We start from the raw sequence: 288,358 nt of genomic DNA on the forward strand, positions 1-288,358 counted from the left end.
AGCACACCATCCTTACCAAGACAATAAAAACTATCATTTACCATGTGATATCTTGTAGCCTTTTGAGCTAGCCACTGTCTTTATCCCTTAGTTAGGTGTTTGGGAGCTTCTCCTTGCTCTAAGAGATGTAGAATATCTTCTAAGTCTTCCTTGCCTTGCCGAAGTGGGGGTTTGATAGCCATTGCTCCCACCATTGACTCATTTAGCTTTGATGATGCTAGATGGTCGGCATCTTCGTTCTGGTCTCTTGGCACATGATGTACTTGTGTCTCCCTAAATCTTCTCATAAGAGATTTGGCCTCTCTCATTTTACTAGAGAGGTTTGTATTTTTGCATGCCCATGTATATTACATCTGCCTTACTAATCGCATGGAGTCTCCAAAAGCATTCAACCTCTCGATTGAATTACTAAGACACCAACAAAGACCATGAATTAAAGATTGATATTCTGCCTCATTGTTAGAATGGACACCTTCCAAGATGATTCCTTTGCCATAGATTTTCTCTCCTAAAGGAGAGAAAACAACGATGTATGCAGCTGCCTTATCCTTAGTTCTCTTATATGCACCATCAAAGTAGAGACTATAAGCATCTACAAGAGTTTTTATGGATGGGGTTGGTGGAAGGTTCTTTCTTTTTACCCTGAGATTTTTCTCATAGCACCTCTTTGTCAAATTATTAGCCAAGCATGCCCAAGTTGTTTTTTCAACCTACACTGTATAATCAAACTCTTGAAGTCGGACCCCCCACTTTGCTATTTTGTCAGAGATTTCCATATGTTGTAGTGCATAGGGAAACATATCCTCCACAGTGATGATCACAAACCTCTTTGGAAGCAAATATGGCCAAAATTTGGTTACTGCAAACATGAGGGCCAACACTAGTTATTCCATGGAGGTGTAAGCCTTCTCTGAGGCTTTCATGAGGTGGCTGGCAAAATACACAGGCCTCATGAAGGATGTTTTTGGATCTTTTTGTAGGAGAGCAGCACCAATGGCCTCTTCTCCCACACTAGGGTTTACAAAGAATGTTTCTTCCCAACAAGGCTGGAGGATTATAGGAAGTGACCCCAACATTTTCTTTATCTCCTTAAAATGTCCTTCACTTTGTTCACTCCATACAAGTGTTTCTTGGCGTATCAGTTGCTACAGGGGATATATGGCATGAGAGAGTAAGTGTATAAATCTACCCAAATATCTTAGCTTTTGTAAGAAAGAGACTAATTATTTGATGGAGGTTGGGGAAGGTAGAGCTAGCAATGTTTCTACCTTATTTGGTTCTACCTCAATTCCTTCAATTGACACTACATGCCCTAGTAGAGTAACCTTGCTTTTCCCAATGTGACATTTATCATTATTTAGTTGTACACCCAACCTAGCTAAGCGAGTAAATCCTTCATCAACCTTGCGTAGATGTATGTTCCTTGAGCTGTAAATACAAAAGTCATCTATGAAAACCCTTATGGACTTACCAAAGTAAGGTTGGAAGACCATATTCATGAATCATTGAAAGGTTGTTGAGGCATTTGTGAGACCAAAGGGCATGACCCGAAAGGCAAAACAGCCCCATGGTGTGATGAAAGTGGTCTTCTTTTGATCCTCCTCTGCAATGCGAATCTGGAAGTAGCCAGAGTAGCCATCACACACCGTATACCGCTCATGTCCCGCTACTTCATTCAAGATTTCATCCTAAAATGGGAGAGAGAAATGGTCCCTCTTTGTTGCAGCATTTAATGGCTTGTAATCTATGCATACTCGCCACTTACCATTTTTCTTTGGCCTCACTACTACTGAGGAGACCCATTCTGAATCTTCCACTGGGTATATGAATCCTGCATTCAAGAGTCTCTTCAACTCCGTCAACAGTGCATCCTGTTGCACAACTCCCAGCCTTCTCAATCTTTGTACTATAGGTTTGATTCCTTCTTTGAGTTGGATGTGATGCTTCACTGCAGTGATGCCTGTAATGTGAGTATAATCAGAAATAAACAATGATGCATGCTTCTTGAGAACATTCACATAACCCTCCCTTTCTTCATCCTTTATATCCTTGGATATCATCTTCTCTAGGCTAGCATCCCACACATCTTCTCTTTAGATTCTTGGGTTGTCTTCTGATGAGGTAGCTTCCTTTAAGGTGACGCCCATAACTTTGAGAGTGCTATCACTCTCTCCACTTGAACTCTCTTCCTCTTCTACCGATGAGGAATGTCTATTTGAGCTCCACTCATCGGCAGGTGTTTCTAGTTCAAGGTTCTCTTGACTTCCACTCTTCAAGTTGTAAACCACCTTTTGATCATGGCCACCCATCTTACATGGCCTCAACTCTAGATCTCCTGTTGCCCAATCTTGCCTAGCTCCGATGCCCATAGGCCAAGGTCTCCCTAGGATGAGGGAATATCCTTCTCCCTTTACTGGCATCACATAAACATCCACTGCTGCAGTGATTCCAAAAACAAAAACTCTCAAAGCTTTCACTACACCTACACACGTGACTGCATCATTGTTAGCCATCTTTGCCCTAAAGGTTGAGGATTCCATTACTTCTAAGCCTAATTGATGCATAAGCTTTTCTGTCATGACACAAACCTCAGCTCCACTATCGATGTATGTTTTTCAAATCCGTTGACCTTTGATTTGAGCTTCCACTAAAGGCACTATATCTTTGAGGCCATATGCCTTGATTGCACTAACCATTTTACCTTGCCTTGCCCTTATGCTTACCATTTTTTACCTTTGTCATTGTAGCTTTGGAGAGGCATGAAGTAGTTGTGGCCAAGTAATTTTTGGCGCTTGAGAGCTTACATCTACTACCAAATCATAAGGTTGTGTCCGAGAACCCAAAGGGAAGTCAAAGATATCAATTTTAGACCTAGCTCGAGTCTTTCTCTTCTTCCCTTCATCTCTAGGTGCCCATGATATACTTGCCTCATTGATTGCTTCCTTGCTTGCCTCAGTTTGGCCATGTACCCGCTTGATAGGCATGGTCTCTACTACATCTACCTTCATCTTACCTCTCACTATTTCTTCTTGGAGCCTTCTATCCCTGACCACCTCCTCTATATTTATGACATTAACATTTGGTTGAACAGCAAGGGTTTCAACTTGAACATAAGGTGGTTGTAAAATTGTAGGTCGTGACTGCTCTTGCTCTTGAGTCCTAGCACGAGGAGGGCTTACTTATTGTCAAGGACCTCTGGTAGGGTGATCATATCTTCTAGGGTGAGGACAATTGTACATGCCATGTCCATTTTCTCCACAGCTGTAACACAACATCTCCCTTGCTTGTCGCCGCATTTGTGGTCGATTCCCACCATTCCCCTCAATAGGTCTTCTTGCACCTTGCACAAGATTCACTCTCAAACCCTCTAGTTGATTAGTAAGATTTTTTATTTGTTGAATCATGTCTTCTTGACCTCTAACAAGGCCTGGTGCATTAGATACATTTGAGGGAACTTGAGAGGCCTCCATAGTTGTGATGTTGTTTCCCAAAACTGCTTGGCTAGCTTGGGCTTGGTAGAGAATCTTTTGATTCTTTTCCCTAGTAATTCTCAAAGCATCTTCAAAAGTGTTTGGAAATTTCACCTTTACCTTCTCCCTGAGCAAGGTGTACAAACATGAAATAAATTGATCCTTTTGAAGGCAGTTTGGAGCTCTCTCTCCAGGGTTCAGTGAGTCTGACCATTGCCCCCAAAGCTTCAAAAACCCTTTCTCATAAGTTGCATAACCATAAGGATCACTTTGATGGAGGGCCAAAAGTTGTTGCCATAGCTCTTCAGCTGAGTTGGTTTGTTGAAATCTCTACAAGAAAGCTACCTTCAATCCCTCCCATTCAGCTTTTTGGGCCGGATTTAGAGTTTGGAACCACATTCTAGCTTCTTCCTTGAGCACCAAAGGAAAAGCCCTCAACTTTAATGCCTCATCATCCCTCTCCCAGAGACAAGGAAGGCCATCTCAAGGTTGTCAAAAAAATCCACTGCATTTTTCCCATTGCGCCCAAAGAAGCTTGGAAATGCCATGTTGCCTTAGTAGAGTACAAAGATGAACATGTCTAGACTTAAGTTGTATTTTATGAGGGAAAGGATGAATGGGTTCATAGATGCATTGATTTTAGCAAGACGTCTAGGCCCCAATATGCTTCTAATAATGCCTTGGAATCTAAGCTTTGTGCTGGCTACAATATGCACAATTTGCATAGCAAGTGGACGGATAGGTCCATACAACTCGTGGTGATTCATGAGAAACTATTATAATAAGATAAAGACATGTCCATTGAAGGATGCATTGTAGTCTAGCATTGAGAAGATTATAGGTTCTGGTGATACAAGAATCTCCCTTAATCTTTCAGCTCCAAAGTACATGACAAGACGCTGTTGGAAGAAAATCTTCCTACTGATGCATACATTAACTTGGATGTTTTGTACAGAGTGGAAGGTGTAGAAATTCAGGCCACTGTTATTATTCATGAGTGGAGACTACTTAAGGGAGTAGAGAGAATGCACTTTCTTGAATTATGAAGGATTTTTCCCAAAGTGTTTCTTTCTGGAACCCACCAACTTTGCTATATGGTGAATTTTCTCACCAGTGATTGTTCTTGCCTTAGTATGTCCATCCTCAGTGACATATATTTCATAAGGTGTGATGGCCACCTTTTCAACCACACCCAACCTTCAAGCTGATAACAGTTGAAGGTAGTCTCCATACTTTGCACCTCTACAAAACTCCACACCGTTCATGTGTAGTTGTCCTCCTTTGATGTGGATTAGGTCAGAGAGAGAGAGGGATTTGATGATTTGGAGATGAGGACCTCCCGAAAGGGCCTTCACTTTGTTTGCAAAACACTCATCACAATTATGAGAACCTAGTAATTAATGGCAACATGATTTTTTCTGTTGTGAGAGAATGGAATTTATAAGGTGAACACCTTTTATCCGCATACGTGCCATCATCCAATATGCATACTTCCTTTCTTGGGCTTCCTTGGGAGACCATTGCGGGAGTCATGGACTTTGACCAGCTTCAAAAAGAGTTGATGAAGGCGTTGGAGAAGAGCCACTTGGAGCACTTGTTGTAGAGGATGCACCATCATGTGTTGTATCATCCCGCATGGATGAGGATGTCCTCAGTGGGGGCACCAATTTATGACGAAGGAAATTCGATATGGTAGCCTCTATACTATGCCAAACTCCCTTCTGCTACAAAGTGAATGAGGTAAGGGCACCTAGTCATGGAAGAGCGGACTAGGATGCTATGCAAGAGAGAGACGAGATTGTGAGGGAGAAGAGAGGAAAACTAAGAGAGAGAGAGAGAGAGAGAGAGAGAGAGAGAGAGAGAGAGAGAGAGAGAGAGAGAGAGAGAGAGAACTACAAAAAAATAGATGAATCAATAAACTTAAGAGATGGAGAACCCTCGGGACATAACCAATATACACAATATGGACACTAATAGCATGGGCTTATTACATTGTAGAGCATGCATAAGCTATAGTAGGGGAATGAATTGCATAAGCTCATGAGGGAGAATGGGAAAGGCTCAATAGGGCTGAAGAAGGCCTCTTGGCTCTCTCTCTTCTTGTAAATTACAAAGGAGAAGGCCTCTTTATATAGGCCTTGAGGGTGTTTAGGGAGGAGGTTAAGATATAATAGGAATTAACACCACCAAATTAAGGTAGTTCCACCAATGTGGAAGCTCCATCTAGATATTTTGTTGACCAATTTGTACTTAATCAAGCTCCATCGTAGGTGAGTTATCTCCATTCTCCCCCCCATAGCTTGAGTCCAAAAGCTCTCCTATAAAAGAATATAGAGAATCTTCATAAAATAAGATCATATCTAGCAATAATGGAGAGAGAGTAGTGATAATTCATACATTACTACTACAATTAAGGATGGTTTGAGGGTGATGTAGGAGGGGAATTCTAATGGTTTATTAGCTTGAGAGAGAGGAGAAGAGAGGGGAAAGGGTTGGGAGTCTAATAAATGATGTTTTATGGAAGTGTTAAGTGTGGGGAAGAAAGTATGGGTGTGTATAAATTTGGGAGGTGGTCTCCACCGGAGTTGAAAAAAGTTGGCATCCACCATTTTGGCCATATCTCCCTACTCGTAGCTCCAAAAATTTATTAAAAAATACTAGCCAAAACTTTAGCTCACGCGCTACAACTTTCATGTTGAAAAGTTTTTTGGATCAGAGCGAAAGTAGTTTTAAAAAATCTTACAAAATCATGTGCTTAATTTTTCTTCCACTAATGCTTCCAAGAAGAGTCCTGTTTGGTTGAATTATCATAAGGCTCCAAAGCCATGACATTATGAGCCTCCCATGCCCTTTGGATGGCTCCAAATCCATTTCATATCTTTTCTTTTCACATTATAAATTTTCCCTTCACCTTCCTCCATTGATCTTTACTCTTCACCCCCCCTTGGTAAACCGGTCTATGAAATATTTCCATCCAGTGATTTCTTGGATTTCCGAAGAGGTTGTTCCCACCCTCTTCTTTATTTCAAAGCTCCCAATGTACAAAAAATCAACAAAGTGTTAGACAAATATTTTTTTGTGATTTTCTCGGATCAGCATGGTAGATAGGATTTCTAGCCAACATAACACTGTTGAGGTTATCACAATGCAATCTCATTATGCTTTCCATATGTATTTTCAAGTCTTTCAATAGTTTCATTAAGCAAACTGCTTTGCAAGCCGCTAAGGCAGCTCCTCTGTACTCAAGTTCTATACTAGACAATGCAACAATAGGTTGTTTCTTACTCTGCCAACTAATCATACTGTTGCCCAATCCAAATGCATAACCAATGGTTGACCTCCTGTTATAGACACAACCAGCCCAATCAGCATCAATAAACCTTGTCGAGTCAAGATATTTTTCATATGCAAAAAACAACCCATAATCTGTAGTACCCTTTACATATCGCATGATCCTCATGACTGCATCTAAATGTGGTTTGCGAGGCTTCTGCATGAATTGACTAATCAGCCCCATTGCATAACATAAGTCAGGATGGGTAATAGTCAAGTATATCAAGCTGCCCACCATCTGTCGATACATGATCACATTCTCTATGTCATTTCCAACATCAATTTGAAGCTTCACATTCTGATCAAGAGGTGTCTCCATAGGCTTGCATTTAGCCATACCATACTTCTGTAACATGTCATGAGCATATTGCTTCTGTAGCAGCCATATACCTTGAGGTGTAGAGACTACATGCTAAAATTAAATCATGTTTACATGCTGAATTCAGAGTCAAAGACCTTGGTGAGCTGAAGTATTTTCTTGGGATTGGGTGATCCATTAGTAGCCACTGCAATCGGATTACCATACCACAATGCCAACTCATAAAAAACAACATCTCTGCTAATCAATGTCTTGTGTGTAGATGGTACATAACACTTATAAGCTTTATGTTCTTGTGCATAACCAAGGAACACACTCTTGACAGCTTTAGGATCCAATTTCTTCCTCTTTTCATTAGGAACATGCACATATGCAATGTTGCCAAATACCTTCAAGTGTGAAACGTCATGCTTATGACCATACAAATTCTCATATGGAGTTACATCATGAATCCCTGTTGTAGGAGTTCTATTTAGCACATAGAAAACAATCATTATTGCTTCAGCCCAATAACGATTTGGCAAACTCTTCTCATTCAGCATAGCTCTTGCCGATTCCATCAGTACGCTATTTTTCCTTTCTGCTACACCATTTTGATGCGATGTATAGCTACAAGTTAACTGCCTTTTGATCCCATGTTTAGCAAGGTACCTTGTCAAAGTAATTAGAGACATATTCACCACCTCCATCTGATCTAAGAGATGAAATTTTACAGCTCAACTCATTTTCACCATGCTTCTTAAAGTCCTAAATACACACACACAGGTGGAGGCTGAAAAACAGTTTTCCTCTTCTTAGTTGTGTAAGCCAAAAAGAACTCTAGTACATAGAAATAGAAGAACCCTATATATGGGTCTCAAACCAAACTCAACTAACTAAGGTGGCATACTAACTGAGCCACGAACTAGAGTAGATAAGGATAGCTGTCATCTAGCTATTATTCATGGGTGGTGTACCAATCGCATCTACAGCTAACAAGTCGGTGACAGAAATGCACAACAGTCACCCTCACATATCACGAGTGGAGCTCGATATCCTCTAAGAATGGGAGATCAATGGTTGCCAATATGTGCACCCAATCCTACTCATCCTCAAGGCAAGGAATGTACCTTGTTAGAGGCCCATAATTGCTTCTAGATTTTGAGTCACCCTTCAAATAAGGTAGAGATGACATCTAAGTCCATTGGTGAGGTTCTCCAAGTATCCATCTTTATTTGAAACTACTTTTGATCTATTACCCAAGAATATCAAGCCATTACCCCAGTCCTCTATTACTCCGGCAACATTTCTCATCCAAGCCTACCTTCTTGCAAGATAGCATAATCCACTCCCTTCATGACTATGAAGTTCATTGAGAATTGGATTCCTACTACCTTTGGAGGCCAGTCCTTCAAGACTCCAAAGGGTCTTCTAATCTTAATCTTGTTCACTAAGGTGGCATTGAAACTTGTGATTTCCATTGGTTGGTTTCCCCAAGCTTGTAGGATTGAGTGACCAAGTACACTAGCCCCTTCTCTCGTGTCTACTATCCTGTGCCATGTAGTGTCTCATAAGGCAACAAAAGGTAAGACTGCGTGCATCTCAGTGACCTCCCAAAAGGAATTTATGTGTGGGGACTCAGACATTGGATTCAGTGTTAGGCTTGGTATGGTCTATAAAGTTTTGCGGCTTATGGTCATTACTATGCTCTACCCATAGCTTCGATTCTTGCCAAAGTGCAGAGTTTAATCTAAGCAGTTCTCCCAACAACAATGTCATAGGAGCTATTATGAGTGTGGTTAGCAAGCTTCCATCCCTCTTTTCCTCCTCAACTTCATCGGCTCCTTGAAAATGTTCTGAAACTGTTTGTGTATTCATGGCCCTTTCATTCTATCCATGTAGTTGTTCACGTGGTGGCATTGCCTTTCTTTCCCTCAGATATGTGGGAGATATTGATGGGCTCATGGTTGAGAGTTCATTAATCTCTTCCTCAACTATCGGCTTGGCATCTTGAAGGTGAGAATGTGCTTCTTTTATGCACTCCTTGATCTTATTTGCAACCTTCAGCTATTGCTACTAGTGGTCGGGGTCAGGGTACTCTCCAACCTTTGCACTCCCCCTCTCTCTCATCTTAGGAGCAGATGTTTTGTGCTTCAGCATCCATGTCTTGCTTTCCCTTGGTTAATGTGGTTTCACTCTAAGTCTTGAGCATTAATTTTTCCTCAGTTCTCTTTTTCCTCCATTGACGAATCTTCTTTCCTATGGATGATGCATCCAAGTTGTTAGGCCCAGGTAGTGAGATATCGGCCTGCTTTGTTTGAGTTCATGTCATGACATTTAGGAGAATTGGTTGAGTATTGTTGTCACACAACTCAAAATAAAAGAGTTTGAGTGGCACAAATGGTACGCTTGCTGAGCTTGTGGAGGGATTTTGCCTTGGGTAATTAGAAAATATATTTGTGACTCCACACTCAGGGCACCTCAAGTTAGCCTTCTCTCTATTTGCTTGCTCCTTTTTAAGGGAGCAGGATGAGATATGCCCAGGGTGGCCACAAATCCAACATGTTATGGGTTCCTGGGTTTGAGCTCCTCCTAGGCCTCTACCTTTGCCTTTGCCTAAGGCCATGATCGGCACAAGTCGTCCATGAATATGGGGTTGCCTTCTTTGTCATAGGAGACATAAGGGTTCAAGTAAAAATATTCCTCTAGTGGTTCCTCCACAAAGTGTACTAGAGCCTTGCTCAGATGGATCACAATAGGTGTTGGAGTTCTAGTTCTAGTAGGGTTGATATCTATGCTCGGGGAGGCTAGCTTTAAATCATTGGGTGTAGAGAGAGCCAATGGGGCTTCCCTTCCAAAATATGGTTATCTAACTCTTGGGTAGTATGACTGAGTGTAAGGCTACTAATAAGACAACCGTCTTGGCAACCACCACTAATAGTAGTGCATGGTGTTGTGCCTGAATCTTCCACAATTGCACAAGACCTTGATCTAGGCTCAAGGCATTCAAAGGGCAGGTGATTCCCTCCATACTGCACACACTACTATTGAGAGTGAAAAAAGACTGAATTTTTGATTGATTTTTGTCGTTTTTGAGGTCTGAATGATTGATTTTTGATGGATTTAGAGTGATGTGTGGTTGATAATGGAAGTGTTTGAGAATGTTTTGGATGATATTGATTATGTTTTGGAAGTTCATGATGATTCTCATTAGAGATATGAAGCTATGTAATGTTTTGATAGGTTCTATTGAGGTTCTGATTGGTTATGTATACCTTTTGTATAGCTTCTGTTTTGTTTTGATTTTCTTCTATATGAAGCATGAATTGATGATTGATGAAGATTGAAATATTTTGGAATCTTATTGAATAGTTTTTGATATTTTGGAATGGTTTTAGTATGAGTTATGAGGTTCTGATGGCCTTCTATAACCCTTTGTAACCCTTTGTAAACCTTTTGTAGAGCCTCTGTCTCTGCTCTGTATTTGCTCTCGTCCTGTATTGTACTATTCTGTAGACCTTCTGTAAGTGTTCTATAGAATGTATGTGTGATTTTGGGAAAGTTTTCTAGCTTTTGGAAAGGATGAATCTAAGTTCAAAAGAGCCATCAATGTCCGCATGTGTTGAGCTTGTCATCTCAACACTCCCCCTCAAGCTCAACTACATCTCTGCAACTCCAAGTAAGCTTCGAAACTTTTGAAGCTTCTCTGCACCCAATGCTTTCGTGAAGATGTCAGCTATCTGATCCTGTGTGTTGATATACACCAAGTCAATCTCACCTGCTAGTACCTTCTCTCTCACAAAGTGGTAGTGTACCTCAATATGTTTTATCCTAGCATGGAACACAGGGTTCCTAGCCAACTGTATACTGCTTATGTTGTCACAATAAATGAAAACTGGACCTTCCACCTGCACATCCAAATCAGCCAATAACTTTTGCAGCCATACTACCTCACATGTTGCAACAGCAGCACCTCTATACTCAGCCTCTGTACTCGACAAAGCAACTGTAGATTGCTTTTTGCTGCTCCAAGCAACTGCTGCACTACCAAGAGAGAACATGTATCCACTGGTAGATCTTCTATCAGTCATACTACCAGCCCAATCTGCATCTGTGTATCCAAACACCTGTACATCTGTACTTGCCTCATAGAAAAGTCCATAATGTAATGTGGACTTCACATATCTCAATATGTGTCTGACTGCATCCAAATGTGGCTTTCTAGGTACTTGCATAAACTGACTCACAAGACCAACAGCGTAGCTCAAGTCTGGCCTTGTAATGGTCATGTAGATCAAACTCCCCACTATCCTCCTGAACATAGTAGGGTCTTCTATCTCATCCCCAACATCAGCACTCAGCTTTACATTCTGCTCCAACGGGACTGAAAGTGGTTTGCATGCAATCATACCATACTTGGACAACATATCAAAGCCATATTGTCTTTGGGACAGCCATATACCATCATCACATCTGATCACCTCAATGCCAAGGAAGTACCTTACCTCACCTAAATCCTTCATCTCAAACTTCATCTTCAAACAACCCTTGAGTTCATCAATCCCACTATCACTATCACCTGTTATAATCAAGTCATCCACATAGATGACTATGATGACCAAACCTTCATCTCCCTTTCTCACATAAAGTGAGTGATCAGCATCAGAAACATAAAAGCCAATATTGACAAGATACTCTCTGATCTTGTCAGACCATGATCTAGGTGCTTGCTTGAGCCCATAGAGCGCCTTCTTCAACTTGCACACATACGTGGGATGCTCTAAATCTTCATAACCTGCTGGCTGATCCATATACATTTCTTCCTGCAAATCACCATGCAAGAAGGCATTCTTCACATCCATTTGTTGCAACCTCCAACCTTTGGCTGCTGCCAAAGCAATCACACATCTGACAATTGCCATCCTAGCAACTGGACTAAAGGTTTCATCATAATCTATGCCATATGTTTGAGCATAGCCTTTTGCAACCAACCTAGCTTTGTACCTGCTAATAGAACCATCTGCATTGTGCTTAATCTTATAAACCCACTTACATCCAATAGCTTTCTTTCCCTTTGGCAATGATACTAGATCTCAAGTCTTATTGGCCTCTAATGCGGCCATCTCCTCATCCATTGCTGCATCCCAATGAGCATGACCAACAGCCTCCTCAAAACATGTGGGCTCAACATCCTCAACTAGTTTCACCATATAAGCATAATGGTGAGCTGCATAACCTTCAAAACCAAATCTTTTAACAGGGTATCTCACCCTGCTAGACCTGTGTACCACTGGATCACTCAATGGAGTCTTTGCATTAACGTGTGCTCTCTGCACACCTGGAATCCTCACTGAAGGAATGCCAAGCTCATCATCCAAGCTCTCTGAGCCACTGGAGTCTCCATCAAGAACTGCATCAATGCCTTCTGACACTTTATTCTTTCCTTTATCTTTACCTGTAGTGCTACTAGATGCACCTGAAGATGTAGAGGTACTCCTTAGTCTCCCAGACCAAGGACTACTAGATGATGCCTCTGGTCCACTAAGAGTCCGTGATTCTTGCTTTTCAGCCTGCACATGAGTATCATGATCATCATCAACATCCAATGCATCACCACTAGATGCATACCAACTGCTCATTTCATCAAAAATGACATCCCTGCTCACTCTGAACTTACATGTGACAGGGTTGTAACAACGATACCCTTTCTTCTCTAAAGAGTATCCAATAAAGATACACTTTTCAGCCTTTGGATCCAGTTTCCTCCGCAACTCATCTGGCACATGAACATACGCAATGCAGCCAAACACTTTCAAGTGTGAAACATCAGGCTTCTTACTTGTAAAACATTCTTTGGGGGTCATACCATGAACTGCAGCTGTGGGAGTTATGTTCATAATATAAACAGCAGTATGAACAGCCTTAGACCAAAAATGCTTAGGCATATTCTTTTCAGCCATCAAGGCGCGTGCAACTTCTGCAATATGCCTGTTTTTCCTTTCTGCAACCCCATTTTGCTGTGGGGTATACCTGCCTGTGAACTGTCTCTTTATCCCATGAGACCTCAGAAAATCACTGAACTCATTTGAGAGGTACTCTCCCCCTCCATCTGACCTCAAGCACTTTACTTTCAAGCCTGTTTCTCTTTCAACTACAGTCTTGAAAGTTCTAAAGTGCTCAAACGCTTCACTCTTTTCCTTCATAAAATATCCACAGCTTTCTAGAACAATCATCAATGAATGTGACAAAGTATGAACTGCCTCCAAGAGATACATTTTGTGTAGGCCCCCAAATGTCTGTATGCACAACATCAAGGATATTTCTGCTTACATCTCTATCATGTGAAAAGGGTTGTCTTGCCTGCTTATCAAACTGACATGCTTCGCATACCTTATGAAATTCTGCAACTTTAAATATAGGCAAACCTGTAACCAACCCTTTGAACTGCATTAATTTCAGCCTTTGTACATTTGCATGTCCAATGCGTTTGTGCCAAATTTCAATGTCTGCAACAACACCTTTTCCTTTGGCATACATAGCAGCATTCATAGTAGGAATTCCAGCGTCCAGAGTAAACATGCGTCAAACTCTACTTCCCTTTGCTACCAACTTGCACTTGTCATTGAAATCTTCTACAAAGCAGCCCTTTGCATTAAATCTGACTTGCAGCCCTTGCTCTACCATTTGACCGACTGACACCAAGTTCTTTGTAATAGATGGCACATATAATACATCTGAAAGACTCTTTGTCTTACCATCATGCAAGGACAAGGGAACTTTTCCAATGTGTGAAATTGGGTGGCATGAGTCATCACCCGTCTGCACATAACCTACATTCTGCAAATTCTGCATCTCTCCAAACCATTCTGCATGGCTGGTCATATGATTGGATGCACCTGAATCAACATACCAAACATCATCATGTGCTCCCTTTCCTATAACAGCATTTAACATATGCTGCATAACAAACAGACGTTCATTTTTGTCTTCATTTTGTCGTGAAGACGATGCATAGTTTCCTTGCTGCAACTTACCACTACGGATATCATCTTTCTTAGCATAACATTGGGCTGCAATGTGACCTATTTTGCCACAGTAGTGGCACACAATACCAGAGTTGTTAGAACCTCTATTCTGCCATCCACCTCTTCCTCTAAATCTCCCCCTTCCTCTAAAGTTACCACGACCTCCTAAAACCTGCATATTGCCAAATTGTTGATTCAATCTATTTTGCTGGTTGTCACTACCACGTCCTGTACCACGACCTCTTGAAGAGAACCTGCCACGTCCCCTTCCTGAACTGGAGTAGAAAGCTTGGACCTGTTCACCACTTCTTTCAGATGTCTCACTCTGCAAGTTGATCTCTTCAGTGATCATAAGGGAGACCAACTCATCGAAATCTGGAAATGGCTTTCTGACATATACGGAAGTTACAAAAGACTTCCAAGCCTTTTCATTGTTAAGTCCACCCAAGGTAGACGACACCAAATCATCATCATCAGGCATTGCATCAATTACTGCCAAGGCATCTGCAATGCTCCTTACCTTCGATGCATACTCATTGATAGACATCTTCCCTTTCTTCAATGTATTCAACTCTTGCTTGAGTTGAATCTTTTGTGCCTTTGTATTTATAGAAAACATACTTTCAAGTATGGTCCAAGCTGCATATGCATTCTCTGCATTTCTAATGTGTCCCAACATATTATTGTCAATTACTGCAGACAACCAATACATGACTTTCTTGTCTTTTGTATTCCATTCCTTTCGTGCCTTTGTCTCTTCTGCAGTTGGAGGATCACTCACCTCCGGCTCCTTTTCTTCACCTGAAACAAACTCGTAGAGGCCTTTTCCAATAAGGAAGTTCGTGACACAAAACTTCCATGAAGGTAGTTATTCTTGTCGAGCTTCTCAATGATGGGGCTTCCACTATTCTCTGCCATTATCACAAGAATAATACCAAACAGCAAGCAAATCTTCTGCAACCCTCGACTTGTAGTGCATAGCAATACACCAGACAACCTTTTTCATTGTCTGCTCAACAATACATGCAATCTGCAACTAGTTTGCAGATAAACCTTGTGTTTACTCACTGGTAAACACCTTTGATCTTACAGATCTGAAATCTGTAACCTGTGCACCCACTTTCGATCGATACAGTCAAAGTCACAGCGTACCCTAAAACTGCTGTCCGCAACCTTGTGGCTCTAAAATGGGCCCTGAAACGGCCTCAAATGCCCAAAATATACAGCACTCTTCGCGCACCAAATCTCACTGCAATTTGAGATTTTTGCTATGCCCTGCTTCCGGTGCCTCCACAGGCACTATCCAAGAGAAAGAGTGGAAGGATAGGAGAGCTTCTTACCCGTGGCTTGCTTGCTCGAACCTTGCTTCTCCTTTGCTTCAACCTTCGAAATCAGCCTCTCTTAGTGATGCGGCTCTGATACCATGTCAAGAATCGCGTGGTGGGGGGAGTTGCTCAAGATGCTGTGCCGAACACACACAGAATGCACAAGGAGAAGCTCACTCAAGAGACAAGAAGAGAGATGGAGGCCAAAACGTTTTCTTGCTGATTTCTTCTTCTTCTTCCACACTCTTTACAATGTACACAAAGTATAGATAAGATACAAGGTAAAAGGAAAGTGGGCTACTAAGTCAAACAATGCATAACCGACTACACTAGTCGACTGGCGCTATAACTATGCCAGCTGTAAATAGGTGTAACAACTTGAATATAATAAGTAATGAGTCAGTGGCCATGTGTGAGTCATAATGACCACCGACGTGCTAAGTGTAGACGTGTGGACCCATCTAACCAGGCGGTTCATCATCAATGTCCGCATGTGTTGAGCTTGTCATCTCAGCAAACTGTAACGTGCCCACTCCTCAAATCGTGGGACACGTCTTAGCAGTCCAGTGAGAGATATACCTAGAAGACGCCGCCCGGCACTTCCAAGGAATGACATGGGGTTTGCCAACTAGGGTTGACACGGGGTTTGCCAACTAGGGTCTCTCGAGTTTGCCCCGCAATGGAACTTATCTAGCCGTTCCCACTAGGATCGACCTGAAGTTAGGTTCCTAGCCAACATTTTCTAAGGTCATAGATTGACTTTTTCCTAACATTTCTCATTAACATTTCATTTGAGGAAAAGTCTCGGCCAACCGAGACCACCCTTCCGTAGAATAGACCCATTGGTCACATCCACCACGCTTCCCTCGGGGATTGTTTTAGTTATCTAATTACCTACCACGTTATGTTTGACACATAAAATCAGCTTCCTTAATTAACCCGTTAGTCACAGGTTCCTTTACGTAATTTAGGGCACATACACGAAAACAAGATAAAACAAGATCAAAGACTTCCTTAACTTATCTTTAGATTAACGTTTGTCTCCCGCCGATACAGGAGAATTAAGTGTTCCTTTCTGCCTCCATTGAAAAATCCTTCTGTCTCCCAGTAAAAAAATCGAAAGGTTTATCCCCCAAGATTTTACCTTGTAACTAGGCCTCGAGATCCCATCTCGAGTCACGTAGAACACTTGTGTAGGGCCCGAAGGCATTGGGATTTACAACCAGAGCCCCCATTGGCACCCAAGTGTCCTCTTACGCCAAGTAATTTCCACGGAGAGACCTCTCACAGCGGGTTTGGTCCACATTCCCGGCGTGGATTCACAACCCCCTTGGTTAGGGTTTGGTGGTTCGCGGGGGGTAGCTAGCACCATCCTTCCTTAATTATCCCTTTAGGAAATCAACCACAGCTGAAGCACCCAGCTTTAAAAAAATCACTAGGGAAAACATCCTTTTTGTTTCCATGGCAATCAGTCATCGCAGACCTGGCCATGCAATCATCAAACACACCCCACTTGGGTTAACATCCAAAACCACATTAACAAACAGTTGAATGCACAACCTCTTGCTTCAAGGCATCGCAATCCCATGGCATGCACAATTAGAATTTAACTTGGATGTATCAAAACACTTGCTCAAGGGATTTACAACCTTTTCAAACAACCAAGCATAACTTGGGTCAACAATCCATTTAGGGTTAGGTCACCAACTTCAATTAAGCTAGGAGCACTCCCATTCTTCGCTAATTGAATAGCACTCAACAGAATCCGGTCTATTGAGTAGTTCACTTGGGGTTCGATGCTAGCTGCCGTTCTAGGAGTTTGACCACTAGGAAAACCCTAATTTAGGTCGGCTGATTCAGGTCGGTCCTAAGTGGGAACGATCGGAATACTTTCGCTATGTGGTAGACTCGGAAAGACCTAGATCGTAAACCCCGTAACATTCCATGGGAGTGCCGGGCGGAGCTTTTTGGACCCTCTTTCCAATGGGATGCTAAGACGTGTCCTGAAAGGGAATAGGTAGATACGTTACAGACATGCAGATAGTAGGAAGTCCACTTCTGGCTATGTATTCACATATGATGGAGGTGTTGTTTCTTGGATGTCCATGGTGTAGAAATGCACAGCTCTTTCCACTACAGAGGCCAAGTGTGTTGCAGCCACTGAGGCTTGTAAGGAGACCATTTGGTTGGGTCATTTGATTTGCTGACCTTGGTATTAATGCTATCCCTACACTGCATTCGGATTCTATGAGTGCTATTCAATTAAATGAGAGGGATGCAAAGCTCGACCTCTCTACCTATAAGGCATACTCCCATTCTGTTCCCCTAAAATAACATAAATCGGGTTTTAGTAACCTAGATTCTAGGTCAACGTTCCTTGCTGTTCGTTTCCTTCGAGCGAAGTTCCCTATTGTCCATTTCGTTTGAGAAAAGTTCCCGGCCTACCGGGACCACCCATCCATAGGACGAACCCATGGTCACATCCACCGCACTTTCCTCAAGGTTGCTTTAGTTGTCTAATTACCTACCACATTTAGTTAGACACGCATAAAACAGCTTCCTTAATTAGCTAGTTAGACACTGGTTCCTTCACATAATCTTAGCACTTGACATAGAAAAACAGTGCCAAACAAGTTTCTTTTCAATAGGTTATCTTAGTTATCTTTGGAATACATCCATAAAATCCAACCCGTAGGCTAATCCATAATCCGCCCGAAGGCTATCCATAATCTGTCCAAAGGCTATCCAGCAATCCACAAGGATTACTAATCCAAGATTCCGCTCGTAGACTAGTATGCGGGCCTCGAGATCCAATCCCGAGTCACGTTGGCCTCTTGTATGCAGGCCTCGAGATCCAATCCCCAGTCACATTAGCCTCTTGTGCATGGCCCGAAAGGCAAGGGATTTACGGCCAGAGCCCCCCTAGCACCCAAGTGTCCTCCTGCTCCAAGTAGCGCCCAACAGAGAGACATCTCACTGCGGGTTCGATCCATGTTCCCGGTGCAGCTAACAACCCCCTTGGTTAGGGTCAGGCAGACAGTCAAGGGTAACTGATGCTGCCTCTCCCTTCAGGCCTTCAACCTGAAGCATTAATTAGCTTTCCATCTTTTAGTTACTTGAGCAAACAATGCAAACAGTGCTCCTAAACTGTTACAAGCACAATCAATCCAGTGGTCGGTTATTTGGCCAATTGCTAAGGAGTGAATCCTTCTCTCTAAATGCATCCAGCATTCGTTTCAAGATCAATTGTGACTTGGCAAGATCCCCCAAGGGTTTGTTTGTTCACCCTTATGTCCTTGGGTTAGGGCCATGCCTTGTCGACCCAAATTAATCGTTTACCTTAGGTTTCATAAGTTTAGTCAGTGAATCCTGGCGACCATGTCACTCTAACTTGATTGATCCTTTGCTTACCAGGCAAAACGTAACTTTCCTTAACTTGGCAAGTCAGCCCAAGAAAGGTGATGTAATAGGATGTCTACACATCCTCTTGCAAGTAAGACTTGCACTAGCACCTGCCAACCTCATTCCAAGGAATGGCAACCTATCTTGTGATTAAACCACAAGGCCTTGCGATATTGCAACTTGTTGCACAATTGTCACATCTATTCCATGGGATCATTTCACCCATTGAATGGTGTTTCCTAGTCAAGGAATTTTGTTTAGACAAGATGCAGGTTTAGGGTGTTTTCTTACCAACCCAACCATGTTTCCAAACTCAATCTAAGTTTTAGCATTGGGTCGAATGATCCTTAGGGTAGAAACCCTAGATCGTTGTTTGCATGAGTGTCCAATTGACCGAAACATTCCGTGAATGTGGGTAGGACCTTTGGGTTTGAGGGTTTATACTTGTCATCCAAGTACGATACTAGGCTGCATTTCTGACGTGCCAAGCCCTAGCTAGTACTTGAGATTTTTATCGTATCAACTAGTTATGTCCATACAAAACCCTAATGGTTATAATATCACAAGTTATTTGGGTAAATTGACCTACTTGTCTTGCGATAAGGACGATTCTTTCCTAGAGATGCTAAACTAGTTTGCAAGATGTCACAATGCATGTAAACATGCGAATCATTGCTTCTATGCACTGCAAGGTTCACAATAACCCTATCTTTCCTTGGTCAAGTCAAAATGCATGATAATTTGAAGAATAACTTATCCAAGATCTACTAGGATTTACATCAAAGAATCAGGCGTACAACCCTTTTATCTAAGCTTTAGAATTTCATGCTTTGATAAACCATGCAATCTTTTCTAAATGCAACTCGATGAAATGAAATTTACGCACGACGAATATGCAACATGCAATCCTTTCCTAAGCTCATGCAAAGCGGATATTGTCTTATTCCATTTTACAAGCATAAGCCACATGCAAATCCATATATTCATTTTCGTGCTTTGCAATTTCTTTTCAAATAACATCCTACGGGTGTTATTGACTTTTCCTCATGCGAATCATTACAAGGAATATATTGCCTAAAATGTGACATACGCTTATTCTTTCCATGTCCAGTCAAAAATGCACTTAACAATTTCATCCCTTTGCCCTAAGCAATAGGCGTTTAGACTCATTACTTTGGAAATGCACCAAAATAGCAACATGCAGCTAATCTCCTAAGATGGACAACTCTGGAAATGCAAACGATCCAATTTCATGACATGCACCAATCCTTATCTATCATTCAAAGAGATAATTTGTCAAATGTACTTTTATCACTACCCATGAATTAACGATAAATGTAAAATGCATTCACCCTATGGAATTAAGCGTGTTTAACGCATTTCTTATACATGGAAATAAATTCGTGGAACCTGGGCTTGTGGATTCGTGGTGATGTCCACATGTAAGTTCGGTGAGAAACCTCTCACAGGTGCGCCTTGCGTCTTCTTGGGGGCCATTGTAGACATGATTACGGACTCCACAGAATCCCTCTAGCCTTTACTCTCGCTCTCCAAGACAGCCTAGAGATTGATATCTTCTCCTCGTGTAAGAGTTAGAGTTTTTCGAAACCGGTTTTAAATCCGGGGAAGGCCACGTAGGAACAAGGCCTATGTCCCTTATCCTTAGAAGCTTCTGATGTTGAGTAGGGCTGACATGGAAGAAAGGTAATCATTGAGGGGGTAATAATAAGGTGGAAAGAAGACAAGGAATGGGGAGGTCGATTCAGTGGTGGCAACGTGGAGCTACGGGTGGTAGCGGGGCTGCAACGGTGACATTAGGCGGTAGAATCTGGGTGTGGCGGTGGTCATGACAGTCTTATCCTTGCCCCCCTCCTTTGTTCCTCCTCTCCCTAGCTCGTGCCAGAGGGGTGTCACGTGTGATATGACGACGGCAGCTGGCGACTTCCACAATGGGCATTCTTCAGGCAGGCGGCAGCAATGACTTCTTCCTCCCCCTCTGATCGTGCAGTGTGGCAGCAGTTCATCTGATCTTCCCTCCTCATATCCCCCCACCAAGGGGTGTTTTTATAGCCTTGGGGGGGGGGGGGGAAGGGGAGCTCCACCACGTGGGTTATGCATGGCTCCCCCCCCTCATGCAACCCACACCACTCTACCTAGGCCATTCCTCCCCACACCACTCTACCGAGGCCATTCCTCCCCACACTCCCTCTTCTCCAGCCATGCATCGACTGGGGGAAGGGATAATTATTTTAAAAAAATTCCTAATTTTTAACCATTCTCCATTTTTCCCCTTCAAAAAGGGTGTTTTCCTGCAAGTTATTATGGTCTTCAACCCCGGCATTGATTTCACACTGCGAAGGCCTCATTTTTTAGCGTGTGGGGTACGGATTAAGTTACTGATAATTACGTTGTGGGAGATAACCTTGTGTGGCATGCAAGGAGTCAAGTTCAACAATATTTTTGAGAAAAAATATTACAATGTCTTGCATAATCAGAGTCAGTGTACCCCACGCCTCTTGTATCTTGGCTGCCATAGCATATGCAGATATCTGCAGTGCCCTTTAGGTACCTCATGATACCCTTCATGGCATCTCAATGCTTCTTGCCAGGTGTAGCCATATAACGTGCCACAACACCAACTGCAAAGGCAATATCTGGATGACTGCCTATCATGGCATACATAAGACTGCCCACTATGGATGCATAGGGAATCTTGGCCATCTCGGCCCTCTGCTTATCTGTCTGCGAACAATCAGCCTGTGATACCTTCACATAAGAAGGCAATGGACAACCAATAGGCTTTATGTCCTGCATGCGAAAGCGCTCAAGGACTTTATGAATGTACTCCCTCTGTGACAAGTAAAGGAGTCTTGGATGCTTGTCACGTCTAATGCGCATACCAAGTATGTGAGCGGCATGTCCCAGATCTTTCATCTCAAAGCTCTTCTTGAGCTGAGCCTTAAGAGTATCTAGCTCATCATGAGCTTTCCCACTATCAAAAACTATTCAATAATCTTCCAAAAGATTTCAATCTTCATCAATCATCAATCCATACTTCATACAGAAGAAAAACAAAACAGAAGCTATACAGAAGGTATACATAACCAATCAGAACCTCAATATAACCTATCAGAACATTACAAAGCTTCATATCTCTACTGAGAATCATCATGAACTTCCAAAACATAATCAATATCATCCAAAACATTCTCAAATACTTCCATTATCAACCATACATCATTCTAAATCCATCAAAAATCAATCATTCAAACCTCAAAAACAGCAAAAATCAGTCAAAAATTCAGTCTTTTTCCACTCTCAACATATCCCCACACTTAGAAAGGAAGCGTCCTCGCAACCTGAGGAAAAGAAGAATATAAGTTCACTAAAGAGCTCAATTTTATCTTCCATAGGATCTTCAACAATCTCGCCAAATCAGGACCCCAACTTATCACCTGTATCTAATAGAAAAAACTACTAAAGGAAAACTTTGTTATTCATTAAGTCAGCTGATAATCATTTAATTACAAATTTTTAAAGGATATAAGAAGTTCGTCTTCATCTTTCCACCATAGGCTTTCCATCCACTATCAATAGTTTGAAAATAGCTCTTGAACAAATTATTCAACCAGCACGAACTCATCACATACAATTATTACAACACACACAAACACTAACACAACCATTGAATGACACCTCCAAAAAGAGATATATATATCATTAAGAATCATCCAAAATACATTAAAGGCATCAATGAAGGTGATCCCTTTTGAAGGCTTGGTGGTTTCGAAAACGATCCATGGAGAAGGACTCATCCACAAATGTTTTGGGAGGATTTTGAAAGAACTACAGGCAGCACATCCTTTCTAGCAAAACAAGGTATCTGCTAGGTAGACATAGGGCATGACAATAGAGGACATCCAACTGTTGGGAATCAATGTTCACATTGACATTCATACAAAGCTTTGCAATGGCCTTTTGATCATTATGGAAATGCCTATGCATGTTTGCTAGATACCAAGCAAAATGAGCTGTTAATCTCACTGAAGGATCTAGAGATTGTGAATATTGGTGAGCAAAATGAAGGTAATTTTGGTATGCTTGACTGGCAGTAGTCCCCAGTCCCTTGGAATTATTGGCCAATTTATCTGGGGTCCTATGAGAGAATTGGTCGAGCTCCATCCTCTTCTTCTGGGAATCCGCTGATAAAATCCATCATACCCACTAACCAACTGAGGGGGTTGAGAAATAGAAGTGGTAGGATATGGAAGTGGAATAAGTAAAAGAGGATGAAGATATGGGTAGGAAAAATCATAAAAGGAGGAATAAGATACAGAAGGAGTGGCTGAAAATTTAAGTGAATCAGTTAGGAAAGGTGTCAATTGATAAACAGGAAAAGTAGAAGGTATATGGATAGATGGAGAAGAACATGGTGGAGAAGGGGAAAAAAACTCGATCTTCGATAAAATAACAATAGGTAAATATAGGAATTTGAGTAAAACCTTGAGGTTGAAAAAGAATAGGTAAGATAGCTGCTGAATTGGTTTGATAAAGGGAAAGATAAGTATCATAGCGATGAGCCATTTGTTGATAGTATAATAGGCTAGGAACATAGGGACCTAAAATAGATCTTCTTTGGTAGGCATCAAAAAATGATGAATCAAATGCATGGTTTTCGGAAAGGTAAGCTAAGAGATCCACCCTTAGTTGGTTAGTGCTCTACACATAAGTAGAAGTTATATTCTAGCATTGATTCAGGACCACAGAATCAATCATTGAGTGCCATGAATTGTCAGGTCAAGTAGCCACTTTTGAAGCATAACATTGGAACATGTCATCTATCCGCAACTCCAAATAGTTGACATACAAAACAGCTTGCAAAACCACGTCCCCCACATACCATGCCATATCTACTTCATCTAGAATCAAAAGATCACCTCGTAGATCCATGTAAGATAGCAACATGGTATCCATTGTCACAGAAACTTCAAACACCATACGGACCACTTCTGTCAATAACTCAGGAGACCAAGCCCCACTCCAACCATCCTCTGGAAGAGGAAGATCCATCGTTGAAAGCTTCATATAAAAGGCCAGCTTTTGCAATTGATAGTGGACAAAGAAAGAATGGTCCGGAGGAATATATTCCTGGAAATGCTCAAATGTTGACCATAACAAATCCATCCTGGAATGCAATCTTTTCACTTTATATTGGAACAAAGGACACAATGTGGCCTATCTCTAAAGAACTGCCAAGTCCTGCTTAGAGATAGAAGGAATCATAGGAACATTGGGGCTTGGAGGAACAGACCGTGACTATGTCAGACATTCTTGCAATTGCTTGATTTGGGAAGCTTGTGATTCCACTGTGTTATGAGTAGTCTATAAGGCAAAGAGTTTTGCATCTAAAAGAGTCTGAAACTCTTGAGCTTCTTTGGACATTCTCTCCTTCTCCTTTGAGACTTTAGTGACCTCTGATTGAGCTTTTGTTAATTGAATCTTCAAATAAGATATCTCTTCTCTTTGAGCCTCAATCATTTGGGTTTGTTGCTCCATCTTCTTAAACAGATCTGCAAGTTTCTTTAGCATAGGCTAACTCTAATGTTGCCTTATGCAACTGGTCTTTGGACTACATCAGTTCTTCATAAAAGGAAGCATACAGCTGTTGAGCACAAGCTGTCATCACTGAAAGTTCAATCGGACTCTGGATGTCTTTATAGAGGAATGGAATAGCATCTCCTGATACTAGACTATTCAGTGAAGGGACTGATATGTCCAAGGAACCCTCTCTATGTGCTCTGAACAAATTGTTACATGGGAGATAAGCAGGGAGGTCACTGCCAGAAGTAGCAAGAATTGTGACTGAAGGAAGAACTGAAGGAGTTTTATCTGCCACACGATTCATGCACTTCCGTTGAATGACCGATGGAGGAGGGGAATCAAGATCCTCTATGTCAATAGGTTCTAACTCTTCTGAAGGTGGAGAGGGAGGTATTGGATCAAATGGAGGAGGTGGTAACACACCCTTCTTAAGACATAAGTATGTCAAGAAAGCATATAAGTAGGAACCATAGGTGACATTTGTGACATTCCCTCTGGTTACTTTGACAAAAAGTTGGTCCATCTTTGTAAGCAGGTAAGTACTCCAATCAATAGCCACCCCTTTTAACACCATCTTGGAAGCTGTGAAGAGTTCTTTGGACAAATAATGGGATGGTGTTTGGAAGGCATAAACCTATCTTGGAGGAACTAGCAGACTAACTTCCAAAGAGGATCAGTGATCATGGAAAAAGATACTTCTGAAGTGTTTATCACTTTCTTGACATCTAGAATTTCTTTGGTCTGCTTCTGTAATAGCTTGGAAATCTCATCATTGGAGAATAATTGTCTATTTGTAACAAAGGGTTCTCCTTTGTAGGGAAGAGATAAAGCCTCCCCTAACCCTCGGGGTTTCAATGCCATGGAAGCACCATGAATCAGGCCCGCCTTCTTACTGTATGATACAAGAAACTCATCACACAGGGATGGATCATCTAGAATCAATGGGAATGAAGTAGCCACGAAAGTCGCAAGTCCTGCTTTCGCTATAGGCTCAAAAGCCAGTAGGGAAAAATAATCTCTACTAATCAACGGGACATACTAGATAGGAGGAGGAGCGTGAGGCGCTATTCATATGGAAAACACACACACCACAAACACAAACAATCACAAAGAATGCCTGCAAAACAACCAAAGAGCTATAAAAAAGAACTCAATCAAAAGAAGTACACACACAGACATAACTAACCAATTTACCACCCCAAACAACCTACATCCTAGAAAAAATTTGGCATGACCTCTACACATATGCGACCGAAAACTTCATGCGATGCAACAAGCAGGCACCCAAAACCTTGTATCTAGCAAAAAAGAGAAAAAACTACAAATCCTACCCGTAATCGTAGCACATAAGCAAACCATAATATCCAAAAAAATCTAATCAAGACCTGACCATAAATTTGACCAACAATTTCAACTTAGAGGACTTTACACGCCCATCCCACAAAGCGTGTTAATTAAAAAGGGGAAAAAAAGTATAGTGAGGGGAAATGGTTTTAATGAAGGGTTCATTTTAAGAAATTATTAACAATGGGTGACATTTAATTAGGTGATAAACCTTAATAAGAAAACGGCAGTTCCTTCTTAAAATTTAATTACAATTTATTAGGGTGAAGCAGTGCTTTAACGAAACCCGCACTGCGATTACCAGACTGAGGTGAAGTATTAAACTTAGGATTTTTGGCTTTAAATAATACTTTAGCCATTTATGGAAGCATTTCTAATTGCAAAATTAGTGGCAAAAGGAGAAAGGGGATTTGTGAGTTTTTTTGAAATTTTTTTGGAAATATTTCTGAATTTTTACCAATTTTTAATGAATATTACTCATTTTACATGTATTTTTGAATGAATTTTTAAATTTTGAATTTTCTACAATTTATTTTCTTAAATTTCCACTCTAAAAAATATTCCAAATGATTTCAACAATATTGAAAATTTATTAAAATTTTTTCTGTAGTTTTAAATGAATTTTTGGAATTTTTATGTGTTTTATGTTTATTTTTATGTATTTTGTGGGTTTGAAAATAAAAGACGGTACCTAAGCTGCGTGTGAACAACGCAGGATGAATGCGTGTGAACGGCTAACTGCAACACTCCACCACATGAACAAACCAGAAGCGCGTGAACGCTCGCTAATCACACCTGTACACCGAGAACGGCCGCACGGCGAGAGAACAACGGAGGAGAAGGGGGGAGGGGCAAAAACGGGGGCTGTAAGGGAGTGGCCTAAGTGAATTAGGTGACTGAGTAGGTTAAGTTAATTAGGTTAACTTAGGCGGTGAAAGCAATTAAGTTAGTGTAGTTTGTGAAATCAATTAGGTGAGGTTAGTTTGTTAAGTGGATTAGGTTAGGTTAGTTATTTAAGTAATGTTAGTTAGGTTAGTTGGTTAAGTTATGTTAGTTAGGTTAGTTGGTTAAGTTATGTTAATTAGGTTAGGAAAACTAGCAGGTTAGTGGAAACTAACTAGGAGAGCAAGAGAGAAGGTATGGGAGCAGCACGATCGGCAGAGGAGAGGAGGAGAGGAGGGAGCGGGCAGTGGTGGCGCTGAGGGTGGAGAGAAGGTATGGGAGCAGCGCGATCGGCAGAGGAGAGGAGGTATGGGAGCGGGCAATGGTGGCGTAGAGGGTGGAGAGGAGGTATGGGAGCAGCGCGATCGGCGGAGGAGAGGAGGTATGGGAGCGAGCAGTGGTGGCACAGCGGGTGGAGAGGAGGTATGGGAGCAGCGCGATCGGCGGAGGAGAGGAGGAGAGGAGGAAGACCGCCCAGGCGGGGCAAAGCCGGGGTGAAATGGCAAGGGCCTAGGCAAGGGAGGAGAGGGAGAAGGTAGACAACACTGGCGAGAGGAGGAGGAGGAGGAGGAGGAGGAGGAGGAGGAGGAAGTGGAGAGGGAGACGGCACGACAATGCAGGGAGAAGAGGGCGCGCGAGAGCAGGTAAGCAGTTGTTTTTTTTTCGTTAAATGTTTTTCTCTTTTTTGTTTATTTCTTGTAATTTGTTTTTTGGTGAAAAAGTGTTTTTTTTTGTCTTGCAATGTAATTTGTTGGTGTTCCAAAAAGTTTATGTGTTTTATATTTTGTTTTGTTTGTTTGTTGTTTTCTTTAAAAGGTTGTATTATTATGTTTTTTAAAAAGTTATTGGATTATAAATGGGGTATTTGTTTATTTTTGTGTTTTTTTTTTGCTTGGCCCTTTTGTGTCGAGGTGTGTGTGTGTGTGTGTTTGCTTTTTTTTGTATTTATTATTATTATTATTATTATTATTATTATTATTATGTGGGTTGTTTGGTTGTTGTGTGTGTTTGATTTTTTTAAAAATAAAAGTAAATTGAATATGGGTGTGTTGCAATGACGAGATCAAATGGGGCAGCGACGGCGATGCGCGATCCACAAACGCAACACAGGCGTCCCAAGGCACGTAAATCCAGAAACATGCACGTTCACGCACGACACAAGAAATGGGGTCACATGGCAAAAAGGAAGAAAATTTAATAAAACCCAAACCGTACGTCGGATCAAAAATCCGTAAAAGGGAAAAATGTGTCAGGAGATGAGAAAAAAATGATGGAAACATGCAACATGGGTTTCGAGGCAAAATCAAGGTGTTCACATATGCAAAACGCAAAAAACAAGCCCGAAAACACATATGGGTATTAATATCAAAAAATCCGCGCATCGAAACAAAATGTGAAAAGAAGGAAAATTGTGCAAAACAATGTTTCCAGCAACCCTATCATGGCAAAATACAGTTTCGATTGAGATAGGACACGTTCACATGGAAAAAACCCCAAAAACAAACCCGAAAATTGACTCGAAAATTAATACGGGAAGAACCATGCACCGTAATAGAGGACATTAAAAAGTAAAAATGTCCAAAAGAAAGGGATTCAAAGGTCTGGTGCATCAAAACTCAGTTGGGGGAAATTGGGAGGGGTTCATATGGAAAAAACACAAAAAACACACTCGAAAATACTCGAAAAAATTAATAACTAAAAATCCAGCAGTCAGGAGGGGGGAGGAAAAAGGAAAAAGTGGGGGAAAGGTGGGTGGGACACAACTATCAAATTAAACTAGAATTCCGGTGAAAAGAGGGCAAGTTTACATGGAAAAATGTGAAAATAAGGCACGAAAAGGGCCAAAAAACTCGCAAAAATTAATAGCGAATGAACCATGCATTGGAATGACACGGAATAAGAAGGAAAAATGGCAGGGGGAATGGGTAGGACATGGCTGGTACATCAGATCAGGGTTCCAAAGCAAGAAAGATACATTCACATGGAAAACCGTCTAATTTACGGGAATTGCTTCAAAAATTAATAACTTTAGAACCATCTATCGGAACAGGGTTGGTAAAAAGGAAAAATGGACAGTTCAAAGGGACGAACATGGCTATAAGGTTGGATGTGAGTCTCAGTGAACGTAGGGTCCGTTCGTATGAAAGAGCATGAAAACAAAGGACAAAAAGAAATAGAGAAGGAACGACCCCAAGGAAGAGAGGGGAAAGGAGACGGGAGGAGTAGGTAAGGGACCCCATCAGGGTAAACTGAAGTTATGGCAGAGATGCATGATCATAGCAGAGTATATGCATGGGGGTATGCAGCATAGACGCGTAGGGACGCGTCCCCACACTTAGAACCTTAGCAAGAAAGGTAAACCGAACAAGAAGGACCTACTACCACACATCAAACCAACCATGAATATCCCCACACTTAAGACATGACCGACACACTGAGAAACAGAAGGTGTAGGGTTAGAAAAACTTGGCCCAAATTACTGAGGGGTAATGTCAACTATTGAGGTTGTGTTTGTCGGCTCTACAGGAGGTACCCAGGTGTTGTCACAACACATGTCCTTCATGGCAAGGACCATGCGGCAGCACCCAGGGAAGTAGCTGACTGAAGGAATCGCAAAAAATTTGTCGATGACGAGGGATATTGCACTCAACTAACGATCACTCAAATGGAATGAAAGAGTAGTCACTCGCCCCATTACTAACATCCCTCGAGGAAATACTGATGGAAACCTAGATCTCACATCCAGTTTAGGAATTGACAAGGGAATGGTACAGACAGAGTATGCCAGGGTGCACAATTGATGGTGCATCAGTGCGTCCAATCCGTCTGGCATAGGTGTAAGGAGAAAGGCCAAGGAGCCTTGCAGTGCAATGTACAGAACAAAGTGATGTGTCCTGTGCTGAGAGCAGAGTTTTGATGCTGAAAAGTGCTTAAAAATAGCCAAAAATTATGAATATCAAGGGAAAAATATTCAAGGTCAAAGGCGGCGGCTCCAGCTAGGACGATTTTAAGCACCAAGTGAAATACGACTCTTAAAAGGTGCGCGAGTGACACTTGTTGATTTTTGACAATTTTTCAGATTGCCATGTGGATTTTCAGGAGTTTCTAGCCAATGCGGGATGTCGAGTTGGATGCCCAGGATTTTTTCAGAGCTCGATTTGCAGCCCGGACGGGGAAATGGCCAACAAATGGGCAAGATTTGAAAAGGTTGGCCAAATGGTCATGACCTTTTTTGGGGGGGGGGGGGGGGGGAGGGGGGAAGTGCAGCATTTTAATGTAGCATGAATCATGGGCATGAAGAGGATGAAAAAAACGTGGAGGAGAGGGCGCCATGGAACGGCCGAAAAATGCGCCATATGTTGATGGAGATCAATCTCCTGGCTGTGAGCAACCCCCCAAATGACTATGGGGCTTGATTCCCTCCTGGATGCTAACTCTATCACCGCCTCTCGCCCGTCAAATGGTGGCTTGGATGAAGATCTATGTTTCTAGTCTTTCTCTCTCCTCCCTCTCTCTCCCTTAAGGGGCCGTTCTTGTATGGAAGAAGACAATGAAAAATGATGGAGGAAAGCTTGTCCGGATGCGATCGGGATGCTTTCGAATGGATGAAGACATGACGAGTGCTATTCTTGAATATGCTAAGCATTAAATGCATGCTGAAAATCAGTCCCATAATCAAGATCAAAAACTAAAACCTGAAAATAAGCGGTAATGCTACTTTTATGAAGAAAAATGATCTTTTTATGCTATTTGCTTTATCAAATCTTGTTCATATGGGATGAAAGTTCTTAATGACATTGTTTTTCATGAGTTTGATCAGTTTATGCTCTGAAAATCAGAAAATATAAGGCTACATGGCCGGAATTAGTGTTAAAATGCATGAAAAACACATGTTTTAAGGGTAAAATTGGAGTTTTTGCTATATAAATGAGAAATATGGTATGTCACACCAACTAAATCTAAGTTTTTGCTTTCAATGAACCTAAGGGCCATAGCCCACAATCAATTTTCATTTTTAGTCATTATTTATTAAAGGAAAATAGAGAAAAATGCCTAAAAATGGAAAAATGGGTTTAAAATTAGGAAAAAATAGGAAATGGGCTGATGAAAATTAGGGGAAATTATAACTATGTTTGTGCAATGTATAACGATGGCAAAGCATGAGGTTGGCCTCATTTTGTCCCCGTTTCTATGTTTTGTGCGTATTTATCGTTCTTTTAAAAGGGAAAAATGCATAGAAACCCTATCTAACTGATCAATGATGCAAAATGCTAAGAGTTGGATGAAGAGGGACTGAAACATTGAAATATAAGAAAATATTTGATTTATGCATTACGCTTGGCATATAGGAACCGGTTTAAATAAAGAGGATGGTAGCATGAGAATATGGCTCGGTGCCTCCTTTCAATGCAATACGTGCTAGTAAATTCATGGAAAGAATGCTTTATGCACTATGCATTATGCTGATTTTTCTTTTGTCTGAGCACATAGCATACACGATTTGCATTAAGTATAATAATTAAAAGGTATCAGAAAAGCCTCCTAGATGCATGGCACCTGTCTTCCTTAGGTTGTGACCAACGATGAGCGTGAGAGGATGTCCCAAGCTGTAGGTTAGTCGTTGGGTCCTAAAAGGAAATTGTTGTGAGGAATGGTACATCTTGGAACGTAAAATATTGGTACCTTGAGAGGAGTTTGTGCTCGTTTGTGTTATATGTTTAGCAGCACATCAAAGGGCCAATCCCTGCGATGTAGAAGAGCTGCAGTGGGGCTCCGACTATTAGTCGGTGGAGTGCCTCCTATATGTGTGTGACGAGGTGTTATGCCTATGTACTTTGGGATCTCCCTCTGAGGAGTTTTAGGGAAATGTTGGACTATAAACTATAAACGCAGGAATTAAGATTTAGGGCAGTTTGTCCTTCAGCATTAGATTGACGCTCTTGGTCCGTGAGGCCGTGAGGGTGTTTGTGTGTCATGAGCATGAGGTCCGGCTAGTGCTATAGCCAGTGCCAGCCCATTTTAGGTCCCATCAGTGGTGTGTCTGCTAGGAGCCGCCTATAAGTGGTGGTTTGAGGATCTAGGGTTTCTAGGGACCAAAAGAAAGTTGGTTTATGTTCTCTGACAAGGACCGTCAAGCGGAAATCCAGAAAGCAGAACGTACTGAGAGGGCTAGGCAGCAGTTAGAGATCATAAGCCGTTATTCTCCTCAAAGGAGTAGCCCAATAGGTTTAAGAAGTAGTGGTCTTAGTCACCCAACTGCTCCACATATTCCGTTAGGTGCAAGAGGAAGCATAAGTTCTTGCTCTCCTCCACCAAGTCTACCCACTTCAAGTGGGGGTGTGAATTCGTCAGTTCAAGCTCCTACTGCTAATCCGATTGTCATCATGGCACAGCCTATTGCAATTCTTGCAGGGACGCCGGATTTACCAGCTCTAGGAGTTCCTTTGCCCATTTTTAATGGATTAGTAGAAGAGGATGCAGAATTTTACATTTGTGAATTTCAAAGATTGATGTTCAATTATCGCATCCAAGATGAGGGACATCTCATGATGTTCTTCAATATGACATTAAAAGGAAGGGCTGCGGTATGGTATCACAACAGAGAGTCTGGGACCATAACCACCATTGATCAATTCTATGCAGCTTTCCGAGCAGAATATGCCCGTGAATGAGGTGGCCAATATTGGTTGTGGATCTTAAATGTAGCAGGCCAATATCCTCACAAGAATGTGAAAGCATATGCCAAGAAGCTGAAGGAAGTATTCCATAAGTTACAAACTTACATTCCCATTCCGCCAGCTGCCCAATTGCAATATTTTTTGCATGGGTTGGACTCTAATATTCAAGTACAATTGAGCAGTGTGGCCTTGGCAGACATAGACACCGCTATTACGTGGGCAGAGGGAGTAGAAGCACAATTACAAACGGCCTACTCCTCTCGAATGAATGTTAATGGGGGTTTAGTACCTGGCGGCAATCCATCATTGACGAATGGAAGTCAAGGGATGCCTATGACTAACCCTATTGGGAGAGGGAGTGTGGTTCAGAATGTACCTTTACTACCGGCTCCTCCCAGTGTGACTATGCCTATGGCAAGTCAGTTGGCTCCACCAAATGTTAGAGGCCAAGTTTCGAATTCTAATGTTGTTCCTATGGGTCAACAGCCAATGCCAAATCAGATTGTTAGGCCAATGGTGGTGCACAGATCGGACGCAGGTAGCTCACGTAGTGAATTCCCAAAGGTCCCCAAGAACAAAGCACTCTACTTTTTAGCACAAAAACCAATGTAAAAACAAGCACGACATGAGACAAGAGACAAATTGGGTTGAATCTCCCCCATGCCTTGTGTGAGCGCTTCACAAAGCATGTATTTAATGTATATTTCCAATCTTTATGCTCAAAAATAGCCCAATTACAAAAATATGACAAGCTTTTAGCTTTTGAGTTTGCTTTCTACCAAAAATAAGAAAATAAAGCTAATGGACGGTGCCCATAGTGTCTGGCACGCCCGATCTCAATGTCCAAATAAAAATAACATATCCAGGCGCATAAGCGCATACAAAATAATAATAAATAATCAATGTCTCTATAGACATAATCAAAATATAGGCGTGGCGCCTATCAAAATATAGTCCAAAGGTCGAAAACCCGCTAGACTCCAATGCTTTCCTCCGCCACTGCTGCTATCTCTACACATCAACTGAAGCATTCACAATCGTTAGTAAAATAACACAATTAAACCGACAAAAGTGAATACCTAGCAGTCTTCAGCTACATAAATAAATCAACTGGTTAGAAATAAATCCTAACCTTAATTTATTACGAGTGCGCACTCTAAACTCATAAACGTTTATTAATTTAATATGCATTTTGCGGAATCACCCGCTATGGAATCACCCATGTACACACTAAATTAATGAAACGCCCAAAAAGGACAGGCGTCCCCATCAACTTCTCGCACAAAGAATTCTCTTTGCGTATGAGCTTCTAAGTTTACGGAATCCACCGTAAAACCTCACGGAATCCACCGTGGAATATGCCTCCTGGCATCATACCCCCGGGGTGGGATAGCAATTGACCTCAATTGCTATTAGCTCAATGTGGAGCTAACAGAGTGGGGAAAGCATTTAAGTCTCTAGCGTGCATCCATTGTGCTTCTTCTACAGGATGGTTCTTAAATTTCACGAGATATCTAGAATACCTTCGGCCAGTTCTAGTGGTCATGTAGTCAGTGTCTATGATGGCTTCTGGTTCAAGTATTTCAGTCTCTTCCTCTAGTAAAGGTGGGTTTTCATAGACAGGGTGGATAGGTAATTGTCCTCTAAATGGTCTCAATAAACTAATATGAAATGTATTATGAATTTTCCAATGAGATGGCAATTCTAACTTGAATGCATTGTCATTAATCTTATGAATGATTCTAAATGGTCCGTAGAATCTAGGGGCTAATTTGACAACTGGATGTCTATCTACACTTTGCAGTCTACGCTTTTCTATTCTAAGCCAAACATAATCATCAACTTTGAAATTCATGGCTTGTCTTTTCTTGTTGGCTTGTTTGGTATATGATTGTTGGGCTTTAGCAATCATATCCTTTACCTCATCAAAAATAGTGTTATGCATAACAGCAATATCATCGGCACTTTGTATTCTATTAGACAAAGATGCAACAGGTGTAGATAATCTATGTCCATAAATAACTTCAAAAGGTGCTTTCTTTGTAGATGTATGCGGTGTATTATTGTAAGCAAACTGTAACAAATGCAAATGAGTATCCCATATCTGAGGTTTAGAGATAGTGTATGCACGTAAAAGATCTAAAATAGTGCTATTTGTGGCTTCTGTTTGTCCATTTGTTTCTGGATGAAATGCAGATGAAAAATCAATCTTTGTGCCTAGATTTGCAAACAGTGTAATCCAGAAATTATTACAAAATCTAGAATCTCTATCTGAAATAATCACTTTCGGCAATCCATGGTTAGTAAAAACAGTTTTTAAAAATAACTGTGCTGCTTGTGATGCTGTTAAAGTTTTCTTACATGCAATGAAATATGCTTGCTTACTAAATCTATCTACAATTGTCCAAATCATGTCATGGTTAGATTTAGTATTTGGTAAGCCAGTAATGAAATCCATAGATATATGTTCCCAAGGTTTAGATGGAATAGATAAAGGCATTAATAATCCATACTGTTTACCATGATGTCTCTTTATTCTTTGACAAATCAGACATTCAGAAACAAAATTAGACACATCTGCATCCATATGCGGCCAATAAAAATCTTCAGTTAACATGCGTAATGTAGAAATGATACCTCTATGACCTTGATATGGGGGACAATGAATTTCATTCAAAACAAAAGATCGGAATGGAATAGTAACACACAGTCTCTTTTCAAAGAACATGAATCCATCATTATATGATAATGAATCAACAGGAATGAAATTATTTTGAACTAATTTTTGCCAATCAGAATGAAAAGTAATATCCTGGTGATATGTGTCTTTCATAGCAATCAAAGAATCAAAAGATATGATAGAAATGTTATGAATTGCAGGTCTTCTACTTAATGCATCGGCAACTACATTTTCTTTTCCAGGTTGGTATTGAATGATAGGATGGAAACTTTGAATGAATGAAGCCCATTTGATATGGCGGTCAGAAATTTGGGGTTGGCTAAGTAGATGTCTAATGCTTTGCTGGTCAGTCTTTATCATGAATTCTGAACCCATTAAATAATGCTTCCATTGTTTCAATGCTTGTACAACTGCTAAGAGTTCCTTGTCATAGGTGGAATATTTGAGCTCAGAGGGTTTCAGCTTAGAACTAGAATATGCTATTGGATGGTTGTCTTGCATTAACACGGCTCCTATTCCTGATCCGCTAGCATCGGTCACAACTAGAAAGAATGGTCTATTAAAGTCATGCAATTGTAGGACAGGGGCATTGGTCAATGCACGTTTAAGTAAATCATAGGATTTCTGCTGGTTTTCAGTCCATTGATAAACAATGCCTTTCTTAAGAAGTTTGGTCAATGGTAAAGCAAGTAATGAGAAATTACGTACAAACTTCCTATAGAAACTAGCAAGACCAAGGAATGAGCGTAATTCATGTACATTTTTAGGAATAGGCCAATGCAATATTGCGTCAATTTTCTTAGGATCAACTTTTATTCCTTCTTTTGATACAATATGACCTAGATATTCTATTTCTGTCTTAAAGAATTCACTCTTGTCAGGATTTGCAAACAATTGATTTTCTTTCAGTAATTGAAAAACTAATGATAAATGCTCATAATGCTCTTTTTCACTTTGACTGAACACTAAAATATCATCAAAGAAAACAATCACACAATATTGATATTTAGAAAAATACGGTTCATCATTCTACTGAAAGTAGCAGGTGCATTAGTTAATCCAAATGGCATAACTAAGAATTCGTAATGGCCAAACTGTGTCCTGAATGCAGTCTTAAATATGTCGGATCTATCTAACCTCACCTGATGATATCCAGATTTAAGGTCAATTTTACTAAATATAGAAGATCCTTGCAGTTTGTCCATAAGGTCGTCAACTCTAGGTATAGGATACCTATTCTTTACAGTGATCTTGTTTAATGCTCGGTAGTCAATACACATCCGATAAGTATTATTCTTTTTCTTGACTAAGAGCACAGGTGCACCGAATGGGGAACTGCTAGGTCGAATTAAACCTCTATTTAGTAATTCTTCTACTTGAGTCTGGATTTCTTTTTGCTCTATTTGATTGTGCCTATATGGGGCTTTGCAAGGTGGTTGTGTGCCAGGTATTAGGTCAATTTTATGGTCTTCTGGACGTGATGGAGGTAAACCTGGTGGTAGGTCTTCTGCAAAACAATCCTTAAAATATGCAAGAAATTCCTTATGCCTAGGGTGCATATGAGTTTCTTTTGCGTGCAATTCATTCACCCAAATGAGATATGATTTAGTATTCTTGCGTAGTGCACGTTTTGCTTGAGTATGCGAAAGCAGTGGAAACATATGAGATGCATGCATACCAAATAATGTAATAGATTTTCCTTGAAAATTTATATTCGTTCTGTGTGTGGAATAATCTATATTGGAATTATGTTGGTGTCTCCATGGCATTCCTAGAATAATGTCACTAGACTGTAATGGGACAACTAAGAAATTTCTTCTTTCAATATATGGACCAATTTGAATTTCTAAATTTTGAACTTCTTGTGTGCCATTGTACCTAGTGCCTAAAAATGCAGCTTTTATGCGATAGTGCGTAGGTACTGTATGCAATTTCAATTCCTTTACCAATTTTGCTGAAATAAAATCATGCGTACTACCGTCATCATGCAATATAGTTCTTTCTTTTCCATGCACCATACATTTCATAGTCAACAATGAATGTAAAGTAGGCATACCTGGTAAAGTGTCGGAAGTAGTAGTAGGATCATCTTCTTCTTCAGTGAAGTCCGGCATATCCTCATGCTCGTCTTCGTCCATAGCTCCAAGGTAGTTGATATGTGCTGATGGCTTCTTTGAATGACAATTTGCTGCGAGATGGCCTGGCTGGTGACACTTGTAACATACGATAGGCTTGGCTTTGGTCACATTATTTGCAATGGCTGGGAGTCTGGGTATATTTGGATTTGCTTGTTGGATAGGCTTAGGATTTTGATTGACAGTGGATGGTAATGCAGGTGGTTTAGGCCAATTCTTGCGGAAAGATGGTGATGAGAAACGACCTGGATTAAACCTTCTGAAATTGGAATTGAATTGTTTAGATCCATAATTACCGTTTGCTTGGAATGGTTGTGGTCGTCGATCTCTTCCACGTAACTTATCTTCAGTGTCGTGAGCTAAGGAGATAGCATCTTCAAGGGTAGCAGGCTTGAACATATTCACCTCAGCGTAGTAATGTCCAAGAAGTCCAGACATGTACTTCCGCTTATGGGTCGTCTCTGCTACGTCTTCAAGCATGTGTAGCTGTAAGAGTGCATTCCAAAAACGCTCTGTATACAGTGGAATAGGCTCACGGTTGCGTTGTTGAAGTAAATCCCATTGCTTGATTGCTTTCTCATGAAATTGCGGTGGAAGGAAATTTTGCATGAACTTCTTCTTAAAATCTTCCCATGTAGCAGGACATTCTATGCTCTTGCGGACGACAGTCCACCAAAGTGATGCTCTATCTATCAGATGATTAGTAACACACTTGATTTTATCTTTCTCAGGATAAGTTTCCTCATGGAAATAGTCATCAAACTGGCTAATGAATGATAAAACAGTCTTTCCTTCTCTTATGCCATTGAAAGTGCGAAACTTGAAACTTCGTTTACTTATCTTGGATTCCTTGCGAATGGTTTGTGCTTCAAGAGTGGCGTCAATGGTACGGCGAATCAGATCTTCAGCTTGAGGTTCTTCTTTATCAGTAGACGCTCCTTGTAGCTTTGTCAATTGCGCTTGCAAGGCTTGCCTAGCTCTTCGCTCTTCGTCCAATTGCAACATGATAAGATCCAGCTTTTGTTCCATGGTAGGCTCGGGTAGGTCGTCTTCAGCCATAGGATCATCCATATGTGGGGTAGTCATCCTGTAAAACTCAACAAACCTTTCTCACTCAAAATCAGTTAGCGGGATGAGCGTAGCTCAAATTTGGGGTTACAAGGCTATGTATTTTTGGGTATTTTCTTCTTCAATTTTCAGAAATTCTGAAATATTTCTGTCTCCGTTTGCTGAAAGTACTTCAACGAACTTGCAGATAGGTAAAACAGCTTGCTGCGAACAACTTTCCAGTTCAGAGTTTTTGCAAACGAACAAGTCTTCTAGGAGTTTTAAGCGTTAGTCAGTTCTGATTTAGTCTGACTTGCAGAGTTGCAGACTTAACAGACTTGCAGGGTTGTGAACTTGCTGAACTTAGCTGACTTGCAGAACTTGCAGGACTTGATTCCAAGTGACTTGCTGAACTTGACTTCTGTAGTGCGAGACCCGGAGTATTTTGACTTGTCAGATCTGTGTGACTTGCAGAGATTTGTATGATTTGGCTTAATTAGGCTTGGTGATTAAGCTTAAGAGCTTAATTGGTGGACTAGCAGGCCGCCGTTTTTGAATCGTGGGGGGGGGGGGGCGTTTTTGATTCCGCGATTTTCGGGGCTGATCTTCTTGCCAACGATTTGAAGTTTATGAAGCTTATAAGCTTCTTAAGCTTAAAACTAAGCTTTTTTAATGAAGAAGATTAGAAATTTCTCACTGTTTGATCACGACTTGTTCATGGAGTTGAGGGAGTGGTCCTCCGCCGACAGAGAGTGGTCCTTCGCGATCTGACAGTAGAAATAGGGGTTCTTGATCGCCAGAAGTCTGCCTGTATCGACGGTTCGCGACGAGATTGACTGTAGAGGCCGTTTGTTCCTGGAGCTCCGCCTTCGCCCGAGATTGGTAGCGATTGGAAGCCCTTGATCTCTGCTCCGCTCTGATACCACTGGTGCGCAGATCGGACGCAGGTAGCTCACGTAGTGAATTCCCAAAGGTCCCCAAGAACAAAGCACTCTACTTTTTAGCACAAAAACCAATGTAAAAACAAGCACGACATGAGACAAGAGACAAATTGGGTTGAATCTCCCCCATGCCTTGTGTGAGCGCTTCACAAAGCATGTATTTAATGTATATTTCCAATCTTTATGCTCAAAAATAGCCCAATTACAAAAATATGACAAGCTTTTAGCTTTTGAGTTTGCTTTCTACCAAAAATAAGAAAATAAAGCTAATGGACGGTGCCCATAGTGTCTGGCACGCCCGATCTCAATGTCCAAATAAAAATAACATATCCAGGCGCATAAGCGCATACAAAATAATAATAAATAATCAATGTCTCTATAGACATAATCAAAATATAGGCGTGGCGCCTATCAAAATATAGTCCAAAGGTCGAAAACCCGCTAGACTCCAATGCTTTCCTCCGCCACTGCTGCTATCTCTACACATCAACTGAAGCATTCACAATCGTTAGTAAAATAACACAATTAAACCGACAAAAGTGAATACCTAGCAGTCTTCAGCTACATAAATAAATCAACTGGTTAGAAATAAATCCTAACCTTAATTTATTACGAGTGCGCACTCTAAACTCATAAACGTTTATTAATTTAATATGCATTTTGCGGAATCACCCGCTATGGAATCACCCATGTACACACTAAATTAATGAAACGCCCGAAAAGGACAGGCGTCCCCATCAACTTCTCGCACAAAGAATCCTCTTTGCGTATGAGCCCCGATCATCTAAGTTTACGGAATCCATTGTAAAACCTCACGGAATCCACCGTGGAATATGCCTCCTGGCATCAAATGGAACGACGGATCGACGATCGAGGCTATGAGTCGAGTGCATCTAATGTCCTTGGCAAAGTTAAGGACATGATGAAGCATTATATCGATATGATTTCCGAACCATATCGACAAATAGCCGTCGGCATTAATTTCTTAAAGAAGCAACAAAATTTGATAGGGAGTCGATGCCCTGAAGAGAGTGGACCCTCTAGATTCAGTTGTAAATGGTGTGGTGGACAGCACTTCCCCAGAAACTGTCCAAATGTTAAATGCGACATTTGTGGGAAGTCGAGCCATTTAGCTGCTACCTGTTGGAGTAAGATTAGTTCCCTCCAACATGGGAGTAAACAGCCAGGCCCAGTGAATCATAGAGCGTAAGGAAATAACTTGCAGCAAAATGATGCACTAAGACAAATATTGCAGAGGGGGAAATTAACTATAGAAGAGTTGCCACAAGGCAATGAAGTCACCCTTATTGAGGCTGTATGAGTCAATGATGCCGAAACCTCTAACTTAAGAGCTGTGACAAGAGGCCAAAAGGCTAAAGAGGTTAACAAAGATAATGCAAAACTGGTTGAGGAAAACCCTAAACAAGGGGATAAGGGGATGCAGGTCCAGAATCCTAGCATAGAAGGGGGACCGCTAAGGCCGGTTGACAGAAAAGGCGACCCTAAGAAGGATGAGGAAGTGCTAAGAAAGAAGGCAAGAGCTAAGAAGCACTAAAACCGGTCCAGAGACCAAAAGAGAGGATGGTTTGGTGAGAAAAGAGTGCTTTGGCTACTTATCATGATTTTGATTTAGCAAGTTCTCTTTGTGAAGTTAAACCATGTGTAGACCTTCTACAGTTGATCAAATTATCTCCAGGAGTATGCAAGGAATTTAAGAATATCCTGCATAGTGGGTATATTGTAGAACCCTTGGGCATAGCACGAGTAGGGGAAGATTGGTTTGACCATGCTGAAAAGAACTGCCCTAGGGTTCCGGCTTATGTGGATGGAATATTAGTGAAACATGCCATTGTAGACACTAGATCCTCCGTCAATATCATGAGTTTAGAGTTGATGGAGAGGCTAGGTCTACGTATCCAAAAAGATAGCTCCACCCTTCTTAGAATGGCTAATGATAGTCTAAGACAACCAGAAGGTTGTGTTACTAAGGTCCATGTTACAGTTGCAAGTGTAGAATGCTTCTTGGACTGTAGGGTGATAAGATTTGCAGGACGTCCTAGCTATCGAGTTTTCCTAGGTAGGCCTTGGATCTTACGAACGGACTGTCAAGTCGATATACCCGCCGGTCGAGTGGTTCTAGGTAGAGGTGCTAATCAAGTAATAGTCTATGCTTACCCTGAGTCTCCTCAAAGTGAGAGAGCTCCTTTATCTTCTACTGAATTAGAAACAGCAGACGATCCATCTGGTAGTGAGACATCATCCAGTGATGAATCTAAGGAGGGGTCCACTACGGAGGATATCTATCAGATAACTCTAAATGAGCCGATAGAGCCTCAAGATAGGATAAGAGACGTGGATGTGATTGAGTTAGACCTTGGCACGCCCAATGATTTGCGGCCAATTAAATTAGGTTCCATGCTCAGTTCAGCAGAAAGGGAGGTCTATGTGTCCTTGATTCAAGAATTCCGCGATATCTTTGCTTGGAGTTATGATGAGCTGAGAGGCATTCCTCCCATCCTGGTTGTTCATACTATTCCTGTAAAGGAAGGCAGTCGTCCTGTGCATTAGAAGGTAAGGCGTATGCTTTTTGAATTAAGGGACGGGCTGTTTGAAGAGTTACAGAAGTTATGGAAAGTTGGTTTAATCTTTCCTGTTCAACACACAGAATGGTGTTCACCAATTATTATAAGGAAGAAGAAAAACAACCAGATCCGACTATGTGTGGATTTTAGAGAGTTGAATAAGCAGACGGTTAAAGATTACTACCCGTTGCCGTTTATTGACCAGATTTTGGATCAATTAGCGGGTAGGAAAATATATTCGTTTATGGATTGCTTTGCGGGATACAACCAGATGGCAATTGCAGAGGAAGACAAGTTGAAAACAACTTTTATTACTGTCTTTGGTACTTTTGCGTACCATGTGATGGCCTTTGGTTTGTGCAATGCACCTGGATTGTGGCAATGAACAGCAGACAAGACCTTTGGTGACATCTCCCCAGATGAGCTGAAAGTATTTATTGATGACCTGGGGGCAGCCACTGTAAGGGAAAGGATGTTGATTATCTTAAGAAAGTGCTTTGAGCGTTGCAGACAATTTTCTATCTCTCTTAACCCATGGAAGTGTGTCTTTGGAGTACCTTATGGGGTATTGCTAGGCCATGTGGTCAGTTCAGTAAGGATCGCGACTGACCCTGAAAAGATCAAGGTCATAGTTGCTATGAGTCCACCACGCACTCCGAAAGAGGTTCATAGCTTTCTGTCATCAATAGCGTACTATCGAAGATTCATAAATGCCTTGGCAGAAAGAACGTTGCCATTAACGAATTTATTATCCTTTAGTTGTTTGTTTGAATGGAGCGACCCTTGTAAGGTAGCTTTCGAGGATGTGAAACAGGAGCTAGTAAAAGCACCCGTTTTAAAGGCACCTAAAAGAGGTGAGGTGTTTTACATATTTTCAGTAGCCACCATGCATTGTATCAACTGTTGTTTAGCCCAAATTTGGGAGGAAAAGTGGTATCATTCGATAGCTTTTGCTAGTCGAAAATTGGGCATTTCAGAGATCAATTATACCTACATGGAGAAGTTATGTCTTGCGATGGTCTTTGGGACTAAGAAATTCAAGCACTATATCCTCTATGAAAAGGTAGTGTTCTATACGAAGGCAGAGGGGCTTAGATTGCTTATGGACAAGCTACAGCCACCTAATCGTTTGGCAAAGTGGTTAATCACTTTGCAGGAGTTCGATTATGAGATTAAGAGTAAGCCACCAAGGTTGCAGGGTATTGTGGAATGCCTTGTGGATTTTGGGGAGCCAAAAAGAGACTTTGGTTGAAGGAAGTGATATTGAAGAAATGTTTAAAATTGATACAGCTTCCATTCCATCTTGGTATGCTGCTATTACGCATTATCTATCAACAGGAGAGACTGGAACTGGTCTACCAAAAGCTGAAAAGAGGAAAATCAAGCAACGGGCTTTGAAGTTTTCCTTGATCGCAGGCACGCTATATTGGCAGGGTGTTGATGATATTTACTGCCGATGTGTGATGCCTGACGAGGTTCCTTTCATCTTGGAAGAGTGCCATGACTCTACATGTGGAGGGCACTTTATGGGACGGTTGACGGCGCAGAAAGCTTTATGAGCTGGATATTGGTGGCCATCCATCTTCCAGGATTCTTTTGAGTATGTTAAGAGATGTGATACCTGTCAAAGACATGACAATAGAGAGAATAGGAAACGTCCACTTACGCCTATCATGGCTATCCTTCCATTTGAGAAGTGGGGCATTGTTTTTGTGGGTCCTATTACCCCATCATCTACTACCCAGAAGAGATACATTATATTAGCCACTGCTTATTTTACAAAATAGTCAGAAGCGCGGGTGACGAGGCAGAACAATGCAAAAGAGACTGCAAGTTTCCTTTTAGAGCAGATTATCTACCGTTTTGGTCCATCGAAAGAATTAGTGTTGGACCGTGGAACACACTTTTTGAACAAAGTGATCAAAAGCTTGACTGAAGCTTGGCAAATCAAGCATAATAAAACGACTCCTTATAATCCGCAAGCAAATGGACAAGTCGAAAGTACTAATAAGCATCTTGTGGGTTATCTTGTCTAAGATAGTCTCGAAGAAGAAACGAGACTGGGACAGGAAGTTGTATGTGGCAGTATGGGCGTACAATACAATATTCAAGCGAGCTACCGGCCATACTTCATTTAAATTGGTTTATGGGAAAGAGTGTGTGTTACCCCCTGAAATCGAGTTGCCAACCATACGGTTTGCAATTAACCACTCTTTGGGAGATAAGGATTCCCTTTTTGAACGTTTCACGACCATAGCCCACTTGGATGAATTGAAGTTGCAGAGCTTACTACACCAGGAGGTAGCTAAACATCGGATGAAGCAATCGCATGACCTTAGACTGAAGAAATATACCTTTAAAAAGGGGCAATTAGTCCTATATTACGATGCGCGTAGGGAGCTATTTCCAAGGAAGCTGGAACCTAAATGGGATGGCCCTTACAAGATTGTCCGGTTAGGGAAAAATAGGTCTATGGCCCTATTAGCTGATTTACAGGGAGTAGAGTTTGAAAATAAAGTTAATCTTAATAAGATTAAACCTTATTATTTCTACGTATACTAATACAAAGAAAATGCATTGCAGGTCCATGCTGGGGATGATTTGAGACTGCAAAAGAGCTTTAAAGCCGGTTGATGGGGCGGTTAATTCATCATTTGGAGCACCCATATCTGGAGCAGAGATACCATCAGGGGAAACTTATCTGGTGGAGCAAAGGATACAAAGTGATTGAGCAAGAAGACGGAACCTTTGTGTGGGAGATCAAAGTCTTCTGCCATCACTGCTTACGGCTATTGACAAGTATCCTTGTTGAGTTCAATGAAGAAGGTGGGATGGAGCCGTCAGTTCATCCTCTCAACATGCTAAACTTTGATTATCATAATTACGAATAGAGGAGTTCATGATGGCCAGCTGTGTAAACCCATTATGGATGTATACATTATATTTTGACGGAGCATCCAGGGGCCCTAATAAAAAAGGGAGTGTTGGAGTAGTAATCCGAGATCCCCGAGTAGAGTTACGATGAAGTTAGCTGCTTATCTCGGGGTAGGATTCACTAATAATATGGCAGAGTATAAAGCCTTGATTATGGGACTGCATATTGCCAAACAAGGTGGTATTCATCGGTTGTTAGTAAAAGGGGATTCCCAATTGATCCTGAATCAGCTAGATGGGACATACACAGTGCAGAATCCCATTCTTTGTATGTATCATCGAACTGCCATGACCCTACTTGAGGAGTTTGAGAGAGTGTCTTTTTAGCTGATTCCACGTTACTGGAATCAATTTGCAGATTCATTGGCCAATCTTGCTTATGAAGAAGACCTTTTCTTTAGCTGTGGTCCTAGTTTGAATATTGTTAGCAATGATGAAACAGGACCCGGTCGCTTGTGGGCAATGTTATCAGAGCATGCGATATATGGCAGACAATGGTTGATATGGGTGATCAAAGAGTAGCCGAGACCAATCTACCATTATTATCCTAGACCCATAGGTTGATTAGACAACATATTATGCGTACGCCTCTTGCTGTATATGCAGGAGGGATGGGTCATAACCTTATGCATTTAGTTTAGGGCTACGAGCCCTGTGTTTCTCTCCTTGGGAAGAAGACTATTATTGCATATCTGGATTCTTTCAGGGAGGGATGTGTAGGTGCTACTCTGTTTTATTTCATTAGGCCACGAGGGCCAATAAGTTTTGTAGTGAAGTGCTTTATTTCATTAGGCCAAGAGGGTCATCTTTCTGTTTAGTACAGGTACGGTAAATGGTCTCTTGCTTTAGTTTTGTGCTAGACAGGTTCGAAGAAGATCTTGGAAGGAGCCTTTTGTTGCGTGGACACTTCTCGTGGCCCTCTCGAGGTGATATCTTTCCTTTATGAGTACCGTGGTTTTTGTGCTATATATGTATCTGTGTACTTGTAGAGGATTTTCTTTTCTTCTTGTGGACTGGCGTCCAAGGCATAAAGTCCCAGGTTTAGGTTAGGTCTGTTTGAGGGAGGTCTGAGTAGTCATTGCCTCCTGTAAAGACATTGCTAGACATCAAAAGACCTATTTTAGAAGGGAGTCCTAGTAACCTTGTTCTGCTAGCTTGCTAGTGTTGCCAGGAGGCATATTTCACTGTGGATTCCGTGCCACGATGGATTCCGTGAGGTTTTACCGTGGATTTTGTAAACTTTGATGACCGGGGCTCATACACAAAGTGGATTCTTTGTGCGAGAAGTTGATGGGGACGCCTGTTCTTTTCGGGCGTTTCATTAATTTAGTGTGTACATGGGTGATTCCATAGCGGGTGATTCCGCAAAATGCATATTAAATTAATAAACGTTTATGAGTTTAGAGTGCGCACCCGTAATAAATTAAGGTTAGGCTTGATTTCTAACCAGTTGATTTATTTATGTAGCTAAAGACTGCTAGGTATTCACTTTTGTCGGTTTAATTGTATTATTTTACTAACGATTGTGAATGCTTCAGTTGATGTGTAGAGATAGCAGCAGTGGCGAAGGAAAGCATTGAAGGATAGCGAGTATTCGATTTATTGATTATATTTTGATAGGCGCCATGCCTATATTTTTTCACGCCTATTTATTGAGGCGTTGTATATTTATTATTATTTTGTATGCACATGGGCGCACGATTATGTTATTTCTACTTGGACATTGTATTGGGCATGCCAAACTCTTTGAGCACCGCCCATTAGCTTTATTCCTATTTTGTGTTAAAGCAAACTCAAAAGCTAAAAGCTTGCTATTTTGTAATTTGGGCTATTATTTGAGCTTGAAGATGAATAATACATAAAAATACATGCTTTGTGGAGCGCTCACACAAGGCATGGGGAGAGATTGCACCCAATTGGTCTCTTGTTCATGTCGTTCATGCTTTTTACCTTGTAATTTGTGCAAAAAGTAGAGTTCTATTGTTCTTGGGGAACTTCCGGCATTCACCATGCTAGCGTACAGCATTCGATCTGTGCACCAGCTAGGCCACCGTTCTAGGAGTTCTTGTTAGTTGTGAGGCAGTTAGAGAAGCCTGCCAAAAGAAAAATGATAATGATAAAAAGGATACAAAACCCTAAATATCTTAAAGACAATAGATTTATACAGAGGTGTGTAAAAAGGGGTTCTAACCTCTACAAAAATAGAAAAGAAAAGAAAGGAAAATTTATAAGCAGTTGCTCATCGCCTTGCAAAGGCCTAGTAGGTTCTTGGGGACGAGTCAGACCCGGGACCGATGCCTTGTCTTCCTAGGGGTGGCGTCTTGCTGGAAAATAAGAAAGTCAGGAAGGTTGGAGCAAAAATAAAAGTGAGCGTCAGAAAAGGATTAAGTGTCACCTTGCGAGGGCTTGGTAGGTTCTTGGGTACCGAGACAGAACCTGAGGCCGATGCCATGTTCTCCTTGGGTCACTACGCTCAGCTCCCTCCTTTTTACATGCCCGAGTATGGAAATATAAAACCTAAAAGAAGAAATGTGCTAAAAGAAAATACTTCTTGATCAGGCTATAGGAGTCCTCGCCTAGTAGGAGCTCCTAGTTGTGTTGTCCTTAGTTAGGCAGGTAGTTCAGACCACCACTTAGGGCAACCTCTTTGACAGTTCTTTTTAGTTTGGCCGTGTTGGAGCAGTTGGTTAGTGACTAGCTTCGAACCTTTTATCACATTATGCTAGGCCTACTCCTTGTGGATGTCATGCCTTGGTTTTGTCAGGGGGTAGGGTGAGCACTGTGCTTTGTTTAGTATGTATCTATTTTGTATCAGCTTGATGTTTCCTTTGGTTGTTTTTGTGCAGATCTGCTGTGGGATTCGACGAGCTGAGTCGTCCTATCCCGTGGTCACCAATGAGAGCGCAGTTTTGATTCCGAGAAGTGCTTAAAAATAGCCAAAAATTACAAGTATCAAGGGAAACATATTCAACATCGAAGGCGGCGGCTCTAGGTAGAACGATTTTAAGCACCAAGTGAAATATGACTCTTAAAAGGCGTCCGACTGACACTTGTTGATTTTTGATAATTTTTTACATTGTCGTGCAGGTTGTCAGGAGTTGCTAGCCAATGTGAGATGTCGAGCCGGATACCCAGGATTTTTTAGAGCTCGATTTGGAGGCTGGACGGGGAAATGGCCAACAAATGGGCAAGATTTGAAGAGGTGGACCAAATGGTCATGACCCTTGGGGGGTGGGGGGAATGTAGCATTTTAATGTAGCATGAATCGTGGGCATGAAGAGGATGAAAAAAACGTGGAGGAGAGGGCGCCATGGAACGGCCGAAAAATGTGCCATATGTTGATGGAGATCAATCTCCTGGCTGTGAGCAACCCCCCCAAATGACTATGGGGCTTGATTCCCTCCTGGATGCTGACTCTATCACCGCCTCTCGCCCGTCAAATGGTGGCCTGGATGAAAATCTCTGTTTCTAGTCTTTCTCTCTCCTCCCTCTCTCTCCCTTAAAGGGTTTTTCTTGTGTGGAAGAAGACAATGAAGAATGATGGAGGAAAGCTTGTCTGGGTGAGATCGGATTGCTTTCGGATGGATGAAGACATGAAGAGTACTGTTCTTGAAGATGATGAGCATTAAATGCATGCTGGAAATCAGTCCCATAATCAAGATTAAGAAACTGAGACCTGAAAATAAGCGGTAATGCTACTTTTATGAAGAAAAATTATCTTTTTATGCTATTTGCTTTATGAAATCTTGTTCATATGGGATGAAAGTTCTTTATGACATTGTTTGCCATAATTTTGATCAGTTTATGCTCTGCAAATCAGAAAATATAAGGCTACATGGCCGGAATTAGTGTTAAAATGCATGAAAAATACATGTTTTAAGGGTAAAATTGGAGTTTTTGCTATATAAATGAGAAATATGGTATGTCGCACCAACTAAATCTGATTTTTTGCTATCAATAAACCTGAGGGGCACAGCCCACAATCAATTTTCATTTTCAGTCATTATTTATTAAAGAAAAATAGAGAAAAATGCCTAAAATTGAGAAAAATGGGTTTAAAATTAGGAAAAAATAGGAAATTGACTGAGAAAAATTAGGGGAAATTATATCTATGTTTGTGCAATGTATACCGATGGCAAAGCACGAGGTTGGCCTTAGTTTGTCCCCGTTTCTATGTTTTGTGCGTATTTATTGTTCTTTTAAAAGGGAAAAATACATGGAAACCCTATCTAACTGATCAATGATGCAAAATGCTAAGAGTTGGATGAAGAGGGGCTGAAACACTAAAAGATAAAAAAAGATTTGATTTATGCATTACACTTGGCATATAGGAACTGGTTTAAATAAAGAGGATGGTAGCATGAGCATATGGCTCGGTGCCTCCTTTCAACACAGTATGCGCTAATAAATTCATGGAAAGAATGCTTTATGCACTTTGCACGATGCTGATTTTTCTTTTGTCTAAGCACATAGCCATACACGATTTACATTAAGTATAATAATTAAAAGGTATCAGAAAAACCTCCTGGATGCATGGCACTTGTCTTCCTTAGGTTGTGATCAACGATGAGCATGAGAGGATGTCCCAAGCTGTAGGTTAGTCGTTGGGTCCTAGAGGGAAATCGTTGTGAGAAATGGTACATCCTGGAATGTAAAATATTGGTACCTTGAGAGGAGTTTGTGCTCGTTTGTGTTATATGTTTAGCAGTGCATCAAAGGGTCAATCCCTGCGATGTAGGAGAGCTGTAGTGGGGTCGGTGGAGTGCCTCCTATATGTGTGTGACGAGGCGTTATACCTATGTACTTTGAGATCTCCCTCTGAGGAGTTTTAGGAAAATGTTGGACTATAAACTAAAAACGCAGGAATTAAGCTTTAGGGCAATTTGTCCTTCAGCATTAGATTGACGCTCCTGGTCCGCGAGGCCGTGAGGGTGTTTGTGTGTCATGAGCATGAGGTCTAGCTAGTGCTATAGCCAGTGCCGGTCTATTTTAGGTCCCATCATGTGCTGATGGCAAAGACCCAGCCTGTGGGTGCATAGAAAAATAGAAACGTACCTGACTCCAATCGTCGTAATGTCCCTCAATCCTCACCTCTCGTTTAATTTGATGGAAGAAACGCCAATCACACTTAGCCCACCCTCTATCTCACACTCTGTTGAAATATACAGAGGGCAGCCTGTCCTGAAACCCATTGATGTAATCCTCACTGTCACTTGTGTAGAGGTTGTATGCCTTGTGCGCAATGGATGGTGCAATTGTGCATCCCGCCCTGTGCTACCATACAATGCAAGAAGGAAAGCCAGGGAGCCTTATGGTGCAGTGCACAGGAACAGATCGTGCTTTGTGCATTGAGAGGCCCATCCCATGCGTGCAGCACTCCATTCACACATCTCACCTCTCATTTGATTTAAAGGGAAAGACTGGTCACTCACCCCACCCTCTGGCTCACTCTCTGATAGATACAGAGGGTAGCCCATACACACATGCCCATCCTGTTAGGATGAAAGCTCACATCATTCAAGGGGTTGGTGCAAGAGATCATGTCAGCAGTTGTTGTCATTAGGATCTTAAAGAGGAGGCGTACCCAGGGAGGTAGCCTACAAATCTCATACTTCAATGATTTGTAAGAAAAGTAGTCTGTTAAGAAGGGCAGACGGACTGATATTGCAGAAACAGTGCACCAAGGGAGGTGGCTTCGAGTGACTTGTTGAAAAGGGTCTGCTGATGAGTCAACTATCCTCAATTGCAGGGTGTTGCCACCTTTTCCATAGTCAGCTTCTCGCCCAAGGGTGTGTCCACCTTTTCTTGAAACGAGGCCTGTTATGAACAGGGAATTTCTTCCTTTTCTCCCAGAACAGTTTTTTTTTCTGTTTTCCCTTTTTTTTCATTTAAGAAAGAAAATGGTAGAAATACCATGTATCAAGACCAACCTCGCCACAGTTGTTGGATCAGATGAGAAGAGAACAAGGTCGGGTTGAGATGTTTCTATGAGGGATTAGCAGAACGAGACCGCCTCATGAGGAGAATCATAAGGGCTATCAGAAGCACGACAAGAAGGATAGTAGGTTGATTATCATGGTCAAGATCCACACGGAGGGAAGTACTTTTTCAGACGATAGCCATTGATCAAGAAGGGATCATTAGAGGCATCAACGGTCTATACCTGAACAGAGCCGTTAGGATTGACAACAAGTATCTTGTACGGGCCCATCCACCATTGTTGAAGCTTGCTAGGAAACTTGCCAAATCTCAAATCATAGGGTAGGACAATATCACATTCTTTGAACTCCTTGTGCTTGATTAAATTGTCATGATAGGCTTTGCATCACACTTGAGTGGTTTCCATGCAATGTAGGGCCATCCGTCGTACCTCATCCAAGCATTCCAAGTGCACAAGATAGCGTTGCAGTGACTCATTATCTCCCAAGAATTCTTTAACTACCACTCGCAAAGAGGGTAATTCCAGTTCAACTAGGAAGATGATTTATATACCATACACTAATTGGAAAGGGGTTTGTCCTGTAGTTACCTTATGGGAGGTTTTGTATGCCCAGAGGGCCTTTGTAAGTCAATCGTCCCACTCGCGACGATGTGTGGCAATCGTTCTTGTCACAATCGAGCAGAGAATGTGATTGGTGACTTCCACTTGGCCATTGGCTCTAGGGTAATAAGGAGTGGACTTGAGATGGCAGATCTTATACAGTTTTGTCAACTCCTCCATAATTTTGTTAAGGAAATGAGTACCTCTGTCACTTACCAACTCGAGGAGAGTGCCAAAACAGGTGATAATATTCTCGTACATGAAGAGGGCGACACTATTACCATCGTCCCGCTTTAGGGCTTTAGCTTCACACCACTTTGTGACATAATCTGTACATACTAAGATGTATATGTTCTGCTTCCATCTAGTAGGTGGATCAATGGGATCCACAAAATCAATCCCCCACTTCGAAGGGCTTTAGGGGAAGAATGGGTTGCAGTGGCATGGAACTAGTTTTGGTGGGTTTTCGCATTTATTGACAAGCATCACATCTCTTGCAGTAGTCATATGCATCCTTATGGAGGGTCAGCCAACCAGTATCCTGCTAATAGAGCCTTCCTGGCTGTCGCCTCTCCTGCGAAGTGTCCACCACATGGTTCGTCATGGCATGCTTTCAATACTATGCCGATTTCATCCCCTGCAACACATCTTCGCAATACTTCATCTTTGCCTCTCTTGTATAGTGCACCACTTAGCAAAGTGTAGGGGGCTTGGACCCTTAGCTAAAGATTTTGAGAAATGCCCTGGTTGAGCCTATTTCTCAAAAGAAGTTTTTACGAGATCCTTTTCTTGATTCTAACAAAATCTTCTTTTTCTCACAGCTTGAGATGCCAGGAGGATACTATTGAGTTGCCAGAAGATTGGCTATGTCTGCATACCAGGGAGTAACTATTTCAACTAGAAACAAGGAAGCATCAGGAAGGTCAGGATCATCCTGTTCCTCGTCTTCTATTTGAGGGATCCATGATAGATGATTGGCTAGGACATGGGAATGGCTAGGATTAGTGACCACTTCAAAATCAAACTCCTGGAATAGGAGCAACCATCTCATCAGTCGTCCTTTAACATCTACTTTGTTCATCAGGAAGGACAAGGCTTCATGATCCACGTAGAACTTGAAATGCATTGACAGTAGATAGTGTCGAAACTTCTCCAGTGCAAACATCATTGCTAAGCATTCAAGCTCTGTCACTATGTAGTTTCGTTCCCTATCAGTGACCTTTCCGCTTGGATAATATATCAGTTGATCTAATTTAGAGGGGCCCTTTTGACATAGGACAACACCTAGCCCTTCAACTGATGCATCTGTGTGCACATGGAACTCCTTCGTCCAGTCCAGGAGATCGTAAAATAGGTGCTTGTATAAGGCATTTTTTAAGGGTATTAAAGGCTTCTTCACAATCATCAATCCAAAGGAAATCTGCATCTTTCCTTAGGAGTTTGTGTAGAGGGGTTGCCTTGGTTGCAAAATGTGCAATAAATCTTTTGTAGTAGCCCACATGGCCAAGAAATCCTCTCAATTGCTTGAGGTTTGTTGGTGCTATCAAGGCAGCAGTCTTTTCAATCTTCGCCAAGTCTATTGCAATCCCTTGTGCAGAGACAATATGGCCCAAAAGAACTCTTGATGAGACACCAAAAACACATTTATCAAGATTGAGAGAAATCCCATACTCTCGGCATCTATCAAAACATTGCTCTAGGTGTCCCCAATGCTCGCGGATTAAGCTATAGACACAAAAGTAATCAAGATACACCTCAATGAAATCATGAAGATGATTCTAAAAGGCAGCCATCATTACTCGTTGGAAGGTGGCAGGAGCATTACAAAGCCCAAATGGCATCACTCTATAGTCATAGGTCCCCCATTTTGTGGTGAAGGTTGTTTTAGATTGGTCCTCTTTTGCAATTTGGACTTGGTTATATCCGCCGCCGTTGAATCCATCCAAGAGGGAATACAGCTCATGGCCTGCCACTGTGTCCAACAATTGGTCTGTAAAAGGGATAGGGAAATGATCCTTCTTTGTCTTTGAATTGACCTTTCGGAATTTGACATATATTCAAAGTTTCCCATTCTTCTTGGGTACTACCACAATGGGCGAAACCCATTCACTGTTAGCCACCACGGGATAAATGAACTTTGCTTCAAGAAGTTTCAATAATTCAGTCTTCACCAGAGCAGAGTAATTAGGATTCATACGCCTTTGTCTTTGCCTTATAGGTTTGGCATCAGGCTCTAGGTCAACGTGATGTTGGCATACTGTGGGATCAATCCCCTTTAGATATTTATATGACCAAGCAAACACATCTAAGTTCTCCTTTAGCAGGTCTCGCAGGACCACTAGTTCTTCTTCTGGAAGATTGAGACCCACTTTGAGGTGACGTTCAGTATCGTCAGTATCCAAGAACATTACTTGTTTTTCACCTTCCACTTCACGGATAAATGTCCCAGGGATTTCTTCTGGGACTCTTTCTCTTATGTTCCATTAGAACCAATGTCCTCCTTCTGAACAGATGACTCATTTGTCTGTTGAGGTTGCTGGAAGGGTATCAAAGATTTATTTACTTCTGTGTGAGTGGTAAATTCTTCTGGACTTAGGGATTCATCTTCAAAATATGCGTCTAGGAATGTCACATAGCACGGACCTTCTAGAGGATGTGTTTCTGAGGGCTTTGGCTTCTGTTGACAAGGGGCATCATCATCATCTTTTCTGGACTGAACGGTCAGGGAGACAGGAGCCATTGGTGAACTTAATTTTTATGCTTTTAATCCATTGCTTATACAGATTCTGCATACTTTGTGGTCCATTGGTCAACCCTAATGGAACCATGGTCATTCCATACAGTACCCTGAGATCTTGGGTCTCTGAGGTCTCTGTAGGGACATCAAAAAGATCATCCGTTATTAGAGGAAATTCTTCATCTGCACTTTCATAACGTGCTTCATTTTCTTTCTCATCATTTTTATCCTCTTCCTTTGGAGGCTCTGTCTCTGCTTCTGTAGAGGCTCTATAAGAGAATAACACATCTTCTACCTCTGCATCTGCTTTTGCTTCTGTCTCTATTTCCACTCTGTCTCTGTTTTGCCTCTGCTCTGCCTCTCCATCTGTGACTATCTCTGTAACTGCTACTGCTCTATATCTGTTCTGTGTCTATCCTGTCTCTGCGACTGTCATGTAATAGGAAGAACAATACATCCATGCTTCTATTTCACTGCCAGAGGTGATTTCAAAAGTTAACTCTAGTTGAGACAGGAGGTATTCTCCCATGGACAAGGACTTTGCATCCCTTGGTAGTTGGCTTACTGTTATGGACTGTGCCTCTATTTTCTTAGGAAAGATCCATTTAATAGCCTCTTAATCTTCTGATGTACCATCTGTTACCTCATTGGAGGAGTCAATTATGACTTCAATGGATATGGATCCATTGCCTTTTTGTGATCCATACAACTTCAACACCACTTTGTTGGGTCCTCTCCCTAGGGTCAGGGTTCCTTTGAACCAATCCGTCCTAGCTCTCGCTTCAAAAAGCCAAGGTCTTCCCAACAACAGAGGGTATGAGGTCCCATAAGAATTTAGTTTGACCACCAAATATGTCAGCCAATAGTCTCTTCCTGCAAGGGTTGTTTTTACGTATGGAAGGATGCCCAACGGTTTAATTCTGCTTTGGTCTACCAATCTGATAAGCCACTGTATAGGTTGAATTCCTTGTAACCCTAAGTCCTTCATTGTCACATCCGTCATTATGTTTACTGATGAGCCTCCATCAATCAATACATCTGAAATAAAGCATCCTTCTATCCATACACTAATCTCTGGGGTTCCAGGATCTAGGAAGGCATTAGCCACATCTACTTCCTTTACAGACTCCAGGGCCTTATTGGTCTTGGTCAATGTTGAAGGAGCGATCCTTAGTCCACGTCTTCTTGTCAAGATGCTGTTGAATTTCTTTCGACAGCTAGGAGACAGCATTAGCAACTATTGGAATGTTAAGTTTGGTTTAAAAGTGTTTAGGTCTTTGACCAAGTCATAATCTTTGATAGGATCCACAGGCTTCTCCAGCCGGCTGGGGAATGGGGCTACACCCATTTTTATCTTTCATTTTTCTTCTAATAATTGTAGCATCGGCACTTCCTCTATTTCTGGAAGTGCTTCTGTATCATCTATCTCCTTGGCCTCTGATCCTGTCTCTGGGACTGTCTCTGCAAGTCTCTGTGGAACTACAGTGCTCTGTACTGCACTGTTCTGTTCTATACTGCTCTGTCCCTCTGTTGGCAGGTGAAACTTCACAGTCTTGGCATGAGAGCTATTTTTGTTCTGAGCAACTGGTTCCTTCTTCTTGGTGCGCATAATAGTAGTAACTTCCAACTCTACCAAATTGGAGGCAAGCTCTTGTACCTTTTGCTGGCTATCAGTGGCATTGGCCTTTACAGGGGCTGGGCTTGGATAGTCCTTTGTAGTGTGGCCTTCTCGGCTACGTAAGGGCTTGTAATCCATAGATCGTCTAGGGCTTGGACAATTCAGGGAGATATGTCCCTTTTCTCCACACCTATAACATTCCACCTCTAATCTCTGACCACCCCAGACTGTCGTCCTCTATAACTTTGAGAGGGAAACCTCCTTGGACTGAAATTAGGACCAAATTCCCTAGTCTTTGGTCCAATATCTTATGTTGTCATTTTGGATTCTAGCAAGTTGAATCTTACATTTTCATCACTCTGTCTTTGTTCTTGCATCTCTTTCAAAGAGCAAATATCCTCTGTATGGTTCTTCCTTAAACAGTAGGAACAAAAGGCTCCAAGAATGGTTGGTTTTCGAGTACATTCAGTGGCTAAATGTCCCGCTTGATGACACTTTCTGCATTGAATTCTCCTCTTCTTAGCAATGTCATTTCCTTCATTTTCAACCTCTTCTGATGCTTGTTGATGGCAAGTTTCCTCGGGTGCACACCAAAAACGTGGAGCCCCAAGAGAAACACCAAGGAACAGGGGATTTTACTACAAGAAAATCTATCTTGTAACATCAACAAGCTTTTATTTCATTCTTTTGATCATCAAAACAAAGAAAACATCAATTCTTCACGCAGCATCATAGTAGATATCTCCCACGAATTTGATAGAATCAATCATAATCTTCAACATCTTCATAGAATTCTTCAATATAACAAAGAACACAAAATAATAAACCATTTTTTAATGGAAATCAATCACATAGTATCCATCTTCAATGTCTTCATATTTCTCTCTCAATCTCTCATATACAGTTACACTGTTTTGATAGAATTGGCTATCTCTGGCTCTCTCTTTCTCCATCAATAGTACATCATATCCTCACTACAATACTCTCATAATGACTCTCAATAATCCTTCTTAGGTCGTGGATGCTCCTCCCAAGAGGTAGGTCTGATGTAAAGAGGCACCAAAGCCACTACAGTGTCTCTTCATAGCTCACTACTATCACAGTCACTTCAGTCTTCTCTTCAGTCTTCAGCAGCTGCTTCTTCTATTTCTACTTCTTTGGCCATGAATGTACATTTGGTTGCTTTAGCAAACAACTTGTGACTCCTCAATATGTCAAAAACCTCTTTAACATGCTATAAATGCTCTTTTTTGTCCTTGCTATATATCAATATGTCATCAAAGAACACCAAAACTGTCTTGTTCAAAAGTGGTTGAAGTATCTTGTTCATTAAAGCTCGGAATGTGGCTGGAGCATTTGAAAGACCAAAGGTCATAACCATGAAATGATAGAATTCCCTCTTGGTTCTAAATGCAGTCTTGTATTCATCCCCCTCCTTCATGAGTATTTGGTGGTATCCTGACTGCAAATCAATCTTTGAAAAGACTTTGACATCCTTCAATTCATCCAAGAGATCAACAATCCTTGGTATTGGATACCTATTTTTTATAGAGGCCTTGTTCAAATCCCAATAATCTATGCACATGCAGAATGAACCATCCTTCTTCTTGACTAGAAGAACGGGAGAAGCAAAGGGAGATTGACTTGGTTGTATAAGACCCATTTCAAGTAACTCCTTTACTTGGCGCTCAACTTCTTCTCTTTCCATCTTTGAAAGGCGATATAGAGGTTTATTGATAGGCTTGGTATTTGGAAGCAAGTTGATGGGGTGATCCACTTCACGCTTTGGAGGAAGAGAGGTAAGTGGTTGAAATAAATCATCATACTCTTCCAACAATTTGCAAAGACAAGGATCCATATCTTTTGAAAGAGTAGAGGGCTGATCCTCATCAATCATTGACAAAAGAAGGGTAAACATACATGCCTTTGCATTGGTCTCTCTCTTAATCTTCTTGGTGTTGATCACCTCTAGCTTCTTCTTCTCAATCCCTTGAAGAGTAACTTGCTATCCATGCCATTGAAGTTCCATTTGCAACCTATTCAAATCCATGGTAAACTTGCCAATACTTTTCAACCAATTGTAGCCAAGTCTGACATCAATGGGACCCATCTCCAAGGGAATCAGATTCATCAACCAGCATCAATAAGAATATGAGCAATTCTTCCATTAATGTAGCCTTTAAGGCATAATGTATTGTCCCCTTTGCAACCATTCCATGTATCACAGGAGATAGAACAAAGCTTCAATGAATCCAAATTTGTCCAAGGATCATCCATGAAGTTATCAAGATTGTGGGAGAGAAGGAAGGAGTCTCACTTGTAGCTTTCTTGCTTCACAATGGGTGAATACACACACACAGGTGGAGGCTGAAAAACAGTTTTCCTCTTCTTAGTTGTGTAAGCCAAAGAAAACTCTAGTACATAGAAATAGAAGAACCCTATAAATGGGTCTCAAACCAAACTCAACTAACTAAGGTGGCATACTAACTGAGCCACAAACTAGAGTAGATAAGGATAGCTGTCATCTAGCTATTATTCATGGGTGGTGTACCAACCGCATCTACAGCTAATAAGTCGGTGACATAAATGCACAACGATCACCCTGGCATATCACGAGTGGAGCTTGATATCTCAACACTCCCCCTCGAGCTCAATCCCAATTCCTGCACACCAAGCAGGTCTCTGAACTTGCGCTGCTTCTCTGTGCCCAATGCCTTCGTAAATATGTGCTGACATAAACTAGATCAATAAGACCTAGTAAAACCCTCTCTCACACATAGTGATAATGCATCTCAATGTGTTTTTTTCTAGCATGATACACTAGGTTATTTGCCAAGTGTATACTACTCATGTTGTCACAATAAATGACAACTGGCCCATCTGTAGGCTGATGCATATCATAAAGTAGCTTATGCAATCAAGCTACCTCACATGCAGCCATTGCTGCACCCCTATACTCAGCCTCTGTGCTCGACAAGGCAACTATAGACTGTTTCTTGCTGCTCCAAGTGACTGCAGTACTCCCAAAAGAGAACACATATCCACTGGTAGATCATCTATCAGAAATACTACCAGCCCAATCAGCATTAGTGTATCCATGCAACTCTATCTGAACCCCAGTCTCATAAAGTAGTCCATACTGAAATGTGGACTTCACATACCTGACTATGCGTCTAGCCGCATCCAAATGCAGTTTCCTTGGATCTTGCATAAACTGACTTACCAATCCAATAGCATAGCTCAAATCTGGCCTGGTAATAGTCATATAAATCAAACTTCCTACTATGCACCTGTACATAGTAGGGTCTTCCAGAAGCTCACCTGCATCTGAGCTCAGCTTCACATTCTGCTCCAAAGGAATTGAAATTTGCTTACAACCTGTCATCCCATATTTGGACGGCATGTCCAATCCATACTGCCTCTGCAAGAGCCATATCCCACTTGGTGATCTATTCACCTCAATGCCCAAGAAATAACGTAGCTCTCCCAAATCCTTCATCTCAAACTTCTGCTTCAATAGCATTTTCACATGAAGGATATCTTCATCACTATCACCTGTGATAATCAAATCATCAACATAAATGACAAGCGGCATAATACCTTTCTCTATTTTTCTCACATAAAGTGAGAAATCTACCTTGGAAATCTGAAAGCCAATAGTGACAAGATACTGTCCTATCTTGTCAGACCATGCTCTAGGTGCTTGTTTCAAGCCATACAAGGCTTTCTTCAACCTGCAAACAAACTCAGGATGAACAACATGCACATAACCTGGTGGCTTCTCCATATAGACCTCTTCTTGCAAATCACCATGCAAGAAGGCATTCTTTACATCCATCTGATGTAAAGACCGTTCCTTTGATGCAGCCATAGCAATGACTGCTCTTACGGTTGCCATCCTTGCAACCAGACTAAATGTTTCTTCATAATCAATGCCATATGTTTGTGCATACCCCTTGACTACTAATCTTGCCTTGTATCTGTTCACAGAACCATCTGCATTGTGCTTCACCTTATAAACCCACTTACAACCAATTGCATTCTTATCTTCAGGCAAAGCTACCAATTCCCATATGGCATTTGCTTCCAAGGCATCCATTTCTTCATCCATGGCTTTCTCCCATTTTTCTTTTCCCATGGCTTGCTCAAAAGAAGTGGGTTCTGGTTCCTGTATCACTTTGACCATATACGCATAGTGAATGGTTGTAAATCCATCATATTTCAGCCTATCCACAGGATACCTAGCTCTGGTAGACCTGCGCAATGTAGGTTCACTCCCAGGTGCTCTCAAAACATCCCTGGTCTTCCTTACTCCAGGTGTAACAATAGAAGGAATACCCAACTCATCATCAATGCTCTCTTCTGAGCCACTAGATTCACCATCCACATAAGAGTGACCTGCATTCACATCAAACATGGGCTGATCTACCTTCTCTTTTCCTTTTCATGAAACCTGCATACCACTATCTGCATTGTTTTGAGGAGATTCTCCTGAGCTCAATCTGCCTATCCATGGCGAAGAATGTGAACCACTACTAGAGGACACTCCAGGTCCACTAATATTTTGTGACTGCTGCTGTGAATTCTGTGCAGCATTACCATTTTGTGCATCCACATCATCAATCACATTTACTAGCTTATACCAGCTACTCATCCCATCAAAAACAACATCTCTGCTCACTGTAAACTTACGAGTAGAAGGGTTATAGCATTTATACCATTTCTGCTACAGAGAGTAACTAATCAAGATGCACTTCTCAGCTTTTGGATCCAACTTGGATCTCAACTCATCTGGCACATGAACATAGACAATGCAACCAAAAATCTTCAAATGAGAAATATCTGGTTTCCTACCAGTATACCTCTCCTCTGGAGTCATCCCATGTATTGCTGCAGTGGGAGTCCTGTTCATTATGTACACTGTTGTAGCCACTGCTTCAACCCAGTAAAAATCTAGCAAGTCTTTTTCATTGAGCATGGCACGAGATACCTCTCCAATATGCCTGTTTTTCCTTTATGCAATTCCATTTAGTTGTGGGATATGACTGCATGAATATTGCTGCTTTATGCCATGCTCCTATAGGAACCTTGCAAACTCATTTGAGAGATACTCACCCCCTTCATCTGACCTTAGGCATTTTATTTGCAGGCCTGTTTCTTTTTCAACCATAGCTTTAAGAGTTTTGAAATGCCCAAAAACTTCACTTTTCTTTTTCATAAAATACACCCAAACTTTTTTGCTATAGTCATCAATAAAAGTGACAAAATAATGACAGCCTCCAAGAGATGCAGCTTTAGTAGTCTACACATCAGAGTGGATTAATTCCAATGGCTTCTTACTCTCTTGAACATGTCTAGGAAATGGTTTCCTTGCCTGTTTTCCAAACTTACAGGATTTAATACCTTGTGCATTTCTGCAACCTTGAATTTAGGCAATCCTGGAATAATATTTTGGGCTTGCATTGATTTAAGTCGCTGTACATTAACATGACCAATGCATTTATACCAGATATCAATATCTACAACTACACCGGTCCCATGTGCAAACATTGTTGCACTCAATTCAGGCATGTCTGCATCCAACGTAAACATTCTGCCCTTCTTCTTTCCTTTTGCTATCAAGCGACCTTTATTTTTCATATCCTCAACAAAGCATCCATGAGAATTAAATCTGACCTGCAAGCCCTGCTCAACCATTTGACCAACAGAAACCAGGTTCTTGGTGATATTCGGGACATGAAATACATCTGACAAGTATTTCTTTTTTCCATCCTGAATAGACAAAGGAATTTTTTCAATCTGCACAATAGGATGTGCAGTAACATCACCAATCTCCACAAATCCTGGTTTTTTCATTTTCCTTGCATCCTACATCCATTCTGCATGACCTGTCATGTGGTTTGATGCACCTGAGTCAACATACCACACATCGTTGCTTTCTTTTGCACTTGTCACAGAATTGGTCATGTGCTGTACCATAAACAAATGCTCATTTCTCTCATCACCCTGTCTACTAGAAGATGCATAATTCCCTTGTTGCAATTTTCCATTCATGATGTCATTCTATTTTTTATAGTAGTCTTTAGCCATATGACCCATTTTACCACAGTAGTAGCATTCAACATTGTTGTTTGCATTTTGGCCTCTTTGCCATCCACCACGACCTCTTTGGCTCCCCCTGCCTCTAGAGTTACCACGTCCTCCTCCATAGGACTGGTTTTCTTGAGTTTGCTGCATATTTTGATTTCTACCACGGCCTCCAGATCAGCCTCCTCTACCTCTGCCTCTACCTCTTCTAGCATTTGAGTAGAAGACAGCTTCTTTTGAAGTTCCTCCTGAAGAAGATGCACCACCATTTCTCTGCTCCTCAGAAATTAGAAGAGCAATCAACTCCTCAAAATCAGAAAATCTTTCACGGATGGAAATGGATGTTCGGAACTGTGCATAATCCTTTCCTAGACCATTCAAGGTCATATAAACTAAATCATCATCTTCCACTGGCGACCCAATGGAAACACATCATCCTTATGTTTCAGTATGTAAAGCCAAGTATACATGCTGAAATCATCAATGAAGGATACATAGTAATGAGCACCACCAAATGAAGCATTATGAAACGGACCCCATACATTTGAATGTACCAATTGCAAGGGTCGTGAGCTATTTCGTACATGCATCATAAATGGAAACTATGCTTGCTTTCCAAACAGACATGCATCACATGCATGTCAAAAGTGTCATGATACTTGAACGTAGGCAGTCCAAGCACAATCTCTTTCTGCTGCATAGATTTCAACTTTTGTACATTCACATGGCCAATCCACTTATGCCATATCTCAACATCTCCTATAGCACCATCATCATGTGCAAACATGGCTGCTTTCAATTCTAGAATTGATGCATCAAGAGTAAACATTTTGCCATCTCTTCAACCTCTAGCAATCAATTTGTAGCCATTACCATATTCTTCAACAAAATATCCATCTCTATTAAATCTCACCTGCAGATTTTGTTCTGCCATCTATCCAACTGACAAAAGATTCTTGGTTATTTTAGGTACATGTAGTACATCATGTAGGCTCTTTTTCTTGCCATCAAGCATCAACAAAGGTACAACTCCTTTATGCTGAATAGTATGCTGGGTGTCATCTCCAGTACAAATATGTCCATGTGAACTTGCAACCATCTCATCAAACCATTCTCCATGGGGTGTCATATGATTCGAAGCCCCTAAATCAATGTACCATCTCTCATCTCTATTCTGCCCAGATGCATTCTTAAACACATGCTGCATGGCAAACAGCCTATCAATCTACTCATCATGAGCACCGCTAGAAGATGCATAGTGCCCATGCTCTTTGCCCTTTGCCTTCATATCTCCTTGATTCTTGTAACAATCCTTTGCAATGTGTCCATATCTGCCGTAGTAATGACAGTCCTTATCTCTATTTGACTGATCATTTGACTGCCATGAACCAAATCCACCACCTCTACCATGGGTTGATCTCCCCCTGCCTCTAAAGCCACCAGATCCATGTTGGCCCTATGTATTTGTGCCATGCCAGGCATTCTGCTGATGTTGTCCATAAGTATTTTAAGTGTCTTCTCAACCTCGAAAAAAGCCACAGCCTTTACTGCCTATGCCACACTGGCTAGAGTAATGAACAATGTCTCTGCTTTGAGACGTACTAGAACCTATATTCAGCCCAAGCTTAACTGCCTCATGCAGTAGCAAAGCAATTAGCTCATCGCAATCAGGATAATCAGCTCTCATAGAAATAGACATATAAAATGCTTTATACTCTTTGCTAAGTCCATTCAACGTCACTGCAATCATATCATCCTTAGACACCGAAGATCCAATGGTGGCAAGCTGATCCGCTATGTTCTTGATCTCTGTAGTGTAGGCATGGATGCTTCTGCCATTCCTAGACAGGTTATTAAACTATTGCTTCAGCTAAATCTTTCTTGCATGTGTTACATTTCCATAATTCTTCATGAGTATGTCCCATGCATCCTTTGGAGAACTAAATCCAATAATCTGTATAACCATAGCATCTAATATACATAAGAAAAACCAATGCAGCACCTTGCATGCTCTCTCAGTATATAGCTTATGAGCCCTTTTCTGATAATTTGTCAGATTCCTTTCATGTATTTCACGTTCAGCTTCATCACCTATACGTAAGTCCCAATAACCTCTGCCAACCAAAAAATTCTTCATACGAAACTTCCATAAAGAAAAATTTTTGTTGTCCATCTTTTCTCCCACAATTTAAGTGATATTGTCAGTGCTTTGAGAATTTTCCATAGTTGCAGTTTACAATGATGTATACAACCTGTAAGTATATGACTCCTTTTCCTACAGTTCAGGACTATTTTCTTGCTATTCAAGACAATTTCCTGCAATTCAGGACAATTTTCTTGACAACCTACTTCCTATAAACTATATTTTAACAATGAAAAAACACAGTCAACTGAGTGAGTATAAACCAAGCTTAAATTAGTTCAAAACATTCTATGGTAGTAGCAAAACATCCTAGCAACAAACTATGTCCATACAAGTATCAATGTTTGTACTATATGCAAGTAGCAGTACCAAATACAACTAGTCCACTGCTATAACCAGCAGTATTTTCTATGTTAAAACAAGAGTATTCAGACCTCAAAACAGCCCCAAAACATCTCATTCAGTTGCCACTCTATGCAAGAGTTGATACATGTCCAACCGGTCAGAATATATTGCATGTATATCAAGTGAAGATGATAGGTATCCTTTCTACAAACAATAATTAGTCAATACCCTGGTATAATCAGCAACAAATTAGTCCAAACTTTGGACTTTCAGCACTCACAATATCCCAAAAAGCATCTACCACTCAAGTGGTATGATCCAAGCATTTGTCACTAGCAAATAAGCATCACAGATACTTCAACAACCTTGTAGGTATACTGTTTCCAAATTCAGGATAGCAACTAGTTCACTATTTCCAGCTTGCAAATAAGTTCCAAAACTGAGCATTTAACACTCCAATATCATGCTCAAATGCATGATACTAAGGGCATATACATTGTTAGGATGAAAGCCACCAGTACCCTGGAATCTCTTGATGTTTACTCCAGTTTGCACAAGTCTATGCTGAATATCTCAAAATTTGTGAGGAATTTGAAAAAGCCTTTCGATGCAAAGTTGTAGACCACATCAAAATGGTTAGGTTGAGTGGGCCATTTCTCCAAAAACCATTTTTGTAGCAAGATATAGCTTCTACAAAAAAATGGGCTGCAAGCATAGTCTCCTTTGATGATGTTTTCTTCAGATCCGATGTCTTGATGTCAAATAGCCATTGCCAAGCCTTCAGGCTTCAGGCATTCAAGCTCTGATACCATGTTGGAAGAGAAGGAGAGAGACAGAGTGGAGCAGAAGATGAGCCTCGCCTCATTGTTATTCTTCTTCCATTATTCTTCCATCATACTAACTGAAAGAGATTTACACACATAGGTATGACTAACCAATACTAATTGTGGTTAAGTCACTAACTACACTGACTTATTGAATGTCACACGCGTGTACAATTGTATCTAGCTAATGTCAGTCACACACATAAAGATAGACTAACTGAAGAGTAACAGGAGCTTGATATTCTAACAACAAGGCGGTAGTAGGAACCTATACACTATTGAGAAGATAAGGCAGTTGAGGTACCCTAGTGGGTAGAAGGATATGAGGCATAGCCTAAGTGGTGCAGGATTATCTTGGAAGAAGGTTTGGAGTAGATTTTAACTGGGAGGTGCACGGTAGATACATCCTCCCTTAGCTTTACAATGTAAATGCCTCAATCCCTATAGAGAGCTTAACATTCATTGAAAGGGACCTCCACCCATCTATAGAGATCTTAACATTCATTGAAAGGGACCTCCGCCCATCTATAGTAGGTTTCCTCAAGGATTTCTCCTTATGTCACCTTGACCTTGTTTTCATCACCACATGTAACTACCTCTGCCTATACTATGAGTATTACTAAAATAAAAACCTATTGTAGAGGAAGAGTGGTTGCCCCCCCTCTTTTTTGATCTCAATGCTAGGATAGATAGCTATGCAATGGTGCACCTTATGAGGAGATCCACTCTCTTGCCAGCATTTTGCATAAACCTATTTGAAGTTATGAGTGATACTAGATTCACTAGGTCTAACCACCCACTTTTGTCATCTACCCCACTCAATGTAAGAACCAACTTAAAGGGGTATTTGCAGAGTAGGGCATTCCTCAATAAAGCCCTCAAGCCACCATGTAACCTTGCCTCTACTTACTAATGACATGCCCCTTAGTATTAACCTCAACACAAGAAAAAGTGAAAAAAGTAAAAAAATAGAAAAGCGTTATATCGGAGTTGAAAGAGTCAGCCTTGAAGGAAATCAGACTTGGAAGAGCCCAAAAGTGCATGCATGGCCACAAGAAGTCCAAGGTGCAACCAACAAAGCCCAAAAAGTGCAAAAAAAAAAGAGAAGGCACGCCTTTGAATGTGAAGGCACAGCCAAAATCCTTGTAAAAGAGCACCACATTCCCTCTTGTGCAAATTGTGAGGGTAGACTAGTGGGAGAAAGAAAGTTGGGAAGATAGGGGGACAAAAGGAAAGAGGGCCTAGGCCACAACCAACCATGTAAAAGAGGGGATGACTGCCCAAAAGGGATAACGGTTTTGTATATAAACTCAAAAAGTGAATGAGAAGCTCATTCTTTGGTGTGTGGAAAAAACTCTTCTTCTTCTTCTTCTTCTTCTTCTTCTTTTTCTTCTTCTTCTTCTTCTTATTCTTCTTGCTTTCTTGCTTTCTTGCTCATGCTTGAGTGAGGGAGTGTGAGAGTGTGAGGGATCTTGGAGAAGAATCTCTCCATCATCTCCCCTCTTCTTCTTCTCTTCTCTTCTCTTCAATTGTCTCGCATGGCTATGGAGGATGGAGCTTGAAGGTGGAGGCTGAGGTTGCTTGTGTCAAGAATCACATGGTGGCGGACTAGCTTGAGCTGATGCACCAAACACACACTGTATACACAAGAGGAATCTCACTCAAGAACACAAGAAGAGAGATGGAGGCCAAAAAACATTTTCTTGCTAATTTCTTCTTCTTCTTTTACATATTATACAATGTACACAAAGTATAGATAAGATACCGCATAAAGGAAAGTGGCCAACTAAGTCAAACAATGCATAACAGACTACACTAATCAACTGATGCTATATCTTTGCCAACTATAGATAGGTGTAACAAACTAAATATAATAAGTGATATGTCAGTGACCATGTGAGTATCATAATGACCACCAACGTTCTAAGTGTAGGCATGCAGACCCATCTAGCTAGGCAGTCCATCATCAATGTTCGCATGTGTTACACTTGTCATCTCAACACTCCCCCTGAAGCTCAACTCTATCTCTGCAACTCCAAGTCAGCTTTGGAACTTTCAAAGCTTGTGTGCACCCAATGCCATTGTGAAAATGTAAGCTATTTGTTCCTGTGTGCTGACACATACCAAGTCAATATCTCCTACAAGTAGCTTCTCTCTCACAAAGTGGTAATGCACCTTAATGTTTTTTGTCCTAGCATGGAACAATGGATTCCTAGCTATGTATGCTGCTCATGTTGTCACAATGAATGACAAGTGGACCATCTCTCTACACATCCAAATCACCTAATAACTTTTGCAACCATACCACCTCACATACTGCCATAGTAGCACCTCTATACTTGATAAAGCAACTATAGGTTACTTTTTACTCCTCTATGTAACTGCTGCACTACCAAGGGAAAACATGAATCCACTTGTAGATCTTCTGTCTGACATGCTACCAGCCCAATCTGCATCTGTGTATCCAAAGACATGTACATCCTTACTTGCCTCATAAAAAGTCCATAATGTAAAGTGTACTTCGCATACGTCAATATACGTCTAACTGCATCCAAATGAGGCTTTCTAAGCATCTACATAAACTGACTAACAAGGCCAACAATATAGCTCAAGTCTAGCCTTGTGATAGTAATGTAAATCAGACTCCCTACTATCCTCCTAAACATAGTAGGGTCTTCTATCTCATCCCCAATGTCAACACTCAATTTCACATTTTTCTCCAATGGTACTAAAAGAGGCTTACATGCTATCATACCATACTAGGATAATATATCCAAGCCATACTGCCTTTGGGATAGCCATATACCATCATCACATCTGATCACCTCAATACCAAGAAAGTATCTTAGCTCACCCAAATTCTTAATCTCAAACTTCTTCTTCAAGAAGTCCTTAACTTTAGCAATCCCATTGTCACTGTCATCTGTGATAATCAAGTCATCCACATAAGTGACTATGATGACCAAACCTGCATCTCCCCTTCTCACATAAAGCGAGTGATCATCATCAGAAATACAAAATCCAATATTGACAAGATACTCTCCAATCTTGTTAGACCATGCACTAGGTGCTTGCTTTAACCCATAGAGCACCTTCTTTAACCTACACACATATTTGGGATGCTTTAAATCCTCATAACTTGTTGGCTGCTCCATTGTAACATGTCCCCCTGTCCAGTTGTAGGACACGTCTTAGCAGCCCATTGAGAACAAAGTCTAGAAAGCGCTGCCCGGCACTCCCAAGGAATGTCACGGGTTTGCAATCTAGGTCTTCCCGAGTCTACCATGAAGCGGAAGCATTCCAATCGTTCCCACTTAGGACCGCGACCTGAATCAAGGTTTTCCTAATGGTCAAGTCCCTAGAAGGTAGCTAGCATCAAGCCCCAGACGAACTACTTTACTCAGAAACATCAGGGTCGAAGCGGATTTATACTATACTTGGTTCAAGGAGAATGGGAAATGAGAGGGATGCGGAGCTCGACCTCTTTTCCCATAAGGCTAGTCCCATTCCGTTCCCCTAAAACAGTATAAATCGAGACTCTAGCTTTCTAGATTCTAGGTCATTATTACCTTGCTGTGAATTCCATTGAGAAAAGTTCCCGGCCAATCAGGACCACCCTTCTGTAGGACGGATCCAGAGTTACGTCCAATGCACTTTCTTCAGGTTTCTTTAATTATCTAATTACCTATTACATTTAGTTTGACAAGCAAAAACAGCTTCCTTAATTAACCAATTACACACTAGTTCCTTCACATAACTTAAGCACTGACATAGAAAAACAATGTCAAGCAAGTTCATTTTCAACATTTGATCTTTATTTATCAGTCTTTGGAATACATTAAATAAATTCACCCGAAGGCTATACCAGCAATCCTCAAGGATCGCTATTCCAAGTTCCGCCCATTGACTAGTATGCGGGCCTTGAGATCCCATCTCGAGTCACATCGGCCTCTTGTGCAGGATTCGGAGGCAAGGGATTTACGGCCAGAGCCTCCCCTGGCACCCAAGCATTCTCCTATTCCAAGTAGCACCCACGGAGAGACCTCTCACGGTGGGTTTGGTCCACGTACCCAGCGCGGCTAGCAACACCCTTAGATAGGGTCAGGCAGACAGTCGGAGGTAACTGTTACTACCTCTCCCTCCAGGCTTTCAACCTGAAGCATTAGTTATTTTTTTGGCATTAGTTCCTTGATCAAAGAAGTACAAATAGTGCTCCTAAGTGTACAAACACAAGCACTCCAATGGTCATTTATACATCCAATTGCTAAGGTGTGATTCCTTCTCCCCAAATGCTTCCAGCATTCGATCCTGGATCAATTTTGACTTGGAAAGATCCCAAGGGTTTTGTAAGCTGAGTTGCTTGTTTACCCTCTTTCCTTGGTTAGGGTTTATACCCTGTTAACCCAAATTGTCACTACATTAGGTTTCCATATATTATGGTCAATAAATCTTAGACAATCCCATTGTCCTCACTTCATTGGGATCAATTGCTTGCTAGGCAATTCATAATTACCCTAACTTGGAAAATCAGCCCCAAGGAAGGGTGATGTAGCAGGATGACTACTCATCCTCTAGAAAATGAGACATGTACTTAGAACTCGCCAACCTTGTTCTAAGGAGTGGCAATACTATTTTGTGATTTAGACACAAAACCGTGTGGCGTTGCAGCTTGTGTCAGTATCTGACTTGTGGGATTATATCTTTCTTCGTACGGTCTTTCTTGATTAGGAATACCTTTGATCAAGATAAGGGCTTGAGAGTCTTCTTGACCCAACACAACCCAACCCTAATCCTACTAGGCCGATAATGCTTTGGCCTTAGGGTTCCTAAATTCATACGGAAGTCTAGTATTTGGTCAATTGATCCTTAGGGTGAGAACCCTAGATCATTCTTACATGGGCATTTAGATAACCCTAACATTCCGTGAATGTGGGTAGGACCCTTAAGATTGGAAGTATTAAGTCGGCAACCCAAGTGCGATACTAGGCAAAATTTTATCATAGCTTAATCCTACCTAGCACATTGAGGTGATCGTCATGTACTAACTAATCATACCTTTATGATTCTCATGTAAGCTATTCAATTATACGTGAGTTACTTAATTGATCTAACCAACCCACGAGTAAAGATGATCTTCCCTTTTTAAAGATGCAAATACTTTCCTCTAAATTTGCAAGTATTTTTTCCTAAAAGATGTAAGTAACTGCAAGATAGGTGAGATGCATCATTCCATGCGAATATGCAAATTCAAGACCATAGACCTCTTTGCAACTATAGGATCTATAGTGATCTTTTCTTTTCCTTGCCTTATGCGACGTTGATTTACATTCAAAACTATGTCTTGTAAATACTACGTTCAATGCAACGAAATCAAAGCTATAATATTTCTAATGAAGATGCATTCAAACTTTGATAAAATAACACCATGCATGAGCGAATGCCATGAGTCTATTATTGATTTAATCTGTCCTTTATTAGCACTTAACCCGACCTAAAATGTAACTATCATCTCATGCAATTTGCAAGGTTCATAATTCCTTTCCATGCATTGCAACTATTTGGACATCATTTAATGACCATCTATGATTATCTTCTACACGAGTCACAACTAAGCATTATGTGTTATAAGCCCTGTCCTATGCACGATGCAACAAAGATGCCTTTGCATAATCCCATCTTTTTACCTATGCATCATACGTTTAAAATTCCAACTACCCTTAACCATGGAAGTGCAAGCAATTGCAAATATTTGACATGCAACTAAATTTTGTAAATTGGGCAAGAAAATAAATTTCCCAATGTATTTTAACCTTGCCTACGAGAATTAAACACATGCTTAATGCATCCTTTTCATGCGGGACTATTTCGGAACATGGGCATTAAGAATCAGGGCGTTGTCCACTCGCGTACTCGGGGTGGAAGCTCCCGCGTGTGTTCCTCTCACCTTTTGCTTAGGAGCCATTGATGTGGTAGATTTAGACACATCCAATCTTCCTTGGCTTCCTTACGCACTTTGAGGGTACCAGTGTCCGAGATTCCCCTCTTCTGTGCAGGAATTTGGGTCTTGCAGACACGATTTTTAAAACCCAGGGGCACACGGGTGAATAAAGCCTATGGAAGCCTTAATGGAAGCTTCTAATTAGAAGCTTTCAAGCTTCTGGACACTCACAGGTGACATGGAAATGTGATGATTGGGATAATGATGAAGATGGAGGTGAAGATGACAATGAAGACGATGCTGATGATGATGTTGATGATGATGAGGAAGGTGGAGGCAGCAGTAGCATGGTGGCATGATGATGATGACGGAAGCTTCCATAGGGCAGCGGGCATAGCACAACAGCATGATCCCTCTTCCCCTCCCCCTCCAATCTTGGGGAGGGGGTGTTCCTATAGGTAGAAGGGGGGAGGGGTAGCCACACACGTGGCAGGCAGCATGTTCCCCTCCCCATGCTCCTCCTCCACTTATCTCCTTCTTATACTCACTCTCCCCCTCCCCGCCATACAATGGCTGAAGGGGAGGGGAGTTCTAATAAGAAAAAATTGCCCATTATCTCTTTTTCCCCCTTGAAGGGGTGTTCCCATGTAGGCCTACGATGGCTCGTAGTTTTTAAGCCACGGCTTTCTACACACGATGCGGGGCTGGTATCTGTTGATGCACGCAGAGGGAGCACTTAGCCCAAGGTTTTTCCATTGCGAGAGATTACTTTGAACAGCTTTTGCTCAAGATTTAGGGTCTTGAATGTTTCGTAGCAAAAATATTACATCCATATACACTTCTTCTTGCAAGTCATCATGCAAGAAGGCATTATTAACATCCATTTGCTTCAAACTCTAACCTTTGGTTGCTATTGCCAAGATAATCATGCATCTAACAGTTGCCATCCTAGCAACTGGACTAAATGTCTCTTCATAATCTATGCCATATGTTTGAGCATAGTATTTTGCAACCAACCTAGCCTTATACTTGCTAACAGAACCATCTGCATAATGCTTAACTTTGTAAACCCATTTACAGCCAATAACTTTCTTATCCTTAGGCAAGGGTACCAAATCCCAAGTCTTATTGGCTTCTAATTCAGGCATCTCCTCATCCATTGTTGCATCCCAATGAGCATGATCAACAATATCCTCAAAACAAGTGGGCTCAACATCCTTAACTACCTTCACCATATAAGCATAATGGTGAGCTATGTAACCTTCAAAACCAAATCTTTTAATAGGGTATCTAACTGTGCTAGACATGCGTACCATTGGATCACTCAATGGAGCCTTTACATTACTATGAGCTCTCTTTGCACCTAGTGTCTTGACTGAAGGAATACCAAGCTCTCTTTGGATCACTCAATGGAGCCTTTACATTACTATGAGCTCTCTTTGCATCTGGTGTCCTGCCTGAAGGAATACCAAGCTCATCATCCAAACTCTCTAAACCACTAAAATCTCCATCAAATCCCAAATGACTAGTAGATGCATCATTACCATCCACCACTTTCTTCTTTCCTTTGTCTTTGCCTGCAACACTTATAGATCCACCTGAAGTTGTGGGACTGGTCCATAGTCTCCCCCAAGGGCTCACTATAGGTGTAGTACTAGATGATGTTTCTAGTCCACTAAGACTTTGTGATTCTTGTTTCTCTATCTGCAGATAGCTATCATGATCATTATAATCATCTAATACATCACCAATAGGTGCATACCAACTGCTCATCACATAAATAATAACATCATTTCTTACTCTGAACTCACCTTTGACAGGATTATAACAATGATACCCTTTTTTCTCTAAAGAGTATCCAATAAAAATACATTTTTTAGCCTTTGGATCAAGCTTCTTCCATAGCTCATCTGGCACATGAACACATGCAATGCAGCCAAATACCTTCAATTGTGATACATTGGGCTTCTTGCCAGTAAATCATTCTTCAGGAGTCATCCCATGAACTACACCTATGGGGGTTCCGTTCATAATATAGACATCAGTATGGACAAGTTTAGACCAAAAATGTTTTGGCATATTCTTTTTAGCCACCATTAATGCCTGTGCAACTTCTGCAATATGCCTATTTTTTCTTTCTATAACCCCATTTTGATGTGGGGTATACCTGCAAGTAAATTGCCTCTTTATCCCATGAGTCCTCAAGAAGCTACTAAACTCATTAGAGAGGTACTCTCCCCCTCCATCTGATCTCAAGCACTTCACTTTCAAACTTGTTTCTATTTCAACGGCTGCCTTGAAAGATTTAAAGTGTTGAAATACATCACTCTTTTCCTTCATGAAATGTACCCATAACTTCCTTGAATAGTCATCAATAAATGTGACAAAGTATTTGCCGTAACCAAGAGATACATTTTGTGTAGGCCCCCAAATATTTGTATGCACTGCTATTTCTTCTTGGATGTCCAGTGTGTAGAAATGCACAGCCCTATCTACTACAAAGGTAGAGTATATTGTGGCCCCTACATCTATATTATACTTTATTTTAAAAACTCACTTATAACCAATAGCTTTCTTGCCTTTGGACAATGGCACTAGATCCCAAGTTCTGTCAGCCTCTAATGTAGCTATCTTCCCATCCATTGCATAATCCTCAATACCAAATCTTCTAATAGGATATCTCACCTTGCTAGACTTGCATACAATTGGATTACTCAATGGAGCCTTTCCATTACCATGTGCTCTTTTTTGTACACTTGATGTTTTAAAGTAATATGAAGCTCATCATCTAAAGTTTTTGAGTCACTAGAGTCTCGATCAAGATTTGAATGACTAATGGATACATCATTATCATTTGAAACTTTCTTCTTCTGTTTCTCCTCACTACCTACAACACTAATAGACATATATGAATATGTGGGGCTACTCCTTAGTCTCCGACTATATATATACTACCAGAGGATATCTTTGGTTCACTAAGGATCTATGATTCTTGCTTTTCTATATGCACATAACTATCATGATTATCAACATCATCCAATGCATCTTTGCTAGGTGCATACCAACTACTCATCTCATAAGAAATAATATTATTCCTCACTCAAAACTCACCTACTGATAAGGTTATAACAATGATATCCAAATTGATTAGTAGAGAATTCTATGAAAATACAATTTTCAGCCTTTGGGTCCAATTTCTTTCTTAACTCATCAGGCATATGAACACATACCAAACAATAAGCAAGTCTTCTGCAACATTTCACAAGACGTGCACACAATAAACTAGGTGGCATTTTTCACGGACTACTCAATAATACATACAATTTGAAACCTATTTGTAGATAAATCTAACGTTTTCTTCTTGAAAAACACACCCAACCTTACAGATTTGAAATTTGCAATATGTGTACTTGAGAATTGTTGACACAACAAAAATTACAACATGCTTTGAAACTACTATTTACATTGGGGAGTTAAAACATGGCTCAAAATGGCCTTAGATGGCCAAAATCAAAGTAGTGCAGCCTGAAAGGGCTATTTGCAAAACATACACTATTCTACTTGCATATCAAATCTCACAGTAATATGAGATTTTTTCTTCACCCTGCTTCCATGCCTCAATATGCACTATCCAAGGAAAAGAGAGAGAGATCAGGAGAGTTTCTTATGGTTGCTTGCTTGCTTGCTTGAATCCTTGCTCCTTCTCCTTACTTCAGCCTTCAAAACCAACTTCTCTTAGTGGTGTTATTCTTGCTTCACTCTGCTTCCAATGCCTCGATAGGCACTATCCAAGGAAAGGAGTGAGAGAACAAGAGATTTTCTTATGGTTGCTTGCTTGCTTGCTTGAATCCTTGCTCCTTCTTCTTCACTTCAGCCTTCAAAACCAACTTCTCTTAGTCGCATTATTCTAATACCATATCACAAATCATAGTTGGGGAGACTCACTTAAGCTACTACACTGAATACACACAATATATGCAAGGATAAGCTCACTCAAGAGCACAAGAAGAGATGGAGGCCAAAAAAATTCTTTCACTAGTTTTTCGTTCTTCTTCTTCTTCTCATAATATAAATTATATAAAGTATAGATAAGATCCAACATAAATGAAAGTATCATACGCATAACTGATTATACTAATCAACTAGCATTATAACTATGCCAATTGTAGGTAGGTATAACTAACCAAATATAAGTCATAAGTTTGTAGCTGTATGAGAATCACAATGACTACTAACATGTTAAGTGTAGATGTGAGGGCATGTCTAACTAAGTGGTCTATTATCAATGTTTACAAGTGTTGAGTTTGCCATCTCAACTTCACTATCTTTTCATTTATCTACCAGGCATAATGCTACCAATGTCCTATACTGCACTATGAATAACAAGTCACAAAACATGCAACAAATAGATAAAATATACAAAAATAAAAATCAATGTATTTTCATACTAAATTTCTATTTTTATAATAAATTTTATAACATTGCCTCTGAGGTTTGAAGCAACTATCCTCAATTTATAAAACAAAATTACATAGATAATCAACCACGTAATAGTACTATCTCATGTGATGAATCTGTACCATAATTTTGATAGAAGTGATTTAACCATGGATTTTTATGAAATACTACCTCATGCACCAAATCTATGTCCATGGGACATTAATGTGACTGTGACTGGTAGACAATTATTAGATAATCATAAGTTGGAGTTAGCATTGTCTTTTGAATTCACTGAAATTTTTCAATACAATAACTTTGATATCTAACTAGATACCTATAATATTAATTTCTAGTTCTAGTTGTGGTCTGGTAATAGAATGACTTGGGATATTAACATTTTTGTATCTTTCTCTAACAATGGATGATCATCTATAATTGGAGTCACTGGTGGAGTTCCCTTGAAAGCATCTAGAAAGCTAATATGAAAAGAGTTATAAATTTGCCAATTAGGAGGAATACAATGAATTTTAAACTTATGAACAATATGAAACAACCCATAATATCTTAGAGCTAATTTAATGCATAAATAAATTTTAATGCAATTCAACCTTCTCTTTTCAATTCACATCCAAACTAAATCATTTTCATTAAATGTAATAGCCTTATATTTTTTGCTTGCTTGGGCTACATATCTCAACTGTGATTGCTTAATCTTTTCACTCACTTCTTCTAAGATTTTTCTATGGTTATTGGTAAAGTACTAGCGACAACTATAACATTAGTAGACATAGGGAATAGGTAGTTTATTTCCATAAACAACTTCAAATGATGCTCTATTAGTAACAGAGTACATAATGTTTTTATAAAAGAACTAGAGGATGATCCCAGTTGTTTGGTCTATCCTAGGTGTTGGATCTATCAATGGTATAAGATCTAAGAACCTATATTTTTAAACTATGCTATCCAAAAATGATTACAAAATCTAGTATCATGATTGAAAAGAGTATTACTTTAAGGGATTTGTAATGAGAAAATGTAATATTGTGAAAATTATAGTAGCCTCTGTTGTAGTTTGGGTCCTTTTCCATGGGAGAAAAGAAGTTTGTTTACTGAATCTATCCAGGATTGTCCATATCATGTCATGGTATATAGACATTTTGGAAAGACAAGTAATAAAATTCATAAATATTTTATCGGGAGCTAGAACAAGTCCCACACTAGCTCTAAGGCACTAGTTGAGCCTCTACTACACACCTAAACCACCCCTTACGGCCTCACGACTAGGAGCATCTAAGGGGTACACTACCCTAACCTCTAATACAAAACTTTGCACTTGTATGGATCATAATCCAATGGATAACCCTTCCCACACTCCTCAAAGGGAGTCGCTAGACATATCGGTGCTATACACCACATAAGCATAGACAAAAGGAGTGCCCCTTGGCTAATTGTTGCAGCCCCACTATGACTCTCCCTATAGCTTCAGGATTGGCCCGAAGATGTGCCATGAACACATAAATCACATTCAATACATAATCCACTCTTTCAATTGATTGATCTAGGAGATAATGGATAATCCTCACTGAATACTCCCCAAGAAATGAACCACTAACCCTATAGCTTTGGGTACCTGACCTCCTCAACATAGGTTATCGTTCATGAAAACAATTGCTATGCATCCAGGATGAGACAATATGGTGCGTTTAATGCAATTGTGTATGATTTATAGTGCTCAAACAATTTTGTTATTGGCAATCATCATTGTGAAGGTGCAAAATCATGTCTTTTCATGGCTTCTGACTCGATTATTGTGTTGCTTAGGGCCAGCATCAAGCAACATGGTCATGCTACTGGACCCTCTTAACTTTTAAAACCACATATTCTATATTCCATGCATAAGAAAAACATCATAGTTCAACATATTTTAAGCACTTAAAACCCCCTTCTTGCTATCACTTAAGATTGTGCGTTTAGTGGTAGGTTTAGAGAGAAATTTTTGTATTTTCCTTCATAAAAGCAATAAAAATTTGCTTTAGCATAGAGATAGGACTGAACTGAGACTAAACCTCATGCCTCAACCTCACTATACATTCACAAACATAAGTGTTAATTTTTTTCTATTTTTCGGATATAAAAACCCTAACATTTTCTATTTTTTCCTAGTTTTGCTATTTATTTATGCATAAATATTCATATTTTTTATTTATTAATTTAGATTGATTGATCATACTAAGAATTATTTTTCTATCATATTCCACCCCATGCGAATACTATACATATGACAAAACCCCAAAATTGCATTATTTTCCTTAAAACGGCAATGTTGTAGGTTTGCGTGTTTATAAAGAAGTTGTTAAATGATTGATTTTTCTTGATTGCTTTAACATTCCTAATAGATCAAAGCATTGGTAACCAAATGCAACCATTTCTAATCAAAATTTATCAGAAAACAATAAAATCTATCTCTTTACTCATAAAACCACACATTATGATATATGTATTTCGTGATTGGAGGCCCGATGACTCTTCCCAATAGCCTGTTAATGATCCTTTCTGTAATGTCCCCACAATGTAAGAATTCCCTCCCCCCATTATTAAGTATGATTTAAAAAAATTAAATTACCCTCTCCCCCTTGTTGTCACCAACAGGTGGCGGGGGGGAAAAAAAGGATGATGGCGATGAGCACGAGGAGAGAGGAGGTGATGATGCGAGGAAAGAAGAGGAAGATGACCATGCTATTGAGGGAGAATAAGAAGTGGTTGATGATCCCGAAGATGATGATGGAGAGGACAAGAATGCGGCCACATGCCTACAAAACTCCCCGCCACCATGCATAATACCAATATGTGGGCTTTTGGCTTCCTCTTCATTCATAGTCGTGAGAAGAATTTCCTCTAGCTTATCAATGCATAAACCAAATAATGCAGGGGAGGGTAGGAAATCTTGTTTGACTCCCATATTACTCTCAAATACTTGTGAGCCCATTGTGACCTTTGAGGTGGCACACCACTCGTTGATATATCTTGTAAATTCCCATGCATAGATCATTTGGGACCCCTGATTCTTGCATTTGTTGCGATAAGCCAACCCTTGGTACAGTGTCAAAATCCTTCTTAAAATCCACAAAACAACAATACAAGGTTGCTCCCTTAAGACGACTCTCATCCATAAGTACACATAAAGTAACCAAATGGTCTATGGTGTTATGAACTGGGCGAAAACTTGCTTGTCCATAAGCTAATTTGTTATTAATTTCTACCCATTTACTCAATTGCATTTCTAGGATAGTGTTGAATAGCTTTGCCATGGCTTGAACTAACCATAATCGTGCGCTAGTTTGTGAGCAAATTGCGATCTCCTCTCTTATACAATGGTTGTATCCAATTCTCTTTCCATTCTTGGGGAAAACCATATGCAAAAGCATGATGTATCACATGCAACATAAATAGTCTCTTCTCGTTCGTGAGAAAATTGCGATCTCCTCTCTTATACAATGGTTTTATCCAATTCTCTTGCCATTCTTGGGGAAAACCATATGCAAAAGCATGATGTATCACATGCAACATAAATAGTCTCATCTCCTTTGTTGTCCATTTCAACATCTCTGCATTCAATTGCAAAGTATCACATGCTTTTCCATTAGCCATCTTGTTGAGGGCTGCCTCCAATGTTTCTAAAGTGAACAGAGCACTACATGGCTGTGTATGTACATCACATTTGATGGGATGTACCCCTTTATGCATGTAAAGTTCTGTAACATATGATAGCATGTCAGCATCTGTAAAATCCCCCATAACACTTGACCATTTGGTTTGCAATTTTCTCCATACTTGCTTTGGGAATTTCTCAAACTCCCTAGCATCTTCAATTTCTTTCGCCACTACGTGTGGTCGTCGCTTTTTACGCGTGAGAGCATTATATTGTTTTTTTGCCTCACTTTGTTATTGTCCCTTAGGGAGGATTTTTAGCTTTCTACATTCAACCTTACATTCATCATTAAACCATTTCTTGAATGGAAATCCTTTGACATTTTTTTTATTTCTCTTTGGTTTCCCAAAAACCTCTATAGCTATATTTAACATTGCATCTCTCAAATCAGTCTATGTGCTCCTAGTAAGATTGCTCATAAGACTATTCAAGTGACTAGCATATGCTTGTTTCTTGTCTACATCAATACAGAATGCACCAGTACCTATTGTGTCCCTTGCATGTCCTACATGGTGGCAAATATCAAGTGTCAAGCTCAAAGCTGTATGATCCTATTTTGGATGTTTTTCACCTAAGCAAAACCCTCTAATCATGCATAAATCATTCATGTGTACCATTGCATAGTCTACCACACTGGAACCTCCACTAGCTGAGTAGCACATATATCCTTCAGTATCAGGGAAGCAATTCATACCATTCAATATTGGCATGTGAAAACCATTAACCATATCCATCAAAGCATATCCATGAGCATTAATGTTTGTATTCTCAGACTATCTACACCAACATGCATATACATCCACAACCTCTTCCTTGTCTAGCTCATCACATGCCATGGGCTGAAATTGGATACGTCCAATTTGCATTTTAAAGTCACCTAAGACCATCACATGTCCTTGTTGCCTATACGTGCATGCATCCATACTCAAATATTCAAAAGGTTCTTGCAAATCCACTTCATGTCGTGCATAGAAGGGGGACTCCTTATGTGGAATGTAACATCCCGCATTGTACATCGATGTAGTGTGCTTGAGCATAATCCATATATATCGCTTATGTTGGTCTACTTTACATACATCAATCATTCATTCCAGATGACATTTGTTTATGCATGCAACTCCTCCTTGCTCTCTTTTTCCTACATGTGATTGATATGCGCTATGAATTATGTACCTTGGGATATCCGGAATTCTACATGTCTCCTGCTTCCATGTCTCGACGAGGAACAAAATGCCAGCATCACAAACCATAGCATTAATGCTTTCACCTTTATGCCATGGAAACCCTCTGCAATTCCAAAACAACACCTTCACAAGTGCACAGCTCCCATGGGTCACGCACACCTATGCATCCTTTTAAGTGTTATCACTATATTTCTTTTGCTTATTGTATTGCTTCCAACGTTCCTCCTATTGCATGGGGGTGCAATCCTCATTTACATAAAAATTTGTTCCCTTGAGGTATACTCGACTATTGTCTAAAAGTATAGTTCTCTTCTGTGCATCCAATAGAGTGCATACAATGGCTCTTGCCTTCCCATTGTCTTTCTTCTTGCCCATATGTTGAGCACCAACAAAGACGGGTACATCTGCTATGGCAAAATGCTTACCAAAAAACTCCGTGACTTCCGTAGTAAGAGACAATGTAATCTCATCATCTATTTCGAGCAATCCCCAAATAACTACATTTTGAGATCACTTTTCTCTTTCTTTACATTCATGTGCATCCACATCATCTACCACTGCATCACTACCCTGTTGAGATATCGAGCTCCACTCGTGATATGCCAGGGTGACCGTTGTGTATTTATTTCACCGACTTGTTAGTTGCAGATGCGGTTGGTACACCGCCATGAATAATAGCTAGATGACAGCTATCCTTATCTACTCTAGTTCGTGGCTCAGTTAGTATGCCACCTTAGTTAGTTGAGTTTGGTTTGAGACCCATATATAGGGTTCTTCTATTTCTTTGTATGAGAGTTCTCTTTGGCTTACACAACTAAGAAGAGGAAAACTGTTTTTAGCCTCCACCTCTGTGTGTTTTCCCCCATTGTGCAAGCAAGAAAACTACAAGTGAGACTCCTTCCTTCTCTCCCACAATCTTGACATGGTATTAGAGCCTTGTTCGTGGTAAGGAGTTCAAGAAAGCAAGCCAAGTTTGCGGTATTCTGGTAAGAGGAGCAGTGTTGCTTTCATTTTTTGTTTTGGGAGCAAGTCTTTGTAGGCAGCACAGGCGGAAAGTGCAGGAGTGCATTGTCTCAGGTTGAGACACCCTTCGCGGTGAAGCAAGAGAGCAGTATATGTTGCGGGAGAGGCCTTTAGCCCTTGGTGACCCTGTTTTTTTAATTTGAGGCCATTTCGAGGCCTGTTTTGGAGGCGGAAGTTTTCTGCACACACTCAGGAAAAGGCCCTGTTTTATGCTGTGCGACCATTGTTCTACAGATCGATGAAAAGTGACCACAGAAATTGCATTGTATGCTTGTGTGCAGAGACATTGGGAGTTACAGAATCATCCTTGGTTCATGTTTATGCAAAATCGTCACTAGGAAGTGACTGTGTGGTCAAATACCACTTTTGCCAGTTTTGCAGATTTGCCGTTGTGAGAGTGAAGCTATGTTTTTTGCAGTGACAGAATTTTTTGAAGTGTTCTGTAATGGCGTCTGATTCTCTTTCACAGATTGTAACTGAAAAGCTTGACAAGAGCAACTTCCAAGCATGGAAGTTTAGAATGACGAATTTCCTTATGGGAAAAGGATATTGGGAATTTGTTGCAGGAAATGAAGAAGAACCAGTTCTTCCTGATGTTCCCAATCAACAACAAATACAGGCATTTAAAGCATGGCATGAGAGAGCCATGAAAGTTATGTATTGGCTGTCTATCAGCATTTCAGACTCTATGATTGTGCATATTCAGGATGCAAGTACGCCAAAGGAGCATGGGATACTTTGTCAAAAATGTATAGCACAAATACGCAAGCCAGGAAAATGCAGCTCAAGCAAGAGTTGCATAATGTGCAAAGAGAAAATATGAGCATCAATGACTACCACATGAAGGTGAAGAAGATTGCAGATGCACTTGCTTCCATTGGGTCGCTAGTGGAAGATGATGATTTAGTTTCTGTGACCTTGAATGGTCTAGGAAAGGATTATGCACAGTTCTGAACATCCATTTCCATCTGTGAAAGATTTCCTGATTTTGAGGGGTTGATTGCTCTTGTAATTTTTGAGGAGCAGAGAAATGGTGGTGCATCTTCTTCACGAGGAACTTCAAAAGAAGCTGTCTTCTACTCAAATGCTGGAAGAGGTAGAGGCAGAGGTAGAGGAGGCCAATTTGGAGGCCATGGTAGAAATCAGAATATGCAGCAAACTCAAGAAAACCAGTCCTATGGAGGAGGACATGGTAACTCTAGAGGCAGGGGGAGCCAAAGAGGTCGTGGTGGATGGCAAAGAGGCCAAAATGCAAACAATAATGTTGAATGCTACTACTGTGGTAAAATGGGTCATATGGCTAAAGACTGCTATAAAAAACAGAATGACATCATGAATGGAAAATTGCAACAAGGGAATTATGCATCTTCTAGTAGACAGGGTGATGACAGAAATGAGCATTGTTTGTGGTGCAACACATGAATAATTCTGTGACAAGTGCAGAAGAAAGAAACATTGTATGGTATGTTGACTCAGGTGCATCAAACCACATGAAAGGTCATGCAGAATAGATGAAGGATGCAAGGAAAATGGAAAAACCAGGATTTGTGGAGACTGGTGATGATAATGCACATCCTATTGTGCAGGTTGGAAAATTTCCTTTGTCTATGCAGGATGGGAAAAAGAAATACATGTCTGATGTATTTCATGTCCCGAATATCACCAAGAATCTGGTTTCTGTTGGTCAAATGGTTGAGCAGGGCTTGCAGGTCAAATTTAATCCTCATGGATGCTTTGTTGAGAATATGAAAAATAAAGGTCACTTGATAGCAAAAGGAAAGAAGAAGGGCAGAATGTTTATGTTGGATGCAGACATGCCTGAGTTGAGTGCATCAATGTTTGCACATGGGACCGGTGTAGTTGCAGATATTGATATCTGGCATAAACGCATTGGTCATGTTAATGTACAACGACTTAAATCAATGCAGGCCCAAAAGATTGTTGTAGGATTGCCTAAATTCAAGGTTGCAGAAATGCATAAGGTATGTGAAGCCTATCAGTTTGGAAAACATGCAAGGAAACCATTTCCTAGACATGTTCAAGAGAGTAAGAAGCCATTGGAATCAATCCACTCTGATGTGTGGACTACTAAAGTTGCATCTATTGGAGGCTTCATTATTTTATCACTTTTATTGATGACTATAGCACAAAAGTTTGGGTGTATTTTATGAAAAAGAAAAGTGAAGTTTTTGGGCATTTCAAAACTCTTAAAGCTATGGTTGAAAAAGAAACAGGCCTGCAAATAAAATGCCTAAGGTCAGATGGAGGGGGAGAGTACCTCTCAAATGAGTTTGCAAGGTTCATGCAGGAGCATGGCATAAAGCAGCAATATTCATGCCATCATACCCCACAACAAAATGGAATTGCCAAAAGGAAAAACACGCATATTGGAGAGGTATCTCATGCCATGCTCAATGAAAAAGACTTGCCAGATTTTTACTGGGCTGAAGCAGTTGCTACAATGGTCTACATAATGAACATGACTCCCACTCTGCAGCAATACATGGCATGACTCTAGAGGAGAGGTATACTGGTAGGAAACCAGATATTTCTCATTTGAAAATTTTTGGTTGCATTGCCTATGTTCATGTGCCAGATGAGTTGAGATCCAAGTGGGATCCAAAAGCTGAGAAGTGCATCTTTATTGGTTATTCTCTATAGCAAAAAGGGTATAGATGCTATAACCCTTCTACTCGTAAGTTTACAGTGAGCAGAGATGTTGTTTTTTATGAGATGAGTAGCTGGTATAAACCAGTAAATGTGATTGATAATGTAGATGCACAAAATGGTAATGCTGCACAGAATTCACAGCAGCAGTCACAAGTTATTAGTGGACCTGGAGCGTCCTCTAGCAGTGGTTCACATTCTTCACCATGGACAAGCAGATTGAGATCAAGAGAATCTTCTCAAAGCAATGGAGATAGTGGTATGCAGGTATCACGAAAAGGAAAAGAAAAGGTAGATCAACCCATGTTTGATGTGAATGCAGGTCACTCTTATGTGGATGGTGAATCCAGTGGCTCAGAACAGAGCATTGATGATGAGTTGGGTATTCCTTCTATTGTTACACCTGGAGTAAGGAAGACCAGGGATGTTTTGAGAGCACCTGGTAGTGAACCTACTTTGCGCAGGTCTACTAGAGCTAGGTATCATGTGGATAGGCTGAAATATGATGGATTTACAGCCATTCACTATACATATATGGTCAAAGTGATACAAGAACCAAAACCCACTTCTTTTGAGCAAGCCATGGGAAAAGAAAAATGGGAGAAAGCCATGGATCAAGAAATGGATGCCTTGGAAGCAAATTCTACATGGGAGTTGGTATCTTTGCCTAAAGGTAAAAATGCAATTGGCTGTAAGTGGGTTTATAAGGTGAAACACAATGCAAATGGTTCTGTGAATAGATACAAGGCAAGATTAGTAGTCAAGGGGTATGCACAAACATATGGCATTGACTATGATGAAACATTCAGTCTGGTTGCAATGATGGCAACCGTAAAAACAGTCATTGCTATGGCTGCATCAAAGGAATGGTCTTTACATCAGATGGATGTAAAGAATGCCTTCTTGCATGGTGATTTGCAAGAAGAGGTCTATATGGAGCAGCCACCAGGTTATGTGTATGTTGTTCATCCTGAGTTTGTTTGCAGTTTGAAGAAATCCTTGTATGGCTTCAAGCAAGCACCTAGAGAATGGTCTGACAAGATATGACAGTATCTTGTCACTATTGGCTTTCAGATTTCCAAGGCAGATTTCTCACTTTATGTGAGAAAAACAGAGAAAGGTATTATGTTGCTTGTCATTTATGTTGATGATTTGATCATGACAGGTGACAGTGATGAAGATATCCTTCATGTGAAAATGCTATTGAAGCAGAAGTTTGAGATGAAGGATTTGGGAGAGCTGCATTATTTCTTGGGCATTGAGGTGATTAGATCACCAAGTGGGATACAGCTCTTGCAGAGGCAATATGGATTGGACATGCTGTCCAAATATGGGATGACAGGCTGTAAGCCTATTTTAGTTCCTTTGGAGCAGAATGTGAAGCTGAGCGTAGATGCAGGTGAACTTCTGGAAGACCCTACTATGTACAGACACATAGTAGGAAGTTTGATTTATATGACTATTACCGAGCCAGATTTGAGCTATGTTGTTGGATTGGTAAGTCAGTTTATGCAGGCTCCAAGGAAACCACGTTTGGATGCGGCTAGATGCATACTCAGATATGTGAAGTCCACATTGCAGTATGGACTATTTTATGAGACTGGGGTTCAGATACAGTTGCATGGATACACTGATGCTGATTGGGCTGGTAGTATTTTTGATAGACAATCTATCAGTGGATATGTGTTCTCTTTTGGGAGTGTTGCAGTCACTTGGAGCAGCAAGAAACAGCCTACAGTTGCCTTGTCGAGCACAGAGGCTGAGTACAGGGGTGCAGCAATGGCTACATGTGAGGTAGCTTGGTTGCATAAGCTACTTTATGATATGCATCAGCCTACAGATGGGCCAGTTATCATTTATTATGACAACATGAGTAGTATACACTTGGCAAATAACCCAGTCTATCATGCTAGAACAAAGCACATTGAGGTGCATTATCACTATGTGCGGGAGAGGGTTTTACTAGGTCTTATTGATCTAGTTTATGTTAGCACAGAGGATCAGGTAGCTGACATATTCACGAAGGCATTGGGCGCAAAGAAGCTGCGCAAGTTCAGAGACCTTCTTGGTGTGCAGGAATTGGGATTGAGCTCGAGGGAGAGTGTTGAGATATCGAGGTCCACTCGTGATATGCCAGGGTGACCGTTGTGCATTTATGTCACCGACTTGTCAGTTGCAGATGCAGTTGGTACACCGCCCATGAATAATAGCTAGATGACAGCTATCCTTATCTACTCTAGTTTGTGGCTCAGTTAGTATGCCACCTTAGTTAGTTGAGTTTGGTTTGAGACCCATATATAGGGTTCTTCTATTTCTTTGTATGAGAGTTCTCTTTGGCTTACACAACTAAGAAGAGGAAAACTGTTTTCAGCCTCCACCTCTGTGTGTATTCCCCCATTGTGCAAGCAAGAAAGCTACAAGTGAGACTCCTTCCTTCTCTCCCACAATCTTGACATACCCTCTGCATGAAGTATAGGCATGTCTCCATTTGGGGGAGTATGTGCCACTACTCTGGCCAATGTTTTTGGTGTTTCCATGCATGTGTGTGTCGCCATACTCGTTTCTAAGTCTATGATTCTCTTGACCTGTTCCTCCATAGTCTTGACACTTGAGAGCCAAGCATGTGATTTCTTCATTTTGTGCATTGATTGATACTTGGAGTGTTGCCAAAAAATTCCATATCCCATCCTATGTCCCATCTCAAGTCACGTAGAACACTTGTGTAGGACCCAAAGACATTGGGATTTACAGCCAGAGCCCCCACTGGTACCCAAGTGTTCTCATACGGCAAGTAATTTCCACGAAGAGACCTCTCGCAGTGGGTTTGGTCCACATTCCCGGTGTGGATTCACAACCCCCTTGGTTAGAGTTTGGCGGTTTGCAGGGGGTAGCTAGCGCCATCCTTCCTTAATTATCCCTTTAGGAAATCAACCACAGCTGAAGCACCCAGCTAAAAAACAATCTTTAGGGAAAACATCCCTTTTGTTTCCATGGCAATCAGTCATCTCACACACGGCCATACAATCATCAAACACACCCCACTTGGGTTAATATCCAAAACCACATTAACAAACGGTTGAATGCACAACCTCTTGCATCAAGGCATTGCAATCCCATTGCACGCACAATCAGAATTTAACTTGGATGTATCAAAACACTTGCTCAAGGGATTGACAACCTTTTCAAACAACCAAGCATAGCTTGGGTCAACAATCCATTTAGGGTTAGGTCACCAGCTTCAATTAAGCTAGGAGCGTATCCATTTGCGATAGTCGATAGCATGATCGATAAAACAATTTGTAGGCAATTATACTTATTCCTAATGCACCAGATCCCATGAAGGTCTAGGTTTCTATCCATCGAAAACTATCATTTCATGTGTTTCTTTTAGTCATGATCGTGAAGCATGAATTCTAAATGACTATTCATGCACAGAACTGGTTTAAAAGCTATTATTTTATGTGAAATAATGCAAAAACGTTATCATTTTATGTGTGTAAAAGCTATCATTTCATGCATATAAACTTATGCGAACTCCATACTCTATCATTTCGTACATGCAACCTAGTGCCTAAGACTCGTCCGTGTTCCATGCACGTAGCTAACTCCTTCATTTCTTTTATGAGAAATAAAACGTAATTAATTACAAAGCTTAAAGAACCTCGGTTTGATTTGTGATTGTAGGGCCATTCGTCATGTTGGTCGCTCCGCTTGCCTCTCCCACATTACCAGTATCAATGGTAGCTTTGGCACCTATAATTTCTGCGACTTTCTTCTGGGGAGCCATTTGCCATGCGGAGATTGGACAATCCGGACCTTAACGACTTTCAAGATGATAGACTCAGGTAGGAAAGGTCGTAAGATGGGGGACTTTCGCCGAGGGGGTGGTTTGAGTGTGGCTCTTCGAACCTTCACCTCTCACCAACTCTCCCTCCCTCTCTCTCTCTCTCTCTCTCTCTCCTTCTCTTCTCCTTCTCTCTCTCCCTCTTTTTCTTCTTTTCTTCTTTCCTTCTTCTACTCTCTCTCCTCCTATTCTTCTTCTTCTTCTCTTCCTCTTATCCCACTCTCTCTCCCTCTCCTTCTCTTCTTCCTCTTCTCTCTCTCCTTCTCTTCTTCTCTCCCTCTCCTCTTTCTCTTCTCTCTCTCCTTCTCTTCTTCTCTCCCTCTCCTCTTCCTCTTCTACCTCTTTTTCTCGTCTTCTCCTTCTTCTCTTCTTCTTCTCCTTCTCCCTTCTTTCTCTCCTTCTCTTCTTCTCTCCCTCTCCTCTTCCTCTTCTACCTCTTTTTCTCATTTTCTCCTTCTTCTCTTCTTCTTCTCCTTCTCCCTTCTCTCTCTCCTTCCCTTCTTCTCTCCCTCTCCTCTTTCTCTTCTCTCTCTCCTTCTCTTCTTCTCTCCCTCTCCTCTTCCTCTTCTACCTCTTTTTCTCGTCTTCTCCTTCTCTTCTTCTTCTCCTTCTCCCTTCTTTCTCTCCTTCTCTTCTTCTCTCCCTCTCCTCTTCCTCTTCTACCTCTTTTTCTCATTTTCTCCTTCTTCTCTTCTTCTTCTCCTTCTCCCTTCTCTCTCTCCTTCCCTTCTTCTTTCCCTCTCCTCTTTCTCTTCTCTCTCTCCTTTTCTTCTTCTCTCCCTCTCCTTATCTTCTTCTCCTTCCCTCTCTCCCTCATCCTTCCCCTTCTTTTTCTCCTCTTCCCCTTCCCTCTCTTCTTCCTCTCCTCACTGAGCACACGGGGGGGAAGTTTCTCTAACCATGGACAGGGGGGAAAGCGCACCTGTTGAGGATGATGGTGTAAAATATTACATAGCACAGCGAACAGAATCTGAGAAAGAGATAGAGAGTCCACAACAGATAAGAGGAGAATCAGTAAATTCTTTAACTCCAAACAACTGATACAAAGATGGATCTGTCCACCCGTGCGCTTCCACTGTGTGAAGCTTAGATGGCGATCTAGACAAAAGATAGATGAAGAGCTTAAGGCTAGCTGGAACAACAACTCTGACTGGGTGAAAGATTAGTGTGAGATGGCTGCGAAGGGGTTTAGCTTTTATAGCCCACGAAGGTCGTTAAGTCGGCCTGCTGACCCGACCTACCATATGAGCCTCCACTAGTCGGCTAGGAAATATTCCATGGAATATTCCCTTTACCATCGGGCCGGGGGTGCTGCCCCCAGACCCCACAATAGGGGCCCCTTTTAACTCCCTTACACTGCAACTCGATGCAATGTGCCTCGAGTTGCTACCAGCTTAACCACTCCGTCTAACCCAAAGATTAGACCCACAACAGTCACCTTTTTGCCATCCGGCCACATAGACCTCATCTGATATACAAGTCAGGACTCAACCAATGTCCGGGCTCACATTTGGCTTCTCCTCATAATGGGGGCCTTACAACTTTGATCACCATGGATCATTCGTAGCACCTAATGAGGGTGGGGCATTGATCATATCTAACACCCCCCTCAATGTCCACCCATAGGTGAACTATCTCCTCAGCCCAATGCCGAGTCTCTAAAGATGAACTTGAAGCAGATCCTTTGTAAGTGCTTTGGTGAAGATATCTATTCCATTATCCTCTATTGGACAGTAGACCAGTTCCACTATCCCATCCTCCATCAAATCACACACATAGTGATACTGGATCTCTATATGTTTGGTGCATGCATGAAACACTGGATTTTTGGCAATGGCGATGCAACTCTGATTGTCACATCTCAGCACAGTTGGTTCTTCATCCTGCACTCCCATATGCCATAGAATCCTTCTCAACCATACGGCTTCACATGCAGCAAAACAAGCTGCCTTGTACTCTGCTTCTGTAGAAGACAATGCCACTGTTGGTTGCTTCTTACTAATCCAAGAGAAAATTCCTGAACCCAAAGAGAAACAATAACCAAAAACTGACTTCTTGGAATCAATGTCTCTTGCCCAATTTGAGTCACAGTTCCCCACAAGAGAAGTTCCAAAACTATATGTGATACCATAGTCAAGAATTTCCTTCAAGTATCTAAGCACCCGCATCCCAGCCTTCCAATGACTCTCATGAGGTTTGTTTGAGAACCTGCTCAAAACACCAATAGCAAAACTGATATCTGGTCTGGTGTTACACAAGTAGATCAGACTATACCTCCCAATGTCTGCTAGTGCTGATGTATCCTCAACGGATAACTTTGCATTCACCTCCATAGGTGTAGCTGCACTTGATCATGCCAAATGCCTTCAAGATCTCCCATGCATACTTCTTCTGAGAGATGAAGATCTTTCCTGGCTCTTGCCAAAGTTCAATCCCCAAACAATAGTACAGCAAGCCTAAGTCTGTCATTTCAAACTCAGAACTCAAAGCCTTTCGAGTTTGGTTGATCATGTCTTCATAGTCACCTGTAATAAGAAGGTCGTCCACATATACGACAATCACTACAGACTTTTTACCATCCCTGTAAACATACAAGTTAGCATCTAAGGCACATCTTTTGAAGTTTAGGTTTAAAAAGAACCTATCTATCCATTGGTACCATGCTCTGGGGGCTTGTTTCATCCCATACAATGCCTTCTTCAGCTTACACACTTTGTTCTCAGAATGGGGGGCCTCAAACCCTAGTGGCTAAGCCACGTACACCTCCTCCTTGAGGTCACCATTTAAGAACGCTGACTTAACATCCATTTGGTACACTGTCCACTTTTTGTGGGCAGCCACTGCAAGTACTATGCGAATAGTGGTCGTTCTGGCAGTTGGGGCAAATGACTCTTGAAAATCAAACCCTTCAACTTGTGAAAATCCTTGGATAACCAGTCTAGCTTTGTACTTTTCTAAGGTACCATCAGTCTTGTACTTTACCTTCCAGATCCACTTGGTGCCAATAACCTTCCGCTTTGCTGGTCAATCCACTAGCTCCCAAGTGTCATTCTTCATTATATTGTCATACTCCGCCTGCATAGTAGCATTCCATGATGGATCTACAAGTGCTTCTTCTAAGTCAGTTGACTCCTTTACTTCTCTCATAATCTCAACCATCAAGGCCATATTGACTATGTGAGCAGAAGCCCTCCTTTGCTCCTCTATTCTCTGAGACCTCCTTGGTCTGTCTGCCTTCTCCTCAATAGATGCAGGCATAGGATTATTGTGGTCATAGAGCTGCTTCACCCAGTGCGGCAATGGCCTTTTCGGTGGGGTGATGGCAGGTTGGTGAACTTTTTCCGCATCATCTGAAGATGATGCTTCCTCCTCCTTAAGGATATGGATAGCTCTCGGGACAGGTTCATAGTGGACTACTTCTTCGCTTGATGATAAAGTGGAAGAACTTGCCTTCTCCTCCTCCACTGTATGCGGCTCCTCCTTGAACACCACATAACGACTCGCGATGATCTTCTTTGCCTCTTGGTCATATAACTTGTAAGCCTTCTGCTCATCACTATAACCCAAGAAGATACATTTTCTGCTTTTTGGTTGTAACTTGGTTCTCTTCTCATCTGGAACATGTGCATAACATTCACATCCAAAAATTCTGAAATGTGAGAGAGATGGTTTCTTACCAGTGTAAGCCTCATGAGGTGTTGTTCCCTTGAGAGCCTTTGTATAGCTCCGATTTAGAATGTAGACTGCAATATTAATAGCTTCAGCCCAAAAATGGTTAGGCAATCCATTTCCCTTTAGCATGCATCTTGCCATCTCCACAATGGTGTGATTCTTGCGTTCCACAACACCATTCTGCTGAGGTGTGTGAGGCGTCGTCAATTGACGCTTGATCCCTTTGCTCTTGCAAAAGCCTTCAAACTCCTTTGAGTTGAACTCATCACCACCATCTGTTCTAAATTTCTTCACACTTTTCCCTCTTTCATTCTCAACAAGTATTAGCCATTCTTTAAACTTACCAAAAGCTTGAGCCTTATCACGAAGGAAGTACACCCATATCTTCCTACTGTAGTCGTCGACAATCAACATAAAATAAGAAGATCCCCCCAAGGCCTGTGTAGGCATCTTACCACACAAGTCATCATGCACCAACTCTAGAGGAGCATGTGCTCTATTCTTTCTTTCTTGTGGAAATGCCTTTCTCTGTTTCTTACCCATCATACAAGCTTCACATGGTTTCTTCAATTCAGTTATTGTAGGTAGGTGAGCAACCATACCTTGCTTTTGCATCTCCTTCAATACTGCAAATCCGATGTGTCCAAACCTTTCATGCCAAAGCTTACTTGTTCCCACTCCAGCGGTGGCTGTAAGAGCACTTAGCTCATACAGGTTGTTCCTTCTTTCTCCTTTGCCAACAATTGTGCCAGCAGTATCAATAATTTCTGCACCTGTCTTCTTGAACCTCACTTCATGACCAAGATCAGTTATGGCAGCAACAACTGATAATAGATTTCTCCTAATTTCAGGAACATACAACACATTTGAAAGCTTTTTGACTTCACCATTGCAGCAACAAAAGAAATAGTACATGTGCCCGCAGCAGGGCATTTAGCATCATTTCCTACCGTCACAGTGATGGATTCTTATAGAGGCTGCATAGAACTGTATAGACCTTTCTTGTTGGTCATGTGATGGGAGGCCCCACTATCCAACACCCATGAGTCAGTGGTAGATTCTTCTTGCGCTAAGGAGCACACTTCCTCAATGGTCGCCATGAATAATTCCAGCTCTACTTCAGCCGTATTGGTTGTCTCTTTCCCTTTACTTTTAAGGGTACCATTCTTATTATTATAATTATTGCCATTGTATGCATATCCCTGAATTATATGATCCGTTCCACCGCTCATCTGCCCCTGCGAGCACTCCATCTTGACGTCAAGCTTGCCATTTATACTATAAAATAATAAAACCGATCTCTCTCTCTCTCTTGACACAGTGCCATTCTGTCGAGAGGATAGTGAAGGTTTTTTTCTTTTCTTGTTATGTTTTTGAGCAGCAAGAAACACAGACATAACAACCATCTTCTTCTCCTTAAAGCCTTTCTCTTCTTCTTGATTCCAAAAAAACCAGTCCATTATTCTTGAGGATGCAGCCAAGAAGGGGAGAGAAAATGTTGACACCGTGCTCTCCAACATCATCTTTTCTTTCTTTCTTCCAAAAATGAGAATGCATTGCTGAAGAGAGAAACTGTTTGAAACCTCCCATAGTTGAATCTCAAAAACTATGTTTCCTACAGGCTCCATAGCCACCTCTTTCCCGCCCAGTGCACCAAATGAAGAGCACCCTGCCACAGCACCATGAAAACCACGAACCGGCTAGGTAGAGGCTGCAAATACATTTGCTGGCCATGAAAACCTGCAAGAAAACTCTCCTTCTTCTCACCAAGAACCATGCTCTTCAAACACACAAGAGGAAGGCACACAAGAAATTGGAAAATTCTTCCATCCTCACCCTCTTCCTCTTCTTCACTCTCCATTAGAAATGAGCATGAAGCACAAGAGAGGGAAGCAAGAACAAGAAAAATGAGAGTTGTGCCAAAATGAGAGAGGAAGAAATGAACCGTGAGAGGAGAAGATAAAGGAAGAGAGAGGGTGTAACCACCTCAACCTCCCACCTCCCCAAATCCCATGGCTGCAACCACCTCCTTTTCCTTTCTTGAATTATAAAAATTCAAATTTGCATACATGGACTAAGGTCTAAGGACCTTTCAATTTTTAGCATGAGACAAAAGGGTTTGACCTTTCCTTTTCCTAGGAATATTTTTAATGTGAGCCTTTTTGACTACACATTTTACATTGCTTCATATTTGAAATTTTACAAAGGGGTACAAAAGCAAAGTGTTAGTTTGCAAAGGATGTTTCCATGTTTAGCACATTTTTGTGCCTTTATTTACACCGATTTCCTGGTCATCAGCAATGCGCCTTGAGTTGCTACCAGCTTAACCACTCCATCTAACCCAAAGATTAGACCCACAACAGTCACCTTTTTTCCATCCGGTCACATAGACCTTCCCTCTTATGTGCATCTCCATGTCTTTGGATGTGAGGCATTTTGCCATGTGTCTAGGGACAAGAGAAGTAAGCTGGATCCCAAGAGTGTCAAATGCATTTTCCTTGGTTATGGGGATGTAGGCGAGATGGGTTACTGTCTCTGGGATACGTAGGCATGGAAAGTCATCCGCAGTCATGATGTAGTCTTCCATGAAGACAAAATGCATAGGCAGCCTGAGAGAGTTGTTGAGATCCACAAGGTCATATTTCAGGAGGAGCTAAGAGCTCCTGCACAGCCAGTTGGATAGCCTATAGCTGTAGTAGATACTCATGGTCAGGGTGTTGGATAGGCAGCTGGGCAGGTAGCAGAGCCTGCCATGAGACGGCCTACTAGAGATAGACTTCCACCTGATAGATTTCGTCCCTCGATGCATTATGTCTTGGTTACAGATGTAGGAGAGCCTTTCACCTATGATGAGGCTATGCGCAAGGGTGATAGTCTTTCCTGTGAGAGGGCTATGCAGTCTGAGATAGACTCCCTACATAAAAATGACACATGGGATTTGGTTTCCTTGCCTACGGGCAAGAAGGCTTTGCCATGCAAGTGGGTATACAAGCTAAAAAGTACCCGTGGACACCCTAAGCCATCACACAAGGCTAGATTGGTAGCAAAGGGTTTAAAGTAGGAGCACGGTGTGGACTTTGACGAGGTCTTCTCTCCTGTGGTTAAGATGGCCACCCTGCGCTTAGTCTTGGCTTTGGTTGCTCAGTTTGACTTGGATTTATACCAGGTGGATGTCAAGTCAGCTTTCTTATATGGGGACTTGCATGATGAGATTTATATGGAGTAGCCTAAGGGCTTTGCAGAACCTGGCAGGTAGCACCTAGTGTGCAAATTGAAGAAAAGTATTTATGGCTTAAAACAGGCACCTAGGGAGTGGTATCATAAGTTTGATGCCTTTCTGCAGAGCAGGGCTACAATCGGAGTGATCCGTGTCTTTACACAAAGAAAGAAAAATCGTTTGAGTATGAGTTATGAGGTTTTGATGACCTTCTGTAGCCCTCTGTAAACCTTCTATAGGGCCTCTGTCTCTGCTCTGTAACTGTTCTATATCTGCTCTGGTACTGTATTGTACTATTCTGTAGATCTTCTGTAAGTGTTTTGTAAAAATTATGTGTGACTTTGGGAAAATTTTCTAACTTTTGGAAAGGATGAATCTAAGTTCAAAAGAGCTTAAACAAATGGAAGAAGCAGCTCTGCTAAAGATTGAAGAGAAGACTGAGTGACAGTGATAGTAGTGAGCTGTGAAGAGACACTGTAGTGGCTCTGGTACCTCTTCACATCAGATATACCTCTTGGGAGGTGTATCCATGACCTAATAAGGATTATTTAGAGTCATTATGAGAGTATTGTAGTGAGTATATGATGTACTATTGATGGAGAGAGAGAGAGAGAGAGAGAGAGAGAGAGAGAGAGAGAGAGAGAGAGAGAGAGAGAGAGAGAGAGAGAGAGAGAGAGAGAGAGAGAGAGAGAGAGAGAGAGAGAGAGAGAGAGAGAGAGAGAGAGAGAGCCAGAGAGAGCCAAATCTATCAAAATAGTGTAACGGTACATGAGAGATTGAGAGAGAACTATGACGACATTGAAGATGAATACTATGTGATTGATTTCCATTAAAAAATGGCGTATTCTTTTGTGTTCTTTTTTATATTAAAGAATTCTATGAAGATGTTGAAGATTATGATTGATTCTATCAAATCCGTGGGAGATATCTACTATGATGCTGCATGAAGAATTGCTGTTTTCTTTGTTTTGATGATCAAAAGAATGAAATAAAATCTTGTTGATGTTACAAGATAGATTTTCTTGTAGTATAATCCCCTGTTCCTTGGTGTTTCTCTTGGGGTTCCAATTGCACATGGAGTCACACTGGTCCTCGTATTGACTTTTGCAATCTAGTTAGCTCCAGTTTTAGGTGTGCTATAGCTTAAGTCAGGTCAATGCACTTTCCTTTTTCTTGTTCATGGGAAAGTGCTCATTCACCAATGGTTGTAGCTCTCTCGGTGTTCCTAATTTGATTGCTACTTTCTTGCAACATCCGAGTGCTTCTCTCCTTAAGCAAGTCATCTACTTGTATGACTTCCTCCAAGACTCTTGCAAGTACATCCCTTTGTATTTTTGAGTTTCTTGCAAAGGGCCTTAAAAAATTCCTCGTTGTTGCATATACCATTAATGAGTATGGTAGAGAACGCTCTCTCATTGGGCCGCTCGACTGTAGCTATCCTCTTATAGAGGCTCCTCACATGTGTGACATAGTCTCGTATATCCTCTTTGTATTTTTGATTGACATTCATCAACTTAAAAATGAGGTTATCAGAGTATCCGGCCTTCGAGAATCTCTTAATGAAGAGGTCCTTCAATTGGGTGAAGTCTTTGCATTCAACATTTTCTAGACTAGTAAACCACATCTGTCCCTTGTATCCCAAGCAAATACCAAATGCTTGTGCTTGTTGAGTAGGGTTCATGAGGTTATTAGCCTCACATACCTTCTCAAACTGCTTGATGAAGCTATAGGCATCATTGATCCTGCCTTGTATTTATTTAGTTGTTTTGAAAGTATGGGTATTTTTGTTTGGCCCATGGCATTTTGGGTAACTCCTGGCTCGTCGGCTACTAGCAATGATGTTGCCAAGGCTGCCCCACTCTTCTTAGCGCTAGTAGTATCTAGCAATCTCTTGGTAAGTAGCTCGGTTAGTGTAAGATCGGCTTCTAGAATTCTGTCCCTATTGGTATTGCCTCCCATTCTATTCCCACCCAATATGGCTATGATCCTGTGAACCTCGTTGAGCCCCCTCTCATGAGGCAACTTCCTCTGAGCCCTTTGCTTCTGATTATAACTTGCCATGCATTGTAATGCCATCCTTGTGCCAATCCCCTCTCTTCCTCAAGGTCATCTATGACATTTGCCCCACTGATCTTCCATGGTGTGCTATCCTTGTTTGCTGGTTGTATTGTGTGACAAGTCACCGAGGGTGCTCCATCCATGCTAAGGTCAAAGGTTAAAGTCTAGACTAGTCTCATTTGAGGTGGTGCCTGCCATAGTATTTGCCTCTTGATGGAATAGCGCATCTATGAGGTCAACTAAGTTGGCTAGAGACGTAATCTTGGTGAGCCTTTCCTTTGCTTAGCGATGTGATGGTTTGGTCCCCTCTTTGTGTCTTTGTCCTTGGTTTTTTGGTTCTCTTGTCTGATTTCTAGGGTTGTACTCCTATTTTTTGGCTTCATTTTTAGGTTAACTCCCCTTGGTGTGCTCCTTGTTAATCCACCCGTTTACAATTGTGCAATACTTATACACTAGCAAAGCATCTTGATACACTTTGCAAAATAAGGTTTTTCAATTTTCATACATGCTTATGTGCCTATACTGTCGAGTGGGACCTTTGATAGAGTCAACTAATTCAATATGTTTCTTGTTCTTAATATGGTTAGAAGGGCCTTTGATTACTCTTGACAAGTTGAGCTTGAGTTCCCTATGAGTCATCTTGGGTCTCTAATCAGTTAGCAGCCAAAGATTGTGTCTTTTGATCCCCCATGGATCTCTAGGTTGAGGTTTCTTCTTTCTCTAGTGCAAACAATTCTATGGGTTCATTTACGGGTTTCGACTCTAGCCTAGTCATTGGTTAGTTGGGGGCAAGCTCCCTAGCAATCCCTTGGAAGGTTGAAAACTCAATCAGACAGGGTTCTGGCTATTTGGTCGGAGTCCTAGACTTGGACATCCGAGTGCTTTGGCTCAGACTTGGACATCCAAGTGGTTTGGCTCAGGCTTGAACGAGGGGTGCCCTTTCCAGTGTCTGTGGTTGGATCATAGGCACTATAGTCTATAGACCTGTAACTCTCTTCCTCTCTCTCACAAGCTCTATCTTGCAATCTCCTTGATTGCAAATTAGTTCTCTCCTCCCCTTGTTCCACCTTTTGTGTTCTCTCTTTCTATCCTTACCTCTGTTTTTTTCTTCCTAGACATGCAAAATCTAATTCCTTTCTTCCCTTGTTTCCCTATTTCGTGGTTGTTTAGAGAGTTATCTTTCCTTATTTTTCCTTATTTCCCAAACCTTAGTGTCTTAAATTTGATACAAAACACACAAGTCCTTGTAAAGAAGAACCAAGCTAACAATGGAAATGAACATGAAATCAAATTAATCTAAGCTACACACAACAAGAAATGTAACAAAATTGAATTACAAACATGGCCATGCCATGGAACATCTTCCATTACCATAGCACAATGTAGCCATGAGCTGTTAACTAAGTACAAGAAGAAGGTGAAAGACAAGAAGGATAAAATTTTGATAATGCCAAAGAATGATGCTACATTAGCACTTCTTTCCTTTTTATACTAAACCCTCAGTCCTCTTTCTCTTGGCTCAAGTATTTACAAAGTTTTATACTTGGAATAGGCTTTAACAATCATGTTGATAATTTGCTTCATTACAAATCATCCCCTCCTAGAGATGTTTTGTCCTCAAAACTAAAGATAATGAAGTAGTAGGCAAGTCGATAATGAAGAAAATTATGTCGATGAATATCCATAAGCATGTGGAAGCAGTTTGTGTGAAGAAACATCATAATGAACCTAAAACAGTGAATTGACTGCTTGTTGTCCAAATAGGGCCGCATCAGTAGAATTGCCATAACATTTGACTAGAGTGTCCAAAATCAATGTTTGAAGAGTAAAAATGAAATAAACGCCCTGAGGCATCATCCCATACCATCAAGATCACTTTTTTGATGTCATTAAGACAATTTAATCAATACCATTATTTTAAAACCAAGATGTCCCTGCATAGACTATGATAATTCATCTTGCAATAGCCACAGAAAAGCGTCCAAATAAGAAGAGGGTTTCCAAGTGGACTCTTCCATAGTGAGATTTAGATTCCTAAGAACCTTTTCATGCTTCCCAATAATATTCTTATGTTCATAGACAATCAATCCATCTTCATCAAGTGGTAGAAGCTCTTCAATAGCTTCCTACCCAATATACTTGTTCAATTGTGATACATTAAAAACATCATGTATGCGAGTAGTTGAGGGTAATTGGAGCTTATATGCAAGCTCTCCAATCTTTTCCAACACCAAATATGGGCCATAAAATCTATGAGCTAACTTGTTATTTCCACCCTTAAGGGATGTATAATGAGTGTTGGGCACCTTCAAGAAGACCCAATCTCGAACATCAAACTCCATGTGCCTCCGCTTATCATCAGCATAGGACTTCATGACATCTTGTGCTTTTTGTATGTTTTCTTTACATTGCTTCATAAGCATCTCTATTCTTTCTAATTCATCCTTTGCTTGTGGATTCACATCTTCATGAAACATGGCTGAAGGAATGTGAACCTTGTATCCATAGAGTACCTCAAAAGGAGCCATCCCAATGCTCATATGATATGTATTGTTGTAGCAAAATTCAACAATATGAAGCCAATTATCCAAGATGATTGTGTGTCATGGCAATAGTGTCTTAAGTACACTTCCACCCATTCATTACCCCTTTCAATTTTGACCATTGGTTTGAGGGTGGTAAGTTGTACTAGGGTTAAGAGTAGTGCCCATGGAAGTAAAGAAACCCTTCCAAAATTACCCATGAATCTAGTGTCTCTATTAGACACTATCCTCAAAGGCATACCATGTAACTTGAACACTTCTTCCTTGAATTGACTAGCTACTTGCTTTCCTAAAAATTGTGTCTTGGTTGGAATAAAATGGGCTAAGTTGGTAAGTCTATCCACCACAAAAAAAATGCTATTCAAACCATTCCTTGTGGTAGGAAGGCCCATAATAAAGTCTATTGAAATTTTGGTCAATTTTCCTTGTGGGATAAGCAAGGGTTGAAGGAGACCAGTTGGTAATAAATAAGAATCTTTATTTTGTTAACATTCCAAGCAATGAGAAATATACTCCTTCACATCCCACCATAGGCCTTTCCAATAGAAACTCTTCTGCACCTTGTCAAAAGTCTTAAAGAAACCAAGATGATCAGCCAAGGTCAAATAATGTATTTCTTGAAGGACTTTCAGCCTAAAATTGCTTTGAGGGATCAAATAGATGTTTCCTTTGTACGATAAAAGTCCATTATGCCATTTGAAGTTTGAAAATTCTTCATTTACCCCTTGATATAATTTCTGCATTATTGTGGCAGCATGCTCCTCGATCATATATTCCTCTTGTATGTGTTTTCTAGTCCATATCTTCTCTGCAACCTAGGAATCCAAACCACTAGAGGGTGATCTATTTATGACATGCACAGCTGTACTAACTGCCTCAGCCCAAAAGCTCTGTGGTAGGCATGCATGGCTAAGCATACTACGTACACACTCCTAGATGGTTCTATTCATCCACTCAGCCAAACCATTCTAGGGGGTGTAGGGGGTGGTCAACTGATGCTTAATACCCCTCTCATCACATAACTGCTCAAAAGCACGTGAGACATACTCACCCTCATTATCTGTCCTTAGGCATTTTAGCCTATACCCAGATTGGTTCTCAACCAATGCAAGCCATCTCTGAAACATAGCCAAGACATTGGATTTCAGCTTAATGGGATAAGCCCAAACTTTCTATGAAAAATCATCTATGAACGTAACAAAATACTTTGCACCACCCATAGACTGACAAGGCATGGGCCCATAGACATCCGAATGTACCAATGCCAAGGGCTCACTCATGCATGGCCTACCAGACTTCTTATGCATAGACCTAGTTTGCCTGCCATAAAGACAATGCTTACATGAATCAAAACATGCATAATCAAGGGGCGGTAAGTACTGCAAACCAGAAAGCATTTTCATTCCCTTCAAAGACATATGGCCCAAACAAGCATGCCAAAGAGATACATGTGGGATAGATCCCACATAAAAAACATGATCAAGGGAAGAAGCTGATATAATCAAGGGGTAGAGACTGCCAGCTTTGGAACCTCTCTTGCAGTCACAAGTCTGCCATGAGTGAACTTCCATGCAGAGTCTCCAAAACATACATGATATCCTACGTCATCAAGCTGTCCAGCTGACATGAGACTGCGTGTCAAAGCAGGTACATGATGTACATCATGCATAACAAAACTGCTGCCAAAAGGAAACTGCAGCCTAACATCACCAATGCCCACAATATCAAGAGAGCTGTCATCACCCAAGTGCACAGAACCCGAAATAGTACAGTATGAATGAAAACACTCTTAGCAAGGTGTCACATGAAATGATGCACCTGAGTCCAAGAGCCAACACTGTGCATACATAGAGTGTATCTTTGTATATTTGTCATTTGCAAAGCACTAGAAGAAGCTGCTAGGATATAATCATCATCATCAACATTCTCAGGCTGCATAACATTGATCTCTTCAATTTTAACATTGGACTTTGCAGGCACTATGCTACGATCAGAAGACTTATCCCACACTTTGTCTTTCCCCTTATCTTTGCGCCTTTCATTGCACAATTCATGGCATTGTGGCCTAATATGTCCCTTTTTCCCACAATGGTGACAAGTAACATTTGCATTCCTACCACGGGATTTGCTATGTGACTTCCCACGAGACTTGGACCGTGATTTCTGAGAATCTTGTCCACAGCCACTACCACTGCCATGCTTTCCATATCCATCATTCCTGTCTATAACTATCATAGCATGAGACACATGAGGGGCATCTAAATTCTTGCGGTTAACCTCTTCCTGCAGAAGAGCACTCTCAACATCAGATAATTTCAAGGTAGCAGTAGAGGCACATAATGCAGTGTGGAATACATCCCATGACTCATTAAGAGTACCAAGCAAGAAAAGAGGAGTGCCATCCTCTGGAAAAGTGATGTCCTGCGAAGTCAAGTTCTTGAGTATAGCATGGAACTAGCTCAAGTGAGCAGACATAGTCACATTCTCCTTCATGCGCAGATCCATAAGCTACTTTAGCCAATACATCTGACTTGCTGGACTTTTCTTGTCATAGAGATTTTTGATATTTTTCCACAACTACCATGCACTCTGTTCTTTCTCAAAGACATTATTGTGAACCTATTATGTGAGAGACAATACAATAGTGGACTTGCATAACTCATCAAGCTCAAGCCATTCCTCATCTGGCATAGTTGCAGGTGGATGCCCGCTCAATCTCAAAGGTTTGATCTGCGATTTCTGCACCAATACCTGCCAAATCTGGCTCTTCCAATAAGAGTAATTCATATCATCAAGCTTATTGATGTTGAAAATAGCATGATCAGTGAACGAACTCGCCATAATGCAGGTTGGAAGACTGTAGACAGTTCAAAACTGCTTGTTGTTTACTGCAAAAAATGACAAAAAAATCACCAAAATCAAGGGAAAATGGCGAGAAAAGTGGAATCAAAGCTGCTGTCCACCAAGTACTAGTGAAAGTACATCATTTCAAAATGTTTTAGCATGAAAAATCCATGTCAGTCTATACATATATGCTTGCTGTAATAAATTACATATTTCAGTAAAAGAGAGCTAATAGTGACAAAATCGGATCCCAAGGCAATCAGATACTGCCAAGACCAAAGCCGGCATCATGCGGGCATAAAATAAGCATATGACAGTCGATAAGCATGAATCCAACACCCAAACATGTCATACAAACATCTGCCAGTGAGTAGGCACACCCCCTAGTCACAACAGGGCAAAGTATTCCTGCCACTACCAAAACTTGACACAAGTAGGTGTCAACTCACAAATATACGGATCCAAATCTGAGACTCAGCTCATAAGCATACAGTGAACCAAGACATATAATGTATCATCCCAAATGGTAAGAAATCCCAAAGTCTCAAGTGTATGTAACTGCTCAATAGCATGTAACTGCTCAATACATAAAGGCACCGCCTACTCAATGTCTGATAAGCATTCAAGAATGCTTCCACTGGGACAAAAGCCATATGTACGAGCTCAAGAGCTCAAATCAAGGCAAGACATAGTGCCAACGACATAAGTACAAGATAATACATCAATAGTACATCTCGAACATGTAGGCGGTAGAGCATCCGTATGTAGCATCCATAAGCATGTAATACATCAAGTACATCCCAAGATACAACTCTCGCAAGCCAATAAATAGCTCAAGTAAGCTCCGAGAATCCAAGGTCAAGCCAAGACCGAGCTCCAATAGCAATAGGCTCCAAACAATGTAACTAGCATGTAGTAATGGCATAGGCTAAGCATGTCAAGACCGGTCAGACATAAGCAACATACATGCCATAAGTACATCCAAGACGGAGCATCCAAATGCTTTACAAAGCAAGATCAAGCTCAACCAATGATCCCGAATCAAAACCAAGCTCTACGTCGAGCCCCAAGTGTCAATACATCACCATATATGCCTGAAACATAGCCTGAAAAGCATAGGCATAAGTATATATGAGTAAAATGACTTCAGCCCACTGTGTACAGTAGTGATTTACTGTTCAAAACTAAGAATTTCAGCACCAAAATCAGATCCAAATGGTTTCCAAACAATAGGCATACATTCCCCTAACATCCGGGCATCAAACGGGACCAACCGGGCATCAAATGACAATGCCAAACAAGCTGTAGCATCAAATGCCAGTGTAACACTATCATAAACTACCAGTGGATTGTTATGACAGTCCTAAAATAGTGTTAAATTGGTCCAAATGCTATGCCAACACATCAACCATCAAAACCAAGCATCAAAGCATGTTCATATGCCCGAAATGGAGCCTTTCCAAGTGCCAATGGAGGGGGAGAGTTGTTGTTGTGATTGTCAATGCTGAAGACACATATGGGAGGGCTGCGTGATTCCGCCAACTCTAAATGCTAGTCCCGGGGCTGCAAAAAATGGTGGCCCACATATGAAACGAGAGCTGGGAGTGTAATGACTGCCCTGTTTCAAGAGGGCTGAAAACTGAGGTAAACCCTGTAAAGAGTGAAGCAATACCTCTGTATGAATTCCTTGAGGGTGCCCAAAGGGGCCGGGAAGGTGCTTGGGAAGTCGGGGAGTGACGGGAGCTCGAAGGAGTCGGATATGGTTGCCGGGAAGGAGACCCAATGCGAGTGGGGAGTCGATGGGAAGCTGAGAATGCCACGAGCCAAGCTCAAGAGTAGTCGGAAAGCAAAGCTCTGATACCAGTTGAAAGGGAGAGACTAGAAATGGGAACTCCAACAGTCACAATGTGTGACCGGGCCTTCCTTTATTCAAACTATCATTAAAAGAATAAAGAATAAAGTGACAATGACGGGCACCCGCCACCTGCAGTGTGCAGTGGCGGTGACTATCAATGTAGTAATACATGGGCGGCTAGGCAGAGGTGCCTTTACCCCCAACAATTCATACACTGAACTTGTTTGAAAGCTATTATTTTATGTGAAATAATGAGAAAACCTTATCATTTTATGTGTGTAAAAGCTATCATTTCATGCATATAAACTTATGCGAGCTCCATACTCTATCATTTCGCACATGCAACCTAGTGCCTAAGACTCATCCTTATTCCATAACACCATATTGAGGAATATGGAAAATTTCCATGAGTTTGGGACACGTGGTCAAATCTTTGGATTTGTCATAACTTGAACACTATAACTCCAAATCGAGCGGTCTATAGCTCAATAGACTCCATTTTTCAAGTGCTTTCCAATGATAGGTCACATCATATGGTTTTGAGAAACTTATGGGCATGTTATCCGGGTGCCATCTTTTTTGTATTCAAAAAATGGGAATTGGGATATTCCCAAACTCACTAATATTGTGTTCCATGCACGTAGCTAACCCCTTCATTTCTTTCATGAGAAATAAAACGTAATTAATTACAAAGCTTAAAGAACTTGGGTTTGATTTGTGATGTAGGGGCATTCGTCCCGTTGGTTGCTCTGCTTGCCTCTCCCGCATTGCATTACTGGTATCAATGGTAGCTTTGGCACCTACGCTTTTCATGACTTTCTTCTTGGGAGCCATTTGCCATGCAGAGATTGGCCAGTCCGGACCTTAATGGCTTTCAGGATGATAGGCTTGGGTAGGAAAGGTCGTTAGATGGGGGACTTTCATCGAGGGGGTGATTTGAGTGTGGCTCTTCGAACCTTCACCTCTCACCAACTCTCTCCCTCTCTCTCTCTCTCTTGCTTCTTCTCTTCTCCTTCTCTCACTCTCCCTCTTTTTCTTATTTTCTTCTTTCCTTCTCCTACTCTCTCTCCTCCTATTCTTCTTCTCCTTCTCTTCCTCTTCTCCCACTCTCTCCCCCTCTCCTTCTCTTCTTCCTCTTCTCTTTCTCCTTCTCTTCTTCTCTCCCTCTCCTCTTTCTCTTCTCTCTCTTCTTCTCTTCTTCTCTCCCTCTCCTCTTCCTCTTCTACCTCTTTTTCTCCTCTTCTCCTTCTTCTCTTCTTCTTCTCCTTCTCCCTTATCTCTCTCCTTCTCTTCTTCTCTCCCTCTCCCTTCTCTCCATCCTTCCCTTATTCTCTCCCTCTCCCTCTCCTCTTTCTCTTCTCTCTCTCCTTCTCTTCTTCTCTCCCTCTCCTCTTCTTCTCCTTCTCTCTCTCCCTCTTCCTTGCCCTTCTTTTTCTCCTCTTCCCCTTCCCTCTCTTCTTCCTCTCCTCACTGAGCACACGGGGGGAAGTTTCTCTGACCACGGCCAAGGGGGGAAAGCGTGCCTGTTGAGGATGGGGGGGGGGAGTCACAGGCCAGGGAGGAGGGCGTGATGTTTTCCAAAACAAGGGGGGAGGAGTGCTCTACTGCTGCCAACGCAGAGGGGGGTGCACTGCCTGCAGATGCTAGAGGGGGGCCACTGTTAGTAGTTGAGGGAGGGGGAGGAAGGCTCCCCTTTATAAGGGGAGGGAGGACGATGCCTCCTACCACCTGGGGGGGGCTGCGTGCCCCCCTTCTAAGACTTCACTCCCTCTCTCTCTCTCTCTTCAACGGGGGAGAGAGAGGGGAAAAAAATTTTCAAAAAAATTTAAGAAAAATTAGAAGGGGGAGTTCTTATGGGGGAATAGTAGGGGGGGGATAGTACACTTGCTTCAGCCCATAGAGCGCCTTCTTTAACCTGCACACATATGGGGGATGCTCTAAATCCTCATAACCTGCTGTCTGCTCCATATACACTTCTTCTTGCAATTCACGATGCAAGAAGGCATTCTTAACATCCATTTGCTGCAAACTCCAACCTTTGGCTGTTGCCAAGACAATCACACATCTAACAGTTGCCATCCTAGCAACTGGAATGAATGTCTCTTCATAATCTATGCCATATGTTTGAGCATAGCCTTTTGCAACTAGTTTAGCCTTATACTTACTAACTGAAGCATCTGCATTGTGATTGAATTTGTAAACCCACTTACAGCCAATAGCTTTCTTACCCTCTAGTAAGGGTACCAAATCCCAAGTCTTATTGGCTTCTAATGCAGCCATCTCCTCATCCATTGCTGCATCCCAATGAGCATGACCAACAATATCCTTAAAAAAAGTTGTCTCAACATCCTCAACTAGTTTCACCATATAAGCATAATGGTGAGCTACATAACCTTCAAAGCCAAATCTTTTAATAGGATATCTAACTCTACTAGGTCTACATACCACCGGATCACTCAATGAAGTCTTTACATTACTATGAGCTCTTTGTACACTTGGTGTCCTGACTGATGGAATACCAAGCTCATCATCCAAAGTCTCTGAACCACTGGAATCTTTGTCAAATCCCAAATGACTAGTAGATGCATCATTACCATCTAGCACTTTCTTCTTACCTTTGTCCTTCACTGGTAGATGTGGGGCTACTCCTTAGTCTCCCAGACCAAGGGCTCACTGTAGGTATAATACCAGATGATGTTTCTGGTCCAATAAGACTCCATGATTCTTGTTTTTCTTTCTGCACATAACTGTCCTGATCATTATCATCTTCTAATACATCACCAACAGGTGCATACCAGCTGCCCATCTCATCGAAGATAACATCCATGCTCACTCTGAATTCACATGTGATAGGGTTATAATAGCGATACCCTTTCTGCTCTAAAGAGTACCCGATAAAATACATTTTTCAGTCTTTGGATTAAGCTTCTTTCGTAGCTCATCTAGCACATGAACATATGCAACACATCCAAATACCTTCAAGTGCGATACATCAGGCTTCTTGCCAGTAAAGCACTCTTCAAGAGTCATCCCATGAACTATAGCTGTGGGAGTTCTATTCATAATGTAGACAGCAGTATGGACAACCTCAGACCAAAAATATTTGGGCATATTCTTTTCAGCCTTTAATGCCCGTGCGACTTCTACAGTATACCTATTTTTTCTTTCTGCAACCCCATTTTGTTGTGGGGTATACCTACAAGTAAATTGCCTCTTTATCCCATGAGTCCTCAAGAAGCCACTAAACTCATTGGAGAGGTACTCTCCCCCTCCATCTGATCTGAAGTACTTCACTTTTAAGCATGTTTTTGTTTCAATAGCTGCCTTAAAAGATTTGAAGTGCTCAAACACATCACTCTTTTCCTTCATGAAGTACACCCATAACTTCCTTGAATGGTCATCAATAAATGTGACAAAGTATTTGCTACCACCAAGAGATACATTCTATGTAGGCTCCCAAAAATCTGTATGCACTACATCAAGTATTTTTCTACTCACTTCTCTATCATGTGAGAAGGGTTGTCTTGCCTGCTTACCAAACTAGCATGCTTCACAAACTTTATGCAATTTTGCAACTCTAAAAGAAGGCAACCTTGTAACTAATCTTTTGGACTGCATTAATTTCAGCCTTTGCACATTTGCATGTTCAATACATTTATGCCATATTTCAATATCTACAACTTCTCCTTTTCCTTTAGCATATATAGCAGTATCCATTGTAGGAATTCCAGCATCTAAAGTGAACATTCAGCCAACTCTACTTCCTTTTGCGACCAACCTGCACTTATCATTAAAGTCTTCTACAAAATAACCTTTTGCATTGCATCAGACCTACAACCCCTGCTCTTCCATTTGGCCAATAGACACTAGATTCTTTGTAATTGATGGCACATGTAATATATATGTCAAACTCTTTGTCTGGCAATCATACAAGGACAAGGGAACCTTTTCAATGTGTGAAATTGGGTGGCATGAATCATTACCCATCTGCACATAACCTGGATTTTGTAAGTCCTACATCTCTCCAAACCATTCAACATGACTGATCATATGATTAGGTGCACTTGAATCGACATATCATACATAATCATGTGTCCCCTTTCCTGTAACGGCATTCATCATATGCTGCATAAAAAACAGATTCTCATTTGTTTCTTCATTGTATCGTGAAGACGATGCATAGTTTTCTTGCTGCAATTTACCATTGCAAATGCAATCCTTCTTAGCATAGCAATGGGCTGCAATATGGCCTGTTTTGCCACAATGATGGCAAACAATAGCAGAATTTTTAGAACCTCTATTCTTCCATCCACCTCTTCCTCTAGAGCTCCCCCTGCCTCTAAAGTTTCCTCGGCCTCTTGAAACTTGCATTTCACCAAATTGCTAATTGAACCTATTTTGTTGGTTATCGTAGCACGTCCCATACCATGGCCTCTTGAAGAGGATCTACCATGTCCCCTTCCTGAAATTGAGTAAAATTCTTAAACCTGTTCACCATTTTTTTCAAATGAGTCACCTTGCATATTGATCTCTTTGGTAATCATGAGAGTATTGATCTCTTCGGTAATCATGAGAGAGATCAACTCATCAAAATTTGGAAATGGCTTCCATACATATACTGAAGTAACAAATGATTTCATTGCCTTCTCATTGTTAAGGCCACTCAAAGTGGATGAAACCAAATCATCATCATCAAGCATTGCATCAATCGCTGCTAAAGCATCTGCAATGCTCCTCACCTTCAACACATACTCATTGACAGACATTTTCCTTTTCTTCAAGGCATTCAAATCTTGCTTGAGTTGAATGTTTTGTACATTTGTATTTATGAAAACATGTTCTCAAAAATTGTCCAAGCTGCATGTGAAGTTTCTGCATTCCTGATATATCCCAACATCGTATTATCAATGACTGCAGATAACCAGTACATCGCCTTTTTGTTTTTTGCATTCCATTCTTTCCATGCTTTTAATTCATCTATAGTCGAAGGGATACCCATCTCTGGCTCCTTTTCTTTACCTAAAACAAACTCATAAAGGCCCTTTCCAATGAGGAAGTTTGTCACACGAAACTTCCATGAAGGGTAGTTGTTCTTGTCGAGCTTCTCAATAATGGGATTTCCACTATTCTCTGCCATTATCACAAACAAGGATATAGCACAGCAAGCTAGTCTTCTGCAATCTTTCACAACACGTGCATAGCACTACACCAGGCAACCTTTTTCACTGTGACTGCTCAATAGTACATGTAATCTGCAACCTGTTTGCATATAAATCTTATGTTTGCTTATTGCAAATACCCTAGACACTGAAACTATTGTCCATAACCTTGTGGCTCTAAAACGGGGCGTGAAACGGCCTCAGACGCCCTAATCTCACACACCAAATCTCACAACAATCTGAGATTTTCACTCTACCCTGCTTTCGGTACCTCCACATGAACTATCCAAGAGAGAGAGTGGAAGAATGGGAGAGCTTCTTTCCCGTTGCTTGCTTTCTCGAACCTTGCTTCTTCTCCTTCACTTCAGCCTTCAAAATTAACCTCTCTCAGTGGTGTGACTCTGATACCATGTTAAGAATCAGGTGATGGGGGGATTTGCTTGAGCTGTTGTGCCAAACATACAATGTATACACAAGAGGAAGCTCACTTAAGAACACAAGAAGAGAGATGGAGACCAAAACGTTTTCTTGCTGATTTTCCTTCTTCTTCCACCACTATATAATGTACACAAAGTATAGATAAGATACAATATAAAGGAAAGTGGCCTTCTAAATCAAACAGTGCATAATTAACTCCACTAATCGACTCGCGCTGTATCTTTGCCAGCTGTAGGTAGGTGTAACAAACTAAATATAATAAGTGATAAGTTAGTGGCCATGTGAGTGTCATATTGACCACCAACATGCTAAGTGTAGATGTGCGGACCCATCTAGCCAGGAGGTCCATCATCAATGTCCGCACATGTTGAGCTTGCCATCTCAACACGTCTCAGTCGAAGGGAGGGAGTTTTAAGTGATTTTACATAGAATTACTCTTTGATCCCAAGGGGGAGAGCAAATGGGTGATGAAAATGTTATCGCATTTATTCTTGCATTGTTTGGAAAGATACAATTGGGTCTTGTTAATTGATCAAACAACATTCTAAATGCTTTTATATTCAACTAATTGTTGGATTGTTGTTTGGATAATTATTCCAAGTGCTTGTGTTTGATAGTAATTTCATGGCGAAAGTCTGTGATGACAAATTGCCATGAGGGTAAAGGAATGTTTTCTTAGAAAATGACATTTGAGTTGATTGCCTTGACTGTGTTTGATCCTTAACTGGATTAATTAAGGAAAGTATATTTTGTGCGGGTGGATCGTCTCCAAGGTCACACCGCGCTTCAATCTCAGAAGGGCACTGCTCAATTCATGGGCCAAAGTTCGAGTGGTGAAAAGGCCAAGAACGAAAATGATGTTTCACTCCTAGGGTGTTGTGGGTCTAGGTGGAGCTTTGGACACCCCTTGCCAGTTCTCCCGAATGGAGTTGAAGATGTATTTGGCGTTGGAAGATCCTATTCTAGATAAAGGATGGAAATTGTGGTGCCATGTGATTTGGAGTAGTTACTTTTGCAGGGTAGAAGGGATATACAATTTCTCTTATATGGGTAGGAGACAAAGATTAACTTGAAGATAAATTAAGGAACTTGTTTGTCGACTGGCACTCTATCTTTGCGAGCTATAGGTAGGTGTAACAAACTAAATATAATAAGTGATAAGTTAGTGGGCATGTGAGTGTCATAATGGCCACCAACATGCTAAGTGTAGATGTGCGGACCCATCTAGCCAGGAGGTCCATCATCAATATCCGCACATGTTGAGCTTGCCATCTCAACACGTCTTAGTTGAAGGGAGGGAGTTTTAAGTAATTTTACATAGAATCGCTCTTTGATCCCAAGGGGGAGAGCAAATGGGTGATGAAAATGTTATCGCATTTATTCTTGCGTTGTTTGGAAATATACAATTGGGTCTTGTTAATTGATCAAACAACATTCTAAATGCTTTTACATTCAACTAATTGTTGGATTGTTGTTTGGATAATTATTCCAAGTGCTTGTGTTTGATAGTAATTTCATGGCAAAAGTCTGTGATGACAAATTGCCATGAGGGTAAAGGAATGTTTTCTTAGAAAATGATATTTGAGTTGATTGCCTTGATTGTGTTTGATCCTTAACTGGATTAATTAAGGAAAGTATATTTTGTGCGGGTGGATCATCTCCAAGGTCACACCGCGCTTCAATCTCAGAAGGGCACTGCTCAATTCATGGGCCAAAATTCGAGTGGTGAAAAGGCCAAGAACGAAAATGATGTTTCACTCCTAGGGTGTTGTGGGTCTAGGTGGAGCTTTGGACGCCCCTTGCCAGTTCTCTCGAATGGAGTTGAAGATGTATTTGGCATTGGAAGATCCTATTCTAGATAAAGGATGGAAATTGTGGTGCCATGTGATTTGGAGTAGTTACTTTTGCAGGGTAGAAGGGATATACAATTTCTCTTATATGGGTAGGAGACAAAGATTAACTTGAAGATAAATTAAGGAACTTGTTTGTCAAAAGGACTGCTTGCTTTGTTTTCGTGTCAGTGCTATAAGTTACGCAAACAAACTTTGTTCCCTAAAAGTCTTAATTAAGGAAGCTGATTTTAAATGTCACACATAACTGTGGCAAGACCTAATTAGATAACTAAAGAACACCCATTGAGAGAAGCGAGTGGGCAGAATCCTCGATGGGTTTGTCTTATGGCAGGGTGGTCCTAGAGAATTGGGAGGGTTCTCACAAGGTTTTACGATCATTTGACCTTTAGGTATTGTTAGGTGAGAACTTGATTCATGCTGTTTTAGGGGACCGGAATGGTACTATGCCCTACGGGTAGAGAGGTTGAGCGGCGATGCATCCCTCTAGTTTTCCATTCTCCTTGAACTAAGTGAGGCATGGGTCTGCTTCAGCTTGAGTATCTCTACGTAAAGTAGGATGTCCAGGACTGACGTTAGAATGCTGTCAGGAGACCTTGACCACTAGAAACCCAAGTTTCAGGTCGATCCTAGTGGGTTTGGCCGTGAACGTTGTTCGAGGCGGGACTTAGGAAACCCTAAGTGACAAACCTCGTGACATTCCATGGGAGTACCCAATAGCATTGTTTAGACTCGTCTCTCGATGGACCGCTAAAAAAGGTGCCTGGATAGGCGATAGGCATGCACGTTACACTTTCAACCTTGATCTACGCTCCTTTATGCTCCAGCATCATCCCACGATTGAAATCTTTCATCTTAGCCCACCCCCCTATCTCATAGAATCAAGCACGGGAACACACAACAAGAGGAGAGAGGAGAAAGAAATGTTGAAAATCAAAATTCTAATTCCCTGGCTAAATATTTGCATGTCCATAGTCAAATTGAAGCCCTTGAGTAGTAGACCATGGATGTGCAATCAATCCTTGCTCATTCCTAGCAAGAGATACAAATTCATCAAGTTTTGGGACGCAAAAAAATTGCACCCCCTTCTTGCCCATGATTTAGTTTTGTGTGTTTTTTCCTTTTAATTGAGGCTTTAAGGTTTAACCTTTAAAATATCCAGTTCAAGTTTTGTGCTTTCACATTGTCGGTAATTGAATTTTTGCAGAATGGAGGCCCAAACGAACTCCGATTTGTGAACGGACTAGGCAATCAACTTCATGGCATTGAAATCCATCAACTTGGCCTCTGTCACATACTTTTCGACTCTCGGATCACATAGTTGCTTTATAACGCAAAACCTTGTAGGGATTAAATGGGGGTCAAACAGACTCTGATCGATGAACCGAGACTTGCATTGCATTCCTCGCATTGAACTCTATCTATGAAAACTTCAACTCATCGATATGAAATTGTTTCATTTTACATGAAAATTTGGTCTTTTATACCTCCGCACCACTTTTTTGCTTCAAAAACAGGTCCCAAACTCTGTCTCTCAAATTTTTTGCTATGGCCTTTTAGGTGTAGGTAAAATCATAAGTAATTCATTGGACTTTCCATGATGATATTTAATGAGTTGAAACATAATGTATTTAGATACACATTTTCTAATATCATACTTCATTGTAGTCCAATGAAAGTATTCTTAACATGCAACTATAGTAAGCTAAATTCCTCTATGCCCCATGATGTAAGCATATCAGTGCATTTTAGTCATTGTAATATTTCTAATAGGTGCAATAATACACAACTTTTTTGATAACATAGAGATCCATTCACATGTGTATAATTATCACAAATAGTAGTGTTAGTACTTTGAAATATTTGTGATAGAAAAATTAGAATTCATGGCATATGTAGGAATCATGGCATTAAAAATTTGAACTTCAATAATAGAAACATGATTCAAATACATCTTTTTAATTTTATTAAAAGCAAGCAAATGATGAGATGTAATGTTTTCTACAGGTCTACGATTCAATGCATTTGCAATCATATTAACATGACCATGTTGGCATTGGATCATTAGATGTAAGTTTTGGATGAGAGAAGCCTTATTTAATATGCCCAATAGAAATATGTGATTGGTTCAATAAAAATTTGATTTCTTGTTGGTTTGTTTTGATAAGAACTTCAAGTCGCTTAAGACAGTAGTTTTAGATAATTAATGTATGTATTATTGAGATAGCAAGCTCAACACGTGGATATTGATGATGGACCACTTGGTTAGATGGGTCTGTATGTCTACACTTAGCGTGTTAGTAGTCATTATGATTCTCACATGGCCACTGACTTATCACTTATGATATTTGGTTTGTTACACCTACCTACAGTTGGCATAGTTATATCTATACTTAGTGTACATTGTATTATGAGATGAAGAAGAAAGAAAAATTAGCAAGAAAATGTTTTGGCCTTGATCTCACTTTCCTATGTTCCTGAGTGAACTTTCTCTTGTGTGTAGTTTGTATATTCAATGTAATAGCTCAAGCAAGCCCCCCCACCATGTGAATTGTGATATGTACTACAACCAATTTTTCTTTATTCTAAGCAGTATACTTTTGTTCAAAGGATTTGAGTTTTTGGCTTTCATAGGGGATAGGATGATCATTTTGCATCAAACTTGCATATGTGCTTAAATCACTAGCATGAATGACTATTATAAAGAAAGGCTAATATAAATCTCGTACAATTAAAGAATAGGTGCATGGATCAAAATATATTTTTCTTTAGCATCTTCATGATACAATAACCTATTATTAGTCAAATTTGAAAGAAAAACAAATTGAACAAGAAAAAACATATAGATGAGAGAGAAGACAAATAGAGAAAAGCACGTACCACACAATATTGGATATAAATCTCTCCCATGCATGGGTGAACCCCTTCACTATGTATATATTTATGAATTGTATTAGGTGTTTGTGCTAAAAAACAACATTGAAAATCATATTCTTTTTGGGCCTTTTTTTTCCTTACATAAATACCATGCTTATGCTCCAATATTTCTAACTCCTATCAAATAAATTGAGACTAAGATTTACCAAAATTATAATGAAGCTTTCTAAGCCTTTCAAACTAATTGCATCCAAATAATCCATCTTAACATGGCTATATTTGGGATAGAGCAACTGATAATCGTGCCTAGCAAAGGTGAATAGTCTATTTCTACTATTATAGGAGCACCGATGAGGCACTCATCATGAGACTTTAATGTAATTGCAATGCCCCATAGCTCTCTCTTGATATGTGGATATCTCCTTTGTCTTTCATTTAAAATGTTTGCACCAAACCTTATTGCATATCTATTCCCTTCTTCATCATCTTAACCTGTAGCCTAAAGAATTTTAATTGGACTAGTGTCCTTTGTAATAATGATAGAATTTCCATCTATATATTATGTTTTTCTCAATATTGGTGCAGTCCCCAAAAGATTCTTTATAGCTTTGGTATATCTTTTTTCCCAAAAGAATTTCTTTCACTTTCTTAAAAATTGGTACAAGTCATCTATAATGTGAGAAAAATGGAGAGTCCAAAGTAAGTAAAACACACATGCTCTAATAAACCTTCTAACTTTAGAAATGATGAATACATCTCTTCTATCTTCTCTATTACATCCACTTTTGTAAGAGAAAGCCTTATTACATAAGGCCCACACATATGACCCTTCTCACAATTTGATATATGATCTATAACAAACTTTCTGCAACCTTGTTTATCTAGCTCTTTATCCTTCTGATTACCCCTTAATGGATACATCATCCCATAATAACATAGTTAGACTTGGAATATAATCCCTAAGCACTTTGTTCATGGCATTCATCATATGAGCCACAAAGTTTGTAGCTCCTTATGACAATGTACATACGTGAACCAAGCCAAGTAGAGTCTTCATTGTAGTCAAGTCTCTACTTTCAAATGCAAGCTAGAACTAGTCATATATTGAGTATAGATCTCCCAAAGAATAAATAGCTCTACCCCAACAAATGCTTCTGCAAAATTCATCCACCACTGGTGATGCACCCACATTTTGGATGGTCACCTTGTTCAATGGCTAGAGATCATATATAAATCTGAGTGTACCATTCTTCTTAGATAATATGAACCACGTGTTAGAGTAAGGTGCATATGAAGGCTCTAGAATACCCATTCTTATTCTTTTATTTAACAGATCTATGAGTTTGGTCAAGTAAGCCTTGGGAAATAGTATAGGTCACAAGTTCTAGGGTGTGTGTGGTGTGGTATGGTAAAAATCACATTAGGTTCTACTACTCTAGGATTCACACAACTTGTTTAATGTGATCAAAATGTGAATGCCCTGCAATGCTTGGATAACATCTCTATGAAACTTTTTCTCTCTATTAGTAAGAGAAACTCTTTACTGTCAATATTCAATTCCTTAAGAGATTTCTCTGTATATTTATGGCTAGTTTTCCTTGGATCTCTTAGGTTTGTTTATTTGGAAGCTAACTTAATCGACTCTTCACTCTTTGGAGGGAATGATACTACAATTGGCTTTAACTTTTTATTGATTGTCTTGTATTTTTTCTCAACTTTGGATTTAGCCCTATTTTTTCCATATGACTCTTCATGCATCATAAATTCAATAATGACTTGAAATAGATCCAAATAATTTACCTATATGATGGTAGACCCAATACTCTACTCTGTTTTTAGCAAACATGAAATCTTTGCCATTGTGCCTATAAAATATATCCCATCACGTAATCCTATTATCCTCTCATCATATTTCAATAAACCTTGCTATTTCATACTCTTTTCTACCCTACAAAATACTGTTTGGAAGTTTTTTAAATTTCTTCAATCCCCTAGAATTTCACAAAATTTGTGGCTAAGAATCCTATGGATCTCGAAGTAAGAGTATATTCACATGTAGCAATAGGTGAGAGCTTTATAACCTCTTAGTATTATGGTAGTCCTACATTACAATAATGAAAACTCAGCTCCCAAAACTCTTTGGCATTGGGAGGCAGTGGATATCATAGCTCAAGTCAACTCACAAAACTATTATATATATATATATATATATAAATGGAAATCTCTTTTTGCTATTTGAGGATTTCACCCAATGCAAACTCGACTTTTCTATTTAGAATCCTCTCTTCTAGAACCTTTTTAAGATATGTAGCCATCTCTATGTTAGAGAGAAGCTTGTATATTCGTTGTTTCTATTTGGCTTTTCATGATTCTTTTCTCTTTGATCTTTCTTCTTTGTGGACATCTTCCATATTTTGCTTTGGACTGGGGCTAGCAAGAAGCATAGTTTTCTTAGGCTCTTGCCACCCCCTCTAGTGACTCTCTTTGAGGTCCCTAAGTTCTCCAAGATGAGCGTAGCTCAAAGTCGGGTATACAAGGCTTATATATTTTTATTTGGCTTTCACGGTCTTCATCTTTTGCAGTTGCGGGATTTGTAGTCTGAAACTGCGTATGACCTTCTGCATGTGCTAAAACTGGTTTAGCAAGTCTACGTATGTGAACAGAGTCTTCCAAGGAACAATTTTGTAGTTTTGTGCTTCTGTGCAGGAATAGTCCTTATGGGAGTAATTGGAGTTAGTCTGTTTTGATCCTCTGTGACTAATGTGAACACAAAACAAATGTATGAAGCTAACCCCTTGAGCCTTCCCTGCTAAAGCTGAGAAGGGGTGCCACACCACAACGAGTTTGTCTCTAGATGCATAGACTCCATGGATGGAAAAGTGCGTTGCAATTTGTAGTCAAGCACCTGCACTTGACCATGTCTCTACTAGCTCACAATGTCATATGAAGCGATGCATGCTGAGTGAACTAACAGTGATGGTCCAATTTGAGATCACAAATGTCCTAATTGCTGTAGTCCTATACTCCCAAACACTCTGGAAGCCAGCACCATCCCATCGATAGAAGCCAAGAGTAGCTAGCATGCAAGATAACTACGGGGTGCAGAAGGCTATTTCCAAGGCAGATGCAGGAAGTTGTTCTTTAAAAGGGGGAAAATAGGGAATGAACGATGAAAATTATAGAAAATTATGGATGTGTTTGTGAGTGTATAATGAGGATAAATCATGAGGTTTTACCTCAGGTTATCCCCATTTTTATATTTTTGTGAGTATTTAGTGCTTATTTCGTGCAAAATACACATGAAATTACCCTTTTACCTATCACCGAGGCAAAACCTTAAACGGTAGGGAGAGATGGGATTTTGAGTGTTGAAATATAATATAAAATCTACTGTATTTGCTACATTATTCATATAGGGTGATGTTAAGTTAAATAAAGGGAAGTATAGCACGAGTTTAAGGCTTGATGCCTTCTCTCATCTCAGCAATTATGCGTTAATGTGTGTAAACATGAAAATAATGGATTTGCACAATGCACGAGGCTATTTTTTCGATTGTTTGAGCACTTAATCATATACACATTTGCATCAAGCATCGTTAAAGGGTATCAATTACAAGATCTTGGATGCATAGCACTTGGTTTCTTTAGGATTTGACCCAGGTAGAGAGAGCGAGCAACTCAGCTGTAGGTTTAGACAGTGGGTAAAAGGGGACAGATAAGTGAGGATAAGTGCATTCGTGGAATGTTAAATATATTGGCACCAAGAGGGGAGTTTATTTCTAATGTGTCTATGTATGAAAACAGTGCATCGAGGGGCCAATCCCCAAGATGTAGGAGAGGTGTGGTAGGGCCATGGAAATTAGCCGGTGGGGTGCTCTTGTGTCTGTGATATGTGGCATTTATTACCGATATATGTATAATCTCCCTTTGAGGAGACGAGGAAAGGGAACATCCATTGGATTACAGACTATAAACGCACAGTGATTAGTGTTTAGGATAGTGTATCTCTCAACAGACGCTCCTGGCCCGCAAGGCTGTGTGGTGTGGCGGGGTTGTTTGTTGAGAGCATGGGAGGTCCGACTAATGCCTTAGCTAGTGCTGGCCCATTTTAGGTCCCATCATGCATTAGCAGCATGTGAGGCAGCATGGCTCATGAAGCTTCTTGATGATTTGGGCATGCAGGAAGTCAGGCCTATCACACTCTATTGTGACAACGTGAGTAGTGTGTTCCTAGCCAGTAATCATGTCTATCATGCTAGGACTAAGCACATTGAGGTATACTATCACTTTATTAGAGAAAAAGTGATTGTAGGAGACATTGATTTGGTCCATGTGAGGACAAAAGACCAAGTTGTAGATATCTTTACCAAGTCATTGGGTAAAGATAAGTTTGTGCATTTCGGAGAACTACTTGGAGTGAAGTACCCCACTTGAGCTTGAGGGGGAGTGTTGAGATTCAAGCTCGTAGTCTTTGGTCAACTAGTTTTACCTTAGTTGAATAAGGTTATGTCCCACTGACTTAACCATGGTTAGATCTAGGTCATTTTGATATTTAGTGTGTATTGTACACATTTGACTTTTGAGACTATGTTGATGGAATGGAATGAACTGAAGGGAGCATGTCTGCTACCCTGGTGCCTGTGCCTTTGTCTCCATCTCTTTCTCTTTGAAGTGTAATAGATGAGAAGTCATGTACTAATTTGTAGCAGTAGTTTCAATAGCTAGGAAATAGTCATTCATAGCTTCAATCCAAGCTTCTGCATCTTGCTCCACCTTGGGTCCTTCACCGCTAAACCTAGGTGGTGGTGTTTGCTTGAGAAGAAACTTCTTCTCTTAGAGTTCCTTGTATGTTTCATCAATTCTAACTAGTTGGAAATTTTGATTACGACACAAGATGAATGTTAGGTTTGATTTTCCAAGAGTTAAAGTACCTACCCTCAGTCAACTTTAGAAAATAAGGTAATATTTATTTATCAAAAGAAGAAATACAATGGAGATCAATCATGGACTTCATGTAATGGTACATTTACAAAGTAAGGGGTTTTCTTATTTGTCTCTAAGGCTCTAAAAATTGAGGGTATCCTCTAACATAGTAGCCATTTTGGGCATGTCTCCCGTGGACTACTATACGATCAGGAGGTATAATTTGGATGACTTGTTCATACGCCCAATGATGTAGGGCCATTGTCTCCCCATTAATTGTCATAATATCATTAACCCTCTACCCTTCAATTAAGAAACATCAAACTAGTTTTAGTTCTTCAAGCCATAGAATCCTCTTGAGATCGGTCTTGAGGTTCTCTCTATGATCAGGGTTGGTTGTGAAGAAGTTGCAAGCTATTCTTCATGGCATTCCTCTCGATCAAGCTCATTGGATTCAGGTATAATGAGGGTTTGTCATATTCTCAAGAATTGTCATAGTGGATTCTCAAAACTCACTATTCGAGATTGGCAAGCAGTATTGTACATAATCTTGAATACCATAAGTCTATTATAAGCTTGTTCAACATCTTGAAATACCATAATACACTCATCAAAAGAAAAAGAGAAATATTTTTATTATCATAATAAAGTACAAGTGTTTAGCAATGTATCTTTGTAACTTTTTTGTTATTACAAAATGAGGTGGTTTGGCCTTTGCCTCTAGGAATCAATAAGATTTTGGGATTGGGATACTCTAGAACCTCATAAATTTTTGACTTTGCATGCTCGGTGTAAGGGCGATCCTATCAGGAGAAATAACCTTTGTATATTTCTCATACACCCATTTATTTCTCATTACAAATTTTCCATCTATATCTATATATTTTGCCTTATCATTTTGAAGAGTATTGTACTTATAAAGTCCTATCAATTTGAGGTCTTCGAGCCATTTCAACAACTTGAGATGGACTTTCACATCTTTGTACAGAGTTGGGTCTAAGAAAAAGTAAGGGTCATCCCATTTCCAAGTTGGGCTCTAATTGTAGCCCCTTCGTAGCTCAGACAACTCCATAGATTAGTCTTCTCTAAGATAGCCATTACGTTCTCTCTTAATTCCAACGCGTTTGATTGTCAAGCAATGGAATACATGATCTCTAAAATCAATCGTAAAAAGTGTACTTCATCATTAACCTGTCAAAGCAAGTCAACTCACACTCTTCAATAATAATAATATTTTATATTTATGAAAAGTATTTACAAAGATATATTGATCGTACTATGATCTACCAACACACCATCTCATGGATCCTTTCCTCATGAAAATTATCAAGGTCTATACTCTCATATCTTGGTGAATTATCATGTACATGGCAAACAACATAATATGGTGGCTCTTGGGGGTAACCAAAACATCCCATGCCAAAATAAGGCCTTCTTGGCACTACAACAACTCTCTCATGTGGTACTATTTGTAGCACTTTCTGATATAGCCACAAGGTTTTAAGTATAGGCTCATTCCCAATGTCTAGTAACCATTCAACAAAGGCACTAAACAAAAGGTATATCTTAATTATCCTTAGTTGTTTAGCCCATTGAATCCTCCATAGCTCGTAATGAAGAAGGATGTTACACCTAGAATATATCCCCATATGTGACATATTCCTTGGCCAGAAATCTCTAATGTACCATGAGTTAGGATAAGGTTGCAATACAATTGGAAGAATAAATATCATTTCCATTATCTCAAATATAGCCTTGCGGTATGAGAAATTATTCGACCTTGAGGCTACTTGATACATGATGGAAAAAATATCTTGCAAACGTGTAGCTTCCTCATCGCTAAGTTCCTATGGGCACAATGTGTATGCTAGTGCTAGATAATCAACAACAGTTTTCTTCAAACAAGTTTGGTTATTGTATGAATTTCTTTTATACATTGACTACCTAACCTTACATTAAAGTTCCTTTGAAACCTAGGCTCTGATACCACATGTGAGGTGCCTCCTCTAACAAACTCAGAGGAGACCTCTTAGTAGTCAAATGAAATTTATATCCATTCACATCACCGTCTAGTCTCCCCATGGGAAACCTAGAACTTAGTTGAACATGGAAATCTTAGTTCTACTTCACATGGGAAGCGTGGACAAGTCACCCCCTAACAACAATCTAATGCCCACCTAAGAAAAACCACTTTGTAATCAATCAAAGGTATGAGTGAGGTTAACATTGCACTTGGTTCAAAAAGAGTGAGAGATGAAGGAGAGAGTAACTCGATCCCCCTACTCGTAAGGAAAAATCTCAACTCCGACCTCCTAAAATGGTGTTAAACCTAGTAACTAATCCTACCGATATTGGGAGGGTCATGATTTAACCAGCTCTATCTAGCATTGGAAAATTATCTGACTTATTGGATCCACCCAGTCATAGGCATTTGATTGTCAGGATTGAAGCCTCCCACTTTCCTCGATTGGATTTGCTTTAGTTTTCTAATTAACAAAGCATAGTATGACGTTGTTGGACATATAAAAAGCAACTTTATTTTATTACAGAGTTAAACTGGGTTTGTTAAACTCAATCTTTAGCACACAACAAACAATTCAAAAATCAAATAATATATTTCATAATAACAAGCAGAACCATCGCTCCGTAGAGTAGTACAAAACAGTCTTTCCGCAAAAAGACATTGTCCAACCTAGGATAGGACCTTCCAATCTCATAGGATTGGGATGTATGTGATCTCATTATGTCCACGATCAATACGAAATTTTCTAACTCAGGGCCCCTCTAAGCTTCCTCAAGCCTCAAGAGCCATCCTATATAGTAGGGGCAGTTATCACTTGGCCCTTTGCCCTCTCGGGTGCTCTAGTTATCTAAAACCAAAAACACCTACCTCCCTCAGGAGCATAGGACCCTCACCCATACAGGTGAGTTTTTCCACACTCTGTAGAGTATTAGGGAGCATTGGGTTGGGGACTCTAATGTCCTGGACCACCACAATCCACAACTCGTCCGGGTGTTATAAGCACAGAATCATAAGAGACATAATTCATCATTCACAAATCCAAAAGCAATCATAACCATAAAACATTTTTAACACACTTGTCAATGTATGCGATGCATAGAATCTATCCCCCTCATCAATTCATGTGTTCTTTCCTAAAAAGAAATTGATAATAATAACATGTTTTTGTAAGTTTAAGTACATTCTAACTAATCATAATCTATGTAACAAACTTATCCTATGGGCTTTTCTAACATTACTAACTTGTTTCTCATTTTATTGTAAGAAGCGACAACATAAAATAGAAAATTGAGGAAGTTGTAGAGATTAATAACTTACAAGTAATCCTTTTTTTAATGTACTAAACTTGATTATTTTTGTTTGGACATCCATCATGATTATGATTTATGATATCAATCTCGATTTGTTGTGGAATAACTGGTCATTTGGGTTGAATGGATTCGAGGGTAACTTCCACTTAAGCTTCAACATCAGCGACTACTTCCTCACGTTGGGGAGCTCTTTAAGCATAACCTCCCTCAGCATCTTGAGGTCTTTTGGGAGCAATGGAAGAAGCTTGATGGATTTGAGCAGCACTTTTGCGTAGGTGTGAAGAGAGAAACAACATAGATACTTCTGCATGGATTTTTGTTCTAATGTGACACTCTATCCTTGTTTATATAGTAATCGGGGGGGGGGGAGGGAGGGAAGGGGTAAAAGAGAGAACATTTGCTTTTAGCATTTTTTATGACATCATCAATGATGTTAGAGAGGGGGCTCCGTTTTTGGAATGTAGCTGGAGATAAAGATAAGAATTTATGAATACATGGTGAGCACCACGCATCGCATCATCGAGTGGGCATCACTTCAAGGCTTACGACTAAGGCGACGACTAAGGTGGCAATCAAGGCATAGACCTTGGCATCTTGGACCTCGCATACTTGGAAACGACTATGAAGGCTTTTTTGGTGAAGCCATTGGTGGCTGTGTGTGAGAAGCTCCCACTAGCTTGTAGGAAAAGCTCCATGGGACCCATCCTGATTGTGTCGTCACCCAAGTGCACTTAACTGCCAAGTGACTATCCACTAGGCTAGTCCTTTTTGTTGTTTTATATTACAAACATAGTTTTAATAAGCTTGTCTTAGGAGGGTTTTCCAAGCCTTCCTTCCATGAACTGGCATATAATACCTCATTAATAATAACAATTATCTTCACAATTAGAGCTAGTTTTAAAAATGTGCAATCTTTACCATTTTGTTTTCAATATAAATCAATTTTGGAATGTATATGCACATTGTTTATTAAAATAACCTAAGTAATGGGGACATTACAATGATGACCATAATCATATTAATGAAGGTAGAAATAACTATAATTATTCCAATCTATATGCTTAATAAATCTATAAGCACTTGGATTATGAGTTGATCATAGATAGCAAAGGTATCACTACAAGATATAGACCTTATAGCGACGTTTAAAGCGACGAAAATACAAACAACAAAATTTGCCCCCGTCGTCGCAAAAAGCGTCGTTATTGACGACGCCATAGAATCGTCGCTATTTGCGTCGCTATATGCGTCGTAAATGCGACGCATATAGCGACGCAAATAGCGACGCATATAGCGACGATTGCAGAGATTTTGCGACGCTGATAGCGACGATAATAGCGACGCCTGCAGTAAATTTGCGACGCAAATAGCGACGGTAACAGAGAAATTTTTTTTTTGTGGTAGGGCAGCAAGCTGCCCTGCCACATATAGCACTGTGTGCTGTATGAGAGCCATACAAAATAGTTTCTGCACTGCTGCATACAAAGCGTTTGCAAACAAAAAGAATCTATACTGAAATCATAAAACTGATAGATGAAATAAATACATGATATCGCATAAAATGCGATTGGTATAATCATAAAACAATATCACTAATACATAGAAAATGTCTACATAGATCGGGCGACTAAAAACTAAAGGTATGTGAGCGCTAAGGATCCGAGGGCGAGCTACAAATCGTCGTCCCCCGAAAGCTCGTCCCTCTGCAAAGGAGCATCAAACGGATTCTGCAGAAAAAGAAACAACATATCAATCCACCATACAATAATGCATTCAAATATCTCATGGTAACTACGGACATGAAAGATGAGAGACTTACTGGGCCGCCGCGTCTGTACAATCGGTCGATCAATGATTTGAGACCGTGCCTCTCTGCATATTGAGTCTCAAGGCCTTGCGGATCACGATTTGTAATGGAGTGCTGCAAAGAAAACAAAATGCTAACTGTTAGAAACATGATTGTCAGTACAAATAACATCTCAAAAAAACAAATAAGCAAAACAAAAGAGAAACTTACAAAGTCCTCCAAATATGTCCTGTGGCCGCCACTCCCAAGATGATGTACTGATCCGGCCTCGATTCGTGCCCTCGCCGCCTCCCGCTGCTGACTCCAACGTCCTGGCGAATTTGTAGCCTCCTCCCTTAGTCGGCGCCAGCCCTCTGCATCTAACCACTCGGGATTTGGAGCCCCACTCTTGATTGCCTTGCGTGCGTCGGATCGTCTATGTGACATGTATGCACGCATGCAATCCATCATCCAGCCCGTAGAGAATCTATCCACTGCGGCTGGCACCGGGAACTCCTCGTGCAAGGATGCTACTATGTACTCCTTGCTCCCCTCCGGTATGTTCCTCCAATGATCCAGGACGTTGTGCCGAAAAACTTGTTGGCACAACTCCCTCATGCGAGCCATCACCCTCCTCCCCTCATCATTCATGATGATAGCTCCTGACCTGCCATCCACTAGGTATCCATAATCCCTAGGAGTGTGCCTCGTATGGGCCCTCTCCCATCTCCGTCCACGCTCCTGGGCATATCCAGGAGACCCCTGAACATCCGGTGTACCGACGGGGGTACCCTCTCCCGGAGTGCCACTGAAAGGGGTGCCACCAGAGGGGGTGCCACCAAAAGGAGTGCCACCAGAGGGGGTGCCACCAAAAGGAGTGCCACCAAAAGGCGTGACATCTGCCGACGGCTGCGCAAAAGCCGGAGTAACTGGAGTGGACGTCCCCACAGGTGTGACAAATCTTGGAGGTGACCGAGCTCTAGCTGAACGACGAGACGGAGACACCGCGTCCGTGTCTCCACAGCACCCCCCCCTGATCCTCCTGCGGTCGCAGTCCCTCCCTCTGGCCCAAGTCGCGAGCGTCGAGATTGTCTGCTCGAAGCTGAAGCATCTGATCGCACTGAAGCTGATCTAGTAGAGCGCCCTGACGAAGAACGAGACAGCTCCTGATCTGCTATCTCTCTGAATCTCGCGAGCTGATCTGGAGACATACGTGCCATCATCTCTTGAAACTCCTCATCGCTCATCCCTCGACTCATCCTGAAAATATCGATACCTGCAGAGATAAAAAATAATGTTAGAATAATCAATTGAAACTATACAAAGCGCATTAATATAAATCATTTTTGAAAAATCCATCTTAAAATGCATATCTTATCTACCTTTATGGAAGATCTAAACAACGAATTGAGTAATACAATTCTCCAAGAATGAAGTATTCTATGGTCCCATGTTAATCTCCTGACATAACTCTGCATACACTGGAAGGTCGATAGACATGTCACCACAAAAGAACGAGTCTGCCTCGTTCTCAAAAAATTCTACGACTTCTGTATTTCCATCATTGTTAGTCGATGCGGGCTCCAAGCTTGCGGTGGCCTCCACCCCTTGTAATTTCGATCCCTCTATTTGTATATATTCTTCATCTATGCCTGGAACATCGCTTTGATCGTATACTCTCGCACCTCGAGGAGTTGAAGGTATAACATACCACCATCGAGGTTGTCGGGGATTTGGATAGAAGATTACCTGTTCACAAACACTTACAAACCGTCTTCAAACCATTGTGACATAAAGCATGTCGTATTACAATTAGCAAGCAAATGACTAGAAGATTACCTGTTCACAATGTGCCGGCAACACAAAGGTGTCGCGCAAATCCATCCATTTTTTTTCGGAATCTATTTCGAGAAATCCAGATGGACCTCGTCGAACCGTTGCGCCAGCTCCTCCAAGTACCACTTTGAACCACTGCACATCGAATATTATCATGGAGAAGCTACGGTAATCCACCATAATAATACTTTGCAAATTCCCAAAATACTCCATCTCATCCACAACCGTGTTCGGATCCGTTGCTCGTCGCCGGCTCTCTTGCTCAAACCTTGCCATGACACCACAGTCCATTGTGGAGCGCATTTTGTCAATACGCTCCACCTGAAAATGCCGTCCGCGCGACCACGCTGCACTATATATTTTGTACTGCACATTGAAACACTCAAATTAGATGTAGCAAACAAATTCAGATACGACACATTCTAAACCCCTCATTACCTTTGGACTACATCCCCGCGAGAACTCCCACTCCTCCATTGAGACCTCTGCCCCTTCGCTGGATGCTGCGATCAAGGCTCCATGCAACCATCGTGTTGACATAAACCGCGGCATCTCCTCCATGCCTTCGGGATATCGAATCGGTCGGTGACGCGTACTGCGTCGGAATTCAGCTCGCGCTTCCTCTCAATCTTGCCTTGCAATTTGGTACTTGGCGAGCCACGTCTCCATGGAGGCATGGTGCAACATACAAAAGCGATTCACCTTCTCTTCCATTGAGGCATCCATTCTTTTTTCTACCCCATTTCCAACCACCACATCTCCAGTCAGCCTGTCATCGTCCTTGAGCGTCCATAGCATTTCATTGTCTGGTTCCACCGTTGGTAGCCATTGTGAGATATGCACTAATGCCTCTGACACCAACCAACCCTCCGCCATGCTACCTTCCGGACGAGCTCTTTGTCGCACAAAGCCTTTCAGGGTTTTCATGAAGCGCTCCAGGAAGAACATCCATCGCGTATGGACAGGTCCGGCAATCTCCACTTCGTCCACAAGATGCACAAGAAGGTGAACTTGTATCGTGAGCATGCTAGTGGGCAGGTATTTCTCAAAGAGACAGACCGTCTCAACTGCTCCCCGCCTTGCGGATTCAATAGAGGACGTCTTAATCTCTTTCTGTGAGATCCATTGCACCAAAGTCGACAGCTTGTAAATGGCCCCGCGAATTTCTGGAGTTAGGCATCCCGCGATCGCGATCGGTAGGACAAACTGCCACAAATGAGAAAGCATTAAGAATAATGGTCACTTTTCAAATTTCAAAATGTCCACGCTAATTAAAATCCATTCTGTTCACAAACCTGACATATCTTATGCCAATCATGGGATTTTAGCCCAGACATTTGGTCATCTTTAGAAAATGCGGACCTGAGAGAACGCATCATACCCGTCGGAGTGCGGATAGACTTGATTACTTGCTTCACAATGCGCTCTTCTTTGGTAGACAAAACCCAGGGAGCGTGAGGAAGCTGCACTCCCCCTTCAGCACTCGACTGTGGCCAAAGCGCCTCCATCTTACCTACCTCCTTTAAATCCATTCGTGACCCTATAGTGTCTCTCTTTCCTGTGATGTGGTCCCATAGCAAGCTGCCCACATTTTTGAAAATATGCATGGGATCCAACAAGTGGTTGACCTGTAAGTGGGTCCAATATGGCAACTCGTAGAAAATTGAGAACCGTCGCATTCCATTTGGATGTGATTCCGGGTTTACCATTTTCAGCTCGTACCAGCTTGCAGCGTTCATACGTGCTGGAGGTCGTCCAAGAAAACCTTCCCTGAGTTCATGATCCTCCGGCAAGAAAGTGGCGTGTCCTTGATATACCATCTTCTTCATGGTTCGTGACCTTCGGGAGTCTAACTGTGGCCCACACAATGGACATGCATGATAACTTGAGGTAACGAGACCTGCAAGGCGATCCACGACCTAGTGAATACTTGATTGAATGAAATAAAATATAGATATTACTGGCGTGAACAAAGGTCTGCTCACCTGAGCACTCTCCCAATCCCGGAAAGTCATGCATCGTCCACATGAGAATGGCTCGAATGTTGGCTGACCGCCGACCATCGCGCCTGCTCATATCTTGCACCGTGACCCCCTCCTCCCACAAAATCTTAAGCTCATCGACTAATGGACGAAGATACACGTCCATATTTTTTACTTTGTAGCGGCCCGGGACGAGCAAGCTAAGGATGAGATGTCCTTTCTTCGTAGAAAGCCATGGAGGAATGTTGTAGTTGACAAGCACTATAGGCCACACACTGTAAGAAGTCGAGCGCAGACCGAATGGGTTCACACCATCCATGGCGAGACCGAGCCGAAGATTCCTTGGCTCTCGTGCAAAGCCTGGGAAGGTAGAGTCAATGTGGCTCCATGCGCGCGAATCTGTTGATATTCGTTGCACTCCATCCGTAGACCTATTCTGCACATGCCACGTTGTCAAGCTTGCCATGGCAGACGTGCGAAACATGTGGTTTATGCGGGGGATGAGCGGAAAGTGTCTGAGGACTTTTTGAGGGATGGTCTGCCCTTGCAAGTCCTGTCGATACCTGTGAGCACCACACTTTGGACATGTCTCCATAGTCTCGTATTCATCTCGAAACAATATGCAGTCGTTGATACATGCATGGATGTTATTGTAGTCCATGCCAAGCTTCCGTAAAACATGTCGTGCATCATCACGAGACTCATGCATGGTGTTTGCAGGTGGCAATATATGATATTTCAATAACCTGAAAAAATCATAAAACACCTTGAAAAATCCATCCATATTTACAATAATACTGTTTTTAAAAAAAACAATGAAGTCTGTATGCAAGGTACCTGAATAACTCAGTCACACTCGTATCGCTCCAACCGTATTTTGCTTGCACACTTAAGAGTGCAAGCAATGTCTTCAACCGAGATACTCGGCACCCATCATATAATGGTATGGATGCTTCCTCTCTAAGCGGGTCAGATGTCTCAACATCCATGGGAATCAATGCATCGATCATTGCCTCCATCTCAGGCTCCAAGATTGTAGGCAAGTCGGGAAGGTTGTCCGTCTCCTCTGGCATTGACGATATAGATGGGCCTTGCGAGTGGTCTATTGGCTCCTGCCATCCATCCATCGCACGTCCACGAACTCTTCTAATTGGCCGCAAAGGGTGCACTCCCCCTTGGGTCGAGACATCACCCCCCTGGACATAAAATTTGCCAACAAGACCCAATCTTATTGTGTATGGTTTTCAATTAGCTTGAGAGTACAATGCATGAAAAATGCTAACTTGAAAATACCGTTTGCTGAAAATCTGCAATCGCCTGATCAATAATCTCAGGTTGAAACTCGCCAAATCGTCGTACGTGTTCTATAGACAATCGGCGTTTTCGTCTAATTGCCAACTTGCATTGAGAGCAAGGACATGGGACACGCTGATTAAGATACGACTCGCGGTCTTGAACAATAGGACCTTCTTCGTTTGCCATCTTATCTACATTACAGCAAACGAGGCTTAAATGGATAGCTTCTTGGAGATGTACGTCAACTTGCAAGTTGACCATAAACCTTGCATTGTATATAGTAGTCGAGAGATTTTCCGATGTTATATCTCGGCCTTGTATCATGCTCAACGATTTGTTTGTCCCGGTAGATAATTTTTTGTTATATCTCGGCTTTGAGTATAAGTAATCCATTTTAAAATTAATGCGCGCCATCTATGAAATTTTACAACTATAGTAATAAAATTTATTTCAATCAATTCTACTCATAGTCATAAGACCTGAGAGAAATTATCCTATACTCAATTTAAGGGATCTCCACTTCTATAACAATAATTTTGGGTTAATTTTGATGAAGTACGTGGCCGTATGCAAAGCACATTGCATACCATTATCGATACGTATATTATCTTAAATTTCATTCCCTTCCCTCTCCCTCTCCCTCTCCCTCTCTTCCTCTCTTTCTCTCACCCTCACCCTCACCCTCTCGTTCTCTTTCTCTCCCTCTCTCATTTCCTCCCTCCTCCTCCCTCTCCCTTTCCCTCCCTCTTTCTCCCTCTTTCTCCCTCTCCCTCTCCCTCGCTCCCTCGCTCCCTCTCCCTCCCCCTCCCTCTTTCTCTCCCTCTCTCATTTCCTTCCCCTCCCCCTCCCTCTCCCTCTCCCTCTCCATCTCCCTCTCTTTCTCTTTTTCTCCCTCTCCCTCTCTATCTCTCTTTCTCTCTCATTTCCTAAACAAGCAAAAAATAAAGTGATTTAAACATCCTCCAAGCAAAAGGGAGAGGGAGAGATACAATGCACTCTCCCTCTCTTTCTCTTTCTATCCCTCTCTCATTTCCTTCCCCTTCCTCTCCCTCTCACTCTCTTTCTCTCTCATTTCCTCTCCTAAACAAGCAAAAAATAAAGTGATTCAAACATTAAACAAGCAAAAGGGAGAGGGAGGGAGAGAGAGAATGCACTCTCCCTCCTTCTCCCTCTCTTTCTCTTTCTCTCCCTCTCCTATTTCCTCCCCCTCCCTCTCCCTCTCCCTCTATTTCTCTTTCTCTTTCTTTCTCTTTCTTTCCCTTTCCCTCTCCCTCTCCCTCTCTTTCTCTCTTACTCTCTCGTTTCCTCTCCTAAACAAGCAAAGAAGAAAGTAATTTAAACATTAAACAAGCAAAAGGGAGAGAGAGAGAGAGAATGCACTCTCACTCTCTTTCTCTCCCTCTCCCTCTCTTTCTCTCCCTCTCCTTCTCTTTCTTTTCCTCTCCTAAATAAACAAAAGAGAACGATTTAAACCTTCAACAAGTAAAAGAAAGAGAGAGGGAGACTCACCAATGAGATATGGCGAGCGTGGGCGGCTTCTCTTTGCAACGAGGGCTCCTCCTCTCCTTCGCGAACAACGACGGTGGCGGTGGCGGTGGCGGCGGCGGCGGCGGCAGCAAGTCTCTTCCTCCTCTTCTCTCACAAAGCCTTAGCTCTCTCCCTCGCTCTCTCCCTCGCTCTCGCTCTCAAAAGGCGAAGAAAACAAAATGAAAACGGCGCTCTGGTTTCGGCCGCGCTTTTTTTCCCTGCGGCGTCGCTATTGGCGTCGCTATATGCGTCGCTATTTCAAATAGCGACGCATATAGCGACGCCAATAGCGACGCCAATGGCGACGCCAATAGCGACGCCGATAAACGCCGTCGCTAATCGGCGTCGCTATTGCCCCAGTCCCTTGTAGTGTATGATAGAAGTGATATACAATAATACAAAGATGGAAAATAAATAATACCTACAATAGTACAATTATATTTATCTCCATACCATCCAACATCTTGAAAATGATAACAACATACTAAAGAAAGCATCTATCATAAACAAAGTGAGAAACTCCATGGATAGCCCACAAGCAAGGTGATAACTCTTCTAGCTTAGCATGAAAGGATGATGTGCAGATCAATGTAATGTATTTGAAAATTGGCATGGTTATTAACTGTGATGCATCCCAAAGCTACCATAGTTATTGAAACAATAGCATCAATAGTTGTGAAGTGGTGTTGATCGTGACTATGGCTAGACATGATCATCCTAATGAATCTAAGCATGAAGATTTCAATAATGATATAAAAGAAGCATGAAATCTCACTACTCATGCATTAAATAACCATACATGAAAGGAAGAGAACTTGATGTAGTGCATCTACTTTCTTGAAAAAATGTATCATTTTAGAGACTTTTACACAAACCTTGTCTTGGTGATGCAAACTTGATGCACTACATCAAGTTAGCTAGAAAAAATATGAGATTTACCACTTTTTGAACTTGGTGATAAAAGAGAAAGAAAGCACAATGAAAAAGCAAGAAAGAGGAATGAAAAATAAAATTTAAAAAAAAAGATCTATTTTCAAAAAAGTATATCAAAATATCACCATTAAATTTCAATGAGATTTGGGTTTGAGGGTGCTACTCCCAAAGCTTTGCTAAGAGGGGGCTCCAAAACTTGTTTCCACCCCCCCCCCCCCCCCCCTTTTTGGACCTCCATAGCAATAGTTATCGAAAATTTAAAAAAACTTGATGAACTAATTTTGGGCTTCGCTACTAGACATTTGATTATTACATCAAAGCTTGACAGATTGCATCAATCTAGCTGAAAAGGTAATAAGATTTAATGGAGACGTAATGTATTGCATCAAGTAAGATAAAATATATATTAGCATTTAAGAAAAATTGATGCATTGTATCAAATCAACCAAAATATTAGCTAAAATTTATGGAGAATTGATGCACTACATTAATTTGGCAAAACAATTAGCAAAGTTTATGAGAATGTTTTACCCATATGATAGCAGCAGAACAATGTCTCTTAGAAGTTCTACCCATATGATGGCAGTAGAACAAGGTCTCTTAGAAGCACTACATTGGCATTTGATAAATGGTTGAAAGGTATTCTAGCAATTCTTAATGAATTTTTTGGGTGTAGTCATTTCATATGCGTTCAATGCACCTTTGGTTTGTACAATGAGATGCTGGCTTGAACACTTTGTGTGGTCAAGTTTTGATATTTTGATAAGATCAACATAAAATGGAAAATCAACTAACAAAAGTTGTCGAAACTATATAGCTTAGGATTTGCATTGGTCAACTGCTTCTTGGGATAGACTACAAATAAGTACCAAAGATTGAATAGAGAAGGGGCTATAGTGGTTGATTACTTCAAAATCCCACAACTTACGTTCAAGTTGAATTGAATCTATTTCAAGTTGTATGTGAGGAGAAAGTGGGACCACTCTAGCAAATATAGGGGGCATAATTCTGTTTGACTCTTTTTGAGTTACTTTCTCAATGAGAGATGAAATGGTTTTCTTCTTTTGTGTCTAAAAGATTCGAATCAATCAAGGAAATATATTTACTCTCTATTCAAGTGGAAGGAAGAGGATTTTAATGGTAGACCATTAACTTGGTATAGTTTATTTACTATGCCGCGTAGTGAGGATACATAAAACTCAAGATCACATGTATTCTCATAGTTTATGTTGAGAAGAGAGACTAAGAGTCTTGCAAGATAGTCCACTAGGGAGTTTGAATATTTGTGATATTTGACAAAGAGGGTAATATAGTCAAGCTACTTTTAGGGATGAAAGGGAATGATTAACAAATGCTTGAGCTTCAAAATCAAGTAGTTTTTTATGACAGTCAAGGCCTTTAAACATACCAAGATAGATTCTATGGCAATAGCTGGGGGCTCAAGATCAATCAAAGTAGTACTACAACCCAATTTAACCAATGAGGGGACCCATGTGTACTACCAAAATAGAACATATGTTAATTCAGAATATGAGAGCATACTTAATTCTTAAATATGTATAGTGTTAACCTGGCCAAAGGTTAATAGGGATACTGGAAGTTTCTGTGTTTGATTCAATAAGTTCATTCAACATTTTGAACTAGATGTATTTAAGAAAAGAGTGTGGTAAATAATTTTTTTAAAATTTACTTCCAATTTTCATTGACAAGTATTCTTATCAAAATATGATGTTTCACACAAAACAAAGATAGAATGTCTCTAATCAGAATCTTAGATAGCTACAATTAGCCATACTTAGTAATGCAAGGCTAAGAACTATACCTACATCCATGTAAAAGAAAAATGTTAGAATCAAGCCTTCCAATATGTATTACAAGTACTATCATTCCTAGCCACTATAGGAGATATGTTACAAAATTTTTTATGGTGATGTAAATGACTTAGATAAATTGGTTGATCTACATTACTTCACCTTGCGATTGCAAATATACAATATGGATCTAGTATGATGAGATCTACTAATGATGATAAGATTTTCATATTCAAAGAAGTCTTATAGATGATAGAAAACTTTAAGAAAAGAACAAACTCTCTATTGTTTAGATTTGTTATCATACACAGTACACACTAAGTTGGTAGTGTGGCACTTGCTTTTAAAAATAGATTACATGGAGCATAACATTTCATTTGGTATAATTTCTTTGCTCTCTATCCAAAATAATTATAGAATTATATATATTGATGTTTTTTACACGCTAAAGGTAAGTATCTTTTTATGTAGGGAGAAGATCAATATTGACTACACACCTTAATTTCGGTTCAAGAGTTGCTTCAATATGATGAACGTAGGATATTGAGATGAAGTAGAGAAGAAAACAACAGGTTTATGGTGAACTCATATGAAAACCCACAAAGGTCAATGAATAGATCGCTTGACTTATTTTTAGCATAAGATGATTACACACTTGATTTATTTTTAGGGACAAGTGCATACATTGTTATTCTACTAAGAAGTAAGTTAAATACCACAACAAAGATATATGTAGCCCATGGTAAATAAATAATACATGTAAATTTTATATCATCAATAGGAACAAAAATAACATGCACTATTTAGAAAGGAAGACATTGTATTGCTATGGATAAGGATGAGTTTTAAGTGGCATTTATTAAGATGCAACTTCAAGGTGTCCTTGAATTACTAGCATCTAAGGAGGCCATGCCTCCTCTATCTAATGAACCAGGAGAACTTGCAAAGCTTGCTGATATTGAAATTGTTGAAGTAATTGCGGAGAATGAAGAAGAAGATGATGATAATAACAATAATGATGATGGAAAAAAGGCCAAAGAGTAGAAGCAATACCTTGAAGAAGAACAAGCTGTGAATGTGTAACACAAGCTATTTATGTATTAGATCACTATATGTTTTGTAGATGAAAATAATTTTTACTTTTTTGAAGTGAGGTCTCTCAATTTAGCATGTTGTTCAGTATAATGCAATTAAGCATTTACCAAAATATACTAGCTTATACTAGTATACTAAATAGCTTATGTTTGGATATTATAGCTTATGTATGTGTGTGCGTGTGTATAATTTTATTAAAAATATAAATATATATTTAATTATGTATCATACTAAATAATACTTATATATTTATTAACTCATATTAGGATGTGAAAAGTTTAGTTTTAAATTTTTTCATACAAGATTTTTGTGTAGATATTAATTTTTGTTTAATAATCTAAATCTTTACTTATACAAAAGACCATTAACAGTATATTTTTGAAATGATATCATGTTAACAATATTTTTTATTGATCAAATATATGAATTGGTTAATGATTGTACACTTTGGTAAATAATGATAAGAACATCTTTCTTGTCAATTAAGCATCAAAGTTTTGCTGATTAAATTTTCTAAATTCAAGGCAATGATCATGTACCATAATTAATTAATTATTATATTTTAGAGAAAAATAAATTTATGCTATGTAAATTTTATGATATTAAATTACTAGCTTTACTTGCAGAAATTACACAGCACATTGAACAGAAGTAGAGCAAGGAGTAGAGAACATACATCAAATATGAGAAGAACAAAGATTGCTTTAATTTCAAACGAAATGATAGAAAGATGGATTTGTCCACTTGTGCACTTCCAATGTGAAGCTTAGATGGTGATCTAGACAAATGATAAGTGAAGAGATCAAGGGTAGCTAGAAGAACTCAGACTACTAGGTAAAAAGATAGATTAATGATGGCTTTAGAGGGGCTTTTTTTTAAAGCTTAGGAAGGTAGTTTCGTTAGCATATCCAACCATATCATGAGTCTTCCCTAGTTAGCCAAGGAATATCCCCTTTACTATATGTTACCCTCAGGCCCATGTTAAGGGGATGTTGGCCCCCCTAAGACCCTCTAGCCATGGGGTCTAGGGGCTGCTTTTGAACCCCAAAATAGGGGTATCTAATAACTCCCACATATCGCAACTTGATGCATTGTGCCTCGAGTTGCTACCATCATATCTACTCTATCTAACCTAAAGGCTAGAACAATAAATGTCACCATTTTTGCCATCCGATCACATAGACCTCATTTGACATACAAGTCATAACCCACCCAATGTCCTTGCTCATACATGGTTTCTCCTCATAATGGGGACCTTACAACTTAATATAGCACCATGCATCATTGGTGGCACCTTACGAGGGTGGGTTGTTCATCATATCTAACACCCCCCTCAATGTCCAACTACATTCTCGACCCAACAATGAGTTTCTAAAGATGAATGCAAAGGAGATTCTTTGTAAGAGCTTTGGCAAAGATTTGCACCCTTGGCTCTTTATACCATCCTCAATCAAGTCACGTACATAGTGATACTTGATCTCAATGTGTTTGGCACATGCATGAAAGACTAGATTTTTGGCAATGGTAATGCAAATATGATTGTCACATCTTAGCACTATTGGATCTTCATCCTATACTGCCATAGGGTCATCCTTAACCATACTACTTCACATGCAACAAAGAAAACTATCTTTTGCTTTGCTTTGGTGGAAGACAATGCCACAATTGGTTAGTTTTTACTAATCCATGAGAAGATTCCTAGACGTAAAAAGGAATAAGATCCAAAAACTAATTTCCTAAAATCACTATCATGTGCCCAATTTGAGTTACAGTTGCCTATAAGAGCACTTCCATAACTGTATGTGATACCATAGTCAAGAGCTTCCTTCAAGTATTTGAGAAATCACATGGCACCATAATTTCCATCCTTTATCTAGAATAGGATCTTCCAATGCCCTAGACGTTGGGCTCACGGTAGTCTACAGCTTCGTTCCAGACTTGGCAATGGCTTACATTCATTCATGCCAAATGATTTTAAGATCTCCCATGCACACTTTTTTTGAGAGATGAAGATTTTTCCATACACTTCAATCCCCAAACAATAGTGCAATAGGCCCAAGTTTGTCATTTTAAACTCAGCTCAAAGACTTTTGAGTTTGATGGATCATATCTTCATAGTCACCTATAATAAGATGGTTGTCTACATATATGACAATCACTACCTGCTTTTCACAAACCTTGTAAACATAAAAGTTAGAATTTGAGGCACATATTTTGAAATTCAAACCTAGAAAGAGTTTATCTATCTACTAGTACCATGCTCTAGGGGCTTGTTTTAGCTCATACAATTCATGCTTCAGCTTACAAACTTTGTTCTCAGAGTGGGGGACCCTGGTGGCCAAGCCATTCAAGAATGTTGATTTGACATCCATTTGGTAAACTAGCCACTCTTTATGAGCCGCCACTACACGTACTATGCAAATAGTGGCCATTCTACTAGTTGGAGCAAATGATTCTTGAAAATCAAATCCTTCAACATGTGAAAATCCTTGTGCAACTAATCTAGCTTTGTACTTTTCTAAGCTGCAATTAGTCTTGTACTTTACCTTCTAGATCCACTGGGTGCCAATGATCTTCATCTTTTCTAGCCAATCCACTAGCTCCCAAGTATCATTCTTCATTATGTTATCATACTCAGCTTGCTGCATAGCTATTGTTCGTGTTGGATTGGCAAGTGCTTCTTCCAAGTCTACTAAGTCCTTTACTTCTCTCATAATCTTAGCTATCCAAGCCATATTGACTATGTGAGAAAAAGTCTTTCCTTGCTCATCTATTCTTAGAGATCTCCTTGATCTATCCACCTTTTTCTCAATTGCAATAGGTATAGGATTACTGCAATCATAAAGCTACTTTACCCATCGTGGAAATGGATTTTTTGGTGGCATAATTGTAGGCTAGTGAACTTTTGCCTTATCATCTAAAGATAATTCTTCTTCCTCCTTGAGGGTAGGGACAACTCTTGGGATAGGTTCATATTGGATTGCTTCTTCACTAGATGATAAAGTAAAAGAACTTATATTCTCCTCCTCCATTATATGTGGCTGCTACTTGAACACCACATCATAGCTCACTATGATCTTCTTTGCCTCTTGATCATACAAATTTTAAGTCTTTTTCTCATTACTATAACCAGAGAATATACATTTTGTGATTTTTGGAATTAACTTATTTCTCTTATCCTTCAGAACATGAGCATAACATTCACATCCAAAAGTCCTAAAATGTGAGGCATATGGTTTCTTACCAAAATAGGCCTCATGAGGAGTTTTTCCCTTATGAGCATTTGTGTAACTTCGATTGAGAATGTAGACTACATTATTAATAGCTTGTGTCCAAAATAGAAAATTCATTGCCCTTAAGCATGCACCTTGATATTTCCATAATGGTGCAATTTTGGTGTTTAATAACACTATTCTGTTGAGGTGTATGAGGGGCCATCAATTGATGCTTAATCCCTTTGCTCTTGCAAAAGTCTTCAAACTCCTTTGAGTTGAACTCGCCACCACCATCTGTTCTAAACTTCTTCACACTTTGCTTTGTTTCATTCTCAACAAGTTGTACTATTCTTTAAACTTACCAAAATCTTGAGCCTTATCACAAAGAAAATACACCCATATATTCCTATTGTAGTCATTGATGATCAATATAAAATAAGAAGACCTTCCCAAGGCTTTTGTAGGCATTTTATTGCACAAGTCAACATGTACAAACTCTAGAGGAGCCTTTGCTCTATTCTTTCTTTATTGTAGAAATGCCTTTCTCTATGCTTGTCTGTTATACAAATCACATAGTTCCTTCATTTGAGTCAATGCAAATAGATGAGAAAATATACATTTCTTATGCATCTCCTTCAATACTACAAAACCAATATGACCAAATATTTCGTGCCAATGTTTACTTGTGTCCACACTAGTGGTGGCTATAAGAGCACTTAGCTCATATAGGTTGTTCCTTCTTTCTCCTTTGCTAACAACTTTGCAAGAACTGTCAATAATTTTTGCACCTATCTTAATGAACCTCATCTTATGGCCAAGATCAGTTAATAGAAGCAATTGATAACATATTTCTCTTAATATTTGGAACATACAATACATTTGAAAGATTCTTGAGTTCATCATTTGTAGTAACAATGGAAATAGTACTTATGCCCTCAATAGGGCATTTTTCATCATTCCCAACTGTCATAGTGATGGATTCTTGTAGACACTTCATAGAACTATATAGATCTTTCTTGTTCGTAGGAGGTGTCACTATCCAATACCCATGAGCCAATGTTAGATATTTCTTACAATTGAGGAATACACTTCCTAATGTTACAATGTTGGGATCTAGAGCATGACAAGAGCTATGGTGGATGGAAGATGAAGGCTAGATTCATGTTGACATAGACAATCAGTAGAAAATTGTTACACAAGTGAATTAGGTTCCAAGGTGGACGCTTGGACTCATAAAGACAATCTTATGTAATGGAATGACAATGACAATGGCACTAATTGAAAGAGAAAAGCATCATGATATTGCATTACTCATTTTGAAAGTGATAGTCAAGTATAATGCTTTATAGAAGCTCCATAGGTAGGATTCTACATCACTGTGCTTATGGGATTCAGGACCTCTTCTTAGACTACTACTATGCTTATGGGATTCAGGACCTCTTCTTAGACTACTAGTATTTTCCTTGCCCACTACTCCATACAAAGAGGCTGTCACATGGGTGTGATTGCATATTTCTCAACACCCCTCCTCAATCACAACCCTAAAGAAAGCACTAAGTGTACAGAGGATGTCATGAGTGGAACCTTGCTAAGTGTGGTTATGCCACAAACATGGTAAACACCAGAGGTTTCCAAAAAAGGCTAAGTGTGGGTACCAAAAAGCATGGCTAACATCCAAGGGTTGTTACAAGGCGTCACTGAGTGTGCAAGGGCTACTATATGCATAGGCTACATGAGGATTTTTACAAGGTGTATGTCAAGAGCATTAATAGCAAGTACATTCAATTAAAAAAATCTAGTAAAAATTTGGGTCAAAGACCGACAAGCCCTTGTGGTTTTATTCATTTTTTGGATTTTGTTTTAGCATAGATCTTTTAGTCTTCATTTTCCACCACTTTCCTTGTATTGATCATTTGGTCTTCTTCTTCATGGCCTTCTTTTTGTTGGTCTTCTTCTTTATGGTCCTTCCTTGCATTGGTCTTCATGTCTGTGTCCCTCTCAAGCAAAGGTATCATCATCTTTGAGGCAACAAAAATGTCTTCAGAGTTTTCAAATAAGGTCATTGATTACACCTTAGAACAAGTAAATTCATCCATCGTTGGAATCATCATCAAATGAGTGAGATGAGACCAACAATGAGTTGATTCTTGAATGTGTAAGGGCACAAGAAATAGTAGTGTTAAACAACACTAGCTAGTATCAAGAGGTACTAATGTAGCTGAAGCTTGATGATGTGCTTGAATGTCTTGTTGAGCAATTATTCAATAGATCTTCAAAAAATATTATTCTTGCGTTTATACTTGCTAGAAACTGAGCTGGGATTCAACTTAGAGAGAGTGGTAGACCTCCAATGGAGTGAGAATATTGAGAAGAGTGAGGTGGAAGAGGAGCTTGATGATGTTGCTTGATGGCCTTCCAAATCTTCCAAGTCTTCAAGATCTCCCAAAATCCTCCGAGGATATTTCCATCCTTGATGTGTGGCATTGAGTAGACCAATGAATCAGAGTAGCAGTAGGTTAGTTTGAGTGGCAGGAGAGAGAAAATGAAGTGAGAGATGAGCTTGAGCTCAAAAGGCTATGGCTACCCACTTTAGGGTTTCTGTACCCGACTAGTTTTTCTCAGATTTCAGCTCACACAGGAGATCATTTAGGGAAATCTCTGAGTGGGAGGAAGCTTGGAGGTCGAGCTTCAGTTGACCTACGGTGACAGTGAGTATCACACTGCATATAGGGAGAGCAGGCCGTATGAACAACACAAGCAAAGATTTGAACATCGACCACAAATTTTGGTAGTGTTGAGCTCTAGAGTGGCCAATGTCAAGCTCTTATGTGATACAGAGTAATGTCATGAGTCAGGAAAAAAATCCCTAGAGGGAACCAAGTTGAGTTATGCTCTGGTTTGAGAGATCCAAAAGCTCAAAGTCAGGTAGGTGCTATTTTGGCTATGGCTGCCACAAGCTTGACTGAAGATATAAGTGAAAATGGGGGTCATACACTCAAACTGAGCTGGACTAAGATGAAGAGGGATTGAGAGAGCAGAGAAGAGAGCTATGCCATGCTCAACTTAGCTCTCATGCCATGTTACAATGTTGGGATCTAGAGCATGGCATGAGCTATGGCGGATGGAAGATGAAGGCTAGATTCATGTTGAGATAGACAACGAGTACACAACTATTACACAAGTGAATTAGGTTCCAAGATGGAAGCTTGGATTTGTAAAGACAATCTTGTGTAATGGAATAAAAATGATAATGACACTAACTGAAAGAGGAAACTATCATGATATTGCATTACTCATTGTGAAAGTGATAGTCAAGTACAATGCTTTATAGAAGCTCCATAGGTAGCATTTTGCACCACTATGCTTATGGGATTTAGGACCTCTTCCTAGACTATTAGTATTTTCCTTGCTCATTGCTCCATACAAAGAGGCTGTCACATGGGTGTAATTGCATATATCTCAACACATAAATGGTCACCATGAATAAATCCAACTCTGCTTTAGCTATATTGGCTATCTCCTTTCCTTTAGTCTTCACATGGTGACATTCTTTTCATCTACCTTCTTAACATGACAATCTACAGTTTCATGTCCTTTCTTCTTATAGTAGAAGCACTCTCCTTGAAACTTTTTCTTACCACTCTTATTCTTTTTGTCACTGTCGGTAGAGGAACCACCTTTACCTTTTACATTGGTGGAAAATGTATAATCTCTATTGCTACTACCTTCTAAAGCTTTAAGCCTCAACTCCTTTTCCATTAGTATTGCATAGAATCCCTCAAATGTCAAAGCTTGGGGTCTCACCTGTGTTTAGGACAGTTACCAATCCATCAAACTTTGGTGGACAAAATTGAAGACACCTCCAAGCTAGCTCCTCACTAGTCTTTTGTATCCTAGCACCAGTGATATAATTGTGTAGATTCTTGATCCAAGTGATGAATACTTTAGTTATCTCTCCTTCAACAAACTTCTCTACTACTAGTTGATTCTCCAAGTTTTGAATCGTTGTTTTATTTTGGGTTTTGTACTAAATCCTCAATACATTCCAAGCCTTTGATGCCTTAGTTATATGTTGAATCAAGGTCAACACACTAACAGAATAGCTTATAACTAAGGCACACAGTGCATTTGTGTTCCTTCATTTCCAAGATCATAGAAGATTTGCATTTGGAGGAATCATGACACTCAAATTTGATAGGACGAGGGTGGGTTCTGGTTATGGGTTAGTCCCTATCACTGCCTCTAAAAGCTCATATAAATCAAGGATAGTGGTGATTTTAAACTTTCACAATGTATAGTTTATACCATCTAACTTGCCATTACTGAAGGTTCATGGATGAATCCTCAATGTTTGAATTTCTTGTACAATAGCACCACCACTTGATGCACCAACACTACTACTTGATGCAACATAAGACATTTCTCCTCTTTTCTATTGAAGTCCTTGCCTTTCGTGTACTCTTCATTCCTCAAAGCCCCCTAGGAACTAATACCATATAGAAATTACATGGCATAGCAGATAGAATTTGAGCAAGGAGTAGAGAACACATAGTAAATATGAGAAGAAAAAATACTACTTTAATTTCAAACAAACCGATATAAAGATAGCTCTATCCACCCATTGGCTTCCAATGTGAAGCTTAGGAGGCGGTCTAGATAGATGATAGGGGAAGAGCTTAAGGGTACTTGGAAGAAATTTGATTGGGTGAAAAGATAGTTTGATGATGTCTTTAGAGGAGTCTTCCTTTTATAGCATGGGAAGGTAGTCTGTTTGGCATATTTGACCATATTATGAACCTTCCCTAGTTGGCCAAGGAATATTTTGAGGAATATTCTCCTTACTGTCCAAGTTGGGGGCGCTACCTTGAGCTCGGAGATGGGGCGCTAGTCCCTCCTGAGACTCTCTAGATAGGGTCCATTTTTGGGGCCCTGGATCCCAAAATAGGGCCCCTTGATAACTCCCACATCCCGCAACTCAATGCATTGTACCTCAAGTTGCTATCAACATAACTACTCTATCTAAATATAATCAATGAAGCTGGAGGAGAGAGGAGAAAGAGCTGAAGAGAAAGAAAGAGAGTAAGAAGAAGGGAAAGAAAGAATAAAAGAGGAGAGAGAAAGACAAAAAAGAGGCATAGTACTACTCTGAGCCACATTACAATGAAAATTGGTGGGTAAAGATTAGGGACAACATGTTGTCCATGACAGGCCTGCTGAGGTAAAATTGTCATAACTTTTGATATGCTGCTCCAAATGGGGTGTGCCAAATGTCAAAATGGAGCTTATGATGAGTACTTTTAGACCATGTAGGATGCACATTCTTGGGTTTTAAGCAAGTACAAAATTGTTCTAAAATAATGTGCAGTTTGCAGGAGGCAAAAATAGGAGTATAACTAGCTAGTCTTCAATCCATTGGGCCTCTTGGAGGTGAAGAAATTCATTGATAATGGTGGCTCGATGCCAGGAGGATTCTTCTAGGGGTAGGCCTTACCATTTGATGAGGTATTACTTGATGGATCCGGACCTTAAGTGCTTATATTATTTCCCAATGATTGCCTCAGGGGTATATTGAATGATACCATCTTCATTTACGGGGGAAAGTTCTTCCACATAGTCCATTGAGGTGCCCATGAAGGGTTTTAGTTGGCTGACATGAAACACATTGTGGATTTCGGGGGTCGGGGGAAGCTCTAATTGGTAGGCCAAGTCACTAACTCTCTTTAGGATTTGATAGGGGCCATAGAAGCGGTGGGTGAGCTTGTTACTGCTACCCTCTTTGAGAGTGGAGTAGTGGGACTTAGGCACTTTCAAGAAGACCAAATCCCCTTCTTGGAATTCCAAATGCCTTCTTTTCTCATCAGCATAGATTTTCATGTGAGTTTGTGCCTTTTGAATATTTACTTTGCATATTGTTGAAGTAGGGTCTGCATGCGATTCAAATCAGCTTGACTCTAAAGGTTGATCTTATCATTGAATAAGATTGTAGGGAGGGGAAACTTATGCCCATATAAGGCCTCAAATGGAGAAAATCCAATGCTAGAGTGGGTGAAGTTGTTATAGGAAGCTCAGCCAAGTGGAGCCACGTATCCCAACTATGTTGTACATCATGGAAAAAGCGCCGCAAATATGTCTCAAGCCATTTTTTTACTCTTTCAGTTTGGCCATTAGTCTAAGGGTGGTATGTAGTGGATGGGACAAGCTTGGTACCCATAGATGTGAAAAATATATGCCAAAAGTTGCTCAAAAACTTAGCATCTGAATCATGTACTATGACTTGTGGTAAGCCCTGCAACTTAAAGACACATTTCATAAACTGAGTGGCCACCTAAGAGGTAGTGTATTGGGTCTTAGTGGGGATAAAGTGGGTAGCTTTGGTGAGGCGATCAACTACCACATATATACTATTCCAACCTTTCTTGGGCATAGGGAGGCTACTGATGAAGTCCACTGTGATATGAGTCCATTTCCCTTCAAGAATAGAGAGGGGCTGCAAGAGGCCAACGTGCCTAAGTGTGCTATTCTTGTTCTATTGGCATGGGACACATTTGGTCACAAAGTCCTTGACTGTAATAAAGCATAAATGCCTTAGTCTAGGGTAGACTAGGGTTAAGTATAAAAGGTGGAGATGTAACATGTGAAGGATCTTTTTGCCATTTTACAACATTACATGGTTGAGGTCTTAACCTCCCACCATTTAAGAGGGTGAATACTCTTGACCACCATAGCTTGGGGTGCATACCATGCTAAATCCACTCATCATTTGATTCTCATCCAACAATGGTAATATCATTTCATGCCTAGACACCTTGGCTATGGTTTCTTGGCATTTTATGTCTATTTCTTGTATTTTTCGTTTAATGACTTCTTGTGGGAATTAGCTTCTTTACATTGGTATCAAAGCACATCTTTGATCCAACTTTGATCCAATGGGAAGGTCATTTTCATGGTGAATCTGGTTATAATTTAGGCAAAGAGTAACTGGAGGACAAGAATTAGTCACAGGATTTGATTTAGTCAAAACTGTGACTAGTTAAGGGCTCTACAGTAACTTGTGACTAAATTTGATGGTCCTGAAGAATATCTGAAGAAATAATGGTAGATTCATGGTCATTTTGGTGGTTCCTGGTCAATTTTGGGTCATTTTGAAGAATCATGGACTTAATCAAAGCCTAAATAGGGTTTAGAGAGGTTAAACCATGGTTACTTTTTGGAGCAAGCTTCTCTTTCCTCTTTCCAAGTTTCTTGCTAAAAATTGCCATGGAGATTTCTTCTTGTTTCTCTTTGCCATGGCGATATCTCTTCATTAGACCTTCAAAAAATGATTCTTGATATCTCAAGAAAAAGAAGTGTGGATTTTTCAAAAGACAAATGGAATATATTAGATTCATAGTATCTGCTAAAGGAATCTCTATAGATTTGGCTAGTGTTAGAGATGTTCAAGAGTAGCAATCTCCAACGACAGTTAAGGAAGTGAGAAGCTTCTCATAGGACCGACTGGATGGTATAGAATTTTCATAAAAAATTACGCCCTAATAGCTGCACCTCTCACTGATTTGCTGAAAAAGAAAATTGATATTGTGTGGATGCCCATTGAGAAAACTAGTTTTGAGCAGCTCAAGAAAAGTTTGGTAACATCACCCATCTTAAAGCTACATGACCTAATTCAAGAGTTTGAAGTCATAACAGACGCAAGTTCTCTTGCACTAGGTTGTGTGCTTATGCAAAAAGGTCATCCAATAGCTTATTCTTCAAGGAAACTGAAAATCCATGAGAGAGATTATGCCACCCATGATCTCGAGCTATTAGTTGTGATCCATACTCTCAAATTGTGGTGACACTATCTGCTTGGAAGCAAGTTTACTTTGGTCATTGATCACAAAAGTATCAAATGGATCTTTACTCAATGTAATGTGTCCGCTTAAGGGACACGTCTTAGCAGCCCATCGGGAAGAGAGTCTAGAAAGCGCCGCATGGTACTTGCAAGGAATATCATAGGGTTTGCAATCTAGGCCAACCTGGGTCTGCCCCAAATGGAAGTGTCTAGCCGTTCCCACTTAGGATCGACATAAAGTTAGAATTCCTTTCCTATCAGCAAAGTCTCTAGGAAGAAGCTAGTGTCGAGCTCCAGATGAATCACTTTGCATAGGAACAACAGAGTCGAAGCAGATTCATGCAGCACTTGGTTCATGGAGAATAGGAAACGAGAGGGATGTGAAACTCAACCTCTCTGCCATAAGGAATAGTCCCAATCCTTTCCCCTAAAACAACATAAATCGGGATTCCAACCCTACTGATGCTAGGTCTTCATAGTCTCGTTGTCTCATCTTTTGAGAAAAGTTCCCAGCTAATTGGGACCACCCTTGCGTAGGACGGACCTAAGTCACATCCACCGCACTTTCCTCAGTTTGCTTTAGTTATCTAATTATCTACCACATTACGTTTGACATACAAAGCAACTTCCTTATTTAATCAAATTAATCACTGGTTGCTTCGTGTAACTTAGGCATTGACACAAAAACAATGTCAAGCAAATTCATTTTTCTCAAACATCTGTTCTTTATTTATCATAATTTCGGAGTACATCCAATTTCATTCCTGAAGGCTATCCCAGCAATCTACAAGATTGCTGCTCCAAGTTCCGCCCGTTGACTAGTACACGGGCCTTGAGATCCCATCTCAAGTCATGTCGGCCTCTTGTGCAGGATCCGGAGGCAAGGAATTTATGGCCAGAGCCTCCCTTGGCACCCAAGCATCCTCCCGCTCCAAGCAACACCCACGGAGAGACCTCTCACTATGGGTTAGGTCCATATACTCGGTGCGGCTGACAACCCCCTTGGATAGGGCAAGGTAGACAGTCAGAGGTAACTATTCCCACCTCTCCCTCCAAGCTTTTAACCTGAAGCATTAAGTGTTTTTCCTTGAATTAATTCCTTGAGAAAAGGAGATCAAATAATGTACCTAAGTGTACAATCACAAACATTTCGGAGGCCGTTTGTACGACCAGCTGCTAAGGTGTGATTCCTTTTTCCAGGATGCTCCTAGCATCCGATCCTGGACCTTTTTTCTAGATTCTCCCAGCATTCGATCCTACATCATTTGTGACTTGGCAAGATTCCAATCATCTCAAACAAGATCATGCAAGCAAATGTTCTTGGTAAGTTAACTTATTTTGACTTGATTTTTCCCTTGGGTTTTACCTTATGGTATCTTAACCCTAACCCAAAGCATTATCTGGTCAACCACGGCAATGGACATGCCTTTATTCACAATCCAACCAAAGGTCTTTTATTCTTCCAGTTCTAACCAAGTTCAGTTAATACACTTGGCAATGCAATATTCCTCATCTAGGCCTTCAAGATTCAGTCTAGATGCATGCGTCCCTTCCATCTCCCTTAGTGTGGTACTATGCAAAGTTTTCCAATCATCCTTACCCATCTTGCACATGGTGCATTTAGTATATTTGTACATCCTAAATGACCTTTAACTCTCTTCATACTTTGCAACGAATACTTATTCCTAATGCACCGGATCACATGTGACTTGTGTATATGAAAGTCTAGGTTTCTATCCAACGGTGCAAATGCATCTTACAAACGGAAACTAACATTTCATGCATTTCTTTTAATCATGATTGCGAAGCATGAATTCTAAATGACTATTCATGCACTGAATTGGTTTAAAAGCTATTTTTTATGTGAAATAATGCAAAAACCTTATCATTCTATGTGTGTAAAATCTATCATTTCATGCATATAAACTTATGCGAATTCCATACTCTACCATTTCACGCATGCAACCTAGCACTTAGAGTAAACAAAAATCCTAAGACTTGTTCTTGTTCCATGCATGTAGTTAACCCCTTCATTTCTTCCATGAGAAATAATACAGAATTAACTATAAAGCTTAGGATATCTAAAGAACCTAGGTTTGATTCGTGATCGTAGGGGCATTTGTTTCATTGGTCGCTTCGCCCGCCTCTCCCACATTACCGATACCAATGGTAGCTTTGGCACCTACGCTTCCTGCGACTTTCTTTTTTGCAGCCATTTGCCACATGGAGTTTGGATAGTCCGGACCTTAACGGCCTTCAAGATGACAGGATTGGGTAGGAAAGGTCGTGAGAAGGGGTCCTTCGTTGAGGGGGTGGCTTGAAAAAGGTGGCTTCACGAACATGGCTCCTTGACACGGCCCTCGATACCTTCTCTACTCACCAACCCTCACTCCCTCTCTTTCTCCCTCTCTCTCTCTCTCTCTTTTTCTTCTTCTTTTTCTCTTCTTCTCTACTCACCAACCCTCACTCCCTCTCTTTCTCCCCCTCTCTCTCTCTCTTCTTCTTCTTCTTTTTCTCTTCTTCTCTCTCTCTCCTCTTCCTCTTCTACTTCTTTATCTCTTCTTCTCTTCTTGTTCTCCTTCCCCCTTCTCTCTCTCCTTCTCTTCTTCTTCTTTTTCTCTTCTTCTCCTTCTTCTCCCTCTCTCTTCTCTCTCTCCTTCTCTTCTCTCTCTCTCTCTTCTTCTTCTTCTCTCCCTCTCCTCTTCCTCTTCTACTTGTTTTTCTCTTCTTCTCCTTCTTCTATTCTTCTTCTCCCTCTCTCTTCTCTCTCTCTTTATCTTCTTCTCTCCCTCTCCTCTCTCTCTTCTCTCTCTCCTTCTCTTCTTCTCTCCCTCTCCTCTTCCTCTTCTACCTCTTCTTCTTCTTCTCCTTCTCCCTTCTCTCCTTCTCCTTCTCTCTTCTCTCTCTCCTTCTCTTCTTCTCTCCTTCTTCTCTTTTCTGCTACGGGGGGGCCGCAGCTGACCGGCGATCGAGGAGGGGGGGAAGGTTTCAGTTGAAAGCCCCCAAGAGGCCGCTGTTGTCGCACGGAGGGGGTGACAAGCATGAAGGGGAAGGACTTGCCTACCGTCATCCAGGGGGTGTTGTGTGTACCTCTACGGGGGGGGGGGGGGGGGGGGGGAGGTCCCGTTAATAGGAGGGGGAGGAGGGTGGCATGGCCGCCACCCCTCCCACCTAGGGGGGCTGCATGCCCCTCATTTACTACACTTCACTCCCTCTCTCTCTCTCCTCGATGTCCTGTTGGTGGTGAGAGAGAGGGGGAGTTAAAAACTTTTGAACTAAGGTTAATAATTTTTTAAAAAAATAAAAGGGGGGGGATTTCCTATGGGGGGAGGCATAGGGGGGGGGGAGCATGGGGATATTACATCCTTTCCCCCTTAGAGGAATCGAGATGTCCTCATCTCGAGAGGACCTGGGGTATTGTTGGTTGAGAGTATCTTCATTCACCCAGGTGGCATCCTCTTCGGGATAATCTTTCCACTGGATGAGATATTCTCTCAAGGTCCTTGACCTCAAATGCCTCTCCCTGACATCTAGGACTCTATCAGGCCATAGTTCAAGGACTCCTTGGCTAGGCATTACGATTTTCTGATCATCAAGTACATGATTTGGATTAGGTAGATACTTTTTCAATAGGCTAACATGGAATACATTATGAATCTTTAGGGTTGCGGGCAGCTATAGTCTGTAAGCATTAGGACCTAGGCACTTAGTGATCTTATAAGGTCCACAATACCTCGGACTTATCTTCTTGTACTCTCCTAAGGACAGTGAACTCTTTTTAGGGCGTACCTAGACGAAGACCATATCACCTTCAAAGAAGGATCTGTCTTGTTGTTTCAAGTCAGCATAAGCCTTCTATCTATCCTTGGCAGCTTGGATGTCTTATCTTATTGACTTGATTTAATCATCCTTGTCTTCCAGCATCATCTACTTTGAAGATTCTACCCTCAAAGTTGGATTGGAGAAGCTCAAAGGGGTATGAAAATCGTGCCCATACAATGCTTGAAAAGGGGTCATTTGAATACTTTGTTGGTAAGAAGCATTGTAGGCAAACTCAACCAGTGGCAAATATTGAATCCACTTTTTGGGTTCATGACAGCAGTATGCCCTAAGCATATCTTCAATGACTTGATTGACTCATTCTGTTTGACCATCAATTTGGGGATGGTAAGCTGTACTGAAACAGAGTTGAGTTCCAATAGCCTCAAAGATAGCCCTCCGGAAGTGTGATGTGAAGAGAGAGTCACAATCACTAATGATTCTTCCGGGTAACCCATGTAGTTTGAATATTTCCTTGATTCTTGCGATGTCTAAAGCTTTATAGTTTGTCTTGATAGGGATGAGATGTGCGACTTTGGTGAGCATATCTACTACAACCATAATAGAGTTATATCCTTCCTAAACTTGGGGTAGGCCAACAATGAAGTCCATACTAATGAATTCCCATTTCATTTGGGGAATGTCAAGTGGTTGCAATTTCCCAGGCATTTTTGACAGGTTCTGCCTTAATGCGTTGACAAGATAAACATTATGTGACATATTTGAGAACGTCACCCTTGAGCCTATCCCAATAGCAGCTCTTTCTGACCGCATTAAGGGTCTTGGCATAGCCAGAATGTCCTGAGAAAGGGGAGTCATGGGCTTCCCAAAGTATCTTATGCTTGAGAGTTTGGCTTGCAGGGATACATAATCTTTTCCTAAAGTAGACAAGTCCACTACTAATAGAGAATTCTTGATACTTCGTCTTTAGCTTCGGGTCTTGATCCTTGATGGGGATCTCCCTTAGCATTTTTTGATAGAATGGGTCATGATATGCCTCTTCTTTAGCTAGCTCAAGAATTGAGTTGTTTGGCATTGATACCTTTGTGGGTAGCGACCTTGCTATTGATGGATCTTGCAAAATAAGAGAATTTAGGAATGCCTTACGATTGAGTGCATCGGAAATTACATTCTCTTTTCTAGGCCTATATTTGATTTCAAAGTCATATTCTTCCAGCACTTTGATCCATCGACATTGCCTCATATTGAGCTCATTCTGAGTGAAATTCCGTTAAAAGCTCTTGTGGTCCATCACTAAGGAAAATTTGTTACCTAGCAAGTAATGTCTCCAAAGTTTGAGAGCATGGATAACGGCCAACAGCTCCAGGTCGTGGGTAGCATAATTCCTTTCATGGCTCTTCAATTTCCTTGAAGAATATGCTACGGGATGACTATCTTGCATAAGTACACATTCTAAAGCAAGTGCGCTAGCATCAATTACCACTTCAAACTCCTTACTAAGATCAGGAAGTTTCAGGATGGGTGTTGATACTAAGCTTTGCTTTAGTTTGTCAAAGCTGGTCTGTTCAACAGGTGACCATACAATTGCTACTTGCTTGTAATATTTCCATTTGAATAAAAATATTACTAGACCAACCTCCCGCACACCGTAAATTCGTGAAAAGATTATCTCCATTTTCGGTAGTTGATTTATGACCATACGCAAAGGAGTACTCCGCATTGGTCAACCCGGACCGAGGATCAAAATTCGCATCACCTACGGGGAAACATCCTCTTGGTAGGAGGAAAAAGGGGTAATGGATGGATATATGGCTTTTTAATTTCTTTATAAAAATTATTATCCTTCTTTCCCCCAGCCGAAGGCCGTGTTGGAGGGAAGGGAGTGAGGTGCGGATGACTAAGCTCGCCGCTGGAGCTCGTACAAGGGGTGAACCCATGCAGAATGCCGCGTGGGGGAGGGGAATCCCCCTCCCCTCACCTATAAAATCCCTGTGCCATGGGCGTAAGAGGGAGGGGGAAAGGCTGCCGTGGAGAGCCGCGCCATTTTGCTGGCCGTGAGAGAGGGTGAAGATAGAAAAAAAGGAGGGAGTACGGGCCGCCATCGTCATGAGTAGAGGGAGCGTTAAGAGGCTACCAGAGAAAGGGGAGAGAGGCCGTGTAAGCTTGTAGAAGACGTCCTAGAGGAGGGGAAGCTGAGTGCTACGTGGGAGGAGAAGGAAATTGAGCTGTCATGCTGTAGAAGGAGCCACCACCAATTCGTGAAGGGCCGCCACTTGTATCGGAGGCCGCTGCTGCCATCGCCGAGACGCCACCAGCAGCCGGCTGAATTCGCTGACGCCATCCCACTTGACGACTGCCATCAAGGCCTTCCAATCACCGTCATCCATGTAGCCATTATTCTCCCTCTTCCCATGTCTGCATGCTTTAGAAGCTTCATAGAAGCTTCTTTAGGAAGCTTCTAAGGGGGCTTCCCTAAGCCCCCTTCCCACCAATCACCCATAAGCCTCCTAGGCTCGGGATTTAAAGCCCCCCTTCCCACTACATTTCCCACATAACCCCATCCCTATCAACCTCCCCCCCCCCCCCCCCCCCGGAGGTCTTTGTAGAGAACAAGAGGGTTCCTTAACGCCCTTTCACACAGATCCTCCATAAGTCCATTTTTCCCCTGGCTTTGAAGAGGAAGCCTATAAGGCCTTTTCTACCAAATCTCCCATAAGGCCCTAGGGCCAGATTTAAAGTCTCCACTCCTGCAAGGTCCATCACAAGATCCCTTTCACGAACCCTCTCTTTTTCCGAAAGAAAGAAGGCCCAAGCTCCGAATCCTAAGGCCTTCCATAAGCTCCAAATCCCATATACCCAAATCCCATAGGCCCAAGTCTCACAAGCCCGGCCTTTTAAATCCGAAGTTCCATGAAGGTATCTCCTGCGTATGAGGGAGAAGGGCAAGATCTTGAGGCTGCATACCAAGGCGAGTAAATTTATAGACCGCGAAGGCAAACCGAAAGCCAAAATCACGCCTACAATGGCCCCTAAAAAGTCACAAGACACGCCTGCGGGAGGATCTTCTCCTGGTATTTACGTGGATATTTCCCGGAGTCCACAAGTCCAGGTTTTATCTATTTGGATTCCACACAAAAGTATTGAATTAGTCACGATAACTTCATGGATTAGGAAGCACCCATGCATGTTTGAATTCACCTAGTCAATTGGCATAAATCTCATTCAACTACGTAGTGGTTAGGAAAGATTGCGTAATTCTCAATCAACGTACAAATATTTCATTCAGAAATGAAGTTTAGGAAAAGGTTGCATAGGTTGTTTAACATAAAACCTTAAAAGCTTAAAAGCATAAGTTGTGAATGCATATCCTAGTAGAATCAATGGAAGTTATGCGAATTTTAACATGTGCTTGGTCTTAATAAGAAAAGTTAGGGATTACGAATCTAGAGGATATGAATTGCATGTTTACATGATTTATGATGTATTACTACTAGTTTTTCCTCTCTTCGATCAAGACAATATCTTTAGGAATAGTTCGTCATTATCATAAGACAAGTAAATTGGATTACCCAAGACACCTAATCCACAAAGGATTCGCTTAGAAATGATTAAATCGATACAATATACTCCAAGTGCTAACTAGGGTTTAGCACGTTAAGGACTTGACCTAGTTTCACGCACTTGTTACCAAGGCGAACCCGTGAACCGAAGGTCCTACCCACATTCACGGAATGTAGGGACAATTGGACGCTCATGCATAAAACGATCTAAGGTTTCTACCCTAAGGATCACTCTGTGAGGTGCCCGCTCATCGGCTTTCCAGGAACTCTTTTAGCGGTCTATCGAGAAACGAATCTAAGCGTCGCTGCCCGGCACTCCCAGGGAATGTTTCGAGTTTTGTCGCCTAGGGTTTCTCGAATCCGCCTCGCAATGGAACGTTCACGACTGAACCCACTAGGATCGACCTGAAATTTGGGTTCCTAGTTATCAAGGTCTCCTGTTAGCATTCTAGCGTCGGATCTTGGACATCCTACTTTACGCAGAGATACCCAATCTGAAGCAGATCCATGCCGCACTTGGTTCAAAGAGAATGGGAAACGAGAGGGATGCGCTGCTCAACCTCTCTGCCCATAGGGCATAGTCCCATTCCGGTCCCCTAAAATGGCATGAATCGGGTTCTAACCTATCAATATCTAAAGGTCGAATGACGATAAAAACTTGTGAGAAGCCTCCCAGTTCTTTGGGACCACCCTGCCATAGAACGGACCCTTCGGGGATTCCGCCCACTCGCTTCCCTTAATAGCTTTAGTTTTCTAATTAGGTCCTACCACATTTATGTGTGACAATTAAAATCAGCTTCATTAATTAAGCCTTTTAGGGAACAAGGTTCGTTCGCATAAATTATAGCACAGACACGAAAACAGAGCAAAGCAGTCTATTGACAAACAAGTTCAAACAAGTTCCTTAACTTATCTTCAAGTTAATCTTTGTCTCCCGCCCATACATGAGAAATTATGTTTCACTTCTGTCCAACAGAAGTATCTCTTCTGCCATGCAGAAGTAACTGGTCCAATTCACATGGCACCAGAACTCAATCCTTTATCTAGAATAGGATCTCCCAACATGCCCAGATGTTGGGGGCCACGGAGGTCTTCAACTCCATTGTTGACCTAGCAAGGGGTGTCCAGAGCTCCAACTGACCCACAAGCTGTATAGGAGCGAAACATCATTCCGGTGGTTGGCCTTTTCACCACTCAACCTTCGGCCCATGAATCGAGCAGTGCCCTTTTCAGGTTAATACGCGGTGCGACCATGGAGGTGATCCACCCGTACAATATATCCTTCCTTAATTAAATCCTTTAGGAATCAAGCACAAACAAGGCATTCAGCCTAATATCATTTTCTAAGAAAACATTCCTTTAATCCCATGGCGACTTGTCATCAGAGACCCTTGCCATGCATTTACCATAAATCATAAGCACTTGGAATAATCATCCAAACAACAACTAACAACCAGTTGAATGTAAAAGCATTTAGGATATTGTTTGATCAACCAACAAAACCAATTGCATTCTTTCCAAAACAATGCAAGAGTAGATGAAATAATATTTCCCATTGCATAGTTGCTCTTTCCCTTCGGATCTAAGAGCAATATTATGCAAAAATATTCTTAACACTTCCTTCCTTCGGCTAGGGTATATGTTAAGGGTTCAAACACTATTCATGATGTAAGTTCTATAGGTCACTTACCTTGATCGATAACCCAACCCTGAATTTGGATTGGCAAAAGTCATCGTTATCCAACGGATCTCAAGACATCCTAGCTTTAACCCTTATGATCAATTTCTTGTACTAACTCTGAGTCAAGTCATGAGGCAACTAGAAAATTATCCTCATATATCAAACATGTCATAGGCATAACGTATAAATACTTGATAAGATAAGTGTGAGATTATCTCAAGTAATTAGACTTTAACATGCCTTGCCTTGAGCTAGAATATAATTCTTCTTAATATTTGGGTTCTTAATCTAAGTACTTTTGAAGTATCTAAACTTTAAATTAGTACTTCTCTATTCATGATTCTTAATGTCATATTCTTTTAGCAATTATGCTATTTATAACCCTTGACTATACTTTAATCTAGCACTTGTATGCCCAATCTTTTAATGTCGTTCTTTTGACGACTATGCCATTCATAACGCTTGACTAATTCTTCCTTGTAATTGCTCTACTAGCAAATAAGTCATATGTAAGTAGGTGCAATTATCTTCCCTTGATATATGCACTTCACAAACTCCATCTTCCGAATAGGTGAGATGAAATTTATCCTTTCCCATTACCTATACTCATGCAATAGTATGGGGCCTAACGTATCTCATACGAGAATCAAAGCAAGCATCAATCAATTTGAAAATACATTACTTACTATCGGAACCGCAGTTGGATTGATAGTGATGCCCCTGCCCGAAGCCTTGTTGTTGGTTGCGGATTGTCATCCACACGCGACATTCCTTGCTTGGAGGACATTGTCCGCAGGTAGACTCAAGAGATTAAGAAGGTGGAGTAGATTCAAGATGGGAGAGCGTAAGAGAAGATGGTTAAGTCAAGGCTCGAGATAGAAGGAATTGAGCTAATTCTCTTCCTTGCAGCCTCTCGGGGTGACTATTCTCTCTCTCTCTCTCTCTCTCTCTCAAGCTCTCTTTCAAGCTCTTCCTCACAATCTCTTGGAGGGGTATCCTTCTCTCTACCTCTCTCGCAGGCTCTCGGTGTCTCCTTATGCTTCCTATGCCTCTCCCATGCCCCGTATTTATAGTGAATTAGAGAAGAGGGCTTGTGGTTGAGAAGTGGAGCTCTTTGTGGAGGGGGATCTTGGAAAGATCAGTGATCTGATGCTCAGATCATAAATCTGATGGTTCCATTGGCTCCAAAAGGGGGGTAAAACTCCAAGACACTTGGTTAGAAAGCTCTTAGTTCACTCCTTCTTCTTTTCTCTGTTCGAAGTGCTGTCTACTGCCTGTAAACTGCGATTGCGGCGCGCGCGATTTCGCCATTCACTTTTCTTTATTTTTCTTTTTATAAAATCTTCAAACTAACTAAAATATCACTTGTCTTTTCTTTTAAATGACATCTAGTTCTAAAAATCTCCATATCTTTTTTTTAAAGGATAATATCTAAAATATCTAAAATATACTAGCTTTGCCCAAAATCTAATATTTTTGGACCATCTAAACTATACACATCAACCTAGTGATTAATATAACTCATAAGTCTCGTTCACGTTGCAATTTACGTGAAGGGTAGCTACGGTCTTTGCCAATTCGAGAAAAACATCGAATTTACGACTCTTGATTTTTCTAAATAAAATATTTTAAATTAAATAAAAATTGTCAATAATTAATGTTAGTTAGTTTTTACCTTAGTTAGTCTTTAGTTAGTAATCTTACTAACTTATTAATTGACTAACTAACTTACGAACCAACCAACTAACTTTTATTGTGCGGAGATATTACATCCTCCTCCCCTTAGAGAAATCGAGATGTCCTCATCTCAAGAGAAACAGGGGGTATCATCTTGGAATATGTGGGTTATGGAACACCACGCTTCTGCTGTGCTACTCTGATCTCTCACAGACATACGGTCTTTTGAAAAAAAACAACTTATGGTATTTGATATATTTGAGTCTTTGTTTACAATAGAAAATTTATTGTAGTTACATCTCATGGATATCTTCTAGGTTTTTCCTAAGCACTTGGTATATTCTAGATTACTGGAGCTTGTATGGCTTATTTCTTGTAAGCTGAAGTTCTCTTCGAGTTCCATTGGGACAATTGATATAGTTATGTCCAATGTTGTGGCACTCAGAGCATCGGTGTTTAGGGTGCTTTGGACATTCCCTTTTGAAATGATCTAACTCCCTGCAATAGAAACAGCGCAAAGCTTTATCACTTGTAGTCACAAGATTCTTGGTTGTCCTTGGCAGGATTTTCTTCTTTAGACCAAAGTGTTCTAGGATTCTTTTAGCAGATTGGAGTGGTCCTTTATCTTGGAAACTACATTTCCAGATTGTCCTGCCCTTAGTTCGGGACTGAGCTCCATGGACAATTGGCTTTGCTTGTAATACTAAAGAATACTTCCAAGCTTCGACATTCTGGTAAGACCCAATCTATATTAGTTGAGAAGAAATGACTTAAGAGAAATTCATTGCACATTATAACTATCATTCCTTGCCAGAGTATCTCTAATCATTTGCAAGTTCTAGGCTCAAAATAGATGCAACTCATATTACTCAAGTTAACTGTAGTTACAAGAGTAAAGTTTATTCCAATACAAGTTGTATTTCATGTCAATAAAATTTCTAGGATTTCTAATAATCCTAAAGTGGTGTAGTAGGTTCTAAGTATTCGTCTTCATCAGATTCCTCTATATATCCGAAGATTGCACTTGTGTAACTTCGTTTTCTTGGAGACTCCGTATCTTTTGGACTTAAGTCAGGGCAGTCTACTTGGACATGTCCTAGCTCATTGCAATGGAAACATTGACGGTAGGGACATCTCCTACGGATGTGCCCTATCTCTCCACATGTATGGCATCTCTTACCCAGATCTTGGGAGTCATCTTTACTAAAATTTTCCGATTTAAATTCTTGGACGATTGGATTCGCTCGAAGTAATGCGTCTTGCAAGTCTGTTGGACGCATTGCTTCAAGACGGTGGTTCAGAGGAGTGTTTAGGCCATGGCAAAACTTGGATACTTGCTGCGCAATATCCATAGGTGGTGCGTATTTTAGTAGGGTTACAAACTTTGAGTAGTAAGCTTCCAAAGTTAATTCTAGTTGCTTTAGCCTGAAGAATTCATTCATCTTCAAAGTCTGGTAGGTTGGCGGAAGGTATCGTCTGCGTACAGCATCTTTCAGCTGAACCCAAGTAACAGCGGTTTCAGAAACACCTTCATCTTTGCACCATTGCTTCCACCATAATCGAGCCTGGCCAACTAACTTAAGTTTGGCTATCATTGCTTGATTGGTAGAGGCAGTTCCTGAAGCAAAGAAATAGTCATCCATCGTCTCAATCCATATCTCTGCCTCTGCTGCAACGTCTATCCCTTCTCCATCAAACTCGGGTACCTTAATTTGCTTGAGAAGGAATTTCTTCTCTTGCATGTCAACATTTGTGGGTGCAGAAGGTGCCTAACAATCAAGCCATAATCCTTAGATTATTTTGTTTAGGATATGTCTACAAACCATACATTAATCAATCACGTATCATTACAAAATTTCACTCTGATACCAACTGTGAGGTGCCCGCCCATCGGCTTTCCAGGCACTCTTTTAGCGGTCTATCGAGAAACGAATCTAAGCGTCGCTGCCCGGCACTCCCAGGGAATGTTCCGAGTTTTGTCGCCTAGGGTTTCCCGAATCCGCCTCACAACGGAACGTTCACGACTGAACCCACTAGGATCTGTTGAGATATCGAGCTCCACTCGTGATACGCCAGGGTGACCGTTGTGTATTTATGTCACCGACTTGTCAGTTGCAGACGCGGTTGGTACACCGCCCATGAATAATAGCTACATGATAGCTATCCTTATCTACTCTAGTTCGTGGCTCAGTTAGTATGCCACCTTAGTTAGTCGAGTTTGGTTTGAGACCCATATATAGGGTTCTTCTATTTCTTTGTACTTGAGTTCTTTTGGCTTACACAACTAAGAAGAGGAAAACTGTTTTCAGCCTCCACCCTTGTGTGTCTTCCCCCATTGTGCAAGCAAGAAAGCTTCAAGCGAGACTCATTCCTTCTCTCCCACAATCTTGACATGGTATCAGAGCCTTGTTCGTGGTAAGGAGCTCAAGAAAGCAAGCCAAGCTCGCGGTGTTCTGGTAAGAGGAGCAGTGTTGCTTTCATTTTCTATTTTGGGAGCAGATCTCTGCAGGTAGCACAGCCGGAAAGTGCGGGAGTGCATTGTCTCAGGTTGAGACGCCCTTCGCGGTGAAGCAAGAGGGCAGTATATGCTGCGGGAGAGGGCTTTAGGCCTTGGCGACCTTGTTTTTTATATTTGAGGCCATTTCGGGGCCTCTTTTGGAGGCGGAAGTTTTCTACACGCACTCAGGAAAAGGCCCAGTTTTATGCTGTGCGACCACTGTTCTACAGGTCGGTGAAAAGTTACTGTAGAAATTGCATTGTATGCCTGTGCGCAGAGACACTGGGAGTTACAGAATCATCCCTGTTGCCTGTTGATGCAAAATCGTCACTAGGAAGTGACTGTGTGGTCAAATACCACTTTCGTCAGTTTTGCAGATTTTCCCTTGTGAGGGTGAAGCTGTGTTTTTTACAGTGACAGAATTTTTTGCAGTGTTCTGTAATGGCATCTGATTCTCTTTCACAGATTGTCACTGAAAAGCTTAATAAGAACAACTTCCAAGCATGGAAGTTTAGAATGACGAATTTCCTTATGGGAAAAGGATATTGGGAATTTGTTGCAGGAAATGAAGAAGAACCAGTTCTTCCTGATGTTCCCAATCAACAGCAAATGCAGGCATTCAAAACATGGCATGAGAGAGCCAGGAAAGTTATGTATTGGCTGTCTATCAGTATTTCAGACTCTATGATTGTGCATATTCAGGATGCAAGTACACCAAAGGAGGCATGGGATACTTTGTTAAAAATGTATAGCACAAATACGCAAGCCAGGAAAATGCAGCTCAAGCAAGAGTTGCATAATGTGCAAAGAGAAAGTATGAGCATCAACGACTACCACATGAAGGTGAAGAAGATTGCAGATGCACTTGCTTCCATTGGGTCGCCAGTGGAAGATGATGATTTAGTTTCCGTGACCTTGAATGGTCTAGAAAAAGAATTATGCACAATTCCGAACATCCATTTCCGTCCGTGAAAGATTTCCTGATTTTGAGGAGTTGATTGCTCTTCTAATTTCTGAGGAGCAGAGAAAAGGTGGTGCATCTTCTTCAGGAGGAACTTCAAAAGAAGCTGTCTTCTACTCAAATGCTGGAAGAGGTAGAGGCAGAGGTAGAGGAGGCCGATTTGGAGGCCATGGCAGAAATCAGAATATGCAGCAAACTCAAGAAAACCAGTCCTATGGAGGAGGACGTGGTAACTCTAGAGGCAGGGGGAGCCAAAGAGGTCGTGGTGGATGGCAAAGAGGCCAAAATACAAACAGTAATGTTGAATGCTACTACTGTGGTAAAATGGGTCATATGGCTAAATACTGCTATAAAAAGCAGAATGACATCATGAATGGAAAACTGCAACAAGGGAATTATGCATCTTCTAGTAGACAGGGTGATGACAGAAATGAGCACTTGTTAATGGTGCAGCACATGAACAATTCTGTGACAAGTACAGAAAAAAGCAATGATGTATGGTATGTTGACTCAGGTGCATCAAACCACATGACAGGTCATGCAGAATGGATGGAGGATGCAAGAAAAATGGAAAAACCAGGATTTGTGGAGACTGGTGATGATACTGCACATCCTATTGTGCAGATTGGAAAAATTCCCTTGTCTATGCAGGATGGGAAAAAGAAATACCTGTCCGATGTATTTCATGTCCCGAATATCACCAAGAATCTGGTTTCGGTTGGTCAAATGGTTGAGCAGGGCTTGCAGGTCAGATTTAATCCTCATGGATGCTTTGTTGAGGATATGAAAAATAAAGGTCGCTTGATAGCAAAAGGAAAGAAGAAGGGCAGAATGTTTACGTTGGATGCAGACATGGCTGAATTGAGTGCAGCAATGTTTGCACATGGGACCCGTGTAGTTGCAGATATTGATATCTGGCATAAACACATTGGTCATGTTAATGTACAGCGACTTAAATCAATGCAGGCCCAAAATATTGTTGCAGGATCAAAATTCAAGGTTGCAGAAATGCATAAGGTATGTGAAGCCTGTCAGTTTGGAAAACAGGCAAGGAAACCATTTCCTAGACATGTTCAAGAGAGTGAGAAGCCATTGGAATTAATCCACTCTGATGTGTGGACTACTAAAGCTGCATCTCTTGGAGGCTGTCATTATTTTGTCACTTTTATTGATGAGTATAGCAGAAATGTTTGGGTGTATTTTATGAAAAAGAAAAGTGAAGTTTTTGGGCATTTCAAAACCCTTAAAGCTATGGCTGAAAAAGAAACAGGTCTGCAAATAAAATGCCTAAGGTCAGATGGAGGGGGAGAGTACCTCTCAAATGAGTTTGCAAAGTTCTTGCAGGAGCATGGCATAAAGCAGCAATATTCATGCAGTTATACCCCACAACAAAATGGAATTGCAGAAAGGAAAAATAGGCATATTGGAGAGGTATCTCGTGCCATGCTCAATGAAAAAGACTTGCCAGATTTTTATTGGGCTGAAGCAGTTGCTACAGCAGTCTACATAATGAACAGGACTCCCACTGCAGCAATACATGGAATGACTCCAGAGGAGAGGTATACTGGTAGGAAACCAGATATTTCTCATTTGAAAATTTTTGGTTGCATTGCCTATGTACATGTGCCAGATGAGTTGAGATCCAAGTTGGATCCAAAAGCTGAGAAGTGCATCTTTATTGGTTACTCTCTGCAGCAAAAAGGGTATAGATGCTATAACCCTTCTACTCGTAAGTTTACAGTGAGCAGAGATGTTGTTTTTGATGAGATGAGTAGCTGGTATAAACCAATAAATGTGATTGATGATGTAGATGCACAAAATGGTAATGCTGCACAAAATTCACAGCAGCAGTCACAAAATATTAGTGGACCTGGAGTGTCCTCTAGTAGTGGTTCACATTCTTCACCATGGACAGGCAGATTGAGATCAGGAGAATCTTCTCAAAGTAATGCAGATAGTGGTATGCAGGTATCACAAAAAGGAAAAGAGAAGGTTGATCAGTCCATGTTTGATGTGAATGCAGGTCACTCTTATGTGGATGGTGAATCCAGTGGCTCAGAACAGAGCATTGATGATGAGTTGGGTATTCCTTCTATTGTTACACCTAGAGTAAGGAAGACCAGGGATGATTTGAGAGCACCTGGGAGTGAACCTACTTTGCGCAGGTCTACGAGAGCTAGGTATCCTGTGGATAGGTTGAAATATGATGGATTTACAGCCATTCACTATGCATATATGGTCAAAGTGATACAGGAACCAGCACCCACATCTTTTGAGCAAGCCATGGGAAAAGAAAAATGGGAGAAAGCCATGGATGAAGAAATGGATGCCTTGGAAGCAAATGCTACATGGGAGTTAGTACCTTTGCCTAAAGGTAAGAATGCAATTGGCTGTAAGTGGGTTTATAAGGTGAAGCACAATGCAGATGGTTCTGTGAACAGATACAAGGCAAGATTAGTAGTCAAAGGGTATGCACAAACATATGGCATTGACTATGAAGAAACATTCAGTCCAGTTGCAAGGATGGCAACTGTAAGAGCAGTCATTGCTATGGCTGCATCAAAGGGATGGTCTTTACATCAGATGGATGTAAAGAATGCCTTCTTGCATGGTGATTTGCAAGAAGAGGTCTATATGGAGCAGCCACCAGGTTATGTGCATGCTGTTCATCCTGAGTTTGTTTGCAGGTTGAAGAAAGCCTTGTATGGCTTGAAGCAAGCACCTAGAGCATGGTCTGACAAGATAGGACAGTATCTTGTCACTATTGGCTTTCAGATTTCCAAGGCAGATTTCTCACTTTATGTGAGAAAAACAGAGAAAGGTATTATGCTACTTGTCATTTATATTGATGATTTGATTATGACAGGTGACAGTGATGAAGATATCCTTCATGTGAAAATGCTATTGAAGCAGAAGTTTGAGATGAAGGATTTGGGAGAGCTGCGTTATTTCTTGGGCATTGAGGTGATTAGATCACCAAGTGGGATACAGCTCTTGCAGAGGCAGTATGGATTGGATATGCTGACCAAATATGGGATGACAGGCTGTAAGCCTATTTCAGTTCCTTTGGAGCAGAATGTGAAGCTGAGCGCAGATGCAAGTGAGCTTCTGGAAGACCCTACTATGTACAGACGCATAGTAGGAAGCTTGATTTATATGACTATTACCAGGCTAGATTTGAGCTATGCTGTTGGATTGGTAAGTCAGTTTATGCAGGCTCCAAGGAAACCGTGTTTGGATGCGGCTAGACGCATACTCAGGTATGTGAAGTCCACATTGCAGTATGGACTATTTTATGAGACTGGGGTTCAGATACAGTTGCATGGATACACTGATGCTGATTGGGCTGGTAGTATGTCTGATAGACGATCTACCAATGGATATGTGTTCTCTTTTGGGAGTGCTGCAGTCACTTGGAGCAGCAAGAAACAGCCTACAGTTGCCTTGTCGAGCACAGAGGCTGAGTACAGGGGTGCAGCAATGGCTGCATGTGAGGTAGCTTGGTTGCATAAGCTACTTAATGATATGCATCAGTCTACAGATGGACCAGTTGTCATTTATTGTGACAACATGAGTAGTATACACTTGGCAAATAACCCAGTCTATCATGCTAGAACAAACCACATTGAGGTGCATTATCACTATGTGCGAGAGAGGGTTTTACTAGGTCTTATTGATCTAGTTTATGTCAGGACAGAGGATCAGGTAGCTGACGTATTCACGAAGGCATTGGGCGCAGAGAAGCTGCACAAGTTCAGAGACCTGCTTGGTGTGTAGGAATTGGGATTGAGCTCGAGGGGGAGTGTTGAGATATCGAGCTCCACTCATGATACGCCAGGGTGACCGTTGTGTATTTATGTCACTGACTTGTCAGTTGCAGACGCGGTTGGTACACCGCCCATGAATAATAGCTACATGATAGCTATCCTTATCTACTCTAGTTCGTGGCTCAGTTAGTATGCCACCTTAGTTAGTCAAGTTTGGTTTGAGACCCATATATAGGGTTCTTCTATTTCTTTGTACTTGAGTTCTTTTGGCTTACACAACTAAGAAGAGGAAAACTGTTTTCAGCCTCCACCCTTGTGTGTCTTCCCCCATTGTGCAAGCAAGAAAGCTTCAAGCGAGACTCCTTCCTTCTCTCCCACAATCTTGACAGGATCGACCTGAAATTTGGGTTCCTAGTTATCAAGGTCTCCTGGCATTCTAGCGTCGGATCTTGGACATCCTACTTTACGCAGAGATACCCAATCTGAAGCAGATCCATGCCGCACTTGGTTCAAAGAGAATGGGAAACGAGAGGGATGCGCTGCTCAACCTCTCTGCCCATAGGGCATAGTCCCATTCCGGTCCCCTAAAATGGCATGAATCGGGTTCTAACCTATCAATATCTAAAGGTCGAATGACAATAAAACGGACCACCCTGCCATAGAACGGACCCGTCGGGGATTCCGCCCACCCGCTTCCCTTAATAGCTTTAGTTTTCTAATTGGGTCCTACCACATTTATGTGTGAAAATTAAAATCAGCTTCATTAATTAAGCCTTTTAGGGAACAAGGTTCGTTCGCATAAATTATAGCACAGACACGAAAACAGAGCAAAGCAGTCTATTGACAAACAAGTTCAAACAAGTTCCTTAACTTATCTTCAAGTTAATCTTTGTCTCCCGCCCATACAGGAGAAATTATGTTTCGCTTCTATCCAACAGAAGTATCTCTTCTGCCATGCAGAAGTAACTGGTCCAATTCACATGGCACCAAAACTCAATCCTTTATCTAGAATAAGATCTCCCAACATGCCCAGATGTTGGGGGCCACGGAGGTCTTCAACTCCATTGTTGACCTAGCAAGGGGTGTCCAGAGCTCCAACTGACCCACAAGCTGTCTAGGAGCGAAACATCATTCCGGTGGTTGGCCTTTTCACCACTTGACCTTCGGCCCATGAATCGAGCAGTGCCCTTTTCAGGTTAATACGCGGTGCGACCATGGAGGTGATCCACCCGTACAATATATCCTTCCTTAATTAGATCCTTTAGGAATCAAGCACAAACAAGGCATTCAGCCTAATATCATTTTCTAAGAAAACATTCCTTTAATCCCATGGCGACTTGTCATCAGAGACCCTTGCCATGCATTTACCATAAATCATAAGCACTTGGAATAATCATCCAAACAACAACTAACAACCAGTTGAATGTAAAAGCATTTAGGATATTGTTTGATCAACCAACAAAACCAATTGCATTCTTTCCAAAACAACGCAAGAGTAGATGAAATAATATTTCCCATTGCATAATTGCTCTTTCCGTTGGGATCTAAGAGCAATATTATGCAAAAATATTCTTAACACTTCCTTCCTTCGGCTAGGGTATATGTTAAGGGTTCAAACACTATTCATGATGTAAGTTCTATAGGTCACTTACCTTTATCGATAACCCAACCCTGAATTTGGATTGGCAAAAGTCATCGTTATCCAACGGATCTCAAGACATCCTAGCTTTAACCCTTATGATCAATTTCTTGTACTAACTTTGAGTCAAGTCATGAGGCAACTAGAAAATCATCCTCATATATCAAACATGTCATAGGCATAACGTATAAATACTTGATAAGATAAGTGTGAGATTATCTCAAGTAATTAGACTTTAACATGCCTTGCCTTGAGCTAGAATATAATTCTTCTTAATATTTGGGTTCTTAAGCTAAGTACTTTTGAAGTATCTAAACTTTAAATTAGTACTTCTCTATTCATGATTCTTAATGTCATATTCTTTTAGCAATTATGCTATTTATAACCCTTGACTATACTTTAATCTAGCACTTGTATGCCCAATCTTTTAATGTCGTTCTTTTGACGGCTATGCCATTCATAATGCTTGACTAATTCTTCCTTGTAATTGCTCTACTAGCAAATAAGTCATATGTAAGTAGGTGCAATTATCTTCCCTGATATATGCACTTCACAAACTCCATCTTTCGAATAGGTGAGATGAAATTTATCCTTTCCCATTACCTATACTCATGCAATAGTATGGGGCCTAACGTATCTCATACGAGAATCAAAGCAAGCATCAATCAATTTGAAAATACATTACTTACGACCGGAACCGCAGTTGGATTGATAGTGATGCCTTTGCCCGAAGCCTTGTTGTTGGTTGCGGGATTGTCATCCGCACGCGACATTCCTTGCTTGGAGGACATCATCCGCAGGTAGACTCAAGAGATTAAGAAGGTGGAGTAGATTCAAGATGGGAGAGCGTAAGAGAAGATGGTTAAGTCAAGGCTCGAGATAGAATGAATTGAGCTAATTCTCTTCCTTGCAGCTTCTCGGGGTGACTATTCTCTCTCTCTCTCTCTCTCTCTCTCTCTCTCTCTCTCAAGCTCTGTTTCAAGCTCTTCCTCACAATCTCTTGGAGGGGTATCCTTCTCTCTACCTCTCTCTCGCAGCCTCTCGATGTCTCCTTATGCTTCCTATGCCTCTCCCATGCCCCGTTTTTATAGTGAATTAGAGAAGAGGGCTTGTGGTTGAGAAGTGGAGCTCTTTGTGGAGGGGGATCTTGGAAAGATCAGTGATCTGATGCTCAGATCATAAATCTGATGGTTCCATTGGCGTGAAGGGTAGCTACGATCTTTGCCAATTCGAGAAAAACATCGAATTTACGACTCTTGATTTTTCTAAATAAAATATTTTAAATTAAATAAAAATTGTCAATAATTAATGTTAGTTAGTTTTTACCTTAATTAGTCTTTAGTTAGTAATCTTACTAACTTATTAATTGACTAACTAACTTGCGAACCAACCAACTAACTTTTATTGTGCGGAGATATTACACACTCGTTCGAATGATGAAACTCAGATTGAGTTGGAATTCCTAGGACTGAACGTTGTCAGCCTAGTGTAATTAGGAATGGGTTGGGTAAGAAGACACCCTAAACCCTGCTTCTCGTCTAGAGATAATTCCGTGACAAAAAAACGCCGTTCAATGGGTGAAATGATCCCATGGAATAGATGCGACACTTGTGCAATAAGTTGCAACGTCACATAAACTTGTGGTTTGTTCATAAGAGAGTTTTGCCATTTCTTGAAATGAGGTTGGCAAGTTCTTGCGCAAGTTTAACTTGCAAGAGGATGAGTAGTCATCCTGTTACATCACCTTTCTTGGGGAAAAATTGCCAAGTAAAGGAAAGTTAGGTATTTGCTTGGAAGCAAATGATCAATCAATAAATTGGAGCGATATGGTCGCCAGGATTTACTATTAATAAAACCTAAGGTATTGGTTAAGTTGGGATAACAGGGTATTGCCCTAACCCAAGGACAAAAGGGTGAATAAACAAAACCCTTGGGGATTTTGCCAAGTCGCAATTGATCCCGGATCGAATGCTGGATGCATTCGGAGAGAAGGATTCACTCCTTAACAGTTGGCAAATTAAATGACCACTGGAATTGATTGTGCTTGTAACAGTTTAGGAAGCACTGTTTGCATTGTTTGCTCAAAGAACTAAAGGATGAAATTATATCTAATGCTTCAGGTTGAAAGCCTGAAGGGAGAGGCAGCTTCAGTTACCCCCGACTGCCTGCCTGACCCTAACCAAGGGGGTTGTTGACCGCGCCGGGAATGTGGACCGAACCCGCCGCGAGAGGTCTTTCCATTGAGCTCTACTTGGAGCAGGAGGACGCTTGGGTGCCAGGGGGGGCTATGACATTTCATGGGAATGCTAGGCGAAGCTTTCTAGACATCCTTTCCGATGGAGTGCTAAGACGTGTCCTGGATGATTCTAGTGGACACGTTACAGCTGGTATCAGAGCGAACCAACAAAGGACTTGTTTTTAAGAAATTTTAATAAGAAGAAGTAAAGAAAATGTTACTGTCCCAAACATTTCCTTACTTTCAATGCTGTCTTGTAGAATTATGAAGCATGGAACAGGTTTTTAGTGTTCCGAGTCATGTCGCGGATTATCGACAAAGGGTTGAGATGATGAACATCCTAGACCGCATTTACAATCCATCGCCTGTGTACGTGGAACGGAGATGGATGGGTGTTTCAGGGATCTATTACATAGCTGCCCATCGACCTGCGTACCTTCAAATTAACTCGAAGAGAATCAAGTGGATGGAGGATTTGAAGATCGTGAAGCTGTTCATCTTTGTTGAGGCTCACGTAAACGCGACCCTACAGGTTGGAGGTCGAAGGGTTAACCAGAATAAGTATGTGTACGGGGAAGTGATTCGAAGAATCCCTGCTGACCGAATCAAGGTGTTGGGACGTCATGAGAAGAATGGATATCAAAGGAAAAGATACCCTAATCTTCCAATGAACTATCGATTCCTGAAAATCGATGACCCCAATCCGTACTACTACTCAGTTCCTGTAACTGAATGCAACAACATCTTATTCTCCTCAAATTAATGTATCAGCTTGTTCTATCGCCCCATGAAATAATTGTACCTCGAAAAGGCTATGCTGATATGAATGGAATAAAACTTTTTTTAAAAAATCAACGATTGTCTTGATTATGAATATTGATAAAGAAGTAAAGTGATTTGGTCAGTTGGCTAAAGGAATACGCGGACGTAGTTCCTGAAAAGTTAACAGAACTCCCGCTTCAAAGAGAAGTAGATCATGAGATCAAGCTAGTAATAGGAGCTGCGCCAATTGCGAAGAGACCCTATAGAATGTCTATACCGGAAGCAATTGAGCTGAAAGGAACAACTCAAGCAACTGCTAGATCAGGGCTACATCCATCCTAGCAGTTCACCTTGGGAAGCACCAGTACTGTTCCAGAAAAAGAAAGATGGAACACTTCGACTATGTATTGATTACAGTGGGTTGAATCAATCAACAATCAAGAACAAATATCATACTCCTAGAATAGATGAGCTTCTTGATAGTCTTCAGGGTGCCAAGAACTTCTCCAAGATTATCTTAGGTCTGGTTACTATCAGATAAGAATCAAGGAAGAAGATATCCTAAAGACGACCTTCAACACTAGATATGGACACTTTAAGTTCTAGTTATGTCATTAGGGCTTACAAATGTGCCTGCCACCCTCAATAGGATAATGCAGGATATCTTTTAGACCATATCTTGATAACTTTGTGCTTGTCTTCTTTGATGACACTCTAATCTATTCCAAACAGGAAGGAGATCATGAACCCAACTTCGGATTTTCCTTAAGACAAGGAGGTCACACAAGCTGTATGCTAAGATGACGAAATGTGCATTCCTTAAACATCAGATTGGTTATCTGGGATTCATCATATCAGCAGAAGGAATCTCAGTGGAGCCGGCCTAAGTTAGAAATGTTCTAGGATGGCCAAATTCCAACAATTGTCAAAGAAATATGCAGCTTTCTTGGATCGACAAGATGGTAGAGGGTCTTCATCAAAAACTATGCTTTGATTGCAGCACCCTTGACAGACTTACTGAAGAAGCAAACATTGCTTGGTCAACTACCGAACAAACTAGCTTTGATAAGATTGAAGCAAAGTTTGGTATCAGCACTGATCCTAAAACTTCTAGACCACAATAAGGAGTTCGAGGTAGTAACTGATACTACCATGCTTGCCTTAGGATGTGTGCTTATGTAGGAAAGTCATCCTATAGCATAATCTTCAAGAAACCGAAGAGCTATGAGAAGAATTATGCTACCCATGATCTTGAACTTTTAGTTGTCAAGCTTTGGAGACACTACCTGCTGGATAACAAGTTTACACTAGTGACTGATCATAAAAGTCTCAAGTGGAACCTTACCTAGAACAAGCTCAACATGAGGCAATGTCAGTGGATTGAAGTGCTGGAGGAATATGATTTTGAAATCAAGTACTGACCAGGGAAGGAGAATGTAGTTGCCGATGCACTCAGTCGCAAGGCATTCCTAAATTCTCTAATCTTGCAGAATCCATCAATAGCTAGATCTCTAGCCACAAAGGTGTCCATGCCGAACAACCCAATACTTGAGCTAGCTAGAGAGGAAGGATGCCATGATCTAGCCTATCAAAAGATGCTAAGGGAGATCTGTATCAAGGACCATGAATAAAAGCTATAGGCTGAGTATCATGAATTCTCTGTCAATAGTGGACAATGAGAGCATGTATATCGGCAAGCCAGTCACTTAAGCAGAAGATATTGTACGACGCTCAGGATTGCTCTTTCTCAGGACATCCTGGCTATGCCAAGACTCAACGCAGTTAGGAAAATCTATTATTGGGAGAGTTGGAAAGGTGGCATTTTCAAGTATGTCACTGAGTGTTTGTCTTGTCAAAGTATTAAAAATCAAACATATCAAGATGCCAAGGAAGTTGCAACCACTCGACATTCCCCAAATGAAATATAAATTCATCAGTATGGACTTTGTTGTTGGCCTACCCCAAGTTCAGGGAGGATACCACTCCATCATGGTTGTGGTTGACATACTGACTAAGGTTGCAAAGACAAACTATAAAGTCTCAGACATTGCAAGGTTGTTTATCAAGGAGATATTTAAGCTACATGGGCTACCCAGAAGAGTCATTAGTGGTCGTGACTCTCTCTTCACATCACACTTCTGGAGAGCCATCTTCGAAGCCATTGGGACTCAACTCAGTTTTAGCACAGCTTACCATCCCCAAACTAATGGCCAAACAGAGCAAGTCAATCAAGTCATGGAGAATATTCTAAGGGCACACTGCTGTCGTGAGCCAAAAAGGTGGATTCAGTACTTGCCTTTAGTTGAATTTGCCTACAATGCTTTTTACCAACAAAGCATTCAAATGACCCCTTTTCAAGCATTGTATGGTCATGACTTGAGGGTTTAAGCTTGAGGATCTAAGCTTAAAGGCAGATGTTGGAAGAGATGGATGACCAAGTAAAGGCAATAAGACAGGACATCCAAGCCGCCAAGGATAGACAAAAGGCATACGTAGGTTTGAAGCTTCAAGATAGAATCTTCGAGGAAGGAGACATGGTCTTCATTCATGTATGCCCAAAGGAGAGATTGCAAGAAGCTAAGTCCAAGGTATTGTGGACCATACAAAATCCTCAAGTGCCTAGGACCTATTGCCTATAGACTGCAACTCCCTGAGAACCTAAAGGTTCATAAGGTATTCCATATCAGCCTATTAAAGAAGTATGTACCAAAATCCTAACCATGTACTCGATGACCAACAAGTTCTAATGCCTAGCCAAGGAGTCCTTGAGCTACAATCTGACAGGATCTTAGATGTTAGTGAGAGACAACTGAGATCAAGAACCTTGAAGCAATGCCTCGTCCAGTGGTAAGATTATCCCAAGGAGGATGCTACTTGGGTGGATGAAAGCACTCTCGACCATCAATATCCCCAGTTCATCTCGAGATGAGGACATCTCGATTCCTCCAAGGGGGAGAGAATGTAATATTTCCGTTTGAATAAAAATATTACTAGACCAACCTCCCACTAACCGTAAATTCGTGAAAAGATTATCTCCATTTCCGGTAGTTGATTTATGACCGTACGCAAAGGAGTACTCCGCATTGGTCAACCGGGACCGAGGATCAAAATCCGCATCACCTACGGGGAAACATCCTCTTGGTAGGAGGCAAAAGGGGTAATGGATGGATATATGACTTTTTAATTTCTTTATAAAAAATATTAGCCTTCTTTCCCCCAGCTGAAGGCCGTGTTGGAGGGAAGGGAGTGAGGCGCGGATGACTAAGCTCACCGCTGGAGCTCGTACAAGGGGTGAACCCATGCAGGATGCCACGTGGGGGAGGGGAATCCCCCTCTCCTCACCTATAAAATCCATGTGCCATGGGCGTAAGAGGGAGGGGGAAAGGCTGCCATGGAGAGCCGCGCCATTTTGCTGGCCGTGAGAGAGGGTGAAGACGGACAAAAAGGAGGGAGCACGAGCTGCCATCGTCATGAGTAGAGGGAGCGTGAAGAGGCTACCAGAGAAGGAGGAGAGAGGCCGTGTAGGCCTGTAGAAGACGTCCTAGAGGAGGGGAAGCTAAGTGCTACGTGGGAGGAGAAGGAAGTTGAGCCGTCGTGCTGTAGAAGGAGCCACCACCAATTCGTGAAGGGCCGCCACTTGTAGGAGGCCGCTGCTGCCATCGCCGAGATGCCACCAGCAGTCGGCTGAATTCGTTGACGCCATCCCACTTGACGACTGCCATCAAGGCCTTCCAATCACTGTCATCCACGTAGCCATTATTCTCCCTCTTCCCATGTCTGCACGCTTTAGAAGCTTCATAGAAGCTTCTTTAGGAAGCTTCTAAGGGGGCTTCCCTAAGCCCCCTTCCCACCAATCACCCATAAGCCTCCTAGGCTCGGGATTTAAAGCCCCCTTCCCACTACATTTCCCCCATAACCCCATCCCTATCAACCTCTCCCACCCACCCCCCCCCCCCCCCCCCCCCCCCCCCCCCCCCCCCCCCCCGAGGTCTTTGTAGAGAATAAGAGGGTTCCTTAACGCCCTTTCACACAGATCCTCCATAAGTCCATTTTTCCCCTGGCTTTGAAGAGGAAGCCTATAAGGCCTTTTCTACCAAATCTCCCATAAGCCCCTAGGACCAGATTTAAAGTCTCCACTCCTGCAAGGTCCATCACAAGATTTTGAGAAATGCGGGATCTAGAGCATGGCAAAACCAGAAGCTATGGAGGATGAAATGAGAAGTGTGGACTCATGATGGAGAAGACAAAGACATTGTTTGTTACACAAGTGAATTAGGTTCCAAGATTGAGACTTGGACTCATAAACACAATTTTATGTATGTGGACAATGACATTGACACTTCATTGAAAAGAAAAGAGTACTGTCATTTTATTAAGAAAGGAAGCAAGTACAATGCTTTATAGGAAAGTAGGAAACTGTAGTAGGCACCATTGTGCATATGGGATAAGTTAGCCTGCATATCCTTGACCCTGAAGCTCCATACAAAGAGGCTGTTTTGTTGAGTGTGATTGCTGATTCTCAACACCCCTCCTCAATCACAACTAGAAAAGGCACAAGGTGTGTAGAGGCTGTAATGAGAACCACCTGCAAAGTGTGGGCATACCACAGACATGGCAAAACACCAGAGGCTATCGCAGAAAAAGCTAAGTGTGGGTACCATAAACATGGTGGATATCCAGAGGTTGTAACAGGGGCCTCACAAAGTGTACAGGGACTGTAATGCCAAGTTACATAAGGAGTTTACAAATCTTATGGCAGGAAGCATTAGGGAAAGGAAGTACAAGGCTTTTAAAACAGTCTATTAGAATTATGAGAGTATAAGGACTGATGAGTCTTGTCCTTCCGATCCTGGTGGTCTTCATCTTCATCTTCATCTTCCTTTGCTCCATTTTCTTCTTCTTCTTTGACTGCGACTAGATAGGCCTTTTGTGATCTCTTTCTTGCGTGGCAGAACTTCTCGGTGTGTCCGGTCCTTTTGCAGAAGTCACAGAAGAGCTGATCCTTCTTGCCTTTGTACCTGTTGCCAACATATAATGCATGCTCATCTCTAGAGGTACTTGGTTCTTCCTTAGTTTTTAGCTTCTTTTCCTCTTCTAATAGTGATGCCTGGATATCAACAAGTTTAGGATTTGGGATGTTGATTAAAGTTGTTGATACATTATTATATTCAGGAGGCAAGTTCTTAAGTGGAACACTGATGCAAACATCTTCATCCATTTTAATGTTGATTCCTACAAGTTGGGTTAGGAGTCCTTCCATGTAATTGAGATGTGTGGCAAGTGATGTAGTGGACTTCATTTCAAGTCTGAAGAACTCAATCAGGAGACCATACTTTGATGATTTAGATTGTGCACCGAACAGGGTGTCAAGTCTTTTCCATGTATCCTGTGAGGTCTCACAGTTATCCACATGGTGGATATAACTGTCGTCTAGCTCCAGTTTGATAATGGCCTGGGCTCTGTCATCATTCTTTTGCCAAGTAGTTGCAAGGTCCGCATCCCGAGGTTTCTTCTCTTTGCCATTTGTGATGGCCCAGAGACCCTTTTTCATCAAGATGAGCTTGATGCGGGTTTGCCAGGTGTGGAACCCGACTCCTTTGAATCGAGCATTTGGAGAGTCTTTGCCCATGTTAGACTTACGAGAATAGTAGCAAATCAACTTCAGACTTATTAGATTTGAGCAGCAGAAAGTTGGTTGAGAGACACAAGTGCTAAAAAACACTATTTGAGTATCAATGAATATCAAATCTGCAAAGTCCTTTACTCTTTTTAAATCCAAGTGTAATCTTCCCCTTCTTGATTTGATGCTGATACCTTCAAATCTGAGTGACAGTACTTTAATGAACTTCAGAGAGTATTGCTCAGTGATTAAAATCACTGTTGATAACTTCAGTGAGAGAAACAATGAAAAATGTCAGAATTTTGAAGCTTTGGCTATGGCTTCTGCAATAGGGTTTCTGGGGGCAGCCTGGTTTTTTGCTGATTGCAGGAGCTACAGTGGATCATTTTCTAAACTTTTTTTATCAAAATGAAGTTGAGTGATGGGCTATCAATGCCCTATCATGGTCGTCAACATCGCAACCTGTAGCGATGGCGGCAGCAGCTCGAACGTAGGCAGACGCAATTCTGACAGATTTCCGCAATTTCCGCAATGCTGGAGTCAGGGCGTAGTAATGTCGTTGATTCTCATGCCAGGATGAAGTGCCTTGAGCAAAGGAACAACTCCCTAGAAGAAATCATGGGCTGAAATGGCCTGGTTGAGGAGTTATTGAAGCTCCAAGTAAGGTAGGTCCTGTCTGGCTATGGCAGACATAGAGCAGAGATTGAGGATTTTCACAATGCTGAGCTCCAGATGGTCCAATGTCTTGGATTGATGTGATATAGGGAAGCTTTGTGAGTTGGGGAATACTTTTCCAGAAGGAAGCTCCAAGAGTTTTGACCTGTGGAGTGAGATATAAGCAGCTCAATCTGACAGGGTGCTGCTGGCTATGGCTGCCATGGAAGCTTCAGTGAGAGTAGAGTTGGGAGATGAAGTCATGAGCTGACATTGAGCTAGATTGAGGTTGAGAGGAATTAAGAGAGGCTAGAGAAGAAATTCCATGCCCAATTGGGCTCTGATACCATGTGAGAAATGTGGGATCTAGAGCATGGCAAAACCGTAAGCTATGGAGGATGAAATGAGAAGTGTGGACTCATGATGGAGAAGACAAAGACACTGTTTGTTACACAAGTGAATTAGGTTCCAAGATTGAGACTTGGACTCATAAACACAATCTTGTGTATGTGGACAATGACATTGACACTTCACTGAAAAGAAAAGAGTACTATTATTTTATTAAGAAAGGAAGCAAGTACAATGCTTTATAGGAAAGTAGGAAACTGCAGTAGGCACCATTGTGCATATGGGATAAGTTAGCCTGCATATCCTTGACCCTGAAGCTCCATACAAAGAGGCTGTTTTGTTGAGTGTGATTGCTGATTCTCAACAAAGATCCCTTTCACGAACCCTCTCTTTTTCCGAAAGAAAGAAGGCCCAAGCTCCGAATCCTAAGGCCTTCCATAAGCTCCAAATCCCATATACCCAAATCCCATAGGCCCAAGTCTCACAGGCCCGTCCTTTTAAAGATCCCAAGTTCCATGAAGGTATCTCCTGCGTACGAGGGAGAAGGGCAAGATCTTGAGGCTGCATACCAAGGCGAGTAAATTTATAGACCGCGAAGTCAAACCGGAAGCCAAAATCACGCCTACAATGGCCCCTAAAAAGTCACAAGACGCGCATGCGGGAGGATCTTCTCCTAGTATTTACGTGGATATTTCCCGGAGTCCACAAGTCTAGGTTTTATCTATTTGGATTCCACACAAAAGTATTGAATTAGTCACGATAACTTCATGGATTAGGAAGCACCCATGCATGTTCGAATTCACCTAGTCAATTGGCATAAATCTCATTCAACTACGTAGTGGTTAGGAAAGATTGCGTAATTCTCAATCAACGTACAAATATTTCATTCAGAAATGAAGTTTAGGAAAAGGTTGCATGGGTTGTTTAACATAAAACCTTAAAAGCTTAAAAGCATAAGTTGTGAATGCATATCCTAGTAGAATCAATGGAAGTTATGCGAATTTTAACATGTGCTTGGTCTTAATGAGAAAAGTTAGGGATTACGAATCTAGAGGATATGAATCGCATGTTTACATGATTTATGATGTATTACTACTAGTTTTTCCTCTCTTCGATCAAGACAATATCTTTAGGAATAGTTCATCATTATCATAAGACAAGTAAATTGGATTACCCAAGACACCTAATCCACAAAGGATTCGCTTAGAAATGATTAAATCGATACAATATACTCCAAGTGCTAACTAGGGTTTAGCAGGTTAAGGACTTGACCTAGTTTCACGCACTTGTTACCAAGGCGAACCCGTGAACCGAAGGTCCTACCCACATTCACGGAATGTAGGGACAATTGGACGCTCATGCATAAAACGATCTAAGGTTTCTACCCTAAGGATCACTCGTTCAAATGATGAAACTCGGATTGAGTTGGAATTCCTAGGACCGAATGTTGTCGGCCTAGTGTAATTAGGAATGGATTGGGTAAGAAGACACCTTAAACCCTGCTTCTCGTCTAGAGATAATTCCGTGACCAGAAAACACCGTTCAATGGGTGAAATGATCCCATGGAATAGATGCGACACTTGTGCAATAAGTTGCAATGTCACATAAACTTGTGGTTTGTTCACAAGAGAGTTTTGCCATTTCTTGAAATGAGGTTGGCAAGTTCTTGCGCAAGTTTAACTTGCAAGAGGATGAGTAGTCATCCTGTTACATCACCTTTCTTGGGGAAAAATTGCCAAGTAAAGGAAAGTTAGGTATTTTCTTGGAAGCAAATGATCAATCAATAAATTGGAGTGACATGGTCGCCAGGATTTACTATTAATAAAACCTAAGGTATTTGTTAAGTTGGGTTAACAGGGTATTGCCCTAACCCAAGGACAAAAGGGTGAATAAACAAACCCTTGGGGATCTTGCCAAGTCGCAATTGATCCCGGATCAAATGCTGGATGCATTCGGAGAGAAGGATTCACTCCTTAACAGTTGGCAAATTAAACGACCATTGGAATTGATTGTGCTTGTAACAGTTTAGGAAGCACTGTTTGCATTGTTTGCTCAAAGAACTAAAGGATGAAATCATATCTAATGCTTCAGGTTGAAAGCCTGAAGGGAGAGGCAGCTTCAGTTACCCCCGACTGCCTGCCTGACCCTAACCAAGGGGGTTGTTGACCGCGTCGGGAACGTGGACCAAACCCGCCGCGAGAGGTTTTTCTGTTGAGCTCTACTTAGAGCAGGAGGACGCTTGGGTGCCAAGGGGGGCTCTAGCCGTAAATCCCTCGCCTTCTGGGTCCTGCACAAGAGGCTAACGTGACTCGGGATTGGATCTCGAGGCCCGCATACTAGTCTACGAGCGGAAGCTTGGAATAGTGATCCCTGGCGGATAACTGGATAGCCTTCAGGTGGATTATGGACAAGCCTAAGGGCGGAACTCCTTGTATTTCAAAGATAAAATGATGAAATGATAATAAATAATTTGTCTGACATTATTTTTCTATGTCACGTGATAAGATTACGTGAAGGAACCAGTGCTTAACAGGAGTAATTAAAGAAGTTGATTGTTTTATGTCAAATTAATGTGTTAGATAATTACATAATTAAAACAAACCAAGGAAAGTGCAGAGGATGGGCCATGGGTTCGTCCTACGGTTGAATGGTCCCGGTTAGCCAGGAACTTTTCTCAAAAATCTCGAAGAACAGCGGGATGATCATCATCATCAAAACGAATAACGAGAGCGATGATCTAGAGTTACGTCTTACCCTATTTTATGCTATTTTAGGGGAACGGAATGGGACTATGCCTTATGGCAGAGAGGTTGACTCTTGCATTCCTCTCGTTTCCCATTCTCCTTGAACCAAGTGCAGCGTGAATTTGCTTCGGACCTGGCGTTTCTGCGTAAAGTAGTTCGCTCGAGTCTGACGCTAGTTGCTATTAGCTAATGACCAAATTAGAAAAACCCTGATTCAGGTCAATCCTAAGTGGGAACGGCCAGGATACTTCTACTACGTGGCAGATGTGGGAAGACCTAGATCACAAGTCCCGTAACATTCCATGGGAATGCCGGCGGGCGGAGCTTTCTAGACATCCTTTCCGATGGACTGCTAAGACGTGTCTTGGATGATTCTAGTGGACAGTTACATCGCTTCTTTAGTAGATCAGTCAGAGGTGTTGTAATCAAAGCATAATCTTTAATGAAAATTCTGTACCATCCTGCCAATCCAAGAAAGCTATGTATTTCTTTGATAGAAGTTGGTGTTGGCCATTCTAGAATGTCTCTGACCTTAGCTGGATCTACTGAAATTCCTTCCACTGATACAATGAATCCCAAATATTCAATCTGTCACTTGAAAAAGGCATACTTCTTCTTGGCATAAAGCTTGTGAGCTCTCATTGTTTCAAGAACAATGTGAAGCTGGGATTCATGATCTTTTTCTTGTTTAGAGTAGACTAGGGTATTTTCAAAGAAGACGAGTACGAAGTTATCAAGATAGGGCCTAAAGATATCCTACATTAACCTGTTGAAGGTAGCAGGAGCATTCGTCAGCCCAAATGGCATCACTAGGAATTCAAAGTGTCCATACCTTGTACTGAATGCAGTTTTCAAGATATCTTCTTCCTTGATCCTTATATGATAATATCCAGATTTGATATCTATCTTAGAGAAGATCTTCGCTCCTTGAAGTCGGTCGAGTAATTCATCTATTCTTGTAATGGGGTATTTATTTTTTATGGTTGATTGATTTAACCCTCTGTAGTCAATGCATAGATGAAGCATTCCATCTTTCTTCTTTTGGAATAGCACTAGAGCTCCCCATGGTGAACTGCTAGGATAGATGTAGCCTTGGTCTAACAGTTGCTTGAGTTGCTCTTTCAGTTTGATAGCTTCTGGAATGGACATCTTATACGGCCTCTTTAAAATTGGAGCAACTCCTAGCACCAATTTGATTTCGTGGTTGACTTCCCTTTGAGGAGGAAGTTTTGTCAGATCTTTAGGAAATATGTCTACGTATTCCTTTAACCATGAAGGTTCCTCTCTAGATTCTTGATTTTGATCTAGCTTATTTAGTTTAATCAGATAGACAGGTAGGCCCTTTCTCACACCTTTTATTATCCATGTTGCTTTTGCCAACTGAATCTTTGGCTTACCAGCCTCTCCTTGAGTTGTGACTAGTTCCCCTTCAGAATTTCGGAAGGAGACTTGGCCCTTCCCACAGTGGATGTGGACATCATTAGTATTAGCCAATCCATTCGGAGTAAACATTCGTGGATACCTAGGTTCATTACACTGAATCTCACCGAAGTTGGCTTTCCACCCAGTAGGAATTTCACCTTAGCAGTTTGCCTAGTACAAGAGACCTCATGACCATTTGCTAACTCCACAAGTAAAGTAGGTGCATCTATTGTGGCTATCCCTAATCTTTTTGCACAGATTGGAGAAATGAAGGAATGTGTACTGCCACAGTCAATTAGGGTTTTGAAGCATTTACCTTGATAATCACATGGAGTTTGAATCATCAAGAATTGGTGATTCGGACCCTTCTTGTGAAGAGCGGTGTGAGCCATTGCCCTCTCAATGTCAGCATCCATGGATGGATCTTCTTCATCATCCAGCTCTTTGTTGAAAACAGTGGAGGTTCTTCCTCTGGCCATAACAGTGGTTCCGTGGCCATGAACGGCTCTATTTTGACCTTGGAATTGCCCTTGGTGATGTCCTCTGCCAAGCTTGAGACACTAGCTCTTGAAGTGTCCGAGCTCATTGCAATTGAAGCAATGTGGGTTGCGGTCATTACTTTGTGTAGGGACAAAGTTGTTGATAGCATTGGCCCTGGCTTTCTTTATTTGGCCCTGATTCTGACCCTGTGCTCTCTTAGTCTGAGCCCTAGACATACCCTTATTCTGATCTCTGTAAGGCCAAGTCCTGTTGTTCCTTGGTTTGATCTGCACTTCCTCTATTATTGGAGCAGCTCGAATGAGTGCATCTTGTAGGTCTGTTGGGTGCATTGATTCCAATCGAGTGTTTATGGGTGGATTCAATCTAGCACAAAATTTTGACACCTGTTGTGTCATATCCATTGGAGGTGGATACTTTAGGAGTGAAACAAACTTTGAATAATATGCATCAAAGGATAATCCTAGTTGCTTCAAGTCATAGAATTCATTCATCTTTTGTGTGCAGTAGGCAAGTGGCAGATACCTCCCTCACACAGCTTCCTTAAGCTTATCCCAAGTGACTGTCCCCTCCGAGATTGCTTGGTGATGGAACCTAGAATGGGCCGCCACTGGCTCATGACCTCTATCACACGCACTCAACAACCCCACAGCCTCACGGCTAGGAGCACTAATGACACATACATTGCCTTCCTAAATATATTGCGTTTGTATTATGTCGTTTGTAGTCCACTCTTCTCTCACCCACTACTCCTCATAGGGAGTCCCTTACACATTGCCTAATGGCACGAAGCACAGACATAGGGGGTCCTCCAACGGCTGAATGCCGTCACCCCTCTGCGACTCTCCTACACATTGGGGATTGGCCCCTCGGTGCGTCGCTCAACATATAAATATTTCGCACAAAATCCACTCAAGGTACCATTTAATCGTATATAGGAATGTACCATTGTCCTTACTCCTCTTTCCCCCAGAGCCCACGACTAGCCTATAGCTTAGGGCGCCCTATCTCTCACTCAATGTGGGTCAAGGTCCTAATGAAAGCAATTACTGTGCATCCAGGATTTCTGATACCTTTAAATACTTCCATGATTTGTGCATATTGTGGATGCCAAGTGCTCAAACAATTATGAAATCAATATTGTGCACATGTGGAAAACATCCTTTCAATGATTCTCAACTACCGTTCTTATGTAGCGTTGCACGAACCTAGCACCGAGGAAACCCTCGTGCTACTAGGCTCTCATTCTATAATTATTTACCGACCTATATGGCATGCAAACAAAAAACAACAATCTTTTCATCATTTTACTCCACATTTAGAAACATTTTAACCACTCTACCCTCCCATCGATCGAATGTTGCATTGTTGTATAGATTTATAAGGCATTTTGCCATCATTTTATGTGTAAAAAGCAGAAAAAACACACTAGAACAAGAAGGTGGGGCTGAACTGAGGCAAATCCTCATGCTTCAGTCCCCACAAACATTCACAAACATTGTTCTTAATTTTCATTAATTTTCCGCACCCAAAATGCATTTTTCCCCTATTTTTAGTAGTTTTTCTCTATTTTCATTGTATTTTCCCTTATTTTTTGCATTATTTTATTACTAAAAATTCAAAATAGGTTATAGGCTGTGGCCCTTAGTTCCTTCTTGCAACAAAAATGAAAATTTAGTTGGTGTTCCTATTTATTCTTCCATTTTTTTGCTCAAAACCATCATTTTTCCTTGCTTTTCCATATTTTACGTGTTTTAGTGTATTATTTTGGGCCACAAGATGCATGTCTTTCTGATTTTCTAATTATGATCAACAAGTACTCATGGAAAATAGCAACATAAATAATTTTTAGCCTACATGAACAATATTTTATCAATCAAAAGCCATAAAATCTCAAATTTCCTTTGAAAAAATTGAATTACCGCTTATTTGCGTGTTTCGAGTTTCATGTCCATGGCTGCAAATCTGAAAATCAATAGCACTTCATGCTCATGATGATCACAAGTCACCATTTCCAGCCCGTGGAGCAATCCGATCGATGCCAGACAAGCCTCCACCATTCTTTCTTCTTCCTTTCTCTTCCCACATGAACTCCCCCTTAGAGGAGAGAGAGGGAGGAGAGAGAAAGACTAGATTTCTATCTCAGCATTCAAGCCACCAATGGAGGAGCGAAGATAGGAGATAGAGTCAGCAGAGGGAAGGAGTAATTCAGGGGTAATGTCTGTTGTATGGGTTGTGTGCAGGCTGCCATCTCCATCCCCAAGGATGGAGTGCAAAAATCGGCGCTGATCTGCCCATGTTTTTTCCTTCTCCTCTCTCTCCACGATTTCATGCTAACTCTTATGTTGCATAAAATTTCTTGGGCTCCCAAAGGTCATGCCTACTTTGGCCAAAAATAAGTCCACCTCTTCGCATCTTGACCAGTTTCTTGGCCATTTCCCCGTCCGGACTCCGAATCGAGCTCTGAAAAATCCTTGGCGTCTGGCTTTACATCTTGCATTGGCCGGTAACTCGTGTCAACCCACATGACTATCTGAAAAATTATGAAAAATCACTAACTGTCGCTCAAGAACCTTTAAAGCACTTTGGTGCTTAAAATCGTCCTAGATCGAGCCGCCGCCTTTGACGTTGAATATTTTTTCCTTTATATTCATAATTTTTAGCTATTTTTAAGCACTTTTCGGCACCAAAATTCCGCTCTCATTGGCGACCACGGGATAGGGCAACCTAGCCCATCGAATCCACGAACATATCTACACATAAACAACCAAAGAAGCATCAAGCTGATACAAAACAAATATGCGATAAAACTCAGCACAATGCTCCCCCTACCCCTAGACAGAACCAAGGCATGACATCCACAAGGAGTAGGCCTAGCATCATCTAATAGAAGATTCGAAGCGAGTGACTAACCAACTGCTCCAACACAGCCAAACTAAAAAAACCTATCAAAGAGGTCGCCCTAAGTGGTGGTCTGAACTACCTACCAACTAAAGACAACACAACCAGGAGCTCCTACTAGGCGAGGTCTCCTATAGCCTGATCAAGGAGTATGTTTTTTCAGTACATTTCTTATTTTAAGGTTTTTATTTTATTAACATACTTGGGCATGTAAAAAGGAGGGAGTTGAGTGTAGTGACCCAAGGAGAACAGGGCATCGGCCTCAGGACCTGTTTCGGCACCCAAGAACCTACCAAGCCCTCACAAGGCGACACTTAATCCTTTTCTATCGCTCACTTTTATTTTCGCTCCAACTTTCCTTGTTTTGTCATTTTTTTTCCCCCAGCAAGAAGCCACCCCTAGGAAGACAAGGTATCGGCCCCGGGTCTGAATCATCCCCAGGAACCTACCAGGCCTTCGCAAGGCAATGATCAACTACTTGTACATTTTCATTTCATTTCATTTCTTTGATAGGGGTTAGAAGCCCTTTTTACACACCTTCGTATTTATATTCATCTTTTAGGATGTTCAGGGTTTCTTGGCATGATCATTATTATCTTCTAGCAAGCTTCTCTAACTGCCTCACTACTAACAAGAACTCCTAGAACGACTGCCTAGTAGGCTAGCAGAACAGGGCCACTAGGACTTCCTTCTAAAACAGGTCTTTTGATGCCTGAGAATGTCTTTATAGGAGGCAATTACTACTCCGACCTCCCTCAAACATACTTAGCCTAAACCTGGGACTTCATGCCTTGGTTGCCGGTCCCCAACAAAAATATATCCCCTCGACAAGTACAAGTACAAATACACATATACAGGAAAGAAAGGTACTCATAAAGGAGAGAAATCACCCGGATTGCCACAAGGAGCTTCCATCGCAGCAAAGGCTCCGCCAGGCTCCACCAAATTCCACGAATCACAAAACCTATCCAGCACAACACTTAAAACAAAAACCTGATTAAACGCACCCGCACTAGACAGGGAAATGGCCCTCTTGGCCTAATGAAATCAAACAATACTACGCATAACATCCTCTTGGAAACAACTATGATAGACATCAAAGCATACCATTCCCAGGGGAACGGAGGCTCGTAGCCCTAAACTAGGTGCATTAAATTATGACCCATCCCTCCTGCGTATATCGCAAGAGGTGTTCGCATCACATGTCATCTAATCAGTCTGTGGGTCCAAGATAATAAAGGCAGATGAGTCTCGCCTACCCTGTGCATCACCCAGATCAATCATCGTCTGCCAAAGAGGGCATGTTCAGAAAGCATACCCCACAAACGACCAGGTCCTGTCTCATCGTCAATAGATATATCGGGACAAGGGCCACAATTAAAGAAGAGGTCTTCTTCATACGCAAAATTAGCCAATGAATCGGCAAATTGATTCCAATTCCGTGGAATCAGTTGAAAAGACACTCTATCAAATTCGTCTAGCAGGGCTATGGCAGTATGATGGCACATGCAAAGGATGGGGTTTCGTACCATGTACGTCCCATTGAGTTGATTTAAAACCAATTGAGAGTCCCCTTTCACCAACAACTGGCGGATACTACCCTTCTTTGCAATATTCAAACCCATAATCAGGGCTTTGTATTCTGCCATATTATTGGTAAAATTCACCCCGAGATAAGCAGCTAACTTCATGACAATGCGTCGTCGGGGGTCTCGGATGACAACTCCTACACTTCCTTTTTTGCATGCACCCCGGGACGCCCCATCAAAGTACAAGGTGTACGTCCATAAAGGGTTTACATATCCCGACATCCGGAACTCTACTCGTAATTATGGTAATCAAAATTCAGCATATTCAACGGGTGAACTGTTGGCTCCATCCCTCCATCATCATTGAATTCAACAGGGATGCTCGTCAAAATTTGTAGCCAGTGATGGCAGAAGACCTTGATCTCCCAAATAAATGTCCCCCCTTCTTGCTCAGTCACCTTATGGTGCGCAGATCGGACGCAGGTAGCTCACGTAGTGAATTCCCAAAGGTCCCCAAGAACAAAGCACTCTACTTTTTAGCACAAAAACCAATGTAAAAACAAGCACGACATGAGACAAGAGACAAATTGGGTTGAATCTCCCCCATGCCTTGTGTGAGCGCTTCACAAAGCATGTATTTAATATATATTTCCAATCTTTTTGCTCAAAAATAGCCCAATTACAAAAATATGACAAGCTTTTAGCTTTTGAGTTTGCTTTCTACCAAAAATAGGAAAATAAAGCTAATGGACGGTGCCCAAAGAGTCTGGCACGCCCAATCTCAATGTCCAAATAAAAATAACATATCCAGGCGCATAAGCGCATACAAAATAATAATAAATAATCGATGTCTCTATAGACATAATCAAAATATAGGCGTGACGCCTATCAAAATATATCCAAAGGTCGGAAACCCGCTAGACTCCAATGCTTTCCTCCGCCACTGCTGCTATCTCTACACATCAACTGAAGCATTCACAATCGTTAGTAAAATAACACAATTAAACCGACAAAAGTGAATACCTAGCAGTCTTCAGCTACATAAATAAATCAACTGGTTAGAAATAAATCCTAACCTTAATTTATTACGAGTGCGCACTCTAAACTCATAAACGTTTATTAATTTAATATGCATTTTGCGGAATCACCCGCTATGGAATCACCCATGTACACACTAAATTAATGAAACGCCCGAAAAGGACAGGCGTCCCCATCAACTTCTCGCACAAAGAATCCTCTTTGCATATGAGCCCCGGTCATCTAAGTTTACGGAATCCACCGTAAAACCTCACGGAATCCACCGTGGAATATGCCTCCTGGCATCATACCCCCGGGGTGGGATAGCAATTGACCTCAATTGCTATTAGCTCAATGTGGAGCTAACAGAGTGGGGAAAGCATTTAGGTCTCTAGCGTGCATCCATTGTGCTTCTTCTACAGGATGGTTCTTAAATTTCACGAGATATCTAGAATACCTTCGGCCAGTTCTAGTGGTCATGTAGTCAGTGTCTATGATGGCTTTTGGTTCAAGTATTTCAGTCTCTTCTTCTAGTAAAGGTGGGTTTTCATAGACAGGGTGGATAGGTAATTGTCCTCTAAATGGTCTCAATAAACTAATATGGAAGGTATTATGAATTTTCCAATGTGATGGCAGTTCTAACTTGAATGCATTGTCATTAATCTTATGAATGATTCTAAATGGTCCGTAGAATCTAGGGGCTAATTTGACAACTGGATGTCTATCTACACTTTGCAGTCTACGCTTTTCTATTCTAAGCCAAACATAATCATCAACTTTGAAATTCATGGCTTGTCTTTTCTTGTTGGCTTGTTTGGTATATGATTGTTGGGCTTTAGCAATCATATCCTTTACCTCATCAAAAATAGTGTTATGCATAACAGCAATATCATCGGCACTTTGTATTCTATTAGACAAAGATGCAACAGGTGTAGATAATCTATGTCCATAAATAACTTCAAAAGGTGCTTTCTTTGTAGATGTGTGCGGTGTATTATTGTAAGCAAACTGTAATAAATGCAAATGAGTATCCCATGTTTGAGGTTTAGAGATAGTGTATGCACGTAAAAGATCTAAAATAGTGCTATTTGTGGCTTCTGTTTGTCCATTTGTTTCTGGATGAAATGCAGATGAAAAATCAATCTTTGTGCCTAGATTTGCAAACAGTGTAATCCAGAAATTATTACAAAATCTAGAATCTCTATCTGAAATAATCACTTTCGGCAATCCATGGTTAGTAAAAACAGTTTTTAAAAATAACTGTGCTGCTTGTGATGCTGTTAAAGTTTTCTTACATGCAATGAAATATGCTTGCTTACTAAATCTATCTACAATTGTCCAAATCATGTCATGGTTAGATTTAGTATTTGGTAATCCAGTAATGAAATCCATAGATATATGTTCCCAAGGTTTAGATGGAATATATAAAGGCATTAATAGTCCATACTGTTTACCATGATGTCTTTTTATTCTTTGACAAATCAAACATTCTGAAACAAAATTAGACACATCTGCATCCATATGCGGCCAATAAAAATCTTCAGTTAACATGCGTAATGTAGAAATGATACCTCTATGACCTTGATATGGGGGACAATGAATTTCATTCAAGATAAAAGATCGGAATGGAATAGTAACACACAGTCTCTTTTCAAAGAACATGAATCCATCATTATATGACAATGAATCAACAGGAATGAAATTATTTTGAACTAATTTTTGCCAATCAGAATGAAAAGTAATATCCTGGTGATATGTGTCTTTCATAGCAATCAAAGAATCAAAAGATATGATAGAAATGTTATGAAGTGCAGGTCTTCTATTCAATGCATCGGCAACTACATTTTCTTTTCCAGGTTGGTATTGAATGATAGGATGGAAACTTTGAATGAATGAAGCCCATTTGATATGGCGGTCAGAAATTTGGGGTTGGCTAAGTAGATGTCTAATGCTTTGCTGATCGGTCTTTATCATGAATTCTGAACCCATTAAATAATGCTTCCATTGTTTCAATGCTTGTACAACTGCTAAGAGTTCCTTGTCATAGGTGGAATATTTGAGCTCAGAGGGTTTCAGCTTAGAACTAGAATATGCTATTGGATGGTTATCTTGCATTAACACGGCTCCTATTCCTGATCCGCTAGCATCAGTCACAACTAAAAAGAATGGTCGGTTAAAGTCAGGCAATTGTAGAACAGGGGCATTGGTCAATGCACGTTTAAGTAAATCAAAGGATTTCTGCTGATTTTCAGTCCATTGGTAAACAATGCCTTTCTTAAGAAGTTTGGTCAGTGGTAAAGCAAGTAATGAGAAATTACGTACAAACTTCCTATAGAAACTAGCAAGACCAAGGAATGAGCGTAATTCATGTACATTTTTAGGAATAGGCCAATGCAATATTGCGTCAATTTTCTTAGGATCAACTTTTATTCCTTCTTCTGATACAATATGACCTAGATATTCTATTTCTGTCTTAAAGAATTCACTCTTGTCAGGATTTGCAAACAATTGATTTTCTTTCAGTAATTGAAAAACTAATGATAAATGCTCATAATGCTCTTTTTCACTTTGACTGAATACTAAAATATCATCAAAGAAAACAATCACACAATACTGATATTTTAGAAAAATATGGTTCATCATTCTACTGAAAGTAGCAGGTGCATTAGTTAATCCGAATGGCATAACTAAGAATTCGTAATGGCCAAACTGTGTCCTGAATGCAGTCTTAAATATGTCGGATCTATCTAGCCTCACCTGATGATATCCAGATTTAAGGTCAATTTTACTAAATATAGAAGATCCTTGCAGTTTATCCATAAGGTCATCAACTCTAGGTATAGGATACCTATTCTTTACAGTGATCTTGTTTAATGCTCGGTAGTCAATACACATCCGATAAGTATTATTCTTTTTCTTGACTAAGAGCACAGGTGCACCGAATGGAGAACTGCTAGGTCGAATTAAACCTCTATTTAGTAATTCTTCTACTTGAGTCTGGATTTCTTTTTGCTCTATTTGATTGTGCCTATATGGGGCTTTGCAAGGTGGTTGTGTGCCAGGTATTAGGTCAATCTTATGGTCTTCTGGACGTGATGGAGGTAAACCTGGTGGTAGGTCTTCTGCAAAACAATCCTTAAAATATGCAAGAAATTCCTTATGTCTAGGGTGCATATGAGTTTCTTTTGCGTGTAATTCATTCACCCAAATGAGATATGATTTAGTATTCTTGCGTAGTGCACGTTTTGCTTGAGTATGCGAAAGCAGTGGAAACATATGAGATGCATGCATACCAAATAATGTAATAGATTTTCCTTGAAATTTTATATTCATTGTGTGTGTGGAATAATCTATATTGGGATTATGTTGGTGTCTCCATGGCATTCCTAGAATAATGTCGCTAGACTGTAATGGGACAACTAAGAAATTTCTTCTTTCAATATATGGACCAATTTGAATTTCTAAATCTTGAACTTCTTGTGTGCCATTGTACCTAGTACCTAAAAATGCAGCTTTTATGCGATAATGCGTAGGTACTGTGTGCAATTTCAATTCCTTTACCAATTTTGCTGAAATAAAGTCATGCGTACTACCGTCATCATGCAATATAATTCTTTCTTTTCCATGCACCATACATTTCATAGTCAACAATGAATGTAAAGTAGGCATACCTGGTAAAGTGTCGGAAGTAGTAGTAGGATCATCTTCTTCTTCAGTGAAGTCCGGCATATCCTCATGCTCTTCTTCGTCCATAGCTCCAAGGTAGTTGATATGTGCTGATGGCTTCTTTGAATGACAATTTGCTGCGAGATGGCCTGGCTGGTGACACTTGTAGCATACGATGGGCTTGGCTTTGGTCACATTATTTGCAATGGCTGGGAGTCTGGGTATATTTGGATTTGCTTGTTGGATAGGCTTAGGATTTGGATTGATAGTGGATGGTAATGCAGGTGGTTTAGGCCAATTCTTGCGAAAAGATGGTGATGAAAAATGACCTGGATTAAACCTTTTGAAATTTGAATTGAATTGTTTAGATCCATAATTACCGTTTGCTTGGAATGGCTGTGGTCGTCGATCTCTTCCACGTAACTTATCTTCAGTGTCGTGAGCTAAGGAGATGGCATCTTCAAGGGTAGCAGGCTTGAACATGTTCACCTCAGCGTAGTAATGTCCAAGAAGTCCAGACATGTACTTTCGCTTATGTGTCGTCTCTGGTACGTCTTCAAGCATGCGTAGCTGTAAAAGTGCATTCCAAAAACGCTCTGTATACTGTGGAATAGGCTCACGATCGCGTTGTTGAAGTAAATCCCATTGCTTGATAGCCTTCTCATGAAATTGCGGTGGAAGGAAATTTTGCATGAACTTCTTCTTGAAATCTTCCCATGTAGCAGGACATTCTATGCTCTTGCGGACTACAGTCCACCAAAGTGATGCTCTATCTATCAGATGATTAGTAACACACTTGATTTTATCTTTCTCAGGATAAGTTTCCTCATGGAAATAGTCATCAAACTGGCTAATGAATGATAAAACAGTCTTTCCTTCTCTTATGCCATTGAAAGTGCGAAACTTGAAACTTCGTTTACTTATCTTGGATTCCTTGCGGATGGTTTGTGCTTCAAGAGTAGCGTCGATGGTACGGCGTATCAAATCTTCAGCTTGAGGTTCTTCTTTGTCAGTGGACGCTCCTTGTAGCTTTGTCAATTGCGCTTGCAAGGCTTGCCTAGCTCTTCGCTCTTCGTCCAATTGCAACATGATAAGATCCAGCTTTTGCTCCATGGTAGGCTCGGGTAGGTCGTCTTCAGCCATAGGATCATCCATATGTGGGGTAGTCATCCTGTAAAACTCAACAAACCTTTCTCACTCAAAATCAGTTAGCGGGATGAGCGTAGCTCAAATTTGGGGTTACAAGGCTATGTATTTTTGGGTATTTTCTTCTTCAATTTTTAGAAATTCTGAAATGTTTCTGTCTCCGTTTGCTGAAAGTACTTCAACGAACTTGTAGATAGGTAAAACAGCTTGCTGCGAACAACTTTCCAGTTCTGAGTTTTTGCAAACGAACAAGTCTTCTATGAGTTTCAAGCGTTAGTCAGTTCTGATTTAGTCTGACTTGCAGAGTTGCAGACTTAACAGACTTGCAGGGTTGTTGACTTGCTGGACTTAGCCGACTTGCAGAACTTGCAGGACTTGTTTAGTGTCGACTTGCGAAACTTGACTTCTGATGCGCAGGACCCGGAGTTTACAGACTTCTCTGCCTTGTCTGACTTGAGAATAGCTTGATGACTTAAGCTTAATTTATTAAGCTTAAGCTTAATAATAAGAAGAAGGCCGCTGTTTTTCTGATCGTGGGGGGGGGGGGGGGGGGCGTTTTTTTTCCTTCGCGCGGAATTTTTGAAGGCTCTCTTGTTGATCACGATGAGAATTTTGAAGCAAATAAGCTTTTCTAATACCCTTAAGCTTTATGATTAAGCTTTTGATTAATAGGATTAAGAGCTTTTCTCACAGTTTCATCACGACTTGTTCATGGAGTTGAGGGAGTGGTCCTCCGCCGACAAAGAGTGGTCCTTTGCGATCTGAGAGTGGAAACAGGGGTTCTTGATCGCCAGAAGTCTGCCTGTATCGACGGTTCGCGACGAGATTAACTGTAGAGGCCGTTTGTTCCTGGAGCTCCGCCTTCGCACGAGATTGGTAGCGATTGGAAGCCCTTGATCTCTGCTCCGCTCTGATACCACTGGTGTGCAGATCGGACGCAGGTAGCTCACGTAGTGAATTCCCAAAGGTCCCCAAGAACAAAGCACTCTACTTTTTAGCACAAAAACCAATGTAAAAACAAGCACGACATGAGACAAGAGACAAATTGGGTTGAATCTCCCCCATGCCTTGTGTGAGCGCTTCACAAAGCATGTATTTAATATATATTTCCAATCTTTTTGCTCAAAAATAGCCCAATTACAAAAATATGACAAGCTTTTAGCTTTTGAGTTTGCTTTCTACCAAAAATAGGAAAATAAAGCTAATGGACGGTGCCCAAAGAGTCTGGCACGCCCAATCTCAATGTCCAAATAAAAATAACATATCCAGGCGCATAAGCGCATACAAAATAATAATAAATAATCGATGTCTCTATAGACATAATCAAAATATAGGCGTGACGCCTATCAAAATATATCCAAAGGTCGGAAACCTGCTAGACTCCAATGCTTTCCTCCGCCACTGCTGCTATCTCTACACATCAACTGAAGCATTCACAATCGTTAGTAAAATAACACAATTAAACCAACAAAAGTGAATACCTAGCAGTCTTCAGCTACATAAATAAATCAACTGGTTAGAAATAAATCCTAACCTTAATTTATTACGAGTGCGCACTCTAAACTCATAAACGTTTATTAATTTAATATGCATTTTGCGGAATCACCCGCTATGGAATCACCCATGTACACACTAAATTAATGAAACTCCCGAAAAGGACAGGCGTCCCCATCAACTTCTCGCACAAAGAATCCTCTTTGCATATGAGCCCCGGTCATCTAAGTTTACGGAATCCACCGTAAAACCTCACGGAATCCACCGTGGAATATGCCTCCTGGCATCACCTTATATCCTTTGCTCCACCAAATGAGCTTTCCCTGATGATACCTTTGTTCTAAATATGGGTGTTCTAAATAAGGAATCGGACGACCCATCAACCTCTATCACGATTTCCTTGCAGATATTTGATCGATCTCACCTAGACCTGCAAGGTAGTCAAAGTATTAGTGCAATCAGAAACAATAAGGTTTGATCTTATTAAGATTAACCTTATTTTTAAATTATATCCCCTCAAGGTCAGCTAACAAGACTGTGGATTTATTCTTCCCTATTCTAACAATCCTACAGGGCCTGTCCCATTTGGGCTCTAGCTTGCCTGGAAATAATTCATGTCGTGAATCATAATACAGAACAAGCTGTCATTTCTTGAAGGTGTATTTCTTGGCTTTGAGATCGTGTAGCTGCTTCATTCGGCGCTTTGCTACTTCTTGGTGCAATAAGCTCTCCAGCTTAAGCTCATCTAAATGTGCCAGTGTCGTCAAGCGCTCAAAAAGTGCGTCTTCATTACTCAAAGAATGATTGATGGCAAACCGAATAGTTGGTAGCTCAATCTCTAAAGGCAAGACACACTCCTCCCCATATACTAACTTGAATGGGGTATGGCCAGTGGCTCTTTTGAAGGTCGTATTATAGGCCCACACTGCCACGTATAACTTTTTATCCCAATCCCGTTTCTTTTCCGACACAATTTTGGACAAGATGCCCACAAGCTGCTTGTTGGTGCTTTCAACTTGCCCATTGGCTTGCAGGTTATATGGGGTTGTCTTGTTATGCTTGATTTGCCAAGTCTCTATCAAGCTTTTGATCACCTTATTCAGGAAATGGGTTTCGCGGTCCAACATTAATTCTTTCGGCGGATCAAAACAGCATATTATCTGCTCTAAAAGGAAACTAGCAGTTTCTTTAGCATCATCTTTCCTTGTTGCACGTGCTTCTGACCACTTTGTGAAGTAGTCAGCTGCTACAATGATATAGCTATTTTGCGTAGTCGACGTTGGAGTAATAGGACCCACAAAGTCTATTCCCAACTTCTCAAATGGAACTATCGCCATAATAGGGGTAAGTGGTCGTTTCCTATTCTCTCGACTATCATGTCATTGACAAATATCACATCTCTTAACATATGCAAACGCATCCTGGAAGATGGCAGGCCACCAATAACCTGCTCTTAAAGCCATTTGTGCTGTAAGCCGTCCAGCAAAATGGCCGCCGCAAGCAGAATCATGGCACTCTTCCAAAATGAATGGCACCTCGTCACGCATCACACATCGGCGATAGATGTCATCAACCCCTTGCCGATATAATGTACCTGCGATCAAGGCAAACTTTAACGCTTGCTCCTTAATTTTCCTTCTCTCAGCTTTAGATAATTCGGATCCAGCCTCTCCCCTCGATAAATAATGCATTATTGCAGCATACCAGGAGGGAATAGACGCTGTATCTATTTTAAATAACAACTCCATGTCACTACCTTCAGCCACAGATTCTTTCGGCTCCCCAAAGTCCACAAGACATTCCACGATGCCTTGCAACCTTGGTGACTTACTCCTGATTTCATAATCAAATTCCTGTAAAGTGATCAACCACTTTGCTAGACGATCAGGCGGCTGTAGCTTATTCATCAATAATCGAAGTCCCTCGGCCTTCGTATAAATTACGACTTTCTCATAGAGAATATAATGCCTGAATTTCTTGGTCCCAAAGACCATAGCTAGACACAACTTCTCCATGTATGTATAATTGATCTCTGAAATGCCCAATTTCCGACTAGCAAAGGCTGTCGGATGATACCACTTCTCTTTCCAAATTTGGGCTAAACAGCAGCTGATACTATACATGGTGGCTGCTGAGAATATATAGAACACCTCACCTCTTTTAGGTGCTTTTAAAACGGGAGCTCTTGCTAGCTCCTATTTCACATCCTCGAATGCTACCTTACAAGGGTCACCCCATACAAACGAACAGCTAAAGGACAATAAATTTGTAAGTGGCAACGTTCTTTCTGCCAAGGCGTTTATGAATCTACGGTAATAACCAACCAAAGACAGAAAGCTATGCACTTCTTTTGGAGTGCATGGTGAACCCATGGCAACTATAACTTTGACCTTCTCGAGGTCTGTCGCAATTCCTACCGAATTGACCACATGACCCAGCAATAGCCCATAAGGTACTCCAAAAACACACTTATGTGGGTTGAGGGCGATGCAAAAGTGTCTATAGCGCTCAAAGCATTTTCTTAAAATGATTAATTGCCTTCCTCTCACTGTGGCGGCCCCTAAATCATCAATAAACACTTTCAACTCTTCAGGAGATATGTCACCGAATGTCTTATATGTTGTTCGTTGCCACGAACTAGGCACATTGCATAAACCAAAGGCCATCACATGGTACGCAAAAGTACCAAATACAGTAATAAAAGTTGTTTTCAACTTGTCCTCTTCTGCAATTGCCATCTGGTTATATCCTGCAAAGAAATCCATAAACGAATATATCTCCCTACCCGCTAATTGATCCAAAATCTGGTCAATAAATGGCAACGGGTAGTAGTCCTTAACTGTCTGCTTATTTAGCTCTCTAAAGTCTACACATAATCGGATTTGATTATTCTTCTTCTTTCTGATCACAACTGGCAAACACCATTTCGTGTGTTGCACAGGAAAAATCAAACCCGCTTTCCGAAGCTTCTGTAACTCTTCAAACAACCCGTCCCTCAGTTCGAAAGGCATACGCCTTACTTTCTGTCGTACATGACAACTTCCCTCTTTCAACGGAATTGTATGAACAGCCAGACTAGGAGGAATGCCTCTCAGCTCATCATAACTCCAGGCAAAGATATCACGGAATTCCTGAATCAAGGCCACATAATCCTCCCTTTCTGTTGTACTGAGCATAGAACCTAATTTGATTGGCCGCGAATCATTAGGTGTACTAAGGTCTAGCTCGATAACATCTGCATCTCTTATACGATCTTGGCCCTCTATCAGCTCGTTCAAAGTGATTTGATAGATGTCTTCTGTGATAGATCCCTCTTTGGACTCATCACTCGATGATGTCTCACTGGCTGATAAATCTTCTAATGTCTCCAATTTTGTAGAAGGTAGAGGAGCTCTCTCACTCTGCGAGGACTCAAGATAAGCATCAACCACCACACGTTGGGCACCTCTGCTGAATATTAGTCGACCGATGGGTATATCTACTTGGCAGTCCGCTTGCAAGATCCAAGGTCGTCCGAGTAATACTTGGTAACTTGGACGGCCTGCAAAATGAATCACCCTAAAGTCCAACAGGCATTCTACATTTGCAACAGTGACATGGACCTTAGTAATGCAGCCTTCCGACTGCCTCAAACTATCATCTACCATTCTGAGGATTGTGGAGGTATCTTTTTGGATCGCAAGACCCAACCTTTCCATCAGTTCAGAACTCATAATGTTAACAGATGATCCTGTGTCGACAATAGCATAATCTACTAATATCCCATCAACATAGGCTGCAACCCTTGGGCAATGCTTCTCAACATGGTCGAACCAGTCATCAGCAACTCGTGCAATACCCAAAGGTTCTACGATATACCCGGTACGTAGGATCTTTCTAAATTCCTTATGTACTCCTAGGGAAAGCTTAATAAGCTGTAAAAGATTCACATCCGGCTTGACTTCGCAAAGAGAGCTCGCCAAATTGAATTCATGATAGTTCGATAGAGTTCACTTTTCATGCCAAACCATCTGCTCTTTAGGTCATTGAACCAGCTTTATTGCCCCTTTTTTAACTTTCACCTTCTTCTTTGGTGGTTCCTTATCCTCTTTACTTTCCACGGGATTCAAAGGTCCCCCTTCCATGGCAGGATCCAAAACTTGCGTTCCTTTGTCGCCTTGTTTAGGGTTTCCGTCGACAAGATTATCCTTGTCGGCTTCTCTACCCTTTTGACCTCTTGTAAGAATAGCTCACAGATTAGAGGTTTCAGCATCATTAACGCGTATAGCCTCAATCAAACTAACCCCACTACCACTGGGTAGCTCCTCCACTGTAGTCTTTGGTTGTTGAAGTATTTGTTTAGGCCCATCTTCTCGCTGGGAATCATTTCCCTGCACACGATGATTAACAGGCCCTGGTTGCCGACTACCTCACTGGAGGGAACTGATCTTGCTTCAGCAAGTAGCTGTTAGATGGCCGGATTTTCCACAAATGTCGCACTTAACATTTGGGAAATTTCTTGGATAGTGTTGCCCACCACACCATTTGCAACTAAACCTCGAAGGTGCACCCTCATCTGGGTATCTACTTCCTATCAAATTTTGTTGTTTTTTAAGGAAGTTGACATCAACGGCTATTTGCCGATATTGCTCCGTAATCATGTCGGTATAATGCTTCATCATGTCCTTAACCTCGCCAAGAACATTGGAAGCGCTCGACTCGTAGCCTTGATCATTACCATGTCGTTCCATCGGCCTAACAATTCGATTAGGCATTGGTTGTTGAGCCACATGAATGGTATTAGAATTGACTGCCTGGCCTCCACCATTTGGAGTCATTTGACTGCCCGTAGGCATCGACATGCTAGGGGGAGCTGGTAATAAAGGGACATTTTGCATCATGTTCCCTCTCCCATTAGGGTTAGCCATCGCTATCCCTTGGCCACTACTGCCGTTGGCCGTCGCCATATTGTTTCCCAATACTAAACCCATATTCGAATTGCCTCGAGAAGCATAGGCTGCTTGTAGTCGGGATTCCACCTCTTCTGCTCGTGTAATGGCAGTATCTATATCCCCCAAGGGGACACTACTCAGCTGCAATTGGATATTAAAGTCCAAACCATGTAGGAAATATTGCAATTAGGCAACTGCAGGGATAGGAATAGAGGTGTCCAACTTACGGAAAACCTCTTTTATTTTCTTCGCATAAGCACGTATATCCTCGTGTGGTTCTTGGCGGGTCATGTTGAGTACACGCAACCAATATTGCCCACCCCTTTCAGGGGCAAACTCCCTTCGAAAAGCTCCATAAAATGAATCAATATTCAATATGGTTTCGGCTTCTAAACCATGATACCATATAGCAGCTCTTCCTTTGAGAGTCATGTTGAAGAACATCATTAAATGTCCTTCTTCTTGGATGCGATAGTTAAACATCAACTTTTGAAACTCCCTAATGTGGAGTTCCACATCTTCCTCAACTAACCCATTAAAAATGGGTAGCGGGTAACCTAGAGCCGGAAAATCTGTCGTTCCTGCTGGAATTGCAATAGGCTGCGCCATGATGAGGATTGGATTTGCACTAGGAATAGGAGACGATGGGGTTACACCTCCCGCACTTGATGTAGACTGGCTTACGGAAGAAAGGGGAGCATTAGAGCTTCCACCTTCTCCTAACTTACTGCTTGTGGCCCCAAGACCACTAGATCCACTCCCTCGTAAGGGTTCAACACCGTTATGCTTAGGGGAATATCTCCTAAAAATTTCAGCACGTCGCTTAGCTCTTTCGTCTCTCTCTTGCTTTTGGATTTCTGCTAGACGATGATTATCGATAAATAATGGATCAATCACAATATCCTTTGGCATAAACTGCTAGTTGGTCCCTAGACAACCAGGATTCGAGGACCACCACTTTTAAGCGGCTCGCGGCAAACGCACCATTCATGGAACCTAGAACGGGCCGGCACTACCTCGTGCACTAGCCGAACCTCTATCACACGCGGTCAACAACCCCACGGCCTCACGGCCACGAGCGCTGATGATACATACATTGCCTTCCTAAATATCTTACGTTTGTATTACGTCGTTTGTAGTCCACTCTTCTCTCACCCACTACTCCTCAGAGGGAGTCCCTTACACATTGCCTAATGGCACGAAGCACAGACATAGGGGGTCCTCCAACGGCTGAATGCCATCACCCCTGTGCGACACTCCTACACCTTGGGGATTGGCCCCTCGGTGCGTCGCTCAACATATAAACATTTCGCACAAAATCTACTCAAGGTACCATTTAATCGTATATAGGAATGTACCATTGTCCTTACTCCTCTTTCCCCCAGACCCCACGACTAGCCTATGGCTTAGGACGTCCTGTCTCTCACTCAACGTGGGTCAAGGTCCTAATGAAAGCAATTGCTGTGCATCCAGGATTTCTGATACCTTTAAATATTTCCATGATTTGTGCATATTGTGGATGCCAAGTGCTCAAACAATTATGAAATCAATATTGTGCACATGTTGAAAACATCCTTTCAATGATTCTCAACTACCGTTCTTATGTGGCGTTGCACGAACCTGGCACCGAGGAAACCCTCGTGCTACTAGGCTCTCATTCTATAATTATTCACCGACCTATATGGCATGCAAACAAAAACCAGCAATTTTTTCATCATTTTACTCCGCATTTAGACACATTTTAACCACTCTACCCTCCCATCGATCGAATGTTGCATTGTTGTATAGATTTATAAGGCATTTTGCCATCATTTTATGTGTAAAAAGCGGAAAAAACACACTAGAACAAGAAGGTGGGGCTGAACTGAGGCAAATCCTCATGCTTCAGTCCCCACAAACATTCACAAACATTGTTCTTAATTTTCATTAATTTTTCGCACCTAAAATGCATTTTTCCTCTATTTTTAGTAATTTTTATCTATTTTTCTTGTATTTTCCCTTATTTTTTGCATTATTTTATTACTAAAAATTCAAAATAGGCTGGGATGTGGCCCTTAGTTCCTTCTTGCAACAAAAATGAAAATTTAGTTGGTGTTCCTATTTACTCTTCCATTTTTTTGCTCAAAACCATCATTTTCCCTTGCTTTTCCATATTTTACGTGTTTTAGTGTATTATTTTGGGCCACAAGATGCATATTTTTCTAATTTTCTGATTATGATCAACAAGTACTCATGGAAAATAGCAACATAAACAATTTTTAGCCAACATGAACAATATTTTATCAATCAAAAGCCATAAAATCTCAAATTGCCTTTGAAAAAATTGAATTACCACTTATTTGCGTGTTTTGGGTTTCATGTCCATGGCTGCAAATCTGAAAATCAGCAGCACTTTATGCTCATGACGATCACAAGTCACCATTTCCAGCCCGTGGAGCAATCCGATCGATGCCGGACAAGCCTCCACCATTCTTTCTTCTTCCTTTCTCTTCCCACATGAACTCCCCCTTAGAGGAGAGAGAGGGAGGAGAGAGAAAGACTAGATTTCTATCTCAGCATTCAGGCCACCAATGGAGGAGCGAAGACAGGCGATAGAGTCAGCAGGGAAGGAGTAATTCGGGGGTAATGTCGGTTGTATGGGTTGTGTGTAGGCTGCCATCTCCATCCCCAATGATGGAGCGCAAAAGTCGGCGCTGATCTGCCCACGTTTTTTCCTTCTCCTCTCTCTCCACGATTTCATGCTAACTCTTATGTTGCATAAAATTTCTTGGGCTCCCAAAGGTCATGCCCACTTTGGCAAAAAATAAGTCCACCTCTTTGCATCTTGACCAGTTTCTTGGCCATTTCCCCATTCGGACTTCGAATTGAGCTCTGAAAAATCATGGGCATTCGGCTTTACATCCCGCATTGGCCGGTAACTCATGTCAACCCACACGACTTTCTGAAAAATTATGAAAAATCACTAACTGTCACTCAGGCACCTTTAAAGCACTTTGGTGCTTAAAATCGTCCTAGATCGAGCCGCCGCCTTTGACGTTGAATATTTTTTCATTGATATTCATAATTTTTAGCTATTTTTAAGCACTTTTGGGCACCAAAATTCTGCTCTCACTTGGTCTCTCCACCACAGTTTCCACCAAAGTCTTGCTTCGCCTATAAGCTTAAGTTTGGAGAGCATGGCTTGGTTAGCAGATGCAGTTCCTGCCGCCTCAAAATAGTCCTCCATGGACTCAATCCAGATCTCAGCGTTAGCTTGAATAGTCCTTCCCTTGCCATCAAACTTAGCTGACTTAATTTGTTTGATAATGAACTTCTTCTCTTGAATCACAGTTGTACTTAGTTCAGGACTCGAACTTGGAACCTTCGCTTGGGGTTGCGTTTGGACAATAAGATTTTTTATGTTAGCATCTTATCAAACGTTCCCCATATTATGTTAATACGACTAGCACAACTTTTAGCCAAGTGATTTAATCACTTAACACTTTAGCTAACATTTACAATCAAGATAGACAATAGTAAAAAGTCTTATTCATTCATGAGGGCATAACCCTTTGAGTACATTTATTTTGGGTAAGTAGGAAAAGCTAATTAATACATTAGTTTGGGAAAAATAGGATTGTGTTACAATCGGCTACAGGGACGGAATAATAATATGAAGTGGAGTCATAGATTTTCAGGAAACGATAAGTCACAGGAAGATTGGGGTATCCCTTCCTTTGATACCTGTTCTTCTCATAGCGCCCTAACACTTTGATCTTGTCAGTAGGGAGGATCACCCGGGTCACTTCTTCATAGACGTACTTGTTCTCCTTGACTTGTTGACTGCTAACATGCAAAGTTGTGTTTGCGTGAGCTTCGACAAATATGAATAGCTTTGTGATCTTTAAATCCTCCATCCACTTGATTCTCTACAAGTTGGTGTGAAGGTACGCGAGTCAGTGGGCTGCTATGTAGTATATTCTTGATTCTCCCATCCATCTCCGTTCCGCATACAGCGGTAAAGGATTATAGATGTGGTCCAGAATATTCATCATGCCTAGCCTCTGACGATAATTCGAAGCACGCATTGCAGTCATGAACATGACCTGGAACACCAAGAACTTACTCCATGCTTCATGACTCTGCAACCCAGCATCCATAAGTGAGTAAAGAAATATTTTCAACAGAAAACACTACTCTATTCCACATACCTTCCCCTGACTATCCCCTTATTCTCTTTATTTTCCTCCATTAAGTACCCTTGTAATCTTAGATCCAGTTGGTTCGCTCTGATACCAATTGTAACATGTCCGCTCGTCCGCTTAAGGGACACATCTTAGCAGCCCATCAGGAAGAGAGTCTTGAAAGCACTGCCTAGAACTCGCAAGGAATGTCACTGGGTTTGCAATCTAGGACTCCCTAGATCTGCCCGAATGGAAGTGTCCGACCGTTCCCACTTAGGATCGACCTGAAGTTAGGGTTCCTTTCCTATCAGCAAAGTCTCTAGGAAGAAGCTAGCATCGAGCTCCAGATGAGCCACTTTACATAGAAACAACAAAGTCGAAGCAGATTCATGTGGCACTTGGTTCATGGAGAATGGGAAATGAGAGGGATGCGAAGCTCAACCTCTCTGCCATAAGGCATAGTCCCATTCCTTTCTCCTAAAATAGTATAAATCGGGATTCCAACCCTACTGATGCTAGGTCTTCATCATCTCATTGTCTCGTCTTTTGAGAAAAGTTCCCAACTAACCAGGACCAGCCTTCTGTAGGACAGACCTAAGTCACGTCCACCGCACTTTCCTCACTTTGCTTTAGTTATCTAATTATCTACCACATTACCTTTGATATGCAAAGCAACTTCCTTAATTAATCAAATGAATCATTTGTTCCTTCATGTAACTTAGGTACTGACACAAAAACAATGTCAAGAAAATTCATTTTTCTCAAACATCTGTTCTTTATTTATCATAATTTCGGAGTACATCCAATATCATGCTTGAAGGATATCCTAGCAATCTACAAGATTGCTCCTCCAAGTTCTGCTCGTTGACCAGTACACGGGCCTTGAGATCCCATCTCGACTCACGTCAGCCTCTTGTGCGGGATTCGGAGGCAAGGAATTTATGGCCAGAGCCGCCCCTGGAACCCAAGCGTCCTCCCACTCCAAGCAACATCCACAGAGAGACCTCTGGCAGAGCGGGTTAGGTCCATATACACGGCGCGGCTAACAACCCCCTTGGATAGGGCCAGGCAGATAGTCGGAGGTAACTGTTTTTCCTTGAATTAGTTCCTTTAGCAAAGGAGATTAAATAATGTACCTAAGTGTATAATCACAAACATTTCGGAGGCCGTTTGTACGACCAACTGCTAAGGTGTGATTCCTTTTTCTTGGATACTCCTATCATTCGCTCCTGGACCTTTTTTCTAGATGCTCCCAGCATCCGATCCTCGATCGTTCATGACTTGGAAAGATCCCAATAATCTCAAATAAGATCATGCAAGTAAATGTTCTTGGTAAGTTAACTTATTTTGATTTGCTCTTTCCCTTGGGTTTTACCTTATGGTATCTTAACCCTAACCCAAAGCATTATCTGGTCAACCACGGCAACGGATGTGCCTTTATTCGCAATCCAACCAAAGGTCTTTTATTCTTCCAGTTCTAACCAAGTTCAGTTACTACACTTGGCAATGCAAGATTCCTCATTTAGGCCTTCAGGATTCAGTCTAGATGCATGCGTCCCTTCCATCTCCCTTAGTGTGGTACTATGCAGAGTTTTCCAATCATCCTTACCCATCTTGCACATGGTGTGTTTAGTATATTTGTACATACTAAACGACCTTTAACTCTCTTCATACTTGGCAACGAATACTTATTCCTAATGCACCGGATCACATGTGACTTGCGTATATGAAAGTCTAGGTTTCTATCCAACGGTACAAATGCATCTTACGAACGAAAACTAACATTTCATGTGTTTCTTTTAATCATGATTGCGAAGCATGAATTCTAAATGACTATTCATGCACTGAACTGGTTTAAAAGATATTATTTTATGTGAAATAGTGTCAAAAACTTATCATTCTATGTATGTAAAAGCTATCATTTCATGCATATAAACTTATGCAAACTCCATACTCTACCATTTCACGTATGCAACCTAGCACTTAGAGTAAACAAAAATCCTAAGACTTGTTCTTGTTCCTTGCATGTAGCTAATCCCTTCATTTCTTCCACAAGAAATAATACAGAATTAACTATAAAGCTTAGGATATCTAAAGAGCCTAGGTTTGATTCGTGATCGTAGGGGCATTTGTTGCATTGGTCACTCCACCCGCCTCTTCCACATTACCGGTACCAATTGTAGCTTTGGCACCTACGCTTCCCGTGACTTTCTTTTTGGGAGCCATTTTCCACGCGGATTTTGGATAGTCTGGACCTTAACGGCCTTCAAGATGACAGGCTCGGGTAAGAAAGGTCGTGAGAAGGGGTCCTTCGCCAAGGGGGTGGCTTGAAAAAGATGGCTTCACGAACGCGGCTCCTCGACATGGCCCTCAATACCTTCTCTACTCACCAACCCTCACTCCCTCTCTTTCTCCCTCTCTCTCTCTCTTCTTCTTCTTATTTTTCTCTTCTTCTCTCTCTCTCTCTCCTCTTCCTCTTCTACTTCTTTCTCTCTTCTTCTCCTTCTTATTTTCTTCATCTCCTTCCCCCTTTTCTCTCTCCTTCTCTTCTTCTTCTTTTTCTCTTCTTCTCCTTCTTCTCTTCTTCTTCTCTCTCTCTCTTCTCTTCTTCTCTCTCTCTCTCTATTCTTCTTCTTCTCTCTCTCTCTCTTCTTCTTCTTCTCTCCCTCTCCTCTTCCTCTTCTACTTCTTTTTCTCTTCTTCTTCTCCCTCTCTCTCCTTCTCTCCCTCTCCTCTCCCTCTTCTCTCTCTCCTTCTATTCTTTTCTCCCTCTCCTCTTCCTCTTCTACCTCTTCTTCTTCTTCTTCTTCTCCTTCTCTCTCTCTCCTTCTTTTCTTCTCTCTCCTTCTTTTCTTCTCTCATTCTCCTTTTTTATGCTCACACGGGGGCCGCAGCTGATTGGCGATTGAGGAGGGGGGGAGGTTTCAGTCGGAAGCCCCCAAGGGGCCGCTGCTGTTGCACGGAGGGGGTGATGAGCACAAGAGGGGGAAGGACTTGCCTGCCATCGTCCAGGGGGGCACTGTGTGTACCTCTATGAGGGGAGGAAAGGTCCCCTTTATAGGAGGGGGAGGGGGGTGGCATGGCAGCTAGCCCTCCCACCTGGGGGGACTGCATGCCCCCCATTTTTTGCACTTCACTCGCTCTCTCTCTCTCTCTCCCTAACATCCTATTGTGGCAGGGAGAGAGAGGGAGTTAAATTTTTTTAAATTAAGGTTAATAATTTAAAAAAATTTAAGGGGGGAAGTTCCTATGGGGGGGGGAGGCACCGCGGGGGGGGGGGGGGAGCACGTGGATATTACACTCAACTAGATCTCAAGTTGGTGGATTGAAGTCTTGCAAGAATTTGATTTTGAAATCATGTTCAGACTTGGGAAAGAGAATGTGATTGCTGATACATTAAGTCATAAAGCTTTTTTGAATGCACTTATCATGGAAGATCCATCTAAAGGAAAGACTTTAGCTACCATGATATCGATGCCTAACAATCTAGTCATTGAGCTAGCCAAAAAATTAGCAGACAAGGACCCTAAGTATCAATTAATGCTTAGAGAAATCCTAGTTAAGGACGCTAATCCTAAGCTTAGAGTCAAATACTAAAATTTCACTATGGATGATGGACTTGTCTATTCTAGGAAAAGGCTCTACATTCCCCTCAGTCAAGTGCTAAAAAAGAAGATATTATGGGAAGCCCATGACTCCCCATTCTCACGACACCCTGGCCATGCAAAAACTCTTAATGTAGTTAGGAAAAGTTACTATTAGGAAAGACTGAAGCATGATGTACTCAGATATGTTATTGAATGCCTAAGTTGCCAGCGGGTGAAAGCTAAGCTTGTCAAAATTCCAGGTAAGCTCCAGCCACTTGACATTCCACAGATGAAATGGAAGTTCATCAGTATGGATTTCGTAGTTGGCTTACCTTCTGTTCAAGGAGGGTATAATTCAATCATGGTGATTGTGGATATGTTGACAAAGGTTACTCATCGTATCCTAGTCAAGACCAACTACAAAGCTTCAAATATTGCACAATTGTTTGTGAAAGAAATCTTTAGGCTTCATGGATTGCCTAAACGGATCATTAGCGATCGTGACTCTTTGTTTACGTCACATTTTTGGAAAAGCCTATTTGAAGCAATTGGAACCCAACTTTGCTTTAGCACAACTTACCATCCCCAAATTGATGGTCAAACAGAGCGAATTAATCAGATCATTGCAGATATACTGATAGCTTACTATTCCAGAGAACCGACAAGGTGGATACAGTATTTGCCCTTAGTAGAATTTTCCTACAATGCATCATATCACCAGAGTATTCAAATGACTCCATTTCAAGCATTGTATGGACAAGATTGTTTGACGCCATTGAATTTCTCTAATCCAACCCTAAAGGTTGAGGCTTCTAAGAAAATGCTAAAAGACATGGATGATCAAGTCAAAACTATCAGACAAGACATCCAAGTTGCCAAAGATTGCCAAAAAGCTTACATTGATCTAGGATGGCAAGAGCGCATCTTCCAAGAGGGAGACATGGTTTTCATCTGTGTACGCCCAAAGAAGAGTTCTTTGTCATTGGGAAAGTTCAAAAAGTTGAGTCCAAGGTGTTGTGGACCATACAAGGTTCTCTCAAATGCCTAGGAGCTAATGCCTACAAGGTGCAACTTCCTGATCATGTGAATGTCCACAATGTATTTCACGTTAGTCTTCTGAAAGCTTATGTGGCAAATCAAGATCATATTCTTGATGACCAGCAAATTGTAATGCCTAGTCAAGGAGCCCTTGAACTCTAGCCTCAGCAAATTGTAATGCCTAGTCAAGGAGCCCTTGAATTCCATCCTGATAAGATCCTAGATGTAAAAGAGAAACCTCTTAGAAACAAAACCATTAGAGAGTATCTTATCTACTGGAAAGAATATTCAGAGGAGGTTGCTACTTGGATAGAAGAGACAGCTCTAGAAAAATAGTTTCCCTAGTTCTTTTCGAGATGAGGACATCTCGATTCCTCTAAGGAGGAGAGGATGTAATATTCCCGCCATAACACTTCATAAAAGAAATTCGGGCTTGAAATGTTTTAAAAAATTACTCATTGAGTTATCACATAAGTGACCGTATGTAATATCAAATCTTGCATTAAATCAATTTTGCAATCCGACACAAGATGACGCCTCAATGAACCTAGCAAAAAAAAGAAGCAAATACATCTCGTAAATAATATTACAATGGCTTGATCATAATATTTTCCACACTATATTGGATTTAGCATTCCCAATTTCATTTAATGCACCAAAGACCGCATTGACTTTGCAATGGCAAGACAAATATCAAAAGCCTTAATCAGTAGATAAAGAACGCACAAGAACCAGCATGATATTGAGTAAGTTAAGTATCAAAGAGTATGGCATGACTTTATAAACTAGATAAGCCATGAGGTAACTTGGCCAAAAACTACCAGATGAAGTCGTTTTGAAGAAAAAAATGGTTTTGAAAAAATAGGCAAAAAATCATGACGTTTTTTAAGCCTAGAGGGAGAGAAAGCATTTTAAAATCATCTCCATGCCACCATCTAATAAGTAGGCAATCAAAAATCATTTTTTATCAAGCTTACTTAGCTCTTGACAAGTAGCCAAAAGAATGAGTGACTGCATACTTCCCCCTCATGGCTATAAATACAACCCCTCTCCTTCACAAAGAAAGCATGAAGGAAGACCTCCTGATGATGGAAAATTTTCTCTACATCTCTTTTCGATTCTAACTTGAGCCTTGAAGAAGGAAAATACCCATCTTCTACCTCATTTCCATTTTCTCTACCCCATGTTATGCATTTCTTTCATACAGCCATATCACTAAGCAAAACATTGGAAAATTTTTTCTAGATGACCATAAACTCTCCCTAAGCTACCACATTCATTTCGCCCGACATCCATGGCTTCACGATGTCGCAAGAATTCAAGAAGCCCATTTGAAGCAAAAGAAGTAAGAAACATGGTCGATGGAGAAAATGACGTGGTAGGAATTGGCCAAACCCCCATTACTACAAACCTAATAGAGGTAACATCTTGTCAGTTTGGAAAAAAATAATATTTTATAAGCTTATCGCTATATTTGGCTTTAAATGATTATAACACATTTTAAGAAAATGCATATGAATTGTCGCTTAGGAAAATGGCCTAAGTAATATAATAATAAGCTATTCACTGAAAAGACTCTTTCACTTGAAAAAGGATTATATGCCTATCATGAAGAAAATATCATAATTATGGTCTATTTCATGATATTTATTGTTATTTCATTAATGATACGTGTGATTATAATAACTAAAAAAATGTAGATGGTGTTAGGGAAGGGAATATTTTATAAATTTCACCTGAAAGTGACTATCTCTATTTCATTTTGCTAATGATAAATAGATGTATATGAGTCTTATAATAACTTAAAAAAATCATTTAGATAATATCATAAAATAATCAGTGCATTAAATCAACAGAAAATTGTATAGGAAAATATATACTAGACGCACCAAAACTAGGTGCGTAGTAATATAATTCAATGCTTGAAAGATGAAAAAAATTTACACTTATGATTTTTGCATTGCTTAGAATAAAGTTTTCAAAAAAACAATTAGCATTTCATTTATGATATAGCTAAATGAAAAATGATCTTCCTAGATAATGTTGAAAGTTCGACAAATGGTCGTACATCGTCGATTAAACCATAGAATACAAGCAGAATAAAATAAAAACTATTTCCTTACTGAAAATACACAGAAGGTTAATATTAATGGTTATATTAGCAAAAGTGTCAATATCATAAGTTGACCCACATATGAATCAATGAGAAAACCTTACCTAAAATATCGAGGATGTTGAAGCAAAAACAACAATGAAATACTCGACAACCCTGAAACTATAAGTAATAACATGAAATTAAATAAATATCGAAAGTTTGTCAGAGTTATTGGACATTGATAAGAATTTGTCGATACAAATTCTAATGTTTAAATAGACTTGAAAAAGCATTTGAAATCCTGCTAAGTGTGGGTTAGGGAAGGGAGCGCATGAATTGCCTGCCATAGGTATAAATGCCCATATTATCTTTTAGGGCAAAAATACCAAGTTTTCATAAGGATAAAATAGACTTCAGATTCGCGAAATAACTTGTGGATCCGAAAAAAAAAAGTTGCAAGTAGGAAGCAAAACCCTAGAATTAGGTGGGGTTGCTTCCTATGCTAAAGACACTTGATGTTGTTTTTTTAAATTTGTGCATGTATTGTTGGTTGCACAAGAATGATTACTTGTGTTTAGTAAATATATAATCATGATAATAAGAGGAAAGATCGTGCTATGTCTCCCCCCATGGCTAGACGTGGAACCCTACTCCAAGGGGGATTGTTTTGTACCTCCACAAGGAGCTTTGGCTCGACCCCGATGGCGAGAGGTCAATCGATGAGGAATCCATTAGGCAGGAGAAGGCGGGAGTGCCAGGGGACTCTAGCTGTAAATCTCTCGATCGCTCCTAGGAACTGCTTGACCCTCATGCGAATCAGGATGGGACCCTGGAGTCCTCGGTAGTACTAGTGAAGGGATGGAAATCTTGGAGGGTTCACTTTCTTCTGCACAGACAAAAGGGATTTTTCGATGAATGGATACTCGTAGAGAGAGATAGCGCATCGGCTATGTGAGAGGTAACCATTAGTGCTTGGCTTGAAACGTTTGAAAGAATAAGCGGTCTGTGGATCTTGGCAGTTGACCTTGAGCTCGTGCCTCTACAATAGGAGTCTTAGTCAACCCAAAAGGCATCACTAGAAAATGATAAAGCCCATGATCAGTCCTGAATGCCATTTTTATCTCATCTCCCTCCCTCATACAAATATAATGGTATCCCGAGCATAAATCAATCTTAGTAAAAAATCAATGCCCCTTTCAACTCATCCAGTAAGTCATCAATTTGTGGGATGGGGTAGCGGTTCTTCACTGTGATTTTGTTCAATTCTCTCTAGTCGATGCACATGCAGAAAGAGCCATCTTTCTTCTTGACTAATAGGACAGGGGATGCATAAGGGAAAGAACTCGGTTCAATGAAACCCATCTCCAATAGCTCCTTGACTTGCTTTGCAACCTCTTCACATTCACACTTGGAGAGTCTATAAGGTGGATTGTTTACTGGCTTGGAATGGGGCTCAAAATCAAGTGGGTGGTCCACATGCCTCTTAGGGGGAAGGGCTGTAGGTATTTAAAATAGATCAATGTACTCCTCAAGTAGGGCCTGCAAGGCTGAATCTTTAGATACTTCAAAGGGCTAACCTAAATTGTCCTTATTCAATTGCAAGACAAAGATCTACGAGCATTTCTTAAACTTCCATTTGAGTTTTGCTATAATGAGCTGAAAATGAGTATGATCTTGAACTCCCTCTAAGCGGATGAGTTGGATATGCATCACAAACTGCATATAGAGCTAAGAGAAGTCCATAGCAATTTTTTCTAAAATTTTCAGCCAATCACAACCCAAGAAAACATCAATGGGGTCCATATCTAGGGCAATTAGATCAACCAATGCCACATAATTTTCAGCCAAGCATAAGGGGATTGTGAGGCATACATGTGTGCTTAATTCTTCTTCTTTGTTTGCTACTTCGACTTTCAAGGGGTGGTGTAATTTCATAGGGGTGCATTTTAAGTGATGAATGGATGATTTATTAACAAAACTATAAGAGCTATCACTATCCACAAGGATGAAGACATGCTTCCCATGGATACTACCTTGAATGCATAGGGTGCTGGGGCTTTGAGAACCCATCCAAGCATCTAAAGAGATGGAGCAAAGGGAAGTGGTAGGAGGGTGGGATGTCAAATTAGGCATCTATGATGGAGAGCTGCTTAGGTCAAAAGGAAACCCATCCTCTGGGTCATAGAACTGCTCATGATCCACATTCTCAACATGCTCAACATGGTCAGTGGGAAGGTCATCCTCATCATTGTGCCAATCTTACATGACATACATGCTATGAAACTTGACCTTAGCTATCTTGTAAGGTCACTTGGAGGCATGGTCAGCAGCGTACTTATTCCCACATTCAAAGCATAGCCCTTTTTCCTTTTGTTCCTTCACAATATCCGATGAAATGAAACGTTGGCCACCATTGGAGCCATGGGAAGGTGATGCAATGGACTGTTTATTTTCAACATATTGACTCTCAACATTAGAGCCAAATGCTATCTCAAAAGTATATTGTTTCTTTTAGCATGGATGGTGGGATAAGTGGTATTTTGGGGCTATTAGTAGGCATAGAAGTGCCTCGAAAACCACCTCCATATAGGGCTGATCTGGGAGGGATACAAGGCTGTCTAGAACCTTGTTGTAAATGTTCATTCTTACGATACTTTCTTGCATGTCTCTCAAAAAATTCAATTGCTTCAAATAGTGTGGTAGGATTTTGGGCCATGATACTGGTCAATAGGCTTGGTTCCAACCCATAGATATGCATTTTATCATAATTGCTAATGCTCTCCACATACATGGTCAAGTTCATAAATTGATTGGTGTACTCACGTACATTGACAAGTGTATAACATTGTCTTGCCAACTTCTTTTTTTCCACAAGGGACACAAATACTTGGACCATACACATTTTAAAGTCTTCCCAATCAATGAACTGATGATTTTCTTGATTTATGTAGTGCCACCACGTGTGGGAAAATCCTTCCAAGTGGAGAGAAGAAAATATAAATTTTTGATCATAAGTGCAGGGGTAGATATTGAAGTAGGACTCCAACTTGAACATCCATTCCTCCAAGTCTGATGGTGAGGGAGATTTCCCATTGTACTTAGTGAGGATAATCTTGTCACGTAGATCATGAGGGCCTTGCTACCCATGAAACCCTTGATGTCCATTCATCCCATGATGTCCATACATACCTTGTAGCCCATACATACCAGGTGGTGCATTTATCCCATGTTTTCCATTATAGCCGTGCTGCCCACGATTGCCATGCTGGCCATTAGTACCATATTGTCCCCTAGTCGAATTTCATTTTTTAAGAAAGAGAATAACATGTTACTACAAGATGATTCAAAGATCAGGGCTTCAACAAAATTGTTTAGACAATGGACTAAAATGTGAAGGAAGAGCTAGGCTCGACCTAGGGTTTCCATCTACACAATAGTGGGCAAAATATCATGCATCAACTTTGAAATGTAATTCCACAAGAATTTGGTCTCAACTTCAAAGTTTTTGTGGTACCAATCACATCACCCTACAACACTATTATTATGTCCTCTAGTTCTATATTCTATTTCTTCAACTCCTAGCAAGAGTCTTATAGTAGGTCCAGATCAAATGCTAGTAGCTACCACTAGATTAGAAAGATGACATCAAATGCTAAAAAGAGTCTTATAATAGGTCTAGATTAAATGCTAGGAGCTAGCACTAGACTAGAAATATGGCATCAAAAGTTGGAACCCCCATGTGATTAAGGGAGTTTTCAAGTCATGAAATTGCCTTTTAGGATGTAGAGAGAGTTGTCTAGACTAATGGAAGCAGAGCTCATGTAATGGAACTTATAGTTTTGAAAAATAAAAAAATAATCTTAAAAAAGATATAAAAATGATAATATTATAACTTTATATTATTATATATTGTTAGACTCTTATAATTGTGATTATGTTATTCTTTACATTGATGGCATATGGTATTGGCTACTTTACATTAGTGACACATCTACGATTTTATAATGATGACAATTGAATCTAGATTCAAATCATAAAATTTTTTAGTGTTCATCTCTCTTCCCTTTATCTTCTTCCTCTCATCTCTTTGTCTCATTTGTTTAAATTGTTCCTATCTCTCACTCTCTTTACCATGGATACATAAATTTGACTTTTAGTAAGGTTCCCAAGCTCTCAAATCAAATTCATATTGCTGTTTAACTCATTTCAAAATGATGAAAGACAAATTTCTATATTAGTAAAAAAGGTAGTTAGATCAAAATGTAGTAAGAAAGATGCAAGAAAAGCAAAGACATGAGAGCTCTTTCATCTATGCTTGGAAGGAAATAATCAAAGATTTCAAACTTAGAAAAATAAAAACAACATAAAACAGGTACTAGTATAACATGTATTTTTTAGAGAGTCATATTTAGAACCTAGTACCTCAAACCTTCCAATGAATAGGCCTAATTGCAAGTATTTGATCTTAATGTCTTTCTTTTCTAAAACTTGATATTATATTATATTATGATAAAGTTTATTTACTTTGGATATGTCTATCCATTAGTAATATTGAGGAATGGTAACTAGTCGAGTCTTTAGTTGATATTATTGCTATTGTGCATGATTATGTTGGAAACAAAATGTACAAAGGTAGGATAAAAACACAACTTGCAGAGAATAAGGTATAATTTTATGACCATTCTTATGTTTTTTGAACACAATATTGCCAATAGGGAGCAATATCCATCCTTTCTTTGCTTGACTTTTCAAGCTTTGAATAAACACTTTTGAAAGCTATAGATGTAAAAAAATTTCTAAGATATAGAGAGCATTGAACTCTAACATCACAAACACGCTAAGCAAGATCACTTTGTTTATGCATATTAATGTATTTTTTGACTTCTTTTCTAATGTTGAGATAAGAAGATCAAAGGTTGTTCTCTTAGTGAAAAGACTAGGATATGATAATGTCTTGCAATTTGTTGATGAAGGATGCGATCCCAAGATTGGAGGTAATATAACTTGTAAGATAGATCATGACTCTATTTCTTGTATATACATGATGGCTACTCAAAATTTCATCCTTAGCTTTTATTATAGGAGATGTCATTTTGTTGGTGGTAGTGTGATTTCTTTAGAATAGAACCTTGATGATTTTAGTAAAAATCATTTATTGGATATTGATGTTTTGGCTCATATATATTCTCTCTTTCCATTGTTGCAGTCATGAGATATCCTCCCCCCCAAAAAAAATGATTTTTGTGTGTGTGTGTGTGTGTGTGTGTGTGTGTGTGTGTGTGGATTCTCTCTCTCTCTCTCTCTCTCTCTCTCTCTCTCTCTCTCTCTCTCTCTCTCTCTCTCTCTCTCTCTCTCTCTCTCTCTCTCTCTCCATCATATCAAACTAATCAATAAGTACCCCCTCATTTTTAAATTATAAACAAGAATTATATATAAATCTACTGCATGTTTTTAAAAAAACCTCTCCTCTCTCTTCACATATTCTATCCCCTTTTTTATAGGTGTTCTATTAAAGAGAAAATTGACATTTACCCCTTAGATTTTAGGAATTAAAAAATGGAAATATCAATGTGGCTCTCTCGTCTTCAACAAAAAATCATCTTAAAATATCTTGGATATTTTTGTACTTTCCCTCCCCCCTTTATTGATATATCAAAACCTCTCCACATTTTTATATTAAAAAAGTGAAAAAATCTAGCGACTCTTTTTTTCCCTCTTAGTTATAAAAGTTCTACAAAATTCCTTGTATTGATACACCCCTCACCCCTCCTAAAAATATAAAAATATTTTTAATCACACATGGCAATTTACTAGTTCATCTAAAAATTATAATCCAATGACACATCGGTCTTCCCCCCCAAAAAAAATCCTCTCTCCTTGCCATCACCTAACACCTCAATATTCCCATGACACAGGTAGGTGATCCCCCCTCCCCCCCCCCCCCCCCCCCCACCCTTTTACCCTTCACTTATGAATACGTGGCAATTTGTGAAGAGACGTCATGAGAGGTTGACAATGTCAAACCCATGGCATTCACTATAAGGATTTGAGCTAGTAGCAACGCCGATTAGCGACGGCGAATAGCAGCGTCGCTATTGGCATCGCTATTGGCGTCACTAATAACGTCGCTATTTGTGTCGTTATTTGTGTCGCAAATTGCGTTGCAAATGCGACGCAAATAGTGACGCTCCACAGGGGAAAAAAAGCGACCGAAATCGAGCACGGTTTTCATTTCATGTTTGTGGCTACGAGAGGAAGAAGACTTGCCGCCGCTGCCGCCGTTGTTCGCGAAGGAGAGGAGGAGCCTTCATCGCAAAGAGGAGCTGCCCCACGCTCTCCATATCTCATCGGTGAGTCTCCCTCTCTCTTTCTTTTGCTTCTTTAAGGTTTAAATTGTAAAATATTACACGGCGCAGTGAACAGAATCTGAGAAAGAGATAGAGAGTACACAATAGATAAGAGGAGAATCAGTAAATTCTTTAACTCCAAACAACTGATACAAAGATGGCTCTGTCCACCCGTGCGCTTCCACTGTGTGAAGCTTAGATGGCGATCTAGACAGAAGATAGGTGAAGAGCTTAAGGCTAGCTGGAATAACAACTCTGATTGGGTGAAAGATAAGTGAGAGATGGCTGCGAAGAGGTTTAGCTTTTATAGCCCGCGAAGGTCGTTAGGTCGGCGTGCTGACTGACCTACCATATGAGCCTCCACTAGTCGGCCAGGGAATATTCCCTTTACCATCGGGCCGGGAGCGCTGCCCCCGGACCCCCGCTAGGGGGGCCGCTGGCCCCCTTGCGACCCCCCAGCCAGGGGCCGCTTCCGCGGCCCCCGGACCCCACAATAGGGGCCCCTTTTAACTCCCTTACACCGCAACTCGATGCAATGCGCCTCGAGTTGCTACCAGCTTAACCACTCTGTCTAACCCAAAGATTAGACCCACAATAGTCACCTTTTTGCCATCCGGTCACATAGACCTCATCTGATATACAAGTCAGGACTCAACCAATGTCTGGGCTCACATTTGGCTTCTCCTCATAATGGGGGCCTTACAACTTTGAGCACCATGGATCATTGGTAGCACCTAATGAGGGTGGGGCATTGATCATATCTAACATAAATCACTCTCTTTTGCTTGTTTAGGAGAGGAAATGAGAGAGAAAGAGAGGAAGAGGGAGAGAAAGAGAAAGAGAGGGAGAGGGAGAGGGAGGGGGAGGAAATGAGAGAGGGAGAGAAATAGAAAGAGAGGGAGAGGGAGGGGGAGGGAGAGTGCATTCTCTCTCTCCCTCTCCCTTTTGCTTGTTTAATGTTTAAATCACTTTCTTTTTTGCTTGTTTAGGAGAGGAAATGAGAGAGTAAGAGAGAAAGAGAGGGAGAGGGAGAGGGAGGGGGAGAGGGAGAGAAAGAGAAAGAGAAAGAGAGGGATAGGGATAGGGATAGGGAGAGGGAGGGGGAGGAAATGAGAGAGGGAGAGAAAGAGAAAGAGAGGGAGAGGGAGGGAGAGTGCATTCTCTCTCTCCCTCTCCCTTTTGCTTGTTTAATGTTTAAATCACTTTATTTTTTGCTTGTTTAGGAGAGGAAATGAGAGAGAAAGAGAGAGAGAGAGAAAGAGAAGGAGAGGGAGAGGGAGGGGAAGAAAATGAGAGAGGGAGAGAAAGAGAAAGAGAGGGAGAGTGCATTATCTCTTCCCCTCTCTCTTTTGCTTGTTTAATATTTAAATCACTTTATTTTTTGCTTGTTTAGGAAATGAGAGAGAAAGAGAGAAAGAGAGGGAGAGAAAGAGAGGGAGAGGGAGAGGGAGGGGAAGGAAACGAGAGAGGGAGAGAAAGAGAAAGAGAGGGAGAGGGAGAGGGAGGGAGAATGCATTCTCTCTCTCACTCTCCCTCTTGCTTGTTTAATGTTTGAATCACTTTCTTTTTTGCTTGTTTAGGAGAGGAAATGAGTGAGAAAGAGAGAAAGAGAGGGAGAGAAAGAGAAAGAGAGGGAGAGGGAGGGGAAGGAAATGAGAGAGGGAGAGAAAGAGAAAGAGAGGGAGAGGGAGAGGGAGAGGGAGGGAGAGTGCATTCTCTCTCTCCCTCTCCCTTTTGCTTTTGGAGAGTGTTAAGATATATTGTGAGAGGGAGAGGAAATACGAGAGAAAGAGAAAGAGAAGGAGGGAGAGGGAGAGGGAGAGAAAGAGAAAGATAACATATATTGGAATGATAGCATATCCATGATTATGGTAATGGTATCTACTTTACTTTTTTTATGGGTACCATTACATTGACTCCTTAAGGGGGCTAAAAATTAGTCATACCGTTTATAAAGTTTAACTAGAAGATTTAAGATGCACGATAATAGACTTCTCGATAATGGTATGCAATGTGTTTTGCCATGGGCCACGTACATTGGTGACTCTTTAAAATGGCTTAAAATTGGTCATGTCCTTCATAATGTCCAAGTAGGGGATCTACTTGTGATATTCATAATTCATTGTTTTTGTATTAACTTTATAGGCATAACAAATTAGAAATCATGCCAACTAGTCAACGGAAGGACTAAAAGAAAATGATACGCTAGCTAATGGTCATTACGGTACTTCATCAAAATGAACCCAAAAGTATTGTTATAGAAGAAGAATCCATTAAATTGAGTATAGAATATTTTCTCTCAGGTCTTATGACTATGAGTAGAATTGATTGAAATAAATTTTATTACTATAGTTGATAAATTTCATAGATGGCATTAATTTTAATACGCGATCCTAGGATAAAAAACCCACATTTTTAAGATGCTTTGTGTTGAGACTGATTTATTATTAGACTAAGAGATCATCAATGATGCTCATAAATGGATTACTTATACTCAAAGCCCTCTAGTGCAGTTTTTTACAATAACGAATAATTATCTATCGGGACAAACAAATCCTTGAGCATGATACAAGGCCGAGATATAACATCAAAAAATCTCTCAACTACTAAATACAATGCAAGATTTATGGTCAACTTGCAACTTGATGTACATCTCCATAAAGCTATCCATTTAAGCCTCATTTGCTATAATGTAGATAAGATGGAAAACGAAGAAGGTCTTATTGTTCAAGATCGTGAGACATATCTTAATCAACATGTCCCATGTCCTTGCTCTCAATGCAAGTTGGCAATTAGACGAAAACGTCGATTGTCTATAGAACACGTACAACAATTTGGCGAGTTTCAATCTGAGATCATTGATCACGCGATTGCGGATTTTCAGAAAATGGTAATTTGAAGTTAATATTAATCATGCATTGTACTCGCAAACTAATTGAAAACCATACACAATAAGATTGGGTCTTGTTGGCAAATTTTCTATCCAGGGGGGTGATGTCTCGACCCAAGGGGGAGTGCACCCTTTGCGGCCAATTAGAAGAGTTCGTGGACGTGCGATGGATGGATTGCAGGAGCCAATCCACCACTCGCAAGGTCCATCTATACCGTCAATGCCAGAGGAGACAGACAACCTTCTTGACCTACCTACAATCTTGGAGCCTGAGATGGAGGCAATGATCGATGCATTGATTCCCATGGATGTTGAGACATCTGACCCGCTTAGAGAGGAAGCATGATGGGTGCCGAGTATCTTGGTTGAAGACATTGCTTGCACTCTTAAGTGTGCAAGCAAAATACGGTTGAAGTGATATGAGTGTGACTGAGTTATTCAGGTACCTTGCACATAGGCTTCATTGATTTTTTTTAAAAACAGTATTATTGCAAACATTTGTGCTTTTTCAAGGTGTTTTATGATTTTTTTAAGGTTATTAAAATATCATACATTACCACCTGCAAATACCATGCATGAGTCTCGTGATGATGCACGACATGTTTTACGAAAGCTTGGAATGGACTACAATAACATCCATGCATGTATCAACGACTGCATACTGTTTGGAGATGAATACGAGACTATGGAGACATGTCCAAAGTGTGGTGCTCATAGGTATCGACAGGATTTGCAAGGATAAACCATCCCTCAAAAAGTTCTCAAACACTTTCCGCTCATCCCCCGCATAAACCACATGTTTCACACGTCTGGCATGGCAAGCTTGACAACGTGGCATGTGTAGAATAGGTCCACGAAGGGAGTTCAACGAATATCAGTGGATTCGCGCGCATGGAGCCACATTGACTCTGCCTTCCCAAGCTTTGCGCAAGAGCCAAGGAATCTTCGGTTCGGTCTCGCCATGGATGGTGTGAACCCATTCGGTTTGTGCTCGACTTCTTACAGTGTGTAGCCTATAGTGCTTGTCAACTACAACATCCCTCCATGGCTTTCTACGAAGAAAGGACATCTCATCCTTAGTTTGCTCATCCCAAGCCGCTACAAAGTAAAAAATATGGACATGTATCTTCATCCATTAGTCGATGAGCTTAAGATTTTGTGGGAGGAGGGGGTCACTGTGCAAGATGTGAGTAGGCGCGATGGTCGGCGATCAGCCAACATTCAAGCCATTCTCATGTGGACGATGCATGACTTTCCAGGATTGGGAGAGTGCTCAGGTGAGCAAACCTCCATTCTTGCTGGTAATATCTATATTTTATTTCATTCAATCAAGTATTCACTAGGTCGTGGCTTGCCTTACAGGTCTGGTTATCTCAGGTTATCATGCATGTCCATTGTGTGGGCCACAGTTAGACTCCCAAAGGTCACGAACCATGAAGAAGATGGTATATCAAGGACACGTCGCTTTCTTGCCGGAGGATCATGAACTCAGGGAAGGTTTTCTTGGACGACCTCCAACACGTATGAACGTTGCAAGTTGGTACGAGCTGAAAATGGTAAACCCGGAATCACATCCAAATGGAATGTGACGGTCCTCAGTTTTCTACGAGTTGCCATATTGGACCCACTTACAGGTCAACCACTTGTTGGATCCCATGCATATTTTCAAGAATGTGGGCAACTTGCTATGGGACCACATCATAGGAAAGAGAGACACTATAGGGTCACGAATGGATTTGAAGAAGGTAGGTAAGATGGAGGCGCTTTGGCCACAATCGAGTGCTGAAGGGGGAGTGCAGCTTCCTCGCGCTCCTTGGGTTTTGTCCACCAAAGAAGACCGCATTGTGAAGCAAGTAATCAAGTCTATCCGCACTTCGACGGGTATGATGCGTTCTCTCAGGTCCGCATTTTCTAAAGATGACCAATTGTCGGGGCTAAAATCCCTTGCTTGGCATAAGATATGTCAGGTTTGTGAACAGAATGGATTGTAATTAGCGTGGGCATTTTGAAATTTGAAAAGTGGCCATTATTCATAATGCTTTCTCATTTGTGACAGTTTTTCCTACCGATCACGATCGCATGATGCCTTACTCCAGAAATTCGCGGGGCCATTTACAAGTTGTCGACTTTGGTGCAATGGATCTCACAGAAAGAGATTAAGACGTCCTCTATTGAATTCGCAAGGCGGGGAGCAGTGGAGACGGTCTGTCTCTTTGAGAAATACCTGCCCACTAGCATGTTCACGATACAAGTTTACCTTCTTGTGCATCTTGTGAACGAAGTGGAGATTGCTGGACCTGTCCATACGCGATGGATGTTCTTCCTAGAGTGCTTCATGAAAACCCTGAAAGGCTTTGTGTGACAACGAGCTCGTCCAGAAGGTAGCATGGCGGAAGGTTGGTTGTTGGTGTCAGAGACGTTAGTGCATATCTCACAATGGCTACCAACGATGGAACCAGACAATGAAATGCTATGGACGCTGAAGGACGATGATAGACTGATTGGAGGTGTGGTGGTTGGAAATGGGGTAGAAAAAAGAATGGATGCCTCAATGGAAGAGAAGGTGAATCGCTTTTGTATGTTGCTCCATGCCTCCATGGAGACGTGGCTCGCCAAGTACCAGATTGCAAGGCAAGATCAAGAGGAAGCACGAGCTGAATTCTGATGCAGTATGTATCATTGATCGATTCGATATCCCGAAGGCATGGAGGAGATGCCGCGGTTTATGTCAACACGATGGTTGCATGGAGCCTTCACCACAGCATCCAGCGAAGGGACAGAGGTCTCAATGGAGGAGTAGGAGTTCTCAAGGGGATGTAGTCCAAAGGTGATGAGGGGTTTAGAATATGTCGTATCTAAATTTTATATGCGACATCTAATTTGAGTGTTTCAATGTACAGTACAAAATATATAGTGCAGCGTGGTCACGCGGACGACATTTTCGCGTGGAGCGTATTGACAAAATGTGCTCCACAATGGACTGTGGTGTCATGGCAAGGTTTGAGCAAGAGCACCGGTGACGAGCAACGGATCCGAACACGGTTGTGGATGAAATGGAGTATATTGGGAACTTGCAAAGTATTATTATGGTGGATTACCGTAGCTTCTCCATGATACTATTCAATGTGCAGTGGCTCAAAGTGGTACTTGGAGGAGCTAGAGCAACAATTCGACGAGGTCCATCTGGATTTCTCGAAATAGATTCCGAAAAAAAATGGACGGATTTGCGCGACACCTTTGTGTTGCCGGCCCATTGTGAACAGGTGCATAGAGTCATTTGCTTGCTAATTGTAATACGACATGGTTTATGTCACAATGGTTTGAACTCGCTTTGTACGTGTTTGTGAACATGTAATCTTCTATCCAAACCCCCGAAAACCTCGATGGTGGTATGTTATACCTTGAACTCCTCGAAGTGCTAGAGTATATGATCAAAGCGATGTTCTGGGCATAGATGAAGATAATATGCAAATAGAGGGGTCGATATTACAAGGGGTGGAGGCCACCGCAAGCTTGGAGCCCATATCAGCTAACAATGATGGAAATACAATAGTCCAAGAATTTTTGAGAACAAGGCAGACTCATTCTTTTGTGGTGACATGTCTATCGACCTTCCAGTGTATGCAGAGTTGTGTCAGGAGATTAACATGGGACCATATAATACTTCATTCTTGGAGAATTGTATTACTCAATTCGTTGTTTAGATCTTCCATAAAGGTACATAAGATATGCATTTTAACAGGGATTTTTCAAAAATGATTTATATTACTGTGTTTTGTATAGTTTAAATTGATTATTCTAACACCATTTTTTATCTGTGCTGGTGACATTTTCAGGATGAGTCGAGGGATGAGCGATGAGGAGTTTCAGGATATGATGGCATGCATGTCTCCAGACCAGCTTGCGAGATTTAGAGAGATGGAAAACCAGGAGCTGTCTCATTCTTCGTCAAGGCGCTCTGCTAGATCTACTTCAGCGCAATCAGATGCTTCAACTTCAAGCAGACGATCTCGACACTCACGACTTGGGCCAGAGGGAGGGACTGCATCGAGATCAGGGGGTGCTGCTGTGGAGACACGGATGTGGTATCTCCGTCTCGTCGTTCAGCTAGAGCTACGTCACCTCCAAGTTTTGTCACACCTGTGGGGACGTCTAGTCCAGTTACTCCAGCTTTTGCGCAGCGGTCAGTAGGTGGCACCCCTTTGAGTGCCACTCCGAGAGAGGTTACCCTATCCGTACACCAGATGTAGAGGGGTCTCCTGGATATGCCCAGGATGACAAGAATGTGGGAGAGAAGGAAGGAGTCTCGCTTGAAGCTTTCTTGCTTGCACAATGGGGGAAGACACACAAGGGTGGAGGCTGAAAACAGTTTTCCTCTTCTTAGTTGTGTAAGCCAAAAGAACTCAAGTACAAAGAAATAGAAGAACCCTCTATATGGGTCTCAAACCAAACTCAACTAACTAAGGTGGCATACTAACTGAGCCACGAACTAGAGTAGATAAGGATAGCTATCATGTAGCTATTATTCAGGGGCGGTGTACCAACCGCATCTGCAACTGACAAGTCGGTGACATAAATACACAACGGTCACCCTGGCGTATCACGAGTGGAGCTCGATATCTCAACACTCCCCCTCGAGCTCAATCCCAATTCCTGCACACCAAGCAGGTCTCTGAACTTGCGCAGCTTCTCTGCGCCCAATGCCTTCGTGAATATGTCAGCTACCTGATCCTCTGTGCTGACATAAACTAGATCAATAAGACCTAGTAAAACCCTCTCTCGCACATAGTGATAATGCACCTCAATGTGCTTTGTTCTAGCATGATAGACTGGGTTATTTGCCAAGTGTATACTACTCATGTTGTCACAATAAATGACAACTGGCCCATCTGTAGACTGATGCATATCATAAAGTAGCTTATGCAACCAAGCTACCTCACATGCAGCCATTGCTGCACCTCTGTACTCAGCCTCTGTGCTCGACAAGGCAACTGTAGGCTGTTTCTTGCTGCTCCAAGTGACTGCAGCACTCCCAAAAGAGAACACATATCCACTGGTAGATCGTCTATCAGAAATACTACCAGCCCAATCAGCATCAGTGTATCCATGCAACTGTATCTGAACCCCAGTCTCATAAAATAGTCCATACTGCAATGTGGACTTCACATACCTGAGTATGCGTCTAGCCGCATCCAAATGTGGTTTCCTTGGAGCCTGCATAAACTGACTTACCAATCCAACAGCATAGCTCAAATCTGGCCTGGTAATAGTCATATAAATCAAACTTCCTACTATGCGTCTGTACATAGTAGGGTCTTCTAGAAGCTCACCTGCATCTGTGCTCAGCTTCACATTTTGCTCCAAAGGAACTGAAATAGGCTTACAGCCTGTCATCCCATATTTGGACAGCATGTCCAATCCATACTGCCTCTGCAAGAGCTGTATCCCACTTGGTGATCTAATCACCTCAATGCCCAAGAAATAACGCAGCTCTCCCAAATCCTTCATCTCAAACTTCTGCTTCAATAGCATTTTCACATGAAGGATATCTTCATCACTGTCACCTGTCATAATCAAATCATCAACATAAATGGCAAGTAGCATAATACCTTTCTCTGTTTTTCTCACATAAAGTGAGAAATCTGCCTTGGAAATCTGAAAGCCAATAGTGACAAGATACTGTCCTATCTTGTCAGACCATGCTCTAGGTGCTTGCTTCAAGCCATACAAGGCTTTCTTCAACCTGCAAACAAACTCAGGATGAACATCATGCACATAACCTGGTGGCTGCTCCATATAGACCTCTTCTTGCAAATCACCATGCAAGAAGGCATTCTTTACATCCATCTGATGTAAAGACCATCCCTTTGATGCAGCCATAGCAATGACTGCTCTTACGGTTGCCATCCTTGCAACCGGACTAAATGTTTCTTCATAGTCAATGCCATATGTTTGTGCATACCCCTTGACTACTAATCTTGCCTTGTATCTGTTCACAGAACCATCAGCATTGTGCTTCACCTTATAAACCCACTTACAGCCAATTGCATTCTTACCTTTAGGCAAAGGTACTAACTCCCATGTAGCATTTGCTTCCAAGGCATCCATTTCTTCATCCATGGCTTTCTCCCATTTTTCTTTTCCCATGGCTTGCTCAAAAGATGTGGGTTCTGGTTCCTGTATCACTTTGACCATATATGCATAGTGAATGGCTGTAAATCCATCATATTTCAGCCTATCCACAGGATACCTAGCTCTTGTAGACCTGCGCAAAGTTGGTTCACTCCCAGGTGCTCTCAAAACATCCCTGGTCTTCCTTACTCCAGGTGTAACAATAGAAGGAATACCCAACTCATCATCAATGCTCTGTTCTGAGCCACTGGATTCACCATCCACATAAGAGTGACCTGCATTCACATCAAACATGGGCTGATCAACCTTCTCTTTTCCTTTTCGTGATACCTGCATACCACTATCTGCATTGCTTTGAGAAGATTCTCCTGATCTCAATCTGCCTGTCCATGGCGAAGAATGTGAACCACTGCTAGAGGACGCTCCAGGTCCACTAATATTCTGTGACTGCTGTTGTGAATTCTGTGTAGCATTACCATTTTGTGCATCTTCATCATCAATCACATTTACTGGTTTATACCAGCTACTCATCTCATCAAAAACAACATCTCTGCTCACTGTAAACTTACGAGTAGAAGGGTTATAGCATCTATACCCTTTTTGCTGCAGAGAGTAACCAATAAAGACGCACTTCTCAGCTTTTGGATCCAACTTGGATCTTAGCTCATCTGGCACATGTACATAGGCAATGCAACCAAAAATTTTCAAATGAGAAATATCTGGTTTCCTACCAGTATACCTCTCCTCTGGAGTCATTCCATGTATTGCTGCAGTGGGAGTCCTGTTCATTATGTAGACTGCTGTAGCAACTACTTCAGCCCAATAAAAATCTGGCAAGTCTTTTTCATTGAGCATGGCACGAGATACCTCTCCAATATGCCTGTTTTTTCTTTCTGCAATTCCATTTTGTTGTGGGGTATAACTGCATGAATATTGCTGCTTTATGCCATGCTCCTGCAAGAACTTTGCAAACTCATTTGAGAGGTACTCTCCCCCTCCATCTGACCTCAGGCATTTTATTTGCAGACCTGTTTCTTTTTCAGCCATAGCTTTAAGGGTTTTGAAATGCCCAAAAACTTCACTTTTCTTTTTCATAAAATACACCCAAACTTTCCTGCTATAGTCATCAATAAAAGTGACAAAATTATGACAGCCTCCAAGAGATGCAGCTTTAGTAGTCCACACATCAGAGTGGATTAATTCCAATGGCTTCTCACTCTCTTGAACATGTCTAGGAAATGGTTTCCTTGCCTGTTTTCCAAACTGACAGGCTTCACATACCTTATGCATTTCTGCAACCTTGAATTTGGGCAATCCTGCAACAATATTTTGGGCCTGCATTGATTTAAGTCGCTGTACATTAACATGACCAATGCGTTTATGCCAGATATCAATATCTGCAACTACACCGGTCCCATGTGCAAACATTGCTGCACTCAATTCAGACATGTCTGCATCCAATGTAAACATTCTGCCCTTCTTCTTTCCTTTTGCTATCAAGCGACCTTTATTTTTCATATCCTCAACAAAGCATCCATGAGGATTAAATCTGACCTGCAAGCCCTGTTCAACCATTTGACCAACTGAAACCAGATTCTTGGTGATATTCGGGACATGAAATACATCGGACAGGTATTTCTTTTTCCCATCCTGCATAGACAAAGGAATTTTTCCAATCTGCACAATAGGATGTGCAGTATCATCACCAGTCTCCACAAATCCTGGTTTTTCCATTTTCCTTGCATCCTCCATCCATTCTGCATGACCTGTCATGTGGTTTGATGCACCTGAGTCAACATACCATACATCATTGCTTTCTTCTGCACTTGTCACAGAATTGTTCATGTGCTGCACCATGAACAAATGCTCATTTCTGTCATCACCCTGTCTGTTAGAAGATGCATAATTCCCTTGTTGCAGTTTTCCATTCATGATGTCATTCTGCTTTTTATAGCAGTCTTTAGCCATATGACCCATTTTACCACAATAGTAGCATTCAACATTACTGTTTGCATTTTGACCTCTTTGCCATCCACCACGACCTCTTTGGCTCCCCCTGCCTCTAGAGTTACCACGTCCTCCTCCATAGGACTGGTTTTCTTGAGTTTGCTGCATATTCTGATTTCTACCACGGCCTCCAAATCGGCCTCCTCTACCTCTGCCTCTACCTCTTCCAGCATTTGAGTAGAAGACAGCTTCTTTTGAAGTTCCTCCTGAAGAAGATGCACCACCATTTCTCTGCTCCTCAGAAATTAGAAGAGCAATCAACTCCTCAAAATCAGGAAATCTTTCACGAACTGAAATGGATGTCCGAAACTGTGCATAATCCTTTCCTAGACCATTCAAGGTCACGGAAACTAAATCATCATCTTCCACTGGCGACCCAATGGAAGCAAGTGCATCTGCAATCTTCTTCACCTTCATGTGGTAGTCGTTGATGCTCATATTTTCTCTTTGCACATTGTGCAACTCTTGCTTGAGCTGCATTTTCCTGGCTTGCGTATTTGTGCTATACATTTTTGACAAAGTATCCCATGCCTCCTTTGGCGTACTTGCATCCTGAATATGCACAATCATAGAGTCTGAAATGCTGATAGACAGCCAATACATAACTTTCCTGGCTCTCTCATGCCATGTTTTAAATGCCTGCATTTGTTGTTGATTGGGAACATCAGGAAGAACTGGTTCTTCTTCATTTCCTGCAACAAATTCCCAATATCCTTTTCCCATAAGGAAATTCGTCATTCTAAACTTCCATGCCTGGAAGTTGTTCTTGTCAAGCTTTTCAGTGACAATCTGTGAAAGAGAATCAGACGCCATTACAGAATACTGCAAGAAATTCTGTCACTACAAAAAACACAGCTTCACCCTCACAAGGGCAAATCTGCAAAACTGGCGAAAGTGGTATTTGACCACACAGTCACTTCCTAGTGACGATTTTGCATAAACAGGAACCAAGGATGATTCTGAAACTCCCAATGTCTCTGCGCACAAGCATACGATGCAATTTCTACAGTAACTTTTCACCGACCTGTAGAACAGTGGTCGCACAGCATAAAACTGAGCCTTTTCCTGAGTGCGTGCAGAAAACTTCCGTCTGCAAAACAGGCCCCGAAATGGCCTCAAATAAAAAAAACAAGGTCGCCGAGGGCTAAAGCCTTCCCCCGCAGCATATACTGCCCTCTTGCTTCACCGCGAAGGGCGTCTCAACCTGAGACAATGCACTCCTGCAATTTCCGGCTGTGCTACCTGCAGAGATCTGCTCCCAAAACAGGAAATGAAAGCAACACTGCTCCTCTTACCAGACCACCGCGAGCTTGGCTTGCTTTCTTGAGCTCCTTACCACGAACAAGGCTCTGATACCATGACAAGAATGTGGGAGAGAAGGAAGGAGTCTCGCTTGAAGCTTTCTTGCTTGCACAATGGGGGAAGACACACAAGGGTGGAGGCTGAAAACAGTTTTCCTCTTCTTAGTTGTGTAAGCCAAAAGAACTCAAGTACAAAGAAATAGAAGAACCCTCTATATGGGTCTCAAACCAAACTCAACTAACTAAGGTGGCATACTAACTGAGCCACGAACTAGAGTAGATAAGGATAGCTATCATGTAGCTATTATTCAGGGGCGGTGTACCAACCGCATCTGCAACTGACAAGTCGGTGACATAAATACACAACGGTCACCCTGGCGTATCACGAGTGGAGCTCGATATCTCAACACAGGAGTGTGGATGGAGATGGGAGAGGACCCATCTTAGGCAGACTCCTAGGGGTTATGGATACCTGGTTGATAGTAGGTCAGGAGCCATCATCATGAATGATGAGGGGAGGAGGGTGATGGCTCGCATGAGAGAGTTGTGCCAACAAGTTTTTCGGCACAATGTCCTGGATCATTGGAAGAACATACTAGAGGGGAGCAAGGACTACATAGTAGCATCCTTGCATGAGGGGTTTCCGGTGCCAACCGCAATAGATAGATTCTCTACGGGTTGGAAGATGGATTGCATGCGTGCATACATGTCACATAGACGATCCGACGCGTGCAAGGCAATCAAGAGTGGGCTGCAAAGCCCGAGTGGTTAGATGTAGACGACTGGCGCTGACTGAGGAAGGAGGCTACAGATTTGCCAGGACGTTGGAGTCAGCAGCGGGAGGCGACGAGAGCACGACTCGAGGCTGGAGTGGTCCATCATCTTGGGAGTGGTAGCCACATAACATATTTGGAGGACTTTGTAAGTTTCTCTTTTGTTTTGCTTGTTTGTTTTTTTTGAAATATTCTTTGTACTGACAATCATGTTTCTAACAGTTATCATTTTGTTTTCTTTGCAGCACTCCATTACAAATTGCGATTCGCAAGGCCTTGAGACTCGATATGCAGAGAGGCACGGTCTCAATGCATTGATCAACCGATTGTATAGACGCGGCAGCCCTGTAAGTCACTCATATTTCTTGTCCGTAGTTACCATGAGATATTTGAATGCATTATTGTATGGTGGATTGATATATTGTTTCTTTTTCTGCAGAATCCGTTCGATGCTCCTTTGCGGCGGGACGAGCTTTCGGGGGACGAGGATTTATAGCTTGCCCTTAGATCCTTGGAGCTCACACACCTTTAGTTTTTAGTCGCCTGATCTATGTAGACATTTTCTATGTATTAGTGATATCCTTTCATGATTGTACCAATCGCATTTTATGTGATCATGTATTTATTTCATGTATCAGTTTTATGATTTCAGTATATATTCTTTTTGTTTGCAAGCGCTTTGTATGCAGAAGTGCATAAACTATTTTGTATGGCTCTCATACAGCACACAGTGCTCACAATTTTTTTTTTCCCTATTACCGTCGCTATTTGTGTCACAAATTTACTACTCGCGTCGCTATTGGCCTTGTGATGTGCGTCGCAAATTTACTGGTTGCGTCGCAATGCATATAGCGATGCCAATAGCGACGTTTCTATGGCATCGTCAATAACAACACTTTTTGCGACGACGGGGGCAAATTTTGTTGTTTGTATTTTTGTCGCTTTAAACGTTAGTATAAGGTCTATATCTTGTAGTGATTGTGAAAGGACCAAATTAAAATATTAGAGAGTATGAGAGCATGAAGTGAGAAGGAAAAGTCATAAAGCCTAGCGCATCCCAAGGCAATGATCACGACATGTATCCCAAGCAATCATTTGAGACCTTCTCTAATCTAGTTTTCTTCTTTTATATGCCCTTTCCTTTTCCTAATCCACAATGTCCCTACATAAGATGCTTCATATGGCAAGACTGTCTGACAACGTAGGACCCTCAAATGTGGTGGGATCATTGCAAGAAGTAGAACCTTTCCACATGGTGGGCCCTTCATCAACAACCCTTAATGTAGGACTGAATATGGAAAATGATACTAACATCTCAAATGCATGTAACTAGGTATCCTTCATTATTATTTAAACTAACACATTTGAAATTGGGCAAGAAAAGAAATTAGATAAAAATTATTTTAAATCATGTATAGGAAAATTGGTATTTTATCTCAAAAAATATGTCTTATATTTTATTTTAAAATGAAATTTTTAATTTATTCCATAAATTTAGTGTCTAATTGATAAGGTAAAATATGTAGAATCCATATGCCTTAGATTAATGTATCCATCAAACGTAAGAACCAATGATTATATTGAATTATGTTTCAATCATTTATAACTAATATTTATTTTTCATCCATTAAACATAAGTAGATTAAATATTAAATTATGTTTCATTAATCCATAACTAAACTTTTCGTGCAGATTGTGATGAAAAAAAGATAACCATAGGGATAGCAATCTTAAATTATTTTTTTAAAATGTGAATAATTGTCATAATTCATCTAAATCAAACCCTTATTTTAAGGTTTGTACAAACACAAAGCCATATTGATGTTATTCTCAATTTCATAAACCTCTTGGTCCATAAATCATAACTTTATGGTTGTCATAACTCTACACGATACCTCAGGCCGAAGGATCATGGAGTACAGATAGAAATCTAGTAGAATCATGTGTTGACAAGTGCACACATGGTTTCGTCTACTACTAGTTAAGTAAACTAAGTCCTAAATAGCATACAATCATTATCCAATCCATATAATAGGCAAAACCAACAAAAAGATGTGATTACTTGCACATGACAAGGTATACACATTGCTAAAAGTATGTAATTCTAGCTAGTGTAGCATTTAATATTTTGTTAAAGGATTGAATTGTGGAAATTCTACTTGGCTTAGTGTGACTAGTAAAATTAGAAAATAATTTTAATATAAAAAGTATGAATCTCCTTTATTACTAAAATAATAAAATACTATTTAAGAAATGTTGATTAGTTACTTCCTTGGATTTGCAATTTATTTACAAAATACATTTAGGAATTTATAAAAAACTTTTGCTTATACCTAGATGATGAGCATGATTGAGTAGTTTTGACTCCCCTAAGGGAAATAACTGGGGCTCAACTTGATTCAGATTTATACTACCTACAAGCATCTAGGCAAGGAGGTCCCATACAAAAGGTTCCCTTCTATGTCAACATGTAACCACATAGCTCTAGTTAGAAAGGGTAATTGTATTGTTGGTTCTACAATAATGGAGAAAAAATCCATACGATTGTGATGCAATGACCATTAGCAAGAATTTTAATATAAAAAGTATGAATCTCCTTTCTTACTAAAATAATAAAATACTATTTAAGAAATGTTGATTAGTTACTTCCTTGGATTTGCAATTTATTTACAAAATACATTTAGGAATTTATAAAAAACTTTTGCTTATACCTAGATGATGAGCATGATTGAGTAGTTTTCACTCCCCTAAGGGAAATAACTGGGGCTCAACTTGATTCAGATTTATACTACCTACAAGTATCTAGGCAAGAAGGTCCCATACAAAAGGTTCCCTTCTATGTCAACATGTAACCACAAAGCTCTAGTTAGAAAGGGTAATTGCATTGTTGGTTCTACAATAATGGAGAAAAAATCCATACGATTGTGATGCAATGACGATTAGGAGCCCAAATTTTTTGGTTTGGTTAATGCTTCAAAGAATAGAGTGAACTTTTATATTTGTCTCTATTAGCAAGAATCCAATCCGTAACCCTTATCAATTTAACCCTGAGCATTGGACCTTGTGTTAAGGGTAGGCATAGTCATTGATTTATTTCTTTATCTGTGCCAATTGTAGAAGTATCCTACAATACATTATATGCATGTTACATTGGGTAGAGGCTTAATTTAGTAAGACTATACATGTTTCATAGGAGTAGCCAAAACCTTCTAGTTCATATTAGTGGCAACATGATGACCCTAAACCAATGGGTTTATCATAGCATCACCAAGACCGTACAAGAAAATAGAGTCATTGTGGCTCACCTGTCTTTTATAACTAATTATGAGATTGATGAATTCCACAACTTTCCTAATAGTTATGTAGCCCTTGACATATATAAGGAACCTCCTACTTACCACACCCAAACATTAGTCCAAATTCATTATTAGTTATGTTTCTATTCATGAAAATCCATTGTGGTTAAGCTATAATATTTTATAAAATTCCTCTTTGTTGGCATAGTATAAAAAAAACTTTGTATAGCCAATGGTGTAAGATTATATGTATATACAACTCTCTTTTTTTAATGCAATAATTTCTACCTTGATCATAGTATGATGTTATACTCTTAGGGGATGTATTTACAAGAAATTATCTATATAATGTGCATCCAAAGGATATTAAGAAATGCTCTTTCTTTATATGTTAAGGCCATAAAATGACCCCTTTTACTTTACTCAACTTACAATTTTTCTCAAGTTATAATTAAGAAACCCCTTTTATAAATATAATCATATAGATTTTACAAGATAAAATAACACCATATTAGAGATTCTAGAAATTTCCCAAGTCCCACTTTTAATGAATGTCTTACTTTTGTGTATGAAAGAGAGCACTATGTTTATGTTTGTCTTTAGGGGGCACTTTGTATGTTACAAATATGAGATCACACATCTTGAGAGCTTAAGTGATGAAGTGTAAGCTATCTGGCTATTAGGAGATTTGGATTTCACCTCTATCTTTTCTAGCATACGAACAAAATTTGATGTTGTATGGTGGTGGAAACATCAAGGAGGCTTAGCTAGGATATACCTAGGAAAGTTTCAAGGTTAATGTAAGAATACAAAGATTTGAAGGAGTGTAGAGAGAATTTAGAATATAAGATCGCTAAACATTATATAAAGATATATTATCATGGCCAAAATTTATAATGTTATCGATTTGAAGATATTATAATATGAGTTTTTTCTTTTAGATATAGCATCATTTAAAGTGACACGTATAAGTTTCATGGACTAGGACCTTAAAAGAGTCACCACTAACTAGGTGTGGTTTAATAACTTGATCTAATACCATACAGTAAGAAGTTTGAATAACCTATGATGTGGTGGTTCTTTTTTTGTGTAAACTAATAGACACAAGTATGTTAAATAATTTCTCACCCCATTTTCATTTTTTGTATGTATATGCATGATATATAAATGTTTTTTGTTCAAAAGTTCTATTTATATTGACAATATATGGACAATATGGATATTGGCTTTGGCCAAAATCAACTAGCTTAACACTTTGACTAGCTAAATGAACTTTCATATCATAAAATGAAGATTTATATACCAAGCTAGAATTTTATGATTTTTCTAAGACCAAAGATTTAACCTTTGACCGATGGTTTGTGTTTCCAAAGAAATAGACATAAATTTTATTATTAATTAAGACTTATTTGTTAGCTAAGATATAAAGTACAAAATTGGATTTAAACCACTTTATAATAAATTTCAACACAATTAACTAATGTTATTAAAAGAATAAAAAACATTAAGTAGATTCTCTAATTGATATTGGAGGTGTTTAAAAACACTAAGGTAACTACATAAAACACTTTAAATTTCTAACAAGCATATATTTCATAGCCATGCAAAAGCCCTTAATGTAAGGGATATATTTATTATGGAAGTTAAAATTAGTCCATATAGAGTCATTGCCTTGTTGCATCATGTATATTGGAAAAATACAACTTTTGTAGATTTTGTATAAAACATTCAGCTGTGCCACTACCATTTATGAAATGCTTGTGATATCCTAACTCATGAGTAAGTTGCATTGCTTCCATATATTTCAAAGTAGAGAGTAAAGGAGTCTGCTTCAACTTGGATAATTGTGAGTTATTCAATGTAAGAGATGGACCACATGAGGTATTTGTTGTGAGGTGCCCACCCATCAGCTTTCCAGGCACTCTTTTAGCGATCTATCGAGGATCGAATCTAAGCATCGCTGCCCAGCACTCCCAGGAAATGTTCCGAGTTTTACCTCGCAACGGAATGTTCACGATCGAACCCACTAGGATCGACTTGAAATTCGGGTTCCTAGTTGTCAAGGTCTCCTCTTAGCATTCTAGCGTCGGGTTTTGGACATCCTACTTTATGCAAAGATACCCAATCCGAAGCAGACCCATGCCACACTTGGTTCAAAGAGAGTGGAAAATGAGAGGGGTGCGCTGCTCAACCTCTCTACCCATAGGGCATAGTCCCATTCTGATCCCCTAAAACGGCATGAATCGGGTTTTAACCTAACAGTACCTAAAGGTCGAATGACGATAAAAACTTGTGAGAAGCCTCCTAGTTCTCTGGGACCACCTTGCCGTAGGACGGTGATGCCAGGAGGCATATTCCACGGTGGATTTCGTGAGGTTTTATGGTGGATTCCGTAAACTTAGATGACCGGGGCTCATACACAAAGAGGATTCTTTGTGCGAGAAGTTGATGGGAACGCTTGTCCTTTTCGGGCGTTTCATTAATTTAGTGTGTACATGGGTGATTCCATAGCGGGTGATTCCGCAAAGTGCATATTAAATTAATAAACGTTTATGAGTTTAGAGTGCGCACTCGTAATAAATTAAGGTTAGGATTTATTTCTAACCAGTTGATTTATTTATGTAGCTGAAGACTACTAGGTATTCACTTTTGTCGGTTTAATTGTATTATTTTACTAACGATTGTGAATGCTTCAGTTGATGTGTAGAGATAGCAGCAGTGGCGGAGGAAAGCATTGGAGTTTAGCGAGTATTCGACCTTTGGATTATATTTTGATAGGCGCTATGCCTATATTTTGTTATGTCTATTGAGACATTGATTATTGATTATTATTTTGTATGCGCCTATGTGCACGGAATTGTTATTTCTATTTTGGACATTGAGATTGGGTGTGCCAGACTCTATGGGCACCGTCCATTAGCTTTATTTCCTATTTTTGTAGAAAGCAAACTCAAAAGCTAAAAGCTTGTCATATTTTTGTAAATTGGGCTATTATTGAGCATGAAGATTGAAATATACATAAAATACATGCTTTGTGAAGCGCTCACACAAGGCATGGGGGGAGATTGAACCCAATTGGTCTCTTGCTTCTTGTCGTTCATGCTTTTACATTGTTTTTTGTGCAAAAAATGTAGAGTTCATTGTTCTTGGGGACCTTCCGGGATTCACTACGTGAGCATTCTGCGACTGATCTGCGCACCAGTGGTATCAGAGCGGAGCTGAGATCAAGAGCTTCCAATCGCTACCAATCTCGGGCAAAGGCGGAGCTCTAGGAACGATCAGGCTCTACAGTCAATCTCGTCGCGAACCGTCGATACAGGCAGACTTCTAGCGATCAAGAACCCCTGTTTCTACTGTCAGATCGAGAAGGACCAGGCTGTGCAGGCGGAGGACCACGCATCCATCTCCTTCATCAAGTCGTCAAGAAACAGTGAGAAAATTTCATATCTCTTTTCTCTCTCAAGTTTAAGCTTGACTTAAACTTTAGAAGAAAGCTTAACCACTTCAGAAATTCATCACGAGGTGTATGAGGGGGCCCGAAAATTCTGCGACGGCATGAAACGGCTACCCACGTCCTAATCTACTGCGCCGTTTTTTCCACAATTACCCCTTTTCTTTATTAAACTTAAGCTATTAAGCTTAAGTCATTAAGATTTCATCAAGTTGGACAAGACAAACAAGTCCACAAACTTCAGGTCCTGCACCTCTGAAGTCAAGTTCTGCAAGTCGACAGTAATCAAGTTCTACAAGTTCCCTAAGTTCTGCAAGTCTGCAACTCTGTAAGTCGGCTAAGTCTGCAACTCTGCAAGTTAGACTAGTCAACTGGAGTCAGAACTGACTAGTGCTTAAAACTCCTAGAAGGCTTGTTCCTATGCAAAAACTCTGAACTCGAAAGTTGTTCGTGGCAAAGTATTCTACCTATCTACAAGTCCGCTGAAGTATTTTCAGCAAATGAAGACGGAAATATTGCAAATTTTTTGAAAATTGAGAAAGAAATACCCAAAAATACATAGCCTTGTAACCTCGAATTTGAGCTACGCTCATCCCGCTAACCTAATTTTGAGTGAGAAAGGTTTATTGAGTTTTACAGGATGACGACCCCACATATGGATGATCCTATGGCTGAAGACGACCTACCTGAGCCTACCATGGAACAAAAGCTGGATCTAATCATGTTGCAATTGGAAGGAGAGCGAAGGGCTAGGCAAGCATTGCAAGCGCAATTGACAAAACTATAAAGAGCGTCCACCGACAAAGAAGAACCTCAAGCTGAAGATTTGATTCGACGTACCATCGACGCCACTCTTGAAGCACAAACCATTCGCAAGGAATCCAAGATAAGTAAACGAAGTTTCAAATTTCGCACTTTCAATGGCATACGAGAAGGAAAGACTGTTTTATCATTCATTAGCCAGTTTGATGACTATTTCCATGAGGAAACTTATCCAGAAAAAGATAAAATCAAGTGTGTTACTAATCATCTGATAGACAGAGCATCACTTTGGTGGACTGTAGTATGCAAGAGCATAAAATGTCCTGCTACTTGGGAAGATTTCGAGCAGAAGTTCATGCAGAATTTCCTTCCACCGCAATTTCATGAGAAGGCTATCAAGTGATAGCCTCCAATTTTGTCATAAAAAAGACTAAAAGATTTGGGATCTACATCGACAAATTATTTACTTTATCAAAAATGTTTGTGATATTGTATCTAAGTTGTACTTCATTGATATATATTTTTACCATTGTAAATGCTTGGCTTGGAGCTATAAAAGCCATTGCATATGTTCCTTGATTTTAAAAACCTTAGGAATATTGCCTAGAATACATGTAACACATAAGGGCTTCAACCTTAGTCTTTTTGTATGGTCAAAAATATTTGATTTAATAAAGGTTCAAAAGGGTGCAATTGGGGTTCTTGGGGAAAAGTGGTTGAGGAGGTTGGAGCACGGCAGATTGTGGTGCCTCTTTAACTTCTCTCTTCCCTCTTTTCCAAACTCTCTTTGTCCATCCTTCTTCTTGCTCTTCCTTTGTGCTGTAACTATGGATCTTGAGTGTGTAGAGGAAGAGGAGGAGCCTCCTGATCTTGTTTCTTGATTGGTGAGGGTGTGTCTTGAGTCTTTTGTGTGTGTGTGTTCATAGCAAGAGAGGCTTGTTTGCAGGTTTCATGGTGAGGAGCAAAGCTCCAAGCATATACTTTGCTGCTCGGTACCCTGGTTTTATGCTTTCTTGAGTGCTGGGTGAGAGCTAGTCATTTTTGGTTCCGTTGCCGGGACTGGGCTAGCCATGGATTCTGCAAAGTGAAGAGAAAGTGTTGAAGATCTCTGAAGCAGCAAGGAGCTACACGCAGATTTGTTTCTCATAAGCTCTATTTTACTGGCAAGTCTACAAATTGAGAATCAAGTTTCTTGTGGATGAGGGGAGGAGGAAGAAAGAAGGGCCATCTTGGAGCAGAGGCTAGCAGAGATGAATGTGGAGAAGGAGATCAGATGTCTTGGGCAATCCCCATTTCATGGGCGAGTTAGTTTTACTATTGCACTTGAGGTATTAGAAGAAGAAAAAAGATTAATGAAAGAAGAAGAAAAGGGGCGATGCCGACAGTAAGCCGCTGTTGATCTTCGGCTGCAACAGCGATCCAGGGCGGTGTAAGAGCTTGGGACTGTAGATCTCATGCGATCTCTGCAGTTGTCACTGCCGTGGACGAATCTCATGGACTATGGAGTTGCACGCTTGGGGGCAAACTATCAACGACATCGAAGCCTCCTTCCAAAGAATTCCTGTGGAACCAGCCGTGAGGGCCACCATTCGAATCAGGCAGAGGGAATGCAAGACGGAGAGGGAGAAGAAGAAAGCTCGAAAAGGGAAGCCCCTCTCTTTTGCTCTTGCATCACACGGAGATAAGGCGCCTTCCTTCATTCCTTGCCATTGCCGTCTCCTGATCTCTTGCTTCCTTCCTCCTTCGTCTCCTCTGTTTCGCGGCCCTGTTTGTGACCAGAGATCATTCGTCCTCATCCTTATCCACAGGCGGCGTCTGCACGAGACAGCAATATAAAAAAAGATAATCTCTTGCTTTAATAAAACCTTAAAATCCTAAGGTCCTTATAAAGCTAGTTCCTATGCAACGTTACAATGAAGCCTTCATATCAAAGCCAAAGCATTAGAATCTTTCGGGTGGGAGAACATTAAAGTTAAATCTGATGAAGTGGGAGTGCTACTTTGAAGATCTTTTGTTTTGTGGGTTTTTCACCTTTTTGGTGTCAAATTGGTGGATTTTCAATGTTTCTTCTTCATGGAGATAGTGTGTCTCCCAAAATCAAAGCATTGTGGTATTCATCCTTATCAGTGTATTAGTTAGTGATGGGTGTTTGCAATCAAGACAAAATATTGATGTGAAGAGATAATGGTTGTTGAAGAAGTGGACAAATGATCCATGGAAGTGTGAAGAAATGAGAAGGAGGATATGAAGTGTTTATTGAAGCTTACAATGGAAGTTTACTATGGTTCTTTGGTTCGCGGGAGCTCACTAATTTAAGTGTGGGAGGAATGATAGCCTCCAATTTTGTCATCAAAAAGGCTAAAAGATTTGGGATCTACATCGACAAATTATTTACTTTATCAAAAATGTTTGTGATATTGTATCTAAGTTGTACTTCATTGATATATATTTTTACCATTGTAAATGCTTGGCTTGGAGCTATAAAAGCCATTGCATATGTTCCTTGATTTTAAAAACCTTAGGAATATTGCCTAGAATACATGTAACACATAAGGGCTTCAACCTTAGTCTTTTTGTATGGTCAAAAATATTTGATTTAATAAAGGTTCAAAAGGGTGCAATTGGGGTTCTTGGGGAAAAGTGGTTGAGGAGGTTGGAGCACGGCAGATTGTGGTGCCTCTTTAACTTCTCTCTTCCCTCTTTTCCAAACTCTCTTTGTCCATCCTTCTTCTTGCTCTTCCTTTGTGCTGTAACTATGGATCTTGAGTGTGTAGAGGAAGAGGAGGAGCCTCCTGATCTTGTTTCTTGATTGGTGAGGGTGTGTCTTGAGTCTTTTGTGTGTGTGTGTTCATGGCAAGAGAGGCTTGTTTGCAGGTTTCATGGTGAGGAGCAAAGCTCCAAGCATATACTTTGCTGCTCGGTACCCTGGTTTTATGCTTTCTTGAGTGCTGGGTGAGAGCTAGTCATTTTTGGTTCCGTTGCCGGGACTGGGCTAGCCATGGATTCTGCAAAGTGAAGAGAAAGTGTTGAAGATCTCTGAAGCAGCAAGGAGCTACACGCAGATTTGTTTCTCATAAGCTCTATTTTACTGGCAAGTCTACAAATTGAGAATCAAGTTTCTTGTGGATGAGGGGAGGAGGAAGAAAGAAGGGCCATCTTGGAGCAGAGGCTAGCAGAGATGAATGTGGAGAAGGAGATCAGATGTCTTGGGCAATCCCCATTTCATGGGCGAGTTAGTTTTACTATTGCACTTGAGGTATTAGAAGAAGAAAAAAGATTAATGAAAGAAGAAGAAAAGGGGCGATGCCGACAGTAAGCCGCTGTTGATCTTCGGCTGCAACAGCGATCCAGGGCGGTGTAAGAGCTTGGGACTGTAGATCTCATGCGATCTCTGCAGTTGTCACTGCCGTGGACGAATCTCATGGACTATGGAGTTGCACGCTTGGGGGAAAACTATCAACGACATCGAAGCCTCCTTCCAAAGAATTCCTGTGGAACCAGCCGTGAGGGCCACCATTCGAATCAGGCAGAGGGAATGCAAGACGGAGAGGGAGAAGAAGAAAGCTCGAAAAGGGAAGCCCCTCTCTTTTGCTCTTGCATCACACGGAGATAAGGCGCCTTCCTTCATTCCTTGCCATTGCCGTCTCCTGATCTCTTGCTTCCTTCCTCCTTCGTCTCCTCTGTTTCGCGGCCCTGTTTGTGACCAGAGATCATTCGTCCTCATCCTTATCCACAGGCGGCGTCTGCACGAGACAGCAATATAAAAAAAGATAATCTCTTGCTTTAATAAAACCTTAAAATCCTAAGGTCCTTATAAAGCTAGTTCCTATGCAACGTTACAATGAAGCCTTCATATCAAAGCCAAAGCATTAGAATCTTTCGGGTGGGAGAACATTAAAGTTAAATCTGATGAAGTGGGAGTGCTACTTTGAAGATCTTTTGTTTTGTGGGTTTTTCACCTTTTTGGTGTCAAATTGGTGGATTTTCAATGTTTCTTCTTCATGGAGATAGTGTGTCTCCCAAAATCAAAGCATTGTGGTATTCATCCTTATCAGTGTATTAGTTAGTGATGGGTGTTTGCAATCAAGACAAAATATTGATGTGAAGAGATAATGGTTGTTGAAGAAGTGGACAAATGATCCATGGAAGTGTGAAGAAATGAGAAGGAGGATATGAAGTGTTTATTGAAGCTTACAATGGAAGTTTACTATGGTTCTTTGGTTCGCGGGAGCTCACTAATTTAAGTGTGGGAGGAATGATAGCCTCCAATTTTGTCATCAAAAAGGCTAAAAGATTTGGGATCTACATCGACAAATTATTCACTTTATCAAAAATGTTTGTGATATTGTATCTAAGTTGTACTTCATTGATATATATTTTTACCATTGTAAATGCTTGGCTTGGAGCTATAAAAGCCATTGCATATGTTCCTTGATTTTAAAAACCTTAGGAATATTGCCTAGAATACATGTAACACATAAGGGCTTCAACCTTAGTCTTTTTGTATGGTCAAAAATATTTGATTTAATAAAGGTTCAAAAGGGTGCAATTGGGGTTCTTGGGGAAAAGTGGTTGAGGAGGTTGGAGCACGGCAGATTGTGGTGCCTCTTTAACTTCTCTCTTCCCTCTTTTCCAAACTCTCTTTGTCCATCCTTCTTCTTGCTCTTCCTTTGTGCTGTAACTATGGATCTTGAGTGTGTAGAGGAAGAGGAGGAGCCTCCTGATCTTGTTTCTTGATTGGTGAGGGTGTGTCTTGAGTCTTTTGTGTGTGTGTGTTCATGGCAAGAGAGGCTTGTTTGCAGGTTTCATGGTGAGGAGCAAAGCTCCAAGCATATACTTTGCTGCTCGGTACCCTGGTTTTATGCTTTCTTGAGTGCTGGGTGAGAGCTAGTCATTTTTGGTTCCGTTGCCGGGACTGGGCTAGCCATGGATTCTGCAAAGTGAAGAGAAAGTGTTGAAGATCTCTGAAGCAGCAAGGAGCTACACGCAGATTTGTTTCTCATAAGCTCTATTTTACTGGCAAGTCTACAAATTGAGAATCAAGTTTCTTGTGGATGAGGGGAGGAGGAAGAAAGAAGGGCCATCTTGGAGCAGAGGCTAGCAGAGATGAATGTGGAGAAGGAGATCAGATGTCTTGGGCAATCCCCATCTCATGGGCGAGTTAGTTTTACTATTGCACTTGAGGTATTAGAAGAAGAAAAAAGATTAATGAAAGAAGAAGAAAAGGGGCGATGCCGACAGTAAGCCGCTGTTGATCTTCGGCTGCAACAGCGATCCAGGGCGGTGTAAGAGCTTGGGACTGTAGATCTCATGCGATCTCTGCAGTTGTCACTGCCGTGGACGAATCTCATGGACTATGGAGTTGCACGCTTGGGGGAAAACTATCAACGACATCGAAGCCTCCTTCCAAAGAATTCCTGTGGAACCAGCCGTGAGGGCCACCATTCGAATCAGGCAGAGGGAATGCAAGACGGAGAGGGAGAAGAAGAAAGCTCGAAAAGGGAAGCCCCTCTCTTTTGCTCTTGCATCACACGGAGATAAGGCGCCTTCCTTCATTCCTTGCCATTGCCGTCTCCTGATCTCTTGCTTCCTTCCTCCTTCGTCTCCTCTGTTTCGCGGCCCTGTTTGTGACCAGAGATCATTCGTCCTCATCCTTATCCACAGGCGGCGTCTGCACGAGACAGCAATATAAAAAAAGATAATCTCTTGCTTTAATAAAACCTTAAAATCCTAAGGTCCTTATAAAGCTAGTTCCTATGCAACGTTACAATGAAGCCTTCATATCAAAGCCAAAGCATTAGAATCTTTCGGGTGGGAGAACATTAAAGTTAAATCTGATGAAGTGGGAGTGCTACTTTGAAGATCTTTTGTTTTGTGGGTTTTTCACCTTTTTGGTGTCAAATTGGTGGATTTTCAATGTTTCTTCTTCATGGAGATAGTGTGTCTCCCAAAATCAAAGCATTGTGGTATTCATCCTTATCAGTGTATTAGTTAGTGATGGGTGTTTGCAATCAAGACAAAATATTGATGTGAAGAGATAATGGTTGTTGAAGAAGTGGACAAATGATCCATGGAAGTGTGAAGAAATGAGAAGGAGGATATGAAGTGTTTATTGAAGCTTACAATGGAAGTTTACTATGGTTCTTTGGTTCGCGGGAGCTCACTAATTTAAGTGTGGGAGGAATGATAGCCTCCAATTTTGTCATCAAAAAGGCTAAAAGATTTGGGATCTACATCGACAAATTATTCACTTTATCAAAAATGTTTGTGATATTGTATCTAAGTTGTACTTCATTGATATATATTTTTACCATTGTAAATGCTTGGCTTGGAGCTATAAAAGCCATTGCATATGTTCCTTGATTTTAAAAACCTTAGGAATATTGCCTAGAATACATGTAACACATAAGGGCTTCAACCTTAGTCTTTTTGTATGGTCAAAAATATTTGATTTAATAAAGGTTCAAAAGGGTGCAATTGGGGTTCTTGGGGAAAAGTGGTTGAGGAGGTTGGAGCACGGCAGATTGTGGTGCCTCTTTAACTTCTCTCTTCCCTCTTTTCCAAACTCTCTTTGTCCATCCTTCTTCTTGCTCTTCCTTTGTGCTGTAACTATGGATCTTGAGTGTGTAGAGGAAGAGGAGGAGCCTCCTGATCTTGTTTCTTGATTGGTGAGGGTGTGTCTTGAGTCTTTTGTGTGTGTGTGTTCATGGCAAGAGAGGCTTGTTTGCAGGTTTCATGGTGAGGAGCAAAGCTCCAAGCATATACTTTGCTGCTCGGTACCCTGGTTTTATGCTTTCTTGAGTGCTGGGTGAGAGCTAGTCATTTTTGGTTCCGTTGCCGGGACTGGGCTAGCCATGGATTCTGCAAAGTGAAGAGAAAGTGTTGAAGATCTCTGAAGCAGCAAGGAGCTACACGCAGATTTGTTTCTCATAAGCTCTATTTTACTGGCAAGTCTACAAATTGAGAATCAAGTTTCTTGTGGATGAGGGGAGGAGGAAGAAAGAAGGGCCATCTTGGAGCAGAGGCTAGCAGAGATGAATGTGGAGAAGGAGATCAGATGTCTTGGGCAATCCCCATCTCATGGGCGAGTTAGTTTTACTATTGCACTTGAGGTATTAGAAGAAGAAAAAAGATTAATGAAAGAAGAAGAAAAGGGGCGATGCCGACAGTAAGCCGCTGTTGATCTTCGGCTGCAACAGCGATCCAGGGCGGTGTAAGAGCTTGGGACTGTAGATCTCATGCGATCTCTGCAGTTGTCACTGCCGTGGACGAATCTCATGGACTATGGAGTTGCACGCTTGGGGGCAAACTATCAACGACATCGAAGCCTCCTTCCAAAGAATTCCTGTGGAACCAGCCGTGAGGGCCACCATTCGAATCAGGCAGAGGGAATGCAAGACGGAGAGGGAGAAGAAGAAAGCTCGAAAAGGGAAGCCCCTCTCTTTTGCTCTTGCATCACACGGAGATAAGGCGCCTTCCTTCATTCCTTGCCATTGCCGTCTCCTGATCTCTTGCTTCCTTCCTCCTTCGCCTCCTCTGTTTCGCGGCCCTGTTTGTGACCAGAGATCATTCGTCCTCATCCTTATCCACAGGCGGCGTCTGCACGAGACAGCAATATAAAAAAAGATAATCTCTTGCTTTAATAAAACCTTAAAATCCTAAGGTCCTTATAAAGCTAGTTCCTATGCAACGTTACAATGAAGCCTTCATATCAAAGCCAAAGCATTAGAATCTTTCGGGTGGGAGAACATTAAAGTTAAATCTGATGAAGTGGGAGTGCTACTTTGAAGATCTTTTGTTTTGTGGGTTTTTCACCTTTTTGGTGTCAAATTGGTGGATTTTCAATGTTTCTTCTTCATGGAGATAGTGTGTCTCCCAAAATCAAAGCATTGTGGTATTCATCCTTATCAGTGTATTAGTTAGTGATGGGTGTTTGCAATCAAGACAAAATATTGATGTGAAGAGATAATGGTTGTTGAAGAAGTGGACAAATGATCCATGGAAGTGTGAAGAAATGAGAAGGAGGATATGAAGTGTTTATTGAAGCTTACAATGGAAGTTTACTATGGTTCTTTGGTTCGCGGGAGCTCACTAATTTAAGTGTGGGAGGAATGATAGCCTCCAATTTTGTCATCAAAAAGGCTAAAAGATTTGGGATCTACATCGACAAATTATTCACTTTATCAAAAATGTTTGTGATATTGTATCTAAGTTGTACTTCATTGATATATATTTTTACCATTGTAAATGCTTGGCTTGGAGCTATAAAAGCCATTGCATATGTTCCTTGATTTTAAAAACCTTAGGAATATTGCCTAGAATACATGTAACACATAAGGGCTTCAACCTTAGTCTTTTTGTATGGTCAAAAATATTTGATTTAATAAAGGTTCAAAAGGGTGCAATTGGGGTTCTTGGGGAAAAGTGGTTGAGGAGGTTGGAGCACGGCAGATTGTGGTGCCTCTTTAACTTCTCTCTTCCCTCTTTTCCAAACTCTCTTTGTCCATCCTTCTTCTTGCTCTTCCTTTGTGCTGTAACTATGGATCTTGAGTGTGTAGAGGAAGAGGAGGAGCCTCCTGATCTTGTTTCTTGATTGGTGAGGGTGTGTCTTGAGTCTTTTGTGTGTGTGTGTTCATGGCAAGAGAGGCTTGTTTGCAGGTTTCATGGTGAGGAGCAAAGCTCCAAGCATATACTTTGCTGCTCGGTACCCTGGTTTTATGCTTTCTTGAGTGCTGGGTGAGAGCTAGTCATTTTTGGTTCCGTTGCCGGGACTGGGCTAGCCATGGATTCTGCAAAGTGAAGAGAAAGTGTTGAAGATCTCTGAAGCAGCAAGGAGCTACACGCAGATTTGTTTCTCATAAGCTCTATTTTACTGGCAAGTCTACAAATTGAGAATCAAGTTTCTTGTGGATGAGGGGAGGAGGAAGAAAGAAGGGCCATCTTGGAGCAGAGGCTAGCAGAGATGAATGTGGAGAAGGAGATCAGATGTCTTGGGCAATCCCCATCTCATGGGCGAGTTAGTTTTACTATTGCACTTGAGGTATTAGAAGAAGAAAAAAGATTAATGAAAGAAGAAGAAAAGGGGCGATGCCGACAGTAAGCCGCTGTTGATCTTCGGCTGCAACAGCGATCCAGGGCGGTGTAAGAGCTTGGGACTGTAGATCTCATGCGATCTCTGCAGTTGTCACTGCCGTGGACGAATCTCATGGACTATGGAGTTGCACGCTTGGGGGCAAACTATCAACGACATCGAAGCCTCCTTCCAAAGAATTCCTGTGGAACCAGCCGTGAGGGCCACCATTCGAATCAGGCAGAGGGAATGCAAGACGGAGAGGGAGAAGAAGAAAGCTCGAAAAGGGAAGCCCCTCTCTTTTGCTCTTGCATCACACGGAGATAAGGCGCCTTCCTTCATTCCTTGCCATTGCCGTCTCCTGATCTCTTGCTTCCTTCCTCCTTCGCCTCCTCTGTTTCGCGGCCCTGTTTGTGACCAGAGATCATTCGTCCTCATCCTTATCCACAGGCGGCGTCTGCACGAGACAGCAATATAAAAAAAGATAATCTCTTGCTTTAATAAAACCTTAAAATCCTAAGGTCCTTATAAAGCTAGTTCCTATGCAACGTTACAATGAAGCCTTCATATCAAAGCCAAAGCATTAGAATCTTTCGGGTGGGAGAACATTAAAGTTAAATCTGATGAAGTGGGAGTGCTACTTTGAAGATCTTTTGTTTTGTGGGTTTTTCACCTTTTTGGTGTCAAATTGGTGGATTTTCAATGTTTCTTCTTCATGGAGATAGTGTGTCTCCCAAAATCAAAGCATTGTGGTATTCATCCTTATCAGTGTATTAGTTAGTGATGGGTGTTTGCAATCAAGACAAAATATTGATGTGAAGAGATAATGGTTGTTGAAGAAGTGGACAAATGATCCATGGAAGTGTGAAGAAATGAGAAGGAGGATATGAAGTGTTTATTGAAGCTTACAATGGAAGTTTACTATGGTTCTTTGGTTCGCGGGAGCTCACTAATTTAAGTGTGGGAGGAATGATAGCCTCCAATTTTGTCATCAAAAAGGCTAAAAGATTTGGGATCTACATCGACAAATTATTCACTTTATCAAAAATGTTTGTGATATTGTATCTAAGTTGTACTTCATTGATATATATTTTTACCATTGTAAATGCTTGGCTTGGAGCTATAAAAGCCATTGCATATGTTCCTTGATTTTAAAAACCTTAGGAATATTGCCTAGAATACATGTAACACATAAGGGCTTCAACCTTAGTCTTTTTGTATGGTCAAAAATATTTGATTTAATAAAGGTTCAAAAGGGTGCAATTGGGGTTCTTGGGGAAAAGTGGTTGAGGAGGTTGGAGCACGGCAGATTGTGGTGCCTCTTTAACTTCTCTCTTCCCTCTTTTCCAAACTCTCTTTGTCCATCCTTCTTCTTGCTCTTCCTTTGTGCTGTAACTATGGATCTTGAGTGTGTAGAGGAAGAGGAGGAGCCTCCTGATCTTGTTTCTTGATTGGTGAGGGTGTGTCTTGAGTCTTTTGTGTGTGTGTGTTCATGGCAAGAGAGGCTTGTTTGCAGGTTTCATGGTGAGGAGCAAAGCTCCAAGCATATACTTTGCTGCTCGGTACCCTGGTTTTATGCTTTCTTGAGTGCTGGGTGAGAGCTAGTCATTTTTGGTTCCGTTGCCGGGACTGGGCTAGCCATGGATTCTGCAAAGTGAAGAGAAAGTGTTGAAGATCTCTGAAGCAGCAAGGAGCTACACGCAGATTTGTTTCTCATAAGCTCTATTTTACTGGCAAGTCTACAAATTGAGAATCAAGTTTCTTGTGGATGAGGGGAGGAGGAAGAAAGAAGGGCCATCTTGGAGCAGAGGCTAGCAGAGATGAATGTGGAGAAGGAGATCAGATGTCTTGGGCAATCCCCATCTCATGGGCGAGTTAGTTTTACTATTGCACTTGAGGTATTAGAAGAAGAAAAAAGATTAATGAAAGAAGAAGAAAAGGGGCGATGCCGACAGTAAGCCGCTGTTGATCTTCGGCTGCAACAGCGATCCAGGGCGGTGTAAGAGCTTGGGACTGTAGATCTCATGCGATCTCTGCAGTTGTCACTGCCGTGGACGAATCTCATGGACTATGGAGTTGCACGCTTGGGGGCAAACTATCAACGACATCGAAGCCTCCTTCCAAAGAATTCCTGTGGAACCAGCCGTGAGGGCCACCATTCGAATCAGGCAGAGGGAATGCAAGACGGAGAGGGAGAAGAAGAAAGCTCGAAAAGGGAAGCCCCTCTCTTTTGCTCTTGCATCACACGGAGATAAGGCGCCTTCCTTCATTCCTTGCCATTGCCGTCTCCTGATCTCTTGCTTCCTTCCTCCTTCGTCTCCTCTGTTTCGCGGCCCTGTTTGTGACCAGAGATCATTCGTCCTCATCCTTATCCACAGGCGGCGTCTGCACGAGACAGCAATATAAAAAAAGATAATCTCTTGCTTTAATAAAACCTTAAAATCCTAAGGTCCTTATAAAGCTAGTTCCTATGCAACGTTACAATGAAGCCTTCATATCAAAGCCAAAGCATTAGAATCTTTCGGGTGGGAGAACATTAAAGTTAAATCTGATGAAGTGGGAGTGCTACTTTGAAGATCTTTTGTTTTGTGGGTTTTTCACCTTTTTGGTGTCAAATTGGTGGATTTTCAATGTTTCTTCTTCATGGAGATAGTGTGTCTCCCAAAATCAAAGCATTGTGGTATTCATCCTTATCAGTGTATTAGTTAGTGATGGGTGTTTGCAATCAAGACAAAATATTGATGTGAAGAGATAATGGTTGTTGAAGAAGTGGACAAATGATCCATGGAAGTGTGAAGAAATGAGAAGGAGGATATGAAGTGTTTATTGAAGCTTACAATGGAAGTTTACTATGGTTCTTTGGTTCGCGGGAGCTCACTAATTTAAGTGTGGGAGGAATGATAGCCTCCAATTTTGTCATCAAAAAGGCTAAAAGATTTGGGATCTACATCGACAAATTATTCACTTTATCAAAAATGTTTGTGATATTGTATCTAAGTTGTACTTCATTGATATATATTTTTACCATTGTAAATGCTTGGCTTGGAGCTATAAAAGCCATTGCATATGTTCCTTGATTTTAAAAACCTTAGGAATATTGCCTAGAATACATGTAACACATAAGGGCTTCAACCTTAGTCTTTTTGTATGGTCAAAAATATTTGATTTAATAAAGGTTCAAAAGGGTGCAATTGGGGTTCTTGGGGAAAAGTGGTTGAGGAGGTTGGAGCACGGCAGATTGTGGTGCCTCTTTAACTTCTCTCTTCCCTCTTTTCCAAACTCTCTTTGTCCATCCTTCTTCTTGCTCTTCCTTTGTGCTGTAACTATGGATCTTGAGTGTGTAGAGGAAGAGGAGGAGCCTCCTGATCTTGTTTCTTGATTGGTGAGGGTGTGTCTTGAGTCTTTTGTGTGTGTGTGTTCATGGCAAGAGAGGCTTGTTTGCAGGTTTCATGGTGAGGAGCAAAGCTCCAAGCATATACTTTGCTGCTCGGTACCCTGGTTTTATGCTTTCTTGAGTGCTGGGTGAGAGCTAGTCATTTTTGGTTCCGTTGCCGGGACTGGGCTAGCCATGGATTCTGCAAAGTGAAGAGAAAGTGTTGAAGATCTCTGAAGCAGCAAGGAGCTACACGCAGATTTGTTTCTCATAAGCTCTATTTTACTGGCAAGTCTACAAATTGAGAATCAAGTTTCTTGTGGATGAGGGGAGGAGGAAGAAAGAAGGGCCATCTTGGAGCAGAGGCTAGCAGAGATGAATGTGGAGAAGGAGATCAGATGTCTTGGGCAATCCCCATTTCATGGGCGAGTTAGTTTTACTATTGCACTTGAGGTATTAGAAGAAGAAAAAAGATTAATGAAAGAAGAAGAAAAGGGGCGATGCCGACAGTAAGCCGCTGTTGATCTTCGGCTGCAACAGCGATCCAGGGCGGTGTAAGAGCTTGGGACTGTAGATCTCATGCGATCTCTGCAGTTGTCACTGCCGTGGACGAATCTCATGGACTATGGAGTTGCACGCTTGGGGGCAAACTATCAACGACATCGAAGCCTCCTTCCAAAGAATTCCTGTGGAACCAGCCGTGAGGGCCACCATTCGAATCAGGCAGAGGGAATGCAAGACGGAGAGGGAGAAGAAGAAAGCTCGAAAAGGGAAGCCCCTCTCTTTTGCTCTTGCATCACACGGAGATAAGGCGCCTTCCTTCATTCCTTGCCATTGCCGTCTCCTGATCTCTTGCTTCCTTCCTCCTTCGTCTCCTCTGTTTCGCGGCCCTGTTTGTGACCAGAGATCATTCGTCCTCATCCTTATCCACAGGCGGCGTCTGCACGAGACAGCAATATAAAAAAAGATAATCTCTTGCTTTAATAAAACCTTAAAATCCTAAGGTCCTTATAAAGCTAGTTCCTATGCAACGTTACAATGAAGCCTTCATATCAAAGCCAAAGCATTAGAATCTTTCGGGTGGGAGAACATTAAAGTTAAATCTGATGAAGTGGGAGTGCTACTTTGAAGATCTTTTGTTTTGTGGGTTTTTCACCTTTTTGGTGTCAAATTGGTGGATTTTCAATGTTTCTTCTTCATGGAGATAGTGTGTCTCCCAAAATCAAAGCATTGTGGTATTCATCCTTATCAGTGTATTAGTTAGTGATGGGTGTTTGCAATCAAGACAAAATATTGATGTGAAGAGATAATGGTTGTTGAAGAAGTGGACAAATGATCCATGGAAGTGTGAAGAAATGAGAAGGAGGATATGAAGTGTTTATTGAAGCTTACAATGGAAGTTTACTATGGTTCTTTGGTTCGCGGGAGCTCACTAATTTAAGTGTGGGAGGAATGATAGCCTCCAATTTTGTCATCAAAAAGGCTAAAAGATTTGGGATCTACATCGACAAATTATTCACTTTATCAAAAATGTTTGTGATATTGTATCTAAGTTGTACTTCATTGATATATATTTTTACCATTGTAAATGCTTGGCTTGGAGCTATAAAAGCCATTGCATATGTTCCTTGATTTTAAAAACCTTAGGAATATTGCCTAGAATACATGTAACACATAAGGGCTTCAACCTTAGTCTTTTTGTATGGTCAAAAATATTTGATTTAATAAAGGTTCAAAAGGGTGCAATTGGGGTTCTTGGGGAAAAGTGGTTGAGGAGGTTGGAGCACGGCAGATTGTGGTGCCTCTTTAACTTCTCTCTTCCCTCTTTTCCAAACTCTCTTTGTCCATCCTTCTTCTTGCTCTTCCTTTGTGCTGTAACTATGGATCTTGAGTGTGTAGAGGAAGAGGAGGAGCCTCCTGATCTTGTTTCTTGATTGGTGAGGGTGTGTCTTGAGTCTTTTGTGTGTGTGTGTTCATGGCAAGAGAGGCTTGTTTGCAGGTTTCATGGTGAGGAGCAAAGCTCCAAGCATATACTTTGCTGCTCGGTACCCTGGTTTTATGCTTTCTTGAGTGCTGGGTGAGAGCTAGTCATTTTTGGTTCCGTTGCCGGGACTGGGCTAGCCATGGATTCTGCAAAGTGAAGAGAAAGTGTTGAAGATCTCTGAAGCAGCAAGGAGCTACACGCAGATTTGTTTCTCATAAGCTCTATTTTACTGGCAAGTCTACAAATTGAGAATCAAGTTTCTTGTGGATGAGGGGAGGAGGAAGAAAGAAGGGCCATCTTGGAGCAGAGGCTAGCAGAGATGAATGTGGAGAAGGAGATCAGATGTCTTGGGCAATCCCCATTTCATGGGCGAGTTAGTTTTACTATTGCACTTGAGGTATTAGAAGAAGAAAAAAGATTAATGAAAGAAGAAGAAAAGGGGCGATGCCGACAGTAAGCCGCTGTTGATCTTCGGCTGCAACAGCGATCCAGGGCGGTGTAAGAGCTTGGGACTGTAGATCTCATGCGATCTCTGCAGTTGTCACTGCCGTGGACGAATCTCATGGACTATGGAGTTGCACGCTTGGGGGCAAACTATCAACGACATCGAAGCCTCCTTCCAAAGAATTCCTGTGGAACCAGCCGTGAGGGCCACCATTCGAATCAGGCAGAGGGAATGCAAGACGGAGAGGGAGAAGAAGAAAGCTCGAAAAGGGAAGCCCCTCTCTTTTGCTCTTGCATCACACGGAGATAAGGCGCCTTCCTTCATTCCTTGCCATTGCCGTCTCCTGATCTCTTGCTTCCTTCCTCCTTCGTCTCCTCTGTTTCGCGGCCCTGTTTGTGACCAGAGATCATTCGTCCTCATCCTTATCCACAGGCGGCGTCTGCACGAGACAGCAATATAAAAAAAGATAATCTCTTGCTTTAATAAAACCTTAAAATCCTAAGGTCCTTATAAAGCTAGTTCCTATGCAACGTTACAATGAAGCCTTCATATCAAAGCCAAAGCATTAGAATCTTTCGGGTGGGAGAACATTAAAGTTAAATCTGATGAAGTGGGAGTGCTACTTTGAAGATCTTTTGTTTTGTGGGTTTTTCACCTTTTTGGTGTCAAATTGGTGGATTTTCAATGTTTCTTCTTCATGGAGATAGTGTGTCTCCCAAAATCAAAGCATTGTGGTATTCATCCTTATCAGTGTATTAGTTAGTGATGGGTGTTTGCAATCAAGACAAAATATTGATGTGAAGAGATAATGGTTGTTGAAGAAGTGGACAAATGATCCATGGAAGTGTGAAGAAATGAGAAGGAGGATATGAAGTGTTTATTGAAGCTTACAATGGAAGTTTACTATGGTTCTTTGGTTCGCGGGAGCTCACTAATTTAAGTGTGGGAGGAATGATAGCCTCCAATTTTGTCATCAAAAAGGCTAAAAGATTTGGGATCTACATCGACAAATTATTCACTTTATCAAAAATGTTTGTGATATTGTATCTAAGTTGTACTTCATTGATATATATTTTTACCATTGTAAATGCTTGGCTTGGAGCTATAAAAGCCATTGCATATGTTCCTTGATTTTAAAAACCTTAGGAATATTGCCTAGAATACATGTAACACATAAGGGCTTCAACCTTAGTCTTTTTGTATGGTCAAAAATATTTGATTTAATAAAGGTTCAAAAGGGTGCAATTGGGGTTCTTGGGGAAAAGTGGTTGAGGAGGTTGGAGCACGGCAGATTGTGGTGCCTCTTTAACTTCTCTCTTCCCTCTTTTCCAAACTCTCTTTGTCCATCCTTCTTCTTGCTCTTCCTTTGTGCTGTAACTATGGATCTTGAGTGTGTAGAGGAAGAGGAGGAGCCTCCTGATCTTGTTTCTTGATTGGTGAGGGTGTGTCTTGAGTCTTTTGTGTGTGTGTGTTCATGGCAAGAGAGGCTTGTTTGCAGGTTTCATGGTGAGGAGCAAAGCTCCAAGCATATACTTTGCTGCTCGGTACCCTGGTTTTATGCTTTCTTGAGTGCTGGGTGAGAGCTAGTCATTTTTGGTTCCGTTGCCGGGACTGGGCTAGCCATGGATTCTGCAAAGTGAAGAGAAAGTGTTGAAGATCTCTGAAGCAGCAAGGAGCTACACGCAGATTTGTTTCTCATAAGCTCTATTTTACTGGCAAGTCTACAAATTGAGAATCAAGTTTCTTGTGGATGAGGGGAGGAGGAAGAAAGAAGGGCCATCTTGGAGCAGAGGCTAGCAGAGATGAATGTGGAGAAGGAGATCAGATGTCTTGGGCAATCCCCATTTCATGGGCGAGTTAGTTTTACTATTGCACTTGAGGTATTAGAAGAAGAAAAAAGATTAATGAAAGAAGAAGAAAAGGGGCGATGCCGACAGTAAGCCGCTGTTGATCTTCGGCTGCAACAGCGATCCAGGGCGGTGTAAGAGCTTGGGACTGTAGATCTCATGCGATCTCTGCAGTTGTCACTGCCGTGGACGAATCTCATGGACTATGGAGTTGCACGCTTGGGGGCAAACTATCAACGACATCGAAGCCTCCTTCCAAAGAATTCCTGTGGAACCAGCCGTGAGGGCCACCATTCGAATCAGGCAGAGGGAATGCAAGACGGAGAGGGAGAAGAAGAAAGCTCGAAAAGGGAAGCCCCTCTCTTTTGCTCTTGCATCACACGGAGATAAGGCGCCTTCCTTCATTCCTTGCCATTGCCGTCTCCTGATCTCTTGCTTCCTTCCTCCTTCGTCTCCTCTGTTTCGCGGCCCTGTTTGTGACCAGAGATCATTCGTCCTCATCCTTATCCACAGGCGGCGTCTGCACGAGACAGCAATATAAAAAAAGATAATCTCTTGCTTTAATAAAACCTTAAAATCCTAAGGTCCTTATAAAGCTAGTTCCTATGCAACGTTACAATGAAGCCTTCATATCAAAGCCAAAGCATTAGAATCTTTCGGGTGGGAGAACATTAAAGTTAAATCTGATGAAGTGGGAGTGCTACTTTGAAGATCTTTTGTTTTGTGGGTTTTTCACCTTTTTGGTGTCAAATTGGTGGATTTTCAATGTTTCTTCTTCATGGAGATAGTGTGTCTCCCAAAATCAAAGCATTGTGGTATTCATCCTTATCAGTGTATTAGTTAGTGATGGGTGTTTGCAATCAAGACAAAATATTGATGTGAAGAGATAATGGTTGTTGAAGAAGTGGACAAATGATCCATGGAAGTGTGAAGAAATGAGAAGGAGGATATGAAGTGTTTATTGAAGCTTACAATGGAAGTTTACTATGGTTCTTTGGTTCGCGGGAGCTCACTAATTTAAGTGTGGGAGGAATGATAGCCTCCAATTTTGTCATCAAAAAGGCTAAAAGATTTGGGATCTACATCGACAAATTATTCACTTTATCAAAAATGTTTGTGATATTGTATCTAAGTTGTACTTCATTGATATATATTTTTACCATTGTAAATGCTTGGCTTGGAGCTATAAAAGCCATTGCATATGTTCCTTGATTTTAAAAACCTTAGGAATATTGCCTAGAATACATGTAACACATAAGGGCTTCAACCTTAGTCTTTTTGTATGGTCAAAAATATTTGATTTAATAAAGGTTCAAAAGGGTGCAATTGGGGTTCTTGGGGAAAAGTGGTTGAGGAGGTTGGAGCACGGCAGATTGTGGTGCCTCTTTAACTTCTCTCTTCCCTCTTTTCCAAACTCTCTTTGTCCATCCTTCTTCTTGCTCTTCCTTTGTGCTGTAACTATGGATCTTGAGTGTGTAGAGGAAGAGGAGGAGCCTCCTGATCTTGTTTCTTGATTGGTGAGGGTGTGTCTTGAGTCTTTTGTGTGTGTGTGTTCATGGCAAGAGAGGCTTGTTTGCAGGTTTCATGGTGAGGAGCAAAGCTCCAAGCATATACTTTGCTGCTCGGTACCCTGGTTTTATGCTTTCTTGAGTGCTGGGTGAGAGCTAGTCATTTTTGGTTCCGTTGCCGGGACTGGGCTAGCCATGGATTCTGCAAAGTGAAGAGAAAGTGTTGAAGATCTCTGAAGCAGCAAGGAGCTACACGCAGATTTGTTTCTCATAAGCTCTATTTTACTGGCAAGTCTACAAATTGAGAATCAAGTTTCTTGTGGATGAGGGGAGGAGGAAGAAAGAAGGGCCATCTTGGAGCAGAGGCTAGCAGAGATGAATGTGGAGAAGGAGATCAGATGTCTTGGGCAATCCCCATTTCATGGGCGAGTTAGTTTTACTATTGCACTTGAGGTATTAGAAGAAGAAAAAAGATTAATGAAAGAAGAAGAAAAGGGGCGATGCCGACAGTAAGCCGCTGTTGATCTTCGGCTGCAACAGCGATCCAGGGCGGTGTAAGAGCTTGGGACTGTAGATCTCATGCGATCTCTGCAGTTGTCACTGCCGTGGACGAATCTCATGGACTATGGAGTTGCACGCTTGGGGGCAAACTATCAACGACATCGAAGCCTCCTTCCAAAGAATTCCTGTGGAACCAGCCGTGAGGGCCACCATTCGAATCAGGCAGAGGGAATGCAAGACGGAGAGGGAGAAGAAGAAAGCTCGAAAAGGGAAGCCCCTCTCTTTTGCTCTTGCATCACACGGAGATAAGGCGCCTTCCTTCATTCCTTGCCATTGCCGTCTCCTGATCTCTTGCTTCCTTCCTCCTTCGTCTCCTCTGTTTCGCGGCCCTGTTTGTGACCAGAGATCATTCGTCCTCATCCTTATCCACAGGCGGCGTCTGCACGAGACAGCAATATAAAAAAAGATAATCTCTTGCTTTAATAAAACCTTAAAATCCTAAGGTCCTTATAAAGCTAGTTCCTATGCAACGTTACAATGAAGCCTTCATATCAAAGCCAAAGCATTAGAATCTTTCGGGTGGGAGAACATTAAAGTTAAATCTGATGAAGTGGGAGTGCTACTTTGAAGATCTTTTGTTTTGTGGGTTTTTCACCTTTTTGGTGTCAAATTGGTGGATTTTCAATGTTTCTTCTTCATGGAGATAGTGTGTCTCCCAAAATCAAAGCATTGTGGTATTCATCCTTATCAGTGTATTAGTTAGTGATGGGTGTTTGCAATCAAGACAAAATATTGATGTGAAGAGATAATGGTTGTTGAAGAAGTGGACAAATGATCCATGGAAGTGTGAAGAAATGAGAAGGAGGATATGAAGTGTTTATTGAAGCTTACAATGGAAGTTTACTATGGTTCTTTGGTTCGCGGGAGCTCACTAATTTAAGTGTGGGAGGAATGATAGCCTCCAATTTTGTCATCAAAAAGGCTAAAAGATTTGGGATCTACATCGACAAATTATTCACTTTATCAAAAATGTTTGTGATATTGTATCTAAGTTGTACTTCATTGATATATATTTTTACCATTGTAAATGCTTGGCTTGGAGCTATAAAAGCCATTGCATATGTTCCTTGATTTTAAAAACCTTAGGAATATTGCCTAGAATACATGTAACACATAAGGGCTTCAACCTTAGTCTTTTTGTATGGTCAAAAATATTTGATTTAATAAAGGTTCAAAAGGGTGCAATTGGGGTTCTTGGGGAAAAGTGGTTGAGGAGGTTGGAGCACGGCAGATTGTGGTGCCTCTTTAACTTCTCTCTTCCCTCTTTTCCAAACTCTCTTTGTCCATCCTTCTTCTTGCTCTTCCTTTGTGCTGTAACTATGGATCTTGAGTGTGTAGAGGAAGAGGAGGAGCCTCCTGATCTTGTTTCTTGATTGGTGAGGGTGTGTCTTGAGTCTTTTGTGTGTGTGTGTTCATGGCAAGAGAGGCTTGTTTGCAGGTTTCATGGTGAGGAGCAAAGCTCCAAGCATATACTTTGCTGCTCGGTACCCTGGTTTTATGCTTTCTTGAGTGCTGGGTGAGAGCTAGTCATTTTTGGTTCCGTTGCCGGGACTGGGCTAGCCATGGATTCTGCAAAGTGAAGAGAAAGTGTTGAAGATCTCTGAAGCAGCAAGGAGCTACACGCAGATTTGTTTCTCATAAGCTCTATTTTACTGGCAAGTCTACAAATTGAGAATCAAGTTTCTTGTGGATGAGGGGAGGAGGAAGAAAGAAGGGCCATCTTGGAGCAGAGGCTAGCAGAGATGAATGTGGAGAAGGAGATCAGATGTCTTGGGCAATCCCCATTTCATGGGCGAGTTAGTTTTACTATTGCACTTGAGGTATTAGAAGAAGAAAAAAGATTAATGAAAGAAGATGAAAAGGGGCGATGCCGACAGTAAGCCGCTGTTGATCTTCGGCTGCAACAGCGATCCAGGGCGGTGTAAGAGCTTGGGACTGTAGATCTCATGCGATCTCTGCAGTTGTCACTGCCGTGGACGAATCTCATGGACTATGGAGTTGCACGCTTGGGGGCAAACTATCAACGACATCGAAGCCTCCTTCCAAAGAATTCCTGTGGAACCAGCCGTGAGGGCCACCATTCGAATCAGGCAGAGGGAATGCAAGACGGAGAGGGAGAAGAAGAAAGCTCGAAAAGGGAAGCCCCTCTCTTTTGCTCTTGCATCACACGGAGATAAGGCGCCTTCCTTCATTCCTTGCCATTGCCGTCTCCTGATCTCTTGCTTCCTTCCTCCTTCGTCTCCTCTGTTTCGCGGCCCTGTTTGTGACCAGAGATCATTCGTCCTCATCCTTATCCACAGGCGGCGTCTGCACGAGACAGCAATATAAAAAAAGATAATCTCTTGCTTTAATAAAACCTTAAAATCCTAAGGTCCTTATAAAGCTAGTTCCTATGCAACGTTACAATGAAGCCTTCATATCAAAGCCAAAGCATTAGAATCTTTCGGGTGGGAGAACATTAAAGTTAAATCTGATGAAGTGGGAGTGCTACTTTGAAGATCTTTTGTTTTGTGGGTTTTTCACCTTTTTGGTGTCAAATTGGTGGATTTTCAATGTTTCTTCTTCATGGAGATAGTGTGTCTCCCAAAATCAAAGCATTGTGGTATTCATCCTTATCAGTGTATTAGTTAGTGATGGGTGTTTGCAATCAAGACAAAATATTGATGTGAAGAGATAATGGTTGTTGAAGAAGTGGACAAATGATCCATGGAAGTGTGAAGAAATGAGAAGGAGGATATGAAGTGTTTATTGAAGCTTACAATGGAAGTTTACTATGGTTCTTTGGTTCGCGGGAGCTCACTAATTTAAGTGTGGGAGGAATGATAGCCTCCAATTTTGTCATCAAAAAGGCTAAAAGATTTGGGATCTACATCGACAAATTATTCACTTTATCAAAAATGTTTGTGATATTGTATCTAAGTTGTACTTCATTGATATATATTTTTACCATTGTAAATGCTTGGCTTGGAGCTATAAAAGCCATTGCATATGTTCCTTGATTTTAAAAACCTTAGGAATATTGCCTAGAATACATGTAACACATAAGGGCTTCAACCTTAGTCTTTTTGTATGGTCAAAAATATTTGATTTAATAAAGGTTCAAAAGGGTGCAATTGGGGTTCTTGGGGAAAAGTGGTTGAGGAGGTTGGAGCACGGCAGATTGTGGTGCCTCTTTAACTTCTCTCTTCCCTCTTTTCCAAACTCTCTTTGTCCATCCTTCTTCTTGCTCTTCCTTTGTGCTGTAACTATGGATCTTGAGTGTGTAGAGGAAGAGGAGGAGCCTCCTGATCTTGTTTCTTGATTGGTGAGGGTGTGTCTTGAGTCTTTTGTGTGTGTGTGTTCATGGCAAGAGAGGCTTGTTTGCAGGTTTCATGGTGAGGAGCAAAGCTCCAAGCATATACTTTGCTGCTCGGTACCCTGGTTTTATGCTTTCTTGAGTGCTGGGTGAGAGCTAGTCATTTTTGGTTCCGTTGCCGGGACTGGGCTAGCCATGGATTCTGCAAAGTGAAGAGAAAGTGTTGAAGATCTCTGAAGCAGCAAGGAGCTACACGCAGATTTGTTTCTCATAAGCTCTATTTTACTGGCAAGTCTACAAATTGAGAATCAAGTTTCTTGTGGATGAGGGGAGGAGGAAGAAAGAAGGGCCATCTTGGAGCAGAGGCTAGCAGAGATGAATGTGGAGAAGGAGATCAGATGTCTTGGGCAATCCCCATTTCATGGGCGAGTTAGTTTTACTATTGCACTTGAGGTATTAGAAGAAGAAAAAAGATTAATGAAAGAAGAAGAAAAGGGGCGATGCCGACAGTAAGCCGCTGTTGATCTTCGGCTGCAACAGCGATCCAGGGCGGTGTAAGAGCTTGGGACTGTAGATCTCATGCGATCTCTGCAGTTGTCACTGCCGTGGACGAATCTCATGGACTATGGAGTTGCACGCTTGGGGGCAAACTATCAACGACATCGAAGCCTCCTTCCAAAGAATTCCTGTGGAACCAGCCGTGAGGGCCACCATTCGAATCAGGCAGAGGGAATGCAAGACGGAGAGGGAGAAGAAGAAAGCTCGAAAAGGGAAGCCCCTCTCTTTTGCTCTTGCATCACACGGAGATAAGGCGCCTTCCTTCATTCCTTGCCATTGCCGTCTCCTGATCTCTTGCTTCCTTCCTCCTTCGTCTCCTCTGTTTCGCGGCCCTGTTTGTGACCAGAGATCATTCGTCCTCATCCTTATCCACAGGCGGCGTCTGCACGAGACAGCAATATAAAAAAAGATAATCTCTTGCTTTAATAAAACCTTAAAATCCTAAGGTCCTTATAAAGCTAGTTCCTATGCAACGTTACAATGAAGCCTTCATATCAAAGCCAAAGCATTAGAATCTTTCGGGTGGGAGAACATTAAAGTTAAATCTGATGAAGTGGGAGTGCTACTTTGAAGATCTTTTGTTTTGTGGGTTTTTCACCTTTTTGGTGTCAAATTGGTGGATTTTCAATGTTTCTTCTTCATGGAGATAGTGTGTCTCCCAAAATCAAAGCATTGTGGTATTCATCCTTATCAGTGTATTAGTTAGTGATGGGTGTTTGCAATCAAGACAAAATATTGATGTGAAGAGATAATGGTTGTTGAAGAAGTGGACAAATGATCCATGGAAGTGTGAAGAAATGAGAAGGAGGATATGAAGTGTTTATTGAAGCTTACAATGGAAGTTTACTATGGTTCTTTGGTTCGCGGGAGCTCACTAATTTAAGTGTGGGAGGAATGATAGCCTCCAATTTTGTCATCAAAAAGGCTAAAAGATTTGGGATCTACATCGACAAATTATTCACTTTATCAAAAATGTTTGTGATATTGTATCTAAGTTGTACTTCATTGATATATATTTTTACCATTGTAAATGCTTGGCTTGGAGCTATAAAAGCCATTGCATATGTTCCTTGATTTTAAAAACCTTAGGAATATTGCCTAGAATACATGTAACACATAAGGGCTTCAACCTTAGTCTTTTTGTATGGTCAAAAATATTTGATTTAATAAAGGTTCAAAAGGGTGCAATTGGGGTTCTTGGGGAAAAGTGGTTGAGGAGGTTGGAGCACGGCAGATTGTGGTGCCTCTTTAACTTCTCTCTTCCCTCTTTTCCAAACTCTCTTTGTCCATCCTTCTTCTTGCTCTTCCTTTGTGCTGTAACTATGGATCTTGAGTGTGTAGAGGAAGAGGAGGAGCCTCCTGATCTTGTTTCTTGATTGGTGAGGGTGTGTCTTGAGTCTTTTGTGTGTGTGTGTTCATGGCAAGAGAGGCTTGTTTGCAGGTTTCATGGTGAGGAGCAAAGCTCCAAGCATATACTTTGCTGCTCGGTACCCTGGTTTTATGCTTTCTTGAGTGCTGGGTGAGAGCTAGTCATTTTTGGTTCCGTTGCCGGGACTGGGCTAGCCATGGATTCTGCAAAGTGAAGAGAAAGTGTTGAAGATCTCTGAAGCAGCAAGGAGCTACACGCAGATTTGTTTCTCATAAGCTCTATTTTACTGGCAAGTCTACAAATTGAGAATCAAGTTTCTTGTGGATGAGGGGAGGAGGAAGAAAGAAGGGCCATCTTGGAGCAGAGGCTAGCAGAGATGAATGTGGAGAAGGAGATCAGATGTCTTGGGCAATCCCCATTTCATGGGCGAGTTAGTTTTACTATTGCACTTGAGGTATTAGAAGAAGAAAAAAGATTAATGAAAGAAGAAGAAAAGGGGCGATGCCGACAGTAAGCCGCTGTTGATCTTCGGCTGCAACAGCGATCCAGGGCGGTGTAAGAGCTTGGGACTGTAGATCTCATGCGATCTCTGCAGTTGTCACTGCCGTGGACGAATCTCATGGACTATGGAGTTGCACGCTTGGGGGCAAACTATCAACGACATCGAAGCCTCCTTCCAAAGAATTCCTGTGGAACCAGCCGTGAGGGCCACCATTCGAATCAGGCAGAGGGAATGCAAGACGGAGAGGGAGAAGAAGAAAGCTCGAAAAGGGAAGCCCCTCTCTTTTGCTCTTGCATCACACGGAGATAAGGCGCCTTCCTTCATTCCTTGCCATTGCCGTCTCCTGATCTCTTGCTTCCTTCCTCCTTCGTCTCCTCTGTTTCGCGGCCCTGTTTGTGACCAGAGATCATTCGTCCTCATCCTTATCCACAGGCGGCGTCTGCACGAGACAGCAATATAAAAAAAGATAATCTCTTGCTTTAATAAAACCTTAAAATCCTAAGGTCCTTATAAAGCTAGTTCCTATGCAACGTTACAATGAAGCCTTCATATCAAAGCCAAAGCATTAGAATCTTTCGGGTGGGAGAACATTAAAGTTAAATCTGATGAAGTGGGAGTGCTACTTTGAAGATCTTTTGTTTTGTGGGTTTTTCACCTTTTTGGTGTCAAATTGGTGGATTTTCAATGTTTCTTCTTCATGGAGATAGTGTGTCTCCCAAAATCAAAGCATTGTGGTATTCATCCTTATCAGTGTATTAGTTAGTGATGGGTGTTTGCAATCAAGACAAAATATTGATGTGAAGAGATAATGGTTGTTGAAGAAGTGGACAAATGATCCATGGAAGTGTGAAGAAATGAGAAGGAGGATATGAAGTGTTTATTGAAGCTTACAATGGAAGTTTACTATGGTTCTTTGGTTCGCGGGAGCTCACTAATTTAAGTGTGGGAGGAATGATAGCCTCCAATTTTGTCATCAAAAAGGCTAAAAGATTTGGGATCTACATCGACAAATTATTCACTTTATCAAAAATGTTTGTGATATTGTATCTAAGTTGTACTTCATTGATATATATTTTTACCATTGTAAATGCTTGGCTTGGAGCTATAAAAGCCATTGCATATGTTCCTTGATTTTAAAAACCTTAGGAATATTGCCTAGAATACATGTAACACATAAGGGCTTCAACCTTAGTCTTTTTGTATGGTCAAAAATATTTGATTTAATAAAGGTTCAAAAGGGTGCAATTGGGGTTCTTGGGGAAAAGTGGTTGAGGAGGTTGGAGCACGGCAGATTGTGGTGCCTCTTTAACTTCTCTCTTCCCTCTTTTCCAAACTCTCTTTGTCCATCCTTCTTCTTGCTCTTCCTTTGTGCTGTAACTATGGATCTTGAGTGTGTAGAGGAAGAGGAGGAGCCTCCTGATCTTGTTTCTTGATTGGTGAGGGTGTGTCTTGAGTCTTTTGTGTGTGTGTGTTCATGGCAAGAGAGGCTTGTTTGCAGGTTTCATGGTGAGGAGCAAAGCTCCAAGCATATACTTTGCTGCTCGGTACCCTGGTTTTATGCTTTCTTGAGTGCTGGGTGAGAGCTAGTCATTTTTGGTTCCGTTGCCGGGACTGGGCTAGCCATGGATTCTGCAAAGTGAAGAGAAAGTGTTGAAGATCTCTGAAGCAGCAAGGAGCTACACGCAGATTTGTTTCTCATAAGCTCTATTTTACTGGCAAGTCTACAAATTGAGAATCAAGTTTCTTGTGGATGAGGGGAGGAGGAAGAAAGAAGGGCCATCTTGGAGCAGAGGCTAGCAGAGATGAATGTGGAGAAGGAGATCAGATGTCTTGGGCAATCCCCATTTCATGGGCGAGTTAGTTTTACTATTGCACTTGAGGTATTAGAAGAAGAAAAAAGATTAATGAAAGAAGAAGAAAAGGGGCGATGCCGACAGTAAGCCGCTGTTGATCTTCGGCTGCAACAGCGATCCAGGGCGGTGTAAGAGCTTGGGACTGTAGATCTCATGCGATCTCTGCAGTTGTCACTGCCGTGGACGAATCTCATGGACTATGGAGTTGCACGCTTGGGGGCAAACTATCAACGACATCGAAGCCTCCTTCCAAAGAATTCCTGTGGAACCAGCCGTGAGGGCCACCATTCGAGTCAGGCAGAGGGAATGCAAGACGGAGAGGGAGAAGAAGAAAGCTCGAAAAGGGAAGCCCCTCTCTTTTGCTCTTGCATCACACGGAGATAAGGCGCCTTCCTTCATTCCTTGCCATTGCCGTCTCCTGATCTCTTGCTTCCTTCCTCCTTCGTCTCCTCTGTTTCGCGGCCCTGTTTGTGACCAGAGATCATTCGTCCTCATCCTTATCCACAGGCGGCGTCTGCACGAGACAGCAATATAAAAAAAGATAATCTCTTGCTTTAATAAAACCTTAAAATCCTAAGGTCCTTATAAAGCTAGTTCCTATGCAACGTTACAATGAAGCCTTCATATCAAAGCCAAAGCATTAGAATCTTTCGGGTGGGAGAACATTAAAGTTAAATCTGATGAAGTGGGAGTGCTACTTTGAAGATCTTTTGTTTTGTGGGTTTTTCACCTTTTTGGTGTCAAATTGGTGGATTTTCAATGTTTCTTCTTCATGGAGATAGTGTGTCTCCCAAAATCAAAGCATTGTGGTATTCATCCTTATCAGTGTATTAGTTAGTGATGGGTGTTTGCAATCAAGACAAAATATTGATGTGAAGAGATAATGGTTGTTGAAGAAGTGGACAAATGATCCATGGAAGTGTGAAGAAATGAGAAGGAGGATATGAAGTGTTTATTGAAGCTTACAATGGAAGTTTACTATGGTTCTTTGGTTCGCGGGAGCTCACTAATTTAAGTGTGGGAGGAATGATAGCCTCCAATTTTGTCATCAAAAAGGCTAAAAGATTTGGGATCTACATCGACAAATTATTCACTTTATCAAAAATGTTTGTGATATTGTATCTAAGTTGTACTTCATTGATATATATTTTTACCATTGTAAATGCTTGGCTTGGAGCTATAAAAGCCATTGCATATGTTCCTTGATTTTAAAAACCTTAGGAATATTGCCTAGAATACATGTAACACATAAGGGCTTCAACCTTAGTCTTTTTGTATGGTCAAAAATATTTGATTTAATAAAGGTTCAAAAGGGTGCAATTGGGGTTCTTGGGGAAAAGTGGTTGAGGAGGTTGGAGCACGGCAGATTGTGGTGCCTCTTTAACTTCTCTCTTCCCTCTTTTCCAAACTCTCTTTGTCCATCCTTCTTCTTGCTCTTCCTTTGTGCTGTAACTATGGATCTTGAGTGTGTAGAGGAAGAGGAGGAGCCTCCTGATCTTGTTTCTTGATTGGTGAGGGTGTGTCTTGAGTCTTTTGTGTGTGTGTGTTCATGGCAAGAGAGGCTTGTTTGCAGGTTTCATGGTGAGGAGCAAAGCTCCAAGCATATACTTTGCTGCTCGGTACCCTGGTTTTATGCTTTCTTGAGTGCTGGGTGAGAGCTAGTCATTTTTGGTTCCGTTGCCGGGACTGGGCTAGCCATGGATTCTGCAAAGTGAAGAGAAAGTGTTGAAGATCTCTGAAGCAGCAAGGAGCTACACGCAGATTTGTTTCTCATAAGCTCTATTTTACTGGCAAGTCTACAAATTGAGAATCAAGTTTCTTGTGGATGAGGGGAGGAGGAAGAAAGAAGGGCCATCTTGGAGCAGAGGCTAGCAGAGATGAATGTGGAGAAGGAGATCAGATGTCTTGGGCAATCCCCATTTCATGGGCGAGTTAGTTTTACTATTGCACTTGAGGTATTAGAAGAAGAAAAAAGATTAATGAAAGAAGAAGAAAAGGGGCGATGCCGACAGTAAGCCGCTGTTGATCTTCGGCTGCAACAGCGATCCAGGGCGGTGTAAGAGCTTGGGACTGTAGATCTCATGCGATCTCTGCAGTTGTCACTGCCGTGGACGAATCTCATGGACTATGGAGTTGCACGCTTGGGGGCAAACTATCAACGACATCGAAGCCTCCTTCCAAAGAATTCCTGTGGAACCAGCCGTGAGGGCCACCATTCGAGTCAGGCAGAGGGAATGCAAGACGGAGAGGGAGAAGAAGAAAGCTCGAAAAGGGAAGCCCCTCTCTTTTGCTCTTGCATCACACGGAGATAAGGCGCCTTCCTTCATTCCTTGCCATTGCCGTCTCCTGATCTCTTGCTTCCTTCCTCCTTCGTCTCCTCTGTTTCGCGGCCCTGTTTGTGACCAGAGATCATTCGTCCTCATCCTTATCCACAGGCGGCGTCTGCACGAGACAGCAATATAAAAAAAGATAATCTCTTGCTTTAATAAAACCTTAAAATCCTAAGGTCCTTATAAAGCTAGTTCCTATGCAACGTTACAATGAAGCCTTCATATCAAAGCCAAAGCATTAGAATCTTTCGGGTGGGAGAACATTAAAGTTAAATCTGATGAAGTGGGAGTGCTACTTTGAAGATCTTTTGTTTTGTGGGTTTTTCACCTTTTTGGTGTCAAATTGGTGGATTTTCAATGTTTCTTCTTCATGGAGATAGTGTGTCTCCCAAAATCAAAGCATTGTGGTATTCATCCTTATCAGTGTATTAGTTAGTGATGGGTGTTTGCAATCAAGACAAAATATTGATGTGAAGAGATAATGGTTGTTGAAGAAGTGGACAAATGATCCATGGAAGTGTGAAGAAATGAGAAGGAGGATATGAAGTGTTTATTGAAGCTTACAATGGAAGTTTACTATGGTTCTTTGGTTCGCGGGAGCTCACTAATTTAAGTGTGGGAGGAATGATAGCCTCCAATTTTGTCATCAAAAAGGCTAAAAGATTTGGGATCTACATCGACAAATTATTCACTTTATCAAAAATGTTTGTGATATTGTATCTAAGTTGTACTTCATTGATATATATTTTTACCATTGTAAATGCTTGGCTTGGAGCTATAAAAGCCATTGCATATGTTCCTTGATTTTAAAAACCTTAGGAATATTGCCTAGAATACATGTAACACATAAGGGCTTCAACCTTAGTCTTTTTGTATGGTCAAAAATATTTGATTTAATAAAGGTTCAAAAGGGTGCAATTGGGGTTCTTGGGGAAAAGTGGTTGAGGAGGTTGGAGCACGGCAGATTGTGGTGCCTCTTTAACTTCTCTCTTCCCTCTTTTCCAAACTCTCTTTGTCCATCCTTCTTCTTGCTCTTCCTTTGTGCTGTAACTATGGATCTTGAGTGTGTAGAGGAAGAGGAGGAGCCTCCTGATCTTGTTTCTTGATTGGTGAGGGTGTGTCTTGAGTCTTTTGTGTGTGTGTGTTCATGGCAAGAGAGGCTTGTTTGCAGGTTTCATGGTGAGGAGCAAAGCTCCAAGCATATACTTTGCTGCTCGGTACCCTGGTTTTATGCTTTCTTGAGTGCTGGGTGAGAGCTAGTCATCAAGCAATGGGATTTACTTCAACAACAGGATCGTGAGCCTATACCATAGTATACAGAGCGTTTTTGGAATGCACTCCTACAGCTACGCATGCTTAAAGACGTACCAGAGACGACACATAAGCAGAAGTATATGTCTGGACTTCTTGGACATTACTACGCTGAAGTGAACATGTTCAAGCCTGCTACCCTTGGAGATGCCATCTCACTAGCTCACGACACTAAAGATAAGTTACGCGGAAGAGACAGACGACCACAGCAATTCCAAGCCAATGGTAATTATGGATCTAAACAATTCAATTCCAATTTTAGAAGGTTTAATCCAGGTTGTTTCTCATCACCATCTTTCCGCAAGAATTGGACTAAACCACCAGCATTACCATCCAATGTCAATCAAAATCCTAAGCCTATTCCACAAGCAAATCCAAATGTACCCAGACTTCCAGCCATTGCAAATAATGTAACCAAAGCCAAACCAATAGTATGCTATAAATGTCACCAGCCAGGGCATCTCGCAGCAAATTGTCATTCAAAGAAACCACCAGCACATATCAACTATCTTGGAGCCATGGACGAAGACGAGCATGAGGATAAGCCAGATTTCACTGAAGATGAGGATGATACTACTACTACTTCTGACACTTTACCAGGTATGCCTACTCCACATTCATTATTGACTATGAAATGTTTGGTGCATGGAAAGGAAAGAACTATCTTGCATGATGACGGTAGTACTCATGACTTTATTTTAGCAAAATTGGTAAAGGAATTGAAATTACAAACTGTACCTACGCATTATCGCATAAAAGCTGCATTTTTAGGCACTAGGTACAATGGCACACAAGAAGTACAAGATTTAGAGATTCAAATTGGTTCATACATTGAAAGAAGAAATTTCTTAGTTATCCCATTACAGTCAAGCGACATTATTTTAGGAATGCCTTGGAGACACCAGCATAATCCAAATATAGATTATTCCACACACATAATGAATATTAATTTTCAAGGAAAATCTATTATATTATATGGTATGCATGCATCTAATATTTTTCCACTGCTTTCGCATACTCAAGCAAAACATGCATTACGCAAGAGTACTAAATCATATCTCATTTGGGTGAATGAATTGCAAGCAAAGGAAAATCATATGCACCCTAAGCATAAGGAATTTCTTGCATATTTTAAGGACTGTTTTGCAGAAGACCTACCACCAGGTTTACCTCCTTTATGACCAGAAGACCATAAGATTGATTTAATCCCTGGCACACAACCACCTTGCAAAGCACCATATAGGCACAATCAAATAGAGCAAAAAGAAATCCAGAGTCGAGTTGAAGAATTACTAAATAGAGGCTTAATTCGACCTAGCAGTTCTCCATTCGGTGCACCTGTACTCTTAGTCAAGAAAAAGAATAATACCTATCGTATGTGTATTGACTACCGAGCATTAAACAAGATCACTGTAAAGAATAGGTATCCTATACCTAGAGTTGATGACCTTATGGACAAACTGCAAGGATCTTCTATATTTAGTAAAATTGACCTTAAGTCTGGATATCATCAGGTGAGGCTAGATAGATCCGACATATTTAAGACTGCATTCAGAACACAGTTTGGCCATTACGAATTCTTAGTCATGCCATTCAGATTGACTAATGCACCTGCTACTTTTAGTAGAATGATGAACCGTATCTTTCTGAAATATCAGTATTGTGTCATTGTTTTCTTTGATGATATTTTGGTGTTTAGTCAAAGTGAGAAAGAGCATTATGAGCATTTATCATTAGTTTTTCAATTACTGAAAGAAAATCAATTGTTTGCAAATCCTGAAAAGAGTGAATTCTTTAAGACGAAAATTGAGTATTTAGGTCATATTGTATCAAAAGAAGGAATTAAAGTTGATCCTAAGAAAATTGATGCAATATTGCATTGGCCTGTTCCTAAAAATGTACATGAATTACGCTCATTCCTTGGTCTTGCTAGTTTCTATAGGAAGTTTGTACGTAATTTTTCATTACTTGCTTTACCATTAACCAAACTTCTTAAGAAAGGAATTGTTTATCAATGGACTGAAACTCGGCAAAAATCCTTTGACTTACTGAAACGTGCATTAACCAATGCCCCTGTTCTACAATTGCCTGACTTTAATAGACCATTCTTTCTAGTTGTGACCGATGCTAGCGGATCAAGAATAGGAGCCGTACTAATGCAAGACAATCATCCAATAGCATATTCTAGTTCTAAGCTGAAACCCTCTGAGATGAAATATTCCACTTATGACAAAGAACTATTAGCAGTTGTACAAGCATTAAAACAGTGGAAACACTATTTAATGGGTTCAGAATTCATGATAAAGACTGACCAGCAAAGCATTAGACATCTACTTAGCCAACCCCAAATTTCTGACCGTCATATCAAATGGGCTTCCTTCATTCAAAGTTTTCATCCTATCATTCAATACCAACCTGGAAAAGAAAATGTAGTTGCTGATGCATTCAGTAGAAGACCTGCAATTCATAATATTTATGTCATATCTTTTGATTCTTTGATTGCTATGAAAGATACATATCACCAGGATATTACTTTTCATTCTGATTGGCAAAAATTAGTTCAAAATAATTTTATTCCTGTTGATTCATTGTCATATAATGATGGATTTATGTTTTTTGAAAAGAGACTGTGTGTTACTATTCCATTCCGATCTTTTGTTTTGAATGAAATTCATTGTCCCCCATATCAAGGTCATAGAGGTATCATATCTACATTACGCATGTTAACTGAAGATTTTTATTGGCCGCATATGGATGTAGATGTATCTAATTTCGTTTCTGAATGTTTGATTTGTCAAAGAATAAAGAGATATCATGGTAAACAGTATGGATTACTAATGCCTTTGTCTATTCCATCTAAACCTTGGGAACATATTTCTATGGATTTCATTACTGGTTTACCAAATACTAAATCTAACCATGACATGATTTGGGCAATTGTAGATAGATTTAGTAAGCAAGCATATTTCATTGCATGTAAGAAAACTTTAACAGCATCACAAGCAGCACATTTATTTTTGAAAACAGTTTTTACTAACCATGGATTGCCAAAAGTGATTATTTCAGATCGTGATTCTAGATTTTGTAACAATTTTTAGATTAGACTGTTTGCAAATCTAGGCACAAAGATTGATTTCTCATCTGCATTTCATCCAGAAACAAATGGACAAACAGAAGCCACAAATAGCACCATTCTAGATCTTTTACGTGCATATACTATCTCTAAACCTCAGACATGGGACACTCATTTGCATTTATTACAGTTTGCATACAACAATACACCGCACACATCTACAAAGAAAGCACCTTTTGAATTCATTTATGGATATAGATTATCTACACCTGTTGCATCTTTGTCTAATAGAATTCAGAGTGTTGATGATATTGCTACTATGCATAATAGTATTTTTTATGAGGTTAAGGATATGATTGCTAAAGCCCAACAATCATATACCAAACAAGCCAACAAGAAAAGACAAGCCATGAATTTCAAAGTTGATGATTATGTTTGGCTTAGAATAGAAAAGCGTAGACTGCAAAGTGTAGATAGACATCCAGTTGTCAAATTAGCTCCTAGATTTTATGGACCATTTAGAATCATTCATAAGATTAATGATAATGCATTCAAGCTAGAATTGCCATCTCATTGAAAAATTCATAATATATTTCACATTAGTTTATTGAGACCATTTAGAGGCCAATTACCTATCCACCCTGTTTATGAAAACCCACCTTTATTAGAGGAAGAGACTGAAATACTTGAACCAGAAGCCATCATAGACACTGACTACATGACCACTAGAATTGGCCGAAGGTATTCTAGATATCTAGTAAAATTTAAGAACCATCCTGTAGAGGAAGCACAATGGATGCACGCTAGAGACTTAAATGCTTTCCCCACTCTGTTAGCTCCACATTGAGCTAATAGCAATTGAGGTCAATTGCTATCCCACCCCGGGGGTATGATGCCAGGAGGCATATTCCACGGTGGATTTCGTGAGGTTTTACGGTGGATTCCGTAAACTTAGATGACCGTGGCTCATACACAAAGAGGATTCTTTGTGCGAGAAGTTGATGGGGACGCCTGTCCTTTTCAGGCGTTTCATTAATTTAGTGTGTACATGGGTGATTCCATAGCGGGTGATTCCGCAAAATGCATATTAAATTAATAAACGTTTATGAGTTTAGAGTGCGCACTCGTAATAAATTAAGGTTAGGATTTATTTCTAACCAGTTGATTTATTTATGTAGCTGAAGACTGCTAGGTATTCACTTTTGTCGGTTTAATTGTATTATTTTACTAATGATTGTGAATGCTTCAGTTGATGTGTAGAGATAGCAGCAGTGGCAGAGGAAAGCATTGGAGTTTAGCGAGTATTCGACCTTTGGATTACATTTTGATATGCGCTACGCCTATATTTTTTTATGTCTATTGAGACATTGATTATTGATTATTATTTTGTATGCGCCTATGTGCACGGATATGCTATTTCTATTTTGGACATTGAGATTGGGCATGCCAGACTCTATGGGCACCGTCCATTAGCTTTATTTCCTATTTTTGTAGAAAGCAAACTCAAAAGCTAAAAGCTTGTCATATTTTTGTAAATTGGGCTATTATTGAGCATGAAGATTGAAATATACATAAAATACATGCTTTGTGAAGCGCTCACACAAGGCATGGGGGGAGATTGAACCCAATTGGTCTCTTGCTTCTTGTCGTTCATGCTTTTACATTGTTTTTTGTGCAAAAAAGGTAGAGTTCATTGTTCTTGGGGACCTTCCGGGATTCACTACGTGAGCATTTTGCGACCGATCTGCGCACTTGACGGACCCATCGGGGGCCCCGTCCACTCGCTTCCCTTAATAGCTTTAGTTTTCTAATTAGGTCCTACCATATTTATGTGTGACACTTAAAGTCGGCTTCATTAATTAAGCCTTTTAGGAAACAGGGTTCGTTCGCATAACTTATAGCACAGATACGAAAACAGAGCAAAGCAATCTATTGACAAACAAGTTCAAACAAGTTCTTTAACTTATCTTCAAGTTAATCTTTGTCTCCCACCCATACAGGAGAAATTATGTATCGCTTCTGTCCAACAGAAGTATCCCTTTTGCCCTGCAAAAGTAACTGGTCCAATTCACATGGCACCACAAACTCAATCCTTTATATAGAATAGGATCTCCTAACAGACGTTGGGGGCCACGGAGGTCTTCAACTCCATTCTAGACCTAGCAAGGGGTGTCCAGAGCTCCAACTGACCCGCAAGCTGTCTAGGAGCGAAACATCATTCCCGTGGTTGGCCTTTTCACCACTCGACCTTCGGCCCATGAATCGAGTAGTGCCCTCTCGGTGTCAAGTGTTTTTCTAAAAATTGAAAAGCCCTAGTCAAACTATAGTTAGGTTTGATTTTTGCTAGCTTAGTTATTTATGTGACAAGTTTATTTTGTTATTTCATAATTGGATTTCTTGTGTTTGTCTAGCTTAGGATTTGTTTCTGTCATTTTATTTGATTTATTGAGTGTGGAACTTGATAGCCTTAGTCGAGCTTGGTATTTTTTTGAACAGGATAAAGCTTGTGTTTATCAATAGCTATAGAACATTGAGGAGCTAGGTATGTTATCTTGTCAAGACTCTTGCACATCACAAGGGATAATGGATTCATGAGCACTTCACGTTACACTTGTTGATGCACTGCACTCGGGGGTTGTCTCCTGTTCTTATCAAATACTTCCATGCCATGGGTTGGGATTATGCATGCTTTGCACCATCATTGAGCACTATCACGGCATGAGGTCCGCTGCAACTATATGCAGTAAGTTTTAGATGCACGCGCACATAAGAGAGCACCTGTCATTGAGCACGCATATTTCTTGCACTCACCATTTGGGATGCTCATCACAAAGTTAGGAACCTCTGGTTGAGTGTGTAAGGAGGTTGGGTGAGTTTAGAGGGTCGTGAAGGATGCCACTAATTGTGAGATGGGTTGTTCGTATCTGGTCAATATCTTGAAGACCATCATTTTCTAGAGTGATTGTGAGATTTTGGATGGGTGGAGCGGAGATTCATATTTTATTGATTAGAGTTGAGAGGTGAGGATAAGGTTTTAAATAATCAAGGAACTATGTTTGTATTTTGCATAACACACTAGCACATTTAGATAGACTAGGCACAATTTCTTCAATGCATACATTATTTTTATGTGTAGCATCGATTGATTGGTTGCATATCATGGATCCAACATTGCATATTTTTTCAAATCATGAATGATTAGGCTCGGATTTTATTTCAAAAAACTATATTCTTGCTAGGGCACACTACATAAAAAACAGGTTCATATCTAGAGAATATTTATTTTGAAGACTCAATGATCAAAGGAAGAGATCGTATGTTTTACATCGTCAGCGAGTATTTCTTGAAGAAAAAGAAGACGTGTGGTGAAAGTGCGTGCAATTACAAGAATAATAGGCCAAGGAAGAGAATAAGTCGTCCAAGATAAAAGATGAAGAAAAATGATGTGATTTACGAATATCGATATTATTTCCCATTTTTTTATAGAATTTCGTAATTCTACTCACGTTAGCTTGTCGACTAGATGTGTTCCGATCGTTCTAAGTACCAGAACGACTATATTCGGAGTTCAAATGACAAAGTTATGATCCAAACAAGTTGCAAACATGCATAAAGCAAAAAAAAAAATGAAAATAGTGAAAAACAATAGAAAAGCAAAAGCCAAAAGCTGAAAGCAAAAAGCCTAATGTATGTGAGTGTGGATAGAAAACTATATAAGGAGAGGAGATTGAAGAGTTAAGAGCCTTCTCCCTCTTGTACAATTGTATTTTGTGAGAGAGGAGAGAGGAGGGTCGCATGCTAGACTGAGCTATTGTCATGCTAATCTGAAAGTCGGAGCCTTTTGATGTCAAAGCGTCGAGCGTCGGATCATGGTTGTTAAGGTACGAGAATATTTTTCACTTGGTTTGTTTTCAAATTGTTGGATTTTTTTGTTGAGTTGTGGTTGTGTGATGCTCTACCCGAATTAGAGTTTTAGTTATTTGAGCTACAAGAGGCAGTTCTTTATTGTTTTGTTTTTCGTGGTGTATTTTCAAATATTTGAATTTTTCAAGTTGTGTTGTGCATTCAACAAAGTCAATTATCCCAATCGGCACTCCTTAACGTCTCGTTATCGGGTTGTGAGAGAGGCTTGCTCTCGATCATCGCTCACGTAACATCGAGTTAATCTGCAGTGCGATCATGGAGGTGATCCACCCATGCAATATATCCTTCCTTAATTAAATCCTTTAAGAATCGAGCAAAAACAAGGCATTCATTCCTAATATCATTTTCCAAGAAAATTCATTTATTCCCATGGCGACTTGTTATCATAGACCCTTGCCATGCATTTACCATATATCACAAGCACTTGGAATAATCATCCAAACAACAACTAACAACCAATTGAATGTAAAAGCATTTAGGATGTTGTTCGATCAACCAACAAAACCAATTGCATTCTTTCCAACCAATGCAAGAATAGATGATATAACATTTTCATCGTATATTTGCTCTCCCCCTTGGGATCTAAGAGCAATACTATGTAAAAATGTTCTTAACACTTTCTTCCTTCGACTAGGGCATATGTTAAGGGTTCAAACACTATTCATGATGTAAGTTCTATAGGTCACTTACCTTGATTGATAACCCAACCCTGGATTTGGATTGGCAAAAGTCATCGTTATCCAACGGATCTCAAGACATCTTAGTTTTAACCCTTATGATTAATTTCTTGTACTAGCTCTTAGTCAAGTCATGAGGCAACTAGAAAATTATCCTCATATATCAAATATGTTATAGGCATAACATGTGAATACTTAATAAGATAAGTGCGAGTTGATCTCAAGTAATTAGACTCCAATAGGCCTTGCATTGAGCTAGAATCTAGTTTTTCTTAATATTTGGGCTCTTAGGCTAAGCACTTTTGAAGTATTTAAACTTTAAACTAGTACTTTCTATTCATGATTCTCAATGTCATATTCTTTTAGTAATTATCCTATTTGTAACCCTTGACTAATTCTTCCTTCTAATTGCTCTACTAACAAATAAGTCATATGTAACTAGGTGCAATTATCTTCCCTTGATATATGCACTTCACAAACTCCATCTTCCGAGTAGGTGAGATGAAATTTATCCTTTCCCATGACCTATACTCGTGCATCATAGTATGGGGCCTAACGTATCTCATACGAGAATCAAAGCAAGCATCTATCAATTTGAAATTACATTACTTACGATCGGAACGGCAGTTGGATTGATAGTGATGCCTTTGTCCGAAGCCTTGCTGTTGGCTGCAGGATTGTCATCTACATGCGACATTCTTCACATGGAGGCCATCATCCGCAAGTAGTCTCAAGAGATTAAGAAGGTGGAATAGATTCAAGATGGGAGAGCCTAAGATAAGATGGTTAAGTGGATTGAGATAGAGGGAATTGAGCTAATTCTCTTCCTTGCAGCCTCTCGGGGTGACTCTTCTCTCTCTCTTTCTCTCAAGCTCTCTTTCAAGCTCTTCCTCACAATCTCTTGGAGGGGTATCCTTCTCTCTACCTCTCTCTCGTAGCCTCTCAGGGTCTCCTTATGCTTCCTTATGCCTCTCCCATGCCTCATATTTATAGTGAATTAGAGAAGAGGGCTTGTGGTTGAGAAGTGGAGCTCTTTGTGGAGGGGGATTTTGAAAAGATCAGTGATCTGATGCTCAGATCATAAATCTGATGGTTCCATTGGCTCCGAAAGGGGGGTAAAACCCCAAGACACTTGATTAGAAAGCTCTTTGTTCACTCCTTCTTCTTTTCTATGTTCAAAGTGTTGTACACTGCCTGTGTACTATGATCGCAGCACGCACGATTTCGTAAATCCTCTCTTTATTTTTTTCTTTTTATAAAATCTACAAACTAACTAAAATATCACTTGTCTTTTCTTTTAAATGACATCCAGTTCTAAAAATCTCCATATCTTTTCTTAGGATAATATCTAAAATATATTAGTTTTTCCCAAAATCTAATATTTTTGGACCATCCAAACTATACACATTAATCTAGTGATTAATATAACTCATAAGTTTCGTTCATGTTGTAATTTACGTGAAGGATGGCTACGGTCCTTTTCAATCTGAGAAAAATATCAAATTTATGACTCTGGATTTTTTTAAATAAAATATATTTAATTAAATAAAAATACTTAATTATTAATGTTAATTAGTTTTTACCTTAATTAGTCTTTAGTTAGTAACCTTACTAACTTATTAATTGACTAACTAACTTTCGAATTAACCAACTAACTTTTATTGTGCAGAGATATTACATTTGTTGAGTATGTTTGTATAATAGACGGTCATAAAGTACAAAATAGGATTTAAACCACTTTATAAGAAATTTTAACGCAATCAACTAATGTTATTGAAATAATAAAAAACTTTAAGTAGATTCTCTCATTGATATTGGTGGTGTTTAGGAACACCAAGGTAACTACATAAAACACTTTAAATTTCTAACAAGCATATATTTCATAGCTATGCAAAAGCCCTTAATGTAAGGGATATATTTATTATGAAAGTCAAAATTAGTCAATATAGATTTGTTGCCTTTTTGTTACATCATGTATATTGGAAAAATACAACTTTTGTAGGTTTTGTATAAAATGTTTAGTTGCACTACCATTTATGAAATGCTTGTGATATATTGACTCATGAGCAAGTTGCATTGCTTCCATATCTTTCAAAGTAGAGACTAAAGGAGTTTACTTCAACATGGATAATTGTGAGTTGTTCAATGTAAGAGGTGGACGAGGTGAGGCATTTGTTGAGTATTTTGTATAAACGTTTTTAGATTTGGTATAAAACATTTAGCTGCACTACCATTTATGAAATGTTTGTGATATCCTAACTCATGAGCAAGTTGCATTACTTCCATATCTTTCAAAGTAGAGACTAAAGGAGTCTGTTTCAACATGGATAATTGTGAGCTATTCAGTGTAAGAGTCAGATGATGTGAGGCATTTGTTGAGGATTTTTGTATAATAGATGGTCTCTTGAAGCAAGAAGTAATTGAAGGTTGAACATATATACCGTCTTTATCAATCATGGTCTCGTGCGGTGCTAATGATGAAGATGAAATACCATCATTCTCTACTCTAGTCCATTCATCAATGACAACCTTGAATTGAGCATACAATTCATGTCCATATTGAACTGGCTCTTGGATATTGATCAAACTTGATGACTTTATATGCATCATGGTATTTGTTTAAGCGAGTTAAGTATGGTAGACATTATTTGATCGAGATAAAGTCTCTAGGATCAATATCAAATGTTTTTGGATAAATGCAATTCTCAACAGGATTTGGGCATCCTTTGTAAGGAGTGTCATCTATGAGAATAGTCTTGATATGTTGACAAACATCTCCATATATATCCCATAAATACTTCAGAGGCTTGAACATTGCTTCTACTCCCATCTTATCTAGCCTATATATGATTTTGAGTCAATGTCTATGACCTTGTTCTTGGCCCCAAATCATGAAGAAAGGATACTTTCTTTTTGCATGGATCTCCAAGCACTTAATAACTGCCATGACATTTTTATGTAGCTGCCAACCAAACTTCCATTTGGAATCTTGTAAATAAGGCTTCAAGAAACTCCATACATCCTGGTCGAAGAACAAGTTATTTCTTTCCCATTTGAAAGCTTTGAAAAATTTTAGACTTAGCAAAGCATCGTTGTAAAAGAAGACCATTGAGATCAAGCATTACACATAATTGCGTTGCATTTCTTATCAAGGACACATCAATCACATCATCATGATCTACTATTATTGAATCTGCTGTTAGATATCCAACCATAGATGTCTTAGTTGAAGTTACAAAGAAGAAAAAGAAGCGCATTAGATTCATTTACTTCCTCATCATTCTACTTAATGTTTGAGCTATAAACTAGCATAGAACACTAAAGCAATTTAACTTCACATTGACAAATACATACATAGGTACTACTTAATAAATGATATCTTAAGAAAAGAGACATTTGACCATGTGGACAAATCTAACCATGAGTAATATCATGAGGTGAAAAAAATATATATGATGATTTCTTTGAAGTAAAATCTATTCTAATAAAGTCATTTTTTCATACCTACTTTTTATCGCTAATTATAAGTATACTTGGGATACTAACAATAGATTCTTGTAATTAGTTACAAAAATGATCTTATCATTATAATATTAAACATACTCAGTTTCTAAAAAGGCCTTCAAACTTGCATGTACAAAGAATGTATTTATTAGTCCTAATTATTAAAAGAAAATTTAAACTTGATACTTTTGATCATGTGACCAAAACTATGTCACATATACATGAAAAATAAAAATTTAATTGAGATAAGTTATACTCTATTTGGATAAGTTTTCATAGTGTCTTCTTAAGGACTAACCATTCTATTTTTGAACTAGCTATATCCCATAGATATTTAAACTCATGAATTGTAACAATGATTTTACCTTAATATTCCATATACACATCTCAAAAAATGCATTCGAGGTGAAATCTTTGTTGCAATATTTACTACTGAGGTAAAACTCCTTTGGAAGGTACAATGAATCTTTTTTGGGGTGTGCAATACATTGTTGGCTCTCTTATCCTAAGATATATGCATAGACATACACTAGTGATGTAGTAAAAGAGGTTATAAGAGATAAGAGATTTGACCATGTTGACAAATCTAACATGACAAGATCATTACACAATACAAATAAGAGTTTAATTGAAATAATATCTAAAATAGACTTAACTAAAATTTGCATAGCTAGCTCAAACTTTTCATTATGATAAATATTCTTACATACTAGATTACAATTAAACAGTTATTCTTACAAAGGATGATAAATTTTAATGAGCTCTTTAATACTATTTTAGCAAAAGATTTACTTAAATAGGTTTTTTAAACCAAACATGCTTGGTAACTTTTGTAAAAAATTAAAAAACTAAAGACATATTTTATTTAAGTAATATCACCAAAGAAAGAAAATATTGCAAATGCTAATGGAAGTAACTTCTCAAGAAAAAAATCAAAATTACATCAATGTGTCTTCCTTGATGAAAGAAGAAGGAACAGAGTTTAAACATCTAAAGTAGCCTTTAATTTCTCTTTCATAATTAGACTTGCTATATCTTGGCTTGATTCTTCTATGCCCTTGAGTGGTACTTCAAGAACTTGAACTTTAGTCGGAAGAACCTCTTGGGAGTTTGAATTTTGTTTGGCACCCTCATGGACCCTCCACAATTGTGCTTCACCTCTCTTTGCTCTTGAGTGTTGCAAACCATTGCAATAGTCTTCATGTGATTTACCAATGCCACCTTAGATGCAAGTCCACTTGCATATACATCAAATACAACCTCATGAGCATCATTGAATGCTTTGGCTGTAGTTTCCATGACTTTCATTTTCTTTCTCAAAACAACCTTTGCAATCCTTTGATCTTGTTCAAGATCTTCATCATTGCACTCCTTGTCCAAGCCTTCAAAGTCCAAGATCTTCATCATTGTACTCCTTGTCCAAGCCTTCAAAGTCAAGAATGGAAGTCTTGTTGACATTGTTTATATATTGCTCAAAATTGATGAAGCTTTTCTCCATCATCACTAATTTCAAAACCAAAAAAGAATATATGGATCCAAAAGCAAAGTGTCTATCCATTGGTAGGAAGTCAACACTACCAACTAGCATGTGGTACTTGTAAGAAATGCTTTCAAGAGCATTTTTCAAAGCTTCCATTTTCTTTCGACCAAGAAATGATAACAACATGAATTGTTTAGGTTCACATATCATTTGTAGTAGAGTGGATAGAACCTTTCCAAACTTTATAGAGTCCCATTTTATTCCCTCAACCCCATGTGTTGCATCTAGAACAACAACCCCAATGGTAATTGGATCTATGTAAACAATATGTATAAGATCAAAGGTTTCTAGATTGCATCTGACAACATATACACACCAAGGCAAAGTAATGGAGGATTGAAGAGGATTTTACTTTATTCCAATTAGGAAGTTCACAATATCATTTGCTCCATTTGCTAGGGGCCTTGCATTAGCTCCATGTGTGAGCTTCTTTGATACCCAATCATTGCAAATTCCTAAAATTTTTGTGTAGACTTCATAATTGATATCATAGTCATCAACAAGCTCTTCCCAAGTCTTCATCATAGTGCTACTTTCTGGAATCGAGGCATTGAAAAGAGTGACTAATTCCTCCTTTAGGACCCTATCTTTCTTGATTTGCTTAACCCTTGTTTCCATGTCAATCATATCTTCCTTATACCATTTGTTTCTAAGAAAAAGGATATGACCTTCATTGATCTCCTCTTGTAGTGTAAGGATGTATCCATCCTTAGACCCATAAGGCAATGAAATGCAGCTGGAGAAGGTTGCCTTCCCTTTTCTCTCAAACTCTCCTTTTGGGATATAAGCTCACCTCTAGAGTATCTCTTCATGATTTTGATCCAACTATCAAATATTTATTGAGAGCTAACTATCATATGGCAATCTCTAGATGCACAATTTTCTCCAATGTATGTCACAAATCTTTGCAAAAAAATAAAGATCAAAATAGTGAGCATAGAACAAAAGAAAGAGCATCACACTAATCTTCACAAAAAGAGAAGGTAAGCTTATATGTGATTACCTACCATGGTACACTTTGAGAGCTTGTCTTAGAAAGCCCTTGTTGGGGTTTTTGGTGAAGAATCAAATGATAGCCATTGATCTCTTCATTGTTAAAGTTGCTCAACATAAGGGGCATTCTTATAACATGATGTGATTCCATATTTGTCACTCGTGAAAGCTCAATGCACATTTTTGCAGGGCAATCAACTAATATTCTAGCATTTCTCATTGTGTATAAATGCTTCGTTTCTAGACAATGTGTAGTATTAATCTAAACATATATCTTTATTGCATGAATTGAGTGAAGCCCTGATATAATCCAATGACTATAAGTGTCCAACTTATTAGCATCCACCTCATCACGATGCATGGGTCTCTTCCCATTGTTGTCTTGTACATTGGCATAAGATATGCTACTGTTGCTGGATTCATGGGGTTCTTTATGAAAGACGTGGTTAGCTTCTCTACATAATCCCAACACAATGACCTATAAGCATATAAAGGAGGTGCCTCATAGCACCTATCAATGAGAATAGGAAATTGTGTTGTTGGACTAAATGGAAATAATTTTTCAAACATGTGAAATCCTGATTCTTTCTTCTTTCCCTTCTTAACTATCTCAGGAAAATCAAATGTTCTTTCTACTCCCTTGATCTCAAGATTGTAATGAAGGAGACCTAGGAGAGAGAAGGAGAGAAGGGAGAGATTGTAGAGAGGAGAGAGAAAGAGGAAGAAGATAAAAGAAGAAGAGAGAGAAATACTAGCAGAAGAGAGAGAAATACAGGAAAAGAGAGAGAAAGAGGAGGGAAGCCATGAAAGCTAGGAGGAAGGATAAAAGAGAGACTTGATTATTGATAATTAATGCCCTAATTGGGTCTCTCAACACCTTATATACCCTGCCAGTATAATTGGATATTCCCATGCTAACTCGTGTCCTACCTTCTATCCCCACTCTTTTACATTCCATCCCAACCCTGAAGGTTTTTTCCCTCAAAAACAAAAAGAGGACTTATGGCTCACAGCGAAAAGGGGGCGGGGGGGGGGGGGGGTTTGCAGAGTACTACTCTACTCAGCATTACAAAGGAGAATATAGGAGAATCTCACGAGGAATTGGGGCATAGAATTGTGTATATGATGTATATGACATGTGCAAGTTGATAGCATATGAGTTTGGCCTCCAATTCTTGACAATTAGGGGCTAACAAACAGTGGACAACATGATGTCCAGAACATGCATGCTGGAGAAAAATGGTCATAACTTCCTATGGGCATCTCTGAGGCATGTGACATGTCAAAATGAAGCTCGTTGAGGGTAATTTCAGCCCAGGTAGGTCATGCATGGGTGCACTTAATGTAGGCCCAAAACTGTTCTAAAATAGATGATTGTCTACTGCAAAACAGGCCTAAATCGAGTCGTCTTCAGCCAAGGTTGCCGCCTCAAGATGAGGGGACTGCACCGGGGGAGTGCTGATGTAGATAGAGATTTCTTTCAACCCCCAGGATCAAATGGATAACCTGCATGGTAAGCATCACTAGCATACAGGTCATCCATGCAAGCGTGGGTCTCTGCACTACCAGCGGGGTCAAATGGAAAGTGGTTATCCTTTCCATGCATTGGGTTACCATCCACAAGTAAAGCTAGAATGGTTAGTACCACTAGATGTTGCATCAATTCTGCCATAAGCATCATATGATTAAGCTCGGTCTGCACTTGGATGTTGTCAATAACACATGGGGTTGCATAAGTTGAGAAGTGTACTGCATCAATCCTTATATGTGACATGTGTATAGACTGAAGGGTTTCCTGAAAGGACATGTTTTCTTGATTCGTAATATGAGCATGATCTTTAAGATCTACATGATCTTCTTTCTTGAATGAAAGTTCATCTTGCTTTGGACACACATCAAAATGGTCTTCAGCAAGATCTATCCTATCCTTGGCATATTGATATTCGAATACAAATAGGATTTTTGCATTCTGTGCTCTATATTTATCTTGATCATCACAAGATATCGGCTTAGCACATCGATAGCATAAGCCCGCAGCATGCAGTTCCTGTATCGTATCACTAGTAAGGTTTCTAATGCGTTTAGCCTTAGATAGCAATCTACGCACATGCTCATCACCATTGGTCATCTCAGTAATAGTTTTGACATGTTGCTCATAGTCATCTTACTACTCATGTACAACAGATGGCTGCCCATGACCATAATGCTCATATTGTCCATATGAAGGGTCATGCCAATGTGACTACTACTCATAATGATACTCATGCTATCCACACATATGCTCATCACCATTGGTCAACTCGGTAATAGTTATGGCATGCTGCTCATAGTCATCTTGTTGCTCATGTACAACATATGGCTACCCATGACCATAATGCTCATGCTGTCCATATGAAGGGTCATGCCAATGTGGTTGTTGCTCATAAGGATACTCATGCTGTCCATATTGCATATGGTGATAACAGCCCTAATGTTCATTTACATCTATTTGCTGTTGACTATTACCAAAACTTTGGCCATATTGTTGCCCATAAACATGCTGCCCAAGATTGCATGATGATTGTCCAACATGACTACAATGGTGTCCTTGCATCCTAGGCTGGCCCATAAATATGATGAGTAGCAAGTCCATGATCATAGGTATCGGCATGATGCTGGTCATAATCACAGGCTTGTTGCTCCTGCATCGCATAAGAATCTCCATATGCATGCTACTGATCAATGTTGTATGAGCTACTATATGCATGTTCATGATCATGACTTGCATAAGAACTATGTTGCTACATAAAGAAGTGCTTGTAAGCATAATCATGCTGTCCATATTGGCCATATTGTTGATCAAATCCATTGGAGCATGATCCACCCTCATGACAAGATACATAGCCTAGGTGTTGCCCAAAGTCGTATTCTACAATACTTTGGTTATCAAAATTTCCCGTATGTGATTTAGCTTAGCACCGGAAATTGACCTATATTTTTTGCCACATCAGAGCATCAAAAGATCCCTAGTGTTACTACTGAAAATCAAATCTGCACACTGCTATTTGCTATTGTATGTTGCTCACTCTGTCAAAACATCTCTGACAATAAGTATTTAGAATATTCTGCAATTGATTTTTTAGGACAGTACAGAAAGTTAATGTTGCCTATCCCATAGGACCCTTGGTGACAAAAAGGGTTGTGTGGAGATGGCCACATTACTAGACCCTGTAAGCCATTATATTATGATGGAATTTATTTGATGGAAGTTGAAGTACAGTTTTGAATTCTCTGATTTCATCAAAATCTGTTGCCCTTTGACATTAGCAGCCTTCTCAGAAGTTGCATTCAACAGAAAGTTAAGCAGTTCTATAATTATGCTAGTACAACAATTGCATGTAATGCATCCTTAGTCAATGTAGTGTGATTCCAAGAAAATGCATCAGTCTCAGGACTCTTCTATAATTATGCCACACAACAATTTCATGTAATGTATCCTTTGGCACTACTAGTTGAAGAATTGTTAGCCATGTAACTTGTACAATATGTTTCATTAGCCAAGATACTTCAAACTGACAAAATCCACCAGCATGCTTGAGCTTGTGAGCTTGTTGCTTTAGACAGTTGGTAAGGATACAAGATACTATTAGGCACTTATGAATCCAAATGCTTTCCCTGGTTCTGATAGAAGGAATTTAGCATGAAATTCTGCATGTTCTGTTCCTTTGTCTATTTTGTGTAAAAGTCCCTTCCAACTATGCTTTCCAACACCAAGAATTTGCCCAAAATCTTGCCAATCATCTGCACAGGACTGGCTTGATTTCTTGGCATAAGAAAATTTACTTATCTGCAGAGTTCTGAGGGAATTGAAATTTCATGTACTTCTGAACATCTACACATTCATGTTGTTCTTCCATTTCAAACTTTTCAATAGTGTCCTCATCAAACTCATCACTTGAACAACAGTCTCTCTGTTGTCTTTTGAAGACTCAGGCCACAATCCACAATAGTATGAGGAATGTCCTTCCTTCAAGTAGGATTGCTTCCTATCTGTTGGAAATTATCTATGAGCTGAGCTACAGAATGCATGCATTACTGGAAAGCCCAGTACCTAGTTGGCAACTTCTTTAGCTAAGCTTTGAAGCTCCATCATTCAGTGATGTAAAGCACATTGGAATCAGTTGGCAGTATTTTTGTTCTCTTGGAGCACCTCAAGAGAACTTCTATCTTATGTTTCTTTGCTCCAACTCTGTCATTGAGCCAACTACTACTACTTTCTATTGGACAAAGGAAAAGGTCCAAATGCAATGGTAGAGGATCTCCTCTTGACATTGACCTCACATTTTCTGATCCTAATGTACGATCAAGCTCATTCAGTGAATTTCATTGCATCACTTCTTGGCTAATTCTATCACATCGTAGGAAGGCAGAGCTAAAGTTAGGTGTACATCCTTCCAGCTTTATCATCTCCAACCTTCTCTCAACTTGCCATCATATTTGCAAAACTATGGATAGGATTTCATCCCCTTTATTCACGTGAAAACTTTCAGTTGTTGATTTGAGCCGAAGTGCATTCTTCTTGCACCATTTCTGCATCAGACATTTCCTTCCTAAGCTTAGTAGCTACCTCGTCCTAGTTGCAAGTTGCAGCATAGATGTTAAAGAGCATGACGTGTGCCCCCAAATACTTTAGAATCTGTTCAAAAGCATGCATCTACATGGCTATACTTTGATGCTTTGTGCAAGCACTAAGAAAGGAAAGCCACATTGAAGCACCATGTTGACTGCTTACCCCTATAACTTTGTCATTGGCTTCATTTAGAAGTCTTGCCCGACCCAAAAAGGTCAACCATACAACAAAAATCTTGGGGTCTTGGTGTGGTGTGATGATCTCAACACATTAGCACTGAAATAGTGGTGACCTTATGATTAACCAAGGACATTGAATGCAGAGAGAACACACTTATTTGTCATTTAGTTTCAAGCCAGCATAGCATTCCTTTTAAGAATTGGAGAACCTTGTTCCAATCCCTGCTGAGCAGCCATTGTTGCAATTCCAAGTGGTGGTGGTGTCTCGTCAAAGGACTTGATTATAAGTTTTGGTGCAACCTCCATGTGCCGAATTTTGCATACATCCCAACCACTGCATTACACACATCAGTATCAGAACCAAAAGTCATGCTTCATCACATTTGTATGAATCCTTTTGCCCTGCTCTTCCAGCATGATCGTAGGGTTTTGACAAAGATTTGCATGCCACCATGAAGCTGTAAGACAAGGTGTAGAGTCCAAAGGAGCACCTGGTGCCTGAGGCATATCAAGATTCGGACTGGAAGTTTCCAGCTCAGGTTCGCTTCCGTATTTACAAAGATTTTCATGCCACCATGAAGCCATAAGACAAGGCGTAGGGTGCTTTCCTTCTGAATGTTATAGTTGGAAAGGGTATATCCATCATCAAGTTGCCGACCAACAAAGCTTGGTCAGCAAAGATCCAATCTTCAAGCTATTGCGAGATGATTTTAAGTGCAGTAGGAACCCCTGCAAAAACATTTTTCCACCCTGATTTACGCCTTCGTCTATCATAGCATGAACACCTGTTGAGAACACAAACTCTAGGAGAAAGAAATAGTTATTTGACACAGCTGAAGAAGCGGTCCAAGCCTATGATGTTGCTACTCAAAAGATTCCTTAACTCCTGTTATGGGTGATGTAGAAACAAATAAGATTTCTCCCTTCTTTCGTTGGACTGAGAATCCATGGGAGCTTCTCAAGAATGAAGAAGAAAACTCTCCTTTGAGAAGTAACTGTAGTCAAAACTCTCTCTAAGTCCTGTGGCTCTCATGAGATTTCCAAGAAAGGCTGCCAACACCATGTGATACTCAATCACTGCTTCTTACAGATCCTGTACCTATGTAACTCGTTTTTTTTTTGTGAAATATAACTGCATATGAGGAAAGAAGAAGAAAAAGGGACCAAAAACCTAAGCTCTGATACCAACTGTAATGAAGGAGACCTAGGAGAGAGAAGGAGAGAAGGGAGAGACTGCAGAGAGGAGAGAGAAAGAGGAAGAAGATGAAAGAAGAAGAGAGAGAAAGACTAGCAAAAGAGAGAGAAAGATAGGAAAAGAGAGAGAAAGAGGAGGGAAGCCATGAAAGCTACAAGGAAGGATAAAAGAGAGACTTGATTATTGATAACTAGTGCCCTAATTGGGTCTCTCAACACCTTATATACCCTGTCAGTATAACTGGGTATTCCCATGCTAACTCGTGTCCTACCCATCTATCCCCACTCTTTTACAAAGATAAATTATTTGCTTTGTAGGTGTAACTTCCAGCATGGAAGGTAAAGTGGCATAATTCTCAGTAGTGTTAGTAGTCATACTAACAACGAGAGCTTGTGACAAGGAACTTTGTTGAGGTGATTTTGACTTTGAGCTTGTGGGATTCGGTGAATTATTTTCTTCTTGAGGAGAAGGTAAAGATTTCAAGTTTATTTGTTTATCTTGGAGCTTCATTCTTTTGTTGGGGCAATCACCTTTTCTTGATAGCGAAAGTATCTCACTATTTTGGACAACTTGGAATGCTAATATAATGTCTTATATGCCCTTTACCTCCTCAAATAAGGTCCATCCTATTATTTTCAAAGAGTATTGTTTGTCCTCTTTAATATGTGCAAAGTGAAATGGCAAAGGATCAAGTTTCTATACTACATTTTTCCCCTTGATCTTAACAAGATTACATGGTATTCCCTCTTTCCCAGTACATCCATTCATTATCTTCTCTATGACACCATCTTATTGAAAAAAATGAAATATCACTCTTTAAAGTAAATAAGAGAACATTGTCAGCCCTTTTTTCTTGACTATCATAAACATCCACATACCATGGATACACAAAATCACCATTAACTCCATCAATGGTTTGGGTCTCCTTTTTGGATGTGCTATCTTTCTTTGCCATTGAATAGTTCTATAAAGAGAAAATTTTGTCAAACAAAAGTGGATTTAAAAATATTCAAAATTCACAAAACCCAAATAAATGTTTAAGATTTCTAGGTTGAAAATTAAAAACATAACAACACAAGATTTTACAAAATACAAGACAAATGTACTCCAAAGGGACTCTTCCATAAAATGAAATATTGAAATTTGAGATTAAGTGTGGTACGAGATCTAAAAAATAAATAGATGTGATTATGTATCAAATCTCATAGATTATTATGACCCTAAGTTAGCATTAATTATGTTTCTCTTGCAAGAATCATATAGTAAAAACTTTGCCATGGACTTTGGTGAGAATATCAAAATCTATTAATAGTGAGACTCAACCATGGGCTTAACCAAATGGTCAAGTGATAATGAAATGTTGAGTGTGAGTGTGGTATGAGATATAGTGAAAAATCATTGTGGTTATGTAGAAAATATCATGGATGATTTTGTCCCTAAGTTAACATTGTATTTCTTCTCCATGTAAGTTTCCTATGCAAGGATCATACTCTAGGAACTTTGCTAAGATTTTTGGCAATGTGGTCAAATCCTATTTAATCAAAGAATGAGATTTAGTCCAATATGAGATCCACCCATATATCAATGTGGTAATGTAGCAATCTCATGACTCCATTTGACCCAAAGTTAACATTTTAATTAGTGCACATGTAAATTTTCCTTGAAAGGAGTCATATTGTAGAAACATTATCATTGGTTTTAGCCATGTGGTCAAATCCTATTTAGTCATAAGACTTATCTATAAGATTAGAAACTTTGCTATCGTCTTTTACTATATGGTTTATAAAGGCTAGTTAAACAAAGGATGCGGTTTATTGTGATATGAGATTCACATTTAAACAAATATGGCTATGTAGCAAATCCCATAGATATCAATATAAGGTAATATGAAAAAAAAACTTGAAAGGTGGAGATTTTATCTCATGGTGAAACCTACAAGATATATATATTTTTATAAATTTATTTTAACCATATGGCCAAATCTAGTTTCATAACCATATGAAGAAAGTGATTCATTTTTTGCAACATGTTGTAAAATTAGATTTGACTATATAGCCAAATATTGTTTTATAGTGGAATGAAAAAAGTGGTCTCATGGTTTGCAAGATGTATGACATTAGAATTGATCATATGGCCGAATGAAACAAGAATGGGAGATTCTTGGATGCTAGCATTGATAACAAAATGAAAGATTTGACCATATGGCCAATTTTTATTTTGTAGTGGAATGGATAAAGTGGCTAATTTGTGGTAAAATGATATAATATTTATATATGAATATATAGATAGGACGTTATGAAAAATTGAAATGAAAGAAATGATTTATGGAGAGAAAGTGGTTCGTTTGTTGCACGACAAGTTTTGACCACATGGCGAAACTTCCTATAAATATAGTAGGTAATCAAGGGGTTCCAAGTAGAACATGGTCCTCCTTTTTCGAGATAATATAGAAGATGTTTGTCTTAGAAGATTTTTCCATATAGCCAAATCTAGCATACTCAAAATTTGTGTGATCAAACCCACCATAGATTTATTCTTAATTTTTCAGGATCAATTCCCAAAAAAGTGGTTGTTTGTTGCAAGACAAGATTTGACCACATGGCCAAATTATAAAAAGTAAGGAATTCTAAGTAGAAACTAGTTTTTCCTTTTGGTAGTAAGGGTTGATAATATAAGAAAGCATTTTACCAAATGGAGAAATGTCATTCTTGTAGTAAAACGAACAAAGTGGTTGATTTGTTGCAAGATATTGTGATACTACAAGAGTCTTTATTTTGGCCAAGAGATAGCTTAAGGAGAAGATTTGGCCGCATGGCCAAATCTCACAGTATATTGGGAAAAATAACAAAAATTACATCTTATATTATACAAAAATATTTGACCTCATGACCAAATCTCATGAATAAAATAACAAAAAGTACTTCTTATATTGTAAGAAAATTTTTGACCATATGGTCTAATCTATAGATTGATGAAAGATCATGATATGTGTTGTTAGAAGATCAAATTACATCCTATGGCAAAATCATATTGAGTATTGGTAAGTATTGTGTGGCCATATGCTTATTGTAAAATTATAAAGAATGAAACCATAAAATCTTATGGAAATGCCTTTACTATGAACATACAGTATAATAGAAAGGTCTATATGGTAAAGTATAATATGATGTATAAGAACTTAATAAAATGTTGTATTATTATTGAAGGATACAAGAAATATAAGGCTAGATTTAGCCTTGAGGTGAAACCTTAAGGTATATAGCACCACACAATAGAAAGAAATGTTAGTATTTTGAAAGCACTCATTGATGAAAGCATTGCACAAAAAATTTATTCCATATTCACATCCAAGAGAGTTTTTTCAACATTACAAAAATCATATATTTCATATTCACAGCAAAGAGTGTATTTTTAACAGTGCAAAAAATCATGTTTTTCATATTCACAACAAAGAAGGTATCATTTGCAAGGTAGTGGATAGCAAAAAAGACATGCATTCAAAGAGATCAATTTAGCAATGGAGAAGAAGAAGAAGACATTGAATTTTCAAGAGTAGGTGCCTAATATCATTGCTATAGAATTAAAGATTACATTTAATTTTTATACATGATTCTTATTTAGATAATGCTTGTGGTGTTTGATCTTAATATTATTCAATACTAATCATACAAAAGAGTAGTAGAGTGATTTGTTGTAATTGTATGGATTGAAATGATCAAAATCAATGTAGTTTAACTCAAAATTAGAAATGAAATAGAAAAGAGTTGAAAACTTGTTGTAATTAAGTAGAAGTAAGAAATCTGTGCCAATGTAACAAAAATCACCTGTGATGTGTTGAGATGAAAAGCTTAACACATGCGGCTGATGATGGACCACTTGGTTAGATGGGTCCACATGTCTACATTTAGCACATTGGTGGTCATTATGATGTGTTGAGATGCCAAGCTCAACACATGCGGACATTGATGATGGACCACCTAGTTACATGGGTCCACACATCTACATTTAGCACATTGGTGGTCATTATGACTCTCACATGGCCAGTGACTCATTACTTATTACATTCAAGTTGTTACACCTATTTACAGCTGGCAAAGTTATAGCGCCAGTCGACTAGTGTAGTCGATTATGCATTGTTTGACTTAATAGGCCACTTTCCTTTATGTTGTATCTTATCTATACTTTGTGTACATTGTAAAGTGTGTGAAAGAAGAAGAAGAAACCAGCAAGAAAACGTTTTGGCCTCCATCTCTCTTCTTGTCTCTTGAGTGAGCTTCTCCTTGTGCATTCTGTGTGTGTTCGGCGCAGCATCTTGAGCAAATCCCCCCACCACGCAATTCTTGACATGGTATCAGAGTCACGCCACTG

The sequence above is a fragment of the Lygodium microphyllum genome, chromosome 20 (assembly GCF_053477565.2).
Source record: "Lygodium microphyllum isolate KBCC chromosome 20, Lygodium_microphyllum_v1.1.10, whole genome shotgun sequence".
Taxonomy (NCBI): Eukaryota; Viridiplantae; Streptophyta; class Polypodiopsida; order Schizaeales; family Lygodiaceae; genus Lygodium; species Lygodium microphyllum.